Genomic DNA, 288358 nt, shown 5'->3' on the forward strand with positions numbered 1-288358 from the left:
TATATTGTGTTCCTTGAATGGGGGGCAGCCGTGTGTGTTATGGGTTGTTATGACTACAAATTTCGCATGTGCAAGCTGTTTCTCAGATGATGTGGGTCATTCGAGGTCCTGCCATTACAAGTCTAGCCCAGTTTTGAGTAGCCTCTACTCCCCAGTGGGTACCTTCACGGAGAGTTTTGAGGATCATCCACAATTGTACCTCAGATAGATATACCTTGCCCTTAGGGTTTTTATACCAGTGTCCTGCCTTTTCAGTGAATGCCTACTCTTACTTCCTTTTTTGTCTCTGAGTGTGTAAATGGGCTGAAGGTCCCTTAGGGGGTCCATGGCAATAAGGGGACACACCTGGGCAGCGTCCGTTGAGGGTGAGCTTACCTGCTGTGCTGCTTGTTTGGCGGCTTGGTCAGCAAAGTTGTTAACCTGGGCCTCTGGAGATGTCCCCTCTGGTATGCAGGGCAATACCCAACTGCTACCTAGGTGGGTAGTAGTATAGCCTCCAAGAGTTCTCATATTTGTTTTCCATGTTTAATTTCTTTATTGTTAGCTGTTTACATTCCCCTCTCTTGCCAGAAGGCGCTGTGGATATGTACCACAGAGAAGGCATAACTTGAGTCAGTCCAAATTGTGACTCTTTTACCTTTGTTTGGGTGAGGGACCCGGCTTAAGGCTATTATTTCTGCCTTTTGAGTCGATGTCCCAATGGATAGGGGTTCAGTTTTGATCACCTCTGGAGTGGGTTTGATGGTGACAACTGCATATCCAGCGTGTCTCATACTCTCTTTTACAAAGCTGCTGTCATCAGCGAACAGCTCTGGGCTTGGAGCCTCTAGGGGCTTGTCTCACAGGTCTGAATGACTTGAGAAGACCTCTTCTATTGTCTTGACACAATCGTGTCACTGGTCCCAATCCAGTGATGGTGTGAGGAGGAGGGTGGCGGGGTTCAAGGTGGTGTATACCTTTAGGGTGATCAAGGGGTTGTCTAGTAAGATAGCCTGGTACCTTCCCATTCAACCAGTAGTAAGCCAGAATCTGCCCTTTTGTTCTAGCAGGGTCAAAACCACATGAGGGGTGTATACTACCATCAGCTGTTGCACAGTCAAGTTTTTGACTTCCAGGATTAGATCATGAGTGGCTGCCATTGCCCTAAGGCAGACAAGCCAGCGCTGGGCTACAGAGTCTGTGTTTTGAAAGATACCCCGTCAGTCTCTTCAAGGTCCCCAGCATTTGTGTGAGGACCCCGAGAGCAACTTCTTGTTTCTTGTATACATAGAGCTCAAAAGGCTTGGTTAGATCTGGAAGGCCAAGGGCAGGAGCCCTCATGTGGTGGGCATTTAGCTCTTAACATGCCTGTTGGCACTGGGTTGTCCATAAAAAGGATCACTATCTTCTCCCTTTGTGGCCTCATATAGGGGCTTTGCAAAGAGCCCAAAGTTAGGGACCCAAATTCGGCAGAACCCTGCCATCCCCCAAAACCCTCAGAGTTGCTGCTTTGTTGAGTTTGGCAAATGGCCTTTTTACAGGCTGGAAGGAGAGTTGTTTGTCCTCCCATGAGGGAAAAGCTAAGTATTGGACTTCTTGAGAGTGACCTGGTCCTTTTCTTTTAAGACTTTATATCCCGAGGCTGCCAGGTGATGCAGGGTTTTAATTGTATTTTTGTCTGAGGCCTCTTTATTGGTGCTGGCAATCAGCAGGTTGTCAACATATTGAAGAAGGACCCCCTACTCTAATTATAGCTATATGAGGTCCCTCCCTAGGATTTCCCCCCAAATAATGGGTCTATCTTTGAATGCTTTGGGCAGTACTGTCCAACAATACTGGGATCTTCGCTAACTTTTGTTCTCCCACTCAAAAGCCAAGATTTCTTGAGAATCCTTTTCAAAGGGGATGCAGTAGAAGGCATCTTTTAAGTCTAAAACAGTGAACCATTTGCTGTCTCCCGGGAATGCAGATAATAGGGTGTATGCGTTGGGGACCACAGGGTGTATATCACTTACAATTTGGCTGATGGCTCTCAGGTCATGTACAAACCAATAATCTCCAGTCGGTTTCTTCACCGAGAGAACTGGGGTGTTGTAGGGAGATTGGCATGGCTGGATCAATTCATGCTTCAGGAGCTTGCCTACCACTGCCTGGAGCCCATCTTTGGCTCAGGAAGGGGTGGGAGCCCCTTTTTTGAGCCAGATTCTAGCAGGTTGGGCACAGACTGCCCAAAAAGGGGTGGCCTTTCGGCCCCCTGGGCTTCTTGGCTGGGCTCTTGGCTCTCTCTTCTGGAGGTGGGAAACTTGGATCAGGCCTGTAGGTGCTGGGTGGGTCAGGGCCGCCACTAGGAGGGTGGCCTGCCATGTCATCCTCCAATCTTCTTTTTATTCAGTGTCCTGGTCCCTGTTGTTAAAAACTCAAACAGCAATTTCTACTAACTGGGATATTGGCATATCTGGCCCCCGCTTCTACCTTTTGAAGCTTTTTCTTGATGTCTGGAGCGCCCTGACTGTCTCATTCGCTATTCTCTTGCGTTTTTGGGTTCAGGTCCATGTGTGTTTGAAAGGTCTGAAAGATTCTTTCAAGAAGCTCAGGAGGGTTTTCTTTAGGTTTTTGCGCTACTTCATGTATTTTAGAGTTTTTTTGTTTTGTTTTGTTTTTGAACCCCCTCCTTTAGACCTGTAAGTAGACAGTGTCAGTAGGGCCTCAGCCTGTTCTATCCTAGTTCCTGATTGGGATCCCAGTTGGGGTCCTGCTCTGGTACGGGTAAGGATGCCTCTTGTTTAACTGGGTGCTGTAGGTTCTCAGTATGTTCTTGCTCTGCCTGTTGCCTAGCTTTTTCTAGTATTTTTCTCTTTTCTTCTGCTGCAAGGAGGACCTCCATTAGAGCTTGGCAATCTGCGCAGGTTGGCTGGTGGGTGGTGAAAATGGAGAACATATCATGCATCTTTACTGGGTCCTCTCTATAGGTGGGTAAATTGCTTTTCCAATTAAACAGGTCCGAGGTGGTAAAAGGTACGTGGATGAGAATATATCCCCATGGTTGAGCATCCACAGTGCCCCTGACTAGAGCTTGCCTTAATGGGAATTGGCCTCCACTGGTTGAGGATACAGGTGGCTCCTGGTTGAAAGACAGCCCACAATGTGTATGGGAGGGAGAGGCTGTCCCTACCGCTGGTATTGTTCCCCTTAGCGCACTTCTGCCTGTGGTCTGAGCCCCACTCCCCAACACTCTAGCCCCTCGTCTTGGATTGGTGGGGGCTGTCTGGGGGATCTGGGAATAGATGGGTTGATATGTGGGAGGGGCCGAGGGTCTGAGAATGGAATTCTTATCAGGTTGTGTAAGGACAGGTGGCCCCTGCTTTTCTTTAGGCTTTTGCCTTTCTCCTTTTTGAACCATTATTTTACGTTGCTTTTATAGACTCTTGTTACTATAGAGGGCCATAAAGTTCTGCACCTAGGGGATCTCATCCCAATTTTCTTCTCTTTTACAAAATAAATCTAGCTCTAAAATGGTTTTGTAAGCTATAGATCCACCAGTTGGCCATTTTTCTTGGTCTCCTAGTTGGTACTGGGGCCAGTCTACATTACAAAAGAAAATTAATTTATTTTTCTTCATTCCCACTGATTTGAAAAATGCCAATGCTTTAAGACGTATCCTAGGTGGGAATCACAAGGTTTTGGATTTTTATACCCCATTTTCTTTAGGTATTTACCACTAGTAGGTTTCTGTCTCTTATGTTTGATTAGGGGTTGGACACCACAGCCCCCAACCCAAATGAAGTTGGATTCTGTTTTTTTTTTTTAAAAAACAAACAAAAAAAACTTTAAGCCTACGGAGGGACTCTCAAGCTTGTCTTCTTGGGTAACTCCCAAACCAAGACCTTCACCTACAGCCTGCAGCCAGGGTTGGTAATTCGTGGGACTACAGTATTTCCAGGGGTGAAAAACCACCCTTTTCCACATGTTAAGAAAGAGGAAATAAAAGACAGAGAGCAAAAAGAAGCCAGAGTGGACACTAGGATAAGAAAAGAGGGAAGAATCTTCCAAAAAACTGCAGAGGGACTCGAACTCCCAGGTCACCAACAGGGCAAAGGCCCCTTAACTAGGCGAGACTGGGTCACAGATGGCCACAACCCCTTTTTCCTCCTTGTTATGGGGTCTGGTCTTAGAACTGTGCTTGGCTGTTCTCTTCCTGCCTAATTCCCTGAGACCAATGGAACAACCTGATCGAGCACACTTACCTAAAGTTAGAGGCCTCTCCCGTCCAGTTTCTGTTCCTGAGCTGAGGTGGGGACTTCGTCCAGAGAGGGAATCGCAGTGGCTGCTTGAGACTTCTTACCAATCAAATGAGATTGGGGTGCAGCTTAAGGGGTATCGGGTGTCCAGATACTCAACACCTGGGTTTCACAGTCTGCCATCCCAGCAGAGTCACCAGAATTTGTAACCAAACACCACTCAGGTTCTTGTCCTGTCCTGTTAGCCAAATGAAATAAGATGGACACTAATTGCAAGGGAAACAGAAAGTGGCAATTTTATTGTCTGAGCATACAAGGAGCAACATGGGGTCTAGTGACCATAAGGCCATGTGCTCACTGTCTGAGGGGGTTGGGGAGCTTTTTGTTTCCAATGACCTCAGGGGTGGGTTTGGTACCCGGAACTCCCAACCCTTAGGCCTCCCATGCCCGTTTTTGGAGGTCCAGATGTTAAATCATCTTCTGTTGGGTGTCAGGTGAAATCACGGCCTGGAAAATATCGTTCTTTCCAGTGATAGTCAGGTCCAGGGTCTGTTGAAGGACGTGATCTCTTTAATCTGAGCATCCTTCAGGGTTCGCTTGGGCCAGTTCAGTGGATGGAGCCACTATCTGCTGAGACTTCCAGAAAAATATTGCTCCAAACAAGCTAGTGGTTAGCAAGACAAAGAAAAGAGGAGAAAGGGTGTTGATGGAGGTTTTCAAAAGTACATTTCTATTATATTTGAAATTCCTTCGTGCATCTTTCCAGTCACCCCCTCCTACTCTTCTGATTTCTACCATAGGTTAGTTTTTTCTGCCCCAAAACTTTGGAAAAAATGGTATAATTCAGCAAGTATTGTTTTGTGTCTGACTAAAAGAATTTTTTTTAATGGTCGTCATTGAGAAGGTTTTTGTTTTTCAGTTGCGTGCTCTATCCAGTTGCGTATGTGGTCATTGAGCACTGAAAATGTAGCTTCTCCTAACTGAGATGTGCTATAATGTATAGGAAGGAGCACTAGTGGCACAGTGCTTAAGTGCTCTGCTGTTAATTGAAAGTTCATTCAGTTCTAACGTACCAGCTGCTTTGCGGGAGAAAGATGTGGGATCTTAAAGGATCTGCTTCCTTTAAGATTACAGCCTTGGAAACCCTATAGGACAGTTCTACTGTATCTGATGGATTGCTCAGTTGGAATCTCCTTGACAGCAACAGGTATAACGTATATGCCCAGACGCAGATAAGACCAGACCTGTTGTTGTCAAGTCGGTTCCGACTTATAGCCACCCTATAGGACAGAGTACAACTGCCCCATAGAGTTTCCAAGAAGCGCCTGGTGGATCCAAACTGCCGACCTTTTGGCAAGCATCCATAGCTCCTAACCACTATACCACCACGGTAAAACTTAGGCAAAAAAAAAAAAAAAGGAACGTTAAATATCATGAATTTTTGTATTAACTTATATTAAAATAGTATTTTGAATTAAATAAAAAAATACATTGAGTTAAATAAAATACATTATTAAAATTAACTTCACCTATTATTTTATTGAAGCACCTGGGTAGAACAAATGGCTAAGTTTCCCTATTAACCCGAAAGGTTTTGTAATCACCCAGAGGTGCCTTGAAGAAAGGCCTGGCAACCTACTTCCAAAACATCACAGTCTTTGAAAACCGCACACACACGGGGTCACCAGAAGTTCGAATAGACTGCCACAACTGTTTTTTATTATTTTTATTTTGGTAAATATGTATGTAACAAAATATTTGCCATTTCAACATTTTTTTATATGTACAGTTCAGTGACATTCATTATATTCATAATGTTCAATCATTACCACTACGCATTTCCAATTTTTTTTTTAATCACCCAAGGAGAATCTCAGTGTCCCATATGTAGCCTGTCCCCGATTCCCTGGTAATCACTAATACACTTTGCTTTCTATAACTTGCGTTTTATAAATATTTCATATATATGGGATCTTTTGTGACCCACTTATTTGTGTTCCACATTTATTTTGTGAGTTTTCCTACTTTGTTTTTCTTTTTTCAAGGTTGCTTTGGCTATTTGGGGCCCTTTACAGTTCTATATCAATTTGAGGATTCGCTTTCCCATTTCAACAAAGAAGCCTGTTGGGATTTTGATGGTGGTTGTGTTGAATCAACAGAATACTTTAGATAGTGTTGACATCTTTTTTTTTTTTTTCACTTGAAAATTTTTAGAATTGTTTTTGGTTTCCTTTTTATTTATTTTGTCATATTTTGCTGTATTTCTAGTGGAAGTTTACACAGTAGTTTATGTTCCCATTCAACAATTTCTACACAACTTGTTCAGTGACATTGGTTGTATTCTTCACCATGCATTAGCAGTTTCATTATTTCCTTCCTGGTTGTTCGGTTTCCATTAATCTAGTTTCCCACCCCCTTTCATTCTCCTCTTTGTTTTGAAATAATTGTTGGCCATTTGTTCTCATATAGGAGATTTTTAAAAAATGGAGTACAGTACTTACAGGTGATATTCATTATTTTGTGAGCCAGTTTGTTATTTAGCTGCAAGATAACCTCAGGGGTGATTTTCAGTTCAAAATTTGAAAAATATCTCAGGGCAGCAGTCTTGGGGAGTCCTTCAGTCCCAATCAGAACAGTAGGTTTTTTTTTTTTTTTTTTTAAAGAGTTGGAGGTTCTGTCCACATTTTTCTCCAATTCTATCAGGATCTATCTATTGTGGCTCTGATTTGAATGGTAATTGGTGATAGTTGGGCACAGTCTAGTTCTTCTAGTCTCAGGGTTGATGAGGCTTTGGTTAGTGTAGACTATCTTATTGACTACTTCCATTTAAAAAAAAAAACAAACGAAAGCATCAATATGCCAAGTTGCTGCACATGTTCCTTTGTCATACAACTGCCCCAGCAAGTTAACCTAAAACAATTTTATTTCTAAAATGTATTTTTTCTTTTTTTAATTTAATTTTATTTTTGATGCAAATATACACAGCAAAACTTGCTCCCATTGCACAATTTCTACACATAATGATCAGTGACATTGGTTGTATTTTTCATTTTATGTCAACATTCTCATAATTATTCATCTTCTTGTTTCTCTTCTGTTTACTTAACCTCCCTACCCCAAAACCTTGTAATCTAAGTTTAAAATAGCTGTTGAAACTTTTGTTTTATGTAATTGTTTTTAATTAAAAAAGAAATGCAGTACTCAAGGGTGACATTCTGTACTCTTTGGGCTAAACTGAAACTTAGTTTATAAGTGACTTTAGGAGATAGTTTCAAGATTTGAAGAGCGACTCAGGGCCATAGTCTCAGGAACTTTCCCAACCTCAATAGGTTCCAATAAGTCTGGATTCTTTAGGAATTTGAAGTTGTTTCACATTTTTCTTGTTCTTTTTTATCAGAATTTGTGTATTGTGTTCCTGATCATAGTGTTCAGGAGTAGTAGCCAGCCACAATATAGTTGTTCAGGTCCCAAGGTGGAAAACTCAGTGGTTCATGTAGAAAATTAGTCTTGCAGTTAGTTCCTCCTCTCATTTTTGAGATTTCTTCTTCCTTGTTTGTTCCAGACGAATAAAGATCAATAGTTGTATCCTACACGGCTGCTCATAACCTTTTGAGAACCCTGGACACAATTGAACATACTGGGAAGTAAAACATAAGTTTTAAGAACTATGTTATGCCAATTGCCTGGGTTGTCCCACAGGACCATAGCCCTACGCCCCCAAACCAAGAAACTAATTCCATGAGGATTGGTTTTGTCTAATCAGTGTCAGCATCTATAGCAACCCCAGTGCCATCCATTTTTATTATTGTTGCAAAACCATGCATTTGGCCATTTATCCCTTTTCCCTGTGTACAGCTTACAGTCATGCTGTGTAAACTTCGCCCATATTCAGCACCACTTTTTCTCTTTATAGAAACAAAATGTAACTACTACTTAGAGAGTGCTGCTCCCCTCCTTCTCCCCCACCTGTAACCACTAATGTACATTAGCTTTTTTTTTTTCAATATTTACTAGTTAAAGTCATTTTATAAGAAGGAGAACTCTCTATATATTCTCATACATTATATATGTGTGTGTGTATGTGTATGTATACATAATTTTGTGTGTGTGTGTGTGTACTTGACTCATTCACTACACAAAGTATTCCAGGTTCATTCATCGATGTTCCAAAATGTTTTGGAACCTCTTTTTTTTTTTGAAACCACTAAGTAGCATTTATTGTATAAATGTACCACGGTTTACTTATCTGTCCATTGGTGGTCACTTAGATTGTTTGATCTTTTTGCTATTGTGAATAGTGCTGCAGACACAAGTGTATACATGTCTGTTCATGTCACTTCTACTAGATTCCTAGGGTATGCACTTAGAGGTGGAATTGCTGGGTTATATGGCAGCTCTACCTCCAGTTTGTTGAGGAACTGCCAGATTGTTTTCCACAAGGCTATGCCATTTTCATTGCCACCAGTAATGGCTGAGGGTTCAAGTTTTTCCACATCCTCTCCAACCCCCCTGTTATTTATTTTTTGTCTTAGCTGTTTTAGTGGAAGTGAAATGTTATCTCATTGTGGGTTTGATTTGCATGTCTCTGCTGGTTAATGACATTTAGCATCTTTTCATATGTCTGTTGGGCTTTTGAATAGCCTGTTTGTTGAAGTGTCTGTTTATGTCCTTTGCACAGTTTTTTTTTATCTGATTATTTAAGTTGTAGAAGTTTTCTATATATTTTAGATATTAGACCCTTACCAATACTATCATTCCCAGAGTTTTTTCCTAGTTTGTAGGTTGTCTCTTTTTTAATAAAGTCTTTTGATAAAATTATTTAACTCTTACGAGGTCCCTGTTACCTATTTTGTTTTCTGTTGCTTGTGCATTCATTGTTGTGTTTGGTAATCTATCACTGATAAAAATTATTTCCTCAAGCCTTGCTCCTATATTTTCTATTAAGAACTTTATAATTTTAGATTTAACATTTACATCCTTGATTCATTTTGAATTAGTTTTTGTGTATGGTGTGATGTATGGACCTTGTTTTGATTTTCTGCTTGTGGAAATCCAGTTTGCCAGCACCATTTGTTGGAGAGACAGTTCCTTCTCCATTGAATGTATTTGGCTACCTTGTCAAAAATAAATTGGTGTTTGAATTTATTTCTGAGTTTTTTAATCCTATGCATTGATCTATGTGTCTATCATTAAAGCAGTATCACGCTGTTTTGCTTATTTTACCCATATAACATGTTTTCAAGTGAAGAAGTGTTAGACTTCCATCTTGGTTTTTCTTCTTCAAAATTGTTTTTATTATTTGGGGCTTCTTGTCTTTCCATATAAAAATGTGGATTAGTTTTACCCCTTTCTGTAAAGAATGCTGTTATAATTTTGATTGAGATTATGTTGTATCTGTAGATCACTTTGGGTAGCGTCTCAGTTATCTAGCACTGCTATAACAAGTGGGTAACTTCAACAAACAAATTTATTCTTTTGCAGTCTAGGAGGCTAGAAGTCCAAGTTCAGGGCATCAGGTCCAGGGGAAGGCTTTTTCTCTCTGTTGGCTCTGGAGGAATTTCCTTCTCATCAGCCTTCCCCTGGACTAGGAGTGTCTCCATGCAGGAATTCTGTGTTCAAAGGATGTGCCATGCTCCCGGTGCTTCTTTCTTGGTAGTGTGAAATCTTCCTGTCTCTCTGCTCTCTTCTTTCTTTTATATCTCAAAAGAGATTGATGTAAGACACCACCTAATCTTGTAGATTGAGTCCTGCCTTATTAACATAACTGCTGATAATCCTACTTCATTAGCATCATAGAGATAGGATTTACAACAGAAGCAGAATTATATCAGATGACAAAATGGTATGGTGGACAATCAATACTGGGAATCATGGGCTAGCCAAGTTGACACACAGTTTTTGGGACAAAATTCAGTCTGACCCAGGACAGATAGTATTGCCATTTTGACTATAGTAAGTCTTTCAGTCCATGAGCATGGAAAATCTTTCCATCTATTTAGGTTTTCTTTGGTCTCTTTGAGCATTGTTTTATTTTCATTGTATAAATCTTTCACATTCCTGGGTAAATTCATGTCTAGGTATTTTATTCTCTTAGATGCTATTGTAAATGGAGTTGTTTTCTTAATCTCCTTTTTAGATTTCTCATTGCTGATGTGTAGAAACCCAACCAATTTTTGTGTGTTGACCTTGTATTGTACAATTTTCTAAATTTCTCTATTAGTTCTATAAGCTTTCTTGTAGGTTCTTTGGAATTTTCTATATATAGCATCATATCATCTGTGAAGAGGGATACTTTTACCTTTTCCTTTCCTATTTGGATAGCTTTTATTTTCCTTACCTTATTGCTCTGGCTAGGACTTCTAGTACAGTATTGAATAGGAGTGATCTGAGAGTGGATGTCCTTGTTTTGTTCCTGTTTTCAAGTGTCAAGTTGTCAGTCTTTCTCCATTGTGTATCATGATGGATGTTGATTTTTCATAAATGCCATTAATCATGCTCATTAGGCAGCTCTAGCTCTAGTTTGTTTAGGAATCATCAGACCATTTTATTTGTATCTTGTTAAGAGTTTTTATTAGTAGGAGGTGCTAGATTTTCAAATACCTTTTCTGCATTGATTGAGATGATCAGGTGATACGTCCTATTTGTTGTATTAATGTGATTCATTTCATTGACTGATTTTCTCGTGTTGAGCTACTCTTGCATTCCTGTAATACATCTCACTTGATGATGATATGTAATTCTTTTAATATACTGTTGGATTTTGTTTGCTAGTATTTTGCTGAAAGTTTTTACATGTATATTCATTAATGGTATTGTTTGGTAGTTTTTTTTCCTGTGTTATCTTTGTCTGATTTTGGTACAAGGCTAATGCCAGCTTGATAAAAAGAGTTAGGTGTTCTCCTACTTTTTGGAAGAGTTTGAACAAGATTGGTGTCAGTTCTTCTTTAACTGTTTCAAATAATTCCCCAGTGAGAAATGTCTGACCCATGACTTCAATTGTTACGGGTCTTCTGAGGTTTTCTACTTCCTCATGACTCAGTTTAGATAAGCTGTGTGTCTAGGAATTTGTCCGTTTCATTAAAATTATTGAATTTGTTGGACTACAGTTGTTTATAATATTCTGTTAATGAAACGATTTATTTTAGTTGGCTGTCATAATGTGTCTACTTTCATTTTTTATTTTGGTTATTTGCATCTTCTCACTTTGTTTCTTTATCATCCAAGGAAACGGTTTGTTAATTTTACTGATCTTTTCAAAGAACCAGCCTCTGGATTTGTTTCCCCCCTCTCTATTTCATTTATTTCTGCTCTGATCTTTATTATTTCCTTTTTTTCCTAGTAACTTTAGGTATAATTTGCCTTTTTTATTCTAGTTCATAAAAAAGTCTAACACTAGTAGAATTAGACTATATGAAACCATTTTTTTTTAATGTAGGCACTTATTACTGTAAATTTTCTTCTGAGCACTGCCTTTGCTGCATCACATAAGTTTTGGTATGGTGTGTTTTCACTTTCATTTTTCTCCAAGTATTTTTTAATGTAACTTTTTATTTATTCCATAATCCAAAGTTGTTTAATAGTGCATTGTTTAATTTCCATGAATTTGTATGTTTTCTAGTTTTGCTTCTGTTATTATTTTCTAATATTATTCGTTTGTGGTCTGAGAATATACTTTATATAATTTCAATTTTTTCTGCTTTCTGTGAAAGTTTAACAGCAAATTCAGTTCCCATTTCACAATTTCTGTACAAATTGTACAGTGACATTACATTTTCACAACGTGACAACATTCTCTTTAATTGTGTGCTGATTGTTCCATTTCCAGTGCTCTATTTTCCTTGCTTTCTCTACGTTACCTTCTTTGCTCTAAAGTGATTGTTGATCATTTTGGTCTCATATAGATGGATTTTTAATGATGTACCACACTCAGAGGTATTATCTTCATTTTTTTCTGCCGATCTGTTATTTCACTAAGAGGTGACCTTGGGATATTTTCAATTCAAGGTTTAAAGAATATCTCAGGGCAATAGTCTCCTGGAGTCTTCTAGTCTCAACTGGTTCAGTAAGTCTGGACTTTTTAAGAATTTGAGTTCTGTTCTGAATTTTTCTCTGGTTTTATCAGACTCTGTCTAATGTGTTCCTGATCAGAGTCGTCAGTAGTGGTATCCAGGCACCATCTAGTTCTTCTGGATTCATGTTGGATGAGGTTGTGTTTCATGTACACTATTGGTCCTTTGGACGTGTTTTTTCTCTGAGTCTTTGGTTTCCTTCATTTTCTTTTACTTCAGACCTATAGAGACCAATAATTGTACCTTACATGGCTTCTTATAAGCTTGTCAGACCCTAGACACTATGCATCAAACTAGGTTGTAGAACGTAAACTTTGATAGTATATTATGTAGGTTGACCTAGTTGTCCAACAAAATTATGGTTCTAAGCCTTCACACCTCATCACCAATCCCATGAGGTGTTTAATAAGCATACGTGTTTGTGTCTTCTATGTGCTTTATATATGAATATATATGAATGCATATATAGTGTACATATGAACATATATGGATGCATATATATATATATATATATACAGTTGACCCTCTCTATTTGTGGGTTCTGTATCTATAGATTCAACCAACCACAGATGGAAAATATTAAAAAAATAAAAACGCATATAAGCTTTTTTCTTGTCATTATTCCCTAACAATTTAGGGAGGATATGCATAGGTATATGCATGTACTATGTCATTTTATATAAGCTGTGACTTGAGTATCACAGATTTTGGTATCTTGGGGGGTCCTAGAACCAATCCACCATAGATACTGAGGGACAACTGTATACCTGTATAGAAAACAAAACAAAACATAAAAGCCCATTGCTGATGAGTCAATTCCAACTTATACTAACACCTGCATAGAGATACATCAATATATGCCACCTGTGTATACACATGAGGAGCCCTGGTGCACAATGGTTAAGCACTCAGCTGCTAACCAAAAGATTAGTAGTTCAAACCACTAACAGCTCTGGAATCTGTTCCCATAAAGATTACAGCCTGGAAAACCTATGGGGTAGTCCTACTATGTCATATATGGTCACTGTGCGACAAAACTGACTCAGTGGCACCCAGCAACAATATATATGCATATATGTACTAGATACTTGTATGCATACACACTTACGTATGTGTTCACACTTCTGTTATTTAGTTGTTGCACACTTATATATGTTCTAACATGCACGAAAAGTATCCTTTTTTCTCGCATACTTCTTAGTGATGTCATGTACCTTGGTCAAGCTGTGCACTCATTGCCCACATTTGGTATCATATTTCCCACCCCCAAAATAACAGCATCTACTATCTAGACAGTGAATACCTTCCCCACACCTATCCGTGGTAACCACCAGAGAATGATGGTTTCAGTATGTGTACCTGTTCTTGTCTTTTTATTATAGTGAGATCTTAGTATTTGCCCCTTTAGTGACTAATTTCATTCGCCATGTCTTCCAATTTCTTCCATGTTATATTTTGAGAAGTCATCATTATTCTTTATGGCTGCATGGTATTCCATTTTTTGTGTGTGTGTGTGTGTGTGTGTGCATATACCACATTTTATCTGTTCATCTGTTGTCAGGCACTTAGATTGTTTCCAACTTTTTGCCATTGTAAACAATGTAGTGAACATAGGTGTGCATATGTCTGATTGTGTCTTTAGTATTATATTTCTTGGAATATACCCAGTGTGGGATTGCTGCATCATAAAGTAGTTCTATTTCTATCATTTTCTGTAGTGGTTGTATGAATTTACAAGTCCCACTAGCAGTGCATAGGGTTCTAATCTCCCTACAGCCTCACCAGCATTTGCTTTCTTTTTCTTTTAATCAGTGCCATTTTTTGCAGGGGTGAGATGGCATCTCTTTGGAGTTTTGAGTTTGATCTCTCTAATGGCTAATGATAGCATCTTTTTATGTCTTCTGGCTGTAAATGTCCTCTTTGGTGAAGTGCCTGTTCACATCCTTTGCCAGTGTTTTAACTGGATAGCTTGCCTTTTTGTTATTGAAGGTTTCTATGGATTTGAGAGATAAGACCCTTGTCGGAAATGTCAAAGCCAAAAATTTTTTTCAAGTCTGTAATTCTCTTTTTACTCTTTTGGTAAAGTCTTTTGATGAGCTTAAGTATTTAATTTTTAGGAGGTTTCTGTGATCTAATTTGACTTCAGCTGTTCTTGTATTAATACATGTGTTTAATAATTTAGTTTTTTAAAAAATATTAGATCCCATAGTTTTGTCTCTGTGTTTTCTCCCAAGAACTTCATAATTTTAGTGTGAACACATAGGTCTTTGATCCATTTTGAACTGGTTTTTAATATAGTGTGAGGTAACATTTAACCAGGAAATGAAAGATTTGTACACTGAAAAGTTTAAACAGTTACTGGACCTACAAGCACTGTAACATCACTGGCAATGAATTTGGCATAAGAAGTAAATAAAAATTAAACCTATTGCCTGTAGGATATACAACAATGTCATTGGAGACTCAGTCTACAGAGAGAGGGAGAGAAGAGCAAAACAAGAATAGTTTTAGAATGTTAATGTTGTTGCAATTGCAATGTGTAATGTTTGTGATAGCCATTAAGGAAACACCTAGAACAAATACGGAGGGAAAAAAAGGACGAAAGTAAAATTCGATTGCTACTTATTTTCCTCTTAATTCCACGTGAAATGTGAAGCTCAAGAGGGCAGGGACCTTATCTCTTTCATTTATCCCTATATTCCAGGACTTGGGGATGTATCAAGAGCTAGTAGACATTTAATAGATAAATATGAGCTGACAGAGTAAGTGAGTAGGTGGTTCTGAAAAATGAAAACAGCTAATCTTTATTTAGCACTTACATACTCTTTATAAAGGTTTATACTATTATTATCAGTTTGTGCTGTGTAGACTGAGAAATTTGAGGTTTTTAAATACTGAAGAATTTACCCAGAGTCATAGCTTGTAAGTGACAGAGTCAGGATTTGAACACAGGCTATGATTATAAGGGAGGGGCATTTGCCAAAATACTACAATTCAGCAATGGGATGCTAAGCAAGTACTGTGAAAAAGTTACTCCCATAATGACTGCCTTGGGCATTAGATGTGGAAAGAGGTGAACATTCAGGTATGTTTTGTTTTTACAGAACTTTCATTATAGGTTAGGATGAGAATCTTTTAAATATAGTTGTGATGAGTATGGTCAGTATAGGGTCACTATGAGTCAGAAGCAACTTGACAGCAACAGGTTATTTTGGTTTTGGGGGTGAGTAGGTGGCCAGCTAGCTAGTAGAAAGGGACAGTGGCATTGAGAGAGATCAACTGCATTGTGCAGACAAAGGTAGTTTTTAGGTTGCTACATTTGTATTTTAGAAAGCTTGAGTTTATTTACCCTGACCGTGGGAATCTGCTTTAAATTGAGCTCATAGCTTCTACTGTCTGCACTGAGATAACATTACATCTCTAAAGTAAGAGTTTGAAAAATAAGCAGAGGGACTACAAAATCAGAATGAACATTCCTTTACTGTGTAACGAAATTGTTCCTTCTGGATTACATTTGTGTCTGATTTTTCAAGTATTTTTTAAATTTGCAAATTACCGCAGAAAATGAAATATATAGTTTTATTCTGTTGTGCATTTGGCTGCAAGGTCTACACAAACAATAATTTTAAGCCTTACTTACATGTGCATGATGAAATGGCAAAGGAAGAAGGTCCCTGCACACAACCGAAGGAAAAACAATAGTACTCAAAGAAAATCAAATGCTTTTTGGGCTTCTTGTCTGCCTTGAAAACAAAAGGGTTTGAATTAGATAGCAGTACAAAAGTCCAATAAACTTTCTTCATGATATGATACATTTTTTTTGAATATTTTGAAACTGATAATGGGTGATGAAAGGATTAATCTTTCAGCACCCGTGTTACACAGGCTATGTTACTATTATTAATAGCGACGTTAACAGCTAGCTCTTATTGGAGTCTTACTATGTATCATCTTTTATATAAGGGGTCAGTAAATTCTTTTATTAGAGGGTCAAATAATAAATATTTCATGTTTGTGGATCATAAAATCTTGCTTGCTACTACTCAATTCTGTTGTAGTACAGAAGCAGCCATGGACAATGTGAGCACAAATGGCATGAAACCTGGATTATGGGGGTGAAAATTTAAATTTTATACCATATTAATATGTGATAAAATAATCTAAAAAATGTTTTTTTCTACTCATTTGTCATTGTTGTAGGTGCCATTGAGTAAGTTCTGACTCATAGTGACCCTGTCTACAACAGAACAAAACAGCGCCTGGTCCTGCGCCATCCTTCCAGTCGTTGTTATGCTTGAGCCCATTGTTGTAACCACTGTGTAAATTGCTCTCTGAGAGTCTTCCTCTTTCACGTGACCGTGTATCTTACCTTACCAAGCATGATGTCTTTTTCCAAGGACTGCTCCCTTCAATAACCTGCCTGAAGAATGCACCACCCTTGCTCCTAAGGAGCATCCTAGCTGTACCTCTTACAAGACAGATTTGTTCATTCTTTTGGCAGTCCATGGCATGTTCATTGCCAACACCATAGCTCAAAGGTGTCAATTCTTCTTTGATCTTCCTTACTTATTGCCCAGATTTTGCATGCATATGAGGTGATTGAAAATATCATGGCTTGGATCAAAAGCGCCTTAGTCCTCAAGGTAGCATCTTCGACACTTTAAAGAAGTCTGTGCAGCAAATTTGTCTGATGCAATACATCACTTGATTTCTTTTTTTTTAAATTGTACTTTAGATGAAGGTTTATGGAACGACCTAACTTTTCATTGAACAGTTAGTCCATGTATTGTTCTATGACATTGGTTAACAACCCCATGACATGTCTACACTCTCTTCTCAATCCTGGGTTCCCTATTACCAGCTTTCCTCTTCCCTCCTGCCTCCCAGTCCTTGCACCAGGGCTGGTGTACCCCTTTAGTCTTGTTTTGTTCTTTGGCTGAAGGGTGAACCTCAGGAGGGACCTCATTACCGAGCTGAAAGGATATCGGGGGCCATATTCTCAGGGTTTCTCCAGTCTTTGTCAGGCCAGCAAGTCTGGTCTTTCTTTTTTAGTGAGAATTTTGTTCTACATTTTTTCTCAGCTCTGTCCAGGACCCTTTATTGTGATCCCTGTCAGAGCAGTCAGTGGGCATCATCTAGTCCTGGACTCAGTGTGGTATAGGCCATGGTAGATGTGGTCCATTAGTCCTTTGGACTAATCTTTCCCTTGTATCTTTAGTTTTGTTCATTCTTCCCTGCTCCCAAAGGGGTAAGACCAGTGGAGTATCCTAGATGGCTGTGCACAGGTGTCTAAGACCCTGGACGCTATTCACCAAAGTAGAATGTGGAACATATTCTTTATCAATTATCTTACGCCAGTTGAGCTAAATGTTCCCCAAGACCATGATCCCCACAGCCCTCAGCCCAGCAATTTGGCCCTTCAGGGAGTTTGGATGTATTTATGGATCTACCATGACCTTACCTTATACACGTTGTGCTGGCTTCCCCAGTATTGTATACTATATTACCCTTCACCAAAATTTCCACTTATCTATTGTCTGTTAAGTGTTTTTCCATCCATACCCTTCTCTCCGTTGTAACCATCAAAGATTGTTTCTTTTTGTATGTAAGCCTTTTCGAGAGTACTTACAGTAGTGGTCTCATACAAAATTTGTCCTTTTGTGATTGACTTATTTCACTAGGCATGATTTCCCAAGAGTCATCCGTATTATGAGATGCTTCATGGATTCTTTGTTGTTCTTTATTGTGTAATACTCCATTGTGTGTATGTACCACAGTTTATCCATTCACCTGTTGATAGGCACCTAGGTTGTTTCCATCTTTTTGCTGTTGTGAACAATGCTGCAGTGAACATGGGTGTGCATATGTCTGTCTCTGTGATGACTCATTTCTCTGGGATATATTCCTAGGAGTGGGACTGCTGGATCATATGGTATTTCTATTTCTAGCTTTCTAAGGAAGTGCCACGTTGTTTTCCAAAATGGTTGTATTATTTTGCATTCCTACCAGATGTGTACAAGAGTTCTGATCTCCCTGTAGCCTCTCCAATGTTTGTTTTCTTGATTTGTGCCAGTATTGTGGGCGTGAGATGGTATCTCACTGTGGTTTTGATTTGCATTTCTCTGATGGCTAGAGACCGTGAGCATTTTCTCTTGTGCCTGTTGGCCTCTTGAATGTCTTCTTTGGTGAAGTGTCTGTTCATTTCCTTTGCCCATTTTTTAATTGGATTATTTGACTTTTTGTTGTAGAGGTGTTGGATTTTCTTGTAGATTTTAGAGATAAGACTTTTGTCTGATTTGTAATAGCCAATTTTTTTTTCCCCAGTCTGTAGGTTCTCTTTCGAATCTTTTACTGAAGTCTTTTGATGAGCGTAAGTGTTTAATTTTTAGAAGATCCCAGTTACCTAATCTATCCTCTGGAGCATGTATGTTGTTGTTTGTGATTTGTATCCTGTTAATGCTCTGTATTAGGGCGTCTAGTGTTAATTGCATTTTTTCTTCAATGAACTTCATGCTTTTGGCTTTATGTTTAGGTCTTTGATCGATTTTGAGTTAGTGTTTGATTATGGTGTGAGTTTTGGGTCCTGTTTCATTTTTTTGCAGATGGATATCCAGTTTTGCCTGTACCATTTGTTAAGAAGACTGTATTTTCCCCATTTGACTTTGGGCATATGTCGAAGATTGGGTGACTGTAGGTAGATGGATTTACATCTGGGTTCTAAGTTTTGTCCCATTGGTCAATTTATTTGTTGTTGTACCAGCACTAGGCTGTTTTGACTACCATAGCTGTATAGTAGGTTCTGAGGTCAGGTAGTGTGAGTTCTACTTTATTCTTCTTCTTCAGTAGTTCTTTACTAATCCAGGGCTTCTTGTCTTTATATAAAGTTAGTGATAAGTTTTTCCATATCTTTAAAGAATATTTTTGGTTTTTGGATCAGGATTGCATTGTATTTGAAAATCGCTTTGGGTAGAATTGTAATTTTCACAACGTTGAGTCTACCTATCCAGAGCATGATATGTTTTTCCATTTATGTAGATCTGTTTTTGTTTCTCGCGTACTGTTTTGTAGATTCTTTGTATAGGTCTTTTACATCCCTGGTTAGATTTATTCCCAAGTATTTTATTTTTTAGGGGCTATTATAAATGGTATTGTTTTTCTGATTTCCTCGTCATTGTTCTCTGTATGGACATATAGGAATCCAACCGATTTTTGTATGTTTATCTTGTCCTGCTACCCTACTGAATCTATTAGTTCCAGTAGTTTTCTCATGGAGTCCTTTGGGTTTTCTATGTATAGTATCATATCATCTACAAATACGGAGAGTTTAACTTCTTCATTAATGGTTTGGATGGCCTTTATTTCTGTTTCTTGCCTTATTGTTCTGGTTAGGACTTCCAACACAGTACTAAATAGGAGTGGTGATAAAGGGCATCCTTGTCTTGTTCCTGTTCTCAAGGGGAATGTTTTCAGCCTCTCTCCATTAAGAATGATGTTGGCCATCGGATTTGCATATATGCTCTTTCTTATGTTGAGAAATTTTCCTTCTGTACAGATTTTATTGAGAGTTTTTATCAGGAGTCTGTTTTGGACTTTGTCAGATACCTTTTCTGTGTCAATTGAGTTGATCATGTGATTCTTTTCTTTCTTTTTATTTATCTGGTGGGTTATGTTGATTGATTTTCTAATGTTGAATCATCCTTGCATACCTAGTATGAATCCTTCTTGGTCATAGTGTCTTATTTTTTTGATACGATGCTGAATTCTCTTGGGTAGAATTTTGTTGAGAATATTTACATCTATATTCCTGAGAGAGATTGGTCTGAAGTTTTCTTTTTTTGTGGTGTCTTTGCCTGGTTTTGGTTATCAGGTTTTTGCTGGCTTCATAGAATGAATTCAGAAGTATCATTTCCTTTTCTATGTTCTGAAATCATTTGAGTAGTATTGGTATGAGCTCTTCTATGAAATGTTTGGTACAATTCTCCAGGAAAGCCATCTGGGCCAGGGCTTTTTTTTTTTGTTGGAAGGTTTTTTTATTATTATTATTACGTTTTCAGTCTCTTCTCTTGGTATGGATCTGTTCAGATTTTCAACATCATTTTATGTTAGTTTGTGTAGGTAGTTTGTTTCTAGAAATTTCTCCATTCCCTCTAGGTTTTCAAATTTTTTGGAGTATGGTTTTTCATAATACTCTGTTATTACCCTTTTTATTTCAGTTGAGTCTGTTGTAATGTCCCCCATTTCATTTCTTATTTGGGTTGTTTGCATCCTCTCCTGTTTTTCTTTTGTCAGTTTGGCCAGTGGTTTGTTGATTTTGTTGATCCTTTCAAAGAACCAGCTTTGGTTTTGTTGAGTCCATTGTTTTTCTATTCTCTATTTTGTTTATTTCTGCTGTTCTCTTTATTTCCATTCTTCTGGTGGCTGTGAGCTTCTTTTGCTGTTCCCCATTTGTTCAAGTTGTGTAGCTAATGTTTTGATTTTGTCCCTTTATTCTTTTTTGATGTGCGCATCTATTGCTATAAATTGACCTCTGAGAACTGCTTTTGCCGTGTCCCAGAGGTTTTTGTATGATGTGTTTTCATTCTCATTTGATTCTAGGAGTTTTTGATTCCATCTCTGATTTCTTCTGTTACCCAGTGGTGTTTAAGGAGGATATTCAGTTTCTGAGTAATTTTTTTTTTTCTTACTTTTCCTGTTGATGATTTCTACTTTGCTGGCATAGTGATCAGAGGAGACACTTTGTATTCTCTTAATATTTTGGATTTTGTTGACAGTTGCTCTCAGGCCTTACATGTGGTCTATTCTGGAGAACATTCCATGTATACTGGAAAAGAATGTGTACTTTGCAGCTGTTGGGTGGAGTGTTCTACATATGTCCTTGAGGTCATGTTGGCTCATTATGCTCTTTAGCTCTTCTCTATGTTGAGTTTCTTTCTAGATGTTCTGTCCTTTACTAAGAGTGCTGTGTTGAGGTCTCCTGCTATTATTGTGGAACAGTCAATTTCTGTTTTCAGTGCTGTTAAGTGTTTATGTTAAACATTTTTCAGCCGTGTCATTGGGTGGGTAGATGTTTATTATGGTTAAGTCTTCATGATGGATTGTCTCTTTAATCATTATACAGTGCCCTTCTTTGCCTTTTATGGTGGATTTTGTTTTAAAGTCTATTTTAACTGAGTTTAGTATTGCCAGTCCTGCTCTTTTTTAGTAGTTATTTGCCTGGTATTTTTTGAAAATCCTTTGATTTTTAATAAATTTGTGTCTTTGTTTTAGAGATGTGTCTCTTATACACAGCATATTAATGGGCCTTTTTTTTAAAAAATCCATTCTATCACTCTGTGTGTCTTTATGGATGCATTTAGGCCACTTATACTCTGTAATTATTGATAGGTGTGAGTTTATTGCTGTCATTTTGTAGTGCCTTTTTTGTGGTGCTAATGTTTTCTTTTGTTCTTCTTACTCTCCTGTGCTGATTTCCTTTTGTTTGTGTGATTTTGTTTTTTTTGAGACTTTATGTTTTTCTTCTTTATTTTGATGAGTATGTTTGTTAACGTTCTCTGTGGCCACCTTGAAATTTACCCTTATCTCCGTAGGTTTGAGCCCGTCTATTAATACTTGGTATCTCCTTGCCTTCCTCTCCATTAGAAAGTTCTAATCTACACCATTTATTACCTCTTTTATTGTTCTGATGTTGTCATTTACAGATTAACTTCTCTGGTTCCCTGTTGGAATTCTTTTAGTTTTGGGTAACCCTTGTGGGTTCATTTCCTACACTGGTACTTGGCTGGTGCAGCCTTGCATCCTAGTTTCACGCTGTGGTCTGATGTTCTTAGTTCTCAGACAGAAGGACTGCCTTTAATAATTCTTGTAGGTTTGGCTTGGTTTTTACATATTCCCTTAATTTCTGTTTATCTGGAAATGTCCTAATTTCACCATCACATGTGAATGAAAGTTTTGCAGGATATATAATTCTTGGTTGGAAATTTTTTCTTTCAAGATTTTATATATGTCGTCCCATTGCCTTCTTGCCTACATGGTTTTTGCTGAATAATCAGAGTTTTATTGTTCCTCCTGTCTATGCGAGTTTTTGTTTTTCTCCTACTGCCTTCAGGATTTTTTTCTTTGTCTTTGACTTTAGTGACTGTGATTATGGTATGCCTTGGTGTCTATCCTATATGAGGTGCACTGAGCTTCTTGGATGGTCAGCTTTTCATTATTCATGATATTAGGGAAGTTTTCTGTCAGCATTTCTTCAATGATCCTCTCTATGTTTTCCATTTTCTATCCCTATTCTGGAACTCTGATCACTTGTAAATTTTTGCTTTTGATTGTATCCTACGTAATTCTCAAGGTTTCCTAATTTTTCTTCTTTCTTTTTTTTCTGATTTTTTCTCAAACAGTTGTATCCAAGTTTTTGTCTTCAATTTCACTGATCCTGTCTTCCATCATTTCAAACCTGGTCTTCAGTCCTTCTACAACACTGTCCATTTCTGAAATCTTGTTTATTTTTTGGATTTCTTATTGTTGTTCTTGTATGATTTCTAGATGTGAATTTATTTTGGCATTTTGTTCCTGTATTACTTTCCTGAATTGTTGCATTTTGTTGTCTGTATTTTCCATGAATCTGTCTGCCTTTTCTATAAATTTGTCTATTTTTTCCTCATGTTTGTCTGCTTTTTTGTGTCATGTCCTGGATCACTCTGAATATTAGAGATTTGAATTCCCAGTCAGGTAGTTCTAGTGCCTTTTCTTCTTTGGGAAAGTCATCTGATGTTTTATTTTGGACACCTACTGGACCCATTCTTTCCTTTTTTTTAGTATGTTTTGGTATTGTCTCCTGTTTTGGGACATTCAGTAGTTATTTTCTTCATTTCTTGATTGTAGATATGTTTGTTTCATCCTGCTTTTTTATTTTATTTGGTTGTGTCTGAGCAGGCATGCTGTGTCTTCTATCCTGTTTGCTTGTCTGTAGTCTTGATACTTTTCACTTCCTGGTCCAATCAGTGGGGCCAGTCATTCAGCTATGGTGCAGCTGGACAGATCCAGCTGGGAGCGGCTGTTTGCATGTAATAGGGCCAACAGGTGGACCAGGATTCAGTACCAGGCAAGTTCTGGTAGGCTGTAGCTGTGTTGCTCAGACGCGTGACGTTCAGGGCACAGTGCAGGTAGGTAGGAGGGTGGGGGGGTGGCATTGTGACGTATGGAACTAGTATGGGTTTGATAAAGAGGAGAGAGAAACAGGAGCTAAAAACAAAGAAAAAAAATCACAACCTCCCCTCCCAAAAAAAGAGTGCAAAGGGAGCTTGCTGTTGGAGTGGAGAGATGAGAACCCAAGAAATGGAGGGAAGCAAAAGAGAAAAGAAGAAAGAAAGAAAAGGGGGAAAAAATAACTAGGTAAAAGTTTGGAAAAGACAAAAAAAAAAGTAGGAAAGAAAGACAAAAAGTTTAAAAAAGAAAAAAAAAAGAAAGAAATGCCCCCAGGGATCCCACCTACACCCCTGCGCAGACTTGGACAGTGGCTTGTAGGTTGTGCAGTACAGCCCAGCTAGAAGGGGCTCCCAAGTGAGAAAAGAGAAGGAAAACAAGTGAAAGAAGAAAAAAAAAAAAGAGCCCCAGGGATCCCACCAGCATGGTGTTGCGGTCTGGGGGAGTGGATCCACAGTGGAGTGGGGCTTCACAGCGTTTCAAGAAGAAGCAAAGATGGCACACAGAGCCAGACGTTTGAGAGAAATGAGGGAGAAGTGGTAGGAAACGAGGGAGAAGTGGTAGGAAACACGGAAGAAGCCAAAAGAGACAGAAAGAAGCCACACCAGCTCAGGGATCCAGCCAGTGTGGATACAGTGAATCCAAGTGTCCTGGGAAGGAAGCAGTTGCCTCCTGGCTAAAAGACTGCTGTGGGCAGGAAGCAGAGGAGATCAAGGAGGGGGGATTAGGAAAGCGTATGTCATTAGTTGTAGGGTGCTCTGTCTCCTGCTGGGAACTTTGTGAAGCTTCTTTCTGGTACTTCCTGCCAATCTGCACATGGGTCGGGTGAATCCAAGTGGCATGAATGCTGTACTTGCCGGCTGGCCGAACCACCACAGTCAGCCAGGAAACTCAGAGGCAGAGCAGCATGAAGAGAATGGGGGTGTGGGAACGTGTGTATCGCTAGTGACTGGGCTCTCTGTCTCATGCTGGGAGCTCTGTGAAGCTGCTTTCTTCTGCTTCCTATTAGCTGATCTCTGACATAAGTCCAAGGTGGGGAATTCATGATGCCTTAGCTGAAAAGGAACCTTAGCAAGTATCTCTCCTTGCTCAGTCCTCTGTCTGTTTCTTATTGCAATATGTGTTTGGCTGAGTTTTTATTTCTTTGTTTGACACTTCAAGATCCAGGAATGAGGCTTTCTGTTTCGCTTAGTTTTTCAGGTCCTTCTGTCTATGGCATCATGTTGGATGGAAGCCTCATTTGATTTTTTGTTTGTTTGTTTTTATTGTGCTTTAACTGAAAGTTTACAAATCAACTCAGTCTCTCATACAAAAACTTTTACACACCTTGCTACATACTCCCAATTATTCTCCGCCTAATGAGACAGTCTGCTCCCTCCCTCCACTTCTCTTTTTGTGTCCATTTTGCCAGCTTCTAACCCCCTCTAGCCTCTCATCACCCCTGTAGGCAGGAGACGCCAACACAGTCTCAAGGGTCCACCTGATCCAAGAATCTCACTCCTCACCAGCATCCCTCTCCAACCCATTGTCCAGTCCAATGCCTGTCTGAAGAGTTGGCTTTAGGAATGTTTCATGTCATAGGCCAACAGAAGGTCTGGGGCCATGACCACTGGGGTCCTTCCAGTCTCAGTCAGACCATAAAATCTGGTCTATTTATGAGAATTTGGGGTCTGCATCCCACTGCTCTCCTGCCCCTCAGGGGTTCTATGTTGTATTTCCTGTCAGGGCAGTTTGTTGTACCTGGGCTCCATCATGTTTTCTTGTCTTAGTTGATGTAGTCCCTGGTTTATGTGGCCCTTTTTGTCTCTTGGGCTTGTAATGGCCTTGTGTCCTTGGTGTTCTTCTTCCTCCTTTGATCCAGATGGGTTGAGACCGATTGATGCATCTTAGATGGCCACTTGCTAGCATTTAAGACCCAGGATGCCACTCTCTAAAGTGGGATGCAGAATGTTTTCTTAATAGATTTATTATGTCAATTAACTTAGATGTCCCCTGAAATCATGATTTCCAACTCCCCACCCCTGCTACACTGGCCTTCAAAGCATTCAGTTTATTCAGGAAACTTCTTTGCTTTTGGTTTAGTCCAGTTGTGCTGACCTTGCCTGTATTTTGTTCACTTTCCTGTCATCTAAAGTAGTTCTTACCTACTATCTAATTAGTGACTACCTCTCTGCCACCCTCCCTCCCCCCTCTCATAACCATCAAAGAATATTTTCTTCTCTGTTTAAACTGTAATAGTGGTCATATACAGTATTTACCCTTTTGCAACTGACTAATTTCACTCAGCATAATGCCCTCCAGATTCCTCCATGTTAGGTAATGTTTCACAGATTCCTCACTGTTCTTCATCAACGCATAGTATTCCATTGTGTGAATATACAATCATTTGTTTATCCATTCCTCCATTGGTGGGCACCTTGGTTGCTTCTATCTTTTTTGCTATTGTAAACAGTGCTGCAATGAACATAGGTGTGCATATATCTGTTTGTGTAAAGGCTCTTATTTTTGTAGGATATATTTTGAGGAGTAGGATTGCTGGATCTTATGGTAGTTCTATTTCTAGCTTTTTAAGGAAGTGCCAAATCGATTTCCAAAGTGGTTGTACCTTTCACATTCCCACCAGCAGTGTGTAAGTGTTCCAATCTCTCCAAAGCCTCTCCAACATTTATTATTTTGTGTTTTTTGGGTTAAGGCCAGGCTTGTTGGAGTGAGACAAAATCTCATTGTAGTTTTGATTTCCATTTCTCCAATGGCTAATGACCATGAGCATTTCCTCATGTATCTATTAGCTACTTGAATGTCTTCTTTAGTGAAGTGCCTGTTCATATCTTTTGCCCATTTTTTAAATGAGTTATTTGTCTTTTTGTAGTTGTTTTTGCGCTATCATGTAGATTTTAGAGATCAGGTGCTGATTGCAAATGTCACAGCTAAAAGTTTTTTCCCAGTCTGTACGTAATCCTTTTAATCTTTTGGTGAAGTCTTTGGACGAGCATAGGTGTTTGATTTTTAGAAGCTCCCAGTTATCTAGTTTTTCTTCTGCATTGTTAGTAATGTTTTATATATGGTTTATGCCATGTATTAGGGCTCCTAACATTGTCCCTATTTTTTTTAATGATTTTTATCATTTTAGATTTTATATTTAGGTCCTTGATCCATTTTAAGCTCATTTTTGTACATGGAGTGAGGTATGGGTATTGTTTCATTTTTTTGCAGATGGATATCCAGTTATGTCAGCACCATTTGTTAAAAAGACTGTCTTTTTCCCATTTAACTGACTTTGGGCCTTTTTCAAATATCAGCTGCTCATATGTGCATGAATTTATGTCTGGATACTCAATTCTGAATTACGTTCCATTGGTCTATGTATCTGTTCTACTAGTACCAGGCTTTGGTAGTATGATAAGTTCTAAAATCAGGTAGAGTAAGGCCTCTGCTTTGTTTTTCTTTACGGTAATGTTTTACTTATCCAGGGCCTCTTTTCCAACCATATGAAGTTAGTGATTTGTTCCTCCATCTCATTAAAAATGTTGTTGGAACTTGGATCGGAATTGCATTAAATGTATAGATCACTTTTGGTAGAATAGACATTTTTATAATGTTAAGCCTTCCTATCCATGAGCAAGGTATGTTTTTCCACTTATTCAGGTCTCCTTTGGTTTCCTGCAGAAGTGTTTTGTAGTTTTCTTTGTATAAGTTTTTTACATCTCTGGTAAGATTATTCGTAAGTATTTTATCTTCTTGGGGACTACTATAAATGGAATTGTTTGGTGATTTCCTCTTTGATGTTGTTTTGATTGGTGTAGAGGAATCCAACTGATTTTTTAATGTTTAGCTTGTATCCTGATACTCTGCTGAACTTTTCTATTAGTTTCAGTAGTTTTCTGGAGGATTCCTTAGGGTTTTCTGTGTATAAGATGATGTCATCTGCAAATAGAGATAGTTTTACTTCTTCCTTGCCAATCTGGATGTCCTTTATTTCTTTATCTAGCTGAATTGCTCTGGCTAGGACCTCCAGCACAATATTGAATAAGAGTACTGCTAAAGGACATTCTTGTCTGGTTTCCGATCTCAAGGGAAATGCTTTCAGGCTCTCTCCATTTAGTATGATGTTGGCTATTGGCTTTGTATAGATGCCCTTTATTATGTTGAGGAATTTCCCTTATATTCTTGTTTTGCTGAGAGTATTATCATGAATGGTGTTGAAATTTTCAAATGCCTTTTCTGCATCAATTGATAAAATCATGTGATTCTTGTCTTTTGCTTTATTTATATGATGGATTAGATGAATTGTTTTTCTAATGTGGAACCATCCCTGCATGTCGTTATTGTTGTTAGGTGCTGTCCAGCCGGCACAACAGAACAAAACACTGCCCAGTCCTGTACCTTCCTCATAATCGTTGTCATGCCTGAGCCCATTGTTGTAGCCACTGTGTCAATCCATCGCATTGAGGGTCTTCCTCTTTTCTGCTGACCCTGTACTCTGCCAAGCATGATTTCCTTCTCCAGGGATTGATCCCTCCTGACAACATGCCCAAAATATGTAAGATGCAGTCTCGCCATCCTTGCTTCTAAGGAGCATTCTGGTTGTACTTCTTCCAAGACAGATTTGTTTGTTCTTTCAGCAGTCCATGGTGTAGTCAATATTTTTTGCCAACACCACAATTCAAAGGTGTCAGTTCTTCTTTGGTCTTCTTCATTCATTGTCTAGCTTTCACATGCACATGATGCGATTGAAAATACCATGGCTTGGGTCAGGCCCACCTTAGTCTTCAATGTGACATCTTTGCTCTTCAACACTTTGAAGAGGTCCTTTGCAGCAGATTTACCCAATGCAATGTGTCTTTTGATTTCTCGACTGCTGCTTCCACGGATGTAAAATGAAATCCTTGACAACTTCAGTCTTTTCTCCGTTTATCATGATGTTGCTCATTGGTCCAGTTGTGAAGATTTTTGTTTTCTTTATGTTGAGGTGCAATCCATACTGAAGGCTGTGGTCTTTAATCTTCATTAGTTAAGTGCTTCAAGCACTCTTCACTTTCAGCAAGCAAAGTTGTGTCATCTACATAATGGAGGTTGTTAATGAGTCTTCCTCCAATCCTGATGCCCGGTTCTTCTTCATATAGTCCAGCTTCTCATAGTATTTGCTCAGCATACAGATTGAATGGTATGGTAAAAGAATACAACCCTAACGCACACCTTTCCTGACTTTAAACTATTCAGTATCCCCTTGTTCTTTCTGAACAACTGCCCCTTGATCTATGTAAAGGTTCCTCATGAGCACAATTAAGTGTTCTGGAATTCCCATTCTTTGCAATGTTATCCATAATTTGTTCTGATCCACACAGTCAAATGCCTCTACATAGTTAATAAAGCACAGGTAGACATCCTCGTATTCTCTGCTTTCAGCCAGGATCCATCTGTCTATGTGTCTGTCAGTTTGTTGTACTGTGTGGGATTGCGTGTTGCTGTGGTGCTGGAAGCTATGCTACCAGAATTCAGATACCAATAGGATCACTCAGGGAGGACATGTTTCACCTGAGCTTCCATACTAAGACAGACTAGGAAGGACCCGGCAGTCTACTTCTGGAAAGCATTAGCCAGTGAAAACCTTCTGAATAGCAGTGGGATATTGTCTGAGATAGTGCTGGAAGATGAGCCCCCCAGGTTGGAAGACACTCAAAAAATGACCAGGAAGAGCTGCCTCCTCTAAGTAGAATCAACCTTAAGGATGTGGGTGGAGTAAAGCTTTCGGGACTTACATTTGGTGATGTGGTGTGACTCAAAATGAGAAGAAAGAGCTGCAAACATCCACTAATAATCGGAATCTGGAATGTACGAAGTATGAATCTAGGAAAATTGGAAGTCTTCAAAAATGAAATGGAACACATAAACATTGATATCCTCACCCTTAGTGAGCTGAAATGGACTGATATTGGCCATTTTGAATTGGACAATCATATAGTCTACTCTGCTGTGAATGACAACTTGAAGAGGAATGATGTTGCATTGATCATCAAAAAGAATGTTTCAAGATCTATCCTGAAGTACAGCGCTGTCAGTGATAGGATAATATCTATGCACCTACAAGGAATACCAGTTAATATGACTGTTATTCAAATTTACTCACCAACCACTAGGGCCAAAGATGAAGAAATAGAAGATTTTTATCAGCTGCTGCAGTCTGAAATTGATCTAACATGCAGTCAGGATTCATTGATAATTACTGGTGACTGGAATGTGAAACTCGAAAACAAAGAAGCAGGATCAGTAGTTGGAAAATATGGCCTTGGTGATAGAAACAATGCCAGAGATCAAATGATAGAAATTTACAAGACCAATGGTTTCTTCATTGCAAATACCTCTTTCACCAACATAAGCGGTGACTATACACATGGACCTCGCCAGGTGGAATACACAGGAATCAAATTGACTACATCTGTGGAAAGAGATGATGGAAAAGCTTGATATCATCAGTCAGAACAAGGCCAGGGGCCGACTGTTGAACAGACCATTAATTGGTCATATGCAAGTTCAAGCTGAAACTGAAGAAAATCAGAGCAAGTCCATGAGAGCCAAAATATGACCTTGAGTACATCCCACCTGAATTTAGAGACCATCTAAAGAATAGATTTGATGCATTGAACACTAGTGACCGAAGACCAGATGAGTTGTGGAATGACATCAAGAACATCATCCATGAAGAAAGGAAGAGGTCACTGAAAAGATAGGAAAGAAAGAAAAGACCAAGATGGATGTCAGAGGAGACTCTGAAAATTGCTCACCAATAACCAGCAGCTAAAGCAAAAAGAAGAAATGATGAAGTAAAAGAAATGAACAGAAGATTTCAAAGGGTGTCTCGAGAAGACAAAGTAAAGTATTAAAATGATACCTGCAAAGAGCTGAAGATAGAAAACCAAAAGGGATGAACATGCTCTGTGTTTCTCAAGCTGAAAGAACTGAAGAAAAAATTCAAGCCTCGAGTTGCAATAGTGAAGGATTCCATAGGGAAAATATTAAACAACGCTGGAAGCATCAAAAGAAGATGGAAGGAATACATAGAATCGTTATACCAAAAAGAATTAGTTGATGTTCAACCATTTAAAGAGGTGGCATATGATCAGGAACCGATGGTACTGAAGGAAGAAGTCCAAGCTGCTTTGAAGGCATTGGCGAAAAACAAGGTTCCAGGAATTGATGGAATAACAATTGAGATGTTTCAACAAACAGATGCAGCACTGGAGGTTCTTACTCGTCTCTGCCAAGAATTATGGAAGACATCTTCCTAGCCAACTGACTGGAAGAGACACATGTTTATGCCTATTCCCAAGAAAGTTGATCTAACCGAATGTGGAAATTATAGAATAATATCATTAATATCACACAGAAGGAAAATTTTGCTGAAGATCACTCAAAACCGGCTGCAGCAGTATATCAAAAGGGAGCAGCCAGAAATTCAGGCTGGTTTCAGAAAAGGATGTGGTACTAGGAATATCCCTGCATATCTGGTATGAATCTCACTTGGTCCTGGTGAATTGTATTTTTGATACCTTGTTGAATTCTACTGGCTAGAATTTTTGAGGTATTTTGCATCTAAGTTCATGAGGGATATAGGTCTGAAATTTTCTTTTTTTCTGGTGTCTTTACCTGATTTTGGTATCAGGGATATGGTGACTTCATAGAATGAGTTTGGTAGTATTCCATCCTTTTCTATGCTCTGAAATACCTTTAGTAGTAGTGGTATTAATTCTTCTCTGAAAGTTTGGTAGAACTCTGCAGTGAAGCTGTCCGGACCAGGGCTTTTTTGTTGTTGGGAGTTTTTTGATTACCTTTTCATCTCTTTTTTGGTTATGGGTCTATTTAGTTGTTCTACCTCTGTTTGTGTTAGTTTAGGTAGGTAGCGTGTTTCTAGGAATTCATCCATTTCTTCTAGGTTTTCCAATTTGTTTGAGTATAGTTTTTCATAGGAATCTGATATGATTCTTTTAATTTCAGTTGGGTCTGTTGTAATATCACCCATCTCATTTCTTATTTGGGTTATCTTTGGTCAGTTTGGCCAATGGCTTATCGATTTTGTTGGTTTTTTCAAAGAAGCAGCTTTTGGGCTTGTTAATTCTTTCAATTGTATTTCCGTTTTCTATTTCTTTTAGTTCTGCCCTAATTTTTATTATTTGTTTTCTTCTAGTGTCTGAGGGTTTCTTTTGTTGCCCTCTTTCTATTTGTTCAAGTTGTAGGGATAATTATTTGATTTGGGCACTTTCTTCTTTTTGTATGTGTGCATTTACTGGTATAAATTTTACCTCTAAGCACTGCTTTCCCTGTGTCCCAAAGATTCTGATAGGTAGTGTTTTCATTCTCATTGGATTCTGTGAATTTCTTCATTCTTAATGTCTTCTACAATCTAGTCTTTTTTGAGCAGGGTATTGTTCAGTTTTGAAGTGTTTGATTTCTTTTCCTTGCTTATTCTGGTGTTGTTTTCCAGTTTTATGGCCTTATGGTCAAAGAAGATGCTTTGTAGTATTTTAATGTTTTGGATTCTGCTAATACTTGCTTTATGCCCTAATATGTGGCCTATTATAGAGAATGTTCCACATGCACTAGAAAAGAAAGTACATTTGGTTGCTGTTGGGTGGAGTATTTTGTATATGTCTATGAGGTCAAGTTGGTTGATTGTGGCATTTAGATCTTCCATATCTTTATTGAGCTTCTTTCTGGATGTCCTGTCCTTCTCTGAAAGTGGTGTGTTGAAGTCTCCTACTATTATTGTAGAGCTGTCTATCTCACTTTTCAATGCTATATAGAGTTTGTTTTATGTATCTTGCATCCCTGTCATTGGGTGTATAAATATTTAGTATGGTTATATCTTCTTGGTATATTGTCCCTTTAATCATTATATAGCGTCCTTCCTTATCCTTTATGATGCATTTGACTTTAAAATCTATTTTGTCAGAAATTAATTTTGCCACTCATGCTCTTTTTTGATTGTTATTTGCTTGATATATTTTTTCCATCCTTGGAGTTTTAGTATGTGTCTCTAAGTCTAAGGTGTGTCTCTTGTAGGCAGCATATAGACAGGTCGTGTTTTTTAATTCATTCTGCCATTCTATCTCTGTATTGGTACATTTTGTCCATTTACATTCAGCGTAATTATGAGTAGGTATGAATTTAGCGCTATCATTTTGATGTCTTTTTTTGTGTGTTGTTGACAGTTTTTTTCCCCCTCTTAATTTTATTGGCTGAGTAGATTAGTTTTATAGATTGTCCTTTCCTTATGTTCTTTGTTGTTGATTTTGTTTCTGACGAGTCTCTATTTTTTCTTGTATTTTTTTTTGATGTGTAGGATAGTTTGTGTCATTTGTGATTACCTTATTATTTACTCCTATTTTTCTAAATTTAAACGTAATTTTTATTTCTTTGTATCACCTTATCTTCTTCTCCATATGGAAGATCTATAACTATATTTCTTAGTCCCTCTTTATTGTTTTTATGTTGTCTTCTTTTACATAGTAACATCACTGTTACCCTGTTTTCAGGGTTTTTTTTTTTTAATCTTGATTCCCCCCCATCTCCCCATCTGGGTTTACTTCTAATTGCTGTGTCCTGTGTTCTAGTCTTGGGTTGATACCTGATATTATTAATTTTCTAACCAAAGAACTACCTTTAGTATTTCTTGTAGTTTTGGTTTGGTTTTTACGAATTCCCTAAACTTCTGCTCATCTGGAAGTGTTGTAATTTTACCTTTATATTTGAAAGACATTTTTGCTGGATATAAGATTCTTTGCTGGGAATTTTTTTTCTTCAACTTTTTATATAAGTCATTCTGCTGCCTTCTTGCCTGCGTTGGTTCTGCCGAGTAGTCCGAGCTTATTCTTATTTTCTCTTCTTTGTAGGTGACTTTTTGTTTATCCCCAGCTGCTCTTAAAATTCTCTGTTTATCTTTCGTTTTGGCAAGTTTGACTGTAATATGTCTTGGTGGCTTTCTTTTAAGATCTACCTTATGTGGAGTTCAATGAGCATCTTGGATAGATATCTTCTTATCTTACACAATATCAGGGGAGTTTTCTGCCAACAAATCTTCAAAAATTCTCTCTGTATTTTCTGTTATCCCTCCTTGTTCTCGTCCTCCAATCACTCGTAGGTTATTTCTCTTGATAGAGTTCCACAGGATTCTTAAGGGTTCTTCTTTTTTTTTTAGATTGTTTTATCTGATTTTTCTTCAAATATATTAGTGCCAAGTGCTTTATCTTCAAGTTCAGAAATTCTGCCTCCACTTGCTCAGTTCTACTCCTCTGACTTCTATTGAGTTGTCTAATTCTGTAATTTTATTGTTAATCTTTTGGATTTCTGAATGCTCTCTCTCTATGGATTCTTGCAGCTTACTAATTTTTTCACTACGTTCTTGAAAAATCTTTTTGATTTCTTCAGCTGCTTTATCTCTGTGTTCCTTGGCTTTTTCTGTAGATTGCCTTATTTCATTTCTGAGCTCATCCCTGATGTCTTGAAGCATTCTGTATATTAGTTTTTTATATTCTACATCTGGCAATTCCAGGAATGTATCTACATCTGGGAATGATTTTGATTCTTTGATTTGGGGGTTTTTGGAAGCAATCATGGTCTGCTTCCTTACGTGATTTGATATTGACTGCTGTCTCCAAGCCATCTATAAGACATTGTAATGTTTTCTTTTAATATTTGCTCACTGAGTTTTATCTTCTTGTTTTGTTTTGTTACAGTACACCCAAATGGGCTGCTAGATTGTGCTATCTTGATTGTTATAGCTTTTGAATCACTTACGTCCTGTTACAAGCTGGTCTGAGCTGTTACCAGGTATATGAGCCTATGAGTCCATTCAGTATTCTTGAATAGAATCAGCTCAGGTGTCCTAGTCCTCAGGGTCACCTAGTGTGTGGTATAGGCTCTCACCTACTAACTTAGAGGAGTAGTGGTGATGGTCATAGGCACCAGTTTCTAGTAGTGGCAGGAGGTCACACTCCAAGGAGGGCAGGACGCTGACGGTAAGGTAAGAGTATCTCTATTCTCTAGAGCACTCTGGTGGGTGGACTCTGCAGTTGTACCTTAGGTACCCAATGCTTGTACCTCTATAGACTGGTAGGTGTCATTATCCTCAGTCCCCTATAGCAGGTGGCTAGGTGGTATGGGTGGAGCCTCAGCCCCCAGTTCCCTGCTGTGGATCAGCGAGGGCTCTGTTTAATAGGTAGAGAGGTATCTGACCTCCAAACCTTGCCTTTCCACTGCACAGCTAAAACAGTTACAGTCAGATCTCTATCAGAATTGCCTTTGCATTATAATAGCCACCTGGCTACCTGTAGGGATGAAAGCTAAAGACTGTGGGTCTCTTATGCCTGGATGGAGCTGGTTCTATATTGTTATTCCAGTTTAGGGAAGTCAGGGAAGGATTTTTCCTCTGATTGTTAAATGCTGCTTTTCTCAGGCCAGGAGAATGGGCTAGGAAAAAAAAAAAAAAGGCAGTGCACTTCACTTTCTGGCCCAGGGAATTGCAATGTTAATGAAGCCAGCTGGGGCAGGGAGGGGACGGATCAGATAGTTATTAGAGAGTAGTGAGGCAAGATAGACAAAGTTACTTATATTGTTTGGTGAGGACTGTTTTTTCTGAGATTCCAGAGGGTGTGTAGCTTGTGTGCCCTGGCTGGTTCCCTGCTAAGACTGCCCCAGAGGTTTAGGGCTGCATCCCGTGCTTGTGCCATCTCAGGAAGCCATAATCAGCTCCTTCATGCTTAGTCCAAAGCCCAGTGCCAAGGTTTCCTGTTTGGGACGCTGTGCTCCAGGCTCTAAAACCAGTCGCTGCTTCCCCCAAGGTTTTTTGTTTGCTTGTCAGCCGCATTGGTGTGCAGCCTGCATCCCCTCTGATGTTGGTTCCAAGGATTAGGCCTGCATCCGTGCTTGCCCCATCTCAGTAAGCCACATTCAGCCCCACCACTCTGATACCAGGGAACTACGAGGACTCAAGGCTGCGGCATGGCACACTGGCTCTGGAAGCCATTGCTGCTTCAGCGTGTGGCTTTTTGCTCCCCTGTCACTCAGGTCAACTCCTTAGTTCTGTGTTTGATGGTCAGGGTTTGTAGATTGTCCTGTATGTAATCCATTCACTTGTTTTTTTGAGCCTTTGTTGCAAGAGGGATAGCCAGAAGCTTCTACCTAGTCAGCCATCTTGGTCCTGCCGGTTTTCTGTATTATATTCTTTCATTCTAGTCACTGCTTGGGCCTCTCTAGATGAGATTTCATTCCCTTCAGTTTGCTGATTTGAATGGGTCATTGTTTCCTTTATCTTTGTGCCCTCTGATTTTTTGTTGTTGCATAGAGCTTTTGAGAGTTAACTTTCTTAGTTCTCCTTAATATTTGCTGCCTTGCACTACTTTCTGCAAGAAACTCTTAGCTGGGCAGAAACTTTGGACTTTGTTTATCCTTTCTTCTTCCTCTCTGATAGCTCCTCCCTGCTCCCTGATTTGATTAGAAAGTTCCAGGTCTAGGTTTTCGACTTTCAATGTCGCTAAACACAACAGAGAACATTCAGTGATCAGTACGTCCACCAGAGGGCACAGCCACACAGGAGGTAAAATTGCACAGCAATCCACCTGTTCATCTGGGCTGAGAAGACTTCTGTACTTATCACTCTGTCCCCTGCTGTCTTTCTGCAGCCCATGATTTCAGTGGGAAAGCTAACATCTAGTAAGGCCCCTGCAGGGCTTGTTGGTGCCCTCAGATTTTGCCAGAGGCTTTTTTCTATACTCTTTGGGGATTGCTTAAATCTGAGCTGGCATTCAGGGGCGGTACAGGCTGACTTTCCTCTTTCAGGAGAAGGAGAAGCTGACTCCCCAGACCAGCTTCTGAGAGATCACTTTTGTTCGTTTCAGAACCAGAGCAGCCCTGTGATGGCTGGGGGTGCTGTTTTCACTTAAGTGGCCTGTGTCCTAGCTCCCTGCAGAGGACCTCATGAGCAATTTGTATCCATCCAGCCACCGATAGTTACCTAATGTTATTGGGATAGGAGAGGGGAAGACAGACCTGTAGTGATCCGCAGGTAGATCTGTCCTGTTGATTTTGGAGGTCTAAGCTATGGGATTTGCAGACAGGCAGAATGCTGGCTGTTAAAGTAGACTTCCCTGCAGGGATTCTTTTGTAACATTTGCAGCAGCCTGGAAGGCAACAGTTACTGGGAAGGGGAGGGCCTGGAAGTCTCTGAATGGACTTCTAAGTAGGTCTGTCTTGTCGATTTCAGAGCTGCATCAGTAGTAATTTATCTCTGTGTGCAGACTCTACTCCAGGAACATGCTTATTAACTTAAAGCAGTTTTACTCAGTGTTATCACTGATCAGAAGGGGGTACAGACTGACCCAAAATGAGCCCCTGGGAAATCTGTCCTGTTGATTTTATGTGCCTTAGCTGTGGCATGCACAGAAAGGCATGCAGAATCCTGGTTATGAGAACAGGCTCCACTGCATGGGACCTTCTGTAGCAGTTTGAAGCCACCTGGAGATGACAGTTACTGGGTGGGAAATCGGTTGGCATGCTCTGAACAGAACCCTCAAGGAGGTCTGCCTTGTTGATTTTACAGCAGAAGCTTGGAGTCCCTCCTGTCTCTTTGCACAGGGATGGGCTGTGGTAAAGGAAGCAGGCTCCTTTACAGGGTTCACTTCCCCAGTTCACAGCAGCTGGCTGTCTGCATGGCTTCAGGGAGGAATGGTGGAAGAAGTGATTTTCCTACCTTATCCTATTCATTGTTGATTTCTTGATTCTTGTCTGTCTGCAATTATCTGCTACTGTCCTCTGCTCACTGATTCAGAGTCCCTCAAGGCCAAGAACCGTTTTCTTGCATTTCTTGATGTTTGAGGTCTGCACCCCACTTTTCTCCAGTTCTGTCAGGGACTCTCTGTTGTATATGTTCCCTGTCAGGACAATCACTGGTGGTAGGTGGGTACCATCTAGTTCTTTCAGTCTTAGGCTTATAGAGTCTTTGGCTTATGTGGCCCTTTCTTTTTCTCTTGGGCCCATATTTTCCTTGTGTCTTTGGTGTTCATCCTCACTTTGTTCCAGGTGGGTTGAGACCAATTGATATATCTTAGATGGTCGTTTGCTAGCTTTTGAGACTCCAACACCACTCACCAAATTGGGATGCAGAACATTTTCTTGTTGAAGTTTGTTATGCCAGTTGACCTAGATGTCCCCTGAAACCATGGTCCCCAGACCCTTGCCCCTGCTACTCTGTCCCTTGAAGTATTTGGTTGTATTCAGGAATCCCTTAGCTTTTGATTTAGACCATTTGTGCTGACTTCCCCTGTATTGTGTGTTGTGCATTTGTGCATGTTTTAAGCTTCCAAAGAAAAAACCACTGAAGTTGGTTTTTAGTTTTGAGCATGTAGAGAGTGCTGAAATGTGTCCAGAAACAGGATAGACAGTAAGCAGTATGTATGTACCTGATTGGGGTCTGTGCCTTGGAGAAGCTGAGCCAATGATATGTACTCTAAGTCAGAAAAAGAAAGTTTATTAGGAGATGACACCAACGGAGAGTCTTGCAGCAATGCAGGATGTCTTTATGAAGTCCTGAAAAGTAATTTTTACATCAGAGCTTACATATCATTTTTGTAAGGATTATGTAATATTTTCAAGCACATAGCCTGCAGTTGGTTGGATAAGTATATACCACAACTACGAGAAACTCTTTATTAAACTGAAGATACGCATGTTGGACATCCGTACTCTAATCTGTAGGTTGTAACAGGCAAAAAAATATAAAACTTTCTCAGCTGGTAGAACTGACTTGCCAAGTTTAGTCTGACCGAGATAAGGAGCAATAAAGACTGTTAGAAACCAAAAGCACCAGACAACCTTCCTAACTGCGCTTTTGCAGGCTGAAAGCCGTCTCCCAAGAGAACAAAGAAGAGGAGGGACACCAAGGCTGCAGGAGCCAAGAAGGCCTCACATCCTGTTGGAAAAAGACCAGTGCAGCTGGTGCAATAAAAAAAACTTATAGGTTACTTAGAGTATCATTATGGCATTATATATGTGAAGCTCTGAAGAGCCTATTTTAAAAAGCAGAAAACATGCTCCAAAGTTTTAGGGTCATGTGTAATATAAAAATAACCTTTTGCTTACAATTTACAAAATGCATTATCATTACAACCTTTAATGTCTGATAACCTGCAATGCTGGCTGCATGAATCCAGCAATTTTAAAATTCAGAAACCATTTTCTAAAACTTCAGGGCAAATTTACAGATAAGGTACACAAAGATTTAGAGCATGCAGAAATTTCTTGCGTCTGTTAATCATATTTTATGATTGCAGCTTCATCAAATTATATACCTACTTGTCTGTACAAACATAAAATAATGTATATGTGATTAACTATTAGTAAAAGAGTAGTCCTTACTCTCGGTTTATCATAAAAATATTACTATATTAACATGCCTACAAGCAGTGTGTAACAGGATTAAGGGATGTTAAGACAGCAATACTTGAAGTTACAAAATAAACAATATGTAATACTTTTTCTTTAGTGTAGTGTAGGCAGGTAGATCATCCTAGCCAAAAAAAAATTAAGGTAACAATCTACACTGCTGTTAGCCCCACGTTTTTAAAATGGAATACTAATTTGGCTTTTACTGGTGCTTGAGTTTTCCAGTATATCCACTCTTCAATTTTCAGCGTAGTTAGGTTCCAAATACCAGGTTGTCACATGAAATTGCCTATGCAGGAGTCAAGGACCTAGCCCATCTTTAGCACCAATATCACCCCCCTACTTCTCTTACTGCCTGTCAGGTGCCTCTGGTCCATCTTGGGATATGTGTGACATGGCAGGCCCCTCTTCCACACCATTCCTTTCCTACGCTGTGAAGCCTGAGGGGCAGAGGGTGGTGGTGGTGGAGATTGGTGTTGCCTGCTACCCTTGCTGCCCACCTCCTGCTGCCCACCTATTGCCACCCACTGCCTCCCTGGGTGGAAACCATGCTGATCCTCCATCCGTCCTGGCCCTACAGCACCATGAGGCCCCCTTCCTTCTCTTCCCTCTTCACATTTAGTACATCTGCCCCCACTGCCCTCCCTAGCATTTTGAGCCCTCACTTGCCCTCCCTTTGCTCACCTGTGGCCTTGTGTTGTTACACCATTTCCCTGCATCTCCCATGGTCATACTGAGATGTCATGGAATAATGGGACAAGGTATCCCACAGCTGGTCGTCCACCACCCTTTGTGTGGCCTGGTTGTCTCCGGGTGGCCTGTGGAGGGTGCCCCAGGTCAGGCCATGGCCTTGTGTGGGATTGGGACCATCCAAGGTGGTGTTTGAGAATGTTTTCAAAGTTGTAAGTGTGAAATACCAGATAACGAGATACTCAATAAGTGAGAAGTAGGTGTGTAACTTAAAGCATTTTTTAGCTCCCCAAATCATGTCCATTTAGTCGATCTCTTGGTCTTTTGAGTTTTGCTCAGTGATTACCAAAGTCCATGTCTGTATGGCTTTTGTTGTGCTTTCTGATATTTGATCTTCCTTGTCACTGAAAGTAGGTGGAAGTCTCAGTGAAAGTAGGTGAAAGTAGATGGAACATCTCCTACTGGATGTATATTTTTCATTTCCAGCATTTATCAAACCTTCAGTTTTTTTGTGTGTGTATTTGTTTAGACTGTTCTTGACTTTGAAGTTCACTCCATTCAGATTTTACAGATTTTTACTTATTTATTTATTTTTAATTTTTATTGTGCTTTAGGTGAAAGATTACAAATCAAATCAGTCTCTCACACAAAAATTTATATACTCTTTGCTGTATACTCCCACTTGTTCTCCCCCTAATGAGACAGCACACTCCTCTTCACCCTGTATTTCCATGTCCATTCAGTCCACTGAGGAGCTGACCACATAGTCTCATGTGTCTGCTTGATCCAAGAAGCTCACTCCTCGGCAGTATCATTTTCTACCTTATAGCCCAGTCCGATCCTTGTCTGAAAAGTTGCCTTTGGGAATGGTTCCTTTCTTGGGCTAACAGAAGGTCTGGAACTATCACCTATGCGGTTATTCTAGTTTCAGTCAGACCATTAAGTCTGGTCTTTTCACAAGAATTTGAGGTCTGCATCCCACTGCTATTCTGCTCCTTCAGGGATTCTCTGTTGTGTTCCCTGTCAGGGCAGTCATTGGTTGTAGCCGGACACCATCTAGTTCTTCTGGTCTAAGGCTGATGTAGTCTCTGGTTTGTGTGGCCCTTTCTGTCTCTTGGGCTTACAGTGACCTTGTGTCTTTGGAGTTTTTCATTCTCCTTTGTTCCAGGTGGGTTGAGACCAACTGATGCATCTTAGATGGCCACTTGCTAGTGTTTAAGACCCCAGATGGCACTCTCCAGAGTGGGATACAGAATGTTTTCTTAAAAGATTTTATTATGCCAATTGACCTAGATGTTTCCTCTTACAGATGTCTCATGTTCACTTGCTAATACAAAATATGCAGGAGTTTTTCCAGGTAAGGGAAGAAGCAAATCTTCTGTTAAATCTATATCATTTTTAGCACCTGAATATATCATTCCTGCTATATTATGTCTTGCTACGGACATTGGCAGTAGTAGAAATGCTTTCAGTGCCAGTGGCAGAAGAAACTGAGGCACTTGCTGTGGAAGTATTAGTTTTGTTCTTGGTCACAGCACCGTCAGAATTCCTTTCACCCGAGTCTGAGTCATCAAAGTGAATAGGATCAGTAAAACTGAGGGGTGCTCTGAATAGAGGTGACCTGTAATGATGATCCACAAGATTATGGGTTTCAACTTGTGTTATATGGCTTGGTGTTAAACTCACAGTTTTAATAGTTTGACAGTGGATATTGGAATAGTTGACTTCAGAGGAACCAGGCATGGATAGGGTGTTTTCAGGTCCATGGAATGATCTTATTGCATATCCTTTTTCATCAAGAGGCAAGCAGTCTAGCCTTGCAGGTGTGTTTGAATGCTTTTGTTTTTCTCCTAGTGGAATAGCTGAGGCTTTATTTCTTTGTTAAATTGCAGTCCACACAAGAATTCTGAGAAATATCAACTTTTAAATCCCTGACCTCAGCTCTGTGCCTTAGAGATCTTGTCAATTATATGAGGTGAAGCAGATTTAATTTTAATTGCATGTCTTCGATTCAAGAATATGTTCCTATTAAAACTTTTTGGTCCATCTTGGGGAGGGATCTTTTTAATTTGAAAACTTAAATTTCACTCCAGTTTTTTTTCTCTGTTCAATAGTTGACTTCAAAGCTTGTTTATTATAGTTTCTTTTCAGGTCTGATGAATGTTGTTTTGATGGAGACATGGACAACAATGGCTTTGGATGGTATCTGTCATTGTCCTTCCACACTGTAATGACTGTCAGAAAAGCTGAAAGGGGAGAAGGTGTCAAGATGGGTGGCACTGAGGTTCTGGTGGCTGCAGTATTTCTTCCTTTGCATTCCTTTCAACAAGACAACTAAGGGTCATTGGTGGTTGTGGAGCAGAAGAATCCAAGATCTATAGAGCTGACCATATTTTCAGTGTTAATTTTATTCCTTTCATCAGCAATTTTCTGGGCTCCATGAATTTCGTATAGTTGTAACTGTTTTTCTAACAGTCTATAGCTCTGTGAACGAGCTCATATTGTTCCATCTCTTACATTGCAGAATGCCTTTGTGTTCTCATTTCTTCTATTAAAAATGTTAAATTCCTTTGATTTTTTTCCCAGCTTTTGATAAATTGTCTGTATAACCTGGAGCCCTAGTGGCAGAGTGTTTAAACATTGGGCTGCTAAACAAAATTTACCAATTCAAATCTACCAGCCATTCTTTGGAAACACTATGGGGGAGTTCTACTCTGTCCTGTAGAGTTGCTATGAGTTGGAATCAGCTTGACAGCAACGGGTTTGGTTTTGTTTATGGTTATATGAAATCAATGGCACAAATGGCTCCTGTTCTTCCACAGCCTGCACTGTAGTGCGTACAAATAGGAACACCTTCATGTTCTTGGTATTTCGTCATTAAACTTATTATATCTAGAATAGAAGCAACTGATGAAAGAACATCATGGTCAGGCCAGTTCACATAATGAGATTGAAATAGCCTATGAGATTCATTTCAAAATTCAAGCAGCAGGGTCCTAATGAATAGTCTGTTCTTGCTTGTCCACCTTCACAAGAAATTTAAGTGGTGCAAATAGGGTTATAGGCATTCTTTATACAAATGCCAATAACACTCACATTTTTTACTTCCCATGTCAAATTCTCGACAGGCCATAACAACAATTGCAACATTGTATACCTGTGTCATCGTCCAAAAATCTATTAACTGTATTTGTTAAAGATCCTTTGGTTGCCACATAAAGTTTTGGCCCATACACACCCTTAATACAGTTTGCGTTGATATAGCCAAATTCTTGAGAAAGGAGTCTTTAATGTCTTTTTAACTCGATTGTGATCAAATGGCAATATGTCCTTATATATGTTCTTTTAAACATTTTCTTCTTGTTCTTCAGTGGCTGTGCAATAAATCTACTCTATATTTGGTAGACAATCTTCTTAATTGCATGATGTCCAGGTAACATCGTCCTTCCTATTGTAGTCCATACTCTTCAGGGCCTGGACCCTCTGGATGAATTTCCGCAGGATCTCCATTTGCTTCATCCTCTCGCATCCCCCCAACTGTGGTTGCTGCCCCTCCCACTGTGCACCTAGTCACTGCCCCCCGACCACCCACCCAGCTGCTGCCTCTCACTGTCCACCTGGTGCAGAGCCCACTCAGTCTTCTCCAGCTCATTCCCCCTTGCCCATTTTGTATCTCCTGATCCCCACCAACTCTCTGACCCCTTTTTTAAAATGCAAAACTGACTTTACATAGTTCATAATTTCATTTTTGCATAGATCTCAAAGTACTGTTATAAGGAAATAATGTTACTGGGGAAAGAATTAACTAAGGAGTATTGACACACTGAACACTAATGACCAAAGCTGGAAGAGTTGTGGAAAGACATCAAGGATATCATACATGAAATAAATCAAAGGTCATTAAAAAGACAGGAGAAAAAGAAATGACCTTTTGACAGAAAAAACACTGAAAATTGTTCTTTAGAACAGAGAAAAGTGAATGAAGGAAATGATGAAATGAAAAGAGGTGAACAGAAGATTTTAAAGGGTGACTCGAGAAGACAAGATTAAGTTAGTATAATGACATGTGCAAAGACCTGAAGTAAGAAAAATAAAAGAGATGAACATGATCATCATTTCTCAAGCTGTAATAACTAAAGAGAAAATTCAGGCCTTGAGTAGCATTACTGAAGGATTCTACAGGCAAAAGTTTAGTGGCGCAGGGAGCATCAAAAGAAGATGAAAATACAGAGAACTACAGAGTGCCAAAAAGAGCTGAACAGAGGATTTCAAAGGGTAGCTCGCGAAGACAGAGTAAAGTATTATAATGATATGTGCAAAGACCTGAAATTAGAAAACCAAAGGAAAGAACATGCTCAGCATTACTTGAGTTCAAAGAACTGAAGAAAAAACTCAAGCCTCAGGTTGCAATATTGAAGGATTCTATGGGGAAAATATTAAACGACACAAGAAGCATCAAAAGAAGATGGAAGGAATACACAGAGTCACTATAGCAAAAAGAATTGATATTCAGCCATTTCAATAGTTAGCATATGGTCACGAATTGATGGTATTGAAGGAAGAGGTCCAAACTGCACTGAAAGCATTGGCGAAAAACAAGGCTCCAGGACTTGATGGAATACCAGCTGAGATGTTTCAACAAACGGATGTAGTCCTGGAGGTGCTCACTTGTCAATGGCAAGAACTTTGGAAAATACCTACCTGGCCAACTGAATGGAAGAGATTCATATGTATGCCTACTCCAAAGAAAGCAATCAACCGAATGTGGAAATTGTGGAGCATTATCATTAATATCATACGCAAGTAAAATTTTGCTGAACATCATTCAAAAGCAGTACATTGACAGAATTGCCAGAAATTCAGGCTGGATTCAAAAGGGGATATGGAACCATGGCTATACCATTGCCGATGTCAGATGGATCTTGGCTGAAGGCAGAGGATACCAGTATGATGTTTACCTGTGTTTTACTGCCTGTGCAAAGATATTTGACTGTGTGGATCATAACAAATTAAGGATAATATTGCAAAAAATGACAATTTCAGAATGCTTAATTGTGCTCATGAGGAACCTGTACTTAGACCAGAGGCATTTTTTCAACCAAAACAAGCCAATACTATGTGGTCTAAAACTGGAGAAGATATGTGGCATTTACTTACTTCATATGCTGAACAAATAATCCAAGAAGCTGGACTATATGAAGAAGAGAGTTGCATCGTGATTACAAAAAAGGGAACTTACAAATTGGTGGAATGCAACACTACTATAGATTATTACATGAGTACAACCTGCAATTTTTAGTCCGTAAAAGTTTTTGCTTCTTATTTGGATTCAGTCTTAATCCCCTGAGTACCTCAATGGAAAGCATCAGAAAATGGAAGACTTATGAACAACTTGCAATATGCATATGACACCATCTTGATTACTAAAAGCAAAGATTACTTGAAGCACTTACTGATGAAGGCCAAATATTACAGCCTTCAGCATTGGTTGTAAAGAAAATGAAAATCCTTACATCTAGACCAATAATCAGCATAATGATAAATAGAAAATTGAAGTTTTCAAGTATTTCATTCTAATTGGATAAACAATCACTGTCCATGGAAGCAAATGTTATGAAATCAGAGGATGTATTGCATTGGGCAAATCTGCTGCAAAAGATCTCCTTAAAGTTTTAAAAGCAAAAATATCACTTTGATTACTAAGGTATACCTGACCCAAGCTATGGTCTTTTCAGTCTCTTCATATGCATGTGAATGCTGGACAATGAAAAAAGACAGAAGAATTGATGCATTTAAATTGTGCTGTTGGTGAAGATATAGAATATTCTTTGGTAAGAATGTTGACTGCCAGAAGAATGAACAAACAAATCAATCTTAGATGAAATACAACTGGGGTGCTCCTTAGAAGATGGGGAGGCTTTGGCTACTTGGGATTCCTTATTAGGAAAGATTAATTGCTAGAAAAAGACATCATGTTTGGTAAAATAGAGGATCAGGAAATAAGAGGAAATCCTTCAGTGTGATGATTTGATACAATAGCCTCAACAATGGGCTCAAACATATCAAAGATCATAAAGATGGTACAGGAATGGCCAGTGTGTACTTCCATTGTACATGAGGTCAGTATGAGTTGGGGTTGACTTGACAGCAATTAACAATAACAACAAAATTCCAGTAATAATATCCAAGGATTTTGAACACCAAGATAATTATGGTGATTGAGAAGCATTTCTACTGAGAAATTACAATTTCTTGGAACTTATGGTTTGGTGGAGAGAATGCAGTACCACTGTAGCTTATTACGTGAGTCCAGCCTAAAATTTTTAGTGTTTGTTTCCTTTTGGATTCAGCCTTAATTCCCAGAGTACTACCCTTGGAAAACAGAAGGTGTCATTAGGATTTAGTTAAGTGCAGACCTTCTTTATCTCTTTTTAAAAAAGACAACTTTATTAGATTCTGGTGCAGTTCAGATAGTGAGCATTTATATTTTATCTCTAATTTTTAATTTCTTGATTACATGTGATATTTAATTTGGTTCGAATTAATTATTCTTTTACGAAACTATCACATATTTCTATTTTATATGCAGGAAGCTTAAATTTAACTATATTTTGTTTACTGAGTTAAAGTTAACAAACAGTAATTTCTTCCATAGAAATGTGTAGCCTTGACACTGATTAGTTTTGTTCCATTGTAATGGTTGTAGCGGGTACTAGAACGCTGTCACCTGGGGCTAATATTGAATTTTGAGACCTCTCTGTCCTGTCCTCACCATTAATCCAAACCCCCCGTGATGTGTGCAGGGCACTGGGCTTGTACTGGAATGTTCCTGCCCCAATGGGACTCCCTGCTTAGTAGGATAAATAGACAGGAAACAGTGATACACAGATGGGTCCTGTGAATGGAGATGGGATTGAGGATGCTTTATTTGGTGGCAAGGGTCAGGCTCTCTGAGGACAATCCTAGAAGACAGAGGAGACAGATGTATATGAACAAGAAGGGTAGAAGGGTATAAGGGGTGGGAAGAAGGAGTGTGGCTCATCTGAGAAACAGAATGTCCAGTGAGGCTGAAGGACAGACAACTGGGGAAACGGGACACAGGATGAGATCAAGAACTTGTGCAAGGGCAGATATGTAGGGCCTTTTGTTGGCTGTGGTAGTGAGTTTAGATTTTATTTTGAGCGAATCAATAAGCCACCCAGGGATATAAGCACAGGCGAGACGTATTGTGAGCTTTTAAAAGATCACTTTGATGGTGTGTGACAAGTGGTTTGACTGTGCAAATGGAGAGAGCAGAAGCTGGGAGACCGTTTAGACCAGGTGTTTGGCAAACTTTTTCTGCAGAGGTCCACGTAGTAAATATTTTCAGCTTTGCAGGGCAGAGACTGTCTCTTACAACTGCTCCATTTTGCTGTTGTAGCATGTGTGCAGCCATGGACAGTATGTAGGCAAATGGATGTAGATGTGTGCCAATAAAACTTTATTACAAAATCATGCCATAATTTGCTGGCCCTGGTTTAGATTTTTGCAATAATCCTGGCAAAATATGTTGTTGTGTTCAGTGTGCAGGGTAATAACAAGGGAGGTAAATAACATTAAACACACTTGGAAGAAGTTTTGGAGGTATAATACACTGGACTGGGTTGAGTGAGGAAGAGGGATGGATAAGGGTGATTTTCAGACTTCTTTCCATGATGAAGAATTGGGTATACTAAGTTTGAGTAACTAAGCCATAAAAGATGTCAAAGATATCAGCTCAGGAGAGCTGAGGAGAGAGATCAGAACATTTCAGACCTGTCAGGTAGCTGAAGATGATAAGTTCTGTGAAAGGACCTTCTGTAAGCTCTTCCTTCTCAACATCCAGATCACTCCATTTAGGGCTTAGGTTTTCCTTTTTTTTTTTTTTTAAACTTTGTATTAGATGGGGATGCATTTTTTAAAAATTGTGGTAAAACATATATAACAGAACATTTGACATTTTAACCATTTTTAAGTGTACAGTTCAGTGATATCACGTTTACCATCCTATCAGTGGCTTATTTGGAGTATTGCACTGGCCCTGGGAAAGTGGCACCACTGAGCAGTTTCTACTAACCCAGTACTGCTCAATAGCCTTCCTCAAGCAAGGTAATGTATGAATTAGATTACTCAGCTTGACTTGTATTTTTAAGCTGATATTGTGGTAAAGTTATCTAAAAGGGGTGTCAGATGTTTGGACAGGTGTGCAATTTTAATGCTTACCATAGGTACCATTTTCTCTAGACATGGCTCTGGCCACACCAGGTTAATAGAAACTGCTCAGTGGCACCATGCGCCCAAGGCCAGTGCCATGCATGCCATAACCGCCATACCCTAGTTACGCCTTTGTATGCTGTGCACCCATCACCACTACCCGTTTCCAAATGTTGTTCATCTTCTTAAAGTTTCCTAAACAGAAACTCCGTACCCATTAGCTAATAACTTCCTATTTCTCCCTTTCCCCCGCCCTCTTGTCCCTGGTCACCACTAATAAACTTTTGCCTATGTGCATTTGTCTATTCTCAGAATTTCGTTACAACTCGTTGCAGCTAAGTTGATAGTGTGGTTAAATTTTATTGATCTTCAGCTCTGTCTTATTTTCCCCATTAAATCCTGAGCGCCTTAGAGCACAGTGTCTTAAATTCTTCCCAAAACATATTTTCAGTTGAGTCAAGTTCCACTCGTAGTTACCCTATAGGACAGAGTAGAACCTCCCCATAGTAATATACAAGGCTGTAGTCTCTGCGGAAGCAGACTGCTACGCCTTTCTCTTGTGGAGTGGCTGGTCGGTTCAGACCACTGATCTTTTGGTTAGGAGCTGAGTGCTTAACTCCTGAGCTACCATGGCTCCAGAGAAATTCTTCTAAGCACCTCACTTATAGTGTTGAACGTGTGGTAGGTGTTTAAATGCTAGAAAATTATTTTAAAAATCCATGTACTAGCCTGTAAGGGCAGATATGTAGGGCCTTTGGCAAGACTAAGTGGGCAAAGGAGCCCTGATGGTGCAATAGTTAAGAGCTTGGGTGCTAACCAAAAGATTGGCAGTTTGAATCCACCACCCTATGCCGCAGTTCTGCTGTGTTCTGTAAGGCTGTTGTGTGTTGGAATCAACTTGATGACAATGGGTTTGGTTTTGGTGGAGTTGGTAAAGGTGAATGTTAACCTAGTCTAAATAAAATGCTTAAATAACTTTAGTGGAAACATATTGTAAATTAATAGTTATCAAAGGAATACTCTGTTAGGAGTAATCATGAGGCTTTTGATATTACACCCACTCCTAACTTATTGACATGGTTCTGTTCCAAAGACCAGATCATTATGTGAAAATCAGTGTTATGTGAAATTGGAGGATGGTCACATTAGATCACAAAATGAAAGATGACTACATTATTACATAATTTCCAGATTTCATCATTATATAACTGCCAAAGCACTGAGAATCATGGCACACCCAGGTTGATACATAATCTTAATTATCACAGCCAGCATTACTCTTGTCTAATACACTGGTATTCATTATTGCCAGACGTATGTTGTTAATGCAGAAGATAGTTGGATGGTGGATTTTTTTACTACTGTTACAAATACAGACATCAGATTGTGAGACAGTTGATAAATAAGGAGTAGGTGTATTTGTTTCTAAAAGCAAACATGTTTTAATAATAGTGATTTGATTCAAGTAGTGCTGACATTGCCAGGAGGCATAACATGCGCATGCGTGTTTGGGTGGACATAGAATGTTCACTGTTCCATACCAAGGAGGGCCAGGTGATTCTCACCTTTTTAATGTTGCTACTGGATTTGGGTTCCATCTTCTTTGTGGCTCATATTCTGGACCTTTCTGTATGCTTATGAATTCTCTTCTGTTTTTTAAAAACCCTTGTTGACCTCACTTCATTCCTCCTTTTTGATGCTTTACTTTAATCTCTTAACCTGTTATATTCTACGTTTTTCTTCGTATTTGACTTTCTAGACTTTATTTTCTCTTAATTTTTTATCTCTCTCTTAAATATATAGTACTTTTAAAAACATTTTTAACAGCCTTATTGATGTGTAATTCATAAAAGTTTTACTCACTTTAAAGAGTACAATTCAATGATTTAGTATATACTTAATGATTTTTAGTATATTTAGTAATAATAAAATGTTTAGTATTTTTAAGGGTCCCTGGTGGCACAGGAGTTGAAGTGCTTGGCTATTAACCAAAAGGTTGGCAGTTCAAACCTGCCAGCCACTCTGCAGGAGAGAGATGTGTTGGTCTGCTTTTGTAAAGATTTATAGCCTTGGAAATTCTATGGGGCAGCTCTGTTCTACCCTGTTGGGCCACTAGGATCAACTCAAGGGCAGTGGGTTTAGTATAAAATTAAGCATATACATTTAGTGTATGTTTTTAGTACATTCCTTTAACATCAAACTTCAGCCTTCTGGGACTATGAAAATTTAGTTGTTATGTTCAATTTCCTAAGAATTTCTCTGTTGTCTCTTTGTACTATGGCAGATGTTCCAGTTATTTATTCTTTTTTTTCCATTTCTAGCTGGGTGAAACCATTGGAGACATCGAAGGAATGCCATATGTGGAAGCATTCAGACAATTCCAGTTTAAGGCCAAAAGGAAGAATTTCTGTAATACCCATGTTAGCTTTGTCTCACAGGTACATTTTTAGATAAGTATATGGACGGCAATTTTATAAGCTTTCCTGGGATATTTAATTCACATTTTAAAGTAAGAAAGGAAGCCATTAATTATCCAGAAGTGCTAAATGCCTAATACCCTGATAGTGACCAAACTGCATATCTCTTCAGCCCAGTGCTGCTGGAGAACAAAAACGCAAACCCACACAAAACAGTGTCCGTGTGCTGAGAGGCCTAGGGCTCTCTCCACATCTGGTAGGTCCTATGACATTGAGCTTTTTTTTTTTCTTTTAATCTGGGAGCTAGGGAAGGCTTATTTCCTTTCCTCAAGTATCAATTCACACATTTCTATACTTCCCATTTGTTCTTCTCCAGGCCTTCATTTGTTTGGCCACATTAATGCTGGGCAAGTGCAATGTCCTTTAGAGTAAGAGTGGGACCTCAGAGATTTTCCTGTAAACTGCTAGGATGGTATATTGCTGTTCTTATTTTTAGTCTAAACAATGATATGTCCTTATAGTAAGTAATCCATTTATCTCCAGTAGTCTAGATTAGGAGTCAGTAAACTAGGGCCCACAGGCCCGCTGCCTGTTTTTGTATATAAAATTTTATTGGAACACAGTGACATATATTGTTTACATATAACCCATAGCTGCATTTATACTGCAACAGTACAGTTCAAGTAGTCAGGACAGATACTACATACCCCACAAAGCCTAAAATATTTACTCTCTAGCATAACTGCCTGAGTTAGAAATATGACGTTTGCCAACCCCTAGTCTAGCTCTCTTGTGTTTAAAGAAGTAATATTTGTGAACTTTGATTCTTGACCATTAGAGATGTCTTGACATTTCAGGTTCTTACCAACAGATTTGTGTTGAATTTGATATTGCTTGTATAGTGCCAAGATCAATTTCTCAAAGTTTAGAGGAGTGCCCAAGAGCATACTTGGTCAAGTCTCTTACAGTAAAAAGAATTTAGCATCCTCCTGCAAATGAATGGCAAGTGAATGAACAGCCTGATTCCTGCTTACTTGCCTGTGCATATCTAATTTTGACAGATTGTCTGCAGAAGTTCAGTGCCCATAGAAATGGCTGTGAAGGAAAAGATTTCTATGTTTTGTCATGTGAGCCCTAAACAGGTTAGTGTTATTCCTTAGATTCTATTGTCTTGAAGGCTTTTGCTTACCTCTTAAAATATGGTGTTACTTTCTTATACCATTTATGAAAGGTGTGAGAGAGTCATATCCAACCATGGCTGTCTTTACCCTGAGGCCCCTGATTCCTTAGAATGCATGATCCTTTGCATAATGACTCTTTATAGGTGCAAAACCAGGGTAGGCTGTGTGACTCACAGTCAAATATCCAGAGAGAAAAAACTTTTTTTATCACCTTTTTAACCTGTTTTAACAAAATTCTTAATGCTTTTACTGTGATTTCTCCCTTGTACCGGTTACAGCAGGAGTCACTACAAACAACACTTGTACCCTGACATTCGCAGTGTCATTTCTGATGATATCAGTGGCTTCTGTTCAGTTCATTGCAGCAGAAGCTGTAAAATGATGTGGGCTCAAGTCATTTGTTCTGCAGGACTTTTCACCTGGGTATTTTGATAGTCATCTCTTTTTCTGTCATTCTCTTCATCTCTTGTTTGCAATAGGCCTTGGGTGCAAGGAATTGGAGTTGGCTATCATTTAAAAAAGAGTGATATATCACCATAAATGTTGAAATAGGGAACTCCAGGAGTCTCTGTATTGCCACAAAAGCAACTAAAAAGTTGGAAGAAACTGTCAAAATCAACTTTTGCAGAATTTTGGAATCTAGTCAAAAACTTACAGTCAGGCTTGGATAAAGAAATAGAATCTATTAAATGGCCTAGCTTCTATCCTGAACTCCTGTATTGGTGGTACTCATGAGGATAGCAGCGTGCCCAGTTGCTTGTGTCAGAGGGAGAATAAAGATTTTATTCCTGAAAAATTATGGTTCTGCATTTTGGGGTGTCTGACAGTTCTTTGAGGGAAGGGTGCAAAACTTGCACTTGTTTTGTATTAGAGTGTTGTCTGGGCTGGGGTGGCTTCCTGAGCAGGGTTTGCTGAAATAACTTAAATGTACATATATTGGCAGCAGCAGCCTGGGGCAAGAGATAATAGGTGTGTCATGGGTTGAATTTTGTTCCCCCAAAATAAGTGTATCAGTTTGACTGGGCCCATGATTCCCAGTATTGTGGGAATGTCCACCATTTTGTCATTTGATGTGGTTTTCCTATATGTTGTAAGTCCTATCACTATGATGTTAATGAGATGGATTAGTAGCAGTTACATAGATGGGAACTATAAAATTAGATTGTGTCTTAAGCCAGTCTTTTTTGATATGTGAAAAAGAGAAGTGAGCAGAGAGACATGAAGAACCTCATACCTCTAAGAAAGCAGACTGGGTGCAGAGCCCATCCTTTGGACCTAGGGTCCCTGTGCCTGAGAAGCTCCTAGTCCAGTGGAAGACTGATGACGAGGACCTTCCTCCAGAGCTGACAGAGAGAAAAAGCCTTCCCCTGGAACTGATACCCTGAATTCAGACTCCTAGCCCACTAGACTGTGATAAAATAAATTTCTTTTTATTAAAGCCATCCACCTGTGGTATTTCTGTTATAGCAGCATTCAATAACTGGGATAAGGGGGACATGCAATAGACAGAGAAGCTTGGGAAGGAAGAGTTTGAGAATGGACATGCATAAAGGAATAAGAGGTTTTTAAAGCCCACACATGTACTAGAGATTTGGGACATCCTCATACATACCCAGGGCTGTACACATGCCCAGAAGAGGCCTAAGAAGATCATAAGCTTTCACTCCTAGGTGACCTTCTGGCAGAAGAAAACTAAAGCAGAGTTGTAAATGGCCTGACCAAGTGTGGAAGGGGTGCTGTAATGCAGAGCTAGTATACAAAGACTGGAAATATTAAAAAAAAAATTTTTTTTTTGACTCCAGACATTTAAGGTAACATTGTCAAAGTATTAGCTGACTGTTAAGCTAACAGAACACAGACTTCACTAGCCATACATAACAAGAATAGAGACATTACAAAGGTAATTTAGAAAACTAAACAAAAAAGCAATAGCTGTTCACAGTAAGCAACAACAACAAATCCCAGAGAAGGGATAAATCTGATTTCCAGAGTTGTCTCATTATAATTAAAAAAAAAATTACCATGCATGCCAGGAAACCCAAAAAGTATGACCCATGCATAAGAAAAATATTAATGGAAACTGTCCCTGTAGAAGTCCAGACATAGGACTTACTACACAAAAGCTTTAAATCTACTGTCTTAAGTATGGTAAAAAATCTAAATGAAACCATCGTCAGTGTACCAACATATATATAACGAGAATCCAAGAGGAAGAGGAGAGAGAAAGGGGCAAAAAGAGTATTTAAAGCTATAATGTCTATAAATTTCCTGAATTTAATAAACATGCTACCACAAATCGCAGATTCGAGCCACCTGCTGCAAAGCCAATAGTGAGACAGGAGGATGTAAGCAGCAAGAGGGCTTTATTGAATACCAGTGTCCAAGAGACAGAGGGATTAAATTATTTTCAAATTCTATCTAACTCTAAAGGGCTAACTGGAGGGTTTTATAGGGAGAAGGTCAGAGTTTAGAGGTTTCCAGGAATGTTGATTTTTCTTTGAGGTGGACATAATGATAAAGTGTTCTATTATTGAAGTCTTGCAAATCTCTTCATGCCTTCCTGGAGTCTTGCAAGCCTCTTCATGCCATCCTGGTTTCTGTCACAAGATGGATCTGAGTTTTGTTCAGCTACCTTGGTCCTGTGTATTTTGCCCCCTGGGAGAAGAACATAATTTAATCAACAACAAAAAACTTGATTACATTATTTTTCTTTAAAGGAGCAATCATGAGACAGATTTCAGAGCAAGTAATTACATTTCAAAGACTAGAGATTAATCACAGCTTATACAGCTATACTAAAACACTGGAAAATATATTCTCTCTACTTCAATGCTAAAACAGTAAAGAAAATATGTTTTTTCCACTTCAAACACATGCATCTTCATATCCAAGAGACTGAAGACACTCTAGCTGGATAAATGCAAAGAGATCACATTGAGACACATTACAGTCAAATTCTTGGAAGTGAAACAGAGATTCTTGAAAGCAGCAAGAGAAGTGTTTTGTTATGTAGAAGAGGGCCTCAAAGTGATTAATGCCTTTTCTCTTCAGAATCTGTGGAGGCCAGAAGATAGTGAAATACTTGAAGTATTGAGAGAGAAGTAAAACTGTCACCCAAGGATTGTTGGTTGGGCCATGATTCTCAGTTGTTTGGCAGTTATATGATGACGTGATCACTTCCATGATGAGATTTGATATAATGAGATAACTTCCCTGATGGCATCTGCTGTAAGTAGCCAGTCAGTTGAAAGGGAGTTTCCTTGAGGGTGAGATCTGCATCCAGTATAGGTGGACTTCCTCTCAAGGCTCAGGGGCTTTTGCTTGCTCTGGATTCTGCAGCTGGCTCCTTCTTGGCTGACCTCTGGCTCTTGGGACTTGAGCTAGCAGCTTACCTGCTGTCTTGCCTGCTGATCTTAGGATTTGTTGGTCTACACAGCTTGTGAGTAAGACCCCTGCTGACTGAACTGACAGTCTTGGGTTCACCAGCCCCTGTGGCAGTGTGAATCAAGAGAAGCCTCCAGTCTGACCCATGGACTTGGGGTGTTCCAGCTTCTATAACCATGTGAGCCATTGCCTTGATATAAATCTCTCTATATAGATATTGATACACTTCACTGGTTTTGCTTCTGTAGAGAACCCAGCCTAAGACAGACATCAAAGTCACATTCTTGAAAGCGAAACAGAAAATCCTGAAAGCAGCAAGAGAAGTGTCTTGCTATGTGGAAGAGGTCCACAAAGTGATTAATAGCCATTTTCTCTTCAGAAACCATGGAAGCCAGAAGGTAGTGGGATAACATATTTGAAGTGCTAAAAGAGGACTAAAACTGTCAACCAAGGATTCAATATCTAGAAAAACTATTCTTCAAAAATGAAGCCGAAATGAAGACATTCCCAGATAAACAAAGACTGAGGGCATTTGTTGCTAATATATCTGCTCTGAAAAAAAGTGCTAAACTTGGCTCTTTCTGGATGAAATGAAAAGACACCCAGGTAGTAACTTGACGCTCTCCAAAGAAATAAAGAATACCTGTAAAAGTAGCTACATAGGTAAATATAAAAGTCAGCATTACTGTTTTTTTTGGGTAACTTTAATACAATTTAAAAGACAAGTGCTTAAGATATTAATGATTAACCTGTGTTAATAAGTATGCAGTTGTAATTCTAAGAACATAAATTTGGAGGGAGAAATGGAATTGTAAAGGAGCTGAGTTTCTGTACACTGTTGAACATGAGTTGGTGTCAAACTTAATTGTCATAGTGTTAAGAAGTTAATTGTAAAATACTACAATTAGGGAAAATTCTAAGAAACAAACTAATAGAATACAGAAAATGAACCACAAAGGGAATGAGAATGGTACGTTACAAACCAGCTAAACCCAAGGAAGCTATAATGATGGAAAAAAGGGGAAACAAGGTATAAGACATAAGAAAACAAATAGCAAGGTGGTGTAAGTCAACCCTTCCTAACTGGTAATTCCTTTAAATGCAAATTATTAAGCTCTTCAATTCAAAAGCAGACATTGACAGTATGGATTCAAAAGTCATGCTTCAACCATATACCGTCTATAAGACACGTTAGATCTAAGACACAAATAGGTTAAAAATGGAAGACTAGAAAAAAGCTATTCTATGCATTTAGTAATCAAAAGAGAACTGCAATGGTTATAATAGTATCAGACAAAAATTGTTATAAGAGAAAAAGGGATATTATGTATACATCAAGAAGATATAATTTCAAACATACATACACCTAAAGGCAGAACCCCCAAAATACTTGAAGCATGAACTGACAAAAGTGAAGGGAGAAATAGCTGTGCCATAATTGGTGACTTAGTACTCTGCTTACAAGAATGTGTGGAATAGCTAGACATACTGTTTCTTTACACAAATAATGCATGCTTTCTGTGTTTGTTTGCCAACTGTGCCCTCCTCATAATGAGATATTTTTGTAAGCAACAAGCAAAAAAAAAAAAATTGGCATAGCTGGGCCTATGAAAATACTTCACAGGGGTAGAGCATGAGTTGGCAAACAAACGTAGAAGATGTACATTATTTGCAAAAAAAAATGCAGAATGTTATCAAGAAAATAGAAGACTTCAGCACTTTAAACCAACCAAAAAACCCAAACCAAACCCGTTGCCATTGAGTCAATTCTGACTCAGCAACCCGATAGCTAACACAGTACATAGAGCTGGAGTGGATATACTAATACCAGAAAAAATTGTTACAAGAGACAAAGAAGGAAATCATATATTGGTAAAAAGGTCAATCCATCAATAAGATACAATAAAACTTGAGAAGCTGTAACTTGTATACCTGTCAGAGAAGGAAAAGTATGTTCCACAAAACAAGAGATAGAAAAGTGGTAAGATTGCACCCTGTCAAAGGCAGAAAACTTGCAAGAGTTGGAAAACAAGGCAGTATCACTTACTTACATAGTGTCTTTTTTTTGTCTCATAACAGTTTTGACTTAAAGCCTGTTATTAAAATTTGTATGCCCCCATTTTTTCGTTATTGTTTGCACAGAATTCTTCCACTTTCATCCTGTTTCTATTCTTGTGTCTAAGATGTGTCTTTTTTAGGCAGCACATAGTTGGGTTGTTTTTTAATTTATTTTGGCACTCTTGTCCTTTTGATTGCAGTATTGAGTTTATTTCTGTTCATGGTAATTACCAAGAAGGAGTTTGGAAACAAAGAGCTGCAAAGCATGATGAATATAATGTCACGGAATTATACATGTAAAAATGTTGAAATGGTAGATGCTTTGTTTTACAGATTCTTATAACAATAAAAAGGTTATAGCAAATATAAACATATATACACCTAACAACAGAATCCCCAAAATAAATGCATCATAAACTGACAAAATTGAAGGAGGAAACAGTTTTGCAATAGTAGTTTGAGACTTAATATCTATTTTGTTGTTCAGGGTAGAGTTCCCTCTTGTGATTCAAGGGTGGTAGAAGGCAAGAAGACTGCCCATGTGAGTAAATGATGCACAGCACTTCCTTAGCACTTATGCAGCAAGCCAGCCAAGGAGTCTGACCACACAGGACCAGGGCACCAGACACTGGCCAGTGTTCTGATCATCTGGGTGGCTCCCCTGGGGGGAGTGCTCACGGGTAGTTTGAAGCTCATCACATTTTATACCAGAATTCATTTACCACGTGCATCCTTCATGTCCTCAGTGAAGCACTGTTCTTGAAGGTGCTCACGTCTTGGTGTAGGGCCTGTGTTTGATCGGGAACTTATGTGTTTTTTAACCACAGCACCTGCCAAGCTAAATTGGGCTTGTGACACATATGATTCTTCTGGCCTTGTCAAGACACATCCTAGGAAATAGGGTCATGTCATCTCAACTAAGGACCATTTTAATCTAATTTGATATCACACCCCACTTAAAGTAACAGATGGAAAAGCTAGACATACAGCAACAAGGAAATTGAAGATTTGAACAACACAATATTCCAATATACCTAGCCAACATATATAGAACATTTCACCCAACAATAGCAGGATATACATTCTTCTGAAGTATATATAAATTATTCTGTAGTGTAGACATGTTGGCTACAAATTAAGTGTTAGTGAATTTAAAGATTGAAAGTGCACAAAGTATTCTGTCTAGTCACAATGTTATGAAATAAGAAATAAGAGAAGGAAAACTAGAAAATTGACAAATATGTGTAAATTGAACAACAGAATCTTAAACAACCAGTGGGTAAAAGAATAAATCACAAAGGAAATTAGACAACACTTTGGGACAAATGTGTACAAAGACACCACACATCAAACGTATGAGATGCAATGAAAACAATGTTTACAGATGTAATTGCTTACATTGAAAGAAAGACCCCAAATCAGTAACCTAACTGTACACTTAAGGAAACAGAAAATGAAGAACAAGTTAAACCCAAAGCAGGCCGAAGGAAGGAAATAAATATTAGAGATAAATGAAATATAGACTAGAAAAACGGAATCAGTGAAACCAAGAGTTGGTTTTTAAAAAAGGTCAACAAAATTTATGTATCTTTAGCTACAGTAAGAGAAAAAGAAGACTCAAATTACTGTAAATAAAGAAATTGGGACATTAATACTGGCTTGATAGAAATAACAAGGACTATAATAGTATGAATATTTATACACCAACAAATTAGATCATCTAGATGAACGAATTCCTAAACACAGAAATTTCCAAATCTGACTCAAGAAAAATAGAAAATCTAAGAAGATCTGTAACAGTGGGTTGATTGAATCAGTAATCAGATCTCCCAAGAGAGAAAATCTCAACATCATACAACTTCCCCAGTAAATTCTAAACATGTCAAGAAGAATTAGCATCAAACTCTTTCAACTCTTCCAAAAATTAGAAAAGGCAGGAACACTTGAACTTGTTCTGTGAGGCTAGATTTACCTTGATATCAAAGCCAGGTAAAAACATAACAAAAAAGTAACTATAGACCAATATCTTTTATGTATAGATCAGAGTCCTTAATGAAGTACTAACAATGCAGATCCAGCAATGTGTTAAATGATTATGCACCATGACCAAGTGAAATTTATTCCAGGAGTACAATGTGGTTTAAGAAGTGAAAATCAGCCAATGTACCATATATTGATGCACATAATGCCCACCTTCCAACCCCGCAAGGTATTTACATAGGTGCCACTATGCCAGTTTTTCTTCACAGGTTGCTTTTAAGAAAATTAGCATAGTGTATTTGAGGTCTGGGGAGGTTTGGGCATGGCCAGCAAACAAATATGGAAGGCATGTATTATTTGCATAACAACACAGTAATGCACATGATAGCATGGTCATCTTGATTGATGAAGAAAATGCATTTGACAAATTTCAGCAACATTTCGTGATAAAAATGGTCAGCAGCCTAGAAGAGAAATTCCTCCAGACGATAAAAGTGCATTTAAAAAAAACCTGCAGCTAACATCATACTCAGTGGTGAAGATCAAAAGATTACCCCAAGATCAAGTACAAGACAAACACTTCGTTTAACACTTCTGTTTATCATTCTGCTGAACATTTTGGACTGAGCAATTAGGCAATAAAAACAAATAAAGGATATCCAAATCTGAGAGGAAAAAGTAAAATGCTGCCTTTTGGGAAAAAAAGGAATTGTTAATATTTCAAAGAGAGATTGGACTTGGCTGCTAATGATTCTGCAAGCAATTTGCTTTTCAAGTGGAGAAATATGGCTGACACATACATGTTACTAATGAAATCTTTAATAATTCTTGGGTTTGGGAGGGGTAGGGAATAGGACTAAGACCTACCTTAAAGTAGAACTATGTTATATTCGTCCTACTATATGTTTATGTTTTCATCTGGATATATGTGAAGTTTTAATGCATTACTGTGCTGTTTTGCTGGCCTTGACAGTTTCTGGGGCCTTTGACTTTGTTCTATTTAAGCCAAATTAAATGGAAGGAATTTGAATTCTAGGAGGATTTTGAGACACTGCTTTATTTTCCACTTTTTGAATATTTTCAAAACCTCTGAATGTCACTTGTTTTCATCCAGTTTCTTTTTAAGATGGTGAATGTATTAGTTTCTAAGGGGTGCTTAACAACAACAAAACACACACATATACAAACTCAGTTGCTCATAAGGTCATAAATTTATCTTTCACTCTTCTAGAGTTTGGGAGTCCAAATCAATGTTTATGCTGACCCATGCTCTTGTAACGGAAAGATCTTTTCTTATCTCTTCCAGCTTGTGATAGCCCTAGGTGATTCCTGATTTGCAGATGCTGCACAACTCCATTTTTGCTTTTGTTGTCTTCCTTCTGTGTCTCTTTCCCTCTTTTATAAGGACACGAGTCAGATTGCATTAAGGCTCACCCTCCTCCAGACTACAAAGACTTTAACGTTAATTTCAAAGACTCTGTTTCTAAACAGGATCACATTCACAAGCATCAGAGTTTAGGACTTCAACATAAAACTTTAGGGAACACGATGCAATTCATAACAGTTAATTTAACATTTACTTAAGAAAACACTTTTAAATGGGAAATATTGCCTACTCCATCACTGTTTCAGTCCTTCTTATTAAGTACTCAGTGTCATTATTAAAACCCTCTATGGGTTTTGGCTTTAAGAGAGCCATATTAATGTAAACAAGATTTATCTTATTTCGAAGTTATTTGGAAGTCAAATCCCACTTGCCTATTTTGTTTTACTCAATGTACATGAGGCATGGTGCCATAAAGTCACAGGCTACCTGTGCAGCTTGGATCAGAGGCAGATGGTGCAGCAGTTCAAAATGTAGGTTCTGACAGTAGGTACCATGTACCCAGATCCCCCTCTTACTAGCTGCCTGGGTTTGGTCAGATTATTTAACCTCTCTGGGCTTGTTCTCCTGTCCATATTTAACAGGGAGATAATAGTATCCACCTTATGGCAATTATGAGAGAAACATGAAAGGCACTTAACATCATGTCTGAAACTAAGTGTTGGTTACTGATGTTGGTAATAATAGCTAAAAATGATTCAGTGGTGATAAAATCACTGCCAATAGTAGATGATGAACTAGTCAAATTAAAAGCTTCTTACCCTTTCACTTACTTTTTTTTATTTAAAAAAATTGTTATAAATTTCTATATTATATGTGATGTTATTAGTTTTTTTATCGTTGTGTAAAATTTCTACAAACTGTGGCCTTAAACAGTGTATGTTTATTATATCATCGTTTCTGTAGATAAGGAACCTGGGCATAGCTTAGCAGGGTCTTCTGCTGAAGTCCTCACCAGGCTGCAGTCAAGGGGTCATTCAGGGCTGTAGTGTTATAAAACACTCAGTCTTTTTCTAAACTTACATGGTTATGCACCACATTCATTACCTTGCTTGTTATGGAATTCATGGCAGTTTACTTCTTCAAGGCCAGCAGGAGAACATTTCTGTGGTCTTAGGGAAGCCCTAGGCCTAATTAGGTAGAGCCCATCTGTGATAATTTACATGTGACAAATAAGATTTCATTAGAGAATTCATGATTAGCAAGATAATACAGGATGACCCTCTCCTGTTGGAGGGCTTCAGTTATTTGTTTAAAAACATGCTAGGCATTCCTCCCCAGGGCAAGCTGCCTCTCTTTAGTTTACCTGTTAACAGTCATGGATCCCTGTCTCAGAAGACAAAATGGAGTCATGAACCACGAGTTCAGTCTCTTCTGAGAACCTGGTTTCTTTAAGATACATAAATTTCTGCAGAGTAAGAGAGTGAGAGTTTGATTACAAACATTAGATGGGTATTTCATAAGACACTGTGTTGAAGACTAATTAAACTTATTACTGCTTTACTATAAACATAACTCTCAGTCTAATCCCTGGAGTCAGTTTCCCAAAACAGACTCAATTCTTCAGAAAAAGCACAATGCCTAGAGTCAAATGGTCTTACTAGTTTATCTGGACCACTGTTTGACTCAGAAGTGGCTTTAAGAACCAGTTGTGTTTTTTTTCTTCAAAGTTTGAGATTAGGAAGGACACATAAAAGCGTTGACCTTTGAGGGTTACTCTAACCTTCATGAAAGTTGGAAATCTGGGTTCCAGGAGAATTACAACTGTTTTGTCATTCCCTCTGTTGGATCATAATCCTTCTATAAATCTTTTATCACAAACATTCAATAAATGGTCCAAAGACCTTAGGGTCATGGTTTCATTGGTTATTCTATACAGTTGGTCTAATATTATTGTTAGTGTTTCTATTCTACCTTGTAGTTTGCTGTATGGTGCCTGGGACATTAAAAATATGATAAATGTGAAAGCACAACACAGTCTTTCCAGTTTTCACTTAATCATAACTGTCCTTGGCCTGAGGGCCTGTATTTTCACCTTTTTCTGGCTCATTATCAGTCTTTATGATTTTCTTTTCTCTAAATGAAGTCAATTATAGGTATTTTCATTAAAAGAAGATTCCAAGTGTTGCCACTAACTGAAACAGTGAATTTGGGAAACTGTTTTTGTAATGAATGTCTCTTTTGGCCTTCTTTTTCACACTTGCATAATTTTCATCACAGTTTGTATGTTCAGTAATGGATACTTTTTGATATTCTAAATTCAAATCTGGATCCTTTTCTTCAATTTTTTTTTTTTTTTTGTTTCATACTATAAATCTGATAAGTTTACAACTCTACTGGAGAATGAAATTGATATCAAATACTTTCCACATCACGGTTGTGATAAATACCAGTGGAGGGATAATATATATAGTTGATTTTCAGAATCATAGTAGAAACCAGTGCTGTGGTCAAAATATAAGCCACGACTTTTGTCATAAGTAAATCCAGTCTGTGATACAGCAGCTTCTGCTGCTGCTCTCAAACTTTCAGCTCATGATGAACCTTCTAAAGAATTATCTTCTGTTGTTAATACAGATACTGTCTCCTGTGAGTTGGAGGAAAACAGGTCTTGTCTACACTTAACGTTTTTTGTTATGTCAGTGCCGATGTAAGTGTCTTAGGCTGAGTTTTCTCGAGAAGTAAAACCAGTAATGCGTATAAATATATATAGAGAGAGGTTGTGACAGTCACGAAATCCCCAAGGTCAGCAGGCAAGACTGCAAGGTATCTTCTGAGCCACTTAGCTGCAGGAGCTGGTGAACCCAAGATAGGCAGACCTGGGAGCAGGACTCTTGCTTGCAGGCTGTAAAGATCAGTGAATCCCAAGATGGACCGGTAAGCTGCTAGCTCAAGTCCCAAGTACCAGACATCAGACAAGAGACAGCTGCTGGATCCAGAACAAGTCAACAACCTTTGCAAGGCAAGCAGGAAGGAAGTAGGTGGCAGAAGGTGGAGAGATGAAGGCCACAGGCACCATGCCACTGGTAGCACTCAGCAGATTCCATCATGGGGGTGATCCCATATCAAATTTCAACAGGAAAGTGATCACAACATTGTACAACTGCTAAAACACTGAGACTCATGGCCCAGCCAAGTTGACACACAGTCTCAACCATCACAGTGTCATTTTCTATTTGTGATGGGTCTTTAGAATTAAAAGTAGAAGCTTCAGTATCCTGGCCGTATTGAACTGAGAGTTCAGTTGCTTTATTTGGAAGACTAACATCCTTATAGATTATCTGATGTTAATGATCTGAGATTGACCAGGGAGTGTGGTTCTCTGTACTTCTACATCAGACTATTTTATTATCTTCTTTTCTCTCACGATGGAGTCTTTTACTGAGCTCTTCCGCCTGAGTGCAGAGCTTCTGGTTGTTGCTCTTGTTGCTCTGGTGCAGCCCCTCTGTGATGCAGCAGCCTCTCCATGACTTTCATGTGGCATTTTCAGCTTTGCAGGTGGCATTTCAACTTCACCTTCCCCCCAGCTGGGCCTGTTCTGGACCAAAGAGGTGGGTGGTAACAGTGAAGCTGACAGCTGCTGGGACCACACCTTGGTGGCCATGTGGCCCCACGCAAGGGCGCCCACGGACGCGGAGAGGCTACCTCAGTCCAAGGCAGGGGCTAGCAAGCCCAAAGCTCACGGGAATGGGTGGGCAGTGAAAGATTGCCTCGTACCAGCCTGATCACAACAGAGTGGCTGCAGGCAAGCGGGTGCCCACTAAAGTGCATTCATACAACCCTGAAACCAGAAAACTTTATTCCCCACTTTCATTTTGATTTTAAATACTTCTTTGATCTCTGTCACTTTTGACTACAGGTTTGTCAGTTATGCTGATATTGTTCAAAAAACAACTTCTGAATTCTCTATACCGTTTTTCTAGTGTCTATTTTATTTATATATGCCTTGATCTTTTTTTTTATGGTTGCTTTAGTTGTTTGCTTTTTGCTTTCTAGTTCCTCAAGGTTATTGATTTTGGATTACCTTTTTTTTTTGAGGTATTTACCTCTATGAATTTTCCTCTGAACACTACTTTCACTGCATCCTGTAAATATTGGTATGTTGTGCTTTTGTAGCTGAATGAGGGTTCTTGTCCTGTCTTATTTATCAAATTTATATAAGATGGACACAACACACCAGTTGCAAGGGAAGGAGAAAATGAAAATTTATTGTTTGTGCAAACAAGGAGTAACGTGGAGTCTAGCAGCCAAAAAACCATGCGCTGTCAGCCCCAGAGGAGCTTGGAGCTTTTATGACCTCCAGTCCCCAGGGGGTAGGATTGGAGCCCCAAAATCCAACACCCCAGCACCTCCCATGTCCATATTTGGAGACTGAGGTGCTGAGTCATTTGCACAAGAAGGGAACTTGTGCTTTGCAAACTGGCTCTTGTGCAGCTGTGTGCCAAAGAACATCTTCCCCTCTAGCGAAATTCAGGCTCAGGGTCGAGTTTGGGGCCATGGCATCTCAGGTCCTGTACGTGTGCCAAGATCCCAGTTTTTGCTCCAAATTCAAACAGCGGTTAGTGCCTGCATGGTGCAGTCAGGACAAGCTGCAGTTAGAAACCGTGGCTTGGTGGCCTGTGAGGAGGGGAAAAACTGCAGCAGAGTGGGGGGAAGCCTGGGCAGTGGCTTCAATCCCAACTCTAACAGGTACCTTTTAATCTTAGAAGGGTTTTAGGGCCTAAGGTCTCATCTTCTGTAGCTTCTTTCTGCTAGCTAGGGGCGCTGGCATAGAACTGGACTCTAGCTAGAAACTGTTTGGGAGAGACGAGGTGATGTTACCATTGCAGCGTCTTCTGCAGGTGGAATTTCTCAAGACTGGAAGACACTAACTTTACTAAAAGATTAAACATACAAGGTCCAAATACAGATAGCAGAATGACCATGACCAAGTGTCCCCTAGAAGGGAACGAAACCATGTTAGGCTTGGGATTGCTGCATTAATTATCCCAGACAGCCTGTGAAGATGGGCCTTGGTTGAACTTGTGTAGCCACTTACATTTCTTGTAAATTTTTGCAAGATACAATTGTCTTCTCAGACTCATCTTGTGGTTTCTTTAAAAGCTCCATACTTCTGGACTTTCTGCCCTCCTTAAGGGTGAGCTATATAGAATTCACCTTCCTCTGTTATCCTGTAAGTACATTGCTGTGTGTGGGTTCCTTTCTTAGCCCTCTTACTATACTTCCCCTGAATAAACTCTCCTACATTACTGTAATTACCAATTTTGTTTGTTATTCACAAATCCACGTTTGTAGAACATATCTCTTTCCTGAGTTTCAGATGTAAAAATTCTACTGTCTCTGTTTACCTCTTCTTACATATTCTAAAGGCTACTCAATATTAAAATGTTTAATCCTGAGCTATTCATATTCTTACCCTCTAGCCACATAACCCTTTTTGCTTCTTCTTCTAGTGCCCTATCTCAGTGACAAAAATCCAAGTTTCACTTTTTCTGCTTCTCTTTCATCTTTTAGTCCCATCAGCCACCAAAGCCTGACGGTTCTGTCTCCAATATCTTATCTATGTTTTTCAAAATCCAGTGTCACTGTTTAGCACAGTAGCTAAAGGCACCAGTTCAGAAGCTAGGCATACTTGGGTTTAAACCCTTCTTCTACTACACATTAGCCAGTTGTGTGATTTAGGACAAGTAACAGTCTCTCCAGTACCTCAGTTCTCATCACACAAAATAAGTCACTGGGACTGCTTCTACATGGTTGGGAGTGTGAAGCAGATGCAGTGATCTTTTAAGTGGAGAGCATTTGAAGTGCTCATGAGATAATTATCCTCCTATCCTGGGGGCCCTGCCTCTCCCCCAGAGAGACAAAAGAAATGTGAACAGAGCCAGGAATAGACTTAGTCAATGGTTAGTCATTAAGCTCCATGGGAAACAAGGATCAGGTCTTACAGAACCAGGAGACAACTATCCATAAGATTAAATCAACCTGCACAATGACTTTCAATCCTCTGAAGCCTGAGTTTCTCAATTATTACTGTCTTGCCAATTCTTACTGTTCTGCAGGGCTTGTTGGTCGGTATGGTGAGTAGTAGCTGGCTCAGCGAGAGTGGTGGATCCATGCTCTGTTTTTGACGATCTTGATTGCAGTGCCGGGAGGTTGACACGGACAGAAATCTAAGGTTGTAGAAGAATCGCTCACGTTGTGTACCTGTAAAAAGAGTCAAGCACCTCTTCAGTTTTGTTTGAGGTAGAAACCTAGTCCTGAAAAGAGCCAAGGGAAGGATCTTAACCTATGTTAATTAGGTCTTCTTGCAAAGTTTGGCCCAGTGGGCTTCAACAGTCCAGTTTACCTTTTCCCTGCAATCTTCTTCCGAAACATATTTCAGGTGCTTCGTCCGCTCTTAGACTGCCAAGAAGATCTTGTTTGCCTTTTTTTTTTTCTTTTTCCAAATAGTTATCTTTAATATTGAGAGCAACCATACAGAGTGACAGGTGGTGCAGAGCCAGCTGCTCGCAAGACTCTAAAATCTGATCCAGTAGCAGAATAAATCAGTGTATTTACATTTAGGTTTTTCCTGGAAATCCAGGACTGTCCAATCTGGAGCCATCCTTCCCTTTCTTCTAACCTTCTTACTTCCTTCTCACCTTTCTTTCACTTCCTTATTCTTTCTTCCTTTCTCTCACTATTCTACTTTTTTTCTTTTTCTCCCTTCCTGTTTTCTCTTCATTCTTCTTACTTTCTACTCTTTTACTCTTCTAAGCTTCATCAGTTGTTTCTTCCCTGCCCAGCCCCTATTTTGCAACTGTAATGAATGAGCCATACAAAGGTCTTCTGTAGCTTGTGGCAAGCTGGAATCTGTCACTACTACAGAGGTTGCAGTTCTTGCTGCCCACCTGGCCTCTAAGTTGGCCACTTGGTGACCTTGGGCCACCACTGTGTCCTCCTCTCGATGTCATTTGCAATGTACCACAGCCAGAGCTGTAGGGAGTGATACTGCCTCAAGGAGTTGTAAAATCTGTTGGCCATGTTGGATTTCTTTACTGCCCAATTTAAAAGTTCTCTTTGCTTCCACAAAGTCCTGTATATATGCAAAACTGACAACATGGACTCTGAACATATATAAATGGTCACTCTCTTTGACTTGGCCAACCACAAGGTCTGGGTCATTGCAACCAGCTTGGCTTTTTGGCCTGAGGTCTGTTTGTGAGAGTGTTTGCCTCAAGAACCTTGGCGTGGCTGGCAACTGTGTAGCCTGTTCTCTGCTGGCCACCCTCAGTGAAGCTACTCCCACCTATGAAGATCTTTAAGCCGGCATCTGCTAGAGCTTGATATTGTGGGTCTGGACAGCTGGCATGGACCAGGCCCCCCATCCGAATATGGTCATGGTGAATGGAATCTCCCAGGGATGGAGTGGGGAAAAGGGTGGTTGGATCTGAAGTGGCAACAGATTGCACCGGTGCACTGGGATTATCAACCAGAGACATCTGCTGTTGAGCTACTTGGTACTTGCTCTCTCTCAGGATACTGTCTGTGGCGGTGGCCCTCCTGCTCACAAAATGCACACTGGTTCTCTCTCAGTGGGTTTGGGGCTGGACCTTGCGAGAATCTGAAGGTCTTCTCCTCCGAGGGGGCCTATATCATTTCTGTAGTCTTATTCCTGTTGTCAGTAAGCCAACCCAGCACTTCCTGCCATTATCTTCCCTGTTGTTATAGATCTTGAATGCCAACTTAACTACGCGTCAGACACTTGTAGTTCCGCCCCCCTCTATTGTGCAAAGTTTGTTCCCAATCTCCGGCGCATACTGTCTTGTAAAAATACTATTGACTATGCAAGCATTTGGTGAGGTCTCTGGATCCCGATCAGTATATTGTCTAAAGGCTCTATAAACTCTTTTGAGGAAGGCTGCAAGATCCTTATCTTTACACTGGTTAATTTCATATACATTGTTGCAGTCTAAAAGCTTAGGCGCTCCACATCTAAGGCCTACTACAAGACATTCCCGATATCAGATAAGCTTACCGTACTCCACTGTGAGATTGTGGTCCCAGCAGGGTTCTTGAGGGGGAAGATGTCATCGACTGCATCTCTGGCCGGTTGTGCATCATGTCACCTCTGGGCTTCCTCTCGGGCCTTGCCTAGGACCATCCTTTTCTCTTCTGGGGAACAAAGATGCTTAAGAGAGATTGACAATCTGCCCAGGTGGGGTCAAAAGAGTTAAAGATGGCAGTAAATCGTTCATACAGTTGCCTTGGTTTCTCTTGGTATCCTGAGGTATTATTCTTCCAGTTAATCAGGTCTGCTGTGCTAAAGGGAACCTGGCCCCTATTTGCTGCTGGAGTTGGCTAGTGGAGGGGATACTCACCAGGGACTAGCCTGACCAGTTGGCTCTGTTCTGGCTTTTCAGCACCCAGGGCCACATTTATTCCTCAATAGGGATAAATCTATGGAGCCATGGCAAGAGAAAATTTCCAGAACATTTGAACTGCCCTTTATGGTTAATTCTCCACCCCTCCCCATCCCCAGCACTGGTTTGAGAGGCAAGCCACACATGCTGCTGTTCATCACTAACCCTGTGGCAGCACCATGAACTTTCTTTTGCTTCCATGATCACAACCAAATTTATCCCAGTTCTCTGAAGTACACCTTAAGGGCGAATGCTTTGGAATGCTTTTAGGATTATCCCTGTTCTTCTACCTATGCATGCATATTAAGACACGTAGACAGTCAAAGAAAGAACACTGGTTCTAAACGTATTCAGACAGAAGGATGCCACCCAACCTAGGGGAACACCCACCAGACAGACAAAGAATACCAATGCAAAAAGGACGTCACCTGCACCAAAACCAGGACCCTGAGCAATACCAAAATCATGACTTAACTAAAAGTCAATGACCATAAACTAAATTACTTGCTTTTTGCTGTTGGAGATCAGGGATAGAAAAAAAGGGAAAGAGAGCGAAGAGCATTCCTAAAGAAAGATTGTCCAGATGGCAGGGTGACCTCTGAGGGACTCAAATACCCTCAATACACTAATAGGTTGACCACAGATGGACAAAGATCATCGCAGATGGTGGGGCAACCTCTGGAATTAGTAGGACATTCTTAGCAGGGCTTCAATCCCTCTGTATGGCTCGGGCCTGGAGATGTCTTTGCCCTGCTTCAACCTCCCTGACCATCACTGATGGCAGGGCAACCTTGGTCACGAATGGGGTGAGCAACCCCGAACTAGGCAGAGGATGGGTCCCAGGGGCCGTGACCCACTTCCCTCATTTTGTAATGGGATCCCTACTTGTGGGGTCTGGTCTTAGGATTGTGCTGTTGCCACCCTCTACTTTGCCTAGCTCCCCAGGGAGACTGTAACTGCCCTTGACCAGCAGAACACCCTGGTCCTGCATGCTTACCTCAGTTCAGAGGCTCTTCCCATCCAGTTTCCAGTTTCTGTTTTGGAGCTGAGGTGGGGACCCAGCAGACCTTGTCCAGGGGTGGAGATCATGGTGGCCACCCAAAACTCCTTACTGGCCAAACAGAGTTGGTGCACACCTTAAGGGGTTGTGGGGGTCCGGATATTCCCGCCCAGGTTTTGGAGTCCACAGTTTCCAGCAGAGTCGCCAAAACCTGTAACTGAACAAGGGTTCTTGCCCTGTCCTGTTACCCAATTCAAATAAGATAGATGCCACACCACCAGTTGCAAGGGAAACAGAAAGTGGAAATTTGTTGTTTGCACAAAGAGCGACATGGTGCCTAGCAGCCGAAAGACCAAGGGCTCCCAGCCCCAGGGGAGCGGGGAGCTTAGAGTTTTTATGCCCTCCAGTCCCCAAGGGATGGGATTAGCACCCCAAATCCAACACCCTGGTCTGTCCCATTTCCATATTTGGAGATCCAGGTGCTGAGTTATTTGCAAACTGGCTCATACACAGCAGTGTGCTGGAGTACATCTTCCTCTCCAGCAAAGTTCAGGTCTGGTGTCAAGTTTGGGATCAGAGCTCCTCAGATCCTGGACATGCACCAAGATCCCAGGTTGTGCATGCTTAGAATTTTGGCGCCAAATTCAAACAGTGGGTAGGACCTGTGTGGAACGGTTGGACCAAGGCCCGGTTAGAAACTGCGGCAGAGTGTGGGAAGCCTGGACTGTGGCTTCACTTTCAATCTTATTTGACTCTAAGTACTTATCAATTTCCCTCTCAATTTCTTCTTTGACTCATTAGCTGTTTAATAGTATAATATTTATGTTAATATGTTTGTGTATTTTTCAGCTTTCCTTTTGTAATATACTTCTAATTTACTTCATGTTATTCAGGCATATGCTTTGTATGATTTTAGTCTTTTTAAGTTTATTAAAATTTGCTTTGTGATCTAATGTAATTCATGTGCAGTGCAGAAGAATGTATGTTGTACTGTTATATCTGTTAGGTCTAGCTTGTTTACAGCGTTGTTCAGGTCCTCTCTTACTGATTTTTTTTTTTTTTTTTAGATATTCTGTTCATTATTGAAAGTGGTGTGGTGAAGTCTCAAGCTTTCACTTTGGAGTTTTCTCTTCTGCCCTCAATTCTGTTGGTGTCTGCTTGATATGGTTTGGTACTCTGATGTTGTTGTAGTTATTGTTAGTTGCCATAGATGGCTCTAACTCATGGTAACCTAATGTGTAACATAATGAAATCTTACCTGGTGCTGCACCATCTGCATGATTTTTTATATGCTTGAGCTCATTGAAAAGGCTATTTTGTGAATCATCAATGACTTTTCTCATTTTTGCTTACCCTCTGCTTTGTCAAACATGATCTTTTCTAGTGATTGGCCTTTCCTGATATGTGTCCAAAATGAGCAAGAGGTTTTGCCATTTTCATTTCTGAGGAGTATTCTGGTTGTATTTCTTCTAAGTTTTATTTGTTCCTCTGGCAGCCCATGGTATATTCAGTATTCTTCACCAACACTACATTCTCATGCAATTTTTCTTTCTGCTTTTTTCACTGGTCAGCTTTTGTATGCATATAAGGCAATTGAAAAGACAATGGCTTTGAGTGAGGTGTGCCTTAATCCTCAAAGTGACATTGATTTTGAAGTTTAAAGAGGTCTTTTCCATTATATTTGCCCAATGCAATACATCATTTGACTTCTTCCTTTTTTTTTTTTAATTGTACTCTAAGTTTACAGCTCAAGTTAGTTTCTCACACAAAAATTTATGCACACATTGTTATGTGATCCTAGGTGCTATCCCTGTAATATATCAGCACACTCCTCCTATCTACCCTGGATTTCCTGTGTCCATTCAGTAAGCTCCTGTCTGTTTCTGCCTTCTCATCTTGTGTCTGGACAGGAGCTGCCCATTTAGTCTCACGTATCTATTTGAACTATGTGTTCCATCCAGCAAGGTCCATGTGTGTAGTCGCTGTTTATGTTGGTGAAAGAAAGTATTTGCAATGAAGAAGTTGTTGGTCTTGCAAAATTCTATCATTCGATCTCCAGCATTCTTTCTATCACCAAGGCCATATTTTCCAATGACTGGTCCTTCTTCTTTGTTTCCAACTTTCACATTAAAATCACCAGTAATTATCAATGCATCTTGATTGCATGTTCAATCAATTTCAGGCTACAGCAGCTGATAAAAATCTTCTGTTTCTTCATCTTTGGCCCTAGTGGTTGGTGCATATATTTGAATAACAGTCGTATTAGCTGGTCTTCCTCGTAGGCATATTCATATTTTCCTATCACTGACAGCATTGTACTTCAGGATAGATCTTGAAACATTCTTTTTTACAATGAATGCAACACCATTCCTCTTCAAAATGTCACTCCCAGCATAGTAGACTACATGATTGTCCAATTAAAAATGGCCAATACCAGTCCATTTCAGCTCACTAATGCCTAGGATATAGATGTTTATGCATTTGATTTCATTTGTGACGATTTCTAATTTTCCTAGATTCATACATGATACATTCCAGGTTCCGATAATTAATGGATGTTTGCAGTTGTTTCTTCTCATTTTGAGTCATGCCACATCAGCAAATAAAGGTCCCAAAAGCTTTACTCCATCCACGTCATTAAGGTCAACTCAACTTTCAGGAGGCAGCTCTTCCCCAGTCGTCTTAAGTGCCTTCCAACCTGGGGGGCTCATCTTCCAGCACTATATCAGACAGTGTTCCGCTCCTATTCGTAAGGTTTTCACTGGCTAATACTTTTCAGAAGTAGACTGCTCGGTCCTTCTTCCTAGTCTGTCTTAGCCTGGAAGCTCAGAGGAAACCTGTCCTCCATGGCTGACCCAGCTGGTATCGGAATACTGGTGGCATAGCTTCCAGCATCACAGCAATATGCTAGCCCCCACAGTACGGCAAACTAACAGGCACATGGACCTCACCAGGTGGAACACACAGAAATCAAATTGACTACGTCTGTGGAAAGAGACGGTGGAAAGCTCATTATCATCAGTCAGGATGAGGCCGGGCCTGACTGTGGAACAGACCATCAATTGCTCGTATGCAAGTTCAAGATGAAATTCAAGAAAATTGGAGCAAGTCCACAAGAGCCAAAATATGACCTTGATTATATCCCACCTGAATGTAGAGGCCATCTGAAGAATAGATTTGATGCATTGAACACTGGTGACTGAAGACCGGAAGAGTTGTGGAATGACATCAAGGACATCATCCATGAAGAGAGCAAAAGGTCATTGAAAAGACAGGAAAGAAGGCAAAGATGAAGAATGATATCAGAAGAGACTCTGAAACTTGCTCTTGAGTGTCGAGCAGCTAAACAAAAGGAAGAATTGATGAAGTAAAAGAACTGAACAGAAGATTTCAAAGGGCGTCTTGAGGAGACAAAGTAAAGTATTATAATGACATGTGGAAAGAGCTGGAGATGGAAAACCAAAAGGGAATAACACGCTTGGTGTTTCTCAAGCTGAAACAACTGAAGAAAAAATTCAAGCCTCGAGTTGCAAAAGTGAAGGATTCTATGGGGAAAGTATTAAATGACGCAGGAAGCATCAAAAGAAGATGGAAGGAATGCATCCAGTCATTATCTAAAAAGAATTAGTTGATGTTCAACCATTTCAAGAGGTAGCATATGAGCAGGAAACGATGATACTGAAGGAAGAAGTCTAAACTGCTCTGAAGGCATTGGCGAAAAACAAGACTTCAGGAATTGACGCAGTGTCAATTGAGATGTTTCAACAAACGGGTGCAGTGCTGGAGGTGCTCACTTGTCTGTGCCAAGAAATATGGAAGACAGCTTCCTGGCCAACTGACTGGAAGAGATCCATATTTATGTCTATTCCCGAGAAAGGTGATTAACTGAATGTGAAAATTATAGAACAATATCATTAATATCAGACACAAGCAAAATTTTGCTGAAGATCATTCAAAAATGGCTGAAGCACTATATCGACAGAAAAATCCCAGAAATTCAGGCTGGTTTCAGAAGAGGACATGGAACCAGGGACATCATTGCTGATGTCAGATGGATCCTGGCTGAAAGCAGAGAATACCAGAAGGATGTTTACCTGTGTTTTATTGACTATGCAAAGGCATTCGACTGTGCGTATTGTAAAAAATTATGGATAACATAACAAAGAATGGGAATTCCAGAACGCTGAATTGTGCTCTTGAGGTACCTTTACATAAATCAAGAGGCAGTTTTTCGGACAGAACAAGGGGATGCTGATTGCTTTAAAGTCAGGAAATGTGTGTGCCAGGGTTGTATTCTTTCACCATACCTATTCAATCTGTATGCTGAGCAAATAATCAAAGAAGCTGGACTATATGAAGAAGAACAGGGCATCAGGATTGGAGGAAGACTCATTAACAATGTGGGTTATGCAGATGACACAACCTTGCTTGCTGAAAACGAAGAGGACTTGAAGCACTTACTAATGAGGATCAAAGATCACAGCCCTCAGTATGGATTGGACATCAATATAAAGAAAAAAAATTTTAACAACTGGACCAATGAGCAACATCATGATAAACAGAGAAAAGATTGAAGTTGTCAAGGATTTCATTTTACTTGTATCCACAATTTACAGCCGTGGAAGCAGCAGTCAAGAAATCAAAAGACGCATTACATTGGGTAAATCTGCAAAGGACCACTTTAAAGTGTTGAAGAGCAAAGATGTCACCTTGAAAACTAAGGTGCGCCTGACCCAAGTCATGGTATTTTCAATCGCATCCTATGCATGTGAAAGCTGGACAACGAATAAGAAAGGCTGAAGAAGAACTGATGCCTTTGAACTGTGGTGTTGACGAAGAATATTGAATATACTATGGACTGCTAGAGGAATGAATAAATCTGTCTTGGAAGAAGTACAACCAGAATGCTCCTTAGAAGCAAGGATGGCGAGACTGCATCTTACATACTTTGGACATATTGTCAGGAGGGATCAGTCTCTGGAGAAGGACATCATGCTTGGCAGAGTACAGGGTCAGCAGAAAAGAGGAAGACCCTCAACGAGGTGGATTGACACAGTGGCTGCAACAACAGGCTCAAGCAGAACAAGGATTTTAAGGATGGTGTAGGACCAGGCAGTGTTTCGTTCTGTTGTGGATAGGGTCACTATGAGCCGGAATGGACTCGACAGCACCTAACAAGAACAACAACATCTATTTGAACTAAGAAGCACACTTTTTACTAGCGTTACTTAATGTCTTATAGTCCAGTCTAATCTTTGTCTGAAGAGTTGGCTTCAGGAATGGCTTTAGGTCTGGGTTAACAGAGAGTGAGGGGGCAATGTCTTCTGGGGTTTATCCAGTCTCAGCCAGACCATTAAGCTTGGTTTTCTTACTAGAATTTGAGTTCTGCATCCCACTTTTTTCCTGCTCTTCGTGGGCTGTCTGCTGTGTTCCTTGTCAGGGCAGTCATTGGTGATAGCCAAGCACCACCTAGTTCTTCTGGTCTCAGAGTGATACAGTACCTGGTTTATGTGGCCCTTTTTGTTTCTTGGGCTAATATTTTCCTTGGGTCTTTGTGTTCTTCATTCTTCTTTGTACCAGGTGGGTTGAGACCAATTGATGTATCTTAAATGGCCACTTACTAGTGTTTAAGACCCCAGATGCCACTCACCAAAGTGGGATGCAGAACACTTTCTTAACAAAATTTGTTATATCAATTGACCTAGGTGTTGCCTGAAATGATGGTCCCCAGACCTCTGCCCCTGCTACTCTGTCCCTTATAGTGTTTGGTTGTATTCAGGAAACCTCTTAGCTTTTGGTTTAGTTCAGTTATGCTGACCTCCCCTGTATTGTGTGTTGTTCTTTCTGTCACTGAAGATGATCCTTGTTCTTCTTTTTCAGTAATGCTATACTTATCCAGGGCCCATTTCCTTTCCATATGAAGTTGGTGGTTTGTTTCTCCATCTCATTAAAAAATGCCATTGGAATTTGGATTGGGATAGCGTTGTATCGGTAGATTGTTTTGGGGTAGAATAGACATTTTCACAATGTTGAGTCTTCCTGTACATGAGTAAGGTATATTTTCCACTTATGTACGTCTCTTTTGGTTTCTTGCAGTAGTGTCTTCTAGTTTTCTTTAGGTCTTTTATGTCTCTGGTTAGATATATTCCTAAGTATGTTATCTTCTTGGGGGCTCCTGTAAACAGTATTGATTTGATGATTTCCTCTTCAACATTCTCTTTGTTCTTATAGAGGACTCCAGCTGATTTTTGTATGTTTATCTTGTATCCTGATACTCGGCTCAACTATTAGTTCAGGTAGTTTTTTTGTGGATTCTTTAGGGCTTTCTGTGTATAAGATAGTGTCACTTACAAAAAGAGATAATTTTACTTCTTCCATAATCTGTAGGCCCTTTATTTCTTTATCTAGCCTAATTCCTCTGGCTAGGACACCTGGCACAATGTTGAGTAAGAGTGGTGATAAAGGGCATTCTTGTCTGGTTTCCTCTAGGTTTTCAAATTTGTTGGAGTATAATTTTTCATAGTATTTTGTTAGGATTCTATTAATTTCAGTTAGGTCTGTTGTGATATTGCCCACCTCATTTCTTATTCAGGTTATTTGCTTCCTCTCCTGCTTTTCTTTTGTCAGTTGACCAGTGATTTATTGATTTTGTTGATCTTTCCAAAAGAATCAGCTTTTGGTCTTGTTAACTCTTTCAGTTGTTTTTCTATTTGCTATGTCATTTCCTTCTGTTCTTACTTTTATTATTCGCTTTTTTCTGGTGCCCGAGGGCTTCTTTTGCTGCTCTCTTTCTTTTTGTTTGAATTATAGGGTCAATGTTTTGATTTTGGCCTTTTCTTTTTGTATGTGTGCATTTAGTGGTATAAACTGACCTCTGAGCACTGCCTTTGCTCTGTCCCAAAGATTCTGGTAGGATGTGTTTTCATTCTCATTTGGTTCTGCGAATTTTTTTATTCCATCCTTAATTTCTTCTATAACCCGTAGTTTTTGAGCAAGTTTTTGTTCAGTTTTCTTGTATTTCGTGTTTTTTTTACATGCTGTTTCTATTATTTTCAACTTTTATGGCTTTAGGTGCAGAAAGGATGTTTAAGAATATCTAATTGCTTTCAATTATGTTAAGGCTTGCTTTGTGGTCTAAGATGTGGTCTATTCTAGAGAATGATCCATGTGTGTTGGAAAAGAAAGTATTCTTGGCTGCTGTTGGGTGGTGTATTCTGTATATGTCTATGAGGTCAAGTTGGTTCATTGTGACATTGAGATCTTCTGTGTCTTTGTTGAGCTTCTTTCTGGGTGTTCTGTCCTTCATCAAAAGTGGTGTGTTGAAGTCTCCAACGATTATTGTGGAGCTATCTCTTTTCAGTGCTGTTAGAATTTGCTGTATGTATTTTGAAGCCCTGTTGTTGGGCGCATAAATATTTATTATGGTTATGTCCTCCTGGTGTATTTACCCTTTAGTCATTATATCGTGTCCTTCCTTATCCTTTGTGGTAGGTTTTACTTAAAAGCCTGTTTTGTCAAATTAGTATTGCCACTCCTCCTCCTTTTTGATTGTTGTTTGCTTGATATATTTTTTCTATCCTTTGAGTTTGAGTTTGTGTCTTTAAGTCTAAGATGTGTCTCTTGTAGGCAGCATGTAGATGGACCTTTTTTTTTTTCTTTTTTATTCATTGTGCCACTGTCTATCTCTTTATTGGTGCCTTTAGTCAATTTACACTTGGTGTAATTATTGATAGATCTGAGTTTAATGCTGTCATTTTGATGGCTTTTTTTTTCTGTTGACAGTTTCTTTGTCCCGCTTAATTTTATGTGCTGAGTAGTTTTTCTGTATATATTTTTCTCTTTTTCATTGATGTTGCTTGTGTATTTGCTGAGCCTTTATGTTTTTCTTGTTTTTTGATGTGTAGGATTTTTAGTTTCCTTTGTAGTTATCTTAATATTTACCCTATTTTTCTAAATTAAAACCAAACTTCTATTTCTTTGTGTCTCCTTGACTTCTTCTCCATATGAAAGATCTGTGACTACATTTTTTAGTCCCTCTGTTTTTGTTTTAATGTTGTCATCTTTTACATATTGACTTCCCTGTTTCCCTATTTTCCATGTTTTAGCTTCAATTTATTTTTGTGACTTCCCTCTCTGGGTTGCTGTCTGGTTGTCCTGTCCTGTGTTCTAGTCTTGGGTTGTTATTGATTTTATAATCAGAGAACTCCATTTAGTATTTCTCGTAATTTTGGTTTGGTTTTTGCAAATTCCCTAAACTTCTGTTTGTATGGAAATGCCCTAATTTTGTCATTGTATTTGAGAGACAGTTTTGCTGGCTATGTAGTTCTTTGCTGCATTTTTTTTTTTTCCTTTAGCTATTTGTATATGTCATCTCACTGTCTTCTTGCCTGCATGGTTTTTGCTAAGTAGTCAGAGCTTAGTCTTATTGACTCATCTTTGTATATGATTTTGTTTATCCCTAGCCACTCTTAAAATTCTCTCCTTATGTTTGGTTTTTGGCAAATTTGATTATAATATATCTTGGTGACTTTCGTTTGTGTTCTACCTTGTGTAGTGTTCAATAAGCTTCTTGGATGGATATCTTCTCATCTTTCACGATGTCAGGTAAGTTTTATGCCAACCTGTCTTCAACAATTCTCTCTGTATTTCTGTTATCTCCCCCTGTTCTGGTACTGCAGTCACTCTTAGGTTATTCTTTTTGGTAGAATCCAACAGAATTCTTAGAGTTTCTTCATTTTTTTGTTAAATCTTTTATCTGATTTTGTCTCAAATAAGTTAGTGTCCATTGCTTTATCTTCAGTCTCACTTATTCTGACTTCCTTTGCCTCAGTTCTGCTCCTATGACTTTCTATTGAGTTGTTTAACTCGGAAATTTTATTATTAATCTTTTGGGTTTCTGTTTTCTGTCTGTTGATTTTTGCCGTCAGTTAAATTTGTTATTATGGTCTTGTATAAGCTTATTAGGTTCCTCTATTGCTTAATCTGTGTGTTCCTTGGCTTGTTCTGTGTTTTGCCTGATCTCTTCAAGAGCTCTGTATATTAATCTTTTGAATTCTACCTCCAGTATTTCCAAAAAATTATCTTCCTTTGGCAGGTTTCTTTATTCTTTGTTTTGGGCACTTCCTGAAGCCATCATGGCCTACCTCTTCATGTGATTTGATACTGACTTTTGCCTCTGAGCCATCAATAAGTTATTACATTTATTTATTTTATGTTTGTTTACTTTGTCCTAGCTTCTTGTTTTGTTTTGTTTTCATCTGCCTAAATAAGTTGGTCATGTCAGCTGGTTTGATTATTGGTGCCTTTGAAGCTCTCATGTCCTGTCACCAGGTGGTTAGAACTGGTACTAAGTATGTGAGCCCAGGAGCCTGTTTACTTTTCTTGTATTGACTCAGCTCCAGTGTGCAGGTATTCAGTCACTGAGTGTCTGGTGAAGGCTCTCACCTACAGTCCTAGACAGGCAAGAGTGATTGGAACAGACATAGGTATCTAGCTGCAGTAGGGGATCATGATCTGAGCAATGCAGGGAATGGCTGCCCCTGAGTATCTGGGACGAAAGGGCATCCTTGTTCCCTAGAGCTTGTCAGTGGGTGCATTTTGCAACCCAAGTATGGGCATCCAGTGCTGTTCACTATAAGTGTTGGGAGGCACAACTTATTCTTAGACGCTGTCTTGGGTGGCTAGGTGGCATGGGTAGAGCCACCAGTCCTCCAGTGCTGATGTGGGTAGGTGAGGAGCCTGCTTAACGAGAGGGCAGTGTCAAATGTCACGAATCTGCCACTCCCTTTTATAACAGATATAGTCAAAAATAGGTTTCAGGTATGTACCCTGTTGTGTGTTCATGAGGGCCTATGCTGTTGAAATGGGCTCACGCAGGTCTATGCAAGGGTGAAAGGCGTTCAAAATCTGTGGACCACTTATGCCTGTTCTTAGGCAAAGGGGCTGTGCCTTTTCTGAGTCTCTGGCTTTGGAGAGCTGACAAATAATTTTTTCTGTTTTTTAATTTGTTCCCTCTCCAAAGCCAGGAGAATGGCTTGGAATGTGCGATGGTTCCTACTTATGGCCCAGGGGACATGGCAATTGCTGAAGCCAGTCTGGACCCAGTGCAGTGCAGGGAGGGGGCAGGTAAACGGGAGAAAGGTTTTTCCCAGTGGGGTTTTTTTTCACACTGTGCAATAGGTTAGACACATGTAGTTATCTTTTGCCAGCTGAGCGCCATCCTTGCTGTTTCTGGAGTGTTGAGCAGACTCTCAGCTGCTCAGTCTTTCCCAGTGTGGAAAATGTGTCCTAAGTTCCACTGCTCGCTTCACCATGTATGCAGCATACATGGTGCTGGTTCTGTATGCAGCACCAACCCAACCTGCATGGCGCTGGGTCTCACCAGGTCAGTCTGGCAACTCCTTGCTGTGTCTGAATTGTCTCTTCTTCCCCTGCTGTGCAGTCCTATTCCTGAACTTTGCCTTTCATATTCAGGACTCCTAGATTGTCACATATAATTGATTCACTTTTTTTGTTTGTTTTTGTTGTAGGAGGGACCACGTGAAGCGTCTGATTACTCTATCATCTTGGCCCCACCTCCTCACTTGATTTCTTGACTGTCAGTTCCATGGGCATTAATTGTTGGTCTTGTTGTTGTTGTTGTCAGGTGCCATCGAGTCGGTTCCGGCTCATAGCGACTCTATGCACAACAGAACGAAACACTGCCCTGTCCTGTGCCATCCTTACAATCATTGTTCTGCTTGAGCCCATTATTGCAGCCACTGTGTCAATCCACCTTGTCGAGGGTCTTCCTCTTTTCCACTGACCCTGTACTCTGCCAAGCATGATGTCCTTCTCCAGGAACTGATCCCTCCTGACAACATGTCCAAAGTATGTAAGACGCGGTCTCGCCATCCTTGCCTCTAAGGAGCGTTCTGCCCGCACTTCTTCCAAGACAGATTTGTTCGTTCTTTCAGCAGTCAGTGGTATATTCAATATTCTTTGCCAACACCACAATTCAAAGGTGTCAACTCTTCTTCGGTCTTCCTTATTCATTCTCCAGGCTTCACATGCATATGATTGTGATTGAAAATACCATGGCTTCGGTCAGGTGCACCTTAGTCTTCAGGGTGACATCTTTGCTCTTCAACACTTTAAAGAGGTCCTTTGCAGCAGATTTACCCAATGCAATGGGTCTTTTTATTTCTTGACTACTGCTTCCATGGGTGTTGATTGTGGATCCAAGTAAAATGAAGTCCTTGACAACTTCAATCTTTTCTCTGTTTATCATGATGTTGCTCATTGGTCCAGTTGCAAGGATTTTTGTTTTCTTTATGTTGAGGTGTAATCCATAATGAAGGTTGTGATCTTTGGTCTTCGTTAGTAAATGCTTCAAGTCCTCTTCATTTTCAGCAAGCAAGGTTGCGTCATCTGCATAATGCAGGTTGTTAATGAGTCTTCCTCCAATCCTGATGCACCATTCTTCTTCATATAGTCCAGCTTCTTGTTTTATTTGTTCAGCATACAGATTAAATTGGTATGGTGATAGAATACAACCCTGATGCAAAACTTTCCTGACTTTAAACCAATCAGTATCCCTTTGTTCTGTACGAACAACTGCCTCTTGATCCATGTAAAGGTTCCTCAGGAGCTCAGTTAAGTGTTCTGGAATTCCCATTCATCACAGTGTTATCCATAGTTTGTTATGATCCACACAGTGGAATGCCTTTGCATAGTCAATAAAACACAGGTAAACATCCTTCTGGTATTCTCTGCATTCAGCCAGTATCCATCTGACATCAGCAATGATATCCCTGGTTCCACGTCCTCTTCTGAAACCAGCCTGAATTTCTGGTGGTTCCCTGTCAATATACTGCTGCAGCCATTTTTGAATGATCTTCAGCAAAATTTTGCTTGCGTGTGATATTAGCGATATTGTTCTATAATTTCCACATTCGGTTGGATCACCTTTCTTGGAATAGGCATAAATATGGATCAGTCGGCCAGGAAGCTGTCTTCCATATTTCTTGGCATAGATGAGTGAGCACTTCCAGCGCAGCTTTTGTTTGTTGAAACATCTCAACTGATATTCCATCAATTCCTGGAGCCTTGTTTTTCGCCAATGCCTTCAGAGCAGCTTGGAATTCTTCCTTGAATACCATCAGTTCCTGATCATGTGTCACCTCTTGAAATGGTTAAATATCGACTAATTCTTTTTAGTATAATGACTCTGTGTATTCCTTCCATCTTTTTTTGAAGTTTCCTGCGTCATTTAATATTTTCCCCGTGGAATCCTTCACTATTGCAACTTGAGGCTTGAATTTTTTCTTCAGTTCTTTCAGCTTGAGAAATGCCGAGAGTGTTCTTCCCTTTTGGTTTTCCTTCTCCAGCTCTTTGCAGATATCATTATAATACTTTACTTTGTCTTCTCGAGACACCCTTTGAAATCTTCTGTTCAGTTCTTTTACTTCATCAATTCTTCCTTTTGCTTTAGCTGCTCGACGCTCAAGAGCAAGTTTCAGAGTCTCCTCTGACATCCATCTTGGTCTTTTCTTTCTTTTCTGTCTTTTCAATGACCTCTTGCTTTCTTCGTGGATGATGTTCTTGATGTCATTCCATGACTCGTCTGGTCTGTGGTCACTGGTGTTCAATGCATCAAATCTATTCTTCAGGTGGTCTTTCAATTCAGGTGGGATATACTCAAGGTCATATTTTGGCTCTCATGGACTTGCTCTGATTTTCTTCAATTTCAGCTTGAACTTGCATATGAGCAGTTGATGGTCTGTTCCACAGTCGGTCCCTGGCCTTGTTCTGACTGATGATATTGAGCTTTTCCATTGCCTCTTTCCACAGATATAGTCACTTTGATTTCTGTGTGTTCTATCTGGTGAGTTCCACGTGTATAGTCGCCGTTTATGTTGGTGAAAGAAGGTATTTGCAATGAAGAAGTTGTTGGACTTGCAATACTCTATTATTTGATCTCAGGCATTGTTTTTATCCCCAAGGCCATATTTTCCAACTACTGATCCTTTTTCTTGATTTCCAACTTTCACGTTCCAATTGCCAGTAATTATCAATGCATCTTGATTGCATGTTTGATCAATTTCAGACTGTAGCAGCTGATAAAAATCTTCTATTTCTTCATTTTTGGCCCTAGTGGTTGGTGCATAAATTTGAGTAATAGTTGTATTAACTGGTCTTCCTCGTAGGCGTATGGATATTATCCTATCACTGACAGCATTGTACTTCAGGATAGATTTTGAAACGTTCTTTTTGACGATGAATGCAACACCATTCCTCTTCAAGTTGTCATTCCCAGAATAGAAAACATTAGGATTGTCTGATTCAAAATGCCCAATACCGGTCCTTTTCAGCTCACTAATGCCTAGGATATCGGTGTTTATGGGTTCCATTTCATTTTTGATGATTTCCAATTTTCCTAGATTTATACTTTGTGCATTCCAGGTTCTGATTATTAATGGATGTTTGCCCCTGTTTCTTCTCATTTTGAGTTGTGCCACTTCAGCAAATGAAGGTCCCAGAAGCTTTACTCCGTCTATGTCATTAAGGTCAACTCTACTTTGAGGAGGCAGCTCTTTCCCAGTCATCTTTTGAGTGCCTTCCAACGTGGGGGGCTCACTTTCCAGCATGATATCAGACAATTTTCTGCTGCTATTCATAATGTTTTCACTGGCTAATTCTTTTCTTACATAGAATGCCAGGTTCTTCTTCCTACTCTGTCTTAGTCTGGAAGCTCAGCTGAAACCTGTCCTCCATGGGTGACCCTGCTGGTATCTGAATACCGGTGGCATAGGTGAATTCCGGTGGCATAGCTTCCAGCATCACAACACACGAGCCCCCACAGTACGACAAACTGACAGACACGTGGGGGATTGTTGGTCTAAGTAGAATGAAATGCTTGACAACTTCAGTTTTCTCTCAATTTATTGATACTATTGATAATTGTTCCGGTTGTGAAGGTTTTTGTTTTCTTCCCATTCGGGAGTAATCCAGACTCAAGTCATCTTCAGTTTCATAAAACAATGTGTGTTGTCTGCATATTGCAGGTTATTCATGAGCCTTCCTCCAACCCTGATGCCACATTCTTTTTCATATAGTCCAACTTCTCAGATTATTTGTTCTGCATAACAATTAAGTAAAGTGAAAGGATACAATCCTACCAAACATCTTTTCCAATTTTGAACCATGTGTTATCTCCTTACTCTGTACAACTGCCTTTTGTTCCATGTACAGTTCTTCATGAGCACAATTAAGTGTTCTGGAATTCCCATTCTTTGGAGTGAGACCCATAATTTAGTGTGGTCTATGCAGTTGAATACCTTCATATAGTTGATAAAACACAGGTGAACTTCTTTCTGGTATCTTCTGCTTTTGGCAAAGTTCCATCGAAATCAGTAATGATGTCACTCTTTCACTGTCCTCTTCTGATTCAGTCTTGTCTTCTAGGGGTTCCTTGTTTATGTATGGCTACAGTAGTTTTTCAATTAGCTTCAGCAAAATTTTGATATTGTTTGAAAATTTCTTCATTCCACTTGATCACCTTTCTTTGGAACAGGTACAAATGTACAGCTCTTCCATTTGGTTGACCAAGTAGCTGTCTTTGCATTTCTTGACATAGACGAGTAAGGGCTTTCAGCGTTGTCATTATCTGTTGAAGTATCTCAATTGTATCCTGTCAATCCTGGAGCTTTTTTTTCATCAGTGTTTTTAGTGCTTCTTGAACTTCTTTCTTTAGTACAAGCAACTCTTGATCATGTTCTGTCAACCTGAAATGGTTGAACATCAACCAGATTTTCTTTTTTGTGCAGTAACTCTGTGTATTCCTTTGATTTTATTTTGATATTTTCTGCTTCATTCAATTTTTTATACATGGAATTCCTCAGCAATGCAAATTGAGGCTTGAATTTTTCTCTAGTTCTTCTAGCTTAAAAAATGCTAATCAAGTTCTTTTTTGTTTTCTAACTTCAAGCCTTTGCACATTTGTTGTAATATTTACTTCGTTTTCTTGAGCCATCCTTTGAAATCATCTGATCAGGTCTTATTTCATCATTTCCTCATTCGCTTTATCTACTCTGTGCTTACTAGCTATTTTCATTGTCTCTCCTGACATCCATTCTGGTATTTTTCTTCTTTCTTGTCTTTTCAATTATTTTTCACTTTATGCATGATATCCTTGATAACATCGTACAGCTCCTCTGGTCTTAGTGTTGTGGAATGTCATCAAATCCATTATTGAGATTGTCTCTAAATTCTGATGGGATGTATTCAAGTTCATATTTTGGCTCCTGTGGTCTTGCTTTAATTTCTTCACCTTTAGTCTGAACTTTCACACAAACAGTTGATGATCTCTTCTGCAGTTTTCTCATGGTTTTGTCTTGATTAATGATATTGAGATTCTCCATCACTTTTTCCCACAGATGTCAGTTTAATTCCTACATAATCCATCTTGCAAGGTCCACATGTATAATGTTCAATTGTGTTGTTGAAAACAAATACTTCCAGGGAGTAATTTGTTCTAGCAAAATTGTATCATTCACTCTCCGTGGTCATTTTTATCATTAACACTACTTTTCTACTATTGGTACTTTTTTTTGGTTTCCAATTTTTACATTCCAGTAATTATCAGTGCATATTTGAGCAATTTCAGACTGCAGAAGTTGGTAAAAAATTTCAGTTTCTTTATCTTTGGTATTTGTGGTTGGTGCATAAATTTAAATAATGGTCATATTGACTGATGTTTCTTGTAGGTATATGGACAATAGCTTATCACTGTAGCCTTGTATTTCAGGATAGATCTCGAAACATTCTTTTTCATGGTGAATAAAATGCCAGTTCCTCTTCAGTTTGTCACATTGTTAACCATATAACTGTTTAATTATATCTTTTTGATGAATTGACTCTTATCATTATATAATGTCTGTCTTTGTCTCCTAACAGATTTTGACTTAAAGTCTGTTTTGTCTAATGTTAAAATTACCATACCAGCTCTCTTTTGGTTGCTATTTGCCTGGAAAATTTTTTCCATTATTTCAATTTTAACTCTTTTTGTTTGGGTCTAAGATGAGTCTAGACAGTTATAGTTGTATCCTATTTTTAAAATCCATTCTGTCATTCTCTGCCTATTAATGGCAACATTTAATTCATTTACATTCATAGTTTTAAAAAAAGTGATTGGATTTAGAACCCATGCTACAATGGTGTGACTTCACATAACAGAAGAAACTCCTGCTTCCAAACTATGAAGTTACAGGTACAGGGGTTAGAACTTTTTTTTTTTTAAATAATATTTTGTTTAAGGTGAACATTTACATGGCATATGGGTCCCTATTTTACAGTTTCTACACAAATTATTCAGTGATATTAGTTATGTTTTTCATAATTTGTCATCATTCTCATTCATTCCATTCTAGTTGTACCATCTCCAGTGCTCCAATTTCCCTGTTCCATTACGTTATCATCTTTGCTTTAGAGCACTTTTTTTTTTAATTGTGCACTAGGTGAAAGTTTATAGAAAAAATTAGATTCCCACTTAATAGTTTGTACCTAAAGTATTCATGGCCTTGGCTTCATTTTCTACAAGGTGTCAGGACTATCCCTATTTCTACCTTGGTTTCCCCATTTCCATTAGGCCTGATTTTCTATACTTTATTGACTTCTCATCTTTGATCTCTTATAATTGATTGTTCTAAGGAGCAAGTTCCTCTTGGGTGTCATTGTTTATTTTATGGAATTGTTATTGTTTGGCTTAAGGTGGACTCTGGGAATGACTACAGTTCCAGTTCAAAGAGTGTCTTAGGCCCATAGTCTCTAGGGTTCCTCCAGTCTCTGTCAGACAAGTAAGCCTTGACTTTTTTGTGAATTTGATTTTTTTTTTTTCCCTACCACTCTGTCTGGGATTCTCTGTTGTGATCCCAGCCAGAACGATCTGGCAGTAGTACCTGGGCACAACCTAATTCTGGTCTCAGAGTCATATAGAATGTGGTTCATGTAGTCCATTAATTCTTTGGACTAATTCCTCCCTTGAGTCCTTTTTTTTCCCCACTCCTTTGCTCCAGACGGGAAGAAACCTATAGTTGTATGTTAGATAGCCTCTTGCAAGCTTTTAAGACCCCAGATGCTACACACTGAAGTAGCATATAGAACACTGTGTTTATGAAATATGTTGTGCCAATTGATGTAGATGTCCTCCAGGTCTACGATCCTTCCCCTTTGAGCCTAGGAACTTCATCCCACAAGGTGTTTGGTTATGTCTGAGAGATTTCCCTGACAGTGCCACTGTGTATACTTCCATAGAAGAGAAAACAAATGGTTTTTTTTTTTTTTTTGGTCATTGGCTTTATTTTGCTTACTATAATGTTCTCCAGATTTATCCATGTTCCATGGTGTTTCCAGAACTTACTTTCCTTTAATGCTGAGTGGTATTGCATTGAATTGGCACGCTTGTCAAAAATCAGTAGACCATAGATGTTTGGATTTATTTCTGGGTTTTAAATTCTACTCTGTTATTCTCTGTGTCTATTGTTAAACCATTACCAGACAGTTTTGATTACTATAGCTGTGCAATATGTTTTGATGTCAGGAAGTATGAGGCCTCCTACTTTGGTCTTCTTCAGAATTGCTTTTGCTATACAAATCTCTTGTCTTTCTGTATAAAATTGAGAATTAGTTTTTAGTATTCATATCTTGACTATATTAAGTCTTGTAGTTCATCAGCATGAAACACCTTTCCATGTAATTAGGTCTTTTTAAATCTCTTTCAGCAGTGTTTTGTATTTTTCATTTTGTAAGTCTTTCATATCTCTGGGTAAATTCATTCCTAGATGTTTTATTCTCTTAGATGCTGTTGGAGATGGAGTTGTTTTCTTAATCTCATTTTTAGATTATTCATTGCTAGTGGATAGAATCCAATGATTTTTGTGTGTTTACTTTGTACCCTGCATCTTTGGTAAATTCCTCTATTAGTTCTTCAATCTTTTTAGTAGATTCTTTGGGATTTACTATATATAGGATCATGTCATCTGCAAATAGAGATAGCTTTACCTCATTTTTCCAATTTGGATGCCTTTTATTGCTTTTTCTTTTCTTACTGCTCTGGCTAGGACTTTCAATTCAGTGTTGAATAGGAATGGTGAGAGTGGGGATCCTTATTCTGTTCCCATTTTCAGGGAGAAGTTTCTCAATCTTTTCTGTTGAGTATAATGTTGGTTGTTAGTTTTTCGTGAATACCCTTAATCATGATGAACTTTCCCTTCACCCTCTCTGGTTAAGAGCTTTTATCTAGAAAGTGTGTTGGATTTTATTAAATGCTTTTTCTGCATCGATTGAGAGGATCGTACGGTTCTTTTCCTTTGTTCTGTTAATGTGGTGTATTACAGTTGGCTGATTTTCTAATGTTTTACCCACCTTGCATTCCTGGAGTAAACCCTACTTGATCATGATTTATAATTAATTCATTTAATATGCTGTTGGTTTCTGTTTGCTAACATTTTGTTGAAAAAATTCGGCATGGGTTTTCATAAGGGATATTAGTGTATAATTTTCTTGTAGTATCTTTGTCTAGCTTGATACCAGGGTAGCGTTGCCTTCATAGAAAGACATATGTAGTATTCCATCCTCTATTTTTTGGAAGACTTTGAACACGATTGGTTTCAACGTTCTGTAAATATTCAATAGAATTCCCAAGTGAAACCTTCCGGCTCTAGACTTTTCTTTGTTGGGAGGCTTTTTATCACTAATTCAGTTTCTTCACTTATTCTCCTGTTGAGGCTTTCTATTTCCTTTCAGGTTGGTTTATGTAGATTACGTGTCTGTAGGAATTTGGTCATCGAAGTTATTAATTTTGTTTGAGTAGGTATTCATAGTATTCTTTTATTATCCATTTTACTTGGGTCGGTTGTAATGTCTCTGCTTTCATTTATTATTTTGGTTATTTACCTCTTCACTCTTTTCTTTCCAGCATAGCAACTGGTTTTTCAATTTTATTGATCTTTTCAAAGAATCAGCTTCTGGATTTGTTGATTCTTGCTAAGTCTTCCTGTTTTCTTTTTCTTTTATTTCTGCTTTGATCGTTATTATTAATATCATTTTTTTCTAGAAACTTTAGGTTTAGTTTGCTCCTCTTCTTCTAGTTTCTCAGGTTGTAGAGTTGGACTATTTATTTGATATCTTCTTTTTTTATGTAGGTATTTATTGCTATAATTCGTTTTCCCCCTCTGAGGACTGCCTTTGCTGCATCTCGTAAGTTTTGGTGTGATGGGTTTTCAGCTTCATTTATCTGCCATTAACCTGGTCTCTATTTGTCTTAGTTATCTAGTGCTGCTATAACAAATACGTCCCAAGTGCATGGCTTTAACAAGTCTATTCTCTCAGAGTCTAGGAGGCTAGAAGTCTCAATTCAGGGTGCCAGCTCTAGGGGAAGACTTTCTCTCTCTTTGGCTCTGAGAAAGGTTCTTGCCATCAATCTTCCTCTGGGTCTAGGAGTTTTTCAGCTCAGGAACCCCATGTCCAAAAGATGCACTGCACTAGCAGTTCTTCTTTCTTGGTGGTAGGGGATCTCACGCCTCTCTGGTCACTTCTCTCTTTAATATCTCAATAATGTTTGACTCAAGACAGAGGTTGGACTGGACCAAGGATAGAAAATGATACGGTGGAAGAATGAGCTTCTTGAATCAAGTAGACACATGAGACTATGTTGGCATCTCCTGCCTGAAGGGGAGATGTTGGGGCGGGGGTGGGATCAGAAGCTGGCTGAATGGACACAAAAAGAGAGAGTGGAGGGGAGGAGTGTGCTGTCTCATTAGGGGTAGAGCAATCAGGTGTTCATAAATTTTTGAATGAGAGTCTGACTCAATTTGTAAACTTTCACTTAAAGCACAATAAAAATAAAAAAAGAAGTTTGACTCAAGATGCAGTTTGATTCTGTAGATTGTGTCCTGCTTCATTAACATAACTGCCTGTAATCCTGCCTCATTAACATCATAGTGGTTAGGATTTGCAGCACATAGGATAACCACATCAGATCACAAAATGGAAGATAACCATATAATATTGAAAATCATGGCCTAGCCAGGTTGGCACATATTTTGGGGGGACAAAATTCAATTCACGATATCATTGGAGAAATTTCTGCTTCTTCATGATTTTCTTTTGATTGGGCCACCTTCTCCTGTTGTATACAATTTTTTTGTGGAATGTGGAGCATTTAATGGAGCTGTGGTAGCGTAGGGATTAAAAGCTTTGCTGTTAATGAAAAGGCTGGCAGTTTGAATCCACCAGCTGCTCCGTGGAAACCCTGTGGCACAGTTCTACTCTGTCCTATAGGGCTGCATTGAGTCAGAATAGACTAGATGGCAATGAGTTTTCTTTTTTTGGTTTGATGATAACCTGGAACTTAAGATTTTTTGTGTTTCTAGGAATTATTAGTTTTTATACCTTGGTTCTACCTTCTTCCCCAGAGTCCCACTAGGGGCACTCTGGCTTTTTTGTTTGTCCAGTGCTGACTCAGTGTGAGGTTTTTTCTTGTTGTTAGTATACAACTTGCTATGCATTGAATTATGTCCCCTTAAAATGTGTGTCAGCTTGGCTAGTCCATGATTCCCAGTATTATGTGATTGTCCACTGTTTTGTCATCTGATATCATTTTCTTATTTGTTGTAAATCCTACTTTTATGATGTTAATGAGGTAAGATTTGAAGCAGTTGTGTTAATGAAGCAGGAGTCAATCTACAAGACTTACGTCAGTTTCTTTTGAGCTTTAAAAGAGAGAAAAAGACGAGAGACTGGGAGGCCTCATAGCACAAAGAAAGTAGTGCCAGGAGCAGAGTGTGTCTTTTGGACCTGGGATTCCTGTGCTGAGAAGCTCCTAGAGCAGGGGAAGATTGATGACAAGGACCTTCCCCTAGAACCAACAGAGACAGAAACTTCTCATAGAGCTGGCACCCCGAATTCAGACTGCTAGCCTCCTAAACTGTGAGAGAATAAATTTCTCTTTGTCAAAGCCATCCATTTCGGATATTTCTGCTATAGCAGCACTAGATAACTAAGATAAAATTCTACTCTGGCTCCAAAGGTTTTAGGCATTTTGTAAAATTTGAAGTGTCTGAGTGCTGACTCTGAGTGGTTTTACTGAAAGTGGCTGACTTTCCTGGGGTATGAAGTTCTTTCTGAGATCTGTTAGTGGGTATGTCTTTTCCTAGATGACTGCAACACTGTGGCAAGCTTCCCTCTTATTTGTTGGCATGGGGCATGGCTTTCCCTCTGTAACTGATTTGTGCAGGCTGCTGCTTTACCACTGGCCACGGGTGGAAGGGATAGGGCATAGTTTTCTGGAGTCATGGTGGCGGCAGCACTTTGTGTTCTTACATCACAGGCAATCCTGAGCATGCTCTACCGTGCTTGTTAGGTAGGGAGCCAGATGATTCTCACTAGGTTGCCTATTTGATGTACTTTTCTCTTTCTGATCAATGGATTGGTCCCAAGGCTCTTCACTGTGCTGTGTCCTAGTTCTCACCTTTCTTTTGTCAGTGAGACTCAGTAGCACTTACTCCAGCATTTCAGCCTCCCTGTGGCCTTTCTTAAGTGTACTCTCAGGCTTCCCTGCTCACTACTGGCAAATTCTCACAACCAGCTGCACCACTTTAATCAGACAGTACTTTATTTTCTTTTGTAGATTTCAAATCTATGTTGTGGTGATACCCTGGTATCTCTCAGTTCTACCTTGACCAAGGAAGCACCTCACCTCTTTTGTCAGACCTTCCCAAAACTATTTACCTAACGTCTATCACTGAGCTAGTATGTGTCCTCAGTGTAGTTGCCTTCCTGGGTTCTTTGTTCAAGGGTGTTTTCTGTCCATATCACAAAAAGGCCTCAGTGAGCTGAGTTGGCAGGCAGGTAGGGTGCTGGCTGTGAATAAACCTCAGCCTTTCCGCCATCTCCACTCTATCTCTCTCCTGATGCAGGACTCCCCTTAGTTCTCCAACACTTCAGCTGCTTTCCAGAATTCTGAAATCTCTATTAATTTTTATTTGTGTGAGGATGAAGGGGAGGCTACCCTCATTCTTAGGATGTTTTTCCAGAGATAGTATTATTAGCTGACAGTTCTTTTCTGTCAGTCCTTTAAATAAATGTCATTCCATTGTTTTCTGGACTCCAGTGGTTTTCTGCAAGGAGCCGAGTGGCAGAGTGGTAACGACAGATGACTGAGAGGAACCTGTCCTGAGGGGGCCAATAGGCGCTTGTTCTGAGGGGACGAAGAGAATCCTGCCTGGGGTGGACCAAGAGAAACCTGTCCTAGAGGAGGTCTGCTTGGGCTGAGACAGTACATGTACGGCCAAGAGAAGGGCCTGTTTTCTTACATGGCCAAGTGTAGCTGAGAAAGGAGGGATGAAGGAGGGAGGGATGTGCTGTCTTCTTTAGGGGAGCCTTCTAGACTTTGCCTGGATGCTTCCTGTTCCTGATCCTGAGTTGCAGCTTGTTGATTCTGATCCGAAGTTGTACCCTTTTACTTCTTTAATAAACCACTTAACTGTAAGTATGATCCGTGAGTTCTGTGTAGTCACTGCAACAGATTATCAAACCCAGCAGAAAAGTAAAAAGTGCCATAGGAAGGATGGTTGGTTTCAGAACTGGTAAAGAGATTGGAGAGTAGAGCTATGTTTGATCTCCTCTACCTCACAGGAATCAGCCTTAGGCTGATCTTGATTCTCAATAGCGCACTCTGAAGTGAGTCGATGTCTGATGCTGCTATTACTACTATCATACAGCGAAACTTGTGAGAGCCAGAATTTGACAGGCGCGCTTTGTTTTTCTAGGCCTGACAAGGTTTCTGCCTTTGACAGGGTGTAGTCTTAGCAGCTTCCTGTCATTCATTTTAGTAGAAAACATTTGAGTTTTTCTTCTGTGACAGGTTTCCACCTTACAGAAGCTTTTGCTTGTGTTTGATAGTGCACATACCTGCCAAGATCTTCAGCCTTTCTTATAGTTCCTGACTCCTTTCTGTGGTATCTCCAACTCAAGCCAAGTTTCAGTTTTTCAGAACTTCAAGATTGATCTGAAAACACACATTAATGAATCTGCCCTCAGGTAGGTGGAGTCTTCCTCACTCCTTTGTAACTCCCAGACTGATAAGAAATTGCACACTGAGTAAACGGTCTTCAGGCAGGTATAGACCTTGCTCCCTGGATGCCACTCCCTTCCCTGTTGGATGAGGACTCCAAGGCCTCTGAGTCTGGCTAGGTCATAACTTCAGTCTTTCAGACCTTCCCCAGACTGGTCAGAGTATACACCCTGAACAGTTCACCAGCAAGATATGTCCAGTTTATTTCAGAGCACGTCCCCATGCACAGGAGAGTCGCTCTGCTGCCTTTTGTCTGCTGTGCCAGCAGTGGTGGGAGTTGCAGAGGTACCCTAAACAGTCCACCAGCGAATGTGTGGTATTAGTATCAGATCCTGAGATCAAGAAGCTTCTTCCAACGCACAGCATTTCACTGTGGTGCAGGCAGCTTCCAGAGGACTGGATCCATCCCTCTGCCTTGTCAGGAGCACCCTGAGCTTTGCACCAGGAGATCTGTACTATTAGTTTCAGATCCGGAGATTAGGAAGACCTTCCAGTGGACAGGAAAGCAGTGGGCCAGCTGGTGGTGCAGGGCAGCTTCCAGGGTGCTAGGTCTGTCCTTCTATATCTGGGAACAGTGTACCCCCGAGATCTGTGTTATTAGTTGCAGAGCCAGATATCAGGGGTACTGGCTGGTGATGCAGAGCCACTTTCGGAGGGCTGCATCTTTACCCCTGCCAAGTGGATAGTCTGCCCAACAGATCTGTTTTAAACCCTGTAATCAGGGACCATTCTGCTGTCAAGGAAAGCAGTGTTTGCTGCTATTGCATGTTGAGGGGTGGGGGTTGCAGTTTCTCATAGCAGGAGCCACTCCAAAGACAAGGGGTATGTGTGTGGGAGGGCTGGGGAAGTCTGAGCAGTTATCAGAAGAGGAAGAGTGAGGGAAGTCCTGGCAGAGAGGAAGGTGGTGGAGGTAAGGCTTATATGTCTAGGTAATGCTCCTCAGGAGCAGGAAGATGGCGAGTCTTTGGGTTACAGTGTTCCAAAATACAGCAGCACCTTGGGATCCTTATAACTACATGGTTTATGCTATGAATAGCAGATATTAGGTACAGTTTGGTAGGGTTTGTAAAGCAGGTAGGCTATAAATGACTAAGAACCTGGCACAGTTGGGCTATTTTAAAACAATTGGTTGTGTATAAATATTAATTTGGCTCCAGCAGGCATTTTAGGCTAATGAATCTTAGCCTGTTATGGAGAAACAAAGAAGCTGGAGCTAATACACAGTGACCATATTTGCCCCATCTAGGTGATGTTCAGAATGATTAAGGGATCAGTTGTTTTGTAAAAATTTATGTGTAGCTTTCAGATGACCCTTTTTAAGCACTACATATTTTAATACTTTAACTTTTTTATTGGAAATAGACCTAACTTACACTCTACTTTCTGTGCTTTTTAAAGCCAAATACATGTTTGACCTCCAAGCAAAGTTCCTGTTGAGCACCAATCTCTCTCTGCATCTGTTGGCACTGTGGAGTGTGCATCTTTAGCCCCTGTCCCCTCAGTACAGCTTGGAGGGAGATCTAAGGAGGCAAATAGAGATCAGAGGCACAGCCTGGACAGTGGAGGTCCAGTACTACCCAGAGGCCAGGGGTCCCTGGCTGAACTGGATCGGAGGACTTGATAAGCCCCAAGAACAGTGAGAGTGGGAACAACTCTCCGTGAGCAGATGGGGGTGCTTGGCTGGCCTGGAAGTGTTCCGGGAGCATAGCCTGTAGGTCTGAGAGGGAAAGACAGGCAGAGTATGTGGGCCTAGGATGCCTTCCTGGGCAGCGGTGACCCAGTGGACTCACCTGTTCTGCTCGCTGCTGGGTGACTCCTCCTCCGCTGGGGAAGTCCAGACAGTGAGGAAGGAGAATGAGGACCAGATGGTGCTGACTCCAGCCCTGCTTCCTTCTGGAAGCAGAGCTGACTCCCCCCTGCGATGGAGATGAGGATGCGTGTGAGTGCTCACCCCGCCTGCCATGCTAAACTGTGGTGTGAATGCCACCTCCGAGGTAGCGCTATGGTACAGGAAGCATCTTCCCCTGATGAAGTTGTGTCAGATACTTGGCTCTTAAAGATCCCTGATATCACCTTCCTTTCTGTTAATTGCATCCTGTATGTAGAAGTAGGTTGAAGCAAGGGCAGCTTGGAAATCTCTCGAGCAACATGAAATTCAGTAGTAAATTACGCTACTTCAATCACCTTTCTAGAAAGTCACATCTACTGTCAGTTTTAATTCTTAGCTTGGTGTGCATTTTCTCCACCCAGCCTGTGCGCAAGCACCTTTCTCTTGTGCTCTTTGTAGTTGTGGATGACCAAGGGATATGAAAGTCGTGTATTCCTCTTCACAGTAACATTTTTGTTCTAAGAGGCTTTGGGAAAGGTTGGCTTCAAAGCCCTAAAACTCCTTTATCGCCAGGATGACATTTGTACATACTTCATACCAGGCTAGATTTTTTTTTTTTTTATGTTCTTTGAACAAATTTCCTGCCAAAAGCAAAACAAAAGACTGTGTCTCTAGTGGTAACTTGTGATTGAGAGTCATATGGAGAATGGAGCTTTCTCATAAAAATGACGTAAATGGCTTGAAATGTTTTAAATCATTCTCTTAGTATCATTCTTTAGGCGTATCATGAATATGCAGGCTTTTGTGGACTAGATGGGAATGTAACAATTTTAATGTAGTCATTTTGAATGTATTTGTAATGTACTGCCACCTTAAAAACTAACTTAAAAATAACTCAGCGTTACGCTTTTAGCTTTTCAGTTTTTAAAATGTGTTTTAAACTTTTCCTCTTGTATACTTTTGTAATTAATTAATTAATTTTTTACTGTACTTTAGATGAAGGCTTACAGAACAAACTAGTTGCCCATCAAACAGTACATACATTGTTCTGTGACAATGGTTAACAACCCCACGATGTGTCAACAGCCTCCCTTCCTAACCCTCGGTTCCCTATTACCAGCTTTTGTGTTCCCCCCTGCTTTCCAGTCCCTGCGCCAGGCTGGTGTGCTTCTTAATTCTTGTTTTGTTCCATGGGACTGTTCAATTTTTGGTTAAATGGTAAACCTCAGGAGTGACAACATTACTGAGCTGAAAGGGCGGTTGGGGCCATACCCTTAGGGTTTCTCCAGTTTCTGTCAGGCCAGCAAGTCTGGTCTTTCTTTTTGAGTTAGAATTTTGTTGTACATTTTTCTCCAGCTCTGTCAGGGACCCTCTGTTGTGATCCGTGTCAGAACAGTCAGTGGTGGTAACTGGGCACCATCTAGTTTTACTGGACTCAGTCTGGGGGAGGCAGTGGTAGATGTGGTCCACAAGTCCTTTGGACTAATCTTTCCCTTGTATCTTTAGTTACCTTCATTCTTCCTTGGTCCCTAAGGGGTGAGATCAGTGGAGTATCCTAGATGGCTGCTAACAGGCTTTTATGACCCCAGAATGTAGAACATATTCTTTATCAATTATGCTATGCCAGTTGAGCTAGATGTTCTGCAATACCGTGGTCCCCACAGCCCTCAGCCTAGCAATTCAGTCTCTCAGGGAGTTTTGATATGTCTATGGAGGTAACATGACCTTGTCTTGTGCAGGTTGCACTGGCTTCCCCAGTACTGTGTATTGTTTTACCCCTCACCAAAATTTCTGTTTCTGTCTATTTTTCTACCTCCTCCTCCCCTCCCTCGTGCCATCAAAGATTGTTTCTTTTTGTATGTAAACCTTTTGATGAGTTTTTACAGTGGTGGTCTCATACAACATTTGTCCTTTTGTGATTGACTTATTTCAGTCAGCATAATGCACTCTAGATTCATCCATGTTATGAGGTGGTTCACAGATTCATCATTCTTTATTGTTGTGTAACACTCCACTGTGTGTATGTACCACAGTTTGTTTATCCATTCATCTGTTCATGGGCATCTAGGTTGTTTCCATCTTTTTGGTATTGTGAACAGTGCTGCAATGAACATGGGTGTGCATATGGCTATTCGTGTGATGACTCTTATTTCTCTAGGATATATTCCTAGGAGTGGGATTGCTGGACCATGTGGTATTTTTATTTCCAACTTTCTAAGGAAGCACCATATCGTTTTCTAAAATGGTTGTATCGTTTTACATTCCTACCAGCATTGCATAAGGGATCTGATCTCCCTGCAGCCTCTCTAACATTTGTTATTTCCTGTTTTATTGATTCGTGCCAGTAGAGTCAGGTGAGATGGTATCTCATTGTGGTTTTGATTTGCATTTCTCTAATGACTAGAGATTGTGAGCACTTCCTCATGTATCTATTGGCCATTTGAATGTCCTCTTTGGTGAAGTGTCTGTTCATTTCCTTTGCCCATTTTTTAGATTGGGTTGTCCTTTTGTTGTAGAGGTGTTGGATTTTCGTGTGGATTTTAGAGATTAGACCTCTAGCTGATTTGTAATTGTCAGTTTTTTTCACCCGGTCTGTAGGTTCTCTTTTAACTCTTTTGGTAAAATCTTTTGATGAGCATAAGTGTTTGATTTTAGAAGATCCCAGTTATCTAGCTTATCCTCTGGAGCTTGTTTGTTGTTGATTGTGGTTTGTATCCTGTTAATGCCATGTATTAGGGCCTCTAGCATTGATCCAATTTTTTCTTTTATGAACTTCATGGTTTTTGGCTTTTTATTTAGGGCTTTGATCCATTTTGAGTTAGTTTTTGTATATGGTGTGAGGTATGGGCCCCGTTTCATTTTTTGCAGATGGACATCCAGTTTTGCTGGCACCATTTGTTAAAAAGGCTGTCTTTTCCCCATTTAATGGACTTGGAGCCCATGTTGAAGATCAGGTGACCATAGCTGGATGGGTTTACACCTGGGTCTTCAATTCTGTTCCATTGGCTAATGTATCTGTTGTGGTACCAGTACCACACAGTTTTGACTACTGCAGCTGTATAGTAGGCTCTGAGGTCAGCTAGTGCAAGTCCTCCTACTTTATTCTTCTTCTTCAATAGTGCTTTACTTATCTGGGCTTCTTCCCCTTCCATATAAAGTTAATGATAAGATTTCCATCTCTTTAAAGAACGTTGTTGGTATTTGGATCAGGATTGCATTGTATTTGTAAATCGCTTTGGGTAGAATTGTCATTTTCACAATGTTGAGCCTACGTATCCATGAACATGATATGTTTTTCCATTTATGAGATCTCTTTTGGTTTCTTGCAGTAGTGTTCTGTAGTTTTCTTTGTATAGGTCTTTTACATCCCTGGTTAGGTTTATTCCCAACTTTTTTTTTTTATTTTTAGGGGCTATTGTAAGTGGTATTCTTTTCCAGGTTTCCTCTTCAATGCTCCCTTTATTGGTCTATAGGAATCCAACTGATTTTTGTATGCTTATCTTATATTCTGCTATTGTGCTGAATTTTTGTATTAGTTCTGCTAGTTTTCTTGTGGAGTCTTTTGGGTTTTCTATGTATAGTATCGTATCATCTGCAAATAGGGAGACTTTAACTTCTTCATTACCCTTTTGGATGCCCTTTATTTCTCTTTCTTGCCTTATTGATCTAGCTAGGATTTTCGACACAATGTTAAATAGGAATGGTGATAAAGAGAATCCTTATCTTGTTCCCATTCTCAAGGGGAATGTTTTCAGGCTCTCTCCATTAAGAATGGTGTTGTAATAATAAATGTTGGAGAGATTGTGGAGAGACTGGAACACTTATACACAGCTGGTGGGAATGTAAAATGGCACAGCCACTTTGGAAATCAATTTGGCGCTCCCTTAAAAGACTAGAAATAGAACTACATATGATCCAGCAATTTCACTCCTTGGAATATATCCTAGAGAAATAGCCTTTACAAGAACAGATATATTCACATCCATGTTCATTGCTGCACTGTTTACAATAACAAAAAGTTAGAAGCAACCAAGGTGCCTATTAACTGATTAAAGGATAAATAAATTATGGTATATTCACACAATGGAATACTACTCATCAATAAAGAACAACGATGAAACCATGGAGAAATCTGGAAGACATTATGCTGAGTGAAATTACTCAGTTGCAAAACGACAAATATTGTTTGAGACCACTATTATAAGAACTAGAGAAATAGATTAAACAGAGAAGGAAATATTCTTTGATGGTTACGAGACGGGGGAGGGAGGGAAGGAGGGTGATGGGTTTTCACTAATTAGCTAGTAGATAAGTTTTATTTTAGGTGAAGGGAAAGACAACACACAATACAGGAGAGGTCAACACAACCGGACTAAACCAAAAGCAAAGAAGTTTCCTGAATAAACTGAACTCTTCGAAGACCAGTGTAGCAGGGGCAGGGGTTTAGGGACCATGGTTTTAGGGGACATCTAAGTGAATTGGCATAATAAAACCTATTAAGAAAACATTCTGCATCCCACTTTGGATAGTGGTGTCTGGGGTCTGAAACGCTAGCAAGTGGCCATCTAAGATGCATCAATTGGTCTCAGTCCACCTGGAGGAAGGAAGGATGAAGAACACCAAAGAAACAAGGTAGTTATTTTGCCTAAGAGACAGAAAGGACCACACAAACCAGAGACTACAGCAGCGTGAGACCAGAAGAACTAGTTGGTGCCTGTCCACAACCGATGACTGCTCTGACAATGAACACAACAGAGAACCCCTGACAGAGCAGGAGAGCAGTGGGATGCAGACCCCAGATTCTCATAAAAACACCAGAGTTAATGGTCAGACTGGGACTAGAAGGACTCCAGAAGCCATTGGCCCCCAGTTCTTCTGTTAGCCTAAGACAGGAATCATTCCAAAGCTAACTCTTCAGACAGGGTTTGGACTAGAATATGGGATGGAAAATGATACTGATGAAGATCGAGTTCTTGGATCAAGTAGACACATGAGACTATGTTGGCATCTCCTGTCTGGAGGAGGGATGAGGTGGCAGAGGGGACCAGAAGCTGCCCTAATGGACAGGAAGAGAGAGAGTGGAGGGAAGGACTGTGCCATTTCATTAGGGGGAGAGCAATTAGGCATGTATAGCAAGGTGTATGTAAATTTTTGTATGAGAGACTGACCTGATTTGTAAACTTTCACTTAAAGCACAGTAAAAATTAATTAAAAAAAAAGAATGATGTTAGGTGTTGGTTTTGCATATACGCTCTTTATTTCCCTTCTATACCTATATTATTGAGAGTTTTTATGAGGAAAGGTTGTTGGACTTTGTAAAATGTCTTTTCTATGTCAGTTGAGATGATCCTGTGATTCTTTTTTTCCTTTTATTTATGAGATGGATTACGTTGATCGATTTTCTAATGTCAAGCCATTCTTGAATACCTGGTATGAATCCTACTTAGTCATATTGTATTTTTTGTTTTTATAAGAAGCTGAATTCTATTGAGACTTTTTGCCTCTATATTTATGAGAGATATTGGTCTGTAGTTTTCTTGTTTGTGATGTCTTTGCCTGGTTTTAGTATAAAGGTTATGCTGGCTTCATAGAAGAAATTTGGAAATATTACTCCCTTTTCTGTGTTCTGAAATAGTTTGAGAAATACTGGCATAAGCTCTTCTCTGAATGGTAGAATTCTCCAGTAAATCCATTTGGCCAGGGCTTTTTGTTGTTGTTGGGAGTTTTTAAAATTACCTTCTAAATTTCTTCTCATTTTGTGTCTGTTCAGATTTTCAACATCATTTTGTGTTAGTTTGGGTATGTAGTGTGTTTCTAGAAATTTGTCCATTTTCTAGGTTTTCAAATTTGTTGGAGTATGGTTTTTCATAATACTGTTATGATCCTTTTTACGTCAGTTGGGTCTGTTGTAATGTCCCCCATTTCATTTCTTATTTGGGTTATTCGTATCCTGTCCTATTTTTCTTGTCAGTTTACCCAGTGGTTTGTTGATTTTGTAGATCCTTTCTAAGAACCAACTTTTGCTTTTGTTGATGCTTTCTTTTGTTTTTCTGTTCTCTACTTCACTTATTTCTGCTGTTTTCTTTATTATTTCCTTCCTCCCGGTGGCTGTGGGCTTCTTTTGCTGTTCTCTTTCTATTTGTCCAAGTTGTGTAACTAATGTTTTGGTTTTGTCCCTTTCTTCTTTTTTGATGTGTGCATCTATTGCTATAAATCAACCTTGGAGGACTGCTTTTGCTGTGTCCCGAAGGTTTTTGTATGGTGTGTTCTCATTCTTGTTGATTCTAGAATTTTTTGATTCCATCTCTGATTTCGTCTATTACCGTGTGGTTTTTAATCAGGGTGTTATTCAGTTTCCATGTAATTGATTTTATTTTCCTTACTCTTCCCTACTTTGATGGCATTGTGGTCAGTGAAGATAATTTGTTTTGTTGATGGTTGCTCTGTGGCCAAGGATGTGCTCTATTCTGGAGAATGTTCCATGTGTGTTGGAAAAGAATGTGTATTTCACAGCTGTTGGGTGGAGTGTTCTACCTTTGTCTATGAGGCCAAGTTGGCTGATTGTGGTCTTTAGCTCTTCTGTATTTTTGCTGAGTTTTTTTCTAGATATTCTGTCCTTTATGAGAGTGGTGTGTTGATGTCTTACACTATTGTGGAACTGTCAGTTTCTCTTTTCAGTGCTGTTAGAGTTTGTTTTATGTATTTTGAAGCTCTGTTAATGGGTGGGTAGATGTTTATTATGGTTAAGTCTTCATGATGGGTCATCCCTTTAATCATTATATGGTGCTCTTCTTTGTCTTTTATGGTGGATTTTGTTTTAAAGTTTTTGCCTGAGAATAGTATTGCCACTTCTGCTATTTTTTGGTGGTTATGTGCTTGACATATTTTTTGCCATCCTTTGATTTTTAATAAATTTACATCTTTGTTTCTGTGGTGTGTCTCTTGGAGAGAGCATATTGATGGATTCTGATTTTTTATTCATCCGTCACTCTGTTTCTCTTTATGACTGCATTTATGCCATATACACTCTGTAATTATTGATAGGTGTGAACTTATTGCTATTTTGTAGTGCTTTTTTTTTTTTTTTTGGTGCTACCATTTTATTTGTTCCTGTTACTCTCCTGTGCTGAGTTCCTTTTGTTTGTGGATATATCTTGTTTTTGGAGATTTTGTTTTTATTGAGACCTTACGTTTTGCTTCTTTATTTTGATAAGGAGGTTTGTTGACTTTCTTAATAGGTACTTTGAAGTGTACCTTTATCTTCTTAGGTTTGAACCAGTCTATTATCTGTTATTGCCTTGCCTTACTCTCCATTAGAAAGTTCCATACCTACACAGTTTATTCCCTCTTTTATTGTTCTGGTGTTGATGTCATTTATAGTTTAACCTCTGGTTCCTTGTTACAATTCTTTTGGTTTTGGATAGTCCTTGCGAGTTCATTTCCTACCTTCATATCTGCCTAATACAATCTTGTGTTCTAGATTCAGGCTGTGGCCTGATGTTGTTTGTTCTCAGACCAAAGGATTCCCTTTAATAATTATTGTAGGTTTGTTTTTGTTTTTACATATTCCTTTAATTTCTGTTTATTTGGAAATGTCCTAATTTCACCACCGTATTTGAACGAATGTTTTGGAGTGTATATTATTCACTCCAAAACATTTTTTTTTTCTTAGAAGGCTTTATGTATGTCATCCCATTGCCTTTTTGCCTGCATGATTTTTGCTGAATAATCAGAGTTTAGGTCCTATTGTTTATCCTCTGTATGTGACGTTTTGTTTTTCCCGAGCTGCTTGCATTTCTTTGTCTTTGGTCTTAGCGAGTGTTACTATGATATGCCCTGGTGTTTTCCTTTTGGGGTGTATGTTATATGGGTTTCATCGAGCTTCTTGGATGGTCAGCTTTTCATCATTCATGATATTAGGGAAGTTTTCTGTCAGCAATTCTTCAATGATCCTCTCTGTGTTTTCTGTTTTCTCTCCCTGTTCTGGAACTCTGATCACTGGAAAATTTTAGCTTTTGATTGTACTCAACTTGTTTCTCAGGGTTTCCTCATTTTTGTTCATTCTTTTTTCTGACTTTTCCTCATACAGGGTTGTATCCAAGTATTTGTCTTCAATTTCACTGATCATATCATCCATCATTTCAGACCTGCTCCTCAGCCCTTCTGTGACACTGTCCATTTCCGAAATCTTGGTTATTTGTATTTTGGATTCCTAATTATTGTTTTTAATGGTTTCTAGTTGAGAATTTATTTGGAATTTTGTGCCTGTATTTTCCTGGCTTCTTCCATTCTTTTGTCTATATTTTCCATAAATCTGCCTTTTCCATAAATTTGTCTATTTTTTCCTCATTTTGTCTGCTTTTTGCTTCAACTCTTGGATTGCTCTGAATATTAGAGATTTGAATTCCCTGTCAGGAAGTTCTAGTGCCTTTTTATTCCTCTGGAAAGTCATCTGGTGTTCTATTTTGGATGCCTACTGGAACCATCCTGTCCTTTTTTTTTTAAATATGTTTTGATATTGTCTGATTTCTTTGGGATATTCAGTAGTTATTTTCTTCATTTCTTGATTGTAGATTTGTTTGTTCTGTTCTGGTTTTAGTTTTATTTGGTTATGTTTGAGCAGGCCAAATGTGCATTCTTTGTCATTTGCTTGTCTGTAGCAGTGTTACTTTTTTATCTCCTTGTTCAGTGGATGGGGCCAGTCACTCAGCTATGGTGCAGGAGGGCAGGTCTGCCTGAAGTGGAGGGGTTGGAGTGGGTTGTTTGTGGCAGGGAGGGCCACAAAGGAAGGCCAGGAATCAGTGCCTGGCAGATTATAGTAAGCCATGCCCGAGCTGCTTGGAGGCATGATGTTCAACACACAGTGCAGATAGGCAGGAAAGAGGGGCAAAGTTGTGATGTATGGAGCTAATATGGGTATGGGAAAGAAGAGAAATAGGAGCCAAAAACACACAAGCAAAGAAAGGAAAAAAAGTGCAAAAGGAGCTGTCCATTGGAGTGGAGAGATGAGAAACTGAGAAATGGAGAAAAGCAAAGAGGAAAAAATAATAAAAAGGGAAAAAGAAAAAATAACTAGGTAAAAATCTGGAAAAGAAGAAAAGCCCCCAGGGGTCCCACAGGTGTGGCTACAAAGACTGGGGAAGATTCCCAGGTTGCACGGTATAGCCTGGGTAGAGGAGTTATAGATGTCACACAGCACTAGGTATTTAGGAGAAAGGAAAAGAAGGCAAATATAGAGAGATGAGATCTGAGAAATGGAGAAAGATAGAAAGAGGAAAAGAGAGAAGAAAAAAAGGAAAGAAAGAAAAAAAAGAAATGCCCCCACAGTTCCTGCCTACACTGCACAGATCCAGCGATTGCTTCCTAAGCCATGCAGTGCAGTCTGGCTACAAGGGGTTCCCAAGTGCAAAAAAAGAGAAAGAAAAAGAAGAAACAAGGAAAAAAAAAAAAAAGCCCCAGGAATCCCACCAGCATGGTGTCCCGGGCCAGTGGAGTAGTTTCCCAGTTAAGCCGGGCTTCACAGCATTTCAAGAAGAAGCAAAGATGGCACACAGAGCCAGGTGTTTGAGAGAAAGTAGGGGAGGTGGTGGGAGGCACAGAAGGAACTGAAAGAGCGGAAAAAAAGCAACACCAGCTCAGGGACTCGGCCAGTGTGGGTGGGGTGAATCCAAGTGGCCTGGGGCAGAAGCAGTTGCCTCCTTGCCAAGAGATGTCAGCTGGCAGGAAGCAGAGGAGGCCCAAAGGGGAGGAAGCTGAAGGGGGAGAGGAAAGTGTATACTGCTCCTTATGGGGTGCTCTGTCTCCTGCTGGGAACTTCTTGAAGCTGCTTTCCCATACTCCCTGTCTACCAATCTGTGACGTGGGTGGGACAAAGCCAAGCAGCATGGATGCTGCATTTTCTGGCCGGCTGAGCTACCACAGCCAGCCAGGAAGCTCAGAGTAGCACAGTGGAGAGAGCTTTGGGAGTGGGAAACCATGCATCGCTGCTGGGAGCTCTGTGAAGCTGCTTTCCTGTGTTCCCTTTTAGCCATTCTCTGACAGGAGTCCAAGATGGTGGATCTGTGTTGTATTAGCTGATAAGGAATATCTGCACGTGTCTCTCCTCGCTGTCTGTCCTCTGTCAGTTTCTTATTCCAGTGTTTGACTGAGTTCTTTATCTCTTCATTTTACACTTTGGGTTCCAGGAATGATGTTTGTCTCTGTTTTACTTAGTTTTTTTGGTTTTTGCTGTGAAGGGACGGCATGGTGCTTCTGTCTATGGTGCCATGTTGGCCAGAAGTCTCTGGTATACTTTCCTTAGATTTACGTTGTGCCTGCTTATATAAGCCAGTCAGCTTTGGAATTTCTTAAAGTTTTGAAATCTATTGGCTTACATTTTAGTTATTGGGGGAAATTTTGAGTAAGCGTATCAAGGTATAAGGCTTGACTACTACTAACATTTTAAAAAGTATCTTGGAATAAGAATGGTGGTATCCTTATTACATTTGTGATGTTACATTATGTGCATATAACCTTTAAGCATGTCTTCGTCCTCAGATATGAAAGGTTACAGAAAACGTGCTCCATAGCTCTGATTGGCAAATATACCAAGCTCAGGGACAGTTATGCCTCTGGATTCAAGGCCCTGGAACACTCGGCCTTGGCCATCAATCACAAGTTGAATCTCATGGTGAGTCCCAGCCTGGCCTTCCAGATAGCTCAGTCATTTACCCTAATATCTCATTTGTCAAAGTGGCAGGTTTAAGGCACAATTTTTGAAATTAGATTCTGCATATCCAGGTAAATGTATATTTCATGTTCATTTAAGCACTTCGATTCGAGTAAGAAGAAAATAATAGAACTATTTTTTACTTTCACATTTGGAATTGGATCCAGATTATTAAAATGCTATATTCCGCTTTCCGACCTGGGGAAGTGATATCTGAAACACTGATTGTTAGTTTTAAAAAAATTGTTATTTAAAAATCAAAGAAGATAGCAGAGGTGTAGTTATCATACACAACATGAGTGTATTTTGGTCTCTACAAGCTCCTTTAGATTTAGAAATGGTATATGGTTAGTGTAAAAAAATTAGATCAGGCATAGATGTATTTTTCAGAAAATGGAAAATTTCTCCTCCTTGAAATCCCACTTCTCTGTTTTACCTTTCTATAAAAGTTTGGTATATAATCTTCTGGACTTTTTTCTAAATATGCTCACGTAAGTGTGTGTGTGTGTGTGTGTGCCTGCGTGTTGTTGTTAGGTGCCAACTCATGGCAACCTTGTATGCACCAGAACAAAACACTGCCCAGTCCTACACCATCCTCACAATCATTACTATGTTCGATCCCAGAGTTGTAATCACTGGGTCAAACCACCTTATTGAAGGTGTTCCTTTTTTTTCTGACCCTCTGCTTTACACATATGTAAGTATATAAACCTGAAAACCAAAGCCATTAAGTTGATTCCGACTCATAGCAACCCTATAGGACAAAGTAGAACTGCCCCATAGGGTTTCCAAGGAGTAGCTGGTGGATTTGAACTGCTGAATTTTTGGTTCGCCCCTGAGCTCTTAACCACTGCGCTACCAGGGCTTAGCATATATGTGTGTGTGTGCATATATGTATATATATGTGTGTGTGAGTATATATATGCATAATGCTATAGATTGAATTAGCTAATAAGAGCATTATGTATATGTGTATAATATTACGTGTGTGTATGTGCATCTGTTTAGAAATAAATCCGGAAGAGTATGTATCAAACTGCATGTGCATATTATGTATGTAGGAACTGTACCCACTGCCGACGAGTTGATTCTGACTCATAGCAACCCTATAGGACAGAGTAGAACTGCCCCATAGAGTTTCCAAGGAGCACCTGGCAGATTTGAACTGCTGACCTTTTGGTTGGCAGCCGTAGCACTTAACCTCTATGCCACCAGGGTTTCCGGAACTGTACACAATCTTTCATTTATTAGAATTTGTTGATATTTGCTTCTATTAATTATTATTTCAGTCATTGTCTAGTCACATCTTTCAGCTAGTTTGTTTCTGTGTGTATTTAGCTTACCTTTTGCAGCTGCCTCCCCACTGATTTCCAACCACCAGTCTTCCCTCGATTTTCTGCATTGTACCCAGAGTGATCTTTGTAAAGTACCCAGCTCACTGTTCCAGTCACTCCCTTACTCAAGATGTTTCAGTGACTTCAAATGCAAACTCTGTACCATGGCTTATCCTTCATGCTCCTCCCCCACCCCCCCAGCCAATCAGGTCTCTCCTCTGAGAGAAGGGTCCCAGAGCGGCCTCCAGTTTCTTTGCTCTGGGGTTTCATACCAACTGCACTTTTGCCTGAGGTTTCATTTGCAGTTTGCTTCCTCCTTTGTCCCCTGTACGCCTTTGTCACTCTTCTCCCAGTGTAAGTGCATGCGTCCTCATATGCTTCTACTCATCCTCCAGGTTGAGCTTCTTGGCTGTCATGTCCCCCAGAGAATCTTCTCTGATGTTGCTCCTCCTCTTCTTTTCTCCAGTGCCCAAGCCTAGATGAGGTGTGGCTTCTAGATACTTCTGCAGCATTCTCTACTTCGTACTTCATGTCATTGTCACACGGTAGGTACTATGGAGACCTGAAAGATTTTAAGAGCCACGAGAAAGAGACTGTGTTTTTCTATCCCTAGTGCCTAGGACAGTGTTTGACTTAGTAGGCAGTTATTGAATGATGTGTCATAGTGTTAGATGGTGCCAGTATTTTCAAGAATTTTTAAAATGTTCTTTTTATCTGATGGATGTTTTTTAGTACATAGACTCTGTTGACCTGGAGCAGACCACCGAAAGCGAAGGCCCTGTGAAATTCCATGAAGCATGGCAGAAGCTGTGCAAAGCCGAGTGAGTACCCAGAGACCTCCCAGCCAGAAAGCTGGGGGATGCGAGTGTGTTTTTCCCATATGATTAGATTTAACCCTAGTGACTGATTTTTGTGCATTCTAGAGGAAGCTTGGGATACTGTGGCCATTGCATGTTACTGTGCTGCCTTCACATGGTATTCACTTTGAAACATGCCACATTAATGTCAGTAGCAAGTGCACTGGGCATGGGCATATTGGAAGAGGAGGAGGATACAGAATGAGAGGGAATGTGTGTTGAACTTTGACCCTTAGCATAGATGTTTGGATTCTACTGAAAGGTGCAAAGAGATGGATTTTACATATGCAAAAATAACATACAAGATTGAGAACCCTTCACTCATGATTATATTTCTTTGCCAAATCCTTTGCTGCTGGATTTTATTTTGTCAGTAACCGGCAGAACTCTTGGGGGCAGCACTGTATCATGATCATCCTTGGTTCTTCTCTTGAATTCTTCAGTCAGCCAAATGAGTGTTTGTCTAAAAGGTATTTAAGGCTTCTTCTAGTCAGGAAAATTTCACTCTCCACTGCTTGATTGGCAAGTGAAATCTTAGGCTGATTCTAACAGTTTAACTGTGATTATATAATACAGTGATATACATATATATACATGTGTTAATATTTTATAATAGTACTTTGAAATGAATCTTAACCTATATTTATTCAAATTCTTCTCCCAGTGATGTTTTAAATTGAATTGGGTTTCCAGCTAATCCCATTGGAAAACATACATTGAAGTCAGTTGTAAGAAAATGTTACAACTTCTCATTAATATGGGCCGGTTTTCAGTGAAGTGCATGATGTAAAATCATATAATCAATTCTGAAAACAGCTCTTATGCATTTTCAATAGTGATTGAGCTAAGCATTGAATATGGAATAGTAAGCATTAGCTGCTGATAAGAGAACTTAGGGAACAAAATAAAAACAATGAATGGTCAAATTTACTCTCAGTTTTTGATTGCAGTGGTATTCTTATGCCAGGAGACTTTGGAGTCAGAGGAACGTTGGGAAAACTCCAGGTGATTTCTTGGGCAAGGGCAAAGAAGATTCCTTTTTTGGGTAAAACTTATATTTATTGATGCTAACTGTGAGTTTTTTAGATTTTTAATATCTACTTAAAATATGGCAGTGGGGTTTTGGGTACTCAAGAATACCATTTAACACTGTTTATTAGACTGAAAGATTTGAACTCAGGTTTGAAAGTTCAGGCACCAAAAAGTCAGCTATAGGCTTTGGTAAAATACCTAGAAACCAAATCTGGCCCACAGCCTATTTTTAATTACATACTGTGTATAACTACTTTTGGTTTAAAGCTGGCTTTCCTTCTTTCTCAACCCCAAAAAGGACATGGGGGTTGCTCCTTGGTAGTCTAACCCTTTTTCGTACTGTCTGCCTGGGACTACTCTGAGTGTGAAGGACGAGGTGGTGAATAAGAGACAGAATCTTGCTTTTCTAGGAGCTTGCATTCCAGATGGAGGAGACAGAAAGTAAAGAAATGAAAATACAAATAAAATATGAGCATTCACTTTTTTATCTGAAACCTTATGTTTTTTTTTTTTTTTTGGCAATAATATTGTGTTTTCAGGGAAGGTTTAGAAAACAGTTCAGGTTTCCATTAAACAATTTCTACACAGGTTGTACAATGCCATCAGTTACATTCTTCACGATCTCATTTTTCATTCTGCTTGTTCCATTTCTATTAACCTAATATTCTTGACACCTTACATTCTTATCTTTGTCTTAAAGAAATTGTTGACCATGTGGTCTCATATAGGTGAGGCATAGTACTTATAGGTGATACTCATTATTTTGTGAGCCAATCTGTTATTTAGCTATGAGATGACATCAGATGTTTCATTTCAAGGTTTGAGGAGCATCTCAGGATAGTAGTCTTGGGGAGTTCACCAATCTCAACTAGTTGAGTAAGTCTGATTTTTTGTTTTGTTTTGTTTTTAGGAATTTGAGGTTCTCGTCCATATTTTTCTCCCATTCTATCAAGGTGCATCTCTGTGGCCTTGCTTAGAGCAATAAGTAGTGGTAGCCAGGCACTATCTCGTTCTTCTGATAAGGCCATGGGTCAGGTAGACTATTTTTTAGTAGACTAGTTTCCTCAGCTCTTTGGTTTTCTTCTTTCTCTTTTGCTCCAGATGAGTAAAGACCAGTAGTTGTATCTTAGAAAACCACTGACAAGCTTTTAAGACCCCGACGCTACTCCCCACATTAGGATATAAAACATAACTTTATGAACTATATTATGGCAGTTGACAAAGTTGTCCCATGAGACTATGATTGTAACCTTTCAAACCCAGAATTCCAGTCCTTCAAGGTTTTTGGTTATGTCTAAGAAGTAGCCATAACTGTGTTCCCTATGTGCTTTATTTTATGTATATATGAATACTTTGCATATAGTCACATAGATGAATATACCTACACCTGTATGTAGATCCGTATATACTCACATATACTTTTATGCTTACATACATACATATAAAAATATACACCCACACATATATTTTTTGGTTGTTTTTGCTGTTGTTTCAAAATTATATATGCCACAGCAATTACAATAGATTCTTTTTTCTTGTGTACTTTTTAGTGACATCCTATACCTTCTTTAAGCTGTGGACAGGTCACCATCTTTTGGTATTACCTTCTGCATGAACAAAAATAAAAAGTGTCTATTATGTAGAGAGTGAATCCCTATGTAATTCTAGTGGGAGTAGTAGCTTTATCAGACCCTGTCTGACTTCATGGAGGATAATGATCCAGATCAAGATCAACCCAAGGCTGATCCTTGAGGGCAGAAGTCAGACACACTTCTACTCTCCAACCTTTTACTAGTTCTTATACCAGCCATCCCTCCCACACAGCACTTTCTACTTCTCTTCTGAAAATCAGTTGTAGTTCCTACAGAAAATTCACAGACCATACTTACAGTTGAGTAGCTTATTAAGGAAGTAGGGTACAACTCAGAATTAAGATCAACAGGCTGCAACAGGATGAGGATCGAGAAACATGTAGGCAGAGTCTCTTCTTCAGTGCAGCACAGCTCTTTTTGCCCTTCTCAGCTCCTTGAGGACAGGCTCCTCTTGTCCCCTCAGGATAGGCTCCTGTTGGTCCTGCCATTTGTCACCTCTGGCTCTGCCACTGGCCTCCTTCTGGGCCTTGGCCACCTCCTCAGCCTCTGGACCCCTTCCAGGCCTGTTGCAGATGGCTGTGTCACTGGGCCTCTTGTGGGCTTCTCACTAGCTTCAGTGTTACAGCCTTTGATCGGTGTTACAGCTGTCTTAGGAAGCTCCTTGCTTTCTTTCTTTCTCTGGTTCTTTCTGCTTCTTCCTGCAAAAAACTCTATGGAGCTGCATGCTTGTATATAAAAAGCTTATTGTCAGTTTCAAGGCATGGCACTCCCACAGGGCCATGAACTGACCAATCCCCTTTAGGTAGGCCACAAACACTTCATTTGCATAACAGGCATGACTGGGCCACAAGTCACCTCATTTACATAATCTTTTGACCAATCCTTGCAAAGTGCATACTAATCACAGGGCAGGCTGCAGCCCAGAGCCAGGCAAAAAGTATCAAACCACAAGTTGTTTACAGCTCACTCAGGAAAGGTTAATCAACCTGGCAAAATTAACAAACTCTCTGGGCTAGAAAACTAGGGCAAAGGAAACACCTCAGGATTTAAGGGGAAAGTCTGTCAAACTGTTTTTCCAAAGGACCAAGGCAAAAGGCTACATAAAGGGATTCATTTTACCATGATCCCCATCTCCAACTCCCCATGCTTAATCTCTGGTAACCACTAATGGGCATTAGTTTCTGTGTATTTATTTGTTTATGTGTTTAAGAATGTGCAATATTTGTTTTTTAGATTTTTTTGTATGCCTGTTTTTTTGTGATTGATATGTTTCACTCAACATGATGTCCTTCAGATTCATCCATGTTCCAAGATGTTTTGGGAAATTATTTTTTTCTATTGCTTAGTAGTATTCTAATGTATGTACCTGCCACATTTTACTTATCCATTCATCCATTATGGGCACTTAGGTCATTTCCATCTTTTTGGTATTTGCAAACCAAATACAATGAGCATAGGCGTGCATATGTCTGTTCATGTCAATTCTATTAGATCCTTAGCGTATACACTAGGAGTGGAATTACTGGGTCATATGAGAGCTCTACCTCTAGTTTTTTGGAGTATTGCTGGATTTTATCAAATGCCTTTTCCTTATTGACTGAGATAATAATGAGTTTCTTTTTCTTTGTTCTGTTAATGTGGTGTATGTATCACATTTACTGATTTTCTGATGTTGAATTCACCTTACATTCCTGGAATAAAATCCCACTTGATCATGATGTGTAATTCTTTTAATATGCTGTTGGATTTTGTTTGCTAGCATTTTGTCAAAAAAATTGGCATATACATTCATAAGGGATATTTGTCTATAATTTTCTCGTGGTTTCTTTGTCTGGTTTTGGCACCATGGTGACATGGACTTCATTGATAAAGTTAGTAGTCCTTCTTTATTTTTGGGAAGAGTTTGAATATGATTGCTTTGCACATTGTGTAAATATTTGATAGAATTCCTCAGTGAAGCTGTTTGATCCTGGAATTTCCTCTGTTGGAAAGTTTTTTTTTTTTGACTGATTTAATCTGTTTACCTGTTAGGGTTCTGTTGAAGTTTTCTACTTCATTTTGAGTCAGTTTAGGCAGGTTATGTGTCTATTGGAATTCTTCTATTTCATCAAAGTTATCAATTTTTTTGAAGAAAGTATATTCATAGTATTTTGTTATGATCCTTTTTACTTCAATGGGGTCAGTTGTAATGTGTCTGCTTTGCTTTCATTGCTTATTTGCATCTTCTTTCTTGTTTCCTTGTCATTCTAGGAAGTGGTTTGTCGGAGAACAAACTCCTGATTTGTTGATTATAGTTTTCATCTTCTCTATTTTGTTTGTTTGCTTTCATCTGTGTTTTTTTCTTTTTTCTAGTAGCTTTAAGTTTAGTTTGTTCTTCTTTTTCTAGTTCCTCAAGCTGTAGCGTTGGGATCTTCATTTGAGGTCTTTTTGATGTAGATATTTATTGCTCTAAATTTGCCTCTGAGGACTGCCTTTGCTGCATCCCATAAGTTTTGGTATGATGTGTTTTAATTTTCAATTATCTCAAGTTATTTTTTAATTTTCCCTTAATTCTTCCTTGACCCAATAGTTATTTAACAGTATACTGTTTAGTTTCCATGAATTACTGTTTTTTCTAGTTTTGCTTTTTGATGTTAGCTTCTAAAATTATTCCTTTGTGGTCAGAGAAGATACTTTGTTTTGTAGCCTAGCATATGGTCTTTTTTTCAAGATTATCCATGTTCACAGGAGAAAAATGTGTATTCTGATCATAGGTGGAGTGTTCTATATATATCCATTGTCTAGTTGGCTTATGGTATAATTTAAGTCCTCTGTGTTTTTAATGATTTTTTTAGGTGGTTGTCCAGAATTGAAAGTTATATATCAAAGTCTCAAACTATAATTTTTGAATTGTCTATTACTCTTTTCATAGCAGCTGGTATTTGTTTTATATATTTTGGAGCACTGATGTTAGGCACATACATATTTATAACTGTTACGGCTTCTTAATGATCTTTTTATTTTTATATGACGTCCTTTGTATTCTTTATAATAGGTTCTGATTTAACGTCTATTTTACCTGATATCAGTATGGCCACCCCTACTCTTTTTTGCTTACCAATTGCATGGAGTATTTTTTTTTTTCCATCTTTTTACTTTCAGCCTGTTTGTATCCTTGTGCCTAAAGTGTTTCTTCTGTAGGCAGCATAAGGATGAACTATGTTTTTTATTCATTCTGCCACTTTCTGACTTTTGAATTGATCATTTAAATTTAAGGCAATTGCTGAAAATGATGTACTTACTTCATTCATTTCCCTGATTGTTTTTGTGTGTCTTTTATCTTCTTTTTCCATTATTTCCATGTTTCTGTTATTTTTGTGGTTATCTGCTTTTTTGTGTTGAGCTTTTTGATTTCTTACTTCTTCCCTGCTTTGTATTTTCTCTGTGGTTATCACAAATATTACCTTAAATAGTTTACAATTGTAGCAATTTAGTTGAGCTTGATGCCAAAATTTAACATCTGAAAAGCAAATAACTTACAACATTCACATGCTAAAACTCTGTTCTGTTTTGTTTCTCCCTCCTCCCTTTCTGTTGCTGAATTCCCAGTTACCATATTTGTACACAAATAATGCGTTCTTTCTACATTTGTTTGCCAGCTGCACACTTCCCCCTTGAGGTATTGTCAAAAGTGCATTATGCTAATATTTTTTCTTATAGCAACACATTAAAAAAAATTGGCATATCCTCATTTAACGTAATTAGCCTGCAGGGAGGATGGCATATTGGCAAACAAATGTAAAAGGTGCATGCTATTTGTGAAAAATATGGTGTGTCATTGTAGATCCTATGTCCAATAGGCTTGATTTGTATTTATTCCTTACTCACTTAATGTTGCATTGCTTATGGAACTAAACTCTTGAGTTTACTCCATGAAAATATAATTGGTCGTTTTATTTACGCATATTATTACCTTTATTGGAGATTTCTCTCTCTCACTCTGTTCTTTTTCAGTGCAAATTTCAGCATTTGTTTAGTGTTCTTTCCATCCAAAGAATTGTCTTTATTACTTACAGAGCAGATCTGTTAGTAACAAACTCCCAGAGTTTCTGTTTCTTTGGGAATGTCTTGAATGCCACCTCATTTTTGAATGATAGCTTTATCGGGTAAAGAATTCTTGTTTGATGATTGTTTTCCTGCAGTACTTATATATGTCTTTCCATCGTTTTCTGGCCTCCAGGGCTCCTGAGGAGAAATCAGCACTAATTCTTGTAAAGGACCCTTGAAATGTTATATTTTGCTCTTCTCTCACTGTTCATTCACTTGTTATATGTGCTTTTTGAAACAGGAATTTGCCTTGGGATGCAACTAGCAGTGATCAAATTTGCAAGAAAGTACCTTAAATGGAAAGGTAAGCTAGAGGTTTGCTAATAGTCTTTTATTTAAAAAAGCAAAATAATAATAATAAAACTCTTACTGCTTAGAGTATTTTCCAGGAACATTGGTGAATTGTCAAACTCTTTTCTTAATCGTTACTTGCTGATTCCACAGAATTTGAGCCAAATGCCCCAGTTCCTGGGCCATTACTAGCCATGTTGGATTGGGTTGCTGTAGTTTTCCATTTACTTTAATCACAGTGGATAGTAGTACTAAGAGACATCTTAAGGGATCTCTAGTATTCCAGACATATTCTTCTTTATCTCCAGTATGAAATACCAATCTAATTTCCTCTTGGTAGTTGGGATCAGTCACACCAGCCAGTAAAGTAACTCCTTTCTTTGGTTGTTGATCCAGAGGCATTATGAACTGAAAGTGGTGGGGTGGCATGCTTAATATCCAGTTCAGTGGAATCATTGGTGTGTTTCCCGGTTGGAGCATTCCTCTCTTTGGAACTAAGGCCTCTAGACTAGTAAAGCATAGGGTCATGGGGTAAGGAAGCAAAAATTTTGCAAGTGGGCCACTAGGGGTAATTGTGAGTGGTGCCACTCCCACTTCTACCACCTGATTCCTAGGCTAGTGAGTTCTGGCTGTAGGAGAAACAGCACCACATATCAGAATATGGTTTAGAACATATATGGCCTCTTGGAGAACACTGCCCCAGTATTGTCAACCAGTTGCCCCTTCAGAAGGCCATTCCATTGTTCTTTCAAGTCAGCTGCTTCAGAATGATAAGGAGTGTGGTAACACTAGTGTATTCCATGAGCATGGGTCTACCACCTTACTTCATTTACTGTGAAGTGAGTCCCTTGATCTGAGGCAACCTTGTGTGAGAAACCATGATGGTGAATAATGCACTCTGTGAGTCTGTGGATTGTAGTTTTGGCAGAAGCATTGGCTTCAGAGAAGGTAAATCCATATTCAGAGTAAGTACCTGTCCCAGTAAGAACAAAACACTGCCCTTTCCATGATCAGAGGAAGTGCAATGTGATAAACCTGTCACCAGGTTACTGGCTGATCACCTCAAGGAATAGTGCCATATCAAGGAACGCAGCATTGGTTTCTGCTGCTGGCAGATTGGGCACTCAGTAGTGACTGTAGTGAAGTCAGCCATGATGAGTAGAAGTTCATATTGCTGAGCCATTGCATAACCTCTATCCCTGCCACTGTGGCCACTCAGTTCATGAATACACTGGTCTGTGATGGAGTGGCTGAGGAAAAAGAATGACTGGTTTCCACAGAGTACTTCATCCTATCCACCTGTTAAAATCCTCCTCTGCTGAGGTCACCGTTTGGTGAGCATTCACATGAGACACAAATATCTTCACTTCTTTGGCACATTGAGAGAGGTCTATCCATATATCTCTTGCCCATACCCCTTTGTCACCAATTTCCAATCATATTCTTTCTAGTCCCTGACCATCCATCCAAACCATTGGCCACAGCCCATGAATTAGTATACCGTTGCATATCTGGCCATGTCTCCTTCCAAGCAAAGTGAATAAACAGGTGAGCTGCTCAAAGTTCTGTCCATTGAGGGGATTTCGCTCAACTTCTGTCCTTTATGGAGGTCCCAGATAAGGATTGTAGTGCTGTCCATGCTCAAGTAATGCTTACGTATTGCACAGAACCATCTGTAAACCAAGTACGAATTTTGTCTTCCTCATTTTGTTTATTGTTGCTGTAACCAAAATACCACAAATGGATGAATTTTAGCAGTGAGAAATCTATTCTGTCACAGTCTAGGAGGCTACAAGTCTAAATTCAGGGTTCCAGCTCCAGGGCAAAGCTTTCTATGTCTGTCATCTCTGGAGGAAGGTCCATGTTATCAGTAATCTCCTGAGTCTAGGAGATTCTCAGTTCAGGGACCCTGATCCAAAAGATGTGTTATGCTCCCAGCTCTTTCTTGGTGGTAGGAGATCGCTCTCCTCTCTGCTTGCTTCTTTTACATCTATTTCAAAGGAGATTGAAGATACAACATATCTTTAGATTTTGTTCTGCCTTGTTAACATAAGTGCCTTTAATTCTGCCTCATTAATATCACAGATGTTGGGATTTACCATACCATACCATAGGGTAATTAGATTACAAAGTGGAGGATAATCACACAATACTGGTAATCATGGCCTAATCAAGTTGACAGTGGGGGACAAAATTTAATCCATAATACTGCACACTTCAGCCCCCTCAAATTCATATCCTTGCCACATGTAAGACACATTTGCCCATCATATCATCCCAAAAGTCTTAAATTAATTCCAAGTGCACATTCCATCCTGAGGCAAAATCCCTCTTGATCTGTGAAATCTAGAATATGAGTTATCTGCATCCAAAGTGCAATGGTGAAACAGGTACAAGGTAGACATTTCTGTTAGAAATGGGAGAAATCAGAAGAAAAGAAGGGATTACAGGACCATGCAAGTCCAAAGTCAGCAGATCCTGTTACATTAGCTCTCAAGGCTTGAAAATAATCCTCTGTTCTCTGAGGCCATTTAGGCAATGGCCTTGCCCTCCAGACTCTGGGTGTTGGCCACACTCTTCAATTTTGGTTGGAGGCCCCTAGGCCCAGAATTTCAACTCCTCTTTCCAGATCCACTAGGAGTACAGCTTTAGTTCCTCAGCTTCGGGTAGCCCCATTCTCCTAGTCCATTTGAGTGGCTACTCCTCCCCCTCAGCCTCAGCAGACCCTGTTCTTCTGCGCTGTCCAGCTTCGGGGAGCAGATCCAGCCCCGTCCCACTAGCACTGGTGAACAGCAGCCCCACATTCCAGAGCCAAGTTGGTGAAGATATGACTCTTTGAAATCTGGGAGGTTGTGGCCCCACCCTTTGAGATCCTTAGGTTGTGGACCTGCTGTTTGTAACTGAGGCAGCTTTGCTTCCTGGCTGTTCTGCCTTTCATCCTCTCCCCTCCCCCCGCCACCCCATTGCCTTCTTATCATTGCTTTAGGGTAAATGCCGACTTTTTGGTCTTGTATAGGTGATTTTTTAAAGAAGCATAGTACTCACAGGAGGTACTGTTTATTTTATGAGCCAATCTGTTATTTAGCAGAAGGGTGGCTAGGAGTAGTATCAGTACAAAGTTTAAAGGATATCTCAGGGTGATAGTTTCAGGGGTTCCTCTAGTCCAGTAAGTCTGGCTTTTTTTTTTTTAAGGATTTGACTTTTGTTCCACAGTTTTCTCCCATTCTGGCTGGGACTGTCCTCCTGTGTGCCTGGTTAGAACGATCAGTAGTGGTAGCTGGGCACCATATAGATTTCCTGGTCTCAGGATAGATGATGCCATGGTTCGTGTAGTCTATTTGTCCTTAGACTAATTTTTTCTTTGATTTCCTCCTTTCTCTTTTGCTCTGGATGAGTAGAGACAAATAGTTATATCTTAGATGGCCACTAGCAAGTTTTTAAGACCCCAGATGCTACTGACTAAGCTGAGAAGTAGAATATAAACTTTATGAACTATATTATTCTAGTTGACTGAGTTGTCCCATGAGACTATGGTCCTAAGCCTTCAAACCCAGTAAGCCAATCCACCAACATGTTTGGTTATATCTAGGAAGTATCCGTTAACTGTGCCCCTTATATACTTTATTGTATATATGAATTTGTGTGCAGCACATGCTTACATGTAGATACAGGTGCCTACAGACACACATATACATGCACCTGTATATACACACATATACTTTCCCTTCCTATGGAAACCCTTGTGGCATAGTGGTAAGTGCTACGGCTGCTAACCAAAGGATTGGAAGTTTGAATCCACCAGGCGCTCCTTGGAAACTCTATGGGGCAGTTCTACTCTGTCCTGTGGGGTCACTATGAATCAGAATCAACTCGACGACACTGGGTTTGATTTTCGTTTTTATACTTTCCTATACAAATTTATGAAACATCTCAGATTGTGTTCTGTCAATTCCTGGAGCCTTGCTTTTTGCCAATGCCTTCGGTATACCTTCGATGCCTTCCTTCAGTACCATCAGCTCTTGATCATCTGCTACTTTCTGAAATAGTTGAATGTCAGCCAATTCTTTTTGGTGCAGTGACTATATGTACTCCTTCCAACTTCTTAGATGCTTCCTGCATCATTTAATATTTTTCCTGTTGCAACTGGAGGCTTGAGTTTTCTCTTCAGTTCTTTGAGCTTGAGGAATGCCTAGTGTGTTCCTCCCTTTTCATTTTCTAACTCTAGTTCTTGGCACATTTCATTTTAATACTTTACCTTGTCTTCTCAAGCTGCCCTTTGAAATCTTCTGTTCATGTCTTTTACTTCAACAATTCTTCCACTTGCTTTAGCCACTTGATGTTCAAGAGCAAGTTTCAGAGTCTTTTCTGACATCCATTTTGGTCTCTTCTTTTTCTGTCTTTTTAACTTTTGAAATTATCTCATAAAAATATCTTAAAGCTTTTTTTGTCTGAGGAATTTCCTTTTTTGTAAATATTTCTATAGGAACTTCAGTTGTTTTTTAATGTCCTTTCCTGTCTGCAGGACACCTTTTAGTATTTCTTGTAGGAGTGGTCTAGTGGACATGTATTCTGGTAGTTTCTGTTTGTGCATGACTTAATCTCACCATTCTTGAAGACTACTAAAATTACTGGAATTAGTGTTCTTGGTTGACAGTTCCTTTGTTTCATCACTTTAAAAATATCATTCTGTTGCCTTCTGGCCTCCCAAGTTTCTTAGGAGAATTTGGTGCTTAACCGTGTTGGGGCCCTTTTGTATGTCACATTTTCTTGTCTCTTGCTGCTTTCAGAATCTTTTCCTTGTCTTTATCTTTGAGAGCTTGATTATCATGTGCCTCAAAGTGTGTTTCTTTCAATTCTTTGTGCTTCTTGGATATTTATCTTTATGTCTTTTAACAGACTGAGGTTGTTTTCTGCCCCATTTCTTCTAAATCTTTCTAATCCTTCCTCTCTATCCTCTTTTTCTGGGACTCCAATTATTTGGATGTTAGTCCATTTGATGGTGTTTCATATTTCCCTTATACTGTGGTTGGTATTGTTAATTTTTTGTTCTGTGGCCTCTGATATTCCAGTTACCTTATCTTCCAGATCATTTATTCTATCTTAAGCTTGTTCAATGCTATAATTCATACCTTCCACTGAGCTTTTCATTTCAGCTGTTGTTTCTTTCAGCTACAGTGTTTCTGTTTTTATAGTTTCTCCTTTTTTATTCTTATTTTGTTCTTTCATTGTTTTCCTGATTTCCTTTAGTTTCTTGTCTGTTTTCTTTTAGTGCTGTAGGGTCACTATGAGTCAGAAGAGCTAAATGGCATGCAACAAAAACAGAGCATTGTCCTCACCAAATTCCTTACTTATTGATCCTTTCTTATTTTTCTTATTACCCAAGAAAGTGTGTGTCTGTTACTGGGGCTCAGACAGCAAACAGTGTTTAGGGAAAATTAGGGAGGCCAAGGAAAACTGAGTATGTGTGGAAGCCCATGAGGCTTCCTCAGCCAAGACCAGAGAGTGCCTCTTCCTCCTACCATGGTGGCCTTCTCTCAGTGCTCTCTCTTCCAGGCATCACTTGGACATGGGAGCCTATTTCCACCTCCTCCCTTGCCTTTTCTCTAGAATTTTCTCTGCCTTCTCCAATGCTGTCTATGCTAACAAGTCTTCGTTACTGGATCACAGAGGCTGTTACACCATGGTGTGTCTTTCTGTGTTGTCAGTTTAGCCCAAGGTTGTGTTGTTCCCAAAAACAGCAGGGATAATTTGAACTTGTATAATACACTTTAATATTTAAGCCTTAAATTTTTATTAAAATAATACTATTTACAAGTTTTAAAAACCAGCAGTCCCAAAATGCCTATAATGAAAAATTCAGTAATCTTCCTACCCTCTCTCTTATCCTCTCACAAGTTTTCTGGCTGTTCTTTTGGTATTTACCTCTGTGCTTCTAAAAAACATTTTGTATTGCTCTCTGAGGAACTTCCAGACTTGTCCTTTGTTGGAGAAGTACTTAATGCTCTTAGGGAGCCCCCAAAGCACCTGCATTTTTCTTCTCCCCTTCCACAACCTGACTTTAATTTTGGTAATATTTTCAGGTCTTGAGCTGTTTGTGAAGTTCATCCAATACTCAGTAAGACATGTTCCTGTTTTTAGCTGGATAGTTTTATTCCATTCTAAATGATTTATACCAGATCATTTCTTGAATAAGAAACTTACATATAACTGAACTTCAAATTACATCAAAAGGATCTTCCTGGTGAACTAACTGGGTGAATGGACCCAGCACAGTCAAGAAGCATGGGGCAAAAATGGCAGTAAATTTTAACAAAGAAATTGTGGTCTTCATACCACTTCAAAGCTGTGGTCTTCCTAGACAGCTCAGACTGTCTTAATCTTAAATGAAAATTGAGGCTGTGAGTAAACTTTGGACTAAATTTTATGAGTCTGTAACAAGCAGTGCAATCGTATCTGTCCTTCCTTAGAAAATATATGGAGGGGCTGGGCATTTATAAATAGCTAAGATTTATATAAACTGGAAGTAAATGCCCTCTCTTAACCTCACCAGTAATACTCCAGTAATCTAGCTGTGACCAAGCAACCAAGAATAACAGAAAAAGAGATACCAAGGCCGAGGTCACTTCAAGATTCAGTACTCCAGTACAAGGGATGTATTCAAGTTTTCTTGCCATTCCTCTCCTCTTGTGATTCTTGGATTATACTTGGGAACAGAGTTCAGATTGCTCCAGAATTTCTTCTATGGTACTGATTTTCTTGGAAGATTTTTACCTCAGGAAATTCAAGTCGTCAAGGGTTCCTATAGAATAGTACCTAGATGGATAGGGAAAGAGGGGTGGGGTATGATGTGGGAAGGGTGGGAGGGAAAAGAAAAACTATGAGATTGCAGGCCAAACAGTTCCATTAGAATGCAATTCAGATATAGCCTTCTTTAACAATTTAATTAAAACCGTGAGATTTTAGCAAACAAACAGAAAATAGACCAATGACTAATAAGAATGGGCATTTCATTAAAAATTACATGTTCCTGGATTTCTGTGGAGTAATTATAAAGATATATTTGAAATTAATTCCTCAGATTTCACTTGCTCATTCAAATATTCATACATTCATTCATTCAGTACTTGCCATGTGCCAGTTCCATAAATGATAGAGGTTAGGGATGCAATGGAGAGGAAATATAACCTTCTCCAGCTCTCAGACATTTACTGTCTACCACACAAAGACTGTACAGACACAAACTGAGAAGGGTGGGGATGGAAATAACCTGCTTCTGTGAAGGCAGAGATAGACACCCTGAACAGGCTCCAGAATTTTAAAGAAAAATTTCTTCAGAAATTTCTGTACTACCTGGGGTCTAACAGCTTGCAGTGGCCATCCAAGATACAACAATTGGTCTTTATGCACCTGGAGAAATAGAGGAAAAGGAGATTTGGGAATAGATGGATATGGAATGTGTGCTAACTGCCTCTAGGAACAGTTGCCTTATTTGCAGTGAGAACAGATGAAGAAATGCAAAGGGCAAAGCATGGAGACTCAGAAAGAGCATGGATGAGATATGTTTTCAAAGAGGACTTGTGTATCCTTCCCCAAAACTAGTATTTATTCTCACCCATCAAGAAACTTTTCAATCAGGGAGTGCTCTCGATAGGACTTGAACAGCACTCTACGAGCTGAGTTGTCAGTCATTTCTGCATCTGGTTCTGGCCACTCACACCTGCTTTCCCTGGGCCATATGCCCCATGACCACTGTTCCTACCTGTGACTGTTTTCTCTGGAGGCTGTTAGGTGGTACTCCATGGCACTCCTATAGTACTGTCAGACAAAACTGTGGCTGCTTCATGGGCCTTGCACTCCAGGCAGGCTACTGAGCACCTCCTCTCTGCTAGCCAGTTCAGCCTGAACCACTGCCACTGCCACTGCCACTGTGAGCTGCTCAAGCCCTGTGCTACTCCAACTGCTGCTCTGCAGCCCCATGCTTTTGCCTCTGGTTCCAGAAGGTGTCCTGTGGCACTCCTGTGGCTGTTCCCACGGTGTTGTCAGGCAGCACCTTGCTGTACACCTACCTCCATTGTGCAACGGGTTCTTCATATGCCTGCCTCTAGTGTCAGGTCCTGCACATGTTTCTCTGGGCCAGCTCCTGTTGGCTCCTCTTCCTGCTTGCTGCTGCTTCTGAGCTGGGCCAGCTTTTATGGCTCTTAATGCAGCAGCTCCGCTTCTTTGACCACTCTACTGCTGCTTGCCTGCCCGGTAAATACTGCTTCTACTTCTCTACCACCACCATCATGCAGCCATTGGCCTGCTTCTTGACTTTGTGTGTTACAGTTCTTTAGTAGTGTTACCACTGTTTGTCAGTGTATGTATCTCTTTTGCTGAGTCTGAGAGGGTCCTGAGTACATGGCCTCTGTGTTTGTAAGGATGTAACTTTCCTTCCAGCTCTTGAGATCCAGGATGCCTCAAAAGTTCTGCTGTTTCAGCCATTTCTTGTCAATTTCAAGTCATAGCCTCCCGAGCAGGATCAAAGCTCAACCAATCCTAGCAGGATCAAACCTAGCCAGTCCTCTTAAATGAGGTGCAGCTCAACCAATCCTTGATTACACAGGAAATGTCGGTCAGCTCAGTCCTTGTTTATTTTTGGGCCAGGCCAGTAAAATAACAAATTATCAGGTTGTATACAGCTTACTCAGAAAATGTCAATCAACTTAGGAAATGACCTCCAAAGTTGTCTTTTTTTTTTCACCCTAATTGGGGCCAAAAGGCCACACAAGGTAACCTGTTTCATCACAGGGATAGTTGAGCTGGGATCTCAATGTCAAGTGTTGAGGAGTGGGAGAAGATGTTCCAGGCAGAGGAGAGAGAGGGGAAAAAGTCGCAGAAGCAGGAGTAAAGATCACCTAAGGAACTAAAGGAAGCCCATGGTGACCAGCTGAGGGTGTGAGGGGAGCAATGGGAGATAAGATTGGAAGGTTAGGCTGGGCTGACCTCATGCAGGGCCTTTTTGAGACCAATGTACTGGGTGGGCTAGGGTCTTGTGAACAGTGGGAGGCCTCTTGGTAAGCTACTGCCAGTCTCTAGGTGACAGGCTGTGGTTTACGTGGCGGTCAGGGCTGGGAAGAAGGTTGCAGAAGGTATAGAGAGGTAAACTGGTAAAACTGGATTGGTTGGTTGTGAGAAGTGAAAGACATATGCAATTCAAGTATGGCGCTTAGATGTCTGGCCTGGAGGACAAACTAGAATGTATCATATTACCTTTAAAAACTGTAAAATGTAGAATTGGCAAGTGTACAATGTATATTCTTAACACAACAACCAAAAACAAGGAAGAAGAAGAAGACTAGCTGCTAAGTCTGCTTACATACAATGAAACACTTCATGGGATTTTGTTCTTTGGTGTGAAGTTTAAGGCCATGATTTTATGGCACATCCCAGTTAACTGATGTAATATTTTGTTTAGTGCTTCTGATCTACCTTGTAGTTCATTGTGTACTACCTGGGGTTGCAGTGGCCATCCAAGGTACAACTGGTCTTTATGCACCTGGAGCAACAGAGGAAAAAGGAGAGTGAGGAATAGATGGATATGGAATGTGTACTAATTGCCTCCATGAACTGTTGCATTATTTGCCATGAGGACAGAACTGGGTGGTGCCAGGCTACCATTACTTAACATTTTAATCAAAGATGCTGTAGCTGAATCCTGATTAAAATGGGGAAAATGTAAAACAGAATTTCAAATTCTCATGGGTTTCAGACTTTTTGGAGCCCACGAAGGCTGGATGAACTGCCAAAAATATTGCCCTGAGATAATATTTAAACCTTAAAACAAAACTGTCTCCTTAAGTCTCCTTTAAACTAAACCGTAGATTAACTGGTAAAGAATGTCTGCCTTGGGCATTGTGCTCTTTTAAAGAACTGTCTATATGGGATCAAACTGACACCACCACCTGGAAAGGTTAACTAGGACGTTTAGGAGCAGTGAGTTTATGTTAATAGGGGAAGAACAAATCGGAAAAGGAAGGTGAGAGTGGTTGCACAACTTGAAGGATGTAATTAACATCACAAATTTTACATGTAGAAAAATTGAATTGATGTATGTTTTGCTGTGTATATTTTCAGCAACAATTATAAATGAGGAAAATAACTGAATCCTTCCGATGGTTTTCCACAAATGAGTGCTTCTGGTATACTTTTCCACAAGTACTGATAGATTGGCTTGTGGAACACTCTAGGGACTGCTGTGGGCAGTGGGAAGAGGGTTTTTTCACGGAAGAAACATGAATATGAAAGTACAAGTCCTCACGAGTTCAAAATTTGATGTGTGAATGTTGCCTGGACCTGACAAGTTAAGTACTATCAGGAGGAAACTCATAAAGATGCTGTCGATGAATTTTTTAGCAATTTTTAGTGATTTGAGAGAAAGACAAGAGGCAGAGATGGAAAGGGAGCATGATGTGTGAAGTATATGAAGTATGGGCATATTTGAACAGGAAAATTGGAAGGATACATCAGATTTTATTATTTAGGGCATATCCTTACCCATGGTCATTCCTATAAAAACAGAGATTGAGATTTAGGAAATTAAATTTTTAATGTTGGCAAAACCAGATTTGTTTTCTAAGGTAATTGATATGTCTGAACACAGCCCTGGCAGCCTGGAAGGACCAGTGAGGCTGGGATTAAGAAGAAGTGTTTTCAGAACGGAAAGTTCAATATTAAGTAAGTTTCTCAAATCATTTGTAGTAGATAAAATTTAAAAAATTTGATTTTCTTGATAACCATTACTTTATTACATATGCAATTATTTGAATGAGATTTGAAAACATCCGAAAGGCAAAGAATTGCTAATAGTCATGAAGAGAAAAATTCTTACATTCTAAAAAAAGAATAGTAATTGCCTAGAGAATAATACTTCTTATCCAGAAAAATTAACCTATTGATTTTTAGCACAGAAAAATACTTAAAAATATTTAGGAATAAGTATATAAGGTTTATTTTTTTAAAGATCAGTATGTCCAATATATACTAAAAACTTGATTTGTCTTGATGGAAATAAGACTGACAAAAGATTTTTTTAAAGTAGAAATAAAAATAATATTGATGTTTTTCGTTCATCTTAAGCAGAACAAAGAGCTCGTTGTTTAGTTAATATTTTGGCCTGCTTTCAAATTGAATTGCATTTGATAGTTTACCAAAAAAGCATGTGGATATGTGAAACTCTATCCTTTAACAGATAAAAGGTTCTGCTCTCATGCCTGTGAGATGTTTGTTGTAGATCTCCAAAAATGACATGTCAAAGATAAGAGTATGACCCTCTGTGCACTGCTTTATTGAGTATCATAAAAACATATTTAAAAAAAATTTTTTTTTTTTATAGCATATTTCTTTCAGTAGCTTTTTTCTCCCCTATTTGGTTTATGTCTCTTGTAAGGTGGTCTTCCTATTTGGTACGTTTATTTTGTAGGATTTTTTTCCCTAGTTGTTTTTCCTAACCATTTCTGCAACAATGTTATGAGCAAAACTCATTTGGCTACATTGCCTATGAATATGATAGAAACCATTTTAATGGTTTTTATTCTTTTTTAAAACTTGATTTATAGACCAGAGTTGACAATGTTCTCAACTAAATGAAAAAAAGGTAAGGATTTTTCATCAAAAAAGTTTGACATAGGATCAAAGAATTGATAGATAACAGTGGCCAGATTATTAGAGTGAATAATTTTAAGTTTTTTTATTCATCAAGAAACCACCGCCCCCCCCCCCCCTTTTTTTTAACACTATTTTGCTTGTGAGTCACTTAAGGGTTATGTAAATTACATATGGGTTTTTCTGAAGCAGAGATTACAGCTATGTATTGATTTGGATAAGAATTTTGGTAATCATCATTGCTGTTTATAAGAAATGTGTCTCTACAGACTCACTCACTCTCAGCCCCATGTTCTTATGTGTGTGTGTGTTGTCTTTGTCTAGGCATAAATAAAAAATTAATATAAATTCAATCCCCCAAATTGAAGAATCAATCAAATCTCAACTTTCCCACTTCTTTGACATCAGCTGCCCAATGCAGTACTTTTCTCTGTCTAACCCTAATCACTCAGAGTTGTGTCAGATCTCACAAGTTAAAAAGACACTGTTTCAGCCAAGGCCTTAGATGCTGGCTACTTATGCAGCACTTTATCCTCTGTCCTAGCTACCTGGAGCTAGATCAGATTTTCCAAATTAAAAGGGCATGGCCTTTCAGAAGACCAAATAGGCAGACTCCAGACACAAACTCAGAAATCCACACAACACTTGTGCTTCTGACCAGCTGGCTGCAAATTTAGGGCTTTGCCAAAATCCTTTTAGAAAGCCAGCTTCAAACATGAGGCCTCCCCTGGGTTCCCTCACTTATACCTGCTGGCTCCTACTACTCCTTTGGGTTTGATAATTTGCTGGAATGACTCACAAGCTCACAAGAAATACTGTACTTATGATTATAGATTTATTGTAGCAAAAGGATACAAATCAAGATCAGCATAAAAAAGAAACTTACAGGGTGAGACACATGATTGTTCCCAATGTGGAGCTTCCATGAGCCAAAATGAACAAGCTATCCTTCCATATGTATCGATGTCTTTCACCAACCAGGAAGGTCTTGGAGCTTCCATGTCCGGAGCCTCTATTTGCTTCATTAAATTCTCATGATTGGGACCTCATTGAATATGCATTTAGGAGCTTCATTGCATATGTGTGATTGAATCACACTCCCCTTCCTTCCTGAGATGAGTTGGTATCAGGTTATAAGGTGGTTGTCCTGGCTTGGTCAGCCCTGTTCTCATTAGCACACATCCTTCCATACACTCTTTAGGCCTAGATAAAAAAAGGCACCTGTTACTCAGGAATTTCCAAAGGTTGTCTCTCAGGAAGCAAAGGCAAAGGCCACATTATTTTAGGTTAAGTTAAATTCTTCACCCCATAGGCTACAAAGGCTTTTTCTTACAAATTGGCTAATGACAGTGCGTGTGGAATTGTCTAAGCTGCTTCAAACATCTTTAGCAGTAAGGTATTTTTCTGAACTGTCTATCTGTAACCCTTCAGCTAATATTAACTGTACGTCCATAGCCTTTCCCAGACTTTATCATGCTCAGTTTTTCAATAATCTTTTATTTACTTCTTTATCATACGTTAGGTAAAAGTGTACAGAGCAAATTAATTTCTCATTAAACAATTAATACCCAAAATGTTTTGTGACATTGATCGCCAGCCCTGCAATGTGTCTATACTTTCCCCTTCTCCACCTCAGGTTCCCTGTTCCCATTCTATTTTTCTGTCCCTTCCTGCCTTCTCATCTTTGCTTTTGGGCTAGTGTGCCCACTAGTCTCCTATAAATAATTGAACTATGAAGCACGTTTCTCATGTGTTATTGTTGGCTGTATAGACCTGCCTAATATTTGTCTGCAGGCTAAAACTCAGAAGTGACTTCAATACTGAGTCAAAAGGGTGTCTGGGGGCCATGCTGTCAGATTTTTCAAGTGTCTGTGAGACCAGCAAGCTTGATTTTTTTTAATTGTGAATTTGAACTTTGTTCTATATTTTTCTCCCTTTCTGTCTGAACCCTCTGTTGTGACCCTGCCAGAACAGTTGTTGGTGGTAATGGGGACCATATAGTTGTTTTGGGCTCAGTCTGATGGAAGTTTTGGTAGCTGTGGTCCGCTAGTCCTCTGGACTAATCTTTCCCTTTTATCTTTGGTTTTCTTCATTTTCCTTTGTTTCAGCTGGTATGTGACCTGTAGATGTATCTTTCATGGCTACCCTCAAGCATTTATGACCCCAGACTCTACTCCACAGTTAGATGTAGAACATTTTCTTTATAATCTATATTACGTCCATTGAGTTAGATGTTCCCCAACACCACGGTCCCCAGCCCTCAGCCCAGTAACTCGGTCCCTCTGGACATTTGAATATGTTTATGAAATTTCTATGACTTTGCCCTGTTCAGGTCATCCTGACTTCCACAGTACTGTCTAATGTCTTACCCTTCACCAAAGTTAACACTTATCTACTATCTAATTAGTGTCTTATCTCCCCCATCCTCCCGTCATTCATAACCATCAAAGATCTTTTCTCTCTGCTTGGAAACGTTTTCATGTGTTTTTATAATAGTAGTCTCATACAGTATTTGTCCTTTTGTGATTGACTTATTTTACCCAGCATCATGCCCTCCAGATTCATCCATGTTGTGAGATGTTTTGCAGATTCATAATTGTTCTTTATTGTTGCATAGTATTCCATTGTGTGTATGTACCATAGACTGTTGACCTTTTCATCTGTTGATGAACGGATGGTTGTTTCCATCTTTTTGCTATTGTGAATTGAATAATGGTGCAGTGAACATGGGTGTGCATATGTTTATTCATGTGACAGCTCTTATTTCTCTAGGATATATAGCTAAGAGTGGGATTGCTGGATCATATGGTATTTCTATTTCTAGCTTTTTAAGAAAGCGCTGTATTGTTTTCCAAAGGTTCATACCATTTTGCATTCCCACCAACAGTGCATAAGTATGCCAGTCTCCCCACAGCCTCTTCGACATTTTTTATTTTATTTTTTTGATTTGGGCCTGCAATGTCAGGGCAAGATGGTATCTCATTGTAGTTTTGATTTACAGTTCTCTAATGGCATTTGCTTGTGTGTCTGTTAGCCACCTTAATGTCTTCTTTGGTGAAGGGTCTGTGAATATCCTTCGTCCATTTTTTAAATAGATTATTTCTCTTTTTGTTGTAGAAGTGTTGGATTTTCCTATAAACTTAAGGATTAGATCTTTGTTGGATATGTCATAGCCAGAAGTTTTTCCCAGCCTATAGGTTCTCGTTTATCCTTTTGATGAAGTTTTTTGGTAAGCGTAAGTGTTTAATTTTTAGAAGATTTCATTTGCCTAGCTTATCTTCTGGAAACCCTGGTGGCATAGTGGTTAAGAGTTCAGCTGCAATCCAAAAGGATGGCAGTTTGTATACACCAGGCATTCTTTGGAAACCCTATGGGGCAATTCTGCTCTGTCCTATACAGCCACTATCAGTCAGAATCGACTACATGGCAATGAGTTTGATATTTTTTTTTTGAGCTTATCTTCTTGTGTTTGTGTATTGTTAATTAATAATTGTTAATGGTTTTTATGCTGTTTATGCCAGGTATCAGGACACCTAGTGTTGACACTATTTTTTCTTCCATGATCTTTATAGTTTTTGTTTTTGTATTTAGGTTGTATTTGGTCCATTTTGAATTAGTTTTTGTGTACAGTGTAAGGTATGGGTCTTGTTACATGCAGATGGACATGCAGTTTCACCATCATCATTTGTAAAAAGACCTCTTTTCTTCATTTAAAGGACTTCAGCTCTTTCTTTTCAAAGATCACGTGACCGTACATAGTACATCTAGGTTCTTGATTCTGTTCATTGGTCAATATGCTTGTTGTTGTGCCAGTACCAGGCTGTTTTTGCTATCATAGCTGATTAGTAGTTTCTGAAATAAGAGAGTGCAAAGCCTGCTACCTTTTTCTTCTTCTCCAGCAATCCCACTCCTTGGAATATATCCTAGAGAAATAACAGCCCCACACAAATGGATATGTACACACCCATGTTCATTGCAGCACTGTTCACAATAGCAAAAAGGTGGAAACAACCTCGGTCCCAATCAACAGAAGAATGGATAAACAAATTATGGTATAGTCACACAGTGTGATACGGTGCAACGGTAAAGAGCAGTGATGAATCCACAAAACATCTCATAACATGGATGAAACTGGAAAGCATTACGCTGAGTGAAATTAGACAATTGTAAATATTGTATGATACCACTATTATAAGAACTCAAGAAAAAGTTTAAATACAGAAGAAAACATTCTTTGATGGTTATGATGTGGGGAGGGAGGGAGGGGGAATTCACTAACTAGATGGTAGATACAAATTATCTTAGGTGAAGGGAAGGACAATACACAATACAGGGGAAATCAGCAATACTGGACTAAACCAAAAACTAAGAAGTTTCCTGAACACAACCGAATGCTTCAAGAGACAGAGTAGCCAGGGCTGGAGTCTGGGGACCATGTTTGGGGGGGACTTCTAGGTCAGTTGGCATAGGAAAAGTTTATTAAGAAAATGTTCTGCATCCCACCTTGCTGAGTGGCATCTGGGGTCTTAAAAGCTAGCAAGCGGCCATCAGTTGGTACCTACCCACCTGAAGCAAAGGATAATGAAGAACACCAAAGACACAAGGAAAATGTTAACCCAACAGATAAAAATGGCCAGATAAACCAGAGATTCTATCAGCCTGAGACCAGAAGAACTAGACTGTGCTCAGCTACCAGCAATGACCTCCCCAACAGGGAACACAACAGAGAGTCCCTGACGGAGCATGAGAAAAATGGAGTACAGTACTAAAATTCTAGTAAAAAGACTAGGCTTAATGGTCTGATTGAAACTGGAGGAACCCCAGAAGAGATGGCCCCTGGACTCTCTGTTAGCCCAGAACTAAAACGATTCTTGAAGCCAACTCTTCAGACAGAACAGTAGACTGGACTGTAAGACATAAAATGATACTCGTGAAGAGTGTCCTTCTTAGTTCAAGTAGATACAGGAAACTAAATGGGTAGCTTCTGTCCAGAGGCAAGATAAGAGGCAGAAAGGGATAGGAGCTGGTTAAATGGACATGGGAAATCTGGGGTAGAAAGGAAGAATGTGCTGTCACATTATAGGGATAGCAACTAGGGTCACATAACAATGTGTTCATAAATTTTTGTATGAGTAACTAATTTGAGCTGTAAACTTTCACCTAAAGTGGAATAAAATAATAATAATAGTAATGCTTTGCTTATCCTGTCCATAAAAAATTCATGTTTAGTTTTTCTATTTCCTTAAAGAGTGCTGCTGGTATTTGGATCAGAATTACATTGTATCTGTAGATCGCTTTGGGTAGAATTGACGTTTTCACCCTGTCAAGTCTACCTGTCTGTGAACAGGGTATGTTTTTCCGTTTCTGTAGATCTCTTTTGGTTTCTTGGAGTTTTTTTGTATAGATAGTTAATGCCCCTCATCGGATTTATTCCCAGGTAGTTTTTGGAGGGGGTGGCTATGACAAGTGGTATTGCTTTCCTGATTTCCTTTTTTGTAATTATCTTTATTGACGTGTAGGAATCCAACTGATTTTTGTATGCTGATCTTGTATCCTGCTTCTCTGCTGAATCTTTCCATTAGTTTAACAGTTTTCTTGAGGAATCTTTAGAGTTTTTTATGTGTAGGATCATGTCATCCATGCACAGGCGTAGTTTTACTTCTTCCGTACTAATTTGGATGCTCTTTATTTCTTTTTCTTGCCTTATTGTTGGAAACCCTGGTGGCATAGTGGTTAAGTGCTATGGCTGCTAACCAAAGGGTTGGCAGTTCAAATCCGCCAGGCATTTCTTGGAAACTCTGTGGGGTAGTTCTACTCTGTCCTATAGGGTCACCAGGAGTTGGAATTGACTCGATGGCACTGGGTTTGGCTTGGTTTTGGTTTCATTGCTTTACCTATGATTTCCAGCATCAAGTTAAACAGGGGTGGTGACAAAGGGCATCATTATCTTGTTCCCATTTTAGGGGGAATGTTTTCAGTTTCTCTCCACTGAGAATGATGTTGGCTGTTGATGCTCTATACATGCTGTTTATTATGTTGGGGAATTTCCCTTCTATCCCTACATTATTGAAAGTTTTTATCTGGAATGGATGTTGGACTTTATTGAATGTCTTTTTTTTTTTTTGCATCGATTGAGTGATCATGCGATACTTTTATTTATGTGGTAGATTACATTGATTGATTTTCTATTGTTGAATCATCCTTGCACACCTGGTATGAATTCCACTTGGTTGTGGTGTTTTTTTTTTTTTTTTAATATGATGCTGAATTCTATTGGCTAGAATTTTGTTGAGAATTTTTGCATCTGTCAGAATCGACTTGATGGAAATGGATCTTTTTGGGTTTTATACTCATTAGAGACATCAGACTGTAATTTTCTTTTTTGCGTGTTATCTTTTCCTGGTTTTGGTATTGGGGTTATGTTGGCTTCATAGAATGAATTTGGAAGTATCTCTTCCTTTTCAGTCTTCTGAAATAGGTTGAGTAGTACTGGTGCAAGCTCTTCTCTGATTGTTTGCTAGAATTCTCAGTGAAGCCAACTTTCGTTTTTGTTGGGAGCTTTTTTAAAATTACCTTTTGAATCTCTTCTTTTGTTAGGGGTTAGTTTGACTTTCGACCTTAGTTTGTGCTAGTTCAGGTAGGTAGTGTGTTTCTAGAAATTTGTCTGTTTCCTCTAGGTTTTCAAATGTGTTGGAGTACAATTTTTCATAGTACTGTGTTACGGTCCTTTTTATTTCAGTTGGGTCTGTTGTAATGTCCCACATTTTTTCATATTTGGGTTGTTTACATTCTCTTCTGCTTTTATTTTGGCCAATGGTTTGTTGATATCGTTGGTCCTTTCAAATAACCAGCTTTTGGTTTTGTTGATTCTTTCTATTGTTTGTCTATTCTTTGTTTTATTTATTTCTGCCCTGATCTTTATTATTTCCTTTCTTTTGGTGGCTGTGGGCTTCTTTTGCTTTTCTGTTCCTATTTCTTTGAGCTGTAGGGCTAATGTTTTGATTTTCACCCTTTTTTTGATGTGTGTACCTTTCACTATAAATTGACCTCTGTGCACTGCCTCTGTTGTGTTTCAAAGGTTTTAGTATGACATGTTTTTATTGTCATTTGATTTGAGAATAATTTTTATCCCATCTTTGGTTTGTTCTCTTACCTGGTTGTTCATAAGCAAGGTGTTGTTCACTGTCCATGTACTTAATTCTTTTTCTTGCTCTTCTGTTATTAATTTCTACTTTTATAGTGTTGTGCTCAGAGAAGATGCTTTGTATTATCTCAGTATTTTGGATTTTATTGAGGTTTTCTTTTGTGGCCTAAGGTGAGGTCTATTCTGGAGAATGTTCCAAGTGCATTGGAAAAAAAATGTGTACGTTTCTGCTGTTGGATGGAGTGTTCTATATATGTCTTTGAGTTCAGGATGGTTGATTGTGGCCTTTAGATCTTATGTATCTTTGTTGATCTCTTTCTAGATGTTTTCTTCTTTGCCAAGAGTGGCGTATTGAAGTCTACTACTATTATTGTGGAACTCTCGATTTCTTTTTTCATTGCTGTTAGTATTTGTTTTGTGTATTTTACAGCCCTGTTATTGGGTGCATAGGTATGTATTATGGCCATGTCTTCATGATGAATTGTCCCTTTAATCATTACGTAATGTCCTTCCTTGTTCATTATGGTAGACTTCCCTTAATGTCTATTTAATGAGATTAATATTGCCACTTGTCTTGGTCATCTAGTGCTGCTATAACAGAAATACCGCAAGTGGATGGCTTTAACAAAGACAAATTTATTTCTTCACAGTAAAGTAGGCTGAAAGTCCAATTCAGGGCATCAGCTCCAGGAGAAGGCTTTCTCTCTCTGTTGGCCTTCTCATCTATCTATCCCCAGAGTAGGAGCTTCTCCATGCAAGGATCCTGGGTCCAAATGATGCACTCTGCTCCTGGCACTGCTTTCTTGGTGGTATGAAGTCCCCTGTCTCTCTGCTCGCCTCTCTCTTTTATATCTCAAGAGATTGCTTCAAGACACAATCCAATGTTGTAGACTGAGTCCTACCTCACTAACACAACTGCCACCCACCCTCCCTCATTAACATCACAGAGGCAGGATTTACAACATATAGGATAATCATGCAATATCGAGAATCATGACCCAACCAAATGGATGAACATATTTTTGGGGGGCCATATTTCAACCCATGACACCACTCCTGCTCTTTTTCGCTTGATATATTTTTTCTATGCTTTGATTTCTAATATATTTATGTATTTGTGTGTAAGATATATCTCTTATAGGCAGCATATTGATGGATCATATTTTTTTTATCCATTTTGAGACTCTGGTGCATTTAAACCATTTATATTCAGTAAGATTATCTATAGGTATGAGTTTATTGTTGAGCTTTTTTTTGTGGTGCTGATGTTTTCTTTGTTCCTCTTACTCTCCTGTGATGAGTTCCTTTTGTTTGTGAAATTTCTCTTTGTTTCTTTTGTTATTATAGATTTTGTGTTTACTAAGACTTTTTTTTTTAATTTGATGGGTGGGTTTTTCAACTTTCTTTATGGTTACTTTGAAATTTATCCTTACTTTCCTAAGTTTGAGCTAGTCTTTTATTATTTGAAGTCACCTTGACTTCTTCCCCATTTGAAAGTTCTATACCTATACCGTGTATTCCCTTTTTATTCTGATGTCGTTTTCATATACAGATTGACATCTTAAGTTCCCTGTTTTCAATCTTTTAGTTTTGTTTTATACTTGAGAGTTTATTACTTAGGTTGGTATTTAGCTGATACCTCTGTCCTGAATTCAGGTTGTTGTCTGATGTTATTGGTTCTCTAACCGAAGAACTCCCCTTAATTCTTGTAAGTTTTATTTGAATTTTATAAATTCCCATAATTTCTAATGCTGTAATTTTGCCATCATACTTGAGTGACAGTTTTGCAGGATGTATTATTCCTGGTTGGCACTTTTTTATTTCAGGGTTTTATATATATCATCCCGCTGCCTTCTAGCCTGTATGGTTTCTAGTGAGTAATCAGAGCTTAATCATATTGTTTCACCTTTGTGTGCAACTTTTCACGAGCTGCCATCAAGATTCTTTCTTTGTCTTTGGTTTTGGCAAGTGTGATTATACTGTCCTAGGGTTTTTTCTTTTGGGGTTTATCCTGTATTGGTTTTGCTGAGCTTCTTGTCTGGTCATCTTTTCATCTATCATGATAGTAGAAAAGTTTTCTGACAGCAAATCTTTGATGATCCTCTCTGTGTTTTCCATTCCTTCCCCTACACCCCCAACCCCTGTTCTGGAACTCTGATCATGTGCAAATTTGAACTCTTGATTGTTTCCCGCATAGATCTTAGGTTTTCTTCATTCTTTTCTGTAAGTTTCCTCAGACAAAGTGGCATTCATGGATTTGTCTTCAGTTTTCATTGATTCTGTGTTCCATTGTTTGAAATTTGCTTCCAAAACCTTCTATTGCATTGTTAGTTTCTGAAATGGTATTGTTTACCTTTTGGATTTCTAATGGCTGTTTCTATTAATGGATTTTTGCAGCTGTTTCTTCACATTTTGAATTATGGCACATCAGCAAATGAAGGTCCTGAAAGCTTTACTACATCCACATCATTACGGCCGACTCTACTTTGAGGAGGCAGGTTTTTTCAGTTGTCTTTTGAGTGCCTTCCAACTTGGGGACTCATCTTCTGTCACTATAAGAGACAATGTTCTATTCATAAGGTTTTCACTGGCTAATTCTTTTCAGAAGTAGACTACCAGGCCTTCCTTCCTAGTCTGTCTTAGTCTGGAAGCTCAGCTGAAACCTGTCCTCCATGAGTGACCCTACTGGTATCTGAATACAGTGGTATAGCTTCCAGCATCACAGCAGCACAGAAACCTCCACAGCATGACAAACTGACAGATACGTGGGGGTACCTGGAATGTATGAAGTGTGAATCTAGGAAAATTGGAAATCATTAAAAATGAAACAGAATGCACAAACATTAATATCCTAGGTGTTAGTGAGATGAAATGGACTGGCATTGGCCATTTTTAATAAGACAATCACATAGTCTACTATGCTGGGTAGATCAGAAAGAACATTTCAAGATCTACCCTGAACTGCAGTGCTGCCAGTGACAGGATAATATTCATACTCCTACAAGGAAGACCAGTTAATCTATTATTCAAATCTACACAGCAACCACTCCGGCCAAAGGTGAAGAAACTGAAGATTTTTATCAGCTTCTGCAGTCTGAAATTGATTGAACATGCAGTCAGGATAATTACTGGTGATTGCAATGCAAAAGTTGGAAACAAGGAAGAAGGATCAGTAGTTGGAAAATATGGCCTTGGTGATAGAAACAATGCCGGAAATTGAATGATAGACTTGGGCAAGACCAACGACTTCTTCATTGCAAATACTTTTTTCATTAACATAAATGACGACTGCACACATGGACCTTGCCAGATGGAACACACAGAATCAAATTTACTACATCTGTGGAAAGAAACGATGGAAAAGCTCAATACCATCAGTCAGAACAAGGCCAGGGCCAACTGTGGAACAGAACTTCAATTGCTCATATGCAAGTTCAAGCTGAAAATGAAGAAAATCAGAGCAAGTTCACGAGAGCCAAAATTAGACCTTGAGCATATCCTACCTGAATTGAGAGACCATCTCAAGAATAGATTTGATGCGTTGAACACTAATGACCAAAGACCAGACAAGTTGTGGAATGGCATCAAGGGTATCATACATAAAGAAAGCAAGAGGTCATTGAAAAGACAGGAAAGAAATAAAAGACCATGATAGATGTCAAAGGAGACTCTGGAACTACTCTTGAAAGTCAAGCAACTAAAGCAAAAGGAAGAATTGATGAAAAGAACTGAACAGAAGATTTCAAAGGGCAGCTCAAGAAGACAAAGTAAAGTATTATAATGACATGTGCAAAGACCTGGACATAGAAAACCAAACGGGAAGAACATGCTTGGCATTTCTCAAGCTGAAAGAACGGAAGAAAAAATTCAAGACTTGAGTTGCAATAGAGAAGGATTCCATGGGGAAAATATTAAAGGACGCAGGAAGCAATAAAAGAATACAGAAGAAATACACAGAGTCATTAGGTTAAAAAGAATTAGTCGATACTCAGCCATTTCAAGAGGTAGCATATGATCAGGAACTGATGGTACTGAAAGAAGAAGTCCAAGCTGCACTGAAGGGATTGGCGAAAAACAAGGCTCCAAATATCAATTGAGATATTTCAAGAAATGGATGCAGCACTGGAGGTACCTGTTCATCTATGCCAAGAAATATGGAAGGCAGCTACCTGGCCAACTGACTGGAAGAAATCCATATTTATGCCTATTCCCAAGAATGGTGATCCAACTGAATACAGAAATTATCGAACAATATCATTAATATCACATGCAAGCAAAATTTTGTTGAAGATCATTCAAAAGCAGCTGCAGCACTGTATTGACAGGGAACTGCCAGAAGTTCAGGCCAGATTCAGGCCAGGGATACCATTTGCTGATGTCAGGGGATATCATTTGCTGATCAGATGGATCCTGGCTGAAAGCAGAGAATACCAGAAGGATTTTCACTTGTGTTTTATTGACTATGCAAAGGCATTCGACTGTGTGAATCACAGCAAATTATGGATAGCTTTGCAAAGAATAGGAATTCCGGAACATTTAATTACGTTCATGAGGAACGTGTATGTAGATCAAGAGGCAGTTGTTCAGGCAGAACAAGGGGATACTGACTGGTTTAAAGTCAAGAAAGGTGTCTGTCAGGGCTCTATCCTTTCACCATACCTATTCAATCTGTATGCTGAGCAAATAATCTGAGAAGCTGGACTATATGAAGAACGGGGCATTAGAATTAGAGGAAGACTCATTAACAACCTATAAATGACACAACTTTGCTTGCTAAAAGTCAAGAGGATTTGACATATTTATTAATCAAGATCAAAGACCACAGCCTTCCGTATGGATTACATCTCAACATAAAGAAATAAAAAATCGTTACAACTGTACCTATAAGCAACATCATGATAAATGGAGAAAAGATTGAAGTTGTCAAGGATTTCATTTAACTCGGACCTGCAATCAAAACCGATGGAAGCAGCAGTCAGGAAATCAAAAGACACATTGTATTGGGCAAATCTGCTGCAAAGGACAAAGCAAAGATGTCACCTTGAAGACTAAGGTGTGCAGCTGTATTTTCAGTTGCACCATATGCATGTGAAAGCTGGACAATGAATAAGGAAGACCAAAGAAGAATTGATGCCTTTGAATTGTGGTGTTGGTGAAGTATATTGAATATACCATGGACTGCCAGAAGAATGAATAAATCTGTCTTGGAAGAAGTACAACCAGAATGCTTCTTAGAAGCAATAATGGCAAGACCGTGTCTTACATACTTTGGACATGTTGTCAGGAGGGATCAGTTCCTGAGAAGGACATAATGCTGGTAAAGTACAGGGTCAGTGGAAAAGAGAAAGACCTTCAATGAGGTGGATTGACACAGTGACTGCAACAGTGGGGTCAAGCATAACAAGGATTGTCAGGATGGCACAGGACCAGGCAGTGTTTTGTTCTATTGTACATAGGATTGCTATGAGTTGGAACCGACTCGACGGCACCTAAAATCAACAACAATAGCTGTTTTGTGTGACTTCTAATTATTTATTTTGACATTTTGTTCTTTTGTTGTTTTCCTGGGTTATTCTGTTGCTTAGTGTGTGTTTTCCTTGATTTTGGCTAGTTTTTGGTTGGTTTTGTCTGTTTTTTCCATGATTTTGTCTGCATTTTCCTTGATCTTTTTCCCTATTTCTTGCAGAGCCCTGAATATTAGACTTTTGAATTCCCTATGCTGTATTTCCAGTGCTTTTTCTTTTGCTGGAAGGTCAGCTGCTGCTTTATTCTGGTTCCTCTCTAGAGCCATCTTTTTGTATTTTTTATTTGTTTTAGTGTCTGCTCTCTCTGAGACATTCAGGTATTATTTATTTATTGATTGTACATTTGTTTGTTTCATCCTGCTTATTTGTCTTGTTTGGTTATGTCTTGGAAGATGGCCTGGGGATGCTTTGTTGCTTGCTCATCTGTGGGCATGAGAGTTCTCACCACCTTTTCCAGGTGTACAGGGCCCATCGCTAAGCTATAGTGTTTAAGTGCTGATCCAGCCAAAGTGGAAGGGGAAGAGATGGATCATTTGTCTTCAACACGAACTGAACCAGTGGCTGGAGTGGGGCCATGGCTGTCGGCAGGGAGACCCAGAGCTGGTAGGGAAGAGTCTGGGGTCCAGTCCAGGTCTCCTCTGGGGCCTCAGTGGGCAGCGGGAGGGGTCTGGAGCCAGCTGGAAGGGGCCCAGGGTCCAGGCCAACGCCCTTGGCAGCTGCAGCAGGTGGCAGGGCAGGTCTGGAGCCAGCAGGGAGGTGCTTGGGATGTAGGCTGAGTCTCCTTGGGGCTGCAGTGGGTGGCAGGAGGGGTCCAGAGTCAGTAGGTAGAGGTCTGAGTGTTAGGCAGTGTCCATTCATGGCCACAGCAGTTGTTGAGTGGTATCCTGGGGTCTTGGCTGGCAAGGTGGAGGAAAGAGGTACAAGAAAGGGCAAAGGCAGTGGCAGAAGGGGATAGATGGAGGAGGTCAGTAGGGTGGGCTGGTACTGTGGTTCCCGGCAGTCAGGGTTGCTGGGATGGGGCAGTTATAGCTGCTGTTTACAAATGGGGTAGGGGTAGTAGTAGTGTGCACCTATGGTTACTGGTTGAGAGAGACTGGGGCTCCTTGAGTTGCAGCCAGTAAATGTGGTTTTACTTAGTGCTTGGTGTTTCTGCACCATATGTCTGCCTCCTATTGGGAATTCCTTGGAGGTGGCTTTTCGTATGCAGAGTTGTTGGTATCTGAGTCATGCCGTTTGGCCTGGAACCTGTACTCTGTATGTCTACTACTTCACTGTTTTCTATCACTTTATTCTTCTCCTCAGTGGCTTCATATCTAATACCTTATCCCTTCATTTAAGGTTCAGGGTTCCAGGACTGACGTCCGTATCTGCTTATCTTCATTTTTTTGGGTCTTTTTTGCAGTGATATGGCTTAGTGTGTCTGACTAGACTACCATCTAGGCTCTACCTCCTCAGTAGTCTTTTGTTGTAGCAATAACTTTTTCAGGTACCTTGTCTTCCTGTCTGTTATTAAGAAATATAACATTTAATGTAAGAAACTGTAATCCACTTGCTTATTTCCTTTTATTAAATATTGGAGGTTGTTTCTGCTACTTTATTACAAAAGTGGTGATGCAAACATTTTTAAAGCTTTGAAGATCTTTATTGCTCTGATATAATCATGTTATTTATTAATAATTTTAATATCATTTATATATTGCAATATTGATTATTGAGCTCACTGGTTGACCAATGAAAAAAGTGAACAAAAATGAGCTTTTACATGAGGTATGAAATATTACCTCCTCCTGGCACAGGCACTCTCCATATTTCTTTCTCTTTTTTTTTTCACTTGTGCTTTAGTTGAAGGTTTACAGAAGAAATTAGTTTCTCATTAAACAATCAATATGTATGTTGTTTTGTGACACCATTTTTTGTTCTTTAGCTTGTTACTGTAGGGTGATTACCAGGAGTTGGATAGGAAGGTCAAAATGTTTGATCGCTTTTATGACTGTCCTGCAGTGTTCTCGCTTTCTTCAGTCTTTTGGCTACTAGCTAGTAGCCAAAGTCTTAATATGTCTGTGAGTTTGTTGTAGTGTGGTGGCTTGCATGTTGCTGTGATGCTAGAAACTATGCCACTGGTATACAAGTACCAGCAGGGTCAATCATGGTGGACAGTTTTCAGCTGAGCTTTCAGACTCAGACAAACTAGGAAGAAGGACTTGATGGTCTACTTCTGAAAAATTTAGTCAGTGAAAACTTAGGAATAGCAGCAGAACATTGTCTGATATTATAGTGCTGGAAGATGAGAGGTCATTAAACATACTGGAAAGAAAGAAAAGACCAAAAGAGATGTCAGGAAAGACTCTGAAACTTTCTCTTGAACATCAAGTAGCTAAAGGGAACCTAAGAAATTATGATGTAAAAGAGCTTAACAGAAGCTTTAAAAGGGCCACTCCAGAAAACATAGTTAAGTATCATAAGTCATGTGCAAAGACCTGTAGTTATAAAACCAAAAGGGAAGAACATGTTGAGCATTTTTCAAGCTGAAAGAACTGAAGAAAAAATTCAAGCCTCGAGTTGCAATAGTGAGGGATTCTATAGGAAAAATACTGAATGGGGCAGTAAGCATTTAAAGAACATGGAAGGAATACACAGTCACTGTACCAAAAGAAATTAATGTTTAACCATTTCAGAAGGTCACATATGATCAAGAACCGATGCTACTGAAGGAAGAAGTCCAAGCTGCAGTGAGGACACTGGCAAAAAAACAAGGCTCCAAGAATTGACGGAATACAAATTGAAATGTTTCAAGAAATGGATACAGCACTGCATGTGCTCACTCATCTATGCCAAGAAATTTGGAAGACAGCTACCTGCCAACCAAGGAAAGAGATCCATATTTATGCCTATTTCAAAGAAGGATGACCCAACTGAAAGAGGAGATTATCGAACAATATCATTCATACCACATACAAGTAAAATTTTGCTGACGAATTTTCAAAAGCACTTGCAGCAGTAGGACAGTAGGGAACTGTTAGAAATTCTAGCTAAATTCAGAACAGGACTTGGAACAAAGGATCACTGCTGATGTCAGGTGGAACCTGGCTGAAAGCAGAGAATACCAGAAAGATGTTTACCTGTTTATTAACTATGTGAAGGCGTTCAACTGTGTGAATCATAACAAATTATGGATAACTTTAGGAAGAATATGAATTATAGAACACTTAATTGTGCTCATGAGGAACCTGTACATAAACCAAGAGGAAGTTGTTTAAACAGAACAAGGAGATAACTCCTTGGTTTAAAGCCAGGAAAGATGTGTGTCAAGGTGGTATCCTTTCACTATACTTATTCAATCTGTATACTTAGCAAATAACTCGAGAAGCTGGAGTATATGAAGGAGAACATGGCATCAGGATTGGAGGAAGACTCGTTAACAACCTTTGTTACGCAGATGGCACAACCTTGCTTGCTGAAAGTGAAGATGACCTGAAGCACTTACTGATGAAGATAAAAGACCACAGCCTTTAGTGTGAATTACACCTCAACATAAGAAAACAAAAATCCTCACAACTGGACCAGTGAGCAACGTCATGATAAAAAAATATTGAAATTGTCAAGGATTTCATTTTTCTTGGTTGCACAAGCGTTGTCCATGGAAGCAACAGTGAAGAAATCAAATGATGCATTACATTGGGCAAAAGACCTCTGTAAAGTTTTATTTTTTTTAGCCAACTATGTTCACCATTTGTACCACCCAAAGACTCCTATACTTACCAGCAACTGTTGTTGTTATTAGGTGCCATTGAATTGATGCCAACTCTGCCTCTCGTATTGCTTGGTTGTGTTGAGAACCTTCTTAGCTTTTGGTTTAGTGCAGTATTGCTGAGTTCCCCTGTATTGTGTGTTGTCCTTCCTGTCACCTAAAATAATTTTTGTGTACTGTGTAGTGAATATCCCTCTCCCTCCCTCCCCACCCTTGTGACCATCAAAGAATGATTTCTTCTGTGCTTAAACCTTTTCTTGAGCTATTATAATAGTGGTCTCATCCAATACTTGTCCTTTTACAACTGACCAATTTCAATCAACATAATGCCTTCCAAATTCTTCCATGTTATGAGATGTTTCTTCAATTCACTGTTTTCTTTTACGTTGTATAGTATTCCATTGTGTGAATATACCATGATTTGTTTATCCATTTGCTTATTGATGGGCACTTGGGTTGTTTCCAGCATTTTGCTATTATAAATAGTGCTGTAGTGTACAGGTGTGCATTTATCTGTTCATGTGAAGGCTCTTACTTCTTTAGGGTATATTCCAAGGAGTGGGATTGCTGAATTATATAGTAGTTGTATTTTTAGCTTTTTAAGGAAGCACCAAATTGATTTCCAAAGTGTTTGTACCATTTACATCCCCACCAGCAGTGTATGTGTTCCAGTCTGTCTACAACCTCTCCAACAATTATTATTTTATGTTTTTTTGTTAATGCTAGCGTTGTTGGGGTGAAATGGAATCTCGTTATAGTTTTGATTTGCATTTCTCTAATGGCTAATGATCGTGAGCATTTCTTCATATATCTGTAAGCCGCCTGAGTGTCTTCTTTGGTGAAGTGCCTGTTCATATGTATAGCTCATTTTTATATTGGGTTATTTGTCTTTTTGTTGTTGAAGTTTTGCAGTACCTTGTAGATTTTAGATGCTGATCAGATTTTTCATTGCTAAATTTTTTTTTCCCCCGGTCTGTAGATTGTCTTTTTACTTTTTTGGTGAAGTCTTTGGAAGAGTGTAAGTGTTTGATTTTTAGGAGCCCTCAGATATCTAGTTTCCCTTCTGGTGCTTGTACATTGTTAGTAATGTTTTGTATATTGTTTATGCCATAGCATTGCCCCTATTTTTTCTTCCACGATCTTTATTATTTTAGATTTTATATTTAGGTCTTAGATCCATTTTGAGTTGGTTTTGGTGCATGGTATGAGTTATGGGTCTTGTTTCATTTTTTTGCAGATGAATATCTGGTTATGACAGCACCATTTGCTAAAGAGACGGTCTTTTCCCCAATTAATGGACTTTGGGCCTTTGTCTAATATCAGCTACTCATAGGTAGATTAATTTGCATCTGGACTCTCAATTCCATTCCACTGGTCTCTGTCTCTGTTGTTGTACCAGTGCCAGGCTGTTCTGACTGCTGTGGTTGTATAATATGTTCTAAAATCAGGTCGTATGAATCCTCCCACTTTGTTCTTCTTCAGTAATGCTTTACTTATCCCAGTCCCCTTCCCTTTCCCTATGAAGTTGGTGATTTGTTTCTCCGTCTCATTAAAAAATGTCATTGGAATTTGGATTGGGATTGCATTGTATCTATAGATGGCTTTGGGTAGAATAGACATTTTTACAACATTGAGTCTTCCTGTCCATGAGCAAGGTATATTTTCCACTTATGTAGGTCTCTTTTGGTTTCTTGCAGTGACATTTTGTAGTCTTCTTTGTATATGTCTTTTACTTTTCCAGTTAGATTTATTCCTAAGTGTTTTATCTTTTGGGGGGCTATTTTAAATGGTATTGATTTGATGATTTCCTCTATGACGCCATCTTCGTTGGTGTAGAGGACTCCAACTGATTTTTGTGTTTTTATCCTGTATCTTGATACTTTGCTGAACTCTTCTATTAGTCCTAGTAGTTTTCTTGTGGATTCTTTAGGGTTTTCTGTGTTTAAGATCATATCATCTGCAAAAAGAGATACTTGTACTTCTTCCTTACCAATTTGGATGCCCCTTATTTCTTTATCTAGTCTAATTGCTCTGGCTAGGACCTCCAACACAATGTTGAGTAAGAGCAGTGATAAAGGGCATCCTCGTCTGGTTTCCGTTCTCAAGGGGAATGCTTTCAGAGTCTCTCCATTTAGGATGATGCTGGCTGTTGGCTTTGTATAAATACCCTTTATTATGTTGAGGGGTTTCCCATCTATTCCTATTTTGCTGAGAGTTTTTATCATGAATGGATATTTGACTTTGTCAAATGCCTTTTCTGCATGAATTGATAAGATCATGTGTTTTTTTTTTTTGTATTATTTATGTGGTGGATTACATCGATTGTTTTTCTAATGTTAAACCAACCATCCCTGAATACGTGGTATGATCCCACTTAGTCACGGTGAATTATTTTTTGATATATTGTCAAATTCTCTTGGCTAGAATTTTGTTGAGAATTTTTGTATCTAAATTCTTGAGGGATATTGGTCCAGAATTTTCTTACAGTGTCTTTACCTGCTTTTTGGTATCAGGGTTACGTCGGCTTCATAGAGTGAATATGGGAATATTCCATCTTTTCTATGCTCTGAAATACCTTTAGTAGTAGTGGTGTTAACTCTTCTCTGAAACCTTGGCAGAATTCTCCAGTGAGGCTGTCAGGGCCAGAGCTTTTGTTATTGTTGTTGTTGGGAGTTTTTAAATTGCCTTTTCAATCTCTTCTTTGTTATGGGTTTATTTAGTTGCTCTAGGTATGTTTGTGTTAGTTTATGTAGGTAGTGTATTTCTAGAAAATTGTCCGTGTCCTCTAGGTTTTCAAATTTGTTAGATGACAGTTTTTCAAAGTATTCTGTTACAATTCTTTTAGTTTCAGTTGGATCCCTTGTGACATTGCCCATCTCATTTCCCATTCGGATAATTTCCTTCCTCTCCTGTTTTTCTTTCGTCAGTTTGACCAGTGGTATATCAGTTTTGCAGATATTTTAAAGAACCAACTCTTTGTCTTGTTAACTCTTTCAATTGTTGTCTTGTTCTCTATTTGATTTAATTCTGCTCTAGTTTCTATGATTTGCTTTCTTCTGGTGCCCAAGGGCTTCTTTTGTTGCTCTCTTTGTATTTGTTCGAGTTTTAGGGTTAATGCATTGATTTTAACCGTTTCTTTTTGGATGTGTGCTTTTGTTGCTATAAATTGACCTCTGAGCACGGCTTTTGGTTTGTGCCAAAGGTTCTGGTAGGATGTGTTTTCATCTTCATTTGATTCTGTGAATTTTTTTATTCAGTACTTATTTTCTTCTATAATCCATTAGTTTTTGAGCAAGGTATTGTTCGGTTTCCATTTGTTTGATTTTTTTCCCTTGCTTTCTCTGTTACTGATTTCTACTTTTATGGCTTCATGGTTAGAAAAGATGCTTTGTAATATTTTGACGCTTTCGATTCTATTAAGGCTTGTTTTATGGCCCAATATGGAGAAAGTCCATGTGTGTTGGAAAAGAAAGTGTATTTGGCTGCCGTTGGGTGGAATGTTCTGTATATGTCTATGAGGTCAAGTTGGTTGATGGTGGCATTTAGTTCTTCCCTGTCTTTACTGAGCTTCTTTCTGGATGTTCAGACCTTCACTGAAAGTGTTGTGTTGAATTCTCCGTCTATTATTGCGAAGCTGTCTATTTCACTTTTCAGTGTTGTTAGAGTTTGTTTATGTACGTTGGAGCCCTATCATTGGGTGTGTAAATATTTATTGTGATTATGTCCTCCTGGTGTATTGACTCTGAGTAATTATGTAGTGTCCTTCCTTATCCTTTGTGGTGGATTTTACTTTAATGTCTATTTTGTCAGAAATTAATATTGCCATTCCTGCTCTTCATTGGGTGTTGTTTGCTTGATATATTTTTTTTCCATCCGTTGAGTTTTGGTTTCTTTGTGCCTTTAAGTCTAAGATGCGTCTCTTGTAGGCAGCATATAGACAGATCATGTTTTTTATCCATTCTGCCACTCTGTCGTTATTGGTGTATTTAGTCAATTTACATTCAGTGTAATTACTGATAGGCATATATTTAGTGCTGTCTTTTTGATTTTTTTTTTTATGTGTGTTGTTGACAGTTTCTTTGTTCCACTTAATTTTTGGTGCTGAGTCATTTTTCTTTATGTATTTCCTTTTCACCTTTTCCTTGCTGTTGATTTTGCATTTGATGGGTCTTTATGTTTTTTTTGTTTTTTGTTTTGATGTGTAGGATTGTTAGTTTGCTTTGTGGTTACCTTAATAATTACCCCTATTTTTCTGTTTAAACCAAGCTTTTACTTCTTTATATGGCTTTGAATTGACCCCATATGAAAGAACTATAACTGCATTTTTTAGTCCCTCTAGTTTTAATGTTATCTTTTACATAATGACATTTGTTTCCCTATTTTGAGTGTTTTAGCTTTTATTTACTTTTGTGATTTTCCTATATGGGTTGATATCTGGTTGCTCTGTCCTATGTTCTAGTCTTGGGGTGTTATCTGATGTTATTGATTGTCTAACTGGAGAACTCCCTTTAGTATTTCTTGAAATTTTGGTTTGGGTTTGCAAATTTCCTAAACATCTGTTTGTCTGGAAAGGTCCTAATTTCATCATCATATTTGACAGTTTTGTTGGATGTGTAATTCTTGGTTGGCAACTTTTTTCTCTAAGGCTTTGTATAAATGATCCCATTTCCTTCTTGCCTGAATGGTTTTTGCTGAGTAGTCTGAGCTTAGTCTTATTAACTGTCTTTTGTAGGTGACTTTTCATTTATTCCTAGCCACTATTACAATTCTATCTTTGGTTTTAGCAAGTTTGATTATAATATCTCTTGGTGACTTTATTTTGGGATCTACCTTGTGTGGGGTTCAATGAGCATCTTGGATAGATATCTTCTTATCTTTCACCATATCAGGAAAGTTTTCTGCCAACAGACCTTCAATAATTCTCTCTATATTATCTGTTGTCCTTCCCTGTTCTGGTACTCCAGTCACTCGTAGGTTATTCCTCTTGAAAGAGTCCCATAGAGTTCTTAGTTTTTCTTCCTTAAAAAAAAATTCTTTTATCTGACTTTTCCTCAAATATGTTGGTTTCAAGGGCTTTATCTTCAGTCTAATTCTGACTTCCATTTCCTCAATTCTGCTCCTTTGACTTTCCAGTGCATCGAATTCTGACATTTTATAGTTAATCTTTGGGATTTTATGTTCTTTTTCTGTGGATTCTTGCAGCCTGTTAAATTTGTCATTATGCTCTTCTCTAATCGTAATTTACTCTTTTGCTTTGTCTGTGTGCTCCTTGGCTTATTCTGCATGTTTACCTAATCTCTTTCCTTATCTAATTAAGTGTTCTGTATATTAATCTTTTGTACTCTACCTCTGGTAATTCCAGGATATTATCTTCATCTGGAAGGCTTCTTGATTGTTTTTTGTGGGGGAGCTTGCTGGAGCCATTATGGTCTGCCCCTTAATGGGGCTTAATATTCCATGTTTTTTTTCCGAGCCATCAATAAGTTATTGTGTTTATTTATTGTATGTGTCCTTACTGTGTCCTAGCTTCTTGTTTCGTTTTGTTTTGATATGCCCAAATAGGCTGCTCATGCAAGCTAGTTAGATTATTGGTGTCTTTGAATATCTAATGTCCTGTTACTAGAAGGTTAGAGCTGTTACTATGTATCTGAGCTCAGGAGTTTGTTTAATTTTCTTGTATGGATCAGGTGTCCAGGTAGTCCATCACCAAGTGAGTGGTGCAGTTTCTCATGTACAGCCTTAGACAGGCAGGGGTGATTTGTTACAATAGGGAGTCACGCATTGAGGAAGGCAGGGGACTAACAACTGCTGCTGGGTGTACGTGAGGAAAATGTGTCTCTGTTCCTTAAAGCACATAAGTGGGTGGATTTTGCAGTCAGACTATGTTTACCCAACACTGTTGGCTATAAGGACTGAGTAGCACCACTTATTCGTGGACCCCTGTTGCAGTGGTTAGGTGGCATGGATGGAGCCACTCGTCCTCAGGTCCCAGGTATGAGTAGATAAGAACCCTGCTTAACAGGCAGAGTAGTGTCAAATGTGGTGAAACTGGCTGTCCATCATATAGCTGATACAGTTGAGATCAGACTTCAGCTATATACTCTGTTCTTCTATGTTAATGAGGCCCTATGCTTTTGTAATGGGCCTGCACAAGTCTATACAGGGGTGAAAGGCATTCAAAGTTTGTGAACACCTTATGTGTGTGCCTTTTCAAAGGAGCTGTTTCTGCTCTGCATTCCTGGCTTGGGGGAGCCTGCGGATTTTTTTTTTTTTCCTGTTAATTTGTTTCTTGCTAAGGATGGGAGAATGGCTCAGAGCACTTGACAGGTCCTTCTTCTGGCTCAGGGGATGCGGCAGTCTCTGAGGCTGTCTCAGACCTGGTGCACAGCGAGAAAGGGGCAGATAAATGGGAAAGAGGTTTTTCCCAAAGAGGTGTTTTTTGATCCGCATTGTAGGTTAGATGCATGTACTTATCTCTTGCCAATTAGGTGCCAGGTTTTCACTGACTCTGGAGACATGAGTGGACTCTCCACCTCTCTGTCTCTCCTGATGTGGAAAACATGTCCTGAAGGCGACTGGCTGTGTCTCTGTGCTCTCGTCAGTGGATATGGTCTGTGGGGTACTTGTTCCAGCCATGTCAGGTCTGTAAACTTCTTGCTGGTTCTGAACCATCTCTCTCTTCCCTTGCTGCTCAGTTCAATCCCTCAACTTTGCCTTTTGATGTTCAGGGCCCCTAGATTGTCATATATAATTGATTCAGTTGGTGTCTTGGGTCTTTGTCATAAGTGGGACCAAAGGAAGCATCTGACTACTCCACCGTCTTGGCCCTGCCTCACAAGTGGATGGATTTAACAAAGACAAGTTTATTTCCTCACAGTAGAGTAGGCTAAAAATCCAAATTTAGAGTATCATACCCAGGGGGAGTCTTTCTCTCTCTGTTGGCCTTTCATCAATCTTCCCCTAGACTAGGAGCTTCTCTGCACAGGAACCCTGGGTCCAAAGGATATGCTTTGCTCCCGGCGCTTTTTCTTTGTGTTTTGAGGTCCTCTTGTCTCTATGTGACTTCTCTATTTTATATATCAAAAGAGATTGCATGAGGACACAAACCAATCTTGTAGATTGATTCCCAGTTCATGAACACAACTGCCACCCATCTCCCCTCAATAACATCATAAAGGCAGGATTTACAACATATAGGAAAATCACACAAAATAAGTGATTCCATTTCCTTCTTGCCTGCATTGTTTTTGCTGAGTGGTCCGAGCTTAGTCTTATTGACTGTCCTTTGTAGGTGACTTTTCAGCCAAATTGAGGTACACATTTTTGGGGGACATAATTCAGTCCATGACATTCCCTCCCTTAGCCCCCAAAACATCACATCCTTGCTACATGCAAAACATATTCACCCCATCATATCATAGCTAAAGTTTTAATTCAAAGTCCACAATCCAAAAATTCCTCTTCATCTGTGGAATCTAGACTACAAGTTATCTGCTTCCAAAGGTATAACAGCAGAACAGGCACAAGGTAGACATTTGCAGTCCAAATGGGAGAAACAGGAAGAAAAGAAGAAATAACAGACACCAAACAAGACAACAGAACACTTTACATTAGCCCTCTAGGCTTTGAAAGTACATCCCTGTTCTGTGAGACAATTTATATGATGGCAGTGCCATTCAGACTCTAGGTATTGGCAGCACTGTCTGGATCCTGAGCGAAGGTTCCTCAGCCCTGGCCTTCAGCTGTGCCTTCCAGACCCACTGGGACAGCAGCTCTGCTTCCTTGGCTTTAAGTGCACCATTCTTCTAGTGCATCTGACTGGCAACATCACCGTTAGAAACACCAGAGACCATGGCTCCACCCTTTGGATCTCCAGAGGTCCTGGCCATACCTTTTGAGACTGAGGCAGCTTGGCTTCCTGTGTTCCTTGTCTCTTCAGCGTCTTCTTCCTGGTTTCTTGGCCCTTTGACTCCTTGGGCCTCACGGCCTCATCTGTGCCCCTGGGGCAAGTGTTCCAAAGCTCTATAGCTCCACTAATAAGTGCCTGAAGGTGCTTCACTCTACAAGAAAGCCTTCTGTGCACAGGCATTCAGCTCTCTTGCTCTGTGTGTCAGCTATAGTGATGTATTGTGCTGGTGTTCTGGTTCTGCTTCTGCCAGTTCTCTGCTATTGCAGCTTTTCTGCCACTGCCACTTCTTTGATGCAGGAGGTTCTCTACAGCTGCTGGTCCTATGCCACTCCTCTATCCGTTCACAGTTTCAAAACTGCCTCCACATTTTAGGTAGCTGTTAGAGCAGCATCCCACTCTTTTTTATTATTATTAACTTTTATTGAGCTTCAAGTGAACATTTACAAATCAAGTCAAACTGTCACATATAAGTTTATATACACCTTACTCCGTACTCCCACTTGCTCTCCCCCAATGAGTCAGCCCTTCCAGTCTCTCCTTTCCTGACAATTTTGCCAGCTTCCAACTCTCCCTATCCTCCCATACCCCCTCCAGACAGGACATGCCAACACAGTCTCAAGTGTCCACCTGATACAAATAGCTCACTCTTCATCAGCATCTCTCTCCTACCCACTGTCCAGTCCGTTTCATGTCTGATGAGTTGTCTTCGGGAATGGTTCCTATCCTGGGCCAACAGAAGGTTTGGGGACCATGACCACCGGAATTCCTCTAGTCTCAGTCAGACTATTAAGTATGGTCTTTTTGTGAGAATTTGGGGTCTGCATCCCACTGATCTCCTGCTCCCTCAGGGGTTCTCTGTTGTGCTCCCTGTCAGGGCAGTCATCGGTTGTGGCCGGGCACCAACTAGTTCTTCTGGTCTCAGGATGATGTAAGTCTCTGGTTCATGTGGCCCTTTCTGTCTCTTGGGCTCTTAGTTATCGTGTGACCTTGGTGTTCTTCATTCTCCTTTGATCCAGGTGGGTTGAGACTAATTGATGCATCTCAGATGGCCACTTGTTAGCATTTAAGACCCCAGACGCCACATTTCAAAGTGGGATGCAGAATGTTTTCATAATAGAATTATTTTGCCAATTGACTTAGAAGTCCCTTTAAACCATGGTCCCCAAACCCCTGCCCTTGCTCTGCTGACCTTTGAAGCACTCAGTTTATCCCGGAAACTGCTTTTGGTCCAGTCCAGTTGAGCTGACCTTCCATGTATTGAGTATTGTCCTTCCCTTCACCGAAAGCAGTTCTTATCTACTAACTAATCAGTAAAAAACCCTCTCCGACCCACCCTCCCTCCCCTCCTCGTAACCATAAAAGTATGTGTTCTTCTCAGTTTATACTATTTCTCAAAATCTTATAATACTGGTCTTATACAATATTTGTCCTTTTGCCTCTGACTAATTTCACTCAGGATAGTGCCTTCCAGGTTCCTCCATGTTATGAAATGTTTCAGATTCATCACTGTTCTTTACCGATGCGTAGTATTCCATTGTGTGAATATACCACAATTTATTTATCCATTCATCCATTGAGGGACACCTTGGTTGCTTCCAGTTTTTTGCTATTGTAAACAGAGCTGCAGTAAACATGGGTGTGCATATACCTGTTTGTGTGAAGGCTCTTATTTCTCTAGGGTATATTCCGAGGAGTGGGATTTCTGGGTTGTATGGTAGTTCTATTTCTAACTGTTTAAGATAACGCCAGATAGATTTCCAAAGTGGTTATACCATTTTACATTCCCACCAGCATTGTATAAGAGTTCCAATCTCTCCGCAGCCTCTCCAACATTTATTATTTTGTGTTTTTTGGATTAATGCCAGCCTTGTTGGAGTGAGATGGAATCTCATTGTAGTTTTAATTTGCATTTCTCTAATGGCTAATGATCGAGAGCATTTTCTCATGTATCTGTTGGCTGCCTGAATATCTTCTTTAGTGAAGTGTGTGTTCATATCCTTTGCCCACTTCTTGATTGGGTTGTTTGTCTTTTTGTGGTTGAGTTTTGACAGAATCATATAGATTTTAGAGATCAGGTGCTGGTCGGAGATGTCATAGCTGAAAATTCTTTCCCAGTCTGTAGGTGGTCTTTTTACTCTTTTGGTGAAGTCTTTAGATGAGCATAGGTGTTTGATTTTTAGGATCTCCCAGTTATCTGGTTTCTCTTTGTCATTTTTGGTAATGTTTTGTATTCTGTTTATGCCTTGTATTAGGGCTCCTAAGGTTGTCCCTATTTTTTCTTCCATGATCTTTGTCGTTTTAGTCTTTATGTTTAGGTCTTTGATCCACTTGGAGTTAGTTTTTGTGCATGGTGTGAGGTATGGGTCCTGTTTCAATTTTTTGCAAATGGATATCAAGTTATGCGAGCACCATTTGTTAAAAAGACTATCTTCTCCCCAATTAACTGACACTGGGCCTTTGTCAAATATCAGCTGCTCATATGTGGATGGATTAATATCTGGGTTCTCAATTCTGTTCCATAGGCCTATGTGTCTGTTGTACCAGTACCAGGCTGTTTTGACTACTGTGGCTGTATAATAGGTTCTAAAATCAGGTAGAGTGAGGCCTCCCACTTTCTTCTTCTTTTTCAGTAATGCTTTGCTTATCCGAGGCTTCTTTCCCTTCCATATGAAGTTGGTGATTTGTTTCTCCATCACCTTAAAAAATGACATTGGAATTTGGATCGGAGGTGCATTGTATGTATACATGGCTTTTGGTAGAATAGACATTTTTACTATGTTAAGTCTTCCTATCCATGAGCAAGGTATGTTTTTCCACTTATGTAGGTCCTTTTTAATTTCTTGTAGTAGTACTTTGTAGTTTTCTTTGTATAGGTCTTTTACATCTTTGGTAAGATTTATTCCTAAGTATTTTATCTTCTTGGGGGCTACTGTGAATGGTATTGATTTGGTGATTTCCTCTTCAATGTTCTTTTTGTTGATGTAGAGGAATCCAAGTGATTTTTGTATGTTTATCTTATAACCTGAGACCCTGCCAAACTCTTCTATTAGTTTCAGTAGTTTTCTGGAGGATTCCTTAGAGTTTTCTGTGTATAAGCTCATGTCATCTGCAAATAGAGATAATTTTACTTCCTCCTTGCCAATCCAGATGCCCTTTATTTCTTTGTCTAGCCTAATTGCTCTGGCTAGGACCTCTAGCACAATGTTGAATAAGAGCGGTGATAAAGGGCATCCTTGTCTGGTTCCTGTTCTCAAGGGAAATGCTTTCAGGCTCTCTCCATTTAGAGTGATGTTGGCTGTTGGCTTTGTATAGATGCCCTTTATTATGTTGAGGAATTTTCCTTCAATTCCTATTTTGGTGAGAGTTTTTATCATAAATGGGTGTTGGACTTTGTCAAATGCCTTTTCTGCATGTATTGGTAAGATCATGTGGTTCTTGTCGTTTGTTTTATTTATATGGTGGATTACATTAATGGTTTTTCTAATATTAAACCAGCCTTGCATACCTGGTATAAATCCCACTTGGTCATGGTGGATTAATTTTTTGATATGTTGTTGAATTCTGTTGGCTAGAATTTTGTTGACTTTTGTATCTATGTTCATGAGGGATATAGGTCTGTAATTTTCTTTTTTTGTGATGTCTTTACCTGGTTTTGGTATCAGGGAGATGGTGGCTTCATAGAATGAGTTAGGTAGTATTCCGTCATTTTCTATGCTTTGAAATACCTTTAGTAGTAGTGGTGTTAACTCTTCTCTGAAAGTTTGGTAGAACTCTGCAGTAAAGCCATCCGGGCCAGGGCTTTTTTTATTGGGAGTTTTTTGATTACTGTTTCAATCTCTTTTTTTGTTATGGATCTATTTAGTTGTTCTACTTCTGATTGTGTTAGTTCAGGTAGGTAGTGTTTTTCCAGTAATTCGTTCATTTCTTGTAGGTTTGCAAATTTGTTAGAGTACAATTTTTCGTAATAATCTGATATGATTCTGTTAATTTCAGTTGGGTGTGTTGTGATGTGGCCCATCTTGTTTCTTATTCGGGTTATTTGTTTCCTTTCCTGTATTTCTTTAGTCAGTCTGGCCAATGTTTTATCGATTTTGTTAATTTTTTCAAAGAACCAGCTTTTGGCATTGTTAATTCTTTCAATTGTTTTTCTGTTCTCTAATTCATTTAGTTCAGCTCTAATTTTTATTATTTGTTTTCATCTGGTGTCTGATGGATTCTTTTGTTGCTCCCTTTCTATTCATTCAAATCGTAGGGACAGTTCTCTGATTTTGGCTCTTTCTTCTTTTTGTATGTGTGCATTTATCGATATAAATTGACCTCTGATCACTGCTCTTGCTGTGTCCCAGAGGTTTTGATAGGAAGTATTTTCATTCTCGTTGCATTCTATGAATTTCTTTATTCCCTCCTTAATGTCTTCTATAACCCAGTCTTTTTTCAGGAGGGTATTGTTCAGTTTCCAAGTATTTGAATTCTTTTCCCTAGTTTTTCTGTTATTGATTTCCACTTCTATGGCCTTATGGTCTGAGAAGATGCTTTGTAATATTTCGATGTTTTGGATTCTGCAAAGGTTTGTTTTGTGACCTAATATGTGGTCTATTCTAGAGAATGTTCCATGTGCGCTAAAAAAAAAAGTATACTTTGCAGAAGTTGGGTGGAGAGTTCTGTATAAGTCAATGAGGTCAAGTTGGTTGATTGTTGCAATTAGGTCTTCCGTGTCTCTATTGAGCTTCTTACTGGATGTCCTGTCCTTCTCCGAAAGTGGTGTGTTGAAGCCTCCTACTATAATTGTGGAGGTGTCTATCTCACTTTTTAGTTCTGTTAAAATTTGTTTTATTTATCTTGCAGCCCTGTCATTGGGTGCATAAATATTTAATATGGTTATATCTTCTTGGTCAATTGTCCCTTTTATCATTATGTAGTGTCCTTCTTTATCCTTTGTGGTGGATTTAACTTTAAAGTCTATTTTGTCAGAAATTAATATGGCTACTCCTGCTCTTTTTTGCTTATTGTTTGCTTGATATGTTTTTTCCATCCTTTGAGTTTTAGTTTGTTTGTGTCTCTAAGTCTAAGGTGTGTCTCTTGTAGGCAGCGTGTAAACGGATCATGGTTCTTTATCCAATCTGAGACTCTCGGTCTCTTTATTGGTGCGTTTAGTCCATTTACATTCAGCGTAATTATACATAAGTATGTGTTTAGTGTTGTCGTTTTGATGCCTTTTTATGTGTGTTGTTGACAATTTCATTTTTCCACTTACTTTTTTGTACTGAGACGTTTTTCTTTGTAAATTGTGTGATCCTCATTTTCATAGTATTTGACTTTATGTTTGTTGAGTCGTTACATTTTTCTTGGTTTTTATTTTGAGTTATGGAGTTGTTATACGTCTTTGTGGTTACCTTAACATTTACCCCTACTTTTCTAAGTAAAAACCTAACTTGTACTGTCCTACATCGCCTTGTATCCCTCTCCATATGGCAGTTCTATGCCACCTGTATTTAGTCCCTCTTTTTCATTATTGTGATCTTTTACATATTGACTTCAATGATTCCCTGTTTTGAGCTTTTTTTTTTTAAATTAATGTTAATTTGTTTTTGTGATTTCCCTGTTTGAGTTGGTATCAGGATATTCCGTTCTGTGACCTTGTGTTGTGCTGATATCTGATATTATTGGTTTTCTGACCAATTTCCTTTAGTATTTCTCGTAGCTTTGGTTTGGTTTTTGCAAATTCTCTAAGCTTGTGTTTATCTGTAAATATCTTCATTTCGCCTTCATATTTCAGAGAGAATTTTGCTGGATATATGATCCTTGACTGGTGGTTTTTCTCCTTCAGTGCTCTGTATATGTCATCCCATTGCCTTCTTGCCTGCATGGTTTCTGCTGAGTAGTGTGAACTTATTCTTATTGAGTCTCCCTTGTAAGAGACCTTTCTTTTATCCCTGGCTGCTTTTAAAATTTTCTCTTTATCTTTGGTTTTGGCAAGTTTGATGATAATATGTCTTGGTGTTTTTCTTTTTGGATCAATCTTAAATGGGGTTCGATGAGCATCTTGGATAGATATCCTTTTGTCTTTCATGATGTCAGGGAAGTTTTCTGTCAGCAGATCTTCAACTATTTTCTCTGTGTTTTCTGTCCTCCCTCCCTGTTCTGGGACTCCAATCACACGCAAGTTATCCTTCTTGATAGAGTCCCACATGATTCTTAGGGTTTCTTCATTTTTTTGAATTCTTTTATCTGATTTTTTCCCCAGCTATGTTGGTTTTAATTCCCTGATCGTCCAGATTTCCCACTCTGCATTCTAATTGCTCGAGTCTGCTCCTCTGACTTCCTATTGAGTTGTCTAATTCTCTAATTTTATTGTTAATGTTTTGGATTTCTGAATGCTGTCTCTCTATGGATTCTTGCAACTTATTAATTTTTCCACTATGTTCTTGAATAATCTTTTTGAGTTCTTCAACTGTTTTATCAGTGTGTTCCTTGGCTTTTTCTGTAGATTGCCTTATTTCATTTCTGAGGTCATCCCTGATGTCTTGAAGCATTCTGTAAATTAGTTTTTTATATTCTGTATCTGATAATTCCAGGATTGTATCTTCATTTGGGAAAGATTTTCGTTCTTTAATTTGGGGAGTTGTAGAAGCAATCATGGTCTGCTTCTTTATGTGGTTTGATTTTGACTGCTGTCTCTGAGCCATCACTAAGATATTGCAGTGATTTATTCTATATTTGCTCACTGAGTCTTGTTTTCTTTCAATGTACGTGGATGGGTTACTAGATTGTGCTGTCTTGATTGTTGTAGCCCTTGACTTACTTATGACCTGTTACCAGCTGGTTTGGGCTGTTCCCAGATATATATCCCTGAGTCCATTCACTACTCTTGAGTAGAATCTGATTTTGGGTCATCAAGTGTGTGCTGCACCCTAACACCTATCCACCTTGAGAAGTAGTGGTGATAGTTGTGTGCACCAGATTCTAGTAGCAGCTGGGGTTCACACTCCAGGGTGGGCAGGATGCTGACAGGCTTCCCCCAAGTGTCAGTGAGGTAGATGTGTCTCTATTTCTAAAGCACATTGGTGGGAGGGCTCTGCAGCTGTACCTTAGGCCCCCAGTGCAAGTACCTCTACAGATTGGTAGGTGTCACCCTCCTTAGACCCCTAAGGCAGGAGGCTAGGTGGTCTGGGGGGAGCTTCAGCCCTCAGTTCCCTGTTGTGGGTCAGTGAGGGCTCTGTTGAATACGCAGAGATATCAGACCTGGGAAACTTGTTTTTCCAGTACATCCGCTAAAAAAAAAAATGCAGTCAGATCCTAATCAGAAATGCCTTTGCAGTATAATAGCCACCTTGTTCCCTGTAGGGATGAAAGCCCTAGATTTGGATCACATATGCTTGGCTGGAGCTGGTTCTGTGTTTTTAGTCCAATTAGGGAAGGATTTTTTGTCCCTGGGTTTTTTTGTGGTTGCTTCTCTCAGACCAGAAGAATGGGTTAGGAAAAGAGCAAAAAAAAAAAAAAAAAAAAGGGAAAGGAAAAGCCACGGAGCAGTTCTCCCTCTGGCTCAGGAAATTCCAATGTTAATGAAGCCGCCTGAGAAGGGGAGGGGAGGGTTCAGAAAAACAGGAGAAAGTAGCACCCCGGAATATAGACAAAGTTACTTATCTTGCTTGGAATGACTATTTTATCTGAGATTCCTGAGGGGCGTGTCGCCTATGTGTGCTGGCTGGCTAGAGATTGCCCCCAAGAGTCAGGCCCGTAGAAGCCACAGTCAGTTCCTCCGCTGCCAGTCCAAAGCCCAGAGTCAAGGTTTCCCAGCTGGGATGCTGCACTCCCGGCTCCGAAACCAGTCGCTGCCTCCTGTGGACTTCTCCTCCCACAAGCTACGTCGCCGTGCTGCCCGCGCGGACTGACTGGGCCCCTCCTGAGGTCAGTTCAGGGGGGTAGGGCTGTGCCCCGTGTTTGTGCCGTGACAGGATGCTGTGCTTAGCTGCCCCGTGCCCAGTCCAAAGCCCGGTGCCAAGGTTCACCGCGCATCCCACTCTTGGTACCAAATTCTGTCTTAGTCAGAAATACCACAAGCAGATGGCTATACCAAAGACAAATTTATTTCCTTACAGTAAAGTAGGCTAGAAGTACAAATTCAAACATCGGCTCCAGGGGACAGATTTCTATCTCTGTTGACCCTCTCATCAGTAGCATCTCTTACAGAGCCCACAGGTCCAAAGGACACATTCTGCTCCAGGCACTGCTTTCTTGGTGGTATGAGGTCCCCCTATCTCCCTGCTTACTTTTATATTTCAAGAGACTGCCTCATGACACAATCCAGTCTTATGGATTGAGTCCTGTCTCACTAACACAACTGCAGCTTGTTCCCCCTCATTAACATAGCAGCAGTACTTACAACATGTAGGAAAATCACACAATACTGGGAATCATGCCCCAGCCAAATTGGTACACACTTTTTTGGGGGGAACATAAATCAATCCATAGGAAGGAGAGACCATTCCCTGAGAAAGACATCATGCTTGGTTGAGAGTCAGTATAAAATAGGAAGACCCTCAAAGAAATGGATGGACACATTGGCTGCAGCAATGGACTTAAGCGTAACAACAATTGTGAGAATGCCACAGGACAAAGCAGTGGTTCATTCTTTGCACATAGGGTTGCTATGAGTTGGAGCCATCTGTATGGCAGCTAATAACAACCATAGCTAGAACTAGTAGCTACATCACTATTTTTTGTTGTTGTTGCTCTATTAGTAAGAAGAAAAAGCCTTTTATTATTGTAACTTGAGGTAGGCTTTCTTTTCATTGCTATAAATTTGAAACCTTTTGATCCAAAATGGTATATTACTTGTGTGTATACTGCCCATGTTTCCAGTCTCCATTAGCCTTTAAACAGGGGAAGGAAGAGATTTACCTGCCTGAAGTCCATTGTAATGCGAAAGTGATTTAGCAGTTGTACACAATACATAAACGAAAGAGTGAGGCTGTGGTCCCGTAAAACTTTGTTTATGAACAATGAAATTTGAGTTTCATGTAATTTCCATGTATCACAAGATAATTTATTTATTCATTAAAAAATGTAAAAGCCATTTGTAGCTCAAGGGCCAAACAAAAACAGCAGATAGGATTTGGCTTGAGGGGTAGGTCATAGTTTGCTGATCCTTGATCTGAAGGAAAGAACCACATACTGAATGGAACATGTGGCTGAGACAGTGAGGCTTGTATTACCTGTGGACAGATAAGATGTCTGTCCTGGGAGAGTTGAAAGATACTTCCCCCTTCCACTTGTCTGCCTCCGTAGCCTATTAAGGATAGAGAATAAGACCTACAAAGGCTTTCAGAAATCATTTTGACCCAAACTGTTTATTTCTTAGCAGAGGAAACAGGGCTTGGAGGTGAAGGGACCTGCCCAGAAACACACAGTTAGTAGAGTCAGAATAAGGACTGAACGCCATTCTAGAAGCTTCTACCATTCTAAGGAAACACAATGCCCTGGCTCCAAAACCCTATCACTAGAATCACCCTCCAGAATGTAACTGTTAAAAAACACATTACATAATTGTTAAAATTCATTCAACATTCTGCCCTCAGAACTGTGCATTTTGTTGCATGTAAACTATACCTTACCTGAAGAGAAAACACATACTATTTAGATGGTAGGACTTGTCTGCTTTTAGTGACAGTGTTAGTTGACTGATAAATGATTAGATGCCTTTAAAGGCTGAGAGAAATGGCACAGAGCAGTTAAGTATTAAATGAGGTGCTTTGAAGAGTGAGAAATCTAGAATGAGGTGTGGCTAGAAATGGAAGGGCCAGATTCAGGTGAGAGGAGAGCTGGAGGAATACCAAGGAACTTTGCTATTAGAGGACATTAAGTCTCCAAAAATAAACTTTACTGATTTGTTAGTGACTCTCAGCTGAGCATGAGAGATGGGAACATAATAAAGCACAATGCAATTCATACAAGGTTCAGAATTCATTCAGGCATCTTGTCAGGTGCCAGTTGATTTGATTCCGACTTACAGTGACCCCCATAGGACAGAGTAGAAGTACCCCATAGGGTTTCCAAGAAGTGGCTAGTGGATTTGAACTGCTGACTTCTTGGTTAGCAGGCAAGCTCTTAAAACTACTATCCCACCAGGGCTAGTGCAGCCAAAATATTACAGACCCCAGGCCAAGCCCCAGATGTGTTGCCAAGACAACCAGAAAAGGAAGCAAATCTTTGTCCGTGCTGAATGTGAAGTGTCCAAATCATCTGTTACCTATGAGAAAGAACATATTTTTCTGACCCATTCAATTAGCATGTTTAAATACTGCATACTCTGGCATAAGGGCACTAGCAGAAATGTTAACCTAAATGTAATTTAAACCGGTCCTGCATTTGGCATACAATTGGCGAAGTTCATCTGCCCTCCGAATTCATACCCAAATGGTTAGAAAAATAAGGTACTGCAGAGCCAACTTCAATTCATGGTGACCACACATAGCTCAGAGTAGAACTGTGCTCCATAGGGCTTTCAGTGGCTGATTTTTCAGAAGTAGATAGACAGACCCTTCTTCTAAGGTGCTTCAGTGTGGACTTGAACTTCCATCCTTTCAGTTAATAGTCGAGTGCTTGCTTAACCTTTTGTACCACCCAAGGACACTCCTCAGTGGTTAAGAAGCTTTTATTTTAACAACACGAGGAATGCCACAGAGTTCAGACTGTGCAGAGGAAACTTCAGGAGGCGTAGGAGGGAAACAGCGACCCTGTGATTGTGGTTAAAAGTGAATAGTTACATTTGCCCTCTGTGGATATCCAGTCCAGGTGAGAATCCAACACAATGTACTTGAAGGAGTTAGAAAGTCCAGGTAGTACAGCTTAGAGCTGGTGACCAAGACTTGATGGTTTCTTATCCTAGTTTTCAGATGGCTTTTATCCTCTGGGAAGACAACACTAGACAGTAAAGCCATGAAACGTGACTCGGGTGTAGGCTCGAAGTCGGGTGTGATCCTGTGTACAGCCAAAAACCAAACAAAACCATCAAGTTGATTCTGACTCACAGCTACCCTATAGGACAGAGTAGAACTGCCCCATAGGTTTTCCAAGGAGCAGCTGGGGGGTTCATGCTGCCCACCTTTTTTCAGCAGCTGAGCTCTTAACTGCTATGCCACCAGGACTCCCTGAATGTGGCAGAACTATAAAAAGTTTTAGTTTCTAATGTTTTTTCAACAGCATTCAGTGTGGGAAAACAGCTTATAGCTCTGGATGTTATAGATTGTTAAGAGGTTAAAAAAAAATAGTAAAAATCTAAAAAGATAATTTACCAAACATTTTAAAAGAGGCCTGCATAGAGTTAGGGACCTTAAAGATCATGACATGGTAATTTGTCATTTTGCTGAGACACAAATTCAAACAGAGGAAGTTGAGACTGTGGTAAAGCAAAGTATCACCTTGTGAGTCGGCGAGCCTCCCCACAAACTTGTGCATTTTTCAGTGTTGCTCTCTTTCTGCTCCTTCTTCCTTTTATTAGGGGAAAACATTTACTAAAGTGGAGGCTTATATTCTGGGGCATACTCTTTCAATAATAATAACAGCTAGCATGTATAGCCTGCTTCCTATTCTAACAGTGTTTTAAGCATTCCACAAATAACTAGTGGGATATTTAAGACTCAAACACTCACTATGTTAATTTGCTGGCACTTAATAAAAAAGAGGGTATGGAAAGACCCAAACAATTCTGAGCGCTGAAAGCAGCCTCATGCTGAGAGGCCTAGACAATGTTTCCCAGGTCTCAGAAGTTCCTCGTGGGAGGACAGCATTTGAGGGCAGAAAGTGAAGCTCCCACCAGTGGGCTTGTTAACTTCTGAAAGCTCAATTTGAAACCTGGTACTTGCCTGTCAGTTTGTCATACTGTGGGGGCTTGTGTGTTGCTGTGATGCTGGAAGCTATGCCACCAGTATTCAGATACCAGTAGGATCACCCATGGAAGACAGGTTTCACCTGAGCTTCCAGACTAAGACAGACTAGGAAGAAGGACCCAGCAGTCTACTTCTGAAAAGCATTAGCCAGTGAAAACCTTATGAATAGCAGTGGAACATTGTCTGATATAGTGGTGGAAGATGAGGCCCTAGGTTGGAAGACACTCAAAAGATGACTGGGGAAGAGCTGCCTCCTCAAAGTGGAGTCGACCTTAATACTGTGGGTGGGGTAAAGCTTTCAGAACCTTCATTTGCTGATGTGGCATGACTCAAAATGAGAAGAAGCAGCTGTAAACATCCGTTAATAATCGGAACCTGGAATGTATGAAGTGTGAATCTAGGAAAATTAGAAATCGTCAAAAATGAAATGGAACATATAAACATTGATATCCTAGGTATTAGTGAACTGAAATGGACTGGTATTAGCCATTTTGAATCAGACAATCATATAGCCTACTATGGTGAAAATGACAGCTTGCAGAGGAATGGTGTTGCATTCATTGTCAAAAAGAACATTTCAAGATCTCTCCTGAAGTACAATGCTGTCAGTGATAGGATAATATCCATACGGCTACAAGGGAGACCCATTAATATGACTATTATTCAAATATACACACCAACTACTAGGGCCAAAGATGAAGAAATAGAAGCTTTTTATCAGCTACTGCGGTCTGAAATTGAATGAACATGCAATCAAGATGCATTGATAATTACTGGTGATTTTAATGCAAAAGTTGGAAACTAAGAAAAAGGATTGTTAGCTGGAAAATATGGCGTTGGTGAGAGGAACAATGCTGGAAATCGAATGGTAGAATTTTGCAAGACCAGTGACTTCTTCATTACAAATACCTTCTTTCACTAACGTAAATGGTGGCTATACACATGGACCTCACCAGGTGGAACACACACAAATCAGATTGATTACATCTGTGGAAAGAGACGATGGCAAAGCTCAATATCATCAGTCAGAACAAGGCCAGGGGCTGACTGTGGAACAGACCATCAATTGGTCATATGCAAGTTCAAGCTGAAACTGAAGAAAGTCAGAGCAAATCCACGAGAGCCAAAATATGACCTCAAGTGTATCCCACCTGAATTTAGAGACCACCTCAAGAATAGATTTGATGCATTGAACACTGGTGACCAAAGACTGGACAAGTTGTGGAATGACATAAGGGACATCAACATGAAGAAAGCAAGAGGTCATTGAAAAGACAGAAAAGAAAGAAAAGACCAAGATGGATGTTGGAGGAGACTCTAAAACTTGCTCTCAAACGATGAGCAGCTAAAGCAAAGGAAGAATTGATGAAGTAAAAGAACTGAACAGAAGATTTCAAAGGGTGACTCGAGAAGACAAAGTAAACTGTTATAACGACATGTGCAAAGAGCCAGAAATGGAAAACCAAAAGGGAAGAACATGCTCAATGTTTCTCAAGCTAAAGGAACTGAAGAAAAAATTCAAGACTTGAGTTGCAATAGTGAAGGATTCCATGGGGAAAATATTAAATGACGCAGGAAGCAGCAAAGGAAGATGGAAGGAATACACATTATACCAAAAGAATTAGTTGCTGTTCAACCATTTCAAGAGGTGGCATATGATCAAGAATTGATGGTACTGAAGGAAGACGTCCAAGCTGCTCTGAAGGCATTGGTGAAAAACAAGGCTCCAGTGATTGATGGAATATCAATTGAGGTGTTTCAACAAATGGATGCTGTGCTGGAGGTGCTCACTCGTCTATGCCAAGAGATATGGAAGACAGCTTCCTGGCCAACTCACTGGAACAGATCCATATTTATGCCTATTCCCAAGAAAGGTGATCCAACAGAATGTGGAAATTATAGAACAATATCATTAATATCACACGCAAGCAAAAATTTGCTGAAGATCATTCACAAATGGCTGCAGCAGTGTATTGACAGGGAACTGCCAGAAATTCAGGCTGGTTTCAGAAGAGGGCATGGAACCAGGGGTATCATTGCTGATGTGAGATGCATCCTGGCTAAAAGCAGAGAATACCAGAAGGCTGTTTACCTGTGTTTTATTGACTATGCAAAGGCTTTCAACCTCATGAATCATAACAAATTATGGATAACTTTGCAAAGAATGGGAATTCCAGAACACTGAATTGTGCTCATGAGGAACCTTTACATAGCTCAAGAGGCAGTTGTTCAGACAGAACAAGGAGATACTGATTGGTTTAAAGTCAGGAAAGGTGTGTGTCAGGGTTGTATTCTTTCACCATACCTATTCAATCTGTATGCTGAGCAAATAATCCGAGAAGCTGGACAATATGAAGAAGAATGGGGCATCAGGATGGGAGGAAGACTCATTAACAACCTGGGTTATGCAGATGACACAACCTTGCTTGGTGAAAGTGAAGAGTACTTGAAGTACTTACTAATGAAGATCAAAGACCACAGCCTTGAGTATGGATTGCACCTCAACATAAAGAAAACAAAAATCCTCACAACTGGACCAACGAGTAACATCGTGATAAACAGAGAAAAGATTGAAGTTGTCAAGGATTTCATTTTATTTGGATCCACAATCAACAGCCATGGAAGCAACAGTCAAGAAATCAAAAGACGCATTGCACTGGGTAAATCTGCCACAAAGGACCTCTTTAAAGTGTTGAAGAACAACGATGTCACCTTGAAGACTAAGGTGCACCTGACCCAAGCCATGGTATTTTCAATTGCATCATATGCATGTGAAAGCTGGACAACGAATAAGGAAGGCCGAAGAAGAATTGATGCCTTTAAATTGTGGTATTGGCAAAGAATGTTGAATATACCATGGACTCCCAGAAGAATGAACAAATCTGTCTTGGAAGAAGTACAACCAGAATGCCCCTTAGAAGCAAGGATGGCGAGACTGTGTCTTACATACTTTGGACATGTTGTCAGGAGGGATCAGTCTCTGGAGAATGACATCATGCTTGGCAAAGTACAGGGTCAGCAGAAAAGAGGAAGACTGTGAACGAGGTGGATTGACACAGTCACTGCAACAATGGGCTGAAGCATAGCAATGATTGTGAGGATGGCGGAGGACTGGGCAGTGTTTTGTTCTGTTGTGCATATGGTTGTTATGAGTCAGAACCAACTCCACGGCACCTAAGAATAACAACAACTTCGCTTAAGGAAGGACCAAGCTCTGAATCAGCATAACACTGAGCAATTAGCCTGGGGCTTGCAAACTTGTATGCCATTAGGGCCAGCTACCAAAAAAAAAAAAAAAAAAAAAACCCAGTGGTGTTGAGTGGATTCTGACTCATAGCAACCCTACAGGACAGAGTAGTACTGCCCCGTAGAGTTTCCAGAGAGCACCTGGTATATTCAAACAGCCGATCCTTTGGTTAGCAGCGGTAACACCTAACCACTATGCTGCCAGGGTTTCCTTAGGACTAGCTAGGGAATGTACATAAGTCAAATTCCTGTTAAGAGGAAAGCCACAGCTTAAACTCAACAGTCAGTGACAACCACACTGGACATAAAGATTAGAGATACAAAGGAGGTGGTGGAGACTGGGGGGAATTGAATAGTGCTTTTCACCACATGCATTCTAAATCCACACTCAACAAGAGCGGTTGTTAATGGCTGATAAATGAATGAATGATTATGGGGCCACTTCTATGTTTTTTTCTTTGTTGAATATTTGTATGTGTGTGATTAAAAAATATATAACAAAATGTTTGCCATTTTTAAGTGTGCAATTCAGTGACATTAATTATATTGACCTTATTGTGACCATCATTAGGATACATTTGCAAATATTTTCATTAACTGAAATAGAAATTCAATGTACTTTAAATAACTCCTCATTTTTCTCTCCCCAAGCCTGTGATGACCACTAATAAACTTGGGCCTCTATGCTTTGCCTGTTCTAAATATTTCATACACTATTTGTCATTTTGTGTCTGACTTATTTCACTCAGCATGTTTTCTAGGTTCTCCCATGTCATAGCATGTATCAGAACTTCAGTTCTCTTTATGTGTAATATTCCATTGTATGGATACACCACAGTTGCATATTCATTTATTTGGTTGATGGGCGCTTATGTTGTTTCACTTTTTGTCTATTATGAATATATGGTAAATATACTGCAGTGAACGTTGGTGTACAAACATCTGTTTGAGTCCATGCTTTCAGTTTTTTTGATTTCTTTCTTATACTTTATTTTGTTTTGTTTTTGAGAATGCATACAACACAACATATACTAATAGATGTACAGTTGTTTGACAGTGATTAAATTCTTTGAGTTATGCAACCATTTTCACTTTCCTTTTTCTGCACGTTCTACCTCCATAAACATAGCCTCACTACCACCACCTAAGTTTCCTATCTAATATTTTCAGTTTTTGTTGTCAGTTTAATCTCACACAGAGAGCATAATCCTCAAAGCAGACATTCTTTACTAGTTAAGCTAAACTATTGCTTGGTTTTAAGGAGGCTTCAGTGTGTATTTTTGATTTAAAGTTTAAAGATTATCTCAGGGCAGTAGTTTCAGGGGTCCATCCAGCTGTCATGGCTCCAGAAAATCTGGAGTCCTTGAGAATTTGAAATTCTGTTCTGCATTTCTACCCCTCTCATCTGGATTCTTCTACAGAATATTTGATCAAAATGCTGAGTAATGGTAGCTGGGCATCATTCAGTTCTTCTGATCTCATGACAAAAAGGGCAGCTGTTCATGGAGGCAATTAGCCACACATTGCATACCCTCCTCCTGTTCTTGCCTTTCCGTCTTCTGTTCCACAGGCAAATAGAGACCAGTTGTTGTTCTTTGGATGGCTGCTGTAAACTACGAAACAAACTAGGAGGTAGAGTAGAAGCACTAAACAGTACTGGGTCAGTTAAGTGGGATGTCTCATGAAAACATAGCCCTAAACCCCAAACCAAGAAACCAAAGCCCAAAGGTTTTAGGTTGTACATAAGCAGCCTCAGCAGCTACTGTTCATTTATTTTTGTCATTAGCTGTTAATGCATCTATCACACAACTTTTGTCAATTCAACTTTTTACATGTGTACAGCTGATTGCCATTAATTACATTACTTGGCTCTGTAAATCTACCCATAATCATATGTTTTTTCCTTCACTGTAAACTGAAACTTAGCACTCCATAAACAATAAATCCCACTTTTCTTCTCCCTTCCACCTCTGGTAACAAAAAACGTTGGTGTCTATACATTTGCTTATTCTTGCCTTTTTTATACAAGTTAAGTTATGCAATATTTGTCCTTTTGTGGCAGACTTATTTCATTTGGCGTAATGTCTTCATGCTTGATCCACATTGTAGCATTATCAAAATTGCATTTGTCTTATTGGCTAAGTAGTATTCAATTTTATATAACACAGTTTGTTTATCCATTCCTTCCTTGATGGGCGTTTAGGCTGTTTCCACATTTTGGCTAATGTGAACAGTGCTGCAGTGAACATTGGTGTACAAGCATCTTGTTGAGTTTCTGCTTTCAATTCTTTTATGCACACATCCAGAAGCTAAATTGCTGCGTCAGGTTATTATTCAGTGTTTAATTTTTTGGGGAACTGCCAAACTGTTCTCATAGCAGCTACACCATTCTGTATTCCCACCATCCATGAATGAAGGTTCAGATTTCTCCATCTACTCACCAACATTTGTTATTTTCCCTTTCTCTGATAATAGCCATCCTTGTTGGTATGAGGTGGTATCTAATTGTGGTTTTGCTTTGTATTCTCTGATGGCTACTGATGTTGAGCATCTTTTCCTGTGATTTCTTGCCATTTGTATATCTTTTTTGGAGAAATGTCTATTTAAGCCCTTCCGCCATTTTTTGGTTAGGTTGTCTGTCTTTTTATTGTTGAGTTGTAGGAGTTATTTCTACATTCTGGATATTAACGCTTATCAGATATCTGGTTCCAAAATTTTTTCTCCCAATCTGTACTTTGTCTCATTACTTTTTGGTACAGTCCTTTGATGCACAAAGGTTTTTAGTTATTATGAGCTACAATTTGTCATCTTTTGCTGCTTGTACTCTTGTCATATCTAAGAATCAATTGTCAAAACATAGGCCCTGAAAACTTACCGCTATATTTTCCTCTAAAAGTTTTATGGTTTCAGTTTTTACATTTAGGTCACTGATCCATCTTAAGTTAACTTTAGTATATGGTATTAGGTATGGGTTCAACATAATTGTTCTGCATGTGGAGATCCAATTGTCCCAGCACAATTTGTTCAAGAGACTGTTTTTCCCCATTGAATGGATTGGCACCCTGCTAAAAATCAGTAGGCCATAGATATATGCATTTATTTCTGGATTCTCAATTCTGTTCTACTGATCTCTGTGTCTGTCATTATGCAAGTGCCAGACTGTTTTAATTACTATAGCTTTATAATAAGTTTTGAAGCCAAACTACTATAGTGTGTGAGTCCTCCAACTTTTATTATTTTCAAGGTTGTTTTGGCCTTTAGGAGCTCATTCTATATGAATTTGAGGATTTCCATCAACTCAGAAAAAGGGTGTTGTAATTTTGGTAGGAATTGGGTGGAATCTATAAATTGCTTTGGATAGTACTGACAACATACTAAGCATTCCAATCCATGAACACAGAATGTCTTTCTTTTTCTTAAGGTCGTCTTTAATTTCTTTCATCAACATTTTCTAGTTTTCAGTCTTTCACCTCCCTAGTTGTATTCATTCCTAGGTATTTTATTCTTTTAATGCTATTATAAATGGAATTGCTTCCTTAGTCTTCTTTTCAGATTGTCATCACTGGTGTATAGCAACACAGCTGACTTTTTGCATTAATCTTGTACCATACAGTGTCTCTGAATTAGCTCCAGTAACTTTCTTGTGAATTCATTGAGAATTTCTAAATATAGGCTTAAGCCATCTGTGAATAGAGCCATTTTTGCTTCTTCCTTTCTTATTTGGAAGGCTTTTATTTCTTTTTCTTGCCTAATTGTTTTGCTAGGACTTCCAGTAAAATGTTGATAAGCAGGCATCCTAGCCTTGTTCCTGATACTACAGGGAAAACTCCCAGCCTTGCTCCACTGAATATGATGTTAGCTTTGAGCTCTTCATAAATACCCTTTGTTGTTGTTGTTGAAGAATTTTCCTCTATTCTAGTTTGCTGAGTGTTTTTATTTTGAAAGGGTATTGGATTTTTCCAAGTGCCATTTCTGCATCAATTGAGATGATTGTGTGGTTATTTTTCTTTGTTCTGTTAAATGTTCTGTTACATTGATTTTCTAATGCTGAACAACCCTTACAATGCTGAAATAAATCTGCTTGGTTGTGGTGTATAATACTTTTAACATGCTGTTGGATTTGTTTTGCTAGTATTTTGGTGAGAATTTTTTGCATCTGTATATTTTTTGAGACAGTTTAGGTTTTCTATGTGTTTTTTGGAATTTGGCCATTTCATCTAATTTGTTGGTGCACAATTTTCATAGTGTTCTCTTATCTTTTTTTATTTTGTATACAGTTGGTTGTAATGTCTCCATTTTAATTTGTTATTTTAGTTGTTTGCAACTTCTCCCTCTTTCACTCTGTTGTTTTCATTGATCTTTTCCAAAATTAACCTCTGGTTTTGAAAGAGAGAAAATACATTTTCTGCAGTGTTTTAGTATTAAAATAAGAGAGAATATATTTTCTAGTTTAGCTGTATAAGCAGTGATTAAAACCTTTAGTTGTTGAAAATGTCAATTATTTGCTCTGGAATCTGGCTCTATTCCTTTGTAGAAAACAAATTCCATTGTAGAAAAACAAGGTACTCAAGATTTTCTGTTGTTGATTAAACCATGTTTCTCTCTGAGGTGACAAAACAATGAGCGATACCATCAGGACCCAAGATCATTGAACAAAACCCAGAACCATCTTGTGACTGAAACCAAGATGGTCTAACGAGGCCTGCAAGACATCAACAGTAGGTCACTTCGTCATTATTTCCCCCTTAAAGAAGAATCAACATTCGTGGAAATCTCTAAACCCTGAAACTTTCCCTATAAAACTCTCCTGTAGCCCTTTCGGGGCAGACAGAATCTGGGGGAAATTTAGCCCCCTCTGTCTCTTGAACACGGTGTTCAATAAAGCCATCTTGCTGCTTACCTCCTCCTGTCTCAGTATTGGCTTTGCAGTAGGTGGGTTAAATCTATGATTTGCGGTAACAGTTTGGTTGATTCTCTCTGTTGTACTCCTTTTAACCATTTTATTTATTTCTGCTTTGATCTTTGTTACTTCCTTCCCTTTTGTAGTTTGGGCTTAGTTTTACCTCTTTTCTAGATCCTGAAGTTGTAAGTTATATCACTGATATGAGATCTATCTTCTTTTTTAATGTCGGCATTTATCACTGCCTTCATTGTACCACATAAGCTTTGATATGTTGTGCATTCATCTCTAAGTATTTACTGATTTCTTCTTTTATTTGTCCCTGGCCCATGGTTGTTTAAATGTTTATTTATATTTTTCAGTTTTCCTTCTGTTATTAATTTCTAGTTTCATTATATTGTGGTTAGTGAAGATACTTTGATGGCAGCCTTTCTAAACTTATTGAGACATGTTTTTGATCTAACTTATAGTCTGTCTTGGAGAACAATCCATATGCACTGGATGAAAATGTTTATTCTGATGCTATTTAGTTCTATGTATGTTTGTTAGCTCTAGAAAGTATATAAACAAAAAAAAACCTATTGCCATTGAGTTTATACCAACTTGTAGTGACCTTATAGGACAGAGTAGAGCTGCCCCCTAGGGTTTCCAGGGAGCAACTGGTGGATTCAAACTGCTCACCATTGTTAGTAGCCAATCCCTTAACCACTGCACCACCAGGGCTCCAGTTAGCTTAGTGTTGTTCAGTTCCTATATTTCCATATGGATCTTATTAGATGTTCTACTCATTATTGAAAATGGTGTAATGAAGTCTCTAACTATTATGGTAGAGCTGTTTATTTCATCCTTCGTTTTTATCACTGCTGCATGTGTTTTAGGGCTCTAATATTTGGTGCATATATATTTACTATTGTTTTATTTTCTTAATGAATGGACCCTTTTATTATTATATGATATCTTTCTTTGACTTTTTTAGCAGATTTTAACTTAAAGCCTTTTTTTTCTCTCATACTGGTCTAGCCACCCCAGCTCTCTTGGTTTGTAAATGCACAGAATATTTTTCTATCCTTTCAGCTTCATCCTATTTGTGTCTAAGGGTCTAATGTTGGTCTCTTGTAGATATCTTAATGTTGGATCATGTTTTTCCATGTATTTTGCTAATTCCAACATTTTGATTGGAGAATTTAATCCATTTGTGTTTAAAGTCATTATCAACAAGGGGAGGCTTATTTCTGCAGTTTTGGTGTCTGCTTTCTGTGTGTCTTCTATCTTTTTTTGTTCCTCATTTCCTCCAATACTGGCTTCTTTTGAATTTTATATTTTGAAACACTTGTTTCCCTTGTCATATCCTTTTGTATGTTTTTTAGGTATTTTCTTTTTTGTTAACATGGAGATTACTTTTAATATCCTAAATTTGTAAGAACCTAGCTTAACTTATTACCAACCTGAGTAGCTTAAACTGTTTCTCAATTTCACCTTCCCCATTATTTTGTTGTTTCCCACAATTATATCTTTATACATTTTGTCCCCAATAACATAAATTTGTAATAATTTAATGAATTGTTTAATCATATAGGATGTAAGAAGTAGTTATAAACCAAAAGTGAAATAAAACTGGCCTATGTATGTTCCCATGAAATTACCTTTACCGGAGAACATTTTCTGCTTAGGTCTTTCAGTTATCTTTTTTTTTTATTTGAACCTGAAAAACTCACATTAGCATTTTTACAGGGCAGGTCTAGTTGTAAAGAAGTCCCTCAATTTTTGTTTATCTGGGAATATTTTAGTTTCATCCTCAGCTTTGAATGATAGCCTAGACATAAATTCTTGGTTGAAAGTTCTTTTCTTTCAGCATTTTAGATATGTTGTTCCACTGTCTTTTGGGTTCTGTGGTTTCTGAGGAGAAGTTGGTGCTTTATTTATCAAGGATTATTTTTATGTGATTACGGTTGGCCACCATCTGTAGGTTCCTCAACCATAGATTCAGCCTACTGAAGATCAGAAATATTCCAGAAAAAATAAGAGAAACTTCCAAAAAGAAAACCTTGAATTTGCCATGCACCAAGCACTATAGTGAATCAACAGTAATGAAATGATGTGTAGGCATTTCCTGCTGTATGTAGCCTCTCGCTGTCTCTCAGATCCTCAGTCATCTCTCCAGCACTTGCTGTTTGAGCATTGTTTGCCCCACATCTCATTTGTTCACCACTTGTATTGTGTGCACCATTTGTTTCTGTGAAAAAGTGGCTCCTAAGAAGCAATTAAGAGATCAAAGCAATCCCTCAAAGGCTAAGAGGGAGTGTCTCTCTCAATGGGAAAATAGAAATCTTAAATCTTTTGAAAAGTGGCATGTTGTTTACTGAAGTGGGCTGTAAAGTAGGTAAGAATGAATTAAGCATTTGCATGACAAAGCAGAAAGAAGCTGAAATTTGTGGAGTGTCCTCCTGCAGTAGCAAAAATGATCTCTCTGGTTCATGATGAAGTGCTTCCAAAGACTGAGAAAGCACTAAATGTTAAATGTAAGCATTAACAACTACTTACATAGCATTTATGCTATATTAGGTATTATAAGTAATCTAGAGATGATTTAAAGTATATGGGAGGATGTGTGTAGGCTATATGCAAATATGTGTGGCCAGGTCTTTTCTCTTGTGGAGTGGCTGTTGGGTTCAAACCACCAACCTTTCAGTTAGCAGCCAAACACTTAACTGTTGCACAATGAATGCTTTTTATGTAAATATTATACCATTTTAGATAAGGGACTTGAGCATCCATGAATTTTGATATCCACTGGGGGTTATGAAACCAATCTACTGCAGATACCAAAGGACAACTGTATTCTCTACTCTCATTGCTCTCGAAATTCTTTTTCTTTGGTTCTCAAGAATTTGATGATTTGTATTGATGTGAGTCTATTTAGGCTCATACTACTTAGAGCTTGTTAAGCTTCTTGGGTTTTTAGATTCATGTCTTTCATCAGATTTGAGGGTTTTTGCTGAAGTACTCTTTCCAGTTCTTTCTCTCTCTCTCTCTCCCTTTTCTGGAATTCCTGTAATGCATTATTTTTGTTCAGTTGATGGTGTCCCACAAACCCCTTAGACATTCTTTTGTTTTCCTCATCTGTTTTTTTCTGTTTTGTTTTGCTTTTACTCCTTTCATTTTATAATTTCAGTTGTTCTATTTTCAAATTTACTGATTCTTTCTCATGCCTAATGTACTGTTGAACGCCTCCAATGAATCTTTTATTTCAGTGCACTAAGCTTTCAGCTTTGGTAATTATTTTGTTCCTTTTAATAATTTCTATATATTTTTTTATTTATAGTCTTTGTTTCATTCATGTTTAGTTACTCTGATTTCCTTTAATTTTTTTTTTTATATTTTCCTTCAGCCCTTGGAGTACATTTAATACCATGCTGGTTTAAAGTCTTTTGTTTAGTAGGTGCCTCATCTAGGCTTCCACAAGGACTGTTTCTCTCACTTAATTTGTTCTTTGTATGCCTTGTAAATTTTTGTTGCTGGAAGTGAGACATTTGAATATTATAATGTGACCCTAGAAATCAGATTCTTCCCTTACTCCAAAGGTTTGTGGTTTTTGTTTTTTAATTGTTTTTCATTGTTGAAAGCTGTAGTAGTCCATTTGTTTAGTCGTTGTGGTGTACAATAAAGCTGATTCCAACTTATAGCAACCCAGTAGAACAGACTAGAACTTTCCTATAGGGTTTCCTAGACTGTTAATCTCTATGGGAGCAGATTGCCATGTCTTTTCTCCATGGAGCTGCTGGTGGGTTCGAACCACTGACTAATTGGTTGGCAACTGACTACTTAACCATTGTGCCATCAGCATTTCCCATTTGTTTAGTAAGCTCCCCTAATTGTTTTTGCAAAGACCAGCTTCATGGTCATGAGTGGACACTAAAGTCTTTCTTAGTTTGTGTTCGTCTAGTGTGATGACAGAAATTCCCTTGAACTCCAAGGAAAACAAAACAAAAAAAAACTTATCATTTGAGAATTGCTTCAGGATTTCAAAGATGCTATCACCATCCTTTACTAGAAGAAAATCTAGATTATTACCTGAGTTTAGATCCCTGATGGAAGGATAAATATTAAAGAGGCTTTCCCCACAGATATACCATGGATGTGGTTCTCAGTTGGTTACTCCTATATTAATTTCACTGTGTTTCTCTACAGGGTAACTTTTTGGTGATGTTTCTCTTATAGAAAAAGGATACAGACATCGGTATGTGGTAATACTTTCATGTTGAATTTCCATGGAGTTTGGATGCTGCAAGGCACCCCCATGATTACCCTGGCCCCTCTGGAAAAGGTGTCCAGCACTGGAGGCATTCATAGCACTTGGGATGGTGGGCCACATCTTCCAGCCTCTGCTTCCATAGGAGACAGGTGGGATTGGGAAGACTCTGCTCTTCTTGGCTTTACAAAGATTCTGAACCCAAGGCTTATTGGGACTCTGTGTTACCCTAACAGCTGTTTCTTAGATCAAGATAAGGTCATAATTTCTTATGCTTAAACACATGCCCTCTACTTTGCCAGGTTTGGGAAAAGGGGACTTACATGTTCTGAAAAAGAGCCAAATGTCTCTTGGGACAGGGATAATTTCCTAGGTATTACATGGTGGATCCTAGGTTTGGAAACCTCTTTGGAAATTTACATTGAGCGTGAGGCTTAGTGTAACATGACTAAGCTGTTATTTGTAGAGGTTTCCATGTGAGAAGCATAGGTTCTAAGAAGGTTGTTCTTTGTATGAGACATTACTCTTACAGACAGTGATAATAAAGAAATTTGTTATCTAGGTAACAGGTAGCCCAGAGGCTTGACTGGCAGTCTGTCTGCTTTGGGTGCAGGCAGGTCTCCTTATGGCTACAAGATGACTGCCACAGAAATTGAGGCAACATACTTTTCTCCCTGACATGGAGTTTTATCCTCAGTTTGATTAACTCAGAACCTGCTCACCTGTGAACTAATAAAATTGCTAGATAATGCTAAACATTGGTGGACATAAACCTGGATTATTGTATCATTCATCTAACAAAAGGGATGACATTATTATCTTCTTTGGCTTAGACCAGTTATGACCAATTTCTGGAATGGAGTACATGGAGTCCCACAGATCATGTAGGGAGGGGGTAGAAAACTGAATAAGTTCAGGATAGATACTTCTTTTGAAGCAGGACTCATGGGAAAGGATGCTGTGTAGACTAGCAACAGTGTCACTACAATTAGGAAACATAGTTTGTTGAGTGTAGGTCATTTTTGGTCTTAATTCCCTGGGAACTGGCCCAGCTAGTAGGACAGAAACTAAAACTGCTTTAGCTAAGTAGAGATGAGAAGATGCAAGAACTGATGTGCACATTATAGTGTGATCCTTCATTCATCAATGTTTATTTTGCATCCACTAGCACTGGAGATGGAAGGTGGAAATATAAGTATAGTCTACTTCTTCAAGAAGTTTACATGCTAATTGTTGCTGTTGAGTTGATTTTAAATTATGGTGACCCCATGTGATCTGGATATCTCAGTTGGTAGAGCATTAGACATAGTAATTAAAAGAGGAAAAAAAACTACAAAATAAATTAATATTGTCATATATCTACTAAGGGATTTGTAACTAGAATATATAAAGAACACCTACAATTCAATAATAAAAAAGACAAATAGCCCAAATAATAGATGGACAAAGTATTTGAATAGATATTTTTCAAAAAAACAAAACATGGCCAATAAGCACATGAAAAGATGCTCAACATCATTTGCCATCTGAGAAATGCAGATCAAAACAACTTCATACCCACTAGGATGGCTATTATCAGAAAATGACAATTATTGGTGAGGACATGGAATAATTTGAACTCTTATGCACTACTGGTGGGAATGTAAAATGATGAAGCTGTGTTAAAAATTTTCTGGCAGATCCTTAAAAGTTTAAACATAGCTTTACCATATGATTCAGCAATCTTCCTCTAAATATGTACTCAAAATGACTGATAACAGCTATCCAAAAAAAAGGTGTAAATGTATGTTTAAAAGTAGCACTATCAGCACTGCCAAATGCAGAAACAATCCAAGTGTCTATCAGTGGCTGAAAGGATAAATAAAATATAGTATAGTTATACAATGGAATATTGTTAGGTTATAAAGAAGAACAAAGTACTGATACATGCTACAACATGGATGAACACTAAAAACAATATGCTAATAGAAAGAAGCCAGACAGAAAGAAGTCACGTAATAATGATTTAGTTTATATGAAAAGTCCAGAACAGGAAACACCATAAAGGCAGTAGATTAGTTGTGCCTATGTCTAGGGACATGGGGAGGGACAGGAGGTGATGAACATCTTTTTTTTAATTTTTTAATTTGTGCTTTAGATGAAGGTTTGCAGAGCAAATTACTTTCTCATTAAACAGTTAATACATATATTGTTTTCTGACATTGGTAACCAAATTCACGGCTTATTGACATTCTCCCCTTCTTGTCCTTCGGCTACCCATTATCAGCTTTCCTATCTCCTCCTGCCTTCTCAACCTTGCCCCTGAATTTGTTTGCCCCTTTAGCCTTGTTTTGTTTTATGTGCCTGTATAATCTTCGGCTGAAGGGTGAACTTCAGGAGTGACTTCAGGACTGAGTTAAAAGGGTGTCTAGGGGTCATAATCTCAGGGATTTTTAGGTCTCTGTGAGACCAGTAAGTCTGGTCTATTTTTGTGAGTTGGAGTTTTGTTCTACATTTTTCTGAATGGAAGCTTTCACATGGCAGCTGGAGAAGACAAAGTAAAGTATAATGGCATATACGAAGACCTGAAGTTGGAAAACCAAAGGAAAGAATGTGCTCAGCATTTAAGCTGAAAGAACCTTAAGTTGCAATATTGAAGAATTCTATAGGAAAAATATTAGACGACACAGGTGCACCAAAAGAAGGTAGAAGGAATACACAAAGTCACTATACTGAAAAGAATTGGTTTATGTTCAGCTATTTCAGGAGTGCCATGCAATCAAGAACTGCTGGTACTGGAGGAAAAAGTCCAAGCTGCACTGAAGGGATTGGAAAAAACAAGGCCCCAGGAATTGAGGGATTATCATTTGAGATGTTTCAACAAATGGATGCAGCACTGGAAGTATGTCAAGAAAATTGGAAGACAGCTACCTGGTCAACCAGCTGGAAGAGATCCATATTTACGCCTGTTCAAAACAAAGGTGATCCAACCAAATGTGGAAATTATCAAACAACATCACTGATATCACGTGCAAGTAAAATTAAAAAAAAATTTTATTGTGCTTTAAGTGAAAGTTTACAAATCAAGTTAGTCTCTCATATAAAAATTTGTATACACCTGCTATATAGTCCTAATTTCTCTCCCCCCTAATAAGACAGCCTATTCCTTCCCTCCACTCTAGCTCTTAATGTCCATTCTTCCAGCTTCTGACCCCCTCTGCCCTTTCGTCTCCCCTCCAGATAGGAGATGCCAGCATAGTCTCAAGTGTCTACTGATCCAAGAAGCTCATTCTTCACTGGCATAGTTTTCTATCCCATTGTGTCCAATCCCTGTCCGAAGAGCTGGCTTTGGGAATGGTTCAAGTCTTGGGCTAACAGAAGGTCTGGGGGCCATGACCGCCAAGGTCCTTTTAGTCTCAGCCAGACCATTAAGTCTGGTCTTTTTACAAGAATTTGAGGTCTGCATCTCACTGCTCTCCTGCCCTCTCATGGGTTCTCTGTTGTGTTCCCTGTTAGGGCAGTCATTGGTTGTAGCCAGGTACCATGTAGTCCTTCTGGTCTCAGCCTGATGGACTCTCTGGTTTATGTGGCCATTTCTGTCTCTTGGGCTCATAATTACCTTGTGTCCTTGGTGTTCTTCATTTTCCTTATGATGCAGGTGGGTTGAGACCAATGGATGCATCTAAGATGGCTGCTTGCTAGCATTTAAGACCCCCAACGCCACATTTCAGAGTGGGATGCAGAATGTTTTCTTAATAGATATTATTATGCCAGTTGACTAAGATGTCCCCTGAAACTATGGTCCCCAAAATCCTGCCCCTGCTACACTGGCCTTCGAAGCGTTCAGTTTATTTAGGAAACTTCTTTGCTTTTAGTCCAGTTGTGCTGACCTCTCCTGTACTGTGTGTTGCCTTTCCCTTCACCTAAAGTAGTTCTTATCCACTATCTAATGAGATACTATCTAATGGTCTGGCTGAGACTAGAAGGACCCTGGAGGTCATGGCCCCCAGACCTTCTGTTAGCCCAAGACAAGAACCATTCCCAAAGCCAACTCTTCAGACAGGGATTGGACACAACAATGGGATAGAAAAATATGCCAGTGAAGAATGAGCTTCTTCTCTCTCCCTTCCTCCCTCCTCCTCACTGTCATAACCATCAAAGAATATTTTCTTCTCTGTTTAAACTGTTTCTTTAGTTCTCATGATAGTGTTCTTATACAATATTTGGCTTTTTGCAACTGACTAATTTCACTCAGCATAATGCCTTCCAGATTCCTCCATGTTATGAAATGTTTCACAGATTCCTCACTGTTCTTTATCGAAGCATAGTATTCCATTGTGTGAATATACCACAATTTATTTAACCATTCATCCGTTGATGGACACCTTGGTTATTTCCATCTTTTTTGCTATTGTAAGCAGTGCTGCAGTGAATGTGGGTGTGCATATATCTGTTCGTGTAAAGGCTCTTATTTCTCTAGGATATATTCGAAGGACTGGGATTGCTGGATTGTGTGGTATTCTATTTCTAGCTTTTTAAGGGAGCACCAAATCAATTTCCAAAGTGGTTGTACCAATTTACATTCCCACCAGCAGAGTTCCAGTCTCTCCACAACCTCTTCAACTCCTATTATTTTGTGTTTTTTGGATTAATGCCAACCTTGTTGGAGTGAGGTGGAACCTCATCGTATTTTTTCTTTTTTATTATTTTTATTGTGCTTTAAGTTAAAGCTTACAAATCAAGTCACTCTCTCACACAAAAACCCATATACACCTTGCTACACACTCCGAATTACCCTCCCGCTAATGAGACAGCCTGCTCTCTCCCTCGACTCTCTCTTTTTGTGCCCATTTCATCAGCTTCTAACCACCTCCACCCTCTCATCTCCCCTCCAGGCAGGAGATGCCAACATAGTCTCAAGTGTCCACCTGATCCAAGAAGCTCACTCCTCACCAGCATCCCTCTCCAACCCATTGTCCAGTCCAATCCATGTCTGAAGAGTTGGCTTCGGGAGTGGTTCCTGTCCTGGGCCAACAGAAGGTCTGGGGGCCATGACCACTGGGGTCCTTCTAGTCTCAGTCAGACCATTAAGTCTGGTCTTATGACAATATGGGGCCTGCCTTCCACTGCTCTTCTGCTTTCTCAGGGCTTCTCTGTTGTGTTTCCTGTCAGGACAGTCATCGTTGTAGCCGGGCACTATCAGGTTCCTCTGGTCTCAGGATGATGTAGCCTCTGGTTCACATGGCCCTTTCTGTCTCTTGGGCTGTAATCGCCTTGTGTCCTTGGTGTTCTTCATTCTCCTTTGACCCAGGTAGGTTGAGACAAATTGATGCATCATAGATGGCTGCTTGCTAGTGTTTAAGACCCCAGACGCCACTCTTCCAAGTGGGATGCAGAATGTTTTCTTAATAGGTTTTATTATGCCAATTGACTTAGATGTCCCCTTGAACCATGGTGCCCAGACCCCTACCCCTGCTATGCTGGCCTTCAGAGCATTCAGTTTATTCAGGATACTGCTTTGCTTTTGGTTTAGTCCAACTGTGCTGACCTCCCCTGTATGGTGTGCTGTCTTTCCCTTCACCTAAAGAAGTTCTTATCTACTATCTAATTAGTGAATGCCCCTCTCCCACCCTCCCTCCTTCCCCCCTCATAACCATCAAAGAATATTTTCTTCTCAGTTTAAACTATTTTTCACATTCTTATAATAGTGTTCTTATACAATATTTGTCCTTTTGCAACTGACTAATTTCACTCAGCATAATGCCTTCCAGGTTCATCCATGTTATGAAATGTTTCACAGATTCCTCACTATTCTTTATTGATGCATGGTTTTCGATTGTATGAATGTGTAATAATTTATCCATTCATCCATTGATGGGCACCTTGGTTGCTATTGTAAACAGTGCTGCAATAAACATGGGTGTGCATATATCTGTTTGTGTGAAGGCTCTTATTTTTCTAGGATATATTCCAAGGAGCAGGATTGCCAGATCGTATGGTAGTTCTATTTCTAGCTTTTTAAGGAAGTGCCAAATCGATTTCCAAAGTGGTTGTACCATTTGACATTCCCACCAGCAGTGTATAAGCATTCCAATCTCTCTACAGCCTCTCCAACATTTATTATTTTGTGTTTTTTGGATTAATGCCAGGCTTGTTGGAGTGAGATGAAATCTCATTGTAGTTTTGATCTGCATTTCTCTAATGGCTAATGATTGTGAACATTCCCTCGTATATCTGTTAGCTACCTGAATGTCTTCTTTAGTGAAGGGTGTGTTCATATCTTTTGCCCATTTTTTAATTGGGTTATTTGTCTTTTTGTAGTTGAGTTTTTGCAGTATTGTGTAGATTTTAGAGATCAGGCGATGATCGGAAATGTCAGACCTTTTTACTCTTTTGGTTAAGTCTTTGGATGAGCATAGGTGTTTGATTTTTAGGAGCTCCCAGTTATCCAGTTTCTCTTTTGCATAGTTAGTAATGTTTTGTATACTGTTTATGCCATGTATTGGGGTTCTTAACATTGTCCCTATTTTTTCTTCCATGATCCTTATCATTTTAGATTTTATAATTAGGTCTTTGGTCCATTTTGAGTTCATTTTTGTGTGTGGTGTGAGGTATGGGTCTTGTTTCATTTTTTTGTAGATGGATATCTAGTTATGCCAGCACCATTTGTTAAAAAGACTGTCTTTTCCCAATTTAACTGCTTTGGGGCCTTTGTCAAATATCAACTGCTCATATGTGGATCGATTTATGTCTGGATTCTCAATTCTGTTCCGTTGGCCTATGTATCTGTTGTTGTACCGGTACCAGGCTGTTTTGACTACTGTAACGGTATAATAGGTTCTAAAATCAGGTAAAGTAAGGCCTCCCAGTTTGTTCTTCATTTTCAATAATGCCTTCTTTATCCGGGCCCTCTTCGCATTCCATATGAAGTTGGTGATTTGTTTCTCCATCTCATTAAAGAATGTCATTAGGATTTGAATCGGAATTGCATTAAATGTATAGATCACTTTTGGTAGAATAGACATTTTTATAATGTTAAGTCTTCCTATCCATGAGCAAGGTATGTTCTTCCACTTATGTAAGTCTCTTCGTTTCTTGCAGAAGTGTACTGTAGTTTTCTTTGTATATGTCTTTTACATCTCTGGTAAGATTTATTCCTAAGTATTTTATCTTCTTGGGGGCTACTGTAAATGGCATTGATTTGGTGATTCCCTCTTTGATGTTCTTTTTCTTGGTGTCAAGGAATCCAACTGATTTTTGTATGTTTATCTTGTACCTGGTTGCTCTGCTGAACTCTTCTATTTCATTAGTTTTCTTGAGGATTCCTTTGGGTTTTCTGTGTATGAGATCATGTCATCTGCAAATAGAGATAGTTTTACTTCTTCCTTACCAATCCAAATGGCCTTTATTTCTTTATCTAGCCTAATTGCTCTGGCTAGGACCTCCAGCACAATGTTGAAAAGGAGAGGTGATAAATGGCATCTTTGTCTGGTTCCCGATCTCAGGGGGAATGCTTTCAGACTCTCTCCGTTTAGGACTATGTTCGCTGTTGGCTTTGTATAAATGCCTTTTATTATGTTGAGGGATTTTCCTTCTATTCCTATTTTGCTGAGTTTTTATCATGAATGGGTGTTGAACTTTGTCAAATGTCTTTTCTGCTACACTTGATAAAGTTTTGTGATTCTTAACTTTTGTTTTATTTACATGAATGGAGCCACCAGTCCTTAGGCCCCTCTTGTGGGTAGGTGAGGACCCTGTTCAATAGGCAATGTGGTGTCAAACATCAAACTCCCACATCTCCACCGCACAGCTCAAACAGTTGTAGTCTGTGAACAAGGGCCTATTCTCCTGAAATAGGCCCACACAGACCCATGCAGAAGGCAAAGGTATTCAAAGTCCATATACCATTTATGCTTGGATAGGAGCTGCTTCTCTCCTGAACTCGCCTGGTTAGTGGACCTGGCAAATCATCTTTTTGCCTAATTGCAAATTTATTCCTTCTCCAAAGCTTGGAGGATGGCTCTAGGCTCTCAGCGAGGCCTATCTCAGGCTCAGGGAAATGAATAGCCACTGAAGCTGACTTGGGGGCCGGGGGCACAGAAAAATACATACAAGTACTTAGCTTTTGCCGAGATTGCCATTATCTCTGGATCTGGAGGTGTGAGTAGACTGTGTGGCTGGCTGCTTCTCCCAGAGGAAACTGAGGCCAAACGCTAGTATCAGCCTTCCGCAGCCACTCCCAGGAATGGTGCATGAGGGTTCCCGGTGATTCATGTCCGGTAACTCTTCTCTGGTTCTGAACCCTCTCTTCCACCCCCTGCCACTCAGTTCATTTTCTAACTTTGCCTTTGATGTTCAGGGCTCCTTGCCTGTCATAAATTTACTAGTTTCACTTGTTTTGGGGGGTCCTTGTTGAATGAGGGCTCACTGGAAGAGTCTGCCTATTCCTCCATCTTGGCACTGCCTCCGCAAGTAAAATTTTGCTGAAGCTCCTTCAAAAGTAGCTATAGCAGTATATACACAGGGAACTGCCAGAAATTCAGACCAGATTCAGAAGAGGACTTGGAATGAGGAATATCATTGCTGATGTCAGATGGATCCTGGCTGAGAGCAGAGAATACCAAAAAGATGTTTACCTGTGTTATTATTGACTATGCAAAAGCATTCAACTGTGTGGATCCTAGCAAATTATGAAGAATGGGAATTCCAGAACTCTTAATTGTGCTCCTGTGAAACCTGAACATAGATTAAGAGGGAGTCATTTGAACAAAACAAGGGGATATTGTGTGGTTTAAAGTCAGGAATAGTGTACATCATGCTTCTTCAGTTAGTATGCTGAACAAATAATCGAAGAAGATGGACTATATATAAAGAATAAAAGGGCATCAGGATTGAAGGAAGATTCGTTAGCAATCAGCATCACACAGATGATTTAATCTTGCTTGCTGTAAGTGAAGAGGACTTAAAGCACTTATTGATGAAGATCAAAGAGCACAGTCTTCAGAATGAATTACACTTCAATGTAAAGAAAACAAAAAACCTCACCACTGAAACAAAATGCAACATAACGATAAACAGAGGAAAGGTTAAAGTCACGAATTTCATTTTACTTGGATCAATAATGAATACCCATGGAAGCTGCAGTGAAGAAATCAAAGCACAGAGTGTATTGGGCAGGTCTGTTGCAAAAGATCTCTTAAAAATGTTTGAAAGCAAAGATGTCACTTTGAAGACTGAGCTGTGCTGGACCTAAGCTGTGGTGTGTTAAATTACCTTATATGCATGTGCAAGCTGGACAATGAATAAAGAATATAGAAGAGTTGATGCCTTTGAGCTGTGGTCTTGATGAAAAATATTGAATATACTGTGGACTACTAAAAGAACGAACAACTATGCCTTGGAAGAAGTATAACCAGAATGCTCCTTAGAAGCAAGGATGGCGAGACTATGTCTCACATTCTTCAAGCATTTTACCAGGAGACATCAGTCTCTGGAGAAAGACCTCATTGTTGGTAAAGTAGAGGGTCAGTGAAAAAGAGGAAGACCCTCATTGAGATTGATTGACCAGTGACTGGCAACAGTGGGGCTCAAACATAACAGTAATTGTGAGGGTGGTATATGACCAGGCAGTGTCTACTTCTGTTGTAAATGGGGTCACGATGAGTTGGAACCTACTGTACGGTGCCTAAAAACAATAACATCAACATTAGGGCCTCTACCGTGGATCTTATTTTTTCTTCTATGATCTTCATGGTTTTTGGTTTTATATTTAGGTCTTTGATCTATGTTGAATTAGTTTTTATATATGGTGTGAGATAGGGGTTCCGTTTCATCTTTTTTGCAGATGGACATTGAGTTTTGCTATCACCGTTTGTTAAAAAGACTGTCTTTTCCCCATTTAATGTATGTTGGGTCTTTCTTGAAGATCAGGTGACCATAGGTGGATGGATTTGCATCTGGGTTCTCAATTCTGTTCCACTGGTCCATGTTTCTGTCATACCACTACCAGGCTGTTTTGGCTACCCTAGCTGTATAGTAGGTTCTGAAGTCAGGTAGTGCGAGTCCACCTACTTTATTCTTCTTCTTTAATAGTGCTTTAATTGTCTGGAAACCCTGGTAGCATAGTGGTTAAGTGCTATGGCTGCTAACCAAAAGGTCAACAGTTTGAAACCACCAGGTGCTCCTTGGAAACTCTGTGGGGCAGCTCTACTCTGTCTTATAGGATCGTTATGAGTCAGAATCGACTCGACGGCAGTGGGTTTTAATTGTCTAGGGCCTCTTCCCTTTTCATATAAAGTTACCTTTTTTTTTTTTCTTTAAGGAATGTTGTTGGTATTTGGATTGGGTTTGAATTGTTATTCGTAAATTGCTTTAGGTAAAATTGATACTTTCATAATGTTATGTCTGCCTATCCATGAGTATGGTTTTTCTCTTTGTATAGGCCTTATGATTTCTTGCAGTAGTTGATTTCTTCTTCTACGTCCCTGGTTAGATTTATTCCCAAGTATTTTATTTTTTTAGTGTTTATTACACAATATTATTGCTTTCTTTATTTCCATTTCATATTTCTCTTTATTGGTGTATAGGAGTCCAACTGATTGCTGTGTGTTAATCTTGTAATCTACTACTCTGCTGAACCTTTCTATGAGTTTCAGTAGTCTTCTCATGGAGTCTTGGGTTCTGTATGTAGAGTATCATATCATCCACAAAAAAGGACAGTTTAACTCCTTCATTACCAATTTGGATGCCATTTATTTCTTTCTCTTTCCTTATTGATCTAAGAGCACATGTTAAATAGGAGTGGTGATAAATGTCATCCTTGTCTTGTTCCCATTCTCAAGGGGAATGTTTTTACCCTCTTTCCATTAAGAATGATGTTGGCTGTTGGTTTTGAATATATGCTCTTTATTATGTTGAGGAATTTCCCTTCTATTCCTATTTTATTGAGAGGTTTTTTTTTTTTTTAAATCAGGAATGGGTACTGGACTTTGTCGAATACCTTTTCTGCATCTGTTGAGTGATCCTGTGATTATGTTGTTTTATTTATGTGGTGGATTCTGTTGATTAATTTTCTGATTTTGAACCATCCTTGCATACCTGATAGATTCCCACTTGTTCTTGTATGATGCTGAATTCTATTGGCTAGAGTTTTGTTTAGAATTTAATATCTATATTCATGAGAAATATTGGTGTGTAATTTTCTTTTTTTGTGATGTCTTTGCCTGGTTTTGGTATCAGGATTACACTGGCTGCATAGCCTGAATTCAAAAGCATCCCTTCCTTTTCTGTACTCTGACATAGTTTGAGTAGTACTGGTACAAGCTCTTCTCCAAATGTGTGGTAGAATCCTCCTGTGAAGCCATCTGGGCTAGGGCATATTTTTGTTAGGAATTTCATTTTATTTTATTTATTTATCACCTTCTCAATCTCTTCTCTTGTTAAGGTTCTGGTCATATGTTCAACTTCAGTTTGTGTTACTTTAGGACGTAGTGTGTTTCTGGAAATTGGTCCATTTCCTCTAGGTTTTGAAATTTGTTGGAGTATAGTTTTTCATAGTACCCTGTTATCCTTTTATTTCAGTTGGGTGTGTTGTAATACCACCATTTTATTTCTTAATTGGGTTATTTTGCATCTTCCCCAGTTTTTGTTTTGTCATTTTGGCCAGTGGTTTGTCAACCTCATTGATCCTTTCAAACAACCAACTTCTGATTTTGTTGATTCTTTCTACTGGTTTTTTTTTTTTTTTAGTGTCTATTTCATTTATTTCTGCTTTGATCTGTATTGTTTTCTTTCTTCAGGTGACAGTGGGCTTCTTTTATTGTTTTCTTTCTTTATGTTCAAGTTGTCTAGCTAATGTTTTCATTTTGTTTCTCTCTTCTTTTTTTAAGTGTGCATCTATTGCTAGAAATTGATCTCTAAGCACTGCCTTTGCTGTGCCATAGAGGTTTTGGTATGACGTGCTCTCATTCAGCTCTAGGAATTTTTTGATGCCATTTTTAATTTCTTTTGTTACCCAGTGGGTTTTAATCAGGGCATTATTTGGTTTCCGTGTACTTGATTTTTTGGTCCTTATTCTTCCTGTTATTAATTTCTACTTTGATGGTGTTGTGATCAGAGAAGATTCTTTGTATTATTTCAGTATTTTGGGTTTTGTTGAGGGTTGTTTTGTGGCCTGTGATGTGCTCTGTTTTGGAAAATGTTGCATGTGTATTGGAAAAAGGATGTGAACTTTCCTGCTGTTGGGTAGCATGTTCCGTATATGTCTCCGAGGTCAAGTTGGTTGATTGTGGCCTTTAGATCTTCTGTATCTTTGTTGAGATTCTTTCTAGATGTTCTGTCCTTTACTGAGAGCGGTGTGTTGAAATCTCCTGTTAGAGTTTGTTTTATGTGTTTTGGAGCCCTGTCATTTTGTGCATAGGTATTTATTATGGATATGTCCTCATGGTAGATATCCTTACTTGTCTTTTATGGTGAATTTTCTTTTAAAGTCTATTTTATCTGAGGTTACTATTACCACTTGTGCTCTTTTTTGGTTGTTGTTCACTTCATATTTTTTCCCATTCTTTAGTGTTTAATGTATTTATGCCTTTATTTCTAAGATGTATATCTCATAGACAGCATATTGAAGTGTTGTTGTTTTTTAAATCTATTGTGATACATTCTGTCTCTTTATGGGTGCATTTAAGTCATTACATGTAGGTGTGATTATTGCTGTCATTTTGTGGTGCTGTTTTTTGTGGTAGGATGTTTTCTGTGCTGAATTCCTTTTGTTTGTGGGATTTTTTTTTTTCATTTCTTTGGTTTTCTTATAGTTTATGTTACTGAGACTTTGTATTTTTCTTGTTTATTTTGATGAGTAGCTTTGTTAACTTTCTTTGTGGCACCTTGACATTTACCCCCCCCATCTTCCTCAGTCTCAACTAGTCTTTTATTACTTGGTATCGCCTTGTCTCCTGCTCCATTAGAAAGCTCTCTACCTACATTGTTTATTCCCTCATTTATTGTTCTGATGTTTTTGTCATTTACAGATTGACCTCTTTGGTTTCCTGTTTAAAATATTTTAGTTTTATTTTACCATTAAGAATTCATACCTAGCATCTGGCTGATGCTGTCTTGAGTCCTAGACTCAGGTTGTTGTCTAATTTGGTTCTGTAACCAAAGAACTGTTTAATAATTCTTGAAAGTTTGTTTTGGTTTTTATATATTCCCTTTATTTCTTTTTATCTGAATATGTCCTAATTTTGCCATTATATTTGAGCAAGAAATTTGCAGGATATATTATTCTTGGTTGGAATTTTTTTCTTTCAAGGATTATATATGTCCACCTATTGCCTTCTTTCCTGCATGGTTTCTGCCAAGTAATCAGAGCTTAGTCTTATTGTTTTCCCTTTGTATGTGACCTTTTGTTTTTCTTGAGGTGCTGTAATGATTCTTTCTTTGCCTTTGATTTTAGAGTGTGTGATTATGATATGTCTTGGTTATTTTTAGGGGGAGGTCTTTCCTATTTCAGGTTCATTGAGCTTCTTGGATGGTCAGGTTTTCATCTTTCATAATGTTAGAGAAGTTTCCTGTCAGCAAATCTTCAGTGATCATCTGTGCTTTCCTTTTTCTCCCCCTGTTCTGGAACTCTGATCACATGCAAATTTTTGCTTTTGATTTTATCCCACATTATTTTCAGGGTTTCTTCGTTTTCTTCATTATTTTCTCTGAGTTTTTCTCAAAGTGGTATCCAAGGTTTTGTCTTCAATTTCACTTACCCTGTCAGTTGTTTCAAGATTTGCTCCTACAACCTTCTTTTGCAGTGTCCATTTCTGAATTTTGTTGTTTATCTTTTGTACTTCTGATTGCAGTTTTTGTGTCATTTCTCATTGTTTGTTTATTTGACATTTTGTTCTTATATTATTTTCCTGAATTCTACTGTTGGTTTGTTTGTGTTTTGCATGAATTTGTCTATTTTTGCAGGTTTTTGCTTGTGTTTTCCTTCATCTGTTGATAAGCCCTGAATATTAGAGTTTTAAATTCCCTATCAGGTAGTTCCAGTGCTTTTTCTTCTACCAGAAGGTCATCTGGTATCTTATTCCGGACACTTTCAGGAGCCATCCTGTTCTGTTTTTTATGTATTCATGATGTCAGCTATCTTCACTACATTCAGGGTCTATTTTCTTCCTTTATTGTCTGTGGATTTGCTTGTTTTATCCTGCCATTTTGTTTTAATTGGTCATGCCTGGGCAGGTGATCTGGGTGTGCTTTGTTGATTTCTTGTCTGTTTGCACCATGCTTCTCGCTACCTTGTCCAGGTGGGCAAAGCCGGCCATTCAGCTATTGTACAGCAGGGCAGATCCAGAGGAGGGCAAGGGGTGGAGATGCATCATTTGTTGCACATAGTGGGGCCAACAGGGTGTGGCTGGGGGGCAATACAGCACAGGGTTTGGTGATCCATGCACGTGATGCGTGGGGGTACAGCGCTTGGCGCATGGTGTAGATAGGCAGGAGGGAGAGGAGAGGATGTGATAGATGGAGCTAAGTGGGCAAGGGAAACTACAGAAAGAAGAGAGAGAAACAGAAGCAGAAAAAATGAAAAAAAAGTGAAGAAAATGATGATGTGGTAGGATTCAGCTGGGGGAAGCAGATCAGACCTAGGAAGGCCATGTGCCAGTGGCTCTCTAGCAGAGTGGTACAGTTCTGCCTGTTGAGAAGGGGTGTGGATGGCACAGATTTGATTTGACTGGTGAAGGGAAAGAAAAGAAGCGAAAGAGGAAAGAAAAAGCAAAACAAAGACGAAACAAACCCAAAAGGACAACAAAAATAAATATGGTGCCGAGTGAGCTGGCTTTTGGGGGTGGGACAGAATTGTGGAAAGTAAGAAATTTGTGATTTGGGAAGAGATAATAAGTACACGTACCTCAAGAGAAGAAGTAATTACGAAATGAGCATAAACAGCCATTCTCAAGGTTCCAGGGAAAAATATCTACGTCACAGTTCTGCTTTTTAAATCCCATCTTTGGTTGATAGAAGGTAGGCTTCTCAGATTTAGAGGCTGTGATTATATTTTATATTTCCTGTTCATAAATTTAAGTTTATCAGTTGAATATGGAAATTAATTACTAGTTCGGGTATAATTGAGTTTCCTAGACTTGCACTTGATTAGTAATCTAACGAATGGTGGTTCGAGCCACCTACCACTCTGCAGAAGAAAGGCCTGGAGCTCTACTTTAGTAAATATTTGAAAGCCAAACCAAACCTATTGGCATGGAGTCAATTCTGAGTCACAGTGACTTTATAGTACAGAGTAGAACTGCCCCATATTATTTCCAAGGCTGTGAATCGGATTACCATATCTTTCTTCCACAGACCAGCTAGTGGACTCAAACTGCCAACCTTTTGGTTAGCAGCCAAGCACTTAACTACTGTGCTACTAGGGCTCCATTTCATAAGGGTTACAACTAAGCAAACCCTATAGAGCAACTCCACTTTGTAACACATAGGGTTGCCATCAGTTGGAACTGACTTGACATCAAGCAGTTTAGGTTTCCTTTAGAACATAACTGAAATGGAAAACCCACCCAGTTGATGAAGCAACTTTTCATAAGATCCTATGCCCTGTGTTGCACTGCTGACCAAAGACACTTAATTTCCTGTTCCCCCCCTCCCCTTTCCCCCAGGTGAATCCCCACTTGATCAACCAGTTTGAGCAGAATGACTTAAATTTTATAGGCCAGGATGTCAATGGAGAAAGGAAGGAAATCACTGAATTGGCAAGTAAGTGGGCTCTTTGTTTGGAAAAGTTTTGTAGCAAGCTAGCATTGTTTTGTCCATCAAATACATATGAAGAAGTAAATTAAGCTCCATTTTTTCATTCTTTTCTTCTCTCCTTTGAAATAAGTATTCGTTAAAAAAAAAAAAGTTATTATTGTTAAGTGCCATCGAGTCAGTTCTGACTCATAGTGACCTTTGTAGAACAGAATGAAACACTGCCTGGTCCTGTGCTATCCTCACAATCATTGCTTTGTTCAACCCCATTGTTGCAGCCACTGTGTCAATCCATCTTGTTGAAGGTCTTCCTTTTTTTCACTGACTGTTTACTTTACCAAGCATGATGTCCTTCTCCAGGGCGTGGTCCCTCTTGATAACATGTCCAAAGTATGTGAGACAAAGTCCGGCCATCCTTGCTTGTAAGAAACGTTCTGGCTGTACATCTTTCAAGACAGATCTGTTTGTTTTTCTGCCAGTCCACGGTATATTCGATATTCTTCGCAAGAATCACAAGTCAAATGCATCAGTTCTTCTCTGGTCTTCCTTATTCATTATCCAGCTTTGGCAAGTGTATGAAGCAATTAAAAATACCATGGTTTGGGTCAGGTGCACCTTAGTCCTCAAAGTGACGTCTTTGCTTTTTAACATGTTTAAGAGGTTTTTTGGAGCACATTTGCCAAATGCAGTATGTGGTTTGATTTCCTGACTGGTGCTTCCATGGGCATTGATTGTGGATCCAAGTAAAATGAAATCCTCGACAACTTCAGTCTTTTCGCCATTTCTCGTGGTGTTGCTTATTGCTTTAGTTGTGAGCATTTTTGTTTTCCTTGTATTGAGGCACTCTATATGGAGGACTGTAGTCTTTGACCTTTAAGTCCTCTTCACTTTCAGCAAGCAGGGTTGTGTAATGTGCATATTGCAGGTTGTCAGTGAGTCATCCTTTAGTCCTGATGCCACATTCTTCTTCACATAGACCAGCTTTTTTGATTGTTTGCCCAGCATACAGATTGAATAAGTATGGTGAAAGGATACAACTCTGATGCACAACTTTCCTGATTTGAAATCATGAAGTATCCCCTTATTTTGTTCAAACAAGTGCCTCCTAGTTTATGTACAAATTCTACATAAGCACAATTAAATGTTCTAGAGTTCCCATTTTCCCCAATGTTATCCGTAATTTGTTATGATCCACACAGTTGAATGCCTTTGGAGAGTTAATAAAAGACAAGTAAACATCTTTCTGATATTCTCTGCTTTCAGCCAACATCCATCTGAAGTTAGCAATGATATTCCTTATTCTATGACTTCCGAGTACAGGCTGAATTTCTGGCAGTTTCCTGTCAATGTACAGCTGCAACTGTTTTCAAATTGTCTTCAACAAAATTTTATTGCATGTTATGTTAATGATATTGTATAATAATTCCCACTTTCTATTTGATCACCTTTCTTTGGACTGGCCATAAATTTGGATCTTTTCCAGCTGGTTGGTCAGGTAGCTGTCTTCCAGATATCTTGCCATAGAAAAGTGAGTGCTTCCAGTGTTGCATCTGTTTGTTGAAATATCTCAAATGATATTCCTTCACTTCCTGGAGCCTTGTTTTTTGCCAGTGTATTCCATGCAGCTTGGTTTTCTTTCTTCAATACCATTGATTCTTGGCCTCCTGAAATGGTTGAACATCAATCATCCAGTTCTCTTCAGTACAGTGACTCAGTGTATCCCCCCCATCTTGTTTTGACACTTCTTGCTTTGGTCCATATTTTTCCTGTAGATTCCTGCAGAATTGCAACTTGAGGCTTGAATTATCTCTTCAGTTTTTTCAGCTTGAGAAATGCCAAGTATGTTCTTCGTTCTTGGTTTTCTAACTCCAGGTCTTTGCATATTTCATTATAACACTTTACTTTGTCTTCTCTAACCGCCCTTTGAAAAGCTCTGTTCAGCTATTTTACTTCATCATTTCTTTCTTTTGCTTTAGCTGTTCTTCATTCAGAGAAGTCTCAGAGTCTTTTTTAACATCAATTTTGGTCTTTTTTTCCTGTTGTCTTAGTTATCTAGTGCTGCTATAACAGAAATACTGCAAGTGTATGGCATTAACAAAGGGAAGTTTATTCTCTAACAGTTTACGATCAGAAAAGCTGCTTCTTAGCCGTGCCTGCAGGCAGGTGTCTATCCAGCCCTTGGCCTCTCTGCTTCATCTGAGGCTTTCTCAGACAAGTGTTAGGAAACTCTTTAACTCTAGGAGACTGAAGAACACCAAAGACATAGGTAAATATAAGTTCAAAAGACAGAAAAGGCCACATACCAGAGACTACATCTGCCAAAGACCAGAACCAGGTGGTGTCCGGCTACCACTGATGAGTGCCCTGACAGGGAATAAAATAGAGAATCCCCAATAAAGCAGGAAAACAGTTGGAAGTGGACCTCAAATTCTTGTAAAAAGACCACACTTAATAGCCCAATTGAGACTAGAGGGACCCTGGAGGTCATGGTCGCCGGACCCTCTTTTAGCCCAAGACAGGAACCATTCCCAAAGCCAGCTGTTCAAACAGGGGTTGGGGACTGGGGTATAAGACAGTAAATGATACTTGTGAGGAGTGAGCTTCTTGGCTTAAGTAGACACCTGAGACTATGTGGGCAGATTCTGTCTGGAGAAGAGATGAGAAGGCAGAGGGGGGCAGGAGCTCATTGAATGAACACAGGGAATACAGGATGGAGAAGAAATGGGCTGACTCATTAGGGGGAGAGCAGCTAGGAGTACATAATAAGGTGTGTATAAGTTTCTGAATGAGAGACTGACTTGATTTGTAAACTTTCACTTAAACACAAGTTTTCTTTAAAAAGCTCTTTAAAAGAACCAGTACATGCTCAGATGTACCCCCTCTGCCTTTAAGCCTTCACTTGAAGATGCTCAGCTCTCAGGCTTCTTGGATCAGGAAGCCTAGATCTGCCAAGAAGTGCCTGGAAGCTCCCCACTCCACTGGCAGGCCTCCTGCGTATAGACACTCAACTTTCTTACTCCATGGGCTGGGAGGCCCACCACACCATTTCCTACCATTCCTCTCATTATGCTGTTTTTGCTGCTGCCATTTCTCTGCCACTGCTTCTCACCATCTTGTCATATACAGTGTACAGATTTCACTCTCTGGCTTTTGTGTCTGAGGGGTTCTCAGTACAAGGATACTGGATCCAAAGGATGTACTCCACTCCAATTTCTTTGTCTTGGTGATAGTGAAGTCCCCCTCTTGCTGCTGAGGTGGCTTATTTTAAGCTTAGCAAGATAGCAGAACTGATCAACCCCCTCATTATGGTTCCATACACCTTATTTGCGTGCCTTAACCCCACAAGAATACCATGCAGCTTATTTGTATTATTAGTAAGCTGTCCAGTAGCCTTGGTGGGCTAGAAGCACCCTATTTCATGGTCCCACCCATTGATTTGATGGGAGTTACAAGAACATGGAGAGAAGGTCTTTATGAAAGCATTCCATTACAGCACAGGTGGGATATACTCAAGGTCATGTTTTGGTTCTTATGGACTTGTTTTAATTTTCTTCAGCTTTAACTTGCATACGGGCAACTGATGGTCTGCCCTGCAGTCAACCTTGGCCTTCTTCTGATTGATGATATTGAGCTTCTCCATTACCTCTTACCATAGGTGTAGTCAATTTGATTCCTGTGTCTGCCGTCTGGCGAGGTCCATGTATATAGTTTTATTTTGTTATGAAAAAGTATTTCCAATGAATAGCTCATTGTTCTTGCAAAATTCTATTATGCAATCTCCGGCATCATTTCTGACATCAAGGCTATATTTTCCAACCAATGATCCTTGTTCTTTGTTTTCAACTTTCTCATTCCAATTACCAGTTATCATTAATCATGTTGATTGCCTGTTTGATCAATATCAGGCTACGGAAGTTGGTAAAAATCTACAATTCCTTGTTCTTTGGCAAAAGTGGTTGGTGCATAAATTTGAATAATAGTTATTTTAACTGGTCTTTCTTGGAGGTGCATGCATATTATCCTACCTTTGTAGAAGGAAGAGTTGAACTGAGGCAGAGCTGAGTAGTTCCTATCCTTCCTATGGTCTCTGCTGCAAGTACTCAATTCTACCATTCAGTAACTGCAGAGCCTAACATATTTAGCCCCTGACCTTTTACAGACATGTTTGCCAACCCCTGTTCTACAGACTTTATTTAAATTAAATGAACTTAACATTTTCAGTTGCCTATTTGACCAATCCATCTGAGTGTTCCACAGGCACTTCCAGATCAAATTATTTAAAACTAAATTCACAGGCTCTCAAAGTTCTTTCTTCTGGCTTTCTACAGTTAAGCTGTCATCAGTCTCTTTGTTCAGGGTTCTTCACCATTGATACTATTAACATTTCAGGCAGAATCATTCTGTGTTGCGGGTGTTGTTCTGTTTATTGTAGGATGTTAAGCAGCTTCCCTAGTCTCTACCCACTAGATGCCAGTAGCATTCACTCCCACCTCTAGTTATAACAACCACGGATATCTCCAGATATTGCCAAATGTGCCTGGGGGCTTAAAATTGCTTAATGTTTGGACTTCTTTTAGCTCTTGTTCTCCTTCATATCCCCAACTTGTAGTCAGTTGTCAAGTCCTGTAGATTTTGTGTATGGAAAGAAAGATGAAGTTCGGGATTGCACTTCCATCTCTGTCTCCCTTCATGACTACCATTCTGAGTTACTTCCTAATGCCAGGTGCTTCCCACTCTAGTCCCTCCTGAAGAGGACAAGGTTCGGTCTGTACAATGCATGTGATGCAACTTTGTTGGATGGGCTGCTTACATTTATTGATGCATGATGTGTATAGGATATTCTAAAAATGGTAGCACGGTGTTTTCCGGCTATATGTTTTGGGCCCTGATACTCTGGACTAAAAGTTACTCTTTTAGCTTGCCCTACTTCTTTTTCCATCTGAGCACATGTCTCTATTCTCTACTTTAAGTTTCTTTTCTCTCTGCTTTTCCCTTTCTGTCTCTTTTTGCTGAAGTATTTATGGAGTCCTAAGCAGGGAGGACAAGTGAAGTAAGAGAAAGTTCTTTGAACACAGTAGCATTTGGCTTGGCACCTGCAAAAAGGAAAGCCATGTTTATTGTGCACTCATTAGATGCAGAACCCTTGCTAGGGACTCCGCCTACATTACTGACCTTACAAAGCAGATGATACTACTCCCATTTTACAGAGAAGAAGACTGGGGTGCAAAGAAGTTAAGGAACCTGCCCAGAACTATCCACGTAATCATGGGCAGGGCTAGATCACAACAACACACTGCCCGTTTCTACCACCACCCCTGTGGGATTCTGTCTGCTCAGCTTCTTTTCACTGGACATTCTTCCTAAGATTATCAACCCATGTCTAACATTTTGAATTAAAATACAATGTATTTTCTCTCTTTCATTTCTGCTTGCTCTCATTATTGTCCGCAAATACTTAGAAGCTCTTTCATCACAAGAACTCAGGTTCCCATTGACACTTTCATATTTCATGCAGGTTGGAAAGGAAATAAGAGCTGCTTTAAAGTTCTTGCAGTTTTTTAAAGCTGACTGCAAATTCCTCTGGATCTTAACTACTTCGGACCGTTCCATGACTCTCCACCATTCCTAAAGAGTTCTAAAAAGGGCAACAAACTTAAGATTAGTGTTAGTTAGAATTTGGTTCAAAGCAATTAAAAACATTATTTTAAAGGTATTTAATCTGATTGAGGAAACCCTGGTGGCATAGTGGGTAAGAGCTACGGCTGCTAATCAAAACGCCAGCAGTTTGAATCCACCAGGCGCACCTTGGAAACTCTGTGGAGGCAGTTCTACCCTGTCCTATATGGCCGCTATAAGTTGGAATTGACTTGACAGCAATGGGTTTGGTTTTACGGGGTTGATCTGATTAATGGAACATCATCAAAAGAACACATTTTATGTCTCTTTCCTCATATTGACATAAGGGATATTTTCGGACAAAGTGACTCAGAGTAGTAATCCATTCATAAAATAACCATTGCATGGCTTCTCTTTTTATTGGTATATAAACGTAATTACTGTCTGCTTCCTTCAAAGACATCCCTAGATGTTATGCTGTATGATTTATTGCATCTTAATTTAGAGCTATACTGCTTTGTTTCTCCTTTAAATATGGATGACTAATTTTTTTCAACGTGCCAGTATTCCTGGGAGAAAGTGAGATTGCTTTTATCAAGCTTTCATCCTAAGTGTCCTGATTCAAGGAGGCTTCTTTCTACATGTGATATAGAGAATTTCGATGCTGGATATTTCTGGGATCAACACTGTCCAATGGAACTTGAGGCAGTGAAATTCTTCACTGTTCATTCTGATAGCCACTAGCTACATGTGGCTATTGAGAACTTGAAACGTGCTCAATTAATTTTAATTAATTTAAATAGCCACACATGGCTAGTAGCCATCGTTTTGTATAGCACAGCTTTAAATGATAACTGTAGGAGTGTAGATATTTCTACTCAATATCACCATTTCCTTATTATTATAGTAATATCTTTGGGTTTCCAGTGGTGTTAAGAATTTGTGATTTTGAATTCCATACTAGTTTTTTGGGTCATATGATAAAACATTTCATTAAAATGTTCAAAGTTGTCTTTACTTCCACTTATTAAAACTTATTTTATTACCTTCAGTTTGATGTATACAACAGTTAACTAAAGTGACTTTTCAAATTAGTGAAAATAACACATTGCCCATACTGTGTACTATGGCAATTTATGAAATTGGAGAGTTGACCAAACTATGTGTTTTGTAGTCTGAGAATAAACAATTTTTGAGAGTCCTGAATGGGGAAGACATTTGTAATCCTAGAAAAGTTCTAACTAGAGTCGGGAATGTTACCTTTTTAATTGTTACTATTCCAAAACAGTGGATTTTACGAATATGAGAAAAGCTTTTTTTCTGCTCTGTTCATCCAGGAGAACTTGAATTGCTCATGTAGAGGCTTCTTATAATCCTCAAAATGAAAATAACTCCTTTTTATCCTGATAGTTTAAGTAGTATGTGCTTACTGTAGAAGTCATACAGTACAGAAAATATAAAGAAGAAAATAAAGCAGCTTAAACTCTTGCCACCTTGAGACGTAACCAACATTAACATGTTGCAAGACCACCCTTTTGTTGTACACCCTTTGTCAGAAGTGATAAGGTAGTAGAGGTTGAAATCTGAGTGCCAGTTCAGTTGTATCAAGCTATGACTAATATCTGTTAATATCTAACTTCACAGGTGACCAGAAATGCAGTTGTACTTGCTGCATTGCTAGGGGCAGCTATCTGGGTTTAGAGATGTGTTGGTTTATCCCAGGGGATCTTTCCTTTCCAAAGGGAGAGCATACCATGTAGGAAATATCCTGAAGCTAAGAGAAAGAATGATGGGACTAGCCTAAAGTCTGATGGATACTATGGAAATGAGCCAATACCATCCTGCCAGGCCTTCAAAGAGCAGAATTTGGGGAAGCAGAATTCATCTTGCCTTTCAAAACTTTTTGCTTAAATTTACTCACTATAATACCTTCCACAAACAAAGTTCTTGATCTCTTATTAAATGAGATGTGTTTCACAGTTTGGAATTCTATTCAGAAAATGGTTAAAAGTAAGTGGCTATGATGGTAACAAGTTAAATAGTCTCCTTGCATTTAATGGGTATTGTATCCAAAGATAAAAAGACCTTTAAAGAGTTTTCATGTTTGTCTGCTTTATTTGCATCATGATCATGCTCATTTTAGATCATCCCTATTTTGTTTGTGTCCAATCCCATCATGAGTTTTCTTCTAGACCAGTGAAGCCTTCCCCTCCATACCTGGGGCTGTTACTTGTAGCAACTGGGAATTTGAATAGCTACTTGCAACAGGGATAAAAATGTCTTCCAGGGAACTAGCTACTAAGCTCCTACCAGTGACCCAATGTTCGTAGTTACTCAGTGTCTTGCGTTTCTCAAAAAAATTTGTGTCATGGTAGGATTTTTATGAAATGAAAAATCACTGTTTGTCTCTTAGAAAGCAATTTGTTTCTCTTAACTAAAATTTTTGTACTTCTTATAGTTGTATGGAAACCCTGGTGGTATGGTGGTTAAGTGCTATGGCTTTAACTAAGAGTTCAGCAGTTTGGATCCACCAAGCACTTCTTGGAAACTCTGTGGGGCAGTTCTACTCTGTCCTATGGGATCGCTATGAGTCAGGGTCAACTTGACAGCAACGTGTTTGGGTTTTTTTATAAAGGTATAATATGGAGTGCTGGTGGCGCAGTGTTTAAGAGCCATGGCTGCTAACCAAAAGGTGGCCAAATCCACCAGCCACTCCTTGGAAACCCTATGGGGCAGTTCTATTTGGTCTTACAGGGTTGCTATGAGTTGGAATCAATGATAGATTTGGTTCTTTTGGTTTACAGTAGCCATGTCAGTTTTCCAAACCAAGCTGCTACTGGGTATTTTTAGAAATTGTTTTCACTTTGATAGGTTAAAAAAAAGGAATTTCCTTTTATTAACTTTGTGCCTAATAAATATATGTAAAGATTTTATGTTTATTGGCTATTGGTTTTATAGTCTTTTCATATTGCTTGTCACTTATTCTCCTTTTGCCATTGTGTTCTTTCTCTTACTGACTGATGAGATCTTTATAGATAAAAGACATTAATCCTTTCTTAGGTTGGAAATATTTTTTCAAAGAGATTTTACTTTTTTTCCTGAATTGTTAGTGGTAGTTTTTACTCTCCCTTAAGAGTTTTAAGTAAGGATTTTTAAATATTTATGTAGTAAAAAAATATTTATATAGCCAAATCTTTTATGCTTCTTTTAGCATTATGCCTAAAGTCTTCCCCTTTAAAGAGATTATAAAATAGTGACTCACGTATTTTTTAAATCTGTTTATAGTTTGAATTTTAAAGTTTAAATCTATGATCTGTTCAGATTTTTTTTTTTTAAGTGTAGCATGTTAGGTAGCGTTCTGACTTTATTTTTTCCCACAAATTATTAGTAAACTAGTAATGTGAATCTATTTTAGGAACTTCTATTTTGTTCTATTGCTGATTTTGTCTCTTACACCTGAATCTTTACTACCCTTTTCCTTATTACAGCAATGTTGTAACTGTGGCCCTTATCTATTTCCATTATAATTTTTTTAAGTTTTTTTTTTTAAATTTCGTTATTATTCCAGCTCAACTGTACCATGATTTTTCAAATAAAATCTGAATACAAATTTCTTTGGTATTTTCATGGAATATTATTAAATTTAAATATTAGCTGGAGGAGAATGTATATCTTCCTCTTAACCAGAAATATTATTTGCATCAACTCCGAAAGTGGAAGGACTCACTTAAAATGTTATAAACTTAGGTGAGGTTTATTACCACAATAACTGGAGATGTACTGTTTAGTAGATTATCATAGACCATCCTCATCCTAGCAAAGAATCTTTGAAATATTGCAGTCAAGGGCTGCTGGAATCTGTGCATGGTGTGTCTGTGTGTTTGTATTACACAAACCTGCTTATTTGTGGCATTACTTGCTAGAAGCGTATAGCCCTTTGACACTTACTTTAACCATGCTTTACATAATTTCCATGTAGGGAATTTTACTAAATTAATGATCATGCCTTGGACTCTGTAACCAGTGCACTAGTTTTTAAACTGCTCCCCAAGGAGCTAGAGTGTGGGCTACATTGAGGCTCAGGCTGAGGAGGCTCCAGGCTCTTCCTTTTCTCACCTGAGCTCTTGTGGCTCTCTGTAACAGATTTCATGTGAAGAAGAGGTTCCTAAGTTCAGAGACTGCATGGTTTAAGCATCAGATTGGCAATTCCAATGTGGTCCTATGTTGAATGTGAACTGTGACCCTTCTCACTCATTTACTTTGTTGTTAGTTTCATCAAGTTGACTTCCACTCATAGTGATTTATGTATAACAACAAAACATTGCCTGCTTCATCACCATCCTTCATCACCTTCATGATCATTGGTGTATTTAAGTCATTTTTGTGTCTATTGTGTTACCTCTCTCATTGAGGATTTTCCTTGTTTTTGCTGTATACTTTACCAGACATAATGACTTTTTCTAGCAGTTGCTCTTTCCTGGTTATGTTTAAAAGTAAGGGAGTGAAGTCTTGCCATCCTTGCTTTTAAGGAGCATTCTGGGTCTGTTTCTTCTAAGGTTGATTTGTTCTTTCTTCTGACAGTACGTGGTATATTTAATATTCTTTGCTACCATCACAATTCTAATGTATCCATTTTTCTTCTGTCTTACTTTTCCATTGTCCAGCTTTCACATGCATGTGAGGTGACTGGAAAGATAATTGCTTGAGCCTGGCACACCTTAGTCATTAAAGTGATATCTTTGCTTTTTAAAAATTTAAAGTGGTCTTTTGTAGCAGATTCGTCCAATACAACATACATTTGTTGTTTGATTTTTTTGACTGCTACTTCCATCGGTATTGATTGGTGATCCAAGTAGAATTAAATCCTTGACAACATCGGTTTTTTCTCCAGTTATCATAATGTTGTCTATTGGTCCAGCCATGAGGCTTTTTTTTTCTCTTCCTGTTCAATTATAATCCATATTGAAGGCTGCAGTCTTTGACCCTCATCAGTAAGTGCTTCAGATCATCTTATTTTTGCCAAGTAAGATTGTGTCATCTGCATATTGCAGGTTGTTCATGAGACTTCCTCTAGTCCTGAGACTGCATTTTTCTTCATATAATCCAGCTTCTCAGATTATTTGTTCTGCGTAAATATTGACTAAGTAAGGTGAAAGAATACAACCATGCTTTACACCTTTTTCAGCTTTGAAGTACATGGTATCCTCTTGTTCAGTCAAATAACTGCCTCTTGATTCATGTACAATTTCTACATCAGCACAAGTAAGTGTTCTGGAAATCCCATTCTTTGTAATGTTATCTATAATTTGTTATGATCCACACAACCTTCATGTAGTTGATAAAACACAGGTAAACATCTTTCTGGTATTCTCTGCTTTTGGCCAAGATCCATCTGATATCTAAATTGCTTTATCGTCACTCTCCTTCTGAATCTGGCGAGAACTTCTAGCAGTTCTCTCGTCTCAGGTTCTCACATGTGAAAGGAGGTAACTGCGAAGCAAGTTAGATGGCTGGGAGAAACTACTGAGGCCTAACTATCTGCTTTGTTTGCAACCATTAAGTAATAAAGTATAGTCTGGTTTGTGTGAACTACTTACTTGCCTGCTGTATGGCCTGCTTGTTCGCACCTGGGGGCTGGTGATCTCTGGGTCAAGCTCACCAGCAATTTCTGATGTGATCACTTGCTAGTAACTTCTGAGCAGGATACAGTATGCCTCTCTTGGAGAAAAGGAAAGGCTTCTTAACAAAATTCCAATGCTGGTATTGGAATTATAGCACCCTGGTGGATCTTCCATAGTAGCGAGAGAGTTCCTAGATATCAGCCACAGACTGGAACATTCTTTAAGAGCAGAGACTATCTTCTTTTCCTTTGTCTTTCTAGCTCCCTAGCACATACGTCTCTGGCTGCCCAACAAATCTCTTAGGTGCAGTCACTACACACCAAGTGCAGGAACAATTTCCAGGTTTTTCCAGTGCTGGTGTTATCCATCTGTTGGGTCAGAGTAACATTGTCTTGTGTAAGCAGTGCTTGTTCTCTTCAGAAAACAAAAACTTAGATGGAGTTTAGTCAGCAGTTCACAGAACTATAACTCTTTGTGTAGACATGTTTTTCAAGTATAAAACCAGGCTCTTAATATTTAAGTAGCATTTTATTCTAGGTTTTAGGACCCTGGATTCTATGTCTTACCTAACACTTGCTATCTTTTGTTCAGAGAGTCTTTTCTTGGCAAGACAGGAGGCAGGCTGGTGCAGGGACAACAGGAGGGAATTTACTCAGGGATTCACTGTAATTGCTTTATTTTTTCAGAGCAAACCCAAAAGTTGAAACTGCTTCATAATTTGAGAGTCCTTAAAGGAAGAACGTAGCTGGAGCCCATTCCTTCCATCTCCTGATTCTCTGTGTGCTCCTAGGTTCCATGTCTACTCAGTTCTTTGCTATTAGTTTTCCTGCTACACTTTTTAAATATTTTCTTTCAGTCTTTTATCCATATTCATATATGACTCTCTTCATGCTTATAATCATAATTGTGAGAATGTACATGTCTTTTCTTCCAAATCTTTATTTTGAAAACATTCAAACGTATAGAAAAGATGAAAGAATAATACAGTGAACACCTTTATACCCTTTACCTAGGTTCATCGATTTTCACCATTTTATCACATTTGCGTCTGTGTGTTTGTGTATATAAACGTATTTCCAAAGCACTTATAAGAAAGTTACAAACATCATAGCACTTCATTTCTTCCTAAAATTCAGGATATTTTCTTATATAACTGAAATATCATTTCACACCTAAGAAAATTAGCATTAATTGAATGATATCATGTAATAATGAGTCCATGTTTAAATTTCTCAATTCATTCCCATGCCTTTTTAACTTTTTTTTAATACAAAAGTTTTTAATCAGTGATCCACTCAAGATTTATTGAATTATGCTTCCTTAGTTTATTTTTAATCTGGATAAGTCACCATGTCTTTTTCCATTTTTTTATAGCATTGACTTTTATGAAGAATCCAGCCATGTCTTGTGGAAATTACTAGAATCTGGTTTCATCTGATTGTTTTCTTATGTTTAGAATCAAGTTAGGCATTTTTGGAAAAATACCTCATTGGTCACATCTACCATGGTCTCCACCAGACTGAGTCCAGTACAACCTGATGGTGTGCAGCTACCACAACTGACTGCTCTGATAGGGATCACAATAGAGGGTCCCAGACAGAGCTGAAAAAAAAATGTAGAACAAAATTCCAGTTCAAAAAGAAAGACCAGAGTTGCTGGCCTGACAGGGACTGGAGAAACCCTGAGAGTATGGCCCCCAGACACCCTTTCAGCTCAGTAATGAGGCTACTTCTGAGGTTCACTCTTCACCCAAAGTTTGAACAGGCCCATGGAACAAAACAAGACTAAAGGGGTCCACCAGCCCTGGGGTGGTGACTGGAAGGTAGGAGGGAACAGGAAAGCTGGTAATAGGAAACCCAGGGTTGAGAAGGGAGAGTGTTGACATGTCGTGGGGTTGTTAACCAGTGTCGTACAATAATGTGTGTACTAACTGTTTGATGAGAAACTAGTTCTGTAAACCTTCATCTAAAGTTCAATAATAAAAAAAAAAGTAACTTAAAAAAAAAGACCTCATTGGTATTGCTGTATGCTTTATAAGTGCCTAGATATTTCCATTGTAACGTTCCTCATTTTGGTTTCTAAAATGCCATTTCCTTTTAAAGTGAACTGTGGATCCTGTAAAATGAACTACCAAAACCAAAACAAATCCATTGTCATCAAGTCAGTTCTGACTCATAACCCCTCTCCAGGACAGAGCGTAGCTGCTCCTTAGGGTTTCCAAGGAGTGGCTGGTAGATTCAAACTGCCAGCCTTTTGGTTAGCAACCATAGCTTTTAACCACTGAGCTATAGCTCCTCTAAAATGAGGCACGTCTCCTGGGAGAAATGGTTAATTTCAGGCCTGGGGCAGAGAAAATATAAGATGAGCCTGGAACACATTGTGCACTTAAAGCAAAGAAGGGCTAAAACACTAATAATACAAGGTCAAAGAAACCAGCTTGAAGGGACTTTCACTGGTCTTATTTTGGAAAATTTGAACATCAAAATATGATGTTCCAATGAAAGTATTAGATTACAACTTGTTACTTTTTTAAAAATTTCATGAATTCATAATTACATTCAAAAATAAAAAAGCAACTAAAAACAGGTATAATAATTTTATTATAGTAAATTGTTATCAGTGATAACTGATTTAAATAAACCTCCTCCATGGATGCCAAAAGCACTGGGTGAAAGGTATGGGAAACAGGATACCCATATGTTCCCAAAGTATCACCATAGCTTATTTATTAAGTTCAAAAAACATTATGCCTGATGTTCATAATGTTTAATGACTGCTTATATCAACCTTCACTAAAATTGTATTTCTTAATCTTGTTCAGTCCCAGTCACTGTGAGGTTGGAGGGGCCTGCTAGACAATCAAGTGTTGGATGTGCAAGACCAAAAGCACTCCTCTAAATTTTGGGGGTGACAGATAATCTTCTAAGAATGTAATGAAATCTATGGATGCACTTCCAGGAAATCTGCTCAAGCAATTGTTTTTCTCCTGACATTCAAATGCCCCTACTCCTATCTACAGACTTTCTAGGGCTTCTCCCATCATTGTCTAGAAAAAATATAGACTTTCAAGTACATTATCCTAACAGCTTGGGATATGCAGAATTAGCCTTTTTGCATGTTCTGTGGCCGCACCCAAGGGTGCATACCTTACAGATTATTATTTTGGAATTCACCCCATCCTCCTGTATTTTCTACCATGTCTTAAGGGAGTACAGCCTGAAGCTTCAGAACATGGGATGCACTGACTTCAAATCCAGGTTTATTTCCCTACTTAAGTGTGACCTTGCTATCCTGTGTATCAGTTTCTTTATAAAAAGGGAATTGTAATAGCACCCACTTCACATGGTGGTAATGGGCATGAAGTTTTATTCTAAATCTGAAGTGCCTGGTCACTACAGGAATGTGTTATATTGTTGTTGTATTTTTATTATTAATTTTACCTTAGTGCAGATCTCCTTCATGTCTTCTGCAAACCCTCTTAACTGGTCTCTAAGCCTCTCGCTTTCCTCTTCCCAAATCAAAATCCAAAGTACTGTCAGAATGATCTTTCTCTATTCTTTTGGGGCTAAAAACCCTCATAGTTTCCATTGGCTTACAAGATAAAATGCATGAGAACTATACAGACTGGCTCTCTGTCCCCTGCACTCTCCAGAGGATTTTATGCCTTTGTCTCAGCCAGCATTGCTCTCTTGGCTCTTGGTAAACATTCCTGAACCACTAAACAAGAGGGGAACAGCAATCTGTGCCCTGTTAGGATGCTAGTTCACAGAATCATTGCAGACGGTGGGCATCAGAGGTGAAAAGATGCCCTTCTATTGTTTATAGACAGTCCTTTAGTCTCTTCTGGTCCAGTAAGTCTGGAGTTTTAATGAATATGAGTTCTATTCTGCATTTTTTCTCTGAATCTGTCAGAGATAGATAGATTGACCACGGTATGAACAGTTGGTAGCTGTAGCTGGGCACCATCTAGTTCTTTTGATCTCACGGTAGATGAGGCCATGGCTTGTGTAGCATATTAGCCCAGTAGACTACTTTCTCCTGAGACTTTGGTTTCGTCCAATAGTTTTATCTTAGATGGCTACTCAAAAGCTTTTTCTTTGTTGTTGTTGTGCCTTCAGTGAAAGTTTATGGCTCAAATTAAAAAAGCAATTCATACACAAAGTGTTTTGTACTTGGTTGCAATCCATCGTTGCAATCCCTGCAGTGTGTCAGCACTCTCCCCTTTCCCTGGGTTCCCCCTGCATATTTGTTCCTCATATATGTGATTGTTTGTTCTATAGCCCTGTCTAATCTTGGGCTGAAAGGTAGACTTTTGGAGTGGCTTTGGTTCTGAGTTAGTAGGATGTCCAGGGAACACAGTCTCGGGGGTTCCTCCAGTCTCTGTCAGACCAGTAAGCCTGGTCTTTTTGGGTGAGTTTGAATTTTGTTATACATTTTCTCCCACTTTGTCCAGGACCGTCTGTTGTGATCCTTGTCAGAGTGGTACATGGTGTAGCTGGACACCATCTAGTTCTTTAGGCCTCAGGCTGATGGAGGCTGTGGTTCACATGGTCCATTTGTCCTCTGGACTAATATTTTCCTTATGGTTTTGGTTTTCCTCATTCTCCTTTGTTTCAGATGGGATGGAAGCAATAGATGTATCTTAGATGGCCACTTGCAAGCTTTTAAGACTCCAGCCACTAATCACCATAGTAGAATATAGAACATTTTCTTTATGAACTATGTTATGCCAGTTGACTTAGATGTCCCCCAAAACCATGGTCCCCAGCCCTTAGCCCCAGTAAATGGATCACTTAAGGTATTTAGATGTGCCTAGGAAGCTTCTGTGAGTTTGCCTCGGTCAAGTTGTGCTGACTTCCCATATATTGTGTTTTTTTTTCCCCCTTCATCAAAGTTAACACTTGTCTACTATCTACTTATTGAAATCCCCTCACCACTTCTCCCCTCCCTTATAAGCCAGAAAGATTTTTTTTTTCTGTGTATAAATCTTTCCTTGAGTTTTCATAATAGTGGTCTCATATAGTATTTGGCCTTTGTGATTGACTTACTTTGCTCAGCATGTTGCTCTCCAGATTCATCTATATTGTAAGATGTTTCAGAGATTCATCACTATTATTCGTAATTGTGCAGTAGTCCATTGTATGTATGTACCATAGTTTTGTTTATCCATTCATCTGTTGATGGGCCCTCAGATTGTTTCCATCTTTTTGCTATTGTAAATAATGCTGCAGTGAATATGGGTATGCATATGTATATTCATGTGATGGCTCTTATTTCGCTAGAATATATTCTTAGGAGTGGGATTGCTGGATTGAATGATAATTCTACTTCTGGTTTTTTAAGAAGTTGCCATATCATTGTCCATAGTAGTTGTACCATTTTATGTTCCCAACAGCAGTGCATGAGAGTTCCAGTCTCCCTACGACCTCTCCAACATTTGTTATTTTTTTTTTGATTTGTGCCAGCAATGTTGGGTGATATGGTATCTCATTGTAGTTTTTTTTTTTAATTAATTTTTATTAAGCTTCGAGTGAACATTTACCATTCCAATCAGTCTGTCACATGTAGGTTTACATACATCATACTCCCTTCTCCCACTTGCTCTCCCCCTATTGAGTTAGCCCTTTCAGTCTCTCGTTTCGTGCCAATTTTGCCATCTTCCCTCTCTCTCTATCTTCCCATCCCCCCTCCAGTCAAGAGTTGCCAACACACTCTCCAGTGTCCACCTAATTTAATTGGCTCACTCTTCATCAGCATCTCTCTCCCCCCCGCTGACCAGTCCTTTTCATGCCTGATGAGTTGTCTTCAGGGATGGTTCCTGTCCTGTGCCATCAGAAATTCCGGGGACCATTGTCTCTGGGATTCCTCTAGTCGCATTCATATCATTAGGTATGGTCTTTTTATGAGAATTTGGGGTCTGTATCCCATTGGCCTCCTGCTCCCTCAGGAGTTGTCTGTTGTGCTCCCTAGCAGGGCAGACATCGATTGTGGCCGGGCACCAACTAGTTCTTCTGGTCTCAGGATAATGTAGGTCTCTGGTTCATGTGGCCCTTTCTGTCTCTTGGGTTCTTAGTTGTCGTGTGGCCTTGGTGTTCTTCCTCTGCCTTTGCTCCAGGTGGGTTGAGACCAATTGATGTATCTTAGATGGCCGCTTGTTGGCATTTAGGACCCTAGGCCCCACAATTCAAAGTGGGATGCAGAATGTTTTCATAATAGAATTATTTTGCCCGTTGACTTAGCAGTCTCCTCAAACCATGTTCCCCAGATCCCAGCCCCTTCTCTGCTGACCTTTGAAGCTTTCATTTTATCCCGGAAACCTCTTTGCTTTTAGTCCAGTCCAATTAGGCTGACCTTCCTTGTATTGTGTGTTGTCTTTCCCTTCACCCAAAGCAGTTCTTATCTACTGATTGATCAATAAAAAACCCTCTCCCTCCCTCTCTCCGTCCCCCCTTTGTAAGCACAAAAGTATGTGTTCTTCTCTGTTTTTTCTATTTCTCAAGATCTTATAATAGTGGTCTTATACAATATTTGTCCTTTTGCCTCTGACTCATTTCGCTCAGCATAATGTCTTCCAGATTCCTCCATGTTATGAAATGTTTCAGAGATTCGTCACTGTTCTTTATCGATGAGTATTATTCCATTGTGTGAATATACCACAATTTATTTACCCATTCATCCGTTGACGGACATCTTGGTTGCTTCCAGCTTTTTGCTATTGTAAACAGAGCTGCAGTAAACATGGGTGTGCAAATGTCTGTTTGTGTGAAGGCTCTTGTATCTCTAGGGTATATTCCGAGGAGTGGGATTTCTGGGTTGTATGGTAGTTCTATTTCTAACTGTTTAAGATAACGCCAGATGGATTTCCAAAGTGGTTGTACCATTTTACAATCCCGCCAGCAGTGTATGAGAGTTCCAATCTCTCCTCAGCCTCTCCAACATTTATTTTGTGTTTTTTGGATTAATGCCATCATTGTAGTTTTGATTTGCATTTCTATAATGGCTAATGATCATGAGCAGTTCCTCACATGTCTGTTAGCTGCCTGAATGTCTTCTTTGGTGAAGTATCTGTTCATATCCTTTGCCAGCTTTTTCGTTGGACTGTTTGTATCTTGTAGATTTTAGAGATTAGACCCTTGTTGGATATGTCATAGCCAAATTTTTTCCCCAGTCTGTAGGTTCACATCTACTCTTTTGATGAAGCCTTTTAATGAGTGTAAGTGTTTAATTTTTAGGCCCTCCCAGTTATCGAGTTTATCTTCTGATATTTGGGCGTTGTTAGTTATGTTTCGTGTGGTATTTATGCCATGTACTAGGGCTCCTAGGGTTGTTCCTGTCTTTTCTTCCATGATCTTTATCATTTTAGGTTTTACATCTAGGTCTTTGATCCATTTTAAGTTAGCTATTATGTAAGGAGTGAGGTATGGGGCTTGTTTCATTTTTTTTTACAAATGGACATCCAGTTTTGCCAGCACTGGTTGTTAAAAAGACTGTCTTTTCCTATTTTAACAGATTCGGCCCCTTTGTCAAATATTCACTGACCATAGATGGACAGATTTACATCAGGGTTCTCAATTCTGTTCCTTTGTTCTACATGACCGTCATTGTACAAGTAGCAGACTGTTTTGATTACGAGGGCTCCATAGTAGATTCTGAGATCAGGTAATATGAGGCCTCCTAATTTGTTCTTTTTTCTTCAATAGTCTGGGGCCTCTTTCCTTTCCGTATTTTGATAGTTAAGTTTGTATGTGAACTCGGCTGGGCCATGATTCTCAGTGGCTTGGCAGTCATATGATGTTGTAGTCGCCCATGAAGAGATTTGATATAATGTTATCGCCTCCATGATGTGATCTGCTGTGAGTAGCTAGTCAATTGAAAGGGAGTTTCCTTGGGTGTGTGACCTTCATCAAATATAAGTGGACCTCCTGGCAAGGCTTGGAGGCTACTGCTCATTCTGGGTCCTGCAGTTGGCTCCTGTTTGTCTTACCTCCAATTCTTGGGACTTGAGCTAGCAGCTTTACCTGCCAGTTGGCTGCTGAACTTGGAATTTGCCAGTCGGCTGCTGATCTTGGAATTTGCCAGTCTTTGAAGGCTATGAGCAAGAGCCCTGCTCTCTGACCTGTCAATCTTGCATTTTCCAGCCCCCATGACTACATGAATCAGAAGCCGCTTTACTGATCCACAAATTTGGGACATTCCATCCTTTGCAACCACATGAGACACTTCCTTGATATAAATGGCTTGCTTCTCTACAGAGCCCGGCCTAAGACATTTGGTACTGAGTGTGGTTCTAGACAAATAAAATTGTGAGGACGAGTTTTCTAAATTGATTTTCAAGTCTGATTAGTCTCACAGATGATGATGACTCTGCTTCCAGTAGTAAACTAGGCACTGTTGATCCATGAAGTGTGGTGCAATACAAATATGCAAAATATCACCAATGATCAGGTATTGGTGAAAGGCAAGTCTCTGGGTGACTGCACCTGTGATTCCTTTGTACAATTTTGTCATAATGAGAAGTATAAGAAAGCTGGTTTCTTGGTACTACTTTTGCCAAACAAATCGGTGAAAGAAAGAGATAAGCTCAGGGCATCAGAGTCAAAGCTCAAGTGCTGCGTAAACAACCTCAATGTTTCCACTTGTTCCTTGAAAGAAAGCCTTATTTCTTGTAGTAACGGAGCTGGTATTGCCAAAAACCAAACCCAGAGTCTTTTTGTAAAAGCAGCTGAATTCCAATGCCATTTGAATTCCCAACCTCAAATTGTGTCCGAAGTTAAAGTGAGGGCATTGAGTGGGGAGAAACAGGATCCTGAAATGGGATGGGAACATATGGGCAGATGATCAGGAAGCTGGGGAACACTGAGCCCTGAAACTCCATTGATTCACTCCCGCCAAGAGAACTAGCTCTCTCACTCCCATTTGAAGAGATTACTCCATCTTCGTCTGCTAATCCACCCTCCTCAGTAAAACCATTAGCCCTTCTGCCTTCATCTAATGAGACAATGCTGAATATTCTCAAAACATTTCCCCACCACTGATTTTGGCTTCTAGATGTATAACTAGACTTAGGTCCCAGTGAACCCCAAAAAGTGAAATACAGAGTGTGACAAGAGAGAAATATGCTACATGTCAAAAGAACTGCTTGACTTTCCTAGTGTGTACAAACAGACATTTGGGGAAAATGTGTGGGAATGGCTATTAAGTGTGTAGGATAATGGTACAAAGAACAAAAAGATGAATCAGTCTGAGTTTATTGATATGGGCTCACTAAGCACACATTCTTAATTCAGTGTTTCACCTTGAGAGATCAGTAAAGGATATAATAGTTTATTTGGTTGGGTTGCTGAAGCATGGATTACATGGTGGTCTACCCCAAATCAAGTTGAAGTACCAGACCTGCCTTGGTGTATATAGAGGAAGGTATCCAAAGGTTTAGGGAAATTGGCATGTTAGAGTGGGTGTATCAGGTTAGACCCACATACCCACACATGGAATGCCCACAGGTCAAACCTTGTACCACTACTGTGAGGAATAAATTTGTGAAGGGAGCCCCAACATCCTTGCAGACTGGTGTGATTTCTGTTTTATGTAAATCAGATTTGACAGTGGAAATTGTCCTAACTAAATTAAGATATCTAACTACAATGGAGTTGTAGGGGCCAGGTGGAGGCATTAAGTCCACAAAGACAGAGGTAGGTGTGGTCACCATAAAGGACAGTGGTGTCAAAGCAGTAACCAGACTAATCTGACTCCTATGGACTTGTGCATTGACTACTTAGTCACGGTGTCCCTAGGAGTGAAATAGATAGAAAATCTACTAAATATTTACTTGATCTATAGAAACAGATGAATTGTAGGTCAGGTGAACAGCAATCTAACTTGAATTGCCAGAACAGAGAGTCATGGTCCCTCAGTCAATTCCCAGACTGTAAATCATTCTCTCAGCCTTTCCCAAAGGAATCTACTGCCTTTTACAACAGTGACTGTTCATTGAAGAAAAGGAAGTAATCAAACTTTTTTGGGATTACTGGATACTGGCTCTGAACTGACACTAACTCCAAGAGACCCAAAATGTCACGGTGGGACACCAGTCAGAGTGGGAATATGTGGTGGTTAGGTTATTAATAGAATCTTAGTTCACTTCTGTCTCACAGTAGGTCCACTAGGTCCCAGAACCCATCCTGAGGGTGATTTCCCCAATTCAGAAATGCATAATTGAATAGATATATTTGCAACTGAGAGAACCACCACACTGGATCTCTGACAAATGGAATAAGGGCTATTATGGTAGGAAAAGCCAAGTGGGAGCCATTAGAACTGCCACTATCTAGGAAAATAGTAAATCAAAGGGATCGTAGGGATTACTGCCACTATCAAAGATGTGAAGAATGCAGGGGTGGTGATTCTCATCACATTCCCATTCAGTTAGCCTATTTGGCCTGTGAAAAAACAGACGGATATTGGGGAGTAACAGTGGATTATTGAAAGCTTATCCAGATGGTGATTCCACTTGCAGCTACTGTTCCAGATGTGGTTTTATTTCTTGAGCAAATTAATACAACTCCTGGTATCTAATATGCAGCTATTGGTGTGGCTAATGCCTTTTTCTCCATACCTCTTTAAAAGGACCACCAGAAATAGTTTGCCTTCAGCTGGCAAGATGAGCAATACACACCTTCAGTTGCCTACGTCAGGGCTACATCAACTCTCCAGCCCTATGTCATAGTTAAGTCTGCAGGAGCCTTGATCGCCTTTCCCTTCCACAAGATGTCACACCAATCCATTACATTAATGACATAGGAAGAAGTGTCGATGACTCTAGACTTACTGGTAAAATATTTGTGTGGTAGAAGGTGGGAAATTAATCTCACAAAAAATTCAGGTGCCTTTCTCCTCAGTGAAATTTCTAGTGGTCCACCATCCGTGAACTTACAGAGTGCCTTGTCCATCATTGTGGTATCCCACACAGTATTGCCCCAGATCAAGGGACCTGCTTCACAATAAATGAAATGCAGCATTGGGCCCATGCTTATGGAATTCACTGGTCTTACCATGTTCCCTATCATCCTGAAGCAGCTGGCCTGATACAACAACGGAATGTCCTTCTAAAGACACAATTACAGCTCCAGCTAAGTGGCAATACCTTGCAGGGTTGGGGCAGCATTCTCCAGGAGGCTGTATATGCTCTATACCAGCATCAATATATGGTCCTGTTTCTCTCATAGCCAGGATTCGTGGTCCAGGAATCAAGAAGTGGAAATGGGAGTAGCACCACTCACTGTTACTCCTAGTTACACAACTAGCAAGATTTTTGCTTCCCATCGCCATCACATTATGATCTGTGGGTCTAGAGCTCTTAATTCCAAAGGGAGGAATGCTCCAATCTGGAGACACATCAATTCCATTGAACTGGAAGCTAAGAATATCATCTGGCCACTTTGGGATCCTTATGCCTCTGAATAAGCAGGCAAAGAATGGAGCTCCCTTACTGGCTGGTGTGATTGATCCTGATTACCAAGAGGAAGTCAGATTGATACAACATAATGGAGGTAAAGAAGAGTATGTCTGGAATACAGGAAATCCCTTAGGGCTTCTTTTAGTACTACCGTGTCCTGTGATTAAAGTCAACGGAAAACTACAGCATCCCATTTCTGACACAACTGCTAATGGCCCAGGCCCTTCAGCAATGAAGTTTTGGGTCACCCTACCAGCCAAAGAACCATAACCAGCTGAGGAACTTGATGAGGCCAAAAGGAATACAGAATGGGTGTTGGAAGAAGGAGATTCTAAATACCATTTATAAACACGTGTCCAGTTGCAGAAACAAGGACTGCTTTGTATGTGTGCATGAAACAGTTTTTCTTCATTTACGAAATATAAAATGAAAACAGGTCTACTGCATTTTCAGTTGTATGTGTGTTAGTTGTATCATGTTAGGTGCAAGTAATTGTCTTTATTCAGAGATTATATATGGCTTAAGGAGATGTGTACAAGTGCCAAGTAGACAAGGGGTGCACTGTGTTGGTTAAGGTTGTGGGTCAACTTGGCTGGACCATGATTCTCAGTTTTTTGGCAGTCATGTAATGTTGCGGTCACTTCCATAATGACATTTGATATAATGTGATCACTTCCATGATAGGATCTGCTGTAAGTAGCCAGTGAGTTGAAAGGGAGTTTACTTTGGTGTGTGACCTTCATCAAGTATAAGCAGACATTCTGGCAATGCTCATGTCCTTTTCTTTGTTCTGGATCCTGTTCCCCTGACCAGGTATCTGAGCTAGCAGCTTACCTGCTACCTGCTTATGAGTCCTGGGATTCACCAGTCTTTGCAGCCTGCAGGCAAAAGCTCTGCTCTCTGACCAGCCAGTTTTGGATTTGCCAGCCCCTTCCATGGCATGAATCAGGAGAAGGCTGTATTCTGATCCATGAACTTGGGATGTTCCAGCCTTTACAACTGCACAAGCCATTTCCTTGATATAAATCTCTATATGTTTTGGACATGTTTGCTTAAACCCTTTACTTGTTTTGCTTCTATAAAGAACCTTGTCTAAGACACATATAAAGTTGGTGATTAGTTTTTACATCTTGTTGAAGAATTCTGCTGGTATTTGGATTGGGATCCCATTTGTGCCTGTACATTGCTTTGGGTAGAATTGCCATTTTCACAATGTTGAGTCTTCCTATCCACGTGTGTGGTATGCTTTTCCATTTATGTATGTCTCTTTTGTTTTCTTGCAGTAGTGTTTTGTAGTTTTTGTCTTATAGGTCTACTATGTCTCTGGCTAGATATTTTTCTTTGTATGAGTGATTGTAAATGGTACCGTTTTCCTGATTTTCTTTTCAAAGTTCTCTATGATAGTATATAGGAATGCAACCGGTTTTTGTTTATTGATCTTGTATGGTGCTACTCTGCTGAATCTATTAGGTCCAGTAGTTTTCTTGTGGAATCTTTGGGGTTCTTTCCATATCGGATCGTATCATCTACAAATAGGGATAATTTTACTCTTTCCTTTCCAAAATCAAGGCTCATTATTTCTTTTTCTCTCCTTATTGTGCTAGCTAGGATTTCTAGCACATTGTTAAGTAAGAATGGTGTTAACCTTGTTATTATAGAATTTGTGTTTACTGGGTCTTTGTGTTTTTCTTTTATATTTTGATGGATAGGTTTGTTAATGTTCTTTGTTGTTACCTTGAAATTTACCCTATCTTCCTAGGTTTGAACCAATCTTTTATTACTTGATATCATTTAACTTCTTCACCATTGGAAAGACCTGGGGGCTTGCCAGAAGGGGTGCTAGGTGGGAGACAGTAAGAAAAGAAGACAGGAAATAAAAAAACAAATAAATGGTGGCACAGTGGGCACCTGTGGGTGGGGTTGGGTGGTCCTGGGTTAATGGTGTGCTAGTGGCTTCTAGCCGTAGTGGTGTGGCAGAAGGCACCAGGAAAGGAGTAAGTGATGTGCAGAGATAAATGGGATGAAATAATAAAGGGGAAGAATGGCCCAGCTGGAGCTGGTGTGTGGGTTCAGGGGAGATGTTGGGTGACAATAGGCCATAGCATCTCTAGCCATAGTATTCGATGGGGTCTGGTGAGAAGGGGAAAGATTGTGAATGGGGTAAGTGGGAGAGAGGAAGAAAAGGAAGAAAGAAAAAATAATTCAAAAACTCATGACACAGTGGGGGTTGGCAACGGGGGGCGGGGTGGACCTGTGGACCCATCGGAAAGGAAGGTAGGTGATGTATGGGACTAGGTTGGAGGGAGAAATAAAATAGAGAAAGAAAAAGAAAGCTACAGAAATAAATGACAGTGTTGTGGGAGCTGCCAGATGGGGCTGGGGTGAACCTAGGGTCTGAGCTGACTTGTGGCTTTCAGGCTGCAAAGCCATTTTGGGCATGGCAGGAAGGGGGGTATGTGATGTACTAGGCTAGGTGGAGGCAAAAAGAGAGAAAGGTAAAGAACATGGCATGGTGGGTACCAGTGAATTGGTGTGGGGTGTATGTGGGGTAATGTCAGGCCAATGGCTCTCTACTTGCAACAGCACAGCTGGGCCCCACAGGAATGGGGAGAGGTGGTAGATGGGGCTAGGTGGGAGGGAGAAAGAAAAGACAAAAAATAAATTAAAATTTTTTTAATGGATGACATGGTGGGTGTCAGTGAGTGGCGATGGGGCTGACTCAAGGGCCAGTGGGAAGAGAAGGGAATTGCTGTATGGGGCTAGGTCATAAGGAGAAGGAAAAGAAGAGAAATAAAAAAGCAAACAAAGGCACGGCAGGGGCCAGCAGGTGGAGGTAGCAGAGACCCAAGGTGGCAGCTGTCTGGTGGTTCGCTGGCTGCCATGGCAAAGTAGGGGCTGGCATGAAGGGGTGAAGTTTGTATTATGGCATGAGGTGGTAGGGAGAAAGAAAAGGAAGAAAGGAGAAAAACAGCATGGTGGGAGCGGTTAGGACAGGGCAGACCCAGGGTGGTGGCGGGCTGAAAACTTTCTAGGTGCAGTGGCACTGCGAGTCCAGTGGGAAGGGGATGAAGTGGCATACAGGGCTGGGTGGGAGAGAGAAAGAAAAAGGAAAAAAAAAAAAAAACCATGTGGCTGGAGGGGGTTGAATGGGCCTGGTGGAGAGTATGGCTTTTTTTGTGGACCCCAGGAGTAGGGGCTGCTGGGGTGGATGGTGTTTTGCTTCCGCTCACCAGAAGGGGGAGGGATGGAAAGCATATTTCTCTGGCTCCGTTCAGTTCCCTTTCTGTACTCCATGTCCGGGAATGTTATTGGCTGTGTTCCAAGATGACAACACTTTGCCTTGTTAGTTTACAGGGCACTGGCACTACTTATCTCTCTTTGGTCTCTATTTTCCTTGATTCCACTTACCTTGGGTGTTTTATTTAGTTCTTTATCCCTTTTTTTTTGATGTTTAGGGTTCCAGGATTGAGCTTTGAATCTGTTTTACTTAGTTTTTTGTGTCTTCGCTGCAGAGGGATGACATTGTGTATCTGTCTAGGGTGCCATGTTGGCTTGTACTTCTTGCTAGCAAACTCTTAAGAATACAGATGCTACTTACCTCATTAACATGCAGAACATGAACTCCATGGTGCCAGTTGACCAACTTGTCCCATGAAATGAAAATCCTAAGCCTTCAAGCCTAGAAAATCTTTCTCACAAGGTGTTTGATTTTGTCTGAAAAGTATCTGTAAATGTGTCATCTGTGAATATATATGCATGCACACGCATGTCTGTCCATAAACATACATATAAATATTTCCGTCTATGCACACATATGGACTCAACTGTACCTGTCCATACATGTTTGCTTGTACACATATATATGTAACCACATACTCATTTTTTTTTGTTACTGTTGGTGTCGTAACCTAATTACAAGTGTCATATTTTTTAGTACAAACACCTTTCCTCTTGTGCCCTTCTTAGTGGTATCATTTACTTTGGTCATACTGTGCTCATTGCACCCATGTTCTGTGCTGTTTTTACCATCACCCAGTATAACATGAGTCTGTCAGTTTGTCATACTGTGGGGGCTTGTGTGTTGCTGTGGTGCTGGAAGCTATGCCATCAGTATTCAAATACCAGCAGCGTCACTTGTAGAAAACAGGTTTCAGCTGAGCTTCCAGACTAAGACATGTTAGGAAGAAGGACCTGTTGGTCTACTGCTGAAAAAAATTAGCCAGCGAAAACCTTATGAATAGCAGCAGAACATTGTCTGATATAGTGCTGAAGGATGACCCCTGCAGGTTGGAAGGCAGTCAAAAGATGATTGGGGAAGAGCAGCCTCCTCCAAATAAAGTCAATCTAAATGACATGGATGGAGTCAAGCTTTTGGGACCTTCCTTTGCTGATGTGGCACGACTCAAGATGAGAAGAAACAGCTGCAAACATCCATTAATTAGCAGAACCTGAAGGGTATGAAGTACGAAACTAGGAAAATTGAAAATTATGAAAAATGAAATGGAACACATGAACATTGATTACCTGGGCATTAATGAGCAGAAATGGACTAATACTGGCCATTTTGAATCAATCATACATTCTACTATGTTGGGAATGACAATTTGAAGAGAAATGGCATTGCATGCATCATCAAAATGAACATTTTGAAGAGGTGGAGCCAACATGGCACTATAGACAGAAGCACCATGCCATCCTTCTCCAGCAAAGACCTGAAAAACTAAATAAAACAGAGGGGAATGTTAATCTTGGAATCCAAAGCGTCAAATGGAACAGAAAAAGAACTCAGCCAAGCACCAAATGGAATGAAAAACTGACAAAAAAACGGAGAGCGAGGAGAGATACATGCAGTTAATGCACGACTAATTCACCATCTTGGACTCCTGTCTGAGACTGTCAAACAGGGAGTACAGGAAAACAGCTTCATGGAGCTCCTAGGAGGAGACAGAGAACCTGGTAACCAGCAATATATGCTTTCCTACCCACCACTTTTCTTCCTCCCCACCCGCTAGGCCTCCACCACTTCCTGCAGACCACAGTCTCTTGGCCAGGAGGCACTGAGCTGCTTGAATTTGCCCTACCGACACTGGCCTGCACCATCAGTGCCATTTGTTACTGGTGTTGCTTTTTTCCACTTCTTTTGGTTTCCTCCCTACCTCTCACCACCTCCACCTCCTTTCCCGCTAACGTCTGTCTCCATGTACCAGCTTTGCTTCTTCTTGAAAGACTGTATAATCCTGCTCAGCTGGGGAATTGCTTCCCTGGACTGTGCCACCACACTAGTGGGATCCCCGGACCTTTTTGTTTGTTTGCTTTCATTTTCTTTTCCTGATGCGGGTTCCCCTTATAGGCAAGCTGTAGTGCCCTGCTGGGGATCCATTTCTTCATTCTGTGCAGCCACACCAGTGGGATCCCTGGGGGCATTTCCCTTTGTTTTGCTCTGGCTGTTCATTTCTTCCCCTTTTTCTTTTTGCAGCTTGAAAGCGCCTTCTAGCAAGGCTGTACCGTGCAGCCTGGGAGCCACCTCCTTGGTTTTCACAGCTGCACTGGTGTGATCTGTGGGGGCTTTTTTTTTCTTTCTAACTTTTACTTATTTTTCTTTTTCTCCATTTCTGTTTCTTGTCTCGCTGCTCCAGTGACAAGTTTCATAGCACATTTTTTTGTGTGTGCATGTTTGTTTTTGGCTTCTGTTTCTCACTCCTCTCTTTCTTCTTTCCCATATCCATTATAGCTGCACACACCCAACCTCCCCCTTCCTTCCTTCCTACCCGCACCATACACTGAACATCACACCTCTGAGCAGCACAGGCACCAGAAACTGACCTGCACTATTCCTGGCCCACCCTGTCTGTCTTAGTATGTGCCACAAACAACCCATCGCAGCACTTCCCCTGCAGCTGGGCCTGCCCTGTTGCACGATAGCTGAGTGACTGACCATGCCCATTGGACAAGGAAGTGAAAAGCATAGTGCCCACAGACAAGCAAACAACAAAAAATGCATACCTGTTCAGACATAACCAAATAAAACAAAAAAAGCAGGACAAAACAAACAAATCTATAACCAATTAAGAAAGAAAATAACTACTGAATGTCCCAAAGACTGCAGACAATACCAAAACATATGAACAAATAGGACAGGATGGTTCCAGTAAGCATCCAAAATAAAACACCAGATGACTTTCCAGGTAAAGAAAAAGCACTAGCACTACCTGGTAGGAAATTCAAATCTCTAATATTCAGAACAATCCAAAAGTTGAAGCAAAAAGCAGACAAAAATGAGGGAAAAGTAGACAAATTCATGGAAAAGGCAGACAAATCCATGGAAAACACAGACCAAAAAATGCAACAATTCAGGAAAATAATACAGGAACAGAATGCCAAAATAAATTCACAACTAGAAATCATATAAAAACAACAATTAGAAATCCAAAACATAAACACAGTTTCAGAAATGAAGTGTCACAGAAGGGCTGAGGTGCAGGTTTGAGAAAATGCAAGACAGGATCAGTGAAATTGAAAACAAATCCTTGGATACTACTCTGAGGAGAAATCAGAAAGAAAGTTGAAGACAAATAAAGAAACCCTGAGAATTATGTGGGATACAATAAAAAGCAAAAATTTGTGTGACTGGATTTCCAGAACAGGGAGGGAAAACACAGAGGAGATAATTGGAGGGTTGCTGGTAGAAAATTTCCCTAATACAATGAAATATGAAACGTTGAACACCCAAGAAGCTCAATGAAATTCATATAGGATAGACCCCAAAAGAAAATCACCAAAGCATATCATAATAACACCTGCTAAAACCAAAGACAAAGAATCCCGAGAGCAGCTTGAGAAAAACAAAGCCACCTACAGAAGGAAACAACAAGACTAAACTATGATTACTCAGCAGAAACTATGCAGGCAAGAAGGCAATGGGATAAGATGACATACATTGAAAAAAAAAAATGCCAACCAAGAATAATATATCCTTCAAAACTCTTGTTTAAATGTGATGGTGAAATTAGGACATTTCTATATAGATATAAATTAAAGGAATATTTAAAAACCAAACCAAACTTACAAGATTTATTAAAGGGAGTCGTTTGGTTTGAGAACAAAGATCAGATCACAGCCTGAATCTGGGGCATGAGATCATACTTGCCAGATACCAACCTAGGAAATGAACTGTCAAGGACTATTCAAAACCAGAAGAATTACAACCAGGAACCAGAGAGGTTAATCTGTAAAAGAAAACATCATAATGATAAAAGAGGGAATAAACAGTGTAGGTATAGAACTTTCTAATGGAGAGGAAAGCAAGGTGATACCAAGTAATAATAGATTGGTAAAAGCCTAGGAAGGTAAGGGTAAACTTAGAGGTAACCACAAATAATGTTAACAAACCTACTCATCAAAAAGAAGAAGAACATAAATTCTCAGTAAAAACAAAATCTACAAAAACAAAAGACATGAAAAAAATGCACAAACAAAAGGAATTCAGCACAGGACGGTAAGAGAAACAAAGCATCAGCACCACAAAAAATAGCACTACAAAATAACAGCAATAAACACCAATCAGGACGGTAAGAGAAACAAAGCATCAGCACCACAAAAAATAGCACTACAAAATGACAGCAATAAACTCACACCTGTCAATAGTTACACTGAATATAAATGGCCTAAATGCAACCATAAAGAAACAGATTGACAGAATGGATTAAACAAACAAACAAACAAACAAAAACAGGATGCGTCAGTGTGCTGTCTACAAGAGACATACCTTAGAAACAAAGACTTAAACTTATTAAAAATGAAAGGCTGGAAAAAAATATAACAGGTCCAAAAAAAAAAAAAAGCAGGAGTAGCGATACTAGCCTCAGATAAAATAGACTGTAGAAGAAAATCTACCATAAAAGACAAAGAAGAGCACTATATGGTTATGAAGACATAACCGTATTAAACATCTACACACCCAATGACAGCGCTCCAAAATATATAAAACAAAGTCTAACAGCACTGAAAAGAGAAATTGACAGTTCCACAGTAATGGTAGGAGACTTCAACACACCACTCTTGGTAATGGACAGAACATCTAGAAAGAAACTCAGCAGAGATACAGAAGAGCTAAAGGGCATAATCAGCCAACTTGACCTCATAAACATATATAGAACACTCTACCTAACAGCAGCAAAGTATACATCCTTTTCTAATACACAGGGAATGTTCTCCAGAGTAGACCACATTTTAGGCCACAGAGCACCCTCAACAAAATCTAAACCATTGAGATAATACAAAGTATCTTCTCTGACCACGGTGCCATTAGAAATTAACAACAGGAAGAGCAAGGAAAAAAAAAATCAGCTACATGGAAACTGAATAATGCCCTGCTTAAAAGCCACTGGGTAATGGAAGAAATCATTGGAATAAAAAAATTCCTAGAATCAAACAAGAATGAAAACACATCATACCAAAACCTTTGGAACACAGCAAAGGCAGTCCTCAGAGGTCAAGTTATAGCAATAGATGCACACATCAAACAAGAAGAGACAACATCAAAGCATTAGCCTACACGACTCGAACAAATAGAGAACAGCAAAAAAAAAAAAAAAAAAACAACCAGAAAAACCCACAGCCACCAGATAAAGGAAATAATAAAGATTAAAGCAGAAAAAAATGAAATAGAGAATAGAAAAACAATAGAAAGAATCAACAAAACCACAAGTTGATTGTTTCAAAGGATCAATAAAATTGACAAACCACTGGCCAAATAGGCAGGAGGAAAACAGAAGAGGATGCAAATAACCCAAATAAGAAATGAAATGGGGGATATTACAACAGACCAAGCTGAAATAAAAAGGATCATAGCAGAGTATTATGAAAAACTCTACTTCAACAAATTTGAAAACCTAAGAAATGGACAGATTTCTAGAAACACACTACCCACCCAATCTAACACAAAATGTTGTTGAAAATCTGAACAGACCCATAACAAGAAAAAAGACTGAGAAGGTAAAAACACACACACACACACAAAACAATAACAAAAAAACCCTTACCCAGATGGCTTCTCTGGAGTATTTTACCAAACATTCAAGGAAGAGCTTACACCAGTACTACCAAAACCAGGTAAAGAGACCACACAAAAAAAGAAAATTACAGACCTGTATCCCTCAGGAACATGTTGTTGTTGTTAGGTGCCATTGAGTCAGTTCCAGCTCATGGTGACCCTATGCACAACAGAACAAAACGCTGCCTGGTCCCGAGCCATCCTTACAATCATTGTTATGCTTGAGCTCCTTGTTGCAGCCACTGTTTCAATCCACCTCCCTGAGTGTCTTCCTCTTTTCCTCTGACCTTGTACTCTGCCAAGCATGATGTCCTTCTCCAGGGACTGATCCCTCCTGACAACACGTCCAAAGTATGCAAGATTCAGTTTCACCACCCTTGCTTCTAAGGATCATTCTGGTTGTATTTCTTCTAAGATTTGTTCATTCTTTTGGCAGTCTATGGTATATTCAATATTCTTTCCCAACACCACAATTCAAAGGCATCAATAATTCTTCGGTCTTCCTTATTCATTGTCCGGCATTCACATGCATAGGATGCGATTGAAAATACCATGGCTTGGGTCAGGCACACCTTAGTCTTCAAGGTGACATCTGTGCTCTTCAACACTATAAAGAGGTCCTTTGCAGCAGATTTACCCAATGCAATGCATCTTTTTATTTCTTGACTGCTGCTTCCATGGCTGTTGATTGTGGATCCAAGTAAAATGAAATCCTTGACAACTTCTGTCTTTTCTCTGTTTATCATGATGTTGCTCATTGGTCCAGTTGTGAGGATTTTTGTTTTCTTTACGTTGAGGTGCAATCCATACTGAAGGCTACAGTCTTTGATCTTCATTAGTAAGTGTTTCAAGTACTCTTCACTTTCAGCAAGCAAGGTTGTGTCATCTGCATAACCCAGGTTGTTAATGAGTCTTCCTCCCATCCTGATGCCCCATTCTTCTTCATATTGTCCAGCTTCTCGGATTATTTGCTCAGCATACAGATTGAATAGGTATGGTGAAAGAATACAACCCTGACACACACCTTTCCTGACTTTAAACCAATCAGTATCCCCTTGTTCTGTCTGAACAACTGCCTCTTGAGCTATGTAAAGGTTCCTCATGAGCACAATTCAGTGTTCTGGAATTCCCATTCTTCGCAAAGTTATCCATAATTTGTTATGATACACAAGGCTGAATGCCTTTGCATAGTCAATAAAACACAGGTAAACATCCTTCTGGTATTCTCTGCTTTCAGCCAGGATCCATCTGACCTCAGCAATGATCTCCTGGTTCTACATCCTCTTCTGAAACCGGTCTGAATTTCTGGCAGTTCCCTGTCAATACACTGCTGCAGCCATTTTTGAATGATCTCCAGGAAAATTTTGCTTGTGTGTAATACTAATGATATTGTTCTATAATTCCCATGTTTGGTAGGATCACCTTTCTTGGGAATAGGCATAAATATGGACCTGTTCCAGCTAGTTGGCCAGGAAGCTGTCTTCCATATTTCTTGGCATAGATGAGTGAGCACCTCCAGCACTGCATCTGTTTGTTGAAACATTTCAATTGATATTCCATCAACTCCTGGAGCCTTGTTTTTTGCCAGTGCCTTCAGAACAGCTTGGACTTCTTCCTTCAGTACCATTGGTTCCTGATCATATGCCACCTCTTGAAATGGTTGAACAGCAACTAATTCTTTTTGGTATAATGACTGTGTATTCCTCCTGTACGTAGAAAAATCCTCAGTAAAATTCTATGCAATAGAATTTAGCATCATATCAAAAAAATAATTCACCATGACCAAGTGGGATTCATACCAGGTATGCATATACCAGATATACCAGATTCCTGATATACCAGAGAATACCAAAAAGATGTTAACCTGTGTTTTATGCTAAGGCATTCGACAGTGTGGACCACAACAAATGGATTACATTGAGGAAAATGGGAATTCCGAAACAGCTGTGCTCATGAGAAACCTGTACCTGGGTCAAGAGGCAGTCGTTGGAAGAGAACAATGGGCAACTGCAAAGTTTAAAGTCAGGCAAAGTGCATGTCAGGATTATATCCATACCTATTCATTCTTCATGCTGAGCAAATTTTCTGAGAAGCTGGACTATATGAAGAACAGGGCACCAGGATTAAAGGGAAACTCATGAACAACTTGTGTTATGCAGATGACACAACCTTGCTTGCTGAAAGTGAAAAGGACTTGAAGTACAGTGTTCAGTACGGATTACACATCAACATAAAACAAAAATTCTTACAGTTGAACTAATAAGCAACATCATGGTGAATGTAGAAAAAGTTGAGATTGTCAAGGATTTCATTTTTCTTGGATCCACAGTCAAAACCTATGGAAGTGGCAGTAAAGAAATCAAAACATGCATTGCATTGGGCAAGTTGGCTGCAATAGATCTCTTGAAAGTGTTGAGAAGCTAAGATGTCTTCTTGTGGACTAAGGTGGGCCTGACCAAGCCATGGTATTTTCAGTCGCCTCATATGTGTACAAAAGCTGGACAATGAATAATGAAGACCAAAGAAGAATTGATGCCTTTGAATTACGGGGTTGGCAAAGAATATTGACGGCCAAAAAAATGAATAAATCTGTCTTGGAAGAAGCACAATCAAAATGCTCCTTAGAAGCAAGGATGGCTAGAGTACATCTCACATACTTTGAAAGTGATCCCTCCCCAGAGAAGGACATCATGCTTGGTAAAGTAGAGGGTCAGCCAAAAAAAAAAAAAAAGGGCTCTCAACAAGATGGATTGACACACTCGCTGCAGAAATGGGCACAAGCATCGCAACAATTGTGAGGATGGCTCAGAACTGGATAGTGTTCCATCTGTTGTGCATAGGGTCACTATGAGTCAGAATCAACTCGATGGCACCTAACAACAGCAACAACATCTCTGATGAATATGGATGCAAACATTGCCAACAAAAATCTAGCCAATAGAATTCAGTATCATATCAAAAAAATAATACTCCATTACCAAGTGGCATTCATACCAGGTATGCAAGGATGGTTCAATATTAGAAAATCAATCAATGTAATCTACCACATACATAAAAGAAAAAGAATCACATGATCATCTCAATTAACACTGGAAGGGCATTTGACAAAGTCCAACACTCATTCCTGATAAAAACGTCATTAAATAGGTACAGAAGGGAAATATCTCAACACAATAAAGGGCATCTATAGAAAACATCATTCTTGTTGGAGAGAGGATGAAAACATTCTATTTGAGAACAGCAGTAAGATAGGAATGCCCTTTAACACCACTCATATTTGACATTGTGCTGAAACTCTAGTACAATAAGGCAAGAAAAAGAAAGGGCATCTAAATTGGTGACGAAGGAGATAAACTTTCCCCATTTGCAGATGATATACTATACACAGAAAACTCAAATATTCCATGAGAAAGCTACTGGAACAAATAGAGATTCGGCAGAAAAGCAAGACACAAGATAAACATACAAAAATCAGCTGAATTCCTGTACACCAATAAAAAAAAGGATGAAAAGGAAATCAGGAATATAATACCATTTATGATACCCCTAAAAAGATAAAATACTGAGGAGTAAATCTAACCAGGGATGTAAAAGACCTGTACAAAGAAAACAAAATGCTGCTGCAAGAAACCAAAAGAGGTCTATATAAATGGAAAACCATACCTTGCTCATGGATAGGTAGACTCAACACTGTGCAAATGGCAATTCTACCAAAAGCAGTTTACAAATACAGAGCAATCCTGACCCAAATACCAACAATATTCTTTAAAGAGGTGGAAAAAATAATCATTAACTTTATATGAAAAGAGAATCCCTGGGTAAGTAAAGCGCTATTGAAGAAGAACATTAGAGTACAAGGACTTGGATTATCTGACCTCAGAACCTACTGTACAGCTATGGTAGTCAAAACAGCCTGGTACTGGTACAATGATAGATATATTGATCAATAGAAGAGAATTGAGAGCCCAGTAAATCCATCCACCTACAGTCACCTGATCTTTGACAAGGGACCAAACTTCATCAAATTGGGAAAAGGCGGTCTTTTTAACAAATGGTGCTGGAAAAACTGGATGTCCATCTGCAAAAAAATGAGACAGGACCCATTCATCGCACCGTACACACAAACTAATTCAAAATGGATCAAAGACCTAAATATAAAGCCAAAAAGTATAAAGCTCATAGGAGAAAAAATAGAATCAACGCTAGAGGCCCTAATACATCACCAACAACACACAAACGCCAGAAGATAAGCTAGATAACTGGAATCTTCTAAAAATTAAACACTAGTGCTCATCAAGAGACTTTAACAAAAGAGTCAGAAGAGAACCTACAAACAGCAAAAGAAATTTTTGCTACTATATATCAGATAAAGACCTAATCTCTAAAATCTATAGGAAAATCCAACACCTCTACAACAAAAAGATAAATAATCCAGTAAAAACTTGGCAAAGGAAATGAAGAGACACTTCTCCAAAGAAGACATTAAAATGGCCAATAGACACATGAGAAAATGCTCATTAGCCGTTGGAGCAATGCAAATCAAAATCACAATGAGATACCATCTCACCCCAGCAGCATTGGCACAAATCAGAAAAACAGGAAATAACAAACATTGGAGAGGCTGCAGGGTGATCAGAACTCTTACGCACTGCTGGTGGGAATGCAAAATGATACAACCATTTTGGAAAATGACATGGTACTTCCTTAGAAATCTAGAAATAGAAATACCATATGATCCAGCAAAGCCACTCCTAGGAATATAACCTAGAGAAATAAGAGTCCTCACACAAATAGATATATGCACACCCACGTTCATTGCAGCATTGTTTAGAATAGCAAAAAATGAAGACAACCTAGATGCCTATGAATAGATGAATGGATAAATAAACTATGGTACATGTAATGGAGTATTACACAACAATAAAGAAGAATGATGAATCTGAGATGCATCTTACAGCATGGATGAACTTGGAGGGCATTATGCTGAGTGAAATAAGTCACTCACAAAAGGACAAATATTGTGTGAGACTACTACTGTAAAAAAAACTCTTGAAAAGGTTTACATATAAAAAGAAAGAACCTTTGATGGTTATGAGGGAAAGGAGGGGTAGGGGTGGAAAAATACTAACAGACAATAGACAAGTGGTAACTTTGGTGAAGGGTAAGACGGTACACAATACTGGGAAAGCCAGCACATCTTATACAAGGTAAGGCCATGGAGACCCCATAGATACATCCAAACTCCCTGAGAGACCGAATTGCTGGACTGAGGGCTGTGGGGACCATAGTCTTGGGGAACATCTAGCTCAATTGGCATAACATATTTTATAAAGAAAATGTTCTACATTCTACTTTTGCGAGTGGTGCCCTGCACCTTAAAAGTCTGTGAGTGGCCATCTAAGATACTCTACTGGTCTCACCCCTTTTGGAGAAAGGAAAAATGAAGAAAACTAAACACACAAGGGAGATTAGTCCAAAGGACTAAATGACCACATCTACCATAGCTTCCACCAAACTGAGTCCAGTACAGCTAGGTGGTGCCCAGCTACCTCAACCTACTGCTCTGACAAGGATCACAATATAGGGTCCTGGACAGAGGTGGAGAAAAATGTAGAACAAAATTCTAGCTCAAAAAAAAAAAAAAAGGACCAGACTTACTGGCCTGACAGAGACTGGAGAAACCCTGAGAGTGTGGCCCCTCGGACACCGTTTTAGCTCAGTAATGTAGTCATTCCCTAGGCTCACCCCTCAGGTAGAGTTTAGAAAAGCCCATAAAACAAAACAAGAGTAAAGGGGCTCAATCGCCCAGGAGCAAGGACTAGGAGGCAGGAGGGCACAGGAAAGCTGGTTATAGGGAACCCAAGGTGAAGAAGGGAAGGTGTTAACATGTCATTGGGTTGTTAACTAATGTCATAAGACAATATGTGCACTATCTACTTAATGAGAAACTAGTTTGTTCTATAAACCTTCACCTAAATTTCACTATTAAAAACAAGAAACCAAGATAAATAAATAAATTTCAAGATCTACTCTGAAGTACACTCTCAGTGATGAAGTAATATCCAAAAGCCTGTAAGGAAGATCAGTTAATACGACTGTTATTCAAATTTATGCACCAAGCACTAAGGCCAAAAAAGAAAAAATTGAAGATTTTTTAAAATCAACTTCCGCAGTCTGAAATTGAATGAATGTGCAGTCAGGATGCATTGATAGTAACTGCTGATTTGATGTGAAAATTGGAAACAAAGAAAAAGGATCAGTTGTTGGACAATATGGCCTTGGTGATAGAAATGATGCTGGAGATCACATGATAGAATTTTGGAAGACCAATGACTTCATTGCAAATAACCTTTTTTCAATAACATAAATGGTGACTATATGCATAGGCCTTGCTAGATGGAATACACAGTAATCAAATTGTGTCTGTGGAAAGAGACAATGGAAAAGCTGAGTATCATCAGTCAGAACAAGGCCAGGGTCTCACTGCAGAACAGTCCATCAGTTCTCATGTGGAAGTTGGCATTGAAGCTTAAGAAAATCCAGGGAGTATATCCCACCTGAATTTAGAGACAATCTCAGGAATAGATTTGACACATTGAACACAAATGACTGAAGATCAGACGAGTTGCGGAAGGACATCATACATGAAAAAAGCAAGAGGTCTCTTGAAAAGACAGGAAAAAAAAGAAAAGACCAAAATGGATGTTAGAACAGACTGTGAAACTTGAACACCAAGTAGCTAAAGCAAACAGGAGAAATTATGAAGTGAAAGAATTAAACAGAAAAATTAAAAAAAAAATTATTGTACTTTAAGTGAAAGTTTACAAATCAAGTCAGCCTCTCATACAAAAATTTATATACACCGTACTATATACTCTGAGTTGCTCTCCCGCTAACGAGAGCACACTTCTTCTCTCCACCCTGTATTCCCCTGTCCATTTAGCCAGTTTCTGTCCCCCTCTCTCTTCTCCTCTCCCCTCCAGGCGGGGGCTGCCCACATAGTCTCATGTGTCTACTTGGGCCAAGAATCTCACTCCTCACCAGTATCATTTTCTTACAATCCAGTCCAATCCCTGTCTGAAGAGTTAGCTTTAGGATTAGTTCCAGTCTTGGGGTAACAGAAGGTTTGGGGACCATGGGCTGGGGCCTCATTCTAGTCTCAGTCAGACTATTAAGTCTGGTCAATTTAGGAGAACTTGAGGTCTGCATCTCTCTGTTCTCCTGCTCCATCAGGAATTCTCTGTTGTATTCCCTGTCAGGGCAGTCATTGGTTGTAGCTGGGCACCATCTAGTTCTTCTGGTCTCAGGGTGATATCATCTCTGATTTACATGGCCCTGTTTGTCTCTTGGGCTCATGATTGCCTTGTGTTTTTGTTGTTCGTCATTGTCCTTTGCTCCAGATGCATCAATTGCATCTTTGCAATTGATGCATCTTAGACGGCCTCTTGCTAGCTCTTAAGACCCCAGATGCCACTCACCAAAGTGGGATGCAGAATGTTTTCTTAATAAATTTTTTAATGCCAATTGACCTAGATGTCTCTTGAAACCATGGTCCCAAACCTCTCCCCTGCTACTCTGGCCTTTGAAGCATTCAGTTTATTCAGGAATCTTCTTTGCTTTTGGTTTAGTCCAGTTGTGCGGATGTCTCATGTATTGTGTGTTCTTTCCTGTCACCTAAAGTAGTTCTTTCTTGTCTGCTATCTAATTAGTGAATACTCTTCTCCCTCCCTCCCTTCCCACTCTCGTAACCATCAAAGAATATTTTCTTCTCTGTTTAAAACATTTCTTGAGTTCTCATAATAGTGGTCTCAAACAATATTTGTCCTTTTGCAACTGACTAATTTCACTCAGCATAATGTCTCCCAGATTCCTCCATGTTATGAAATGTTTCACAGATTCATCATTGTTCTTCATCCATGTGTAGTATTCTCTTGTGTGAATATGCCATAATTTATCCATTCATCCATTGATGGGCACCTTGGTTGCTTCCATCTTTTTGCTATTGTAAGCAGTGCTGCAATGAACATGGGTGTGCAGATATCTGTTCGTGTAAAGGCTCTTATTTCTCTAGGATATATTCCAAGGAGCTGGATTGCTGAATCGTATGGTAGTTGTATTTCTAGCTTTTAAAGGAAGTACCAAATCGATTTCCAAAGTGGTTGTACCATTTTACATTCTCACCAGCAGTGTATAAGTGTTCCAGTCTCTCCACAATCCCTCCAACATTTATTATTTTGTGTTTTTTGATTAATGCCAGCCTTGTTGGAGTGAGATGGCATCTCATTGCAGTTTTGATTTGCATTTCTGTAATGACTAATGATCCTGAGCGTTTCCTCATGTATCTGTTAGCTACCTGAATGTCTTCTTTAGTGACATACCTGTTCAGATCCTTTGCCCATTTTTTAATTGGGTTATTTGTCTTTTTGATGTTGAGTTTTTGCAGTATCATGCAGGTTTTAGAGATCAGACGCTGATCGGAAATGTCATAGCTAAAATTTTTTTTCCCAATCTGCAGGTGATCTTTTTACTCTTTTGGTGAAGTCTTTGATTTTTAGGAGCTCCCAGCTGTCTAGTTTCTCTTCTGGTGTTTGTGTATTGTTAGTAATGTTTTGTATACTGTTTAGGCCAAGTATTTTAGCTCCTAGTGTTGTCTCTACTTTTTCTTCCATGATCTTTATCATTTTAGATTTTATGTTTAGATCTTTGATCCATGTCAAGTTCATTTTTGTGCATGCTGTGAGGTATGGGTCTTGTTTCATTTTTTTGCAGGTGGATATCCTGTTGTGTCAGTAACATTTGTTGAGGAGACTGTCTTTTCCCCATTTGACTGATGTTGGGCCCTTGTCAAATATCAGATGCTCATATGTGGATGGATTTATGTCTGGATTCTCACTTCTGTTCCATCGGTCTATGTATCTGTTGTTGTACCAGTACCAGGCTGTTTTGACTACAGTGGAGGTATTAATAGGTTCTAAAGTCAGGTAGCATTAAGCTTCCCGCTTTGTTCTTCTATTTCAGTGATGCTTTACTTATCCAGGGCCTCTTTCCCTTCCATATGAAGTTGATGATTTGTTTCTCCATCTAATTAAACAGTATTGTTGGAATTTGGGTTGGAATTTCCTTGTATCTATAGATCATTTTTTGTAGAATAGACGTTTTTACAATGTTGAGTCTTCCCATCCGTGAGCAAGGTATGTTTTTCCACTTATGTAGGACTCTTTTGGTTTCTTGCCGTAGTGTCTTGTAGTTTTCTTTGAATAGGTCTTTTATGTCTCTAGTTAGATTTATGCCTAAGTATCTTATCTTCTTGGGGGCTACTGTAAATGGTATTCATTTGTTGATTTCCTCTTCAATGTTCTCTTTCTTTGTGTAGAGGAATCCAACTGATTTTTGTATGTTTATCTTGTACCCTGATACTCCACTGAACTCATAGTTTCAGTCATTTTCTTGAGGATTCTTTAGTGTTTTTTGTGTATGAGAACATATCATCTGCAAATAGAGACACTTTACTTCTTCCCTACCAATCTTTGTGCACTGTATTTCTTTATTTAACCTAATTGCTCTGGCCAGGACCTCCCGCACAATGTTGAATAGGAATGGTGATCAAGGGCATCCTTGTCTCATTTGAGTTCTCAAGGGGAATGATTTCAGATTCTCTCCATTTAGGATGATGTTGGCTGTTGGCTTTGTATAAATGCCTTTTATTATGGTGAGGAATTTTCATTCTATTCCTATTTTGCTGAGAGCTTTTATTATGAATGGGTCTTGGACTTTGTCAAATGCATTTTCTGGATCAATTGATGAGATCATGTGGTTTTTTCACTTTGTTTTATTTATGATGTATTACACTGATTGTTTTTCTAATGTTGAACCATCCCTGCATACCTGGTATGAATCCCTCTTGGTCATGGTGAATTATTTTTTTGATATGTTGTTGAATTCTATTGGCTAGAATTTTGTTGAGGATTTTTACATCTATGTTCATAAGGGATATAGGTCTGTAATTTTCTTTTTTTGTGGTGTCTTTATCTTGTTTCGGTATTAGGGATATGCCGGCTTCATAGAATGAGTTTGGGAGTATTCCATCCTTTCCTATGCTCTGAAATACCCTTAGTAGTAGTGGTGTTAACTCTTCTCTGAAAGCTTTCCTGTGAAGCTATCCAGGCTGGAGCTTTTTTTGCTGTCGTTGGGAGTTTTTTAATTACCTTTTCAATCTCTTCTTTTGTTACGGGTTTATTTAGTTCTATGTCTGTTTGTGTTAGTTTAGGTAGGTAATGTGTTTCTAGAAATTAGTCCATTTCTTCTACGTTTTCAGGTTTCTTAGAGTACAATTTTTCATAGTAATCGTGTATGATTCTTTTAATTTGTTACGTCTGTTGTGATATTGCCCATCTCATTTCTTATTCAGGTTATTTTCTTCCTCTCCTGGTTTTCTTTTGTAGTTTGGCCAAAGTTTATCAATTTCGTTAATATTTTCAGAGAACCATCTTTTGGTCTAGTTAACTCCTTAAATTGTTTTTCTGTTCTCTATTTCATTTAATTTTACTGTAATATTATTTGCTTTGTTGTGGTTTCTGAGGATTTCTTTTGCTGCTCTCTATTTGTTCAAATTGTAGGGATAATTCTTTTATTTTGGCCCTTTCTTTTTGTTTGAGTGCATTTACTGATACAAACTGACCAGTGAGCACTGCTTTAGGTCCCAAAGGTTCTGATAGGAAGTGTTTTCATTCTTATTGAATTTTATGAATTTCTTTATTCCGTCCTTAATTTCTTCTGTAACCCAGTCATTTTGACTGTATAGTCAGAGAAGATGCTTCTAATGTTTCGGTGTTGTGGATTCTGTTAAGACTTGTTTTATGACCTAATATTTGGTCTATTCTAGAGAATGTTCCATGTGTGGTAAAAAAGAAAGTATGCTTGGCTTCTGGTTGGCGGAGTGTTCTGTATATGCCTATGAGGTCAAGTTGGTTGATTGTGGCATTTAGATCTTCCCTGTCATTATTAAGCTTCTTTCTGGGTGTTCTGTCCTTCACTGAAGGTGGTGTGTTGAAGTCTCCTACTGTCATTGTGGAGCTGTGTATCTCACTTTTCAATGCTGTTGGAGCTTCTTTTATGTATCTTGCAGCCCTGTCATTGGGTGCATAAATATTCAGTATGGTTATATCCTCCTGGTATTATATAGTGTCCTTCCTTATTCTTTGTGGTGGATTTAACTTTAAAGCCTATTTCATCAGAAATTAATATTGCCACTTCTGCTTTTTTTAGATTATTGTTTGCTTGATATATTTTTTCCATCCTTTGAGAATTAGTTTGTGTCTTTAAGTATAAGGTGTGTCACTTGTAGGCAGCATATAGACAGAGCATATTTTTTTGTCCATTGTGCCACTCTTTTTCTCTTTAGTAGCGCATTTAGTCCATTTACATTCAGCATAATTATGGTTAGATATGAGTTTAGTTCTGTCATTTTGATGTCTTTTTTATGGGTTGTTGACAGTTTCTTTTTCCCGCTTAATTTTTTGTTGTGAGTTGTTTATCTGTATATATTGTCTTTTCCTCTTATTCATTGTTGTTGATTTTGTTTCTGCTGAGTATTTTTTTCTTGTGTTTTCTTTTGATGAGTAGGATTGTTAGTCTCCTTTATGGTTACCTTAATTTTTACCCCAATTTTTTCTAATTCTAAACCTAACTTTCATTACTTTACATTGCCTTGACTTCTTCTTCATATGAAAGATCTATGACTATGTTTTTTAGTCCCTCTATATTGTCTTAATGTTGTCTTCTTTTACATAATGACATCACTCCTTGTTGTCAGCATATTTTTATTTTGGTTTAATTTTGTGATTTCCTATCAGGGTTGACATCTGGTTGCTCTGTCCTGTGTCCTAGTCTTGGATTGATATATTACTGATTTTCTAACCAGAGAAGTCCCTTTAGTACTTCTTGTAGTTTTGGTTTGGTTTTTACATTTCGCTAAACCTCTGTTTGTCTGGAGATGTCCTAATTTTGCTTTCACATTTCAGAGAGAATTTAACTGGATATCAGATTATTGGCTGGCAATTTTTTTTCTTCAGTGCTTTATATAAATCATCCTGTTCCCTTCTTGCCTGGATGGTTTCTGCTGAGTAGTCTGAGCTTATTCTTATTGACCCTCATTTGCAGGTGACTTTTTTGTTTATTCCTAGCTGCTCTTAAAATTCTCTGTCTATCTTTGGTTTGGGCAAGTTTGATTATAATGTCTGGGTGACTTTTTTTTGAGATCTACCTTATGTGGAGTTTGATGAGCATCTTGGATAAATATCTTCTCATCTTTCACAATATCAGGGAAGTTTTCTGCCAACAAATCTTCAATAATTCTCCCTGTATTTTCTGTTATCCCTGCCTGTTCGGTACTGCAATCACTTGTAGTTTATTTCTTTGATACAATAACACACTATTCTTAGGGTTTCTTCTTTTTCTTTTTTTAAATTATTTTATCTGATATTTCTTTTACTATATTGGTACCAAATGTTTTCTCTTCCATCTCACTAATTCTGCTTTCCAGATCCTCAATTCTGCTCCTCTGACTTTCTATTGAGTTGTCAAATTCTGTAGTTTTATTGTTAATATTCTGAATTTCTGATTGCTGTCTCTCTATACATTCTTGCAGCCTACTGAATTTTTCATTATGTTCTTGAATAACCTTTTTAATTTCTTCAGTTGCTTTGTCTGTGTGTTCCTTGGCTTGTTCTATGATTTGCTGGTCTCATTCCCGATGTCTTGAAGAGTTCCGTATATTAATCACATCTGGTAATTCCAGGGAAACACTTTTGTCCGGAGGATTCGTTGATTCTTTGTGTTGAGAGCTTGTTGAAGTGATCATGGTCTGCTTTGTTGTTGTTGTTGTTGTTAGAGATGGTGACCATATAGTTTATTTACTAAATCAGGAAATGTTTTAGGGTGAAAGGAGGTGCTGTTAACAATTTGCTCACGACAATATGCAATAACTTGGGCTGTACTGCTCACACTGGGAAGTATGATCCCCCTGGTTTTAGAAATCCATAAGTTTAAAGGAACCAAAACCTGTTCAAATTATCTTAAGCGAAAATGAGACATTACTATCTGGATGTTGTGAGAGTTTTATAGAAACCAGACCATGGAGGACTAGCACTGGCCCTTCAGCTGTGGATCTGTGTGACCAAGAGTCAGAGCACCAGAGAAAGAATCAAGTCTGCAGCATTTGCGATTCTCAAAAGAGCAAATCTTCTTGGCTTAGCCTGAGTTAGCGGCTGTTTGAAGTTCATCCTTAGTTCACATGGCCTGTTTATCAATGTCCTTGAGAATAGGTAAATTGATTAATACATATCCCCCACTGCAAAAGGGCAAAGTATTCTACACATTTCACACATGAAGAAGCTACCTGCCCTGGGTTCAGTGATTGTTGTGGTGCCCATTCAGGCTGCGTATGCTCTTCTCCCTATAGCAATAGTAAAGGAACTCTTGTTTTAAAGCCAACAAAACTATTCATGGAGAATAACTGAATCCAAATTCTAAAATGGCAATTATTTTCATGTGTGTGACTGTAAGTGCATGCATGTGTGTATGTGTGTGTGTGTTAGTGTGATAGTGTCACAGGTTGAAGTTGTTCCTACCTCAAGACCTGGGATGATTCTATCCCAGTGAACCTAGCGTATTATTTGCTGCCCTGGCTCTGTATCAGCAACGTTTCTCTTTGTATTAACTCAGTTCTGCTGATACTAATATGCATACCCCATAAGGCCTTTTCTCATCATTTTGCATTGAGATGTGGCATTCTCATTTCCATGTCTGTCTTTATTGCTATTTTCAGATAGTACTTAGTCTTTTTATCTGCAACTGCGCAAACTTTAAATATAGGTTTTGTGAAGAGTTTGCTCCAAAGTCTCTGCAAAATTCTGACTGTTTGCTTTTTATTCTAAGTGGGAATGGCAACAGGCTGTTGCCTTTCTGTCTTCTCTTGCCTCCAAGCCACCTGTTTTCTGTTTGCCTATACCAAGGTGCTACATGGTCTGGCAATGGTAGTGTATTCCAAACCCCTTCTCATGGGGTTAAGGACTTTTTGACTTGGGTTCAATGTTGAAAATGAATTTCCCTTGGGAGGTACCCAGACTTTTCCTCCTACTCAATCAAATCTCCTCTTGAGAGCAGCAGCTTTGAGGCATAACTCTTCCTTACTCCACATCCTTCATAATGTTGATTGCCTCCTGGAATATGTAGTTTCCTTTGAATAGCATTACTTTTTGTGCTAGAGTGATAGGGTTTAAGAGAGAACTAAAGTTAAAAAATGGTAACTTATTCTTTTGTGCCTCGATGGGAGCAGAAGCAGTGCTATAATTTTGTTCTATTAGCTTTTTTTTTTTTTTGGTTTTAAAGAATAGAAATTTATTTTCTCACAGTTCTTGAAGCTGAAGTCAAAACTAGGATGTTGGCCACATCGACTCCTTCCATGAGCCTCCCTCCTAGTTCTGGTGGCTGCAGGTAATCCTTGACATTCCTTTGCTAGTAGATAGTTCTCACATGCCATTTGCCTTCTTCTGGACTAATGTCTCTTTGGCTAGTCTGTTCTTTTTCTAAAATTTTTATTGCACTTTAAGTGAAAGTTTACAAATCAAGTCAGTCTCTCATACAAAACCTTATATACACCTTGCTATATACTCCTAGCTGCTCTCCGCCTAATGAGACTGCACATTCCTTCTCTCCACCCTGTGTTTCAGTATCCATTTGGCCAGCTTCTGTCCCCCTCAGCTTTCACACCTCCCCTCCAGACAGGAGCTGACGAGATAGTCTCATGTGTCTACTTGATCCAAGAAGCCCACTCCTCACCATATCACTTTCTGTCTTGTATTCCAGTCCAATCCCTGTCTGAAGAGTTGGTTTCAAGAATGGCTCCTGTCTTTGGCTAACAGAGGGTCTGGAGACCATGACCTCTGTGGTTCCTCTGGTCTCAAACTGACCATTAAGTCTGGTCTTTTTACTAGAATTTGGGGTCTCCATCCCACTGCTCTCCTGCTCCTTCAGAGATTCTCTGTTGTGCTCCCTGTCATGGCAGTCATCAGTTGTAGCTGGGAACCATCCAGTTTTTCTGGTCTCAGGCTGATGTAGTCTTTGGGTTATGTGGCCAGTTCTGACTCTTGGGCTCATACTTACCTTGTGTCTTTGGTGTTCTTTATTCTTCTTTGCTCTAGGTGGATTTAGACCAATTGTTGCATCTACGGTCTGCTTCTTTATGTGATTTGATATTGACTATTGTCTCTGAGCCATGTATAAATGATTGTATTAATTTATTTTATGTTTGCTTACTGTATCCTAACTTCTTTGTTTAGTTTCGATATGCCCAAATAGGGTACTTGAATGGGCTATCTTGATTATTTTCACCTTTGAAGCTCTAATGTACTGTGACCTAATGGCTAGAGCTGTTACCAGATATATGAGCCTAGGAGACCATTCATTTTTCTTGTATGGATTCAGCTAGGTGTCCAAGTTGTTGTTTATCATGTATGTGGTACAGGCTCTGTCCTACAGTCTTAGAGGGGTAGTGGTGATTGGTGTAGGCTCAGGTATCTGGTTGCAGTTGTTGGTTATGCTCTGAACAAAGCAGGGGGCTGACAGCTATCCCCTGAGTGTCTGTGAGGAAAGCGTGTTCCTGTTCCCTAGAGTGCACAGGTGGGTAGGTTCTGCAGCTGGAGCACGGACACCCAGTGCTTTTGGTTGTAAAGACTAGGAGGTACCACTTATCCTTGGACACCTGTGGTGGGGTGACTAGGTGACGTGGATGGAGTCTACAGTCCTTAAGCCCCTGATATGGGCAGGTGAGGACCCTGTTTAATAGGCAAAGCGGAATGAAGCACCAAAAACCCACCTCTCCACTGCACAGCTGAAATAGTTGCTGTCTGTCAACAAGGGCCTATTCTTCTGAAATGGGCCAATATAAGTCCAGATATGAATGAAAGGTATTCAAAGTCCATGGACCGTTTGGGCCTGGGCAGGAGCCACTTCTGTCTTGAGCTCCCTAGCTTAGTGGAGTTGGCAGATTTTCTTTTCCCCAGTTGTGAGTTTATCCCTTAGTCAAGGCCAGAAGAATGGCTCAGGGTGTGCACTAGGCCCTATCTCAGGCCCAGGGATATTGACAGCCACAGAAGACAGCTTTGAGGGCTGGGGGTGTGGTAAAATAAACCCAAGTACTTAGCTCTTGCCAAAATCCCCATTCTTCTCTGGTTCTGGATGTGTGAGTAGGCTGTGCATTCCGCTGTCTCTCCCTGAGGAAACTCTGCCCAGAACGCTACCACCAACCCTGCCACATTCATTCTAGGGGATCATGCTGAAGGTTCCTGCTGAGTCAGGTCCCCCAAGTCCTCAACTCTCCCTCCCCCACTGGTCAGTTCATTTTCTAACTTTGCCTTTGATGTTCAGGGCTCCTAGCTTGTCATATATATAATCGTTTCACTTATTTTTTTGGGTCTTTGTTGTTAGAGGGATCACCAGAAGCATCTGACTATTTTGCCATCTTGGCCCCGCCACTTGAACAGAAAATTTTAAGGGCTGCTTGAGAAGACAGAGTAAAGTATTATAATGACATGTGTAAGACCTGGAGTTAAACAAAAAAAAAAAAAAGAAAGAAAGAAAAAGGAAGAACACGCTCCGCATTTCTCAAGCTGAAAGAACTGAAGAAAAAATTCAAGCCTCGAGTTCTAGTATTGAAAGATTCCACAGGGAAGATATTAAACAATGCCTGAAGCATCAAAAGAACATAGAATACACAGAGTCACTATAGTAAAAAGAATTGGTAGACTTTCAGCCATTGCTGGAGGTAGCGTATGATCAGAAACCAATGGTAATGGAGGAAGAAGTTCCCTCCTTATGTTTTCTTTAAGGAACTTTAATTTTAACATTTAGGTCTTTGATCAATTTTGACTCTGTTCTGTTATGATGTGAGGCATGGATCCCGTTTCATTTTTCCAAAAGTGGATATACAGCTTGCCAATGCCATTTATTAAAGAGAATGTTTATTCCCTATTGAATATATTTTGACCCCTTGTGGAAAATCAGTTGTTCATAAATGAATGAATTCATTTCTGGGTTTTCAGTTGTATTCGCTGGTGTACGTGTCTATCAATGAACAAATACCAGGCTGTTTTGATTGCAGTGCCTGTATAGTATGTTTTGATATCAGGAATGTGAGGCCTCCTACTTTGTTCTTCATCTTCAGTAGTGCCTTAGCTATTCAGGGTATCTTTCCTTTCCACGTAAAGTTGGCCATTAGTTTTTCTATTTCAGTAGAGAATGTTGTTGGGCTTTGTATCAGGATTGCCTTGCATCTGTAGATCATTCTAGGTACATTAAATCTTCCAGTCCATGAGCATTGCATGTCCTTCCGTATATGTAGGCTTCTTTTAGTCTCATAGTAGTGTCTTGTAGTTTTTATTTTATAATTTTCTTTTACGTCCCTGCTTATGTTAATTCCTAGGTATTTTATCAATTTTGGGAGTACAGTAAATGGTACCATTTTCTTTTCCGAATACTCGTTGTTAATGTAATGGAACCCAACTGATGTTTGTATGTTGATCTTGTACCCTGGAGTGTTGCTGAATTCTTCTATTTGATCCATCTGTTTTTTTGTGGCCTTTTTAAGGTTTTCTATGTATAGGATCAAGTCATCTGCGAATATAGTTTCACATCTTCCTTTCCAATGTAGATAGCTTTTCACTTTCTTACTTTATTTCCCTAGTTAGGAATTCCAATACAGTATTGAATAAGAGTGGTGATAATGAGCATCCTTGTCTTGTTTCTGTTCTCAAAGGGAAGAATCTCAGACTTTGTCCATAGAGATCAATCTTAGCTGTTAATTTTACATATATCCCCTTAATTATGTTAAGAAATTTTCCTTCCGTTCTTATTTTGCTGAGAGTTTTTATCAGGAAAGTGTGTTGGATTTTATCTGATGCCTTTCCCACATCCGTTGATATGATCATGTGGTTCTTCTTTGTTTTATTTATGTGTTGAAATATTTCATTATCTAATGTTGAATTACCCTTGCATTCCTAGTATGATTCTTACTTGATCATGGTGTGTGATTTTTGAATATGTTTTTTAATTCCTTTGGCTAGAATTTTGTTTAAGTTTTTATATCTGTATTCATGGGAGATTGCTATTAGTTGCCTTTGAGTCAGTTCTGACTTATAGCGACCCTATGTACAACAGAACAAAACACTGTCTGGTCCTGCACCATCCTCTCAATCTTTGCTATACTTAAGCCAATTCTTGGAGCTGTTGTGTCAATCCATATCGCTAAGGGTCTTCATTTTTTTTTTGCTGACTTTCTACCTTACCAAACATAATGTCCCTCTCCAGGATAACCACAGATCCTTCATCTTTCTTTCCAACTTTCACATTCCAGTCATGTGGGGATATTGTTCCATTTTCATGTCTATGCCTGTTTTTAGTATCAAGTAATGCTGCCTTCATTGATTAATTTAGGGAGTATTCCTTTCCCTTTTGTGTTTTTCAAGTGTTTGAATAGAATTGGAGTAACTTTTGTATGTATGTTTGGTAAAATTCCCCAATAAAGCCATGGGGTCCTGGGGTATTTGTTGTTGGCAGTTTTTTTTTTTTAATAATTTTTATTTTGCTTTAAGTGAAAGTTTACAGTCAAGTCAGTCTCTCACAAAAAAACCCATATACACCTTGCCACACACTCCAAATTACTCTCCCCCTAATGAGACAGCCCGTTCTCTCTCTCCACTCTCTCTTTTTGTGTCCATTTCACCAGCTTCTAACCCCCTCCATCCTCTCATCTCCCCTCCAGGCAGGAGATGCCAACATAGTCTCAAGTGTCCACCTGATCCAAGAGGCTCATTCCTCACCAGCATCCCTCGCCAACCCATTGTCCAGTCTAACCCATGTCTGAAGAGTTGGCTTCGGGAGTGGTTCCTATCCTGGGCCAACAAAAGGTCTGGGGTCCATGATCATAAGGATCCTTCTAGTCTCAGTCAGATCATTAAGTCTGGTCTTATGAGAACTTGGGGTGTGCATCCCACTCCTCTCCTGCTCCCTCGGGGGTTGTCTGTTGTTGTCCCTGTCAGGGCAGTCATCTGTTGTAGTCACACACCTTCTAGCTCTTCTGGTCTCAGGATGATGTAGTCTCTGGTTCATGCAGCCCTTTCTGTCTCTTGGGCTTGTAATCGCCTTGTGTCCTTGGTGTTCTTCATTCTCCTTTGATCCAGGTGGGTTGAGACCAATTGATGCATCTTAGATGGCTGCTTGCTAGCGTTTAAGACCCCAGATGCCTCTCTCCAGGGTGGGATGCAGAATGTTTTCTTAATAGATTTTAATATGCCAATTGACTTAGATGTCCCCTGGAACCATGGTGCCCTGACCCCTGCTCCTGGTACGCTGGCCTTCGAAGCTTTCAGTTTATTCAGGAAAGTTCTTTGCTTTTGGCTTAGTCCAATTGTGCTGACCTCCCCTGTATTGTGTGCTGTCTTTCCCTTCACCTAAAGTAGTTCTTATCTGCTATCTAATTAGTGAATGCCCCTCTCCCTCCCTCCTTCCCTCCCCACTCTCATAACCACGAGAGTATGTTTTCTTCTCCGTTTAAGCTTTTTCTCAAGTACTTATAATAGTGGTCTTATAAAATATTTGTCCTTTTGCAACTGACTAATTTCACTCAGCGTAATCCCTTCCAGGTTCCTCCATGTTATGAAATGTTTCACAGATTCCTCACTGTTCTTTATCGATGCGTAGTATTCCATTGTGTGAATATACCATAATTTATTTATCCATTCATCCATTGATGGGCACCTTGGTTGCTTCCATCTTTTTGCCATTGTAAACAGTGCTGCAGTAAACATGGGTGTGCATGATCTGTTCATCTAAAGGCTCTTATTTCTCTAGGATATATTTCAAAGAGTGGGATTGCTGGATCATATGCTAGTTCTATTTTCTGGCTTTGAAAGGAAGTGCCAAATCGATTTCCGAAGTGGTTGTACCATTTTACATTCCCACCAGCAGTGTAGAAGTGTTCCAATTTCTCCACAGCCTCTCCAGCATTTATTGTTTTGTGTCTTTTGGATTAATACCAGGCTTGTTGGAGTGAGATAAAATCTCATTGTAGTTTTGATCTACATTTCTCTAATGGCTAATGATCTTGAACATTTCCTTATATATCTGTTAGCTACCTGAATGTCTTCTTTAGTGAAGTGTCTATTCATATCTTTTGCCCATTTTTTAACTGGGTTATTGGTCTTTTTGCAGTTGTGCAGTATCATGTAGATTTTAGAGATCAGGTGCTGATCAGAAATGTCATAGTTAAAAGCTTTTTCCCAGTCTGTAGGTAGTCTTTTTACTCTTTTGGTGTAGTCTTTGGATGAGCATACATGTTTGATTTTTAGGATCTCCCAGTTATCTAGTTTTTCTTCTACATTCTTTACAATGTTTTGTATACTCTTTATGCCACGTATTAGGGATCCTAATGTTTTCCCTATTTTTTCTTCCATGATCTTTATTATTAGATTTTGTATTTAGGTCCTTGATCCATTTTGAGCTCATTTTTGTGCATGGTGTGAGGTATGGGTCTTGTTTCTTTTTTTTGCGAATGGATATCCGGTTATGTCATCACCGCTTGTTAAAAAGACTGTCTTTTCCCCACTTAACTGTTTTGGGGCCTTTGTCAAATATCAACTGCTCGTATGTGGATGGATTTATGTCTGGATTCTTAATTCTGTTCCATTGGTCCATGTTTCTGTTGTTGTACCAGTACCAGGCTGTTTTGACTACTATGGTGGTATAATAGTTTCTAAAATCAGGTAAAATAAGGCCTCCCAGTTTGTTCTTCTTTTTCAGTAATGCCTTATTTATCTGGGGCCTCTTTCACTTCCATATGAAATTGGTGATTTGTTTCTCCATCTCATTAAAGAATGTCGTTGGGATTTGGATCAGAATTGCATTTAATGTATAGATCGTTTTTGGCAGAACTGACATTTTTATAATATTAAGTCTTCCTATCCACGAGCAAGGTATGGTCTTCCACTTATGTAAGTCTCTTTTGGTTTCCTGCAGAAGCATGGTGTAGTTTTCTTTGTATAAGTCTTTTGTATCTCTGGTAAGATTTATTCCTAAGTATTTTATCTTCTTGGGGGCTACTGTAAATGGCATTGATTTGGTGATTTCCTCTTCCATGTTCTTTTTGTTGTTATAGAGGAATCCAACTGATTTTTGTAGTTTACCTTGTATTCTGATACTCTGCTGAACTCTTCTATTAGTTTCAGTAGTTTTCTGGAGCATTCCAAAGGTTTTCTGTGTATAAGATCATGTCATCTGCAAATAGAGATAGTTTTTACTTCTTCCTTGCCGATCCGGATGCCCTTTATTTCTTTTTGTAGCCTAATTGCTCTGGGTACGACTTCCAGCACAGTGTTGAATAAGAGTGGTGATAAAGGGCATCCTTGTCTGGTTCCCGATCTCAATGGGAATGTTTTCAGGCTCTCTGCATTTAGCGTGATGTTGGCTGTTGACTTTGTATAAATGCCCTTTATTATGTTGAGAAATTTTCCTTTTATTCCTATTTTTCTGAGAGTTTTTATCATGAATGAGTGTTGTACTTTGCCAAATGCCTTTTCTGCATCAATTGATAAAATCATGTGATTCTTGTCTTTGGTTTATGTGGTGGATTACATTAATTGTTTTTCTTATGTTGAACTGTCCCTGCATACCTGGTATGAATCCCACTTGGTCATGGCGAATTATTTTTTTGACATGTTGTTGAATTGTATTGGTAGAATTTTGTGGAGGATTTTTGCATCTACATTCATGAGGGATATAAGTCTGTAATATTCTTTTCTTGTGGTGTCTTTACCTGGTTTTGGTATCAGGGATGTGATGGCTTCATAGAATGAGTTTGGTAGTATTCCGTCCTTTTCTATGCTCTGAAATACCTTTAGTAGTAGTGGTGTTAACTCTTCTCTGAAAGTTTGCTAGAACTCTGCAGTGAAGCCGTCTGGATCCTGGCTTTATTTTGTTGGAAGTTTTTTGATTACCTTTGCAATGTCTTCTTTTGTTATAGGTCTATTTCGTTGTTCTACCTCTGTTGGTGTTAATTTAGGTAGGTAGTGTGTTTCTAGGAATTCATCCATTTCTTCTAGGTTTTCAGATTTGTTTGATTTAAGTTGGGTCTGTTGTGATGTGGCCCATCTCGTTTCTTATTTGGGTTATTTGTTTCCTCTCCTACTTTTCTTTTGTCAGTTCGGCCAGTGGTTTATCAATTTTGTTGATTTTTTCAAAAACCAGCTTTTGGTCTTATTAATTCTTTCAATTGTTTTTCTGTTTTCTATTTCATTTAGTTCAGCTCTAATTTTTATTATTTGTTTTCTTCTGGTGCCTGTGGATTTCTTTTGTTGCTCTCTTTCTATTTGTTCAAATTTTAGGGATAATTCTTTGATATTGGCCCTTTCTTCTTTTTGGATGTGTGCATTTATTGATATGAATTGATCTTTGAGTACCACTTTTGCTGTGTCCCAAAGGTTCTGACAGGAAATGTTTTCATTCTCATTGGATTCTGTAAATTTCATTATTCCATCCTTAATGTCTTCTCTAATCCAGTCTTTTTTGAGCAGGGTATTGTTCAGTTTCTGAGTGTTTGATTTCTTTTCCCTGCTTTTCCTGTTATTGATTTCCACTTTTATGGCCTTATGGTCAGAGAAGATGCTTTGTAACATTTCAATGTTTTGGATTCTGCTAAGGCTTGCTTTATGACCTAATAAGTGGTCTATTCTAGAGAATGTTCCCTGTGCACTAGGAAAGAAAGTATACTTGGTTGCTGTTGGGTGGAGTGTTCTGTATATGTCTATGAGGTCAACTTGGTTGATTGTGGCATTTAGATCTTCTGTGTCTTTATTGAGCTTCTTTCTGGATGTCCTGTCCTTCACCACAAGTGTGTTGAAGCCTTCTGCCATTATTGTGGGGCTGTCTATCTCACTTTCCAATGCTGATAGAGTTTGTTTTATATATCTTGCAGCCCTGTCATTGGGTGCATAAATATTTAATATGGTTATATCTTCTTGGTGTATTGTCCCTTTAATCATTATATAGTGTCCTTCCTTATTCTTTCTGATGGATTATAACTTTAAAGTCTATTTTGTCAGAAATTAATATTGCCACTCCTGCTCTTTTTTGATTGTTGTTTGCTTGATATATTTTTTTCCATCCTTTGAGTTTTAGTTTTTGTCTCTAAGACTAAGGTGTGTCTCTTGCAGGTAGCATATAGATGGATCTTGTTTTTTAATCCATTCTGCCACTCTGTCTCTTTATTGCTGCATTTAGTCCGTTTACATTCAGGGTAATTATGCATAGGTATGAATTTAGTGCTATCATTTTGATGTCTTTTTGTGTGTGTTGACAGTTCCTTATTCCCACTTGGTTTTATTGCTGAGTAGATTTTCTTGATATATATTCCTTACCTCATATTCGTTGTTGTTGATTTTGTTTTTGCTGAGTCTGTATTTTTCCCTTGTATTTTATTTTGATGAGTAGGGTAGTTTGTGTCCTTTGTGGTTACCTTATTATTTACCCCTATTTTTCTAAATTTAAAACTAACTTTTATTTCTTTGTATCGCCGTATCTTCCTCTCCATATGGAAAGTGTATGATTACATTTCTTAGTCCCTCATTGTTATCTTAATGTTGTCTTCTTTTGTGTAATAACATCGCTGTTACCCTGTGTTGGGCTTTTTTTTTTTTTTTTTTTTTTAATCTTGCTTTGTTTTCTTGGATTTCCCTGTCTGGGTTGACTTCTGGTTTCTCTGCCCAGTGTTCTAGTCTTGGGTTGATACCTGATATTATTGATTTTCTAGCCAAAGAACTCCCTTTAGTATTTCTTGTAGTTTTGGTTTGGTTTTTACGAATTCCCTCAACTTGTGTTTATCTGGAAATGTCTTAATTTCACCTTCATATTTAAGAGACAGTTTTGATGAATATATCACTCTTGGCAGGCAATTTTTTTTTTCCTTCAATTTTTTAAATATGTCATGCCATTGCCTTCTTGCCTGAATGGTTTCTGTCGAGTAGTCTGAGCTTATTCTTACTGGCTCTCCTTTGTAAGTGACTTTTCGTTTATCCCTCGCTTCTCTTATAATTCTCTCTTTATCTTTGGTCTTGGCAAGTTTGATTGTAATATGTCTTGGTGACTTTCTTTTAACATCTACCTTATGTGGAGTTCAATGAGCATCTTGGATAGATAGCCTCTCATCTTTCACAATACCAGAGAGATTTTCTGCCAACAAATCTTCAACAATTTTCTCTGTATTTTCTGTTATCACCCCCATTCTGGTACTCCAATCACTCATAGGTTAATTCTCTTGATAGAGTCCCACATGAAGTTTTCTTCATTTTTAAAATTCTTTTATCTGATTTTTCTTCAAATATATTACTGCCAAGTGATTTATCTTCAAGTTCAGAAATTCTAGCTTCTACCTGCTCAATTCTGCTCCTCTGACTTTCTATTGCGTTATCTAATTCTGAAATTTTATTGTTAATCTTTTGAATTTCTGATTGCTGCCTGTCGATGGATTTTTCCAGCTTATTAAACTTTTCATTATGTTCTTGAATAATCTTTCTAATTTCTTCAGTTGCTTTATCTGTGTGTCCTTGGCTTGTTCTGCATATTGTCTCATTTCCTTCCAGATGTCTTGAAGGGTTCTGTATATTAAACTTCTGTATACCACATCTGGTAATTCCAGGAATGGATCTGGATTCTTTGTTTTGAGAGCCTGTTGAGGTGATCATGGTCTGTCTCTTTATGTGACTTGATAGTGACTGTTGTCTCTCACCCATCTATAAGTTATTGTATTAGTTTATGCTTGTTTACTGTGTCATAGCTGCTTGCTTTGTTTTGTTTTAGTATACCCTTATGGGTTGTTTGAGTGAGCTAGCTTGATTATTTTCGCCTTTGGAGCTCTGGTGTCCTGTCCCCAGCTGGCTAGAGCTGTTATTAGGTATATCAGTCTAGGAGTCCATTCAGTTTTCTTGTATGAATTCAGCTCAGGTTTCCAGGTAGCTGATATCAAGTGTGTGGTACAGGCTCTGTCTTATAGTCTTAGAGGGGCAGTGGTGATTGCCATATATACCAGTATCTGCTTGCAGCAAGGGGTCATGTTCTGAACAAGGCAGGGGGCTGAGAACCAACCCCCAAGTGTCTCTGAGGAAAACTCATCTCTGTTCCATAGAGCTTGCTGGTCGGTGGGTTCTGCAGAGGTACCATGGGCACCCAAAGTTTTTGGTTGTAAGGACTGGGAGGTACCAGTTATCTTCGGGCCCCTGTTGTGGGTGGCTGCGTGACCTGAGTGGAGCTACAAGTCCTCAGGTCCCTGATGTGGGTAGGTGATGACCTTGTTTACTAGGCAAAGGAATGTCAAACATCAAATACCCACCTTTCCACCGCACAGCTGAAATGGTTGGAGTTTGCCAACAAGGGCCTATTCTCCCAAAATAGGCCCACACAGGTCCATGCAGAAGGGAACGATGCTCAAGGTCTACGGATGGTTTATGCCTGGACAGGAGCTGCTTCTGTCCTGAGCTCCCCTGGTTAATGGAGCTAGCAAATTATCTTTCCCCCCCCAACAGTTGGAAATTTTTTCCTTCCCCAAGGCCGGGAGGATGGCTCTAGGTGCTCACCAGGGTCTATCTCAGGCCCAGGGATTTAGCTGCTGAAGCCGGCTTTGGGGTGGGGAGGGTGTGGTAAAATATCCACAAGCACTTAGCTTTCGCTGAGAGCACCATTCTCCTCAGGTTCCGGAGGTATGAGTGGGCTGTGTGGCTGGCTGCTTCTCCCGGAGGAAACTGTGGCCCGGACGCTAGGTTCAGCCTACCCTCGCTGCTCTGGGAATGGTGCCTGAGGCCTCCCTGCCGCGATTCAGGTCTGGTAACTCCTCTCCACTTCTGAACAGCCTCTTCCTTCCTCTGCCCCTCAGTTCATTGTCTAAGCTTGCCTTTGATGCTCAGGGCTCCCAACTTGTCACAGATATACTCGTTTCACTTGTTTTTTGGGGTCTTTGTTGTAAGGAATGCTCAACAGCAGCATCTGTCTATTCTGCCATCTTGGCTCCATCTCTATTTTTTTTTTTTAATATGCCATATTCACTCTCTTTTGTTACCAGTTTCTTTAGATTTTCTACCTTAATTTTAGTCAGTTTAGGTAAGTATTGTGTTTCTAGAAATTTGTTTCACTAGGTTTTCAACTTAGTTGGAATACAGTTTTTCACAGTATTCCTTTATGATCCTCTGTTTTATAATGTCTCCAATTGCATTTTTTAGTCTTGACTATTTGACTTTTCTGCTATTTATTTATTTTTGGTCAGTCTATCCAGTAGTTTGTGTATTTTATTGATCCTTATAAAGGGCCCAATTCTGGTGTTGATTTTTTTTTTCTGTTGTTTTTATATTTTCTGTTCTGATCTTTACCATTGCCTTTCTTCTGATAGCTTTGCCTTTTTCTCCTGGCTGCTAACCAAAAATTCAACAGTTTGAATTCACTGACAGTTCCTTGGAAACCCTATAGGGCAGTCCTACTTTGTCCTATAAGGGCACTATGAGTCAGAATTGAATAGGGTTTCTTTTTTTTTCCTTTTTGCTCAATTTGTAGGTTTAAGTTATTGTTTTTGGATCTTACTTCTTTTTTAATACAGGCATTTATTGCTATGAATTTCCCTCCAAGCGCCACTTTTTTGTGTCCCAGAGATTTTAACCTATTGTCATTTTCATTTCTGTTTGAATCTAGATATTTTTTTAAATTTTACTTTTGATCTTCTTCGATGAACAAATAGTTTTTTAGCAGTGCATTACATAGTTTCCAGGTAATTTTTGTTGTTATTCTTTCTGTTGATTTCTATAACTTTATGCCATTGTGGTCAGAGTAAGTGCTTTGTATGATTTCAGTACTTTTAAATTTGTTAAGACTTCTTTGGTGGTCTAATGCATTGTCTGTTACGGAAAATGACCCACATGCACTAGAGAAATTTGTATAGTTCTGATGGTGGTTGTAGTGTTCTCTGTATGTCCTTTAGGTCAAATTGGCTTATGCATTTTGTTAAGTCCTCAATGTCCTTACTGATATTCATTTTAGACGTTGTGTCTAGAATTGAATGTGTTGTGTTGAAGTCTCCAACAGTTATTATGGAGTTATGTATTTCTCCTTTCATATTAGTATTTGTTTCATGTATTTTGGGCAATGATAGGTGTATGTACATTTAAAATTGTTATGTCTTCCTGATAGCTTGACCCTTTTATTATTCTGTAATATTCTTCTTTATCACTTGTAATAGATTTTGATTTAGTCTATTTTATCTGACATCAGTATGGCTTCCTTGTTCTTTTGTTGTATACCGGTTGCATGCAGTATGTTTTTCCATCCTTTTATTTTCAGTGTGTTTGTGTCCTTTTGTCCAAGGTGCGTTTCTTGTAGGTAGCAAAATCTAGGTTTTTTTTTTTTTTTTTTAATTCATCCTGTCACTCTCTGCCTTTTGCACAGGGGCTTTAGGCTATTTACATCTAAGGTTGTATCTGAAAATGAAGAACCTACTTCATTTATTTTGTTCATTGTTTTTTGAGTGTCTTTCACTTTTTATTCTTTTTAAAAAATATTTTTATGTTTAGCTGTTTTTTGTGATAAGCTTTTTTAATTTTTTCCTTCTGTGTATTTTTTCTAGGTGTTTTCTTAGTCATTACCGCAAGTATTACATTTCACAAACTTGCAGTTGTAATGTTAAAATACAAACAAGTAACATACAACATTAACATACTAAAACTATTTCTGTTTTGCTCTTCCTTCCCCATTATCTATTGGCAAGTCTCTATTAATATCTGATAGATTTAATTTGTATTTATTTCTTATGCACTTGATGTTGTTCCACTGATGAAACTTAACTATTGAGTTTATTCCCTGAGTATATTGTACACGTAGCCCTTATATTTAACCACGCTGTTACGTTTTTTGAAGATCTCTCTCTCACGCTGTAAGTTTTATATGTTCTTTCCTTTCAGTTTGGAGAACTCCTTTGAACAATACTTGCAGAGCTGATCTAGTACTGGCAAATTCCCAGAGCTTCTGTTTATTGGGAATGTCTTGATTCCCCCCTCATAGTATTTTTTTGTTGATCTTTGTTTTTAATAATTTTTATTGTGCTTTAAGTGAAAGTTTACAAATCAAGTCAGTCTGTCACAGATAAGCTTATATACACCTTACTCCATACTCCCACTTACCCTCCCCCTAATGAGTCAGCCCGCTCCCTCCTTCCAGTCTCTCCTTTCATGACAATTTTGCCAGTTTCTAACCCTCTCTACCCTCCTATCTCCCCTCCAGACAGGAGATGCCAACACAGTCTCAAGTGTCCACCTGATACAAGTAGCTCACTCTTCATCAGCATCTCTCTCCAACCCATTGTTCAGTCTCTTCCTTGTCTGATGAGTTGTCTTCGGGAATGGTTCCTGTCCTGGGCCAACAGAAGGTTTGGGGACCATGACCGCCAGGATTCCTCTAGTCTCAGCCAGACCATTAAGTCTGGTCTTTTTATGAGAATTTGGGGTCTGCATCCCACTGATCTCCTGATCCCTCAGGGGTTCTCTGTTGTGCTCCCTGTCAGGGCAGTCATCGATTGTGGCCGGGCACCAGCTAGTTCTTCAGATCTCAGGATGATGTAAGTCTCTGGTTGATGTGGCCCTTTCTGTCTCTCGGGTTCATAGTTATTGTGTGACCTTGGTGTTCTTCATTCTCCTTTGATCCAGGTGGGTTGAGACCAATTGATGCATCTTAGATGGCCGCTTCTTAGCATTTAAGACCCCAGAAGCCACATTTCAAAGTGGGATGCAGAATGTCTTCATAATAGAATTATTTTGCCAATTGACTTAGAAGTCCCCTTAAGCCATAGTCCCCAAACCCCAGCCCTTGCCCCGCTGACCTTTGAAGCATTCAGTTTATCCCAGAAACTTCTTTGCTTTTGGTCCAGTCCAGTTGAGCTGACCTTCCGTGTATTGAGTATTGTCCTCCCCTTCACCTAAAGTAGTTCTTATCTACTATCTAATCGGTAAATAACCTTCTCCTACCCGGCCTCCCTCCCCCTTCTCGTAACCACAAAAGTATGTGTTCTTCTCAGTTTATACTATTTCTCAAGATCTTATAATAGTGATCTTATACAATATTTTTCCTTTTGCCTCTGACTAATTTCACTCAGCATAATGCCTTCCAGGTTCCTCCATGTTATGAAATATTTCACAGATTCGTCACTGTTCTTTTTCGATGTGTCATATTCCATTGTGTGAATATACCACAATTTATTTAACCATTCATCCGTTGATAGACACCTTGGTTGCTTCCAGCTTTTTGCTGTTGTAAATAGTGCTGTTTTGACTACTGTGGCTGTATAAGAGGTTCTAAAAGGAGATAGAGTGAGGCCTCCTACTTTCTTCTTCCTTCTCAGTAATGCTTTACTTATCTGAGGCTTCTTTCCCTTCCATATGAATTGGTGATTTGTTTCTCCATCACATTAAAAAATGTCACTGGAATTTGGATCGGAAGTGCATTGTATGTATAGATGGCTTTTGGTAGAATAGACATTTTTACTGTGTTACGTCTTCCTATCCATGAGCAAGGTATGTTTTTCCACTTAAGTATGTCTTTTTTAGTTTCTTGTAGTAGTACTTTGTAGTTTTCTTTGTATAGGTCTTTTACATCTTTGGTAAGATTTATTCCTAAGTATTTTATCTTCTTGGGGGCTACTGTGAATGGTATTGATTTGGTGATTTCCTCTTCGATGTTCTTTTTGTTGATGTAGAGGAATCCAAGTGATTTTTGTATGTTTATCTTATAACCTGAGACTCTGCCAAACTCTTCTATTAGTTTCAGTAGTTTTCTGGAGGATTCCTAGGGGTTTTCTGTGTATAAGATCATGTCATCTGCAGATAGAGATAATTTTACTTTTCCTTGCCAATCCAAATGCCCTTTATTTCTTTGTCGAGCCTAATTGCTCTGGCTAGGACCTCTAGCACAATGCTGAATAAGAGCGGTGATAAAGGGCATCCTTGTCTGGTTCCCGTTCTCAAGGGAAATGCTTTCAGGCTCTTTCCATTTAGAGTGATGTTGGCTGTTGGCTTTGTATAGATGCCCTTTATTATGTTGAGGAATTTTCCTTCAGTTCCTATTTTGGTGAGAGTTTTTATCATGAATGGGTGTTGGACTTTGTCAAATGCCTTTTCTGCATGTATTGATAAGATCATGTGGTTCTTGTCATTTGTTTTATTTATATGGTGGATTACATTAATGTTTTTTCTAATATTAAACCAGCCTTGCATACCTGGTATAAATCCCACTTGGTCGTGCTGGATTGTTTTTTTGATGTTGTTGAATTCTATTGGCTAGAATTTTTTTGAGGATTTTTGCATCTATGTTCATGAGGGATATAGGTCTGTACTTTTCTTTTTTTGTGATGTCTTTACCTGGTTTTGGTATCAGGGATATGGTGGCTTCATAGAATGAGTTAGGTAGTATTCCGTCATTTTCTATGCTTTGAAGTATGTTTAGTAGTAGTGGTGTTAACTCTTCTCTGAAAGTTTGGTAGAACTCTGCAGTAAAGCCGTCCAGGCAGGGCTTTTTTTTATTGAGATTTTTTTGATTACCGTTTCAATCTCTTTTTTTGTTATGGGTCTATTTAGTTGTTCTACTTCTGATTGTGTTAGTTTAGGTAGGTAGTGTTTTTCTAGGAATTCATCCATTTCTTCAAGGTTTGCAAATTTGTTAGAGTACAATTTTTTGTAATAATCTGATATGATTCTTTTAATTTCAGTTGGGTCTGTTGTGATGTGGCCCATCTCTTTTATTATTTGGGTTCTTTGTTTCCTATCCCGTATTTCTTTAGTCACTCTGGCCAATGGTTTATCAATTTGATTAATTTTTTCCAAGAACCAGCTTTTGGCTTTGTTAATTCTTTCAATAGTTTTTGTGTTCTCTAATTCATTTAGTTCAGCTCTAATTTTTATTATTTGTTTTCTTCTGGTGCCTGATGGATTCTTTTGTTGCTCACTTTCTATTTGTTCAAGTTGTAGGGACAGTTCTCTGAATTGGCTCTTTCTTCTGTACCTGTGTGTGCATTTACCGATATAAATTGACCTCTGAGCACTGCTTTTGCTGTGTCCCAGAGGTTTTGATAGGAAGTGTTTTCATTCTCATTGCATTGTGTGAATTTCTTTATTCCCTCCTTAATGTCTTCTATAACCCAGTCTTTTTTCAGTTTCCAAGCATTTGATTTCTTTTCCCTAATTTTTCTGTTATTGATTTCCACTTTTATGGCCTTGTGGTCTGAGAAGATGCTTTGTAATATTTCGATGTTTCAGATTCTGCAAAGGTTTGTTTTATGACCTAATATGTGGTCTCTTCTAGAGAATGTTCCATGTGTGCTAGAAAAAAAAAAGTATACTTTGCAGAAGTTGGGTGGAGAGTTCTGTATAAGTCAATGAGGTCAAGTAGGTTGATTGTTGTAATTAGGTCTTCTGTGTCTCTATTGAGCTTCTTACTGGATGTCCTGTCCTTCTCTGAAAGTGGTGTGTTGAAGTCTCCTACTATAATTGTGGAGGTGTCTATCTCACTCTTCACTTCTGTTAAAATTTGATTTATGTATCTTGCAGCCCTGTCATTGGGTGCATAAATATTTAATATGGTTATATCTTCCTGGTCAATTGTCCCTTTTGTCATTATGTAGTGTCCTTCTTTATCCTTTGTGGTGGATTTAACTTTAAAGTCTACTTTGTCAGAAATTAATATTTGTACTCCTGATCTTTTTTGCTTGTTGTTTGCTTGATATATTTTTTCCATCATTTGAGTTTTAGTTTGTTTGTGTCTCTAAGGTGTGTCTCTTGTAGGCAGTGTATAGATGGATTGTGTTTCTTTATCCAGTCTGAGACTCTCTGTCTCTTTATTGGTGCATTTAGTCCATTTACATTCAGCGTAATTATAGATAAGTATGTGTTTAGTGCTGTCATTTTGATACCTTTTTATGTGTGTTATTGACAATTTCATTTTTCCACTTACTTTTTTGTGCTGAGACGTTTTTCTTTGTAAATTGTGTGATCCTCATTTTCATAGTATTTGACTTTATGTTTGGTGAGTCATTATATTTTTCTTGGTTTTTATGTTGAGTTATGGAGTTGTTATACGTCTTTGTGGTTACCTTAATATTTACCCCTATTTTTCCAAGTAAAAACCTAACTTGTTTTGTCCTATATCGCCTTGTATCCCTCTCCATATGGCAGTTCTATGCCACCTGTATTTAGTCCCTCTTTTTGATTTTTGTGATCTTTTACATATTGACTTCAGTGATTCCCTGTTTTGATCATTTTTTTTTTAATTAATGTTAATTTGTTTTTGTGATTTCCCTATTTGAGTTGATATCAGGATATTCTGTTCTGTGACCTTGTGTTGTGCTGGTATCTGATATTATTGGTTTTCTGACCAAACAATTTCCTTTAGTATTTCTTGTAGCTTTGGTTTGGTTTTTGCAAATTCTCTAAGCTTCTGTTTATCTGTAAATATTTTCATTTCACCTTCATGTTTGAGAGAGAGTTTTGCTGGACATATGATCCTTGGCTGGCAGTTTTTCTCCTTCAGTGCTCTATATATGTCATCCCATTGCCTTCTTGACTGCATGGTTTCTGCTGAGTAGTCTGAGCTTATTTTTATTGATTCTCCTTTGTAGGAGACCTTTCTTTTCTCCATGGCTGCTTTTAAAATTTTCTCTTTATCTTTGGTTTTGGCAAGTTTGATGATAATATGTGATGGTGATTTTCTTTTTGGATCAATCTTAAATGGGGTTCAATGAGCATCTTGGATAGATATCCTTTTGTCTCTCATGATGTCAGGGAAGTTTTCTGCCAACAGATCTTCAACTATTCTCTCTGTATTTTCTGTTCTTCCTCCCTGTTCTGGGTCTCCAATCACACGCAAGTTATTCTTCTTGATAGAGTCCCACATGATTTTTAGGGTTTTTCATTTTTTTTTAATTCTTTCATCTGAATTTTTCAGCTATATTGGTGTCAATTCCCTTGTCCTCCAGATCCCCCACCCTGCATTCCAATTGCTCGAGTCTGCTCCTCTGACTTCCTATTGAGTTGTCTAATTCTGTAATTTTACTGTTAATGTTTTGGATTTGAATGCTGTCTCTCTATGGATTCTTGCAGCTTATTAATTTTTCCACTGTGTTCTTGAATAATCTTTTTCAATTCTTCAACTGCTTTATCAGTGTGTTCCTTGGCTTTTTCTGCAGTTTGCCTTATTTCATTTCTGAGGTCATCCCTGGTGTCTTGAAGCATTCTGTAAATTAGTTTTTTATATTCTGCATCTGGCAGTTCCAGGATTGTATCTTCATTTGGGAAAGATTTTGATTCTTTAGTTTGGGGAGTTGTAGAAGCAATCATGGTCTGCTTCTTTGTGTGGTTTGAGATCGACTGCTGTCTCCGAGCCCTGTCTAAGGTATTGTAGTGGTTTATTCTATATTTGCTCACTGAGTCTTATCTTGTTTTGTTTTCTTTCAGTATACGTAGATGGGCTACTAGATTGCGCTGTCTTGATTGTTGTAGCCCTTGAATCACTTATGTCCTATTACCAGCTGGTTTGGGCTGTTACCAGATACATAAGCATAAGAGTCCATTCACTATTCTTCAGTAGAATCTGATTTTGGGTGATCAAGTATGTGGTGCAGACTGTCACCTATCCGCCTAGAGAAGTAGTGGTGATAGTTGTGTGCACCAGATTCTAGTAGCAGTAGGGTTTCACACTCCGGAGCGGGGCGGCGGGGGAGGCAGGATGCTGACAGGCTTCCCCCAAGTGCCAGGGAGGTAAGTATGTCTCTATTCCTAAAGCACTTTGGTGAGTGGGCTCTGCAGCTGTACCTTAGGCCCCCAATGGAAGCACCTCTACAGATTGGTAGGTGTCACCCTCCTTAGACCTTTAAGGCAGGAGGCTAGGTGGTCTGGGGGGAGCTTCAGCCCTCAGTTCCCTGTTGTGGGTCAGTGAGGGCTCTGTTGAATACGCAGAGATATCAGACCTGGGAAACTTGTCTTTCCAGTAATCTGCTAAAACAATTACAGTCAGATCCGTATTAGAATTGCCTTTCCTTTATAACAGCCACCTTGTTCCCTGTAGGGATGGAAGCCCAAGGCTGTGGATTACATGTGTTTGGCTGGAGCTGGTTCTGTGTTTTTAGTCCAATTAGGGAAGGATTTTTAGTCCCTGGGTTTTTTGTAGCTGCTTCTTTCAGGCTGGGAGAATGGGTTAGGAAAAGACCAAAAAAAGAAAAAAGAAAAACCGCAGCGTACTTCACTCTCTGGCTCAGGAAATCCCAGTGTTAATGAAGCCGCCTGGGAAGGGGAGGGGAGGGTTCAGATAAATAGGAGAGAGTAGCACCCTGGAATATAGACAAAGTTACTTATCTTTCTTGGGATGACTGTTTTATCTGAGATTCCCGAGGGGCGTGTTGACTGTGTGTGCTGGCAGGGTAGAGATTGCCTGCGAGGGTCAGGCCCGTGTCCTGTGCTTGTGCTGTCTCAGAAGCCGTGGTCAGTTCCTCCGCTCCCAGTCCAAAGCCCAGTGCTAAGGTTCCCCAGCTGGGATGCCACACTCCAGGCTCCGAAACCAGTCGCTGTCTCCCGGTGACTTCTCCTCCTGTCAGCCGCGTCACTGTGCTGCTGCGTGCACTGGCTGGGCTTCCCCTGAGGTCACTTCTGGGTGCTAGGGCTGAGTCCCTTGTTTGCATGTCCGAGGATGCCGTGCTCAGCTCCCCTGAGCCTAGTCCAAAGCCCGGTGCCAAGGTTTCCTGACTGGGACACTGGCTCCAGGCTCCGAAAACAGTCGCTGCTTCCCCGTGGTTGTTCATTCTCAGTCTCTGTCACTCAGGTGAACTCTTTATATCTGTGTTTGATGGTCAGAGTTCGTAGATTGTCATGTATGTGATCGATTCACTTGTTTTTCCGAGTCTTTGTTGTAAGAGGGATCCGAGGTAGCTTCTACCTAGTCAGCCATATTGGCCCCGCCTCTTCCACCCCTCATTTTTGAATGACAACTTTGCTGGCTGAAGACTTCTTAGTGGCAGTTGGTTTTCTTCAGTGTTTCATATATATATCATTCCATTTTCTTCTGGCCTCCAGGGTTTCTGAGGAGAAATCTACGCTAATTATGCTGGATTTTTGATAAGTTGTATTGTGCTTTTCTCTTGTTGCTTTCTGAATTCTCTAATTCTCTTTGGTTTTCAAGAAATTGACTATGATGTGTTTCAGAGTGGACATCGTTGTATTTCTTCTGTTTGTAGTTTGTATAGCTGCCTGTATTTGCAGGCTTTTTCCTTATTCATGTGTGGAAAATTCTCTATGATTATCTCTTGGAAAATTCTTTCTATGATGTTATTATTATCATGCTGCTCTGGAATTTCAAAAGTTCTAATGTTAGATTTCTTAATTGAATCCCACATTTCCATTATGCTTTGTTTGGTTTTCTTTGTTCTTTTCTCTTGTTTCCCTTGAGTCTTAATAAATTCAATTACTCTGTGTTCTAATTCTCTTATTCTGTCTTCTGTCTGCTCCTATAGATTGTTGGATGTTTCTCTTCTATTTTCTAATTCAATTATTTTATTTTTCAGTTCCAGTATTTCTGTGTGTGTGTTTCCAATAAATTTATTTTGAATCTCATTTTGTTTCCTGGCCTCCCTTAGTTTGTTTTCTGAGTGTTCTTTTCTTTCCTTACACATATTTAACTCTGTTGTCTGAAAGCATCCTGTTTTTTCCACTATCCTGATCTCCATAGTAGAAGTTACCACTTCTTCATGTTTTGATTAGACCGTTTTCTTGTGTAATTCTGTATGTTTTCTTATTTTTTGCAGAATGTGAGGTATTTTAATATCTTTTTGTGATATTCTGAAATGTGAAGTTTTCTGTATTTCAAGGCATTTTTTTTCTTAAGTTTGCCCCCATTATCTTTTCCTAAGTTCCACTAGAGGGCATTCTGGCCCTTTGTTTCTTTCAGCACTGAGTGAACAGTTCTGTCTAAGGATTCATCTCTGTTACTATAGGGTCACAATGAGTCAGAACCAACTCAACAGCCACAGGTTTTTGTTTGTTTGTTTGTTTGTTTTATCGGGTTTTAGTTTGTCTCCACAGGTTTTAGGTGTTTTAAAAAATTTTAAATCTCTGAGCTCTTACTCTGACTGGTTTTCCCTGTGGTTGTTGGCTTTATTGGTATGTGAGGGTCCCTCTGCCTTCAGTGGATTTGGCTGAGCCTTCCTCAGATGACCGTACTCTTGGGGCTGGATTCCCTCACTTGCCTTTGTAGGGTTGGGACATAGCTTTCCCACTGTGATTAACTGAGCATGTGCAGTACTTTTTCTGCTTGCCATGGATGGAAATAGTGGTTCTTGGGCTTCCTGAGGTACATTGGGTGTGCTGTATGTCCTTCCTTCACAGGCAGCAATGAGTTGGTTATCCATGGTGTCTAGTTGTGTGTATGTTGTTTTCCACTGTGTTGCCTTTTTTCTGTATTTTTCTTGCCCTCATTGATGGTTGGGTTCTGTGACTCAGGGTTCTAGTGCTTGCTGGGCTCAGATGTTATCAATATTCACTAGCACTCACAGCATCATGGTTTCCCTGTGCTCCTTCCCAAATGTGTGTCTTGTGAATTCCCTTAGCTAATCTGCACCACCTTAATTGAACTACATTTTCCCAATTTAGCTCCTGTCCTGGGTTCTTTGACCAGGAAGTTGCCTGTCTTAATTACAAAATGACCCAGCAAGCCAAGTCCAAAGGATGCCAGTGGCCAGAAACTCCCAGTTTCTCTGCTGAACCTGATCCTCTCTCGCATTTTGGAACTCACCTCAGCTCTCGAACATGTCAATTGTCATCTGCAACTCTGAGATCTCAGTCTGTATCTGTTATTATTCGTTGTTCTTTGGTTAGCTGTAGGGTGATAAGTGGGGCCGACTGTTTATTGTGCGATCTTGCCCTGCCTCTCTTGAACCATCAGTCTTTTGGCTACTAGTTGAGCATCTAACCATTTGAGTTATTCCAGGAGTCTTCATTCAACACATTCTAAGTTTTTATTCCATTGCTTTTATATTTTATGACTCAGGGTCCTTTTAAGAAGGAAGGGAGGAATTGGGGGCCAAGATGGCAGAGTAGTCAGATGCTTCTGGTGATCCTTCCTACAACAAAGACACCCCCCCCAAAAAAAAAACAGTGAATTGATTATATATATGACAAGTAGGAACCCTGAACACAAAGGTAATGTTAAGAAATTGGACTGAGTGACAAGGAGGGAGAGACAATGCAGAAGGAGTGAGGAGTTGCTGAGCCCACAGCAGCACCTCAGCCCTGAGCCCTCAGCATGACTGCAGTAGGGCTGATTGTATTTTTTGGGGACACGGCTGCTTCAGCAAAAAAGTGGCCCACCCCGACTCTGTGGCATGCCTGTAGTGGGGCTGGCCATGGCATTTAGGACACGGCAGCTTCAGTGAAACAAGGCAAGCACAAGACACAGCCCTAACCCCCTGGGACGATCTTGGCTGAGACCCAGCCAGCACACATAGGCTACACACACCTCTGGAATCTGAGATAAAACAGCACTCTTGGCACAAGATAAGTGATTTTGTCTAATTTACCTTGAGGATCTAATAGCTCCTCCTTTTGAAAGAACCATCTCCTATCCATCTGATCCCTCCTCCCTCAGCCACATCTGGCTTCATTAACAGTTTGTTCCTTGGGGCTGAGATAGGTCCTGCTGCACTCCCTGAGCCATTCCCATGGCCTTGGAGGAGGAACAAATTAACAAGCAGGGGAAATATACTCTGTCAATTCCTCTAATCTGGAAACTCAGAGCAGAAGTGGCTCCTGTCCAGGCGCAAGCAATCCACAGACTTTGTCTTTCACCCCTTTACGGATCCAGGTGGCTCCACTACGCCAGATAGGATCTGGCTGTTATATTGCAAGGGTAAATCTGTTTGAGGCCTGACTGTAACTGTTTCAGCTGTGTGGTAGAGAGGCAGGTATTGGACATTTGATACCGCTCTGCATACTGAACAGGGCCTTCACCTACCCACAGCAGAGGCCTGAGGACTGGAGGCTCTAACCACACCACCTAGCCACCAGGAAAGAGCTCCAAGGATGAGTGGTGCCTACCAGTACTTACAGGTAAAAACATTGGCTGTCTATGGTGTGCGGCAGAGCCCACCCACCAAAGCACTCTAGAACACAGGGATGTGTCGTCCTCACAGAAATTCAGGGGAAAGTTGTCAGCCCCCTGCCTTCCTCATATTGTGACCCCCTGCTGCTACCAGAAACCTGTGCATACACCAATCACTTCTGCTCCTCTAAGGTAGTAGGTGAGAGCCTATGCCACACACTACGTGCATGACTATCAGGACACCTAAGCTGAATCTATACAAGAATAGTGAGTGGACTCCTAGACTCATATACCTGGTAACAGGTATCTGGTAACAGGACATTAATGCTTCAAAGGCTCCAATAATCTGGTTAGCTCACTCTAGTAGCCCATTGGGGTATATCAAAATACAACAAAGCAAGAAACTAGGACACAGTGAGCAAACATAAAACAAATTAATACAATAACTTATAGATGTCTCGGAGACAACAATTGATATCAAATTACATAAAGAACCAGGCCATGGGAGGTGGGGCCAAGATGGCAGAATAGACAGATGCTTCCAGTGAGCTCTTTTACAACAAAGACCTGAAAAACAAGTGAAATGAGTATATTTATGACAAGCTAGAAGCGCTGAACAACAAAAGCAAGCTTAGAAAATGAACTGAGGAGCAGGGGGAGGAAGAGACAGTTCAGGAATGAAGAGGAGTTACCACACCTGAATTACTGGAGCCCTAGGGCACCATTCCCAGAAGTGGCTGTGGTGGCATGGTACTAGCGTTCAGCTGCAGTTTCCTCAGGGAGAAGCAGCCAGCCATACAGCCTACTCACACCTCCGGAACCAGAGAAGAATGCTCTCAGCAAAAGCTAAGTACTTGCATATATTTTATCATGCCCGCCCCCACCTGGCTCCTAAGCCAGCTTCAACAGCTGATTTCCCTGGGCCTGAAATAGGCCCTGCTGAGCATCGAGAGCCATCCTCCCAGCCTTGGAGAAGGAATAAATTTGCAATTGGGGAAAAAGATAATTTGTCAGCTCCATTAACTGGGGAGTTCAGGACAGAATTGGCTCCTATCCAGGCATAAGTGGTCCTTTCCCCTCTGTATGAATCTGTGTGGGCCTATTTCAGGAGAATAGGCCCTAGTTGGCAGACTACAACTGTTTCAGCTGTGCAATGGAGAGGTGAGTGTTTGATGTTTGACACTGCTTTGCCTATAAAACAGGGTCCTCACCTACCCACCTCAGGATCCTAAGAACCTGTGGCTCCGCTCAGGCCACCCAGCCACCTGTGACAGGGGCACAAGGATAACTGGTACCTCCCAGTCCTTACAACCAAAAACATAGGGTGCCCATGGCCCATCTGCAGAACCCACCTACCTGTATGCTGTAGGGAACAGGGACACGCTTTCCTCAGAGATACCTGGGGGACAATTCTCAGTCCGCTGCCTTGTTCAGTGTGACCCTCTGCTGCAACCAGATACCGGTACCTTCACCAATCACCCCTGCCCCTTTAAGGCTGTAAGACAGAGCCTGTACCACACACTATATGATCAGCTACCTGGACACCTAAGCAGAATTCATACAAGAAAACCGAATGGACTCCTAGACTGATATACCTGCTAGCAGCTCTAGCTATCTGGGGACAGGACATCAGAGCTCCAAAGGGGAAAATAATCAAGCTAGCTCACTCAAGCAACCCATTTGGGCATATCAAAACCAAACAAAGAAAGAAGCTACTGCACAGTAAGCAAACGTAAAATAAACTAATACAATAACTTATAGATGGCTCAGAGACAACAGTCAATATAAAGTCACAAAAAGAAACAGAGCATGACTGCCTCAACAAACTCTCAAAACAAAGAATCAAGGGACCTTCTAGATGAAAGTGCATTCCTGGAATTACCAGAGGTAGAATACAAGAGACTAATATAGAGAACCCATCAAGACATCAGGAAGGAAATCAGCCAATACACAGAACAAGCCAAGGAACACACAGATAAAGCAACCAAAGAAATTAAAAGGATTGTTCAGGAACATAATGAAAAATTTAATAAGCTGGAAAAATCCATAGACAGCAATCTGAAATTCAGCAGATTAGCAATAAAATTACAGAAGTAGACAACTCAATACAAAGAGGAGTAGAATTGAGCAAGTGGGAGGCAGAATTTGTAAACTTGAAGATAAAACACTTGGCACCAATATATTTGAAGAAAAATCAGATAAAAGAATTAAAAAAAAAAAAGAAGAAGAAACCTTAAGAATCATGTGGGACTCTATCAAGAAAAATAACGTACAAGTCATTGGAGTACCAGAACAGGAAGGGATAACAGAAAATACAGGGAGAATTTTTGAAGATTTAATGTCAGAAAACTTCCCTGATATTGTGAAAGAAGAGGATATCTATCCAAGATGCTCATCGAACTCCACATAAGGTAGATTTTAAAACAAAGTCACCAAGACATATTATAATCAAACTTGTGAAAACCAAAGATAAAGAGAACATTTTAAAAGTAGCTAGAAATAAATGAAAGTCACCTAAAAAGGAAAGTCAATAAGAAAAAGCACAGACTATTGGCCAAAATCATGCAAGCAAGAAGGCAGTGGGATGACTCATATAAAAAATAGAAAGAAAAAAAAATTGCCAGCCAAGAATCATATATCCAGCAAAACTGTCTCTCAAATATATTTCCAGGTAAACTGAAGTTTAAGGAATTCATAAAAACCAAACCAAAAACTACAAGAAATACTAAAGCTAGTTCTTTGGTTAGAAAATCAATAATATCAGGTATCAACCCAAGACTAGAACACTGGGCAAAGCAATCAAAAGTCAAACCAGACAGGGAAATCACAAAACTAAATCAAGATTTAAAAAAATGCTCAAAACAGGAAAACTGTGATGTTATGTGAAAAAGACGATATTAAAACATTAAAACAATAAAGAGGGACTAAGAAATGTAGTCATAGATCTTGCATATGGAGAGAAAGATAAAGTGATTCAAAGAAATAAAACTTAGGTTTAAATTTAGAAAAATAGGGGGGGCCAAGATGGCTGGCTAGGTAGACGCTACCTCAGATCCCTCTTGCAACAAAGACTCGGAAAAACAAGTGAATCGATCACATACATGACAATCTATGAACCCTGAACCACAAACACAGATTTAAAGAGTCGACCTGAGTGACAGAGACAGAGAACGAACAACTACGGGGAAGCAGTGACTGTTTTCGGAGCCTGGAGCCAGCGTCCCAGTCAGGTAACCTTGGCGCAGGGCTTAGGACTGGGTGCAGGGGAGCTGAACACAATATCTTGTGATGGCGCAAACACGGGTCGCAGCCCTACCCCCCTGAACTGACCCCAGAAGGGGGCCCAGCTGGTCCGCATGGGTGGTGTGGCGATGCGGCTGGCTGGTGCGAGAAGTTCCCAGGAGGCAGTGACTGGTTTTGGAGCCGGGAGTGCAGTGTCCCAGCCGGGGAACCTTGGCGCCAGGCTTCAGACTGGGCACAGGGGAGCTGAACACGGCATCCGGTCATGGTGCAAACACGGGGCGCAGCCCTACTCCCCTGAACTAACCACGGGAGGGGGCCCAGCCGGTCCACGGAGGCGGTGGGGTGACGCGGCTGGCCGCCGAGAAGTCCCTGGGAGACAGCGACTGATTTTGAAGCCGGAAGTGCAGCGTCCCAGCAGGGGAACCTTGATGCTGGGCTTTGGACTGGCAGCGGAGGATCTGACCGCGGCTTCAGTGGGCCAGACCCTTGGGGACAATCTCCACACAGCCAGCACACATAGGTGACATGACCCTCGGGAATCTCAGATAAAATAGTCACCCCAAGCAAGATAAGCAATTTTGGCTATATTCTGCGGTGCTACTCTCTCCTGTTTTTCTGAACCCTCCCCTCCCCTTCCGAGGCAGCTTCATTAACATTGGAACTTCCTGAACCAGAGGGAGAATGGCTCCGGCTCCGCGGCTTTCCTTTTCCCTTTTTTTTCGTCTTTTCCTAACCCATTCTTCTGGCCTGAGAGAAGCAGCTACAAAAAACCCAGGGACCAAAAATCCTTCCCTAATTGGACTAAAAACACAGAACCAGCTCCAGCCAAGCATATATGATCCAAATCTCAGGCTTTCATCCTTACAGGGAACAAGGTGGCTGTTACAATGCAAAGGCAGTTCTGATAGGGATCTGACTGCATTTTTTTTAGCGGATTTACTGGAAAAACAAGTTTCCCAGGTCTAATATCTTATTCAACAGAGCCCTAACTGACCCACAACAGGGAACTGAGGGCTGAAGCTCTCCCCAGACGACCTAGCCTCTTGCCTTCGGGGTCTAAGTAGGGTGACACCTACCAATCAGTAGAGGTACTTGCATTGAGGGCCTAAGGTACAGCTGCAGAGCCCTCCCACTGAGGTGCTATAGGAATAGAGACACACCCACCTCACTGACACTTGGGGGAAGCCTGTCAGCATCCTGCCCACCCTGGAGTGTGAACCCCAGCTGCTACTAGAATCTGGTGCACACAACTATCACCACTACTTCTCAAGGTGGATAGGTGTTAGGGTGCAGCACACACTTGATGACCCAAAATCAGATTCTACTCAAGAATAGTGAATAGACTCAGGCATGTATATCTGGCAGCAGCCCAAACCAGCTGGTAATAGGTCATAAGTAAGTCAAGGGCTACAACAAACAAGACAGCACAACCTAGTAGCCCATCCACGTATACTGAAAGAAAACAAAACAAGATAAGACTCAGTGAGCAAATATGGAATAAATCATTACTATATCATAGTGATGGCTCGGAGACAGCAGTCGCTATCAAACCACGTAAAGAAGCAGACCATGATAGTTTCTACAACCACCCAAACAAAAGAATCAAAATCTTCCCCAAATGAAGATACAATCCTGGAATTATCAGATACAGAATATAAAAAACTAATTTACAGAATGCTTCAAGACATCAGGGATGACCTCAGAAATGAAATAAGGCAAACTGCAGAAAAAGCCGAGGAACACACTGATAAAACAGTTGAAGAACTCAAAAAGATTATTTAAGAACATAGTGGAAAAATTAATAAGTTGCAAGAATCCATAGAGAGACAGCATTCAGAAATCCAAAACATTAACAATAAAATTACAGAATTAGACAAGGCAATAGGAAGTCAGAGGAGCAGACTCGAGCAATTAGAATGTAGAGTGGGAAATCTGGAGGACCAGGGAATTAACACCAACATAACTGAAAAAAAATCAGATAAAAGAATTAAAAAAAAAAAAAGAAGAAACCCTAAGAATCATGTGGGACTCTATCAAGAAGGATAACTTGCGTGTGATTGGAGTCCCAGAACAGGGAGGGAGGACAGAAAACACAGAGAAAATAGTCGAAGATCTGCTGACAGAAAACTTCCCTGACATCATGAAAGACGAAAGGATATCTATCCAAGATGCTCATCGAACCCCATTTAAGATTGATCCAAAAAGAAAAACACCAAGACATATTATCATCAAACTTGCCAAAACCAAAGATAAAGAGAAAATTTTAAAAGCAGCCATGGAGAAAAGAAAGGTCTCCTACAAAGGAGAATCAATAAGTTCACACTACCCAGCAGAAACCATGCAGGCAAGAAGGCAATGGGATGATATATATAGAGCAGTGAAGGAGAAGAACTGCCAGCCAAGGATCATATACCCAGCAAAACTCTCTCTGAAATATGGAGGCGAAATGAAGATATTTACAGATAAACACAAGCTTAGAGAATGTGCAAAAACCAAATCAAAGCTACAAGAAATACTAAAGGAAATTGTTTGGTCAGAAAACTACTAATATCAGATACCAGCACAACAGAAGGTCACGGAACAGAACATCCTGATATCAACTCAAATAGGGAAATCACAAAAACAAATTAACATTAATTAAAAAAAAAATGCTGAAAACGGGGAATCATTGAAGTCAATATGTAAAAGATCACAAAAATCAAAAAGAGGGACTAAATACAGGTGGCATAGAACTGCCATATGGAGAGGGATACAAGGCGATATAGGACAATACGAGTTAGCTTTTTACTTAGAAAAGTAGGGGTAAATATTAAGGTAACCACAAAGAGGTATAACAACTCCATAACTCAAAATAAAAGCCAAGAAAAACGTAACGACTCAACAAACATAAAGTGAAATACCATGAAAATGAGGATCTCACAATTTACAAAGAAAAACATCTCAGCACAAAAAAGAAAGTGGAAAAATGAAATTGGCAACAACACACATAAAAAGGCATCAGAATGACAACACTAAACACATACTTATCTATAATTACACTGAATGTAAATGGACTAAATGCACCAATAAAGAGACAGAGAGTCCCAGACTGGATAAAGAAACACAATCCATCTATATGCTGCCTATAAGAGACACACCTTAGACTTAGAGACACAAACAAACTAAAACTCAAAGGATGAAAAAAAATATATCAAGCAAATAATAAGCAAAACAGAAGAGGAGTAGCAATATTAATTTCTGACAAAATAGACTTTAAACTTATATCCACCACAAAGGATAAAGAAGGACACTACATAATGATAAAAGGGACAATTGATCAGGAAGATATAACCATATTAAATATTTATGCACCCAGTGACAGGGCTGCAAGATACATAAATCAAATTTTAACAGAACTGAAAAGTGAGATAGACACCTCCACAATTATAGTAAGAGACTTCAGCACACCACTTTCGGAGAAGGACAGGACATTCAGTAAAAAGCTCAATAGAGACACGGAAGACCTAATTACAACAATCAACGAACTTGACCTCATTGACTTATACAGAACTCTCCACCCAACTGCTGCGAAGTATGCTTTTTTTTCTAGCACACATGGACCATTCTCTAGAATGCACCACATATTAGGTCATAAAACAAACCTTTGCAGAATCCAAAACATCGAAATATTACAAAGCATCTTCTCAGACCACAAGGCAATAAAACTAGAAATCAATAACAGAAAAGCTAGGGAAAAGAAATCAAATACTTGGAAACTGAACAATACCGTTCTGAAAAAAGACTGGGTTATAGAAGACATTAATGAGGGAATAAGGAAATTCATAGAAAGCAACGAGAATGAAAATACTTCCTATCAAAACCTCTGGGACGCAGCCAAAGCTGTGCTCAGAGGCCAATTTATATCGATAAATGCACACATACATAAAGAAGAAAGAGCCAAAATCAGAGAACTGTCCCTACAACTTGAACGAATAGAAAGTGAGCAACAAAAGAATCCATCAGGCACCAGAAGAAAACAAAAAATAAAAATTAGAGCTGAACTAAATGAATTAGAGAACAGAAAAACAATTGAAAGAATTAACAATGCCAAAAGCTGGTTCTTTGAAAAAATTAAAAAAATTGATAAACCATTGGCTAGCCTGACTAAAGAAATACAGGAAAGGAAACTAATAACCCGAATAAGAAACGAGAAGGGCCACATCACAACAGACCCAACTGAAATTAAAAGAATCATATCAGAGAATTATGAAAAATTGTACTCTAACAAATTTGAAAACCTAGAAGAAGTGGATGAATTCCTAGAAAAACACTACCTACCTAAACTAACACAATCAGAAGTAGAACAACTAAATAGACCCATAACAAAAAAAGAGATTGAAACGGTAATCAAAACCCCCCCCCCAAAAAAAAAAAGCCCTGGCCCGGATGGCTATACTGTAGAGTTCTACCAAACTTTCAGAGAAGAGTTAACACCACTACTACTAAAGGTATTTCAAAGCATAGAAAATGACGGAATACTACCCAACTCATTCTATGAAGCCACCATCTCCCTGATACCAAAACCAGGTAAAGACATCACAAAAAAAGAAACTTACATACCTATATCCCTCATGAACATAGATGCAAAAATCCTCAACAAAATTCTAGCCAATAGAATTCAACAACATATCAAAAAAATAATTCACCAAGACCAAGTGAGATTTATACCAGGTATGCAAGGCTGGTTTAATATTAGAAAAACCATTAATGTAATCCACCATACAAATAAAACAAAAGACAAAAAACACATGATCTTATCAATTGATGCAGAAAAGGCATTTGACAAAGTCCAACACCCATTTATGATAAAAACTCTCACCAAAATAGGAATTGAAGGAAAATTCCTCAACATAATAAAGGGCGTCTATACAAAGCCAACAGCCAACATCACTCTAAATGGAGAGAGCCTGAAAGCATTTCCCTTGAGAACGGGAACCAGACAAGGATGCCCTTTATCACCGCTCTTATTCAGCATTGTGCTAGAGGTCCTAGCCAGAGCAATTAGGCTAGACAAAGAAATAAAGGGCATCCGGATTGGCAAAGAAAAGTAAAATTATTTTTATTTGCAGATGACATGATCTTATACACAGAAAACCCCAAGGAATCCTCCAGAAAACTACTGAAACTAATAGAAGAGTTTGGCAGTGTCTCAGGTTATAAGGTAAACGTACAAAAATCACTTGGATTCCTCTACATCAACAAAAAGAACATTGAAGAGGAAATCACCGAATCAATACCATTCACAGTAGCCCCCAAGAAGATAAAATACTTAGGAATAAATCTTACCAAAGATGTAAAAGACCTATACAAAGAAAACTACAAAGCTCTACTACAAGAAATTCAAAAGGACATACTTAAGTGGAAAAACATACCTTGCTCATGGATAGGAAGACTTAACACAGTAAAAATGTCTATTCTACCAAAACCCATGTATACATTTAACGCACTTCCGATCCAAATTCCAATGTCATTTTTTAAGGTGTTAGAGAAACAAATCACCAACTTCATATGGAAGGGAAAGAAGCCTCAGATAAGCAAAGCATTACTGAAAAAGAAGAGGAAAGTAGGAGGCCTCACTCTACCTGATTTCAGAACCTATTATACAGCCACAGTAGTCAAAAGAGCCTCGTACTGGTACAACAACAGACACATAGACCAGTGGAACAGAATTGAGAACCCAGATATTAAATCCATCCACATATGAGCAGCTGATATTTGACAAAGGCCCAGTGTCCGTTAATTGGGGAAAAGATAGTCTTTTTAACCAATGGTGCTGGCATAACTGGATATCCATTTGCAAAAGAATGAAACAGGACCCATACCTCACACCATGCACAAAAACTAACTCCAAGTGGATCAAAGACCTAAACATAAAGACTAAAATGATAAAGATCATGGATGAGAAAATAGGGACAACCTTAGGAGCCCTAATACAGGGCATAAACAGAATACAAAACATTACCAAAAATGACGAAGAGAAACCCGATAACTGGGAGATCCTAAAAATCAAACACCTATGCTCATCTAAAGACTTCACCAAAAGAGTAAAAAGACCACCTACAGACTGGGAAAGAATTTTCAGCTATGACATCTCTGACCAGCGCCTGATCTCTAAAATCTATATGATTCTGTCAAAACTCAACCACAAAAAGACAAACAACACAATCAAGCAGTGGGCAAAGGATATGAACACACACTTCGCTAAAGAAGATATTCAGGCAGCTAACAGATACATGAGAAAATGCTCTCGATCATTAGCCATTAGAGAAATGCAAATTAAAACTACGATGAGATTCCATCTCACTCCAACAAGGCTGGCATTAATCCAAAAAACACAAAATAATAAATGTTGGAGAGGCTGCGGAGAGATTGGAACTCTTATACACTGCTGGTGGGAATGTAAAATGGTACAACCACTTTGGAAATCTATCTGGCGTTATCTTAAACAGTTAGAAATAGAACTACCATACAACCCAGAAATCCCACTCCTCGGAATATACCCTAGAGAAATAAGAGCCTTCACACAAACAGGTATATGCACACCCATGTTTATTGCAGCTCTGTTTACAATAGCAAAAAGCTGGAAGCAACCAAGGTGTCCATCAATGGATGAAATGTTAAATAAATTGTGGTATATTCACACAATGGAATACTACGCGTCAATAAAGAACAGTGACGAATCTGTGAAACATTTCATAACATGGAGGAACCTGGAAGGCATTATGCTGAACGACATTAGTCAGAGGCAAAAGGACAAATATTGTATAAGACCACTATTATAAGATCTTGAGAAATAGTATAAACTGAGAAGAACACATACTTTTGTGGTTACGAGGTGGGGAGGGAGAGAGGGTGGGAGAGGGTTTTTTACTGATTAATTAGTAGATAAGAACTGCTTTAGGTGAAGGGAAGGACAATACTCAATACATGGAAGGTCAGCTCAGCTGGACTGGACCAAAAGCAAAGAAGTTTCTGGGATAAACTGAATGCTTCAAAGGTCAGCGGAGCAATGGCGGGGGTTTGGGGACCATGGTTTAAGGGGACTTCTAAGTCAATTGGCAAAATAATTCTATTATGAAAACATTCTGCACCCCACTTTGAAATGTGGCTTCTGGGGTCTTAAATGCTAACAAGCGGCCATCTAAGATGGATCAATTGGTCTCAACCCACCTGGATCAAAGGAAAATGAAGAACACCAAGGTCACACGATAACTAAGAGCCCAAGAGACAGAAAGGGCCACATGAACCAGAGACCTACATCATCCTGAGACCAGAAGAACTAGCTGGTGCCTGGCCACAATCGATGACTGCCCTAACAGGGAGCACCACAGAGAACCCCTGAGGGAGCAGGAGATCAGTGGGATGCAGACCCCAAATTCTCACAAAAAGACCATACTTAATGGTCTGACTGAGACTAGAGGATCCCGGCAGTCATGGTCCCCAAACCTTCTGTTGGCACAGGACAGGAACCATTCCCGAAGACAACTCATCAGACATGAAAGGGACTGGACAGTGGGTAGGAGAGAGATGGTGATGTAGAGTGAGCTAATTATATCAGGTGGACACTTGAGACTGTGTTGGCATCTCCTGTCTGGAGGGGGGATGGGAGGATAGAGAGAGTTGGAAGTTGGCAAAATTGTCACGAAAGGAGAGACTGGAATGGCTGACTCATTAGGGGGAGAGCAAGTGGGAGTAAGGAGTAAGGTGTGTATAAACTTATATGTGACAGTCTGACTTGATTTGTAAACGTTCACTTGAACCTCAATAAAAGTTAATTAAATAAATAAATTTAGAAAAATAGGAGGTAAATAGTAAGGTAGCCACAAAGCAGACAAAGTATCCTATGCATTAAAAAATAGAGACTCAGCAGAAACAAAATCAACAAGGAGCAATATATAAAGATATTCTACTCAGCACATAAAATCAAGTGGGAAAAAGAAACTGTCAACACACAAAAAAAGACATCAAATTGACAGCACTAAACTCATACCTATCCATAATTACACTGGATATAAATGGACTAAATGCACCAAAAAAGAGACAGAGAGTGGTAGAATGGATTAAAAAACATGATCTGCCTATATCCTGCCTACAAGAGACACACCTTAGACTTAGACACAAACTAAACTCAAAGGATGGAAAAAAAAATATCAAGCAAACAACAATCAAAAAAGAGCAAGAGTGGTACTATTAATTTCACACAAAATATACTTTAAAGTTAAATGCATCACCAAGGATAAGAAAGGACAGTCTGTAATGATTACAGGGACAGTATACCAGGAGGATATAACCATATTGAATATTTATGCACCCAGTTGTAGGGCTGCAAGAACACAAAACAAACTCTATCAGCTTTGAACAGTGAGAAAAACAGCTACACAATAATAGTAGGAGACTTCAACACACCACTTTCAGTGAAGGACAGGACATCCAGAAGAAGCTCAATACAGACGGGGAAGATCTAAATGCCGCAATCAACCAACTTGACCTATAGACATATAAACTACAGTCCACCCAACAGCAGACAAGTATACTTTCTTTTCTAGTGAACATGGAACATACTCTAGAATAGACCACATATTAGGTCATAAAACAAGCCTTAGTAAAATCCAAAACAGTGAAATATTATAAAGCATCTTCTGTGAGCATAAGACCATAAAAGTAGAAATCAATGACAGAAAAAGCACAGAAAGAAATCAAACAATTGGAAATTGAACAATACCCTGCTCAAAAACATTAAGGATGGAATAAAGAAATTCATAGAACCCAATGAGAATGAAAACATTTCCTATCAGAACCTTCAGGACACAGTGAAAGCAGTGTGCAGGGGTCGATTTATATCAATAAATGCACACATCCAAAAAGAAGAAGGGCCCAAATTAAAGAATTATCCCTACAACTTGAACAAATAGAAAGAGAGCAAGAAAAGAAACCCTCAGGCAAAAGAAGAGGAGAAATAATAAAAATTAGAGAAGAACTAAATGAAATGGAAAACAGGAAAACAATTGAAAGAATTAACAAGACCAAAAGCTGAAAAAAATCAACAAAATTGATAAACCATTGGCCAAACTGACAAAAGAGAAACAGGAGAGGAAGAAAATAATCCGAACAAGAAATGTGATGGGTGATATGACAGCAGACCCAAATGAAATTAAAAGAATCATATCAGATTACTATCAAAAATTGTACTCTAACAAATTTGAAAACCTAGAAAATGGATGGATTCCTAGAAACACGCTACCTACCTAAACTGACAAAAACAGGGGTAGTACAACTAAATAGACCCATAACAAAAGAAGAGATTGAAAAGGTAATCAAAAAACTCCTAACAACAACAACAAAAAAGCCCTGGCCCGGGCAGCTTCACTGCAGAGTTCTACCAAACGTTCAGAGAAGAGTTAACACTGCTACTACTAAAGGTATTTCAAAGCATAGAAAATGATGGAATACTCCCAAACTCATTCTATGAAGCCAGCATATCCCTAATACCAAAACCAGGTAAAGACAACACAAAAAAGGAAATTACGGACCTATATCCCTCATGAACTTAGATACAAAAATCCTCAACAAAATTCTAGCCAAAGAATTCAACAACATATTAAAAAAATAATTCACCATGACCTAGTGGGATTCAAACTAGGTATGCAGAGATGGTTCAACATTAGAAAGACAATTAATGTAATCCACCACATAAATAAAAGACAAGAATCACATGATTTTATCAATTGATGCAGAAAGGCATTTGACAAGGTTCAACACTCATTCATGATAAAAACTCTCACCAAAATAGGAATTGAAGGAAAATTCCTGAACATAATAAGGGGCATTTATACAAAGCCAACAGCTAACATCATCCTAACTGGAGAGAGACTGAAAGCATTCCCCTTGAGAATGGGAACCAGACAAGGATGCCCTTTATCACCACTCTTATTCAACATTGTGCTGGAGGTCCTAGCCAGAGTGATTAGGCTAGATAAAGAAATAAAGGGCATCCAGATTGGCAAGAAAAAAGTAAAAGTATCTCTGTTTGCAGATGACATTAACTTATACCAGAAAATTCTAAGGAATCCTCAAGAAAACTACTGAAAATAATGGAGGATTTCAGCAGAGTATTAGGATACAGGATAAACATACAAAAATCAGTTGGATTCTTCTACACCAACAAAAAGAATATCAAGGAGGAAATCACCAAATCAATGCCATTTACAGTAGCCCCCAAGAAGATAAAATACTTAGGAATAAATCTTACCAGAGATGTAGAAGACTTATACAAAGAAAACTACAGTACACTTCTGCAAGAAACCAAGAGAGACTTACATAAGTTGAAGAACATACCTTGCTCGTGGATAGGGAGACTTAACATTATAAAAATGTCTATTCTACCAAAAGCAATCTATAGATTTAATGCAATACCAATCCAAATTCCAATGACATTTTTTAATGAGATGGAGAAAAAAATCACCAGCTTCTTATGGAAGGGAAAGAGGCCTCAGGTAAGTAAAGCATTACTGAAAAAAGAACAACGTGGGAGGGCTTAATCTACCGGATTTTAGAACCTATTATAGTGCCACAGTAGTCAAAACAGCCTGGTACTGGTTGAACAACAGATACGTAGACCGCTGGAACAGAATTGAGAATCCAGACAAAAGTCTGTCTACATATGAGCAGTTGATATTGACAAAGGTGCCAAACCAGTTAAATGGGAAAAAGACAGTCTCTTTAACAAATGGTGCTGGCATAACTGGATATCCATCTGCAAAAAAATGTAACAAGACCTATACCTCACACCATGCACAAAAATGAACTCAAAATGGATCAAAGACCCAAATATAAAATCTTCAAAGATAAAGATCTTGGAAGAAAAAATAAGGACTTTAGGAGCTCTAATACATGGCTTAAACAGTGTACAAAACATTACTAACACTGCACAAGAAAAAGTAGATAACTTAGAGCTCCTAAAATCAAACACCTATGCTCATTCAAAGACTTCACCAAAAGAGTAAAAAGATTACCTACAGACTGGGAAAAAGTTTTTAGCTATGGTATTTCTGATTAGCGCCTGATCTCTAAAATCTACATGATACTGTAAAAACTCAACTACAAAAAAGACCAATAGCCCAATTAAAAAATGGGCAAAAGATAAGACATTCAGGTAGCTAACAGATACACAAGGAAATGCTCACGATCTGCAGCCATTAGAGAAATGCAAATCAAGACTACAGTGAGATTCCATCTCACTCCAACAAGGCTGGCATTAATCCAAAAAACATGAAATAAATGTTGGAGAGGTTGTGGAGAGAGTGGAACACTTATACACTGCTGGTGGGATGTAAAATTGTACAACTACTTTGAAAATCAATTTAGTGCTTCCTTAAAAAGCTAGAAATAGAACTACCATAAGGTCCAGCAACTCCACTCCTCAGAATAGATCCTAGAGAAATAAGATCCTTTACACAAACAGACATATGGACATCCATGTTCATTGCAGCACTGTTTACAATAGCAAAAAAATGGGAGCAACCAAGGTGCATATCAATGGAGGAATGGATAAATGAATTATGGTATACTCACAGGATGGAATACTACCTATCAATAAAGAACACTGATGAATCCGTGAAACACGTCATAACATGGAGGAATCTGGAAGGCATTATGCTGAGTGATTAGTCAGTTGCAAAAGGACAAGTATTGTATGACACCACTATATAAAAACTCAAGACATAGTTTAAATAGAGAAGAAAATATTCTTTGATGGTTACGAGAGGGGGGAGGGAGGGAAGAAGAGGGGGACTCACTGATTAGATAGTGGACAAGGACTAATTTAGGTGAAGGGAAAGAGAACACATAATCCAGGAGAGGTCAGCACAACTAGACTAAACCAAAAGTAAAGAAGTTTCCTGAATAAACCAATTGCTTTGAAGGTGAGCATAGCAGAGGTGGGGGTTTGGAGACTATGGTTTCAGGGGCCATCTAGGTCAATTGTCATAATAAAATCTATTAAGAAAACATTCTGCATTCCATTTTGAGAGTGGCATCTGGGGTCTTCAACAGTAGCATGTGGCCATCTAAGATGCATTAACTGGTCTCAACCCACCTGGAGCAAAGGAGAATGAAGAACACCAAAGACACAAGGTAATTATGAGCCCGAGTGACATAAAGGACCGCATAAATCAGAGACTATATCAGCCTGAGACCAGAATAACTAAATGGTGCCTGGGTACAACCAATGACTGCCATGATAGGGAATGCAACAGAGAATCCTTGAAGGAGCAGGGGAATAGTGGGATGCAGACCTCAAATTCTCATAAAAAGACCAGGCTTTATGCTCTGACTGAAACTTGAAGGACCCCGGAGGCCATGGCCCCCAGACCTTCTGTTAGCCCATGATAGGAACCATTCCCAAAGCCAACTCTTCAGACAGGGATTGGGCTGGACTGTAAAATAGAACATGATACTCGTGAGGAGTGAGCCTCTTGGATCAAGTAGACTTGTGAGACTATGTGGACAGCTGCTGTCTGGAGGGGAGATGGGAAGGCTGAGGGGGCAGAAGCTGGGTGAATGGCCATGGAAATCCAGGGTGGAGAGAAGGAATATGCTTCCCATTAAGGGGAGAGCAACAAGGAGTATATAGCAAGGTGTGTATTAGTTTTTGTATGAGAGACTGACTTGATTTGTAAAGTTTCACTTAAAGCACAATAAAAATAAAAATAAAAAAAAGAAGGGGAAAAATGCATATGGCACCCAGTTGTTGTTTTATAATATTTATTTGAAATAACAGTGATAAACTCATTACTTGCTTATATAAACATGGTTTTATGAAAATTCTGGTATCAAAAACAAGAGGTGAGTGGTGACATTGTTTTATATTTTTAAATATCTCTTTAATAAGAAACAGCTGGATTCTCATATTAGCTTTTGCATGGTAGCATGTTTGAAAATATGCTTTTTAACCAGAAGTTGACTGTCATATGAATATCATAGAAGCATATGCAAGCTGGGAGACTTAACTTTGCCATTTAAAATTTTTTAATGCAGACTACGTTTTTTTGCTATGAAGAACAAATGGCTTAATGATTGCCTCGAGTTAACATAAAAGTTTAGATGATTGAGTCACCACTGTACTCTTTTCCTAGGGTCTTAGAATATATGTTTTCGCTCACTGGGGATTTACTAAAAGCCATGAGTGGGCTGGAGACACAAACATGCCTATGGGAAGACTTTTGTTCATCCAAAACCACACATTGACTCCTGTAGTTGAGTCTTATAGCTAGAGCCAGTGTTGTAAGGATAGTAATTTCCATGGTGATTTTGCTGCTGGTAATTTTGTCTTATAAAAAAAGGTACAATAAAAACTTTCTTAAAGAGACCTCCTATTATTTTGGCAGCACATGCATGCATAAACAGTATTTGCCATCAAGTATTGCAACCAGGCCTTAAAAAAAAAAAAGACTTTTTAAGGAGGTAAAAAAAAGCCACTGTGGCTTGTGGCAACCATACTGAACAGGTTTAAGTATTTTCCCTTGCCAAATGTAGCAAGACACACACACAAGTGGATCTGTATTCTGCTACCTTAATGATATATCCTAGAATATAACATGCAAGAAACTAATATCTGGTAACTCTCCATGTTGAAAAAAAAAAATGTGAGTGTATGTGGGGTACATGGAGATTGTTTTTAAAAGACAGATTTTCTTAGGAGAGAGCTGAAATTTCTTGATTTAAGTGAAAATATATTCAGATAAATCCAGCTTATGACTTCTTTAAGTCTATTCTGTGTGGAACTTAAATGAACCCGCAAGTCATACACAGCACAGACTAGCGTCTCACACTTTCTTGAATATGCAGGGGCCACTGCTGTTCTACTTGCAGGAATGAGAAACATTTTATTTATAGCAGTTGTCATTTGTTGGCAGACAAATGTCTTAAAGTCATCTAGTTTAGAAGCAGTGCCTATTCTGACAATTTTGTTTATTTTATTCTTCCTTGGTCTCTGACCACGTAAGAAAGGAATTAGAGAACTCAGTAAATAATCTTTGAGGTGAATAAACTAGAGCCAAGTTTCACTTTCTCAGACAAAACAGGTACTTTTTCATGTGTTGGCAGAGTTCGGGGCAAACAGTCGTTGATAGGAGACTAGAGCTATTAGGTTAGAAATAGGTCTACCAAATCCATTTGCTAATCCACTGGTAGGGAATTATAATTGGCATAGGAATACACAACTATGCGAGTTTCAGTTTGTCATATTGTGGTGGCTTGTACTTTGCTATGATACCGGCAGCTTTGCCACTAATATTTCAAATACCAACAGGGTCACTCTTGGTGGACAGGTTTCAGTTGAGCTTCTACACTGACGGACAAGGAAGAAGGACCTGGCAGTCTACTTCTGAAAACATTGGCCAGGGAAAGCCTTATGAATAGCAGTGGAACATTGTCTGACATAGTGCTGGAAGATGAGCCCCTCAGGTTGGAAGGCACTCAATATACAACAGGGGAAGAACTGCTTCTTCAAAGTAGAGTTGGCCTTAGTGACATGGATTAAATTAAGCTTTCAGGACCTTCATTTGCTGATGTGGCGTGACTCAGACAGAGAAGAAAGTTGCAAACATCCGTTAACAATCAGAACAAGGAACTTAGAAAGTATGAATTTAGGAAAATTGAAAGTCATCAGAATGAAATGGAACGTGTAAAGATCGATATCCTAGGCATTAATGAGCTGAAATGGCCTGCTATTGGCTATTGTGAATCAGACAATCACACTGTCTGGAATGACAGTTTGAAGGGAGATAGTGTCATATTCATTTTCAAAAAGAACATTTCAGGATCAATGCTGAAGTACAGCACTTCAGGGATAGGATAATATCCATACCCCTACAAAGAAGACCAGTTAATATGACCACTATTCAAATATGTGCACCAACCACTAAGGCCTAAGATGAGGAATTGAAGAGTTTTACCAACTTATGCAGTCTGAAATTGATCAAACATGCAATCAGGATGCATTGATAGTTACTACTGATTGCAATGCCAAAGCTGAAAACAAAGAAGAATCAGGAGTTGGAAAATATGGCTTTGCTGATAGAAATGTTGCTGGAGAGCACATCATAGAATATTGGAAGACCAATGACTTCATTGCAAATAACTTTTTTCACCAACATAAACAGCAACTGTACACAGGGACCTCGTGAGTTAGAATGCATAGGAATCAAATTGGCTATACCTGGGCAAGAGACAATGGGGAAGCTGAATATCACCAGTCAGAAGAAGGCCAGGGGCCAGCTTGGTACAGAGCATCAATTAATCTTGTGCAAATTTCAGTTTAAGCTGAAGAAAACAAGAGAAAATCCACATGAGCCAAAATAGGACTTTGAATATAGCCCACCTGCATTTAGAGACCATCTCAAGAATAGATTTGACATGTTGAACACTAATACTGAAGACTAGACAAGTTGTGAAATGACAACAAGGATATCACATGTGAAGGAAGCAAGAGGTCATTAAAAAAAAACAGAAAGAAAAAAAGACCAGAATGAATGTTAGAAGAAACTCCGAAACTCGCCCTTCAACATTGTGTGGTGAGAGTAAAAGGAAGAAATGATGAAGTAAAAGACCTGAACAGAAGATTTCAAAGGATGGCTCAAGAAGACAAACTACTGCAACGATGTGTGCAAAGACCTGAAGATAGAAAACCATGAAGAACATGCTCGGCATTTTTCAGGTTATACGAGCTGAAGAAAAAATTCAAGCTTCAAATTGCAATATTGAAGGATTCTATGGGGAAAGGATGGAAGGACACAGAAAACATCAAAAGAATATGGAAGGAATACACAGAGTCAGTATATGAAAAATAATTGGTCAATGTTCAACCATTTTAGGAGGTAGCATGTGATCAATAACCACTGTACTGAAGGAAGAAGTCAAATCTGCTCTGAAGGCATTGGTAAAAAACAAGTCTCCAGGAATTGACATAATACCAATTGAATATGCAGTGCTGGAAGTGCTCATTCATCTGTGCTAAGAGATTTGGAGGATAGCTGTCTGGCCATCCAGCTGGAAAAGGTCTATGTTTGTGCCATTCCAAAGAAATGTGGTTCCAACAGAATGTGGAAATTATCAGACAATATCATTAATACCACACACAAGTAAAGTTATACTGAAAATATTTCAAAAGCAGTTGCAGCAATACCTTGACAGGAAACTGCCAGAAATTCAAGCTGGATTAAGAGGAGGATGTGGAACAAGGGATTTCATTGCTGATGTCAGATGGATCTTGGGTAAAAGCAAAGAATACCAGAAAGATGTTTACCTGTGTTTTATTGACTATGCAAAAGTATTCGACTATGTGGATCTCAACAAATTATGAATAACACTGGAAGAAAGGATATCCCAGAACACTTAATTGTGCTCATGACGAACCTGTACAAAGACTAAGAGTCATTCATTCAAACAGAACAAAGGGGTACTGTGTGGTTTAAAGTCAGAAAAAGTGTGCATCAGGGTTGTATCCCTCCACCATAATTATTCATTTTGTATACTGAGCAAATAATCTGAGAAGCTGGACTATATGAAGAAGAATGCTGCATCAGGAATGGAGGAAGACTCATTAACAACCTGCACTATGAGACGAAAATCTTTCTTGCTGTAAGTGAAGAGGACCTGAAGCACTGAGTGATGAAGATCAAAGACTATAGTATGGATTGTATGTAATCTTATAGTATGCAGCCTTTAGCATGGATTGCACCTCACAATTAAAAAAAATTCTCACAAGTGGACCGATAAGCAACATCATGACAAATAGTGCAAATACTGAACTTGTCAGAGACTTCATTTTGCTTGGATCCACAATCAATTCTCATGGAAGCAGCAGTCAAGAAATCAAACGATGTATTGCGTTAGTCAAATCTTCTGTAAAAGACCTCTTTAAAGTGTTAAAAAGCAGAAGTTACTCTGAGAACTATGGGCATTTTACCCAAGCCATGGTATTTTCCATCACCTTATATGCATGCCAGAGTTAGACAATAAAGAAAGAAAACTGAAGAAGAGTTAATGCTTTTGAATTATGATGTTGGTGAAAAATGTTGAATATACCATGAACTGCTAGAATGAATAAATTTGTCTTGGAAGAAGTTCAGCTAGAATGCTCCTTGGAAGCATGGATGGTGAGACTTTGTCTCATGTACTTTGGACATGTTACCAGAAGTGTCCAGTCATTGGAGAAGGACATCATGCATGGTAATGTAGAGGGCCAGAGAAAAAGAGGAATACCCTCAGTGATTGACACAGTGGCTGCACGATGGGCTCAACATAACAAGGATTGTAAAGATGGCACAGGACCGAACAGCATTTTGTTCTGTTTTACACAGGGTTGCTATGAGTCAGAATCACCTAGACAGCACCTAACAACAACAAGAGGAATACAATTTTGAAAGTCCTGCACTTAGGAGGTTTCATAGATTCTTTTCATTGCCATTATGGGAGACATGATGTTGTGAATATGAGCTGTGTATTTACATAATTTCAAAACAGGTTTGGTGTTCATAACATTTTGATTAGGATGAAGATATTATTAGTACTTTTTTTCCAGACAGGGAATAAGAGACCCAGAAGTCAAGTGACCTGTCTAAAGGTACATAGCTAGTAAGTAGTCCCACCAGGAATGTGATGGGAAACTTCCTGGGCTTAGAGGTGGAGAAGGAGTTAAGTGTAAAATCTGATGTTGAGGAAATGGAGTTCCATTGGCACTTTGCCACTTCCCAGTGGCAGTGTCCTGTTGCCTCATTGCAGTGCAGGTTGGGCATGAGCTTGATGACTGGCGCTAGTTTTTGAGGATTTTAGTCCCCCCTTTGACAAGCTGTGTGCCAAGGGAGTCACTTGAACGCTCTTGACCATCTTCTCAGTTAAGTCGTTGAATGCAACTTCCAAAATCCCCTTCCTCTGCTGACTCTGTGGTATGAAATATTGCAAGGAATGGCTTACATGTGAGTAGTGAGAGTACATGGGTAAGGATATATCAGATTTGGGCCAGTTTTTTTTTCTTTTAATGTTCTTCTGTTATTCATTTTTATCTGTAACAATAGAAGTGATTTTCCTGAACTATAATCGAACTAGGAGGTATCCACCTGCTCTTCATACTCTAGCCATGTCAATATTTTCTCCAAAAACCAGGGAGTCAGTGAAGAGGAGAATGAGAGTAGAAAACAGAAAACATAGGCTGTCTTTTATGATTTTGTACATCTATTTATTTATGTCATTGTTGTTAGTTGCTATTGAGACTATTCCAACTTATGGTAACCACTTATATGTACAATAGAACTGCCCCACAGGGTTTTCAAAACTTTGACCATTTAGAAAGCTGTCACCAGGCCTATATTCTGAGGTACCTCAGGGTGGCTTCAAGCCACCAGTCTTTGCATTAATAGTCAGTGATTTAATTGGTCATTCCACTCGGGGACTCCTTTTTTTTTTATTGATACTTAATCAGCATGTTTAGAGTAAATCTTCATTTTCCGACCTGTCAGCACAAAGCTTCTCCAGGTGTCCCAATTCTGTCCCTTTAAAAGAAAAGATGAACTTTCACCTGTTATAGAATTCAGACTTATGTTGTTACAAATTAGCAAAAGCTCAGCCAAAGATTAGGGATAGATAAGGTATAAAAAACCTTTCTTGTGTTGCCAATTATGGCTAATGTTGTGCAATTGATCAGCCTGTTTACTTATTTAGAACTGACAGACGGGAACCTTACACTGAACCCACAGCTCAGATGGTAGTGTAATTGAGGGGCCATTTCATGTATTATTAAGGGAACTGAATGCAAACACATGTATATCAATAACCTGTCCTATTTTTAATACTATATGTGACTTTGGAGGTAGAGCATCTCATGTTTTAACTTTAGGGGAGGATACTCATGGCAAATTATTTCCCACATACTTGGGCCTATGAGAGTGTTCATTGGAAAGGAAAACCTTCACACTGCCTATCCATAAATCTTAGTGAAAACATGATTTGAGGCAGATAGGATTTCAAAGCAAGGTTAGAGAATACATTAATTTTTGTTGTTGCTGTTGTTAAGAGTATCCAGAGCAAAACATACACTAATTCAGCTATTTTCACATGTACTGTTCAGTGACAATGGATACATTCTCTGACTGTCCTTTTTTTCTTTCCTGTTCCTTCTCCATTAACATAAAAACACTGCCCATTAGGTTCCTGTCTAATTTTTCCAGTTGCTGTTGTCACTTTGATCCCATATAGATAGTTCTTAAAAGAACATAATGTTCAAGGCAGATATTTTTTAGTAGTTAATCTAAGCTATTGCTTGGTTTTAAGAATACTTCAGGAAATATTTTTGGTTTAAGTTCTAAAGGTTATCTCAGGGCAAGTATTTCAGGGAATCATCCACCAGTCATGGTTCCAGAAAATCTGGAGTCCGTTAGAATTTGAAATTCTGTTGTGCATTTTCTCCTCTTTTGATCAGAATTCTTCCATAGAGTATTTGATTAAAATGTTCAGTAATGGTAGCCAGGCACCATTCAGTTCTCCCGGTTTCATGGCAGAGGAGACAGTTATTCATGGAGGCAGTTAGCCACACACTCCATATTCTCCTCTTATTTCTGACCGTCCTTTGTTGCTCCAGGCAAATAGAGACCAATTGCTGTGCCTTGGATGACTACTTGCAAGCTTTTAAGACCCTAGTCACTACACAACAAACTAGGAGGTAGAGGCACTAAACATTTCATTAGGCCAGTTAACTTTTTTAATGTGCGCTGCTAGATGTTTCCTGGGTCTTGAGCCAGCATATATGTTGCTAATCCTAGTGATCACAAGTTGAAGCTCCTGTGGTGTTTTCTGTGAGATGACGATTGGCTTTTCCATAATGGTGTCACTTAGGAAGCTGCTGTGCTCCTCAGACACAGAAGCAAAACACAAAATGCCGCCAGAAAAAATGATAGTGTTTGACTAACATCATCAGGGGAATATGTTCATTATTATCTATTCCCTTCACGTTGCTGAAGGAAACAGTTGTCAGAAAGGTGAAAATGAAGAAAGTAAATATCCAGTTACTATTTTCTGCTATGTTATTGTACTTGTAAGCAACTTGAGATCAGTAGAAACAGGATTAAATGGATTAAGATTTAAGCCCTATTATGCAGGCTGGATAAAGAAAAAGAAGATCGAAGGAGAATTGACACATTTGAATTAATGCTGTTAGTGAAGAATATCGAACTGCCAGAAGAACAAGCAAATGAGTTTTGGAGGAAGCACAGCCAAAATGCTCCTTAAAAGTGAACATGGAGAGACTTCATCTTGATAACTTTGGACAGGTCATCAGGAAAGATCAATCGCTAGAAAAAGACATCATGTTTGGTAAAGTGGCGGGTGAGCAAAAATGAGGGAAATTCTCAATGTGATGAATTGACACAGTGGCTGCAACAGTGGGCTCAGTGTTGGTGCAGGACTGGGCAATGTTTCATTCTGCTGGGGCATAAGTTCTTCGTAAGTTGGAGCCAACTTGACCGAACTGACAACATCAATATGCAAGAGTAAATTTACAGAAAGCAAATGCGTTCATCAACTCAGGCTTTTATTCAAGTCAATTTTTTAATGTAACACCTCTAGTAGAAAGCAAGGGATATGTAAGGGGGCAGGAGAAAAATGTGCTTTCAAGGCTTTTAAATGAAGCTTATAAATGATCAATGGTCTTCAGAAGATTATAAATTTAAATCTAAATTGAATGCTTCTACAAATTTTAAAAAGTTTCGTTGTGGTAAAAAATATATATACACAATAAATCTTTTACCACTTTAAGCATATTTATAATATTTTTGTGGTAAAATATTTATAACAAAATTATAAATTTGTTAAAAACATTTTCCATTTTTTAAAAACCATTTCTCAGTGTATAATTCAGTGATATAAATTACTTTCACAATGTTATGCAATCATCACCATTGTCAATTTCTAAAAGTTTTTCATCATTGCAAACAAAAAACAGTACCCCTGACATAATAGCCCACTTTTCTTCCCTTCCTCTTGCTCCTGGTAACCAGTAATAAATTTGGTCTCTGCATTTGCTGATTTTAGATATTTTATATACGTGAAGTTGTACAATATCTGTCCTTTTGTGTCTGACTTATTTCACTCAGAATAGTGTTTTCAAGGTTCATATATGTGGTGACAGTATCAGATCTTAATTTCTTTTTATGGCTGAGTAATACTCCATTTCATGTATGTACCACATTATGCTTATCTGTTCATCTCTTCGTGAATATTGGGTTGTTTTCACATTTTGGCTATTATGAATAGTGCTGCAGTAAACACTGGTGTACAAGTGTCTGTTTCTGTTCCTGCCTTCAAGTCTCTTGAGTATATACCTAGGAGTGCAATTTCTGGGTCATACTGTAATTCTTTAACTGTTTGAAGAACCATCAAAATATTTTCCATTTTACTTTCCCACCAGCAATGGATAAGGGTTCAGTTTTTCCAGGTACAATCAGTGTTTGTTAGTTTATGTTTTTGTGACAAGAGCTAATCTAGTGGGTGTGCTTTTATAAATTCTCAAAATAAGTAATTTCCAATTTAAGATGAAAGTGAATGATCAAGTCCTCTGGCAAAAGAAGCGGGCCTTTGTGTGAGGTTGGACTAACCTCGTCTTGTAGTTATTAGAAAGTGATAATATTCCTCAGTATTGCTTTTGTTGTTAGGTGCTGTCAAGTAGGTCCCAAATCAGAGTGATCTATGTACAACAGAAGGAAACATTGGCCAGTCCTGCTTCATTCACAGTTGTTGTGTTTAAGCTCATTGTTGAAGCCACAGTGTCAATCCATCTCATTGAAGGTCTTCTTCTTTTCCACTGACTCTCTACCAAGGATAATGTCTTTTTCCAGGGACTGGTTCGTCCTGATAAGATGTTCAAAGTAAGTCAAACAAAATGTCACCATCCTTGCTTCTGGAGAGCATTCTGGTTGTATTTCTTGAAGAAAAAAACATCATTCAGAGGCATCAATCCTTCTTCAGTTTTATTCATTGTCCAAATGCAAATCCATGGCTTGGGTCAGGTGTACCTTAGTCCTTAAAGTGACATCTTTGCTCTTTAATGTTTTAAAGAAGTCTTTGCAGCAGATTTGCTCAATATGATACACCATTTGATTTCTTGACTGAAGCTTCCTTGGATATTTATTGTGGATCTGAATAAAATGAAATCCTTGACAACTTCAATCTTTTCTCCACTTATCATGATGTTGCTTATTGGTTCAGTTGTGAGGATTTTTATTTTCTGTTGAGGTGTAACCCATAATGAAGGCTGTAGTCTTTGATATTCTTCAGTAAGTGCCTCAAATTCTCTTCACTTTCAACAAGCAAACTTAAATCATCTGCCTACCTATCACAGGTTGTTAGTGAAGAAAATTAAAGCAAGTTCTTAAAAGCCAAAACACAACCTTGAGGCAGTTGTTCAAAAAGAACAAGGGTATAGTGTGTGGTTTAAAATCAGGAAAGGTGTGTGTCAGGGTTGTATCCTTTCACCATATTTATTCTGTCTCTATACTGAGCGTATAATCCAAGAAGTTGGTCTCTATGAAAAAAGTATGTAACCTAGAATTGGAGGAAGAGTCATTAACAACTACTTCAACTTGAACTTGTATATTAGCAGTTGATGATCTGTTCCACAGTTGGCCTCTGGCCTTGTTCTGACTGATCATATTGAGCTTCTCCATCATCTCTTTCCACAGATGTGGTCAATTTGGTATATGTATATTCCATCTGCTGAGGTTCATGTGTATAGTTACCATTTATGTAGTTGAAAAAATGTATTTGCAATGAAGAAGTCACTGGTCTTGCAAATTCTATCATGCGCTTTCTGGCATCATTTCTATCACCAAGGCCATATTTTCCAACTACTGATCTTTCTTTTTCGTTTCCAATTTTCACATTCCTATCACCAGTAACTATCAGTGTATCTTGATTGGTCAATTTCAGACTGCAGAGACTGGTAAAAAATCTTCATTTTCTTAACCTTTGGCCTTAGTGGCTGGTGTATAAATTTGTACAATAGTCATATTAACCAGTCTTCCTTGTAGGTGTATAGATATTATCCTATCATTGACAACATTGTACTTCAGTATAGATCTTGAAATGTTCTTTTTGATGATGACTGTGATACCATTTCTCTTCTATTTGTCATTCCCAGCATATGTTTGCACAATTCAAAATAGCCAACACCAGTCCATTTCATCTCACCAATGCCTCAAATGTCGATGTTTATGTGTTCTACTTAATTTCAATAATTTCCAGTTTTCCTAGATTCACACATCATGTGTTCCATGTTATGATTATTAATAGATGTTTGCAGCTGTATCTTCACATTTCGAGTCATGCCACATCAATAAATCAAGGTCCTGAAAACTTGGCTTCATCCACATCATTAAGGTCCACTCTACTTTGAGGAGACAGCTCTTACCCAGTCATATTTCGAGTGCCTTCCAAAATGAGAAGCTCATCTTTCAGCATTGTATCAGTGTTCCCATGCTATTCATAAGATACATAGATTTAGAAATCTATACATATATGCATCTATGTGTGTGTGTGTGTGTGTGTGTGTATACGCATATCCATTTAAAAACCTTAAAGCTAAGCCCACTGCCACTGAGTCTATTCTGACTTGTAGCAACCCTATATGAGAGAGTAGAACTGCCCTGTAGGGTTTCCTAGGTTGTAATGTTTATAGGAGCAGATCACCAGTGTTTCTCCTATGGAGTGGCTGTGGGTTCAAACTGCCAACCTTTCAGTTAGCAACATAGCACTTCAACCATTGTGCCACCAGGGCTCCTAGATATCAATATATGTGTATGTTAAAAAAAAAAAAAAAAAAAAAAAACCACCACCCATAGCCATTGAGTTGATTCTGACTCATAGCAACCATATAGGACCACAAGGTGAATTTGAACTGCCAACTTTTTGATTAGCAGCCAAGCTCTCAACCACTGCTCCATGTATGTATATGCATGCATATATATACATATATATACACAAAACTGGGCAGTGTTTCCTTCTGTTGTACATAAGGTTGCCATGAGTCAGAATTTACTTAATGGTGCCTAACAACAAATGATGCTAAATTAGGTTATTTCTTAATGTAGCGATAGGTACTGTGATGCCAGTGATGACAGCCTTTCAGAGCCAAGGATAACTGAGATAAAGATATGCTGAAACTAATACATAATTCAGAACAAGGACTGCCTAAGAGGGTAAGACTGAATTTTCAATGTATTTGTTTTTGCAGACAAATCGTCATCTTGGTGTAGAAGGAAGTGTTATAGGATCTGTCTCACAAGATCCATGTCACGCAGTATATTACTGTTTTGGCAGGTATAGTTAGCAGGACAGACTTGACAGTCAGCATTAGATTGATGTCATCATTAGGGAAAAATCAAATATATCTGAAGCCAGGAATAAATGTATGAGTAAACTGTACAGGTCTGGGTCATGGCTTGACTAACTTTTTCTGTAAATGGTCAGATAGTAAATATTTTTTGCTTTACAGTCCAAACTCTCTTGAAACTACTTAATTCTGCTTTATAGCTTGAAAATAGCCATAAATAATATGCAAATCAGTGAGCATCGCTGTGTTTCAATGAAGCTTCATTTAAAAAAGTAGTTTGCTGGCCCATT

At 39.2% G+C, this 288358-nt stretch overlaps 2 pseudogenes; one reads left to right on the forward strand and one right to left on the reverse strand.

The window, feature by feature from the left end:
* Positions 1 to 39942: 39942 nt before the first annotated feature.
* On the reverse strand, positions 39943 to 43153 carry LOC126069854 (tyrosine-protein phosphatase non-receptor type 12-like; annotated as a pseudogene).
* Positions 43154 to 49333: 6180 nt separating this feature from the next.
* LOC126069855 (CTP synthase 2-like) lies at positions 49334 to 198354 on the forward strand (annotated as a pseudogene).
* Positions 198355 to 288358: the final 90004 nt, after the last annotated feature.

This window comes from Elephas maximus, chromosome Y (genome assembly GCF_024166365.1).
Source record: "Elephas maximus indicus isolate mEleMax1 chromosome Y, mEleMax1 primary haplotype, whole genome shotgun sequence".
Taxonomy (NCBI): Eukaryota; Metazoa; Chordata; class Mammalia; order Proboscidea; family Elephantidae; genus Elephas; species Elephas maximus.